Source organism: Bufo gargarizans, chromosome 1 (genome assembly GCF_014858855.1).
Source record: "Bufo gargarizans isolate SCDJY-AF-19 chromosome 1, ASM1485885v1, whole genome shotgun sequence".
Classification (NCBI taxonomy): domain Eukaryota; kingdom Metazoa; phylum Chordata; class Amphibia; order Anura; family Bufonidae; genus Bufo; species Bufo gargarizans.
Window position 1 is genome coordinate 397,949,933 of NC_058080.1, and position 288,358 is coordinate 398,238,290.

Consider the following 288,358-nt stretch of genomic DNA (forward strand, 5'->3'; position numbering starts at 1 on the left):
TGGGCGGGCTGGAGGGACGCGCTGGGGGCGGCAGTTTCTAAAGGTAGACGGAGCCTCTAGGTGCTAATGACGCCCTCATAGCACCTAGAGGCTCATTAGCATAATAATAAAAGTAGTTTTTTTAGCCAAACCACCGCCCCAAAAGCAATTATATTAGGATGGTTGGCCAGAGCAGACACTAGCGGATCGCTAGTGTCTGACAGCCAAATATGTGACGCCTAAGTGGTAGAAACCCTTTAATCTTTGGGGGGGAAATGTAATTTTTTAAAAACGTTTTTTCACTTTATTTTTTGCCCCACTTTGGTACTTTAACTTTTGGGGGTCTAATCCTTTACAATGCATTCCAATACTTCTGTATTGGAATGCATTGGCTGTATGAGTAATACAGTGTGTATTATTCATACAGCTTCCGGCTCGTCACAGGAAGGCAGCACCGATGCCTCAGGAAGGCAGCACCGATGCCTTCCATGCCATCGGGTCCCCCCTACAGCCCCATGGGGACCCAATGGCATCACCGCCCGCCACCGCACCATAAAAAGCCGCAAACCGCAGGTCTGAATTGACCTGCGGTTTGCGGTGATCGCCGACACAGGGGGGTCACGGGACCCCCCCACGCATTTAGCATGCACCATTTGAGCATGCACCTTGTTCCGATCACCGCCCGCTGCGCGGCGGTGATCGGAAATATATAGGATGTACCGGTACGTCCTGTGTCCTTAAGGATCGGGACATTATGTCCTAAACAGGTTAAAGGTCTGCGCATGCGCAGACCGGAAAACCGGATCTGTCAATTTCATGAACACTTGGTACCGGATAGGCATTAATACATTTCAATGGAAATGAATGCCGGATCCAGCAATCTGGCAAGTGTTCCGGAATTTTGGCTGGAGAAAATACCGCAGGAAAAGGGACAGAACAGAAGAACGGATGCATACCAAACGGATGGCTTTCCTTTCAGAATGCATAAGGATAAAACTGATTTATGTATTGAGCCCCTATGATGGAACTCAATACCAGAAAACGTTAACGCTACTGTGAAAGTAGCCTAATTCGACACCAAAAATTCTTGATGCAAATTTTTTGCATTGAGGATTTGTTTGTGTCATGTGACCACTGAGCGGGAGTGAAGTGCTTGCTACTTTTCACCGCTCCATGGTCACCCGCCGGGCCGCGCGCTGCACTGTCCTCCTGACACATCGTCAGGACATAGTGCACGCAAACGTGCACTATGACATGACACTGCGTTACGTCAGGACGACATTGCAGCGTGTGGAGAAGACCGAGGAGTTGTGGAGCGGCACCCCTACAGGAGAGGTAAGTATTAAAGGGCTGCTGGAGACTAGGAGCGGAGATGGTGGCACTGGGGGACCTGAGGGCACGCTGGTATCGGAGGGGATGATGGCACAGAGGACTCATGGCATTGGGGACAGATGGCACAGAGGATTAATGGCATTGGGGGACTGATGGCACAGAGGATTAATGGCACTGGGGGACTGATGGCATAGGGGGAGCTGATGGCACAGAGGATTGATGGCACTGAGGGGGGCTGATGGCACAGAAGATTGATGGCATGGGGAGTAATGGCACTGGGGGGAGCTGATGGCACAGAGGAGTGATGGTATGGGGGAAGCTGATGGCACAGAGGATTAATGGCACTGGGGGAGCTGATGGCACAGAGGACTGATGGCAGAGAGGGGGGGCTGATGGCACTGGGGGATTGATGACCCGAGGACTGATGGCAAGAGGGGAGCTGATGGCACAGAGGATTTATAGCACTGGGGGGAGCTGATGGCACTGAGCGGGGAAGCTGATGGCATGGGGGGGGGGTGATGGCACATAGGACTGATGGCACTGGGGGGGAGCTGATGGCACAGAGGACTGATGACATTTTACGTTCTTTTTTATTCGTTTTTTTCTTATTAGAGTACTCGATTAATCCCTCAAACATACAGTCCTATGTAAAATACATCATTACCCCTGCTTTCAGCCCCTCCAACTAGGGCTGCAGCTATCAATTATTTTAGCAATCAAGTATTCTATTGAATAATCAAGTACTCTAATAAGAAAAAAAAACTAATTAAAAGAACGTTTTCCTTTATAAAAACTCATCAGCCCGCCCGTGCCATCATCAGACCCCTCTGCCATCAGTCCTCAGCACCATCAGGTTCCCCATGCCATCAGTCCTCTGTGCCATCACCCCCCCATGCCATCAGAACTCTGTGCCATCACCCCCCATGCCATCAGTACTCTGTGCCATTAGCCACCATGCCATCAGTACTCTGTGCCATCACCCCCCCATGTCATCAGTACTCTCTGCCACCAGCCCCCCCATGCCAGTCATATGTGCCATCACCCCCCATGCCAGTCATCTGTGCCATCACCCCCCCATGCCATCAGTTCTCTTTGCCATTACCCCCCATGCCATCAGTACTCTGTGCCATCATCCCACCATGTCATCAGTACTCTGTGCCATCAGTCCCCCCCATGCCATCAGAACTCTGTGCTATCAGCCCTCCATGCCATCAGCCCCCCCATGCCATCAGAACTCTGTGCTATCAGCCCTCCATGCCATCAGCCCCCTCATGCCATCAGCCCCCTCATGCCATCAGCCCCCCCATGCCATCAGCCCTCTGTGCAGGTCATAGTGCGCGCTTAAGTGTGCCATGTCCTGACGATGTGTCAGGATCCAGTGCAGCGTGGTGTGGGCCAGTGAGTGACCACAGAGCGTGAGTAGTAGCAAGCGCTTCACTCCATGGTCACATGACACAAACAAATCCTCGATGCAGCAAATTTGCAACAAGGATTTTTTTGTGTCGAGTTACTCGATTTACTCAAGTAATCGTTGCAGCCCTAGCTCCAACATACTGTCCCATGTTAAGATACATTACTCCCCCCTGCCTTCAGTCCCTCCAGCATACAGTCCCATGTAAGATACATCACTCCCCCCTGCGATTAGTCCCTCCAGCATACAGTCCCATGTAAAATACATCACTCCCCTACCTTCAGCCTCTCCAGCATACAGTCCCATGTAAAATACATCAATCACTCTGGCTTCAGCCCCTCCAGCATACAGTCCCATGTAAACACATAACTCCCCCACCTTCAGCCCCTCCAGCATACAGTCCCATGTAAAATACATCAATCACTCTGGCTTCAGCCCCTCCAGCATACAGTCCCATGTAAACACATAACTCCCCCACCTTCAGCCCCTCCAGCATACAGTCCCATGTAAACACATAACTCCCCCACCAGCATACAGTCCCATGAAAACACATAACTCCCCGTGCCTTCAGTCCCTCCAGCATACAGTCCCATGTAAACACATAACTCCCCCTGCCTTCAGTCCCTCCAGTAAACAGTCCCATGTAAACACATAACTCCCCGTGCCTTCAGTCCCTCCAGCATACAGTCCCATGTAAACACATAACTCCCCCACCTTAAAGGGAACCTGTCACCAGGATTTTGTGTATAGAGCTGAGGACAGGGGTTGCTAGATGGCCGCTAGCACATCCGCAATACCCAGTCCCCATAGCTCGGTGTGCTTTTATTGTGTAAAAGAAACGATTTAATACATATGCAAATTAACCTGAGATGAGTCCTGTCCCTGACTCATCTCACATACAGGACTCATCTCAGGTTAATTTGCATATGTATCAAATCGTTTTTTTTACACCATAAAAGCACACAGAGCTATGAGGACAGGGTATTGCGGATGTGCTAGCGGCCATCTAGCAACCCATGTCCTCCGCTCTATACACAAAATCCCGGTGACAGGTTCCCTTTAAGCCCCTCCAGTATACAGTCCCATGTAAACACATAACTCCCCCTGCCTTCAGTCCCTCCAGTATACAGTCCCATGTAAATAATATCACTCCCCCCCCTTCAAACATACAGTCTCCAGTACAAATATCAGTCTCTCTTCAGCCCCTACAAACAGGCCCCCAAGTAAAAGTAACATCATTGTTCTCCTCCACACAGCCACCTGCTGCTCTTCTCCCCAACAACCTGCTCTGTAAAATCTCCTACAAATCCCGAGGCCCCGCCCCATGAATGACGAGACTCCGCCTCTTTCTATGACATCATACAGCAGCATCTCCATACTAGTCACATACTAGGAACTCCTGGCTGCGGAACTAGAGGAACTGTATGTTGTTTCCAGGGGGAACGTTCTGACTGTGACATTGGTTCCCACGTGCAGCAGGATGTGTGTTTGTTTCCCCTCGGAACTTCCTGTTAATGACTTGAGCCCACATGTGCAGCCGGGAAGCGGACTGTCATCCGCCAGGTACCATTATTACAGTGTGTGTGACTGGATGGAGCGGCCGCCTGGGAAACTACAACTCCCAGAATGCCTGTGCAGCCGCATATGTTCTGCCTGTTGCTGTGACCTCGCTGTGTGTTAGGTGGTGTCAGTGTAGTTACATATATTACATTGGTCGTGAACCTGAAGAGCTCTTCATTTGGTTCGCACCCTGTTCTCTCTTATAAGTTAGGAATGCTTTATGACTGGTCACTGTGTCCATATGGCTACACATCATATGCCTGTGGTCCTGGTCTGATCGCCATCGCTGTGGCCTGGTGGTCACACCACAGCAGGGAGACCTGGCATGGACATTCCTACCAACTCTTGAAAATCACAAAGAGGGACAATAGTTGCAATTTTATTTAATATTAAGGCACAACTCTAACTCCACCTTCTGCGTATCTATACACATCCAATCCAGCTCAAACCCCTTAGTGCCCCCACACAGAGGTTATGCCCACATTGTGCTCCTTCACTGTAGTTATGCCCACATTGTGCTCCTTCACTGTAGTTATGCCCACATTGTGCTCCTTCACTGTAGTTATGCCCACATTGTGCTCCTTTACTGTAGTTATGCCCACATTGTGCTCCTTTACTGTAGTTATGCCCACACTGTGCTCCTTTACTGTAGTTATGCCCACACTGTGCTCCTTTACTGTAGTTATGCCCACACTGTGCTCCTTCACTGTAGTTATGCCCACACTGTGCTCCTTCACTGTAGTTATGCCCACACTGTGCTCCTTCACTGTAGTTATGCCCACACTGTGCTCCTTTACTGTAGTTATGCCCACACTGTGCTCCTTTACTGTAGTTATGCCCACACTGTGCTCCTTTACTGTAGTTATGCCCACATTGTGCTCCTTTACTGTAGTTATGCCCACATTGTGCTCCTTTACTGTAGTTATGCCCACATTGTGCTCCTTTACTGTAGTTATGCCCACATTGTGCTCCTTTACTGTAGTTATGCCCACATTGTGCTCCTTTACTGTAGTTATGCCCACATTGTGCTCCTTCACTGTAGTTATGCCCACATTGTGCTCCTTCACATTGTGCTCCTTCACTGTAGTTATGCCCACATTGTGCTCCTTCACTGTAGTTATGCCCACATTGTGCTCCTTCACATTGTGCTCCTTCACTGTAGTTATGCCCACATTGTGCTCCTTCACTGTAGTTATGCCCACATTGTGCTCCTTCACTGTAGTTATGCCCACACTGTGCCCACTGCACTGTAGTTATGCCCACTTCACTGTAGTTATGCCCACACTGTCTCCTTCACTATTGGTATGGCATACTGTGCCCCCTCCACTGTAGGTATGCCCTCACTGTGCCCCTTCACTGAAGATATGCCCTCACTGTTCCCCTTTCATTGAAGATATACCCACACTGTGCCCCTTCACTATAGATATACCCACACTGTGCCCCTTTCACTGTAGGTGTGCCCACGCTGTGCCCCTTTCACTGTAGGTGTGCCCACGCTGTGCCCCCTTCACTGTAGGTGTGCCCACGCTGTGCCCCCTTCACTGTAGGTGTGCCCACGCTGTGCCCCCTTCACTGTAGGTGTGCCCACGCTGTGCCCCCTTCACTGTAGGTGTGCCCACGCTGTGCCCCCTTCACTGTAGGTGTGCCCACGCTGTGCCCCTTTCACTGTAGGTGTGCCCACGCTGTGCCCCTTTCACTGTAGGTGTGCCCACGCTGTGCCCCTTTCACTGTAGGTGTGCCCCCTTCACAGTAGGGATGGACACACTGTGCCCCCTTCACTTCACTGTAGTTAGGCCCCCTTTTCTGTACTGCCACCTTTTATTAGTAAAATAAAAACCCATTGAATTCTCACCTAGGCCTTTTCCCAATGGTCGGAGCACATACTGCGCTCCCCAGCAGCACGAAGGGGTGCACGTTGCTCCGCTGGGCTAAGTAGGATGAACGTGCTCCTCCTGCACAGACCAGCCACATGATGTGTGACCGCATGGTGCCTGCTGGGGAGCGCTGGCAGTTGGGTTGAATGGTGACGCAAAGAGCAGACGGCTCCCTGCTTCTCCATTACAATCAACTGTCTCTGTGTCCTCAGGTCGCAGTACAGCGCTTGGCTATATCTGGTGCTCCCATAGACATGCATGAAGTGGTAACATGCATTCCCAAACAGCCACTCTGTCCATTTCACTCCACAGACTACGGGGCCCCACTAATCTGTAGCAGTAGGACCCCCACCAATCTAACTTATTATAACTGGAATACCCCTTTAATGAATATATCAAAGGGAACCTGTCACATTGAACATGGTGTCTGAGCTGCAGGCTGCAGGTTATAGAGCAGGAGGAGCTGTGCAGACTGATCTATAGTTTTATGGGAAAAGATTCAGTAAAACTTGTATTTTATTCATTTATATTCCTGCTCATTCTGGGCTTTGAAGTCAAGGAGTTGCTGACAGCCTTCCCTCTATGACTGTATGACTTCCCTCTATGACTGTTTATACAGATATAGCTGTCAATCACTGATAGGACCGCCTCCTTGACTTCAAAGCCCAGAATGAGAAGGAGATTAAATGAATAAAATACAAGTTTTACTGAATCTTTTCCCATAAAACTATAGATCAGTCTGCTCAGCTCCTTCTGCTCTTTAACATTCAGCCCACAGCTCAGACACCATGTTCAATGTGACAGGTTCCCTTAAAAGAGAATGGAGGCAATCTGCAGCATGCCAGATATGTCAGGAGGAGGGTCAAGTGCAGCACAAAATACTGCCCCAGCAGAACCAAACACCACAGTGCAGCACAATCTACTGCCCCAACAGAACCAAATACCACAGTGCAGCACAATCTACTGCCCCAACAGAACCAAATACCACAGTGCAGCACAATATACCGCCACAGCAGAACCAAATACCACAGGGCAGCACAAAATACTGCCCCAACAGAACCAAATACCACAGTGCAGCACAATATACCGCCACAGCAGAACCAAATACCAGAGTGCAGCACAAAATACTGCCCCAACAGAACCAAATACCACAGTGCAGCACAAAATACTGCCCCAACAGAACCAAATACCACAGTGCAGCACAAAATACTGCCCCAGCAGAACCAAATACCACAGTGCAGCACAAAATACTGCCCCAGCAGAACCAAGTACCACAGTGTTGTACAATATACTGCCCCAACAGAACCAAATACCACAGTGCAGCACAATATACTGCCCCAGCAGAACCAAGTACCACAGTGCAGCACAATATACTGCCCCAGCAGAACCAAGTACCACAGTGTTGTACAATATACTGCCCCAGCAGAGCCAAATACCACAGTGCAGCACAAAATACTGCCCCAACAGAACCAAATACCACAGTGTAGCACAATATACCGCCACAGCAGAACCAAATAACACAGTGTAGCACAAAATACTGCCCCAGCAGAACCAAATAACACAGTGTAGCACAAAATACTGCCCCAGCAGAACCAAATAACACAGTGTAGCACAATATACCGCCACAGCAGAACCAAATAACACAGTGTAGCACAATATACCGCCACAGCAGAACCAAATACCACAGTGCAGCACAATATACTGCCCCAGCAGAACCAAATACCACAGTGTAGCACAATATACCGCCACAGCAGAACCAAATAACACAGTGTAGCACAAAATACTGCCCCAACAGAACCAAATACCACAGTGTAGCACAATATACCGCCACAGCAGAACCAAATAACACAGTGTAGCACAAAATACTGCCCCAGCAGAACCAAATAACACAGTGTAGCACAAAATACTGCCCCAGCAGAACCAAATAACACAGTGTAGCACAATATACCGCCACAGCAGAACCAAATAACACAGTGTAGCACAATATACCGCCACAGCAGAACCAAATACCACAGTGCAGCACAATATACTGCCCCAGCAGAACCAAATACCACAGTGTAGCACAGTATACTGCCCCAGCAGAACCAAATACCACAGTGCAGCACAAAATACTCCCCCAGCAGAACCAAATACCACAGTGCAGCACAGTATACTGCCCCAGCAGAACCAAATACCACAGTGCAGCACAGTATACTGCCACAGCAGAACCAAATACCACAGTGCAGCACAAAATACTGCCCCTGCAGAACCAAATACCACAGTGCAGCACAGTATACTGCCACAGCAGAACCAAATACCACATTGCAGCACAAAATACTGCCCCAGCAGAACCAAATACCACATTGCAGCACAATATACTGCCCCAGCAGAACCAAATACCACAGTGCAGCAGAAAATACTGCCCCTGCAGAACCAAATACCACAGTGCAGCACAAAATACTGCCCCTGCAGAAACAAATACCACAGTGCAGCACAAAATACTACCCCAGCAGAACCAAATACCACAGTGCAGCACAAAATACTGCCCCTGCAGAAACAAATACCACAGTGCAGCACAAAATACTGCCCCAGCAGAACCAAATACCACAGTGCAGCACAAAATACTGCCCCTGCAGAACCAAATACCACAGTGCAGCACAAAATACTGCCCCTGCAGAAACAAATACCACAGTGCAGCACAAAATACTACCCCAGCAGAACCAAATACCACAGTGCAGCACAATATACTTCCCCAGCAGAACCAAATACCCCAGTGCAGCACAAAATACTGCTTCCCCCGCTGCAGTATACAACTGTTTCACAGTCCTGAAGACGGCGGTACAGTTGAACTCAGGAGGGTACCTGCAGCCGCCAGCCAGGTGCCTAAGTTTTTGATGCTCCTGAGAGCCTTGGCTGTGAGGAGGGCTCGGGCAGCCCCCTGGGATATTTCCATCTAGGGTCTTTGATCTATCCACCTCTGAATACTTTATATTAGAGAAAGCACATTTAGTATATATTTGAGGCCATTAAGCTCAGTGTGTGATCCCGGCCTGCACTGCTCAAGAAGTGGCCCTTGTATTGATGGTATGCAGTCTCTCCCCCTCCTGCTGCTAGTTGACAGCTTTCTTTGGGATTTTGTACATCTGTCAATCAGCAGCCTTCATGAATACATCAGACTCTTCATACAAAGCTTTGGCTGCATGCTTCAAGAATGAAACTGAGCGTGACCAAATGACGTCATGAACAAATAACACATACGGCACATTTATTAATAGGTGACAGATTGGATGTGGAATCCGGTGCACCTTTAGGCCCCTTTCACACGGGCGAGTTTTCCGTGCGGGTGCAATCCGTGCGGCGAACGTATAGCACCCGCACTAAATCCTGACCCATTCATTTCTATGGGGCTGTGCACATGAGCGTTGTTTTTCACGCATCACTTGTGCGTTCAGTGGAAATCGCAGCATGCTCTATATTGTCCGATTTTTGACGTGATGCAGGCCCCATAGAAGTGAATGGGGTGTGTGAAAATCGCATAGCATCCGCAAGCAAGTACGGATGCGGTGCGATTTTCACGCACGGTTGCTAGGAGACGATCGGGATGGAGACCCGATCATTATTATTTTCCCTTATAACATGGTTATAAGGGAAAATAATAGCATTCTGAATACAGAATGCATAGTAAAACAGCGCTAGAGGGGTTAAAAAAAAATAAAAAATGATTTAACTCACCTTAGTCCACTTGATCACGAAGCCCGGCATCTCCTTGTGTCTCCTCTGCGCTGAACAGGACCTGGGGTGAGCTGCTCCATTAAATACCGGTTAAGGACCTTCGATGACGTCACTCCGGTCATCACATGGTCTTTTACCATGGTGAATTACCATGGTAAAAGATCATGTGACGACCGGAGTGACGTCATCGAAGGTCCTTAACCTGTATTTAATGGAGCAGCTCACCCCAGGTCCTGTTCAGCGCAGAGGAGACACAAGGAGATGCCGGGCTTCGTGATCAAGTGGACTAAGGTGAGTTAAATCATTTATTTATTTTTTTTAACCCCTCTAGCGCTGTTTTACTATGCATTCTGTATTCAGAATGTATTATTTTCCCTTATAACATGGTTATAAGGGAAAATAATAGCAATCTTCAGAACATCAATCCCAAGCCCGAACTTCTGTGAAGAAGTTCGGGTTTGGGTACCAAACATGCGCGATTTTTCTCATGCGAGTGCAACGCATGACAATGTTTTGCACTCGCGCGGGAAAATCGCGCATTTTCCCGCAACGCACCCGGCTCTTATCCGGGCAAAAAAACTGACGCCCGTGTGAAAGAGGCCTTAGACTGTCTAGTCTAATTTTATGCCACCTAGTTGGGTTAGTTTTACTGCAAAAAATTAGCTAAAATGTTGTTTTGTTTTTTTGCATGTTTAAACCATATCCCCTTCCCGCTAAGTAATGCCCCTTACAGGGCAAAGTGTAAAAAGGTTAGAAAAGTGTCTAAAAAACACTTTGTAAAGGCAGTACCAGTTTGTTGGCACAGACTAGCGCATTTTGAATAGTAAATCTATCCAGCTGACAGGTTTCATGGCTATTTGTATTGTTAAATTTACTACAGAACCTCCTTCGCTATGTTTAATGATGAGGATGACCTGGCTGCTTATGAAGATGAACTGTATCGTGAAGAGTCTTCGAGTGAGGAGAGCATTGACAGCGAGGTGGAAACCTACCTTTATAGCCAGGTGCACTATTCCCAGGATCTCAGCAAGGGCGACATACTAGATGATCAGGAGAAAGAGGATGATGTGGAGAAAGTGGGCAACCTAAAGACCAGCTCCCATGAAAAAAAATCTGTGATTGTGATTTCTGACAGTGATGATATAAGGGCTACAGACTCTTCTGCGGTGGTCATCCTTTCTGACAGTTTGGAAGAAGACATTGTGTACCGTTCCAAGACTAAGTATAACGTAACATCAGCAATAAGACAGCCAGAGAACCGATCAACTCCTAAAGCCTCACCTAAGAAGAAGAAGAAGTTGTCTAAACTTAAAGGAGCAAAGTCTCCAGACACTGGCAAAAGTTACAAAGGTGGGATTGTCCAGGAAGTTCTTGTGATCAGAGGAAGTTCAGAAGAGGAAGATGCGGCGGTCAGTGAAGTGTGTCTAACATCCGATAGTGATGTGGAAAATTGGATGTTGCTGGGACGAGCAAGAGAGGAAGGAGATACTAGCATTCAGCTGAATCTTAGGGGCTACAGATCTGCACCATGGGAAGGTTTGTAAACTTTTCAAAATCTAGTTAATGTCTAGTATTCTTATGGGGATATCCTCGTATTTTCAAGTTACCTCCTGTCCACAGAATAGGAGATATTATTAGATTGGTGGGGAGTCTACTGCTGGGACCTCCCTGTCCAACCACAGGGCCTCTCATAAATAAACTGAGGTACTCGACTATCATGCTTGTTTTGTTTTATATGTGTTTGCCCCATTTTAGATGTGGCAGCATGGAATGCGTAATGGCGTTTTAAAATAAATAATAGATGTCTGCTCGTTGTGGCCCTTATGAGCACCAAAATGGAGGTCTCCAGCCCCCCCCACTGCAGATAGGGGGTATCTCCTCGCTGAACATCTGCAGTGGGGAGCAGTGTGACTGGAGTGGTGAGCCAGCAGCGTGCTACTCCATTCAGAGCTGTACCCTACTGTGTTAGTTCCATTAACTTTGACCATGCATGGTGTTGCTATATTCAATGTCAATTTGGCATTTGTAACCTATCCTCCTGAAAGGTGATAAATATCCTTTCGGAATCCCCTTTAATACACCATTTTATTTTTTCTTTTGCTTCCACTTCTATTATTACAGTCAGTAATAACGTTTCCATCTTTACTTTTATTATTAAGTCTAAGAACTTATATGATATTTCTGCTATAGCTGTGTTTTTTTTGTTTTGTTTTTTAAACATACAGGTAGTTGTTCTTGTACATGTTCCTTGATGTAGGTGCAACAACCAGAATGAAACCCTCCATGGTTTACATTACTGGCTGTATTCAGTGATCTGGAAAATGCTGAAAAATAGACATAATGGGGGAGATTTATAAAACTGTTGTAAAGTAGAACTGGCTTAGTTGCCCAATCAGATTCCACCTTTCATTTTTGGCAGCTTTACATCAGTTTGATAACTCTTCCCCCAATGTTTGTAAGGCTTTTTCACATCTGCGTTAAAAGGGTTTTCCGAGATTTAAATACTGATGACCTGTCCTCCTCTGGATAAGTAATCAGTATCGGATCTGTGGGCGTCCGACACCGGGACCCCCGCTGATCAGCTTTTTGAGAAGGCACTGGTGCTCCTGTGAGTGCCTTCTCAGTGCTCACCAAGTGCAGTACATTGTATAGCGGCTGTGCTTGGTACTGCGCTCAGCCTCATTCACTTCTATGGGGCTGAGCCGCGCCTAGGCCACGTGACAGATGAACGTGTCGGAACTGGCCTAGGGAAAGCTGTGAGAAGGCTACTTCTCTACTACGAGCACTGCTGCCTTCTCAAACAGCTGATCAGTGGGGGTCCCTGGTGTCAGCCCCCCCACTGATCAGATAGTGTTGACCTATCCTGAGGAGAAGTCATCCATATTTAACCCTGGGTTCACACCTGAGCGTTTCCCAAACGCGCGTCAAACGCGTGTTTTTGACGCGCGTTTCTGACGCGCGTTTTTGTAATAGTGAACGCGCGTTTGACGCGCGTTTGTGTCATTGACTGCAGTGTCCTATGGCCACAAACGCGCGTCAAAACGCCCCAAAGAAGCTCAAGTACTTGTTTGAGCGTCGGGCGTTTTACAGCGCGTTCGTACGCGCTGTAAAACGCCCAGGTGAGAACCATTCCCATAGGGAAGCATTGGATTTCATGTCTTGAGCGTTTTACAGCGCGTTTGAACGCGCTGTAAAACGCTCAGGTGTGAACCCAGGGTTAGTCTCGGGGAAACCCTTTTAAGTTTTCCATTCTGGTGATCCAACAGGAGAACAGAAAAAAAACTTGAACCTTTTCATTTTGAGCCTCAGTGCTCAGTTTGTGTTGGATCAGAAGAACAGAGAGGTCAAAGCAGATGTTACTTCTTGGTTCATCTTATGTTTGAGTACATTTATTTGTGTTTTTTTGTGTAGTGTCTAGAAACTTTTTAACTATTAGTCAGCGCTTGGATAGGGCACTGGGGGGGGGGGGGGTTTGACAGGTGTTGAGGGACATCTCTATGTTCTATGAAATTGTCATAAAATGTTATCATGCTCTTACGATATAATGCCTTGTGTCCTTCCCCTACTTTTGAGACAGGTTTATGTCTTGAAGTTGGTTACACCAGGAAGTGATTTGGAAGTGGATTAGGAAGTGATTGATGAGTAAAAGGTCTGCTTTCAGGTCATTCATTTATATCAAATTAGGTAGTCAATGGAGCATAGGCGTAAACAGTCCTATGTGTAGAGTGCTTTTTATTCCTTCTGTCCTGCAGTTTTCAAAATCCTTCCATTATGGCACTGTCGGTGATCACCAGGGTCATGGAGGCATCCAGTATGACATCCTATGAACCCTCGACTCACTCTGAAATGCAGGTGGACGCACCACTATTCAAGGCTAAAAAGAGCATAGGCTGATGCGGTGGGTTCCTTCTTGACCTTGCTCAGTGTCCACCATGAGAACATTTTGAAAACGACATGAGCGGTTCTGGAGAAATGCGTAATGATATACACTGGGCTATCCTACTGCCCATTGGAGTGGTGTAACTATGTTTTCATTCTCCTTGAACACTATAAGATTCCATGCACATGACCGTATTTTGTGTCCACATCCAATCTCCATTTTTAGCAGATCAGATGCAGGCTCATTTATTTCTATGGGGGCAAAAGAATCGGACAGCACACTGAGTGTTGTCCACATCTGTAGGTCCGTTCTGTAGCTCCACAAAAAAAGATTGAACATGTCCTGTTCTCGGCCAGATTGTGGACAAGAGGAGGCAGTACTACAGTAGTGCAGGATGTGCGAAATGGAAAAGTGCCGGGTGCATCCACGGTTTGCATAAGGCCAAAACTGGAGTTTTTCAACATTACGTTTGGCTGAACCATTGAGTGTCCCATAAATGTATGCCCCAGACGTATGCAACTGGATATGTGTCAAGCGCCTTCTGTATAGAGAGCGCACTTCTCTATTTGCGTAGCATTGCGCTGTGATATAAGTGCATTAGAACAACATGTTACGGTTAGCTCTTGCTACGCCTGTATATGCCAAGCACATCAAGAATTGTGCTATGGGATGTCTGACCTGTGGCGGCTACTAGAACTTGAGTAGAGATTTTCTATCCTGTGGACATGTTAGATATTCAGGCTCTCCCTGCACATTGGTGCGGCTTTCCAAACACATTTCCGTGCTGGTTTCATGTGGATTTCTCTGCTTTTCCATAACAAAATCCACTTGTGTTACTTGTGGATTTTTTGGGGGAAATTTTAGTGCGACATTGCCCCAATATCCTCTTTTGCACTGCACAAAAAATCTGCTGAAAAATTGACGGGTCAATCTCTGCATGAATAAAATACACAATCTGTACATGAGATTTGTCAGACCTCATTCACTTTGCTGGTACTGTATTACACTGTAGTTTTTTTTGTGCATAAAAAAAGCAATACTGAGTTATTCCTGCTGCATATTCTTCACTGTGATGAGAAGAGTGGGGTTGTTGTAACCAGCCAATATTTGTGGCATGTCTGCTGTGTATTGCACTAGCACTTTGTCTTAGGCCTCTTTCACACTTGCGGCAGAGTGATCCGGCAAGCAGTTCCGTCGCTGGAACTGCCTGCCGCATCCGGCAATCTGCATGCAAACGGAAAGCATTTGTAGACTGATCCGGATGCGGATCTGTCCTACAAATGCATTGCAAGAACGGATCCGTCTCTCCATTTGTCATCCGGAGAAACAGATTAGTTATATATTTTTTACACATTTTTACCAGTCTGCGCATATTGCAAACCGGAAGGACGCATCCGGCATTCAGGCAAGTGTTTGGCCGGAGATAAAACCGCAGCATGCTACGATATTATCTCTGTCCTGAACAGTCAAAAAGACTGAACTGAAGACATCCTGAACGGATTACTCTCCATTCAGAATGCATGGGGATATGCCTGATCAGTTCTTTTCAGGTATTGAGCCCCTAGGACGGAACTCAATGCCGGAAAAGAAAAACGCTAGTGTGACAGTACCCTTATGTGGGCATTTGATATATATATATATATATATATATATATATATATATATATATATATATATATAATAAAAAAAGACTTTATTTTTCCCACTACCCTCATCATGTAAAGACTATCCCTGTACATGTAGAAGCAGTATCTACTGACCAGAATGGATATTTCTACGGGGACACATTTTTCTCGCCATCACTGACATTGCCCGTGTAATACATTCAGGCTTTCAGACTATGTAAGGTCATTTTTAGCCCCCCTCCATGCATGTAAAGCAAACGCTGTGATTACCAGATGTCTGTTTTGTTCTTTTCTTTCAGTCTTTAGTTAAAATCCTGGTTACGTCTGGGAGCACTAATTCCAATCCACCCCCCGAGACTGCCAGACAGGCACTTGGCTTGAGTGCAATGGCCAAGAACTACTGTCAGTTAGTTTTAGCCTGCCCCAATAGTCCTCATTCTAGACATCTCTCGTGTGAAGGTAAGGTGACGCTCATATATCACGGGCACCCCTTAACTTTAACTTGCGTCAGTACTTAGGGACGCTACCTGGACTTTCTGCTATTAATGAGAGATACACACCCTTTCCCATTCCCCCAGTGCAGCCCTGTATTCTAAGTCCTGTAGAAGTTCTGATCTCTGGTTTCTTAGGTCTGCAGAGTTTGTGAGCACACAATTTGTGTAGCGGTTTCTATATCCGGATATACGTTTGCCCCACCACCCGTGCCTCCTGGAATACTTGGGTGCGTTGGTAACACTTGTGATGCATTATTCAGCTTGCTGCATCTGATGATTGATGTGCGAGGTAATGCTTTGATTTGCATTAAAGGTGATGGAGATATAGACATGGTGTCTAACCCATTTCAGAGTTTGAGGGTTAAAAGCAATTCTAGGTTAATAGAAACTCCCCGCCAAGCAGTGCTATTTGGAGAGCTTCCATTGGTATCCTTAAAATCCACTGCTGGTTCAATTTCTATTAGACTAGGTATGGCAATGAATAATGAATGTCTAGCCGTATTAATCATCTAAAAGTAGCCTTTGAACTGCTGGAAATCATGCTTTAATAAATCTGGTAGAAGAGGGTTAAACTGTACGAAACCTAGATTTGTTTGTACCTTTAGGCTACATGCACACAACAGTGAAAAACGGACATGTGATGGTCGTTTAACCGCTAACACCTATGTTTTAAGACCAATGGTAGTCTATGGGGTTATTCACACGACAGTTTTTTTTTTATGGTCAGTGAAAAACTGACGTAAAAAAAAAAATGGAACATGTTCTATCTTGTCCATTTTTCACTGACCGATAGCCCCCATACAATTGAATGGGTCAGTTTTTAATGTCCGTTTCTCAGAAAGGCATCGGTGAAGAAAACGTCCATTAAAAATGGACAGTTCACGGTATCTGTTTTTAACGGCCGTGTGCGCTGTCATCCAGCTGTAATAAACTGGTTGATGGGCCCCTAATATGTGCCTGATGCGCGTAATGTATGATCATCTCTAAAATGGCCATTTCCTGGGAATTCTCTCCTCTTCAGATACCTCCTCAATACTGTTCAGCATTACCTAACACCAGCACCGTCCTTCATATCAAATCGCCATTAGCGTCTGCATTGTTCCTGCGCTCTGTTGTTCCTGCACTCTCGCTGAATGTCATTTGAGCACATGCTGATGGCTGACTTCTCTAACCTTTCCTGATAAATCATTGACACATTACTGGTGTCCAAATAGTATTGCCACTGATTCTCCTTATGGAGACCTTGCCGGTGTTCCTTTGTGTCTTTTACGGGCTAATATATCTCATTTCTGTTCATGGTATTTTTTGGGGGACGTGATATTGAAAGGGAATCTGTCAGCACAGTTCTGGACTATTATCTTCAGCACTTGATGAGTCCTACTACACATAAGAAGTCCGGATCACAATGTTTTATGTTCCTCCTTCTCCCGATGTCAATGCTCAAAGCTGCACTGAAATACGTTGTCAGGACTGCTGTGATGTGCTAGTATAATGCAGAGGACTCATGCATGCACACCAGTCCTGACAAGTGCCGACAGATGGGTAATGGGGATCTGGACTCCGTATCCGTAGTACTACTTGTGCATTAGTCCAAGATCGTGGTGACAGATTCCCTTTAACCACCATTCTAGTTGTCCTTCATACTGGCATCTTGGTACAACGCCATATGGTTTAATACCGTCTCTTCTGTTGACTACTTGTCATGTATACCTAAAGTTGCTCTGTACCATTCCTGGCAGCTGCACAGTACCCCATTACAATTGGAGAGCATTACCCCTTGTTAAAAGGAGAGGGGCTGTCACAAAATGCTGACTGCCACAGCAGTCAGTGTCCCATTTACATAGTACAGATGCTATAGCGGGTATGTGTAATTTGATTGTATCCTCGAGGGCAGCCATGAGGGATATAAATTCCCTGAAGCTGCTTTTCTCTATCTCTGAGGGCCAGTTCTCACGACTGATTTCGAAAAACACACTTAAAAAATCAGCTTGGAATCCATTTTTGATGTCACTTTTTTTGAGGAATGGGTGTTCGCTTCAATACAAAGCTGCATTTTCAGATTGAGTTTTTTTACACGGTTCTGCACCATAAAACGTGCAGAAAATGCATGAACTGACGTGGAGCTGTTCTTTTCTGCTTCCCTTTGATTTTATGCCTCTTTTACACTACAGTTTTTTTGTTTTGTTTTTTCAGTTTTGCGGGCTGCTTTTTTTGCGTTCCGTATACAGAACCATTCATTTCAACGGTTCCGGAAAAAAAATCGATTGTACTCCGTATGAATTCCGTATTTCCGTTCCGTTGAAAGATAGAACATGTCCTATTATTGCCCGCAAATCACGTTCCGTGGCTCCATTCAAGTCAATGGGTCCGCAAAAAAAAAAAAACAGAACACATACAAGAAGTGCATCCGTATGTCTTCCGTATCCGTTCCGTTTTTGCGGAACCATCTATTGAAAATGTTATGCCCAACCCAATTTTTTCTATGTAATTGCTGTATATGCCATATGGAAAAATAGAACGGAAAAACGGTAAGGAAACTGAAACACAACAGAAACAAAAAAACGGAACAGATTTGTGAAAAACACTGAAATAGCCATACGGTAGTGTGAAAGAGGCCTTAATGGGAGATTCAGCGCTGATTCTGCCCCATGATAGGGTACACTGCTTTGTGTTAAAAAAAAGTTCTACATGACTGTTTTGAGGCATTTTTTTGGAGCTAATTTTGAGGCAGAAACGCTCTCAAATCTGCTCCTAAAAACGGTCTTAAAATTGTGGAGTTGTGGAGGGTAATCATTCAGGTCATAGAAGAATATTAGGAACTGCTGATATTGCAATATTAATGTATGTGTTTAATAAAAGTAATCCAGATGTGAGGAAAATGAAAAAGAAAAGAAATCCTACAAAAGGAAATCGTTTAACCAATAGCCTTCCATGTCAGACCCACCTTACTGACTGTTTCCACTTTCCATGTTTTGCTGCCGTCCTAACGCCCGGAGTATGCAGGTTGCAGCCGGCAGTGATGGGCTTTTGCCATGCTGGGTCCATGAATCTTTTAATCTTCAGACTATTCTCTGTAGGCCTCACATGTTGCCCAGAGCACTAGGAATTTAATTGCCGTGGTCTTAATAGAGAATCCAGTAGTACTTTAGTATGTCCCAGCAGCAAATGGGACATGGTGTAAATAAACCAGTCCAGCAAAATCTGCCTTCCAAAAACCATACGGCGCACCTTTCACTCTACGCCCCGCTGTGTGGCCGTACAGTAGTTTACGGCCACATATGGGGTGTTTCTGTAAACGGCAGAGTCAGGGCAATAAAGATACTGTCTTGTTTGGCTGTTAACCCTTGCTTTGTTAGTGGGAAAAAATGGGTTAAAATTGAAAATTAGGCAAAAAAATTAAATTCTCAAATTTCATCCCCATTTGCCAATAACTCTTGTGCAACACCTAAGGGGTTAACAAAGTTTGTAAAATCAGTTTTAAATACCTTGCGGGGTGTAGTTTATAGAATAGGGGTCATTTTTGGGTGGTTTCTATTATGTAAGCCTTCCAAAGTGACTTCAGACCTGTAGTGGTCCCTAAAAATTGGGTTTTTGTAAATTTCAGAAAAATTTCAAGATTTGCTTCTAAATTTCTAAGCCTTGTAACATCCCCAAAAAATAAAATATCATTCCCAAAATAATTCAAACATGAAGTAGACATATGGGGAATGTAAAGTCATCACAATTTATGGGGGTATTACTATGTATTACAGAAGTAGAGAAACTGAAACTTTAAAATTTGCAAATTTTTCAAATTTTTGGGTAAATTAGGTATTTTTTATGCAAAAAAAAAATATATTTTTTTTACTTCATTTTACCAGTGTCATGAAGTGCAATATGTGACGAAAAAAACAATCTCAGAATAGCCTGGATAAGTCAAAGCGTTTTAAAGTTATCAGCACTTAAAGTGACACTGGTCAGATTTGCAAAAGATGGCCTGTTCCTTAAAGGGGTTATCCCATCTTAGACAATGGGGGCATATCGCTAGGATATGCCCCCATTGTCTGATAGGTGTGGGTCCCACCTCTGGGACCCGCACCTACAACGAGAATGGAGCCGGGGAGAGTTGTGGCTGGAGGACCCCGGGTTTCCCAGGGTCCGTCCACCACCAGGCACAGCTCCCCGCCTCTCCAATTGAAGTGAATGGGAGCGCACCGCGCATGCCCGGCCACCGCTCCCATTCCTTTCTATGGGGCCGACGGAAATAGCCGAGCCAGTGCTCGGCTATTTTCGGCGGCTCCATAGAAATGAGTTGGGGTCCTCCAGCCACAACTCTCCCCGGCTCCATTCTCCTTGTAGGTGCGGGTCCCAGCGGTGGAACCCGCACCTATCAGACAATGGGGGCATATCCTAGCGATATGCCCCCATTGTCTAAGATGGGATAACCCCTTTAAGGTGAAATAAAGCTGTGTCCCTAAGGGGTTAAAGCTGTAGGCAGTCTGGGCATGCTGGGAGTTGTAGTTTTGCAACAGCCGGAGAGCCCCAGGTTGGCCATCCCTGCCCTAAGAGAAGCCTTTGCAGAATTCAGTGGGCAGATACCATATACCACCATGCATAAATATGGCAGTATATTTAATCATTAAAAAAAGTTAGAACTCCACGGTAGGGTTAAAAAAAGGATTGTTAATAAAATATGAAAAAATAAATAAATAAATTTCAAGATTAGTAAAAATTAAACACTAAGGCTACTTTCACATCTGGGGTAGCGACTCCGGCAGCCTGCCAGAGTTCTCCGTATCCGGCACTGCCAGATGCAACCGCAATGCCTGCCAGCCCTATTAAAGGGAACCTGTCACCGGGATTTTGGGTATAGAGCTGAGGACATGGGTTGCTAGATGGCCGCTAGCACATCTGCAATACCCAGTCCCCATAGCTCTGTGTGCTTTTATTGTGTAAAAAAAACAATTTGATACATATGCAAATTAACCTGAGATGAGTCAGAGCTTGAAAATATGACTCTTCTCTGGTCACACAAGTAAGATATGACTTTTATGTTAATTTGCATATGTATCAAATCGTTTTTTTACACAATACAAGCACACAGAGCTATGGGGACTGGGTATTGCGGATGTGCTAGCAGCCATCTAGCAACCCATGTCCTCAGCTCTATACACAAAATCCCGGTGACAGGTTCCCTTTAAGTATAATGGGGTCCAGACGGAGATCTGGCCACATTCCGGCAAAAATGATGCAAATAGTGTGGACACAAACTGCTGCATGCTGGAAGTAGCCTAATAAATAAATATATATAATTACACCCCAAAATGGTATGTGAGATGTCTAGAGATATTTGTAGGAACCACACCTAGCAATATGCCACCAATGTGCGAGATGGGCCAACCCCTTTAAGTTTATTTTTTTTTCCCCCTGGAAGGTTTGGGGTCCATTCACACGTCCGTAAGTAAATTGCGGATCCGCAAAACACGGACACCGGCAATGTGCATTCCGCATTTTGCGGGCTGCACATCGCTGGCACTCTCATAGAAAATGCCTTTTCTTGTGCGCAATTATTTTTTTGCGGAACGGAAGTGCGGAACCGCAAATGCGGATGCGGACAGCACATTCCGACCCCATTGAAAATGAATCGGAAAAATTGCGGAACGGATGCGGACCCATTTTGCGGACATGTGAATGGACCCTTCTCATCGGGAATCGCTGAGCACATTGTTTCACATTCACTCAAGCTAGAATCCATTAGAGAAATTGGCATTGGGAGGGTGTTCGAGGAGAGGCGTGGATTAATAATTATACGTTTTACTAAATGCTGCTGTTTTGTATTATTTATTTATTTTCTCCCCAGTTTTGCGTTTAACCCTTTGGATGATCACATAAACTGTCTGTGTAGCAATAAATTAGAAATTTCATTTAAATTGTAATTCCACTTTTGCACCAGGGATAACGTTGTAAAACCTGTTCTTTCCCTTGATAACACAGACTATCAAGCTTGATGTATTCAGTATGTCAATCAGCTTTTGATACAAAGGAGGTTCTTAAAATGGCTTATGCCTGAAAAAAGGAGTTTTTTTTTTCTGAGCACTGAATTAAATAGCTTAGAGGAACATTTCCATCAGTGCAAAGAAATAAAATTCATCCTTAAGGCTTATTTAAGCAAATAGGGACATTTATTTGGACTGGCGTCATGTATAACTCCATGATTGGTTATCTCAAGTACCCTGAACTAAAAATAAGAACATCAGTACTGCCATATTATTCATACAGGCTATTTAGATATAGTCACCAGGACGGGTTTTCCGAGACTGTAATATCGATGACCTATTCTTAAGGTAGGTCATCGGTATCAATTACTGGAGGTCAGACCTTAGGCACATCCTCCTATTAGTTCTTTGAAGGTGCTGCTGCACTCCAGCACCCCACAGCTCCCTACACTGGGTAGTGGCTATAAATGGTATTACAGTGCTACTCCCGAGAGTTTGATATTGATGGCCTATCCTCAGAATAGGTCATTATCATCTGATCGGTGGGGGTCTGACTCCCGACAATGAGTGCTGCAGCTTCCTCACAGCTCACAAAGCACAGTGCTGTACATTGTATAGTGGCTGTGCTTGGTATTGCAGCTGAGGCCCATTCACTTGAATGGGGCTGAGCTGTGCTTAGGCCATGTGACCTGTGTACATGACATCCATGGCCCCTAGAGCACCGTGGCCTCTTCCAACAGCTGACTGGCGGGTGTCCTGGGAGTCGCACCCCTATTGATTCCTGAGGATAGGCCATCAATATCAAAATGTCAGACAACAGCTGTGCTTTTCCAGACCACTATAGGTCATGTAGGATAGTCCTTGAAAACTCTTAATATTGGATGTATACTAAGGAAGCAGAGGTCATTTCATGATATAATGAATATGCCTTATTTTTATAAATCTAGAATAACCTTTTGAACTTACTGTAGGAGAATCTACACTTAAATTAACCCCCTTTTTTTTTTCTTTTTTTTTAACTCTTCCTAGAGAAATTGGCGCCTGAAGTTCAGGTGACTATTGTGCTTTACAATCCATACTGCCATACACTGCTGTGCATGGCAGTACAGATTCCTCTCTGGTGGCACTGAGCGCTGTAGAGGCCTAAGCATTGCTGCCCCTGCCTGTACCAGTGCTGCTCTTCCAAAGCCTGGCTGGCGTACATGGGTCTGGAAGTGTTTTTAGACCAAATTGTAGTCTGTGACCGAAACATCTGGAGGTGTTTGACCCATCACCTCCGCCAGCTCCCTGGTAAAATCCATAGCATTTGAGACTTTAGCAGATCAGGTGCAGGCAGCGCAGTGTTGTCATATGGGAGCTCCTGCTCTGCGCGCACTTTGCTCTGCTTATCCCTTTTAGCAACGTAATCTGTAGGCTATTAGCACAGTGGACTGATGCTCAGGCCTGTATAGTGCTCAGTGTCACCAGAGGCGAATCCATACACCAGTGAACAGCAGTTTACCACATTACGGACTGATGCTCAGGCCTGTATAGTGCTCAGTGTCACCAGAGGCGAATCCATACACCAGTGAACAGCAGTTTACCACATTACGGACTGATGCTCAGGCCTGTATAGTGCTCAGTGTCACCAGAGGCGAATCCATACACCAGTGAACAGCAGTTTACCACATTACGGACTGATGCTCAGGCCTGTATAGTGCTCAGTGTCACCAGAGGCGAATCCATACACCAGTGAACAGCAGTTTACGAGATTACGGACTGATGCTCAGGCCTGTATAGTGCTCAGTGTCACCAGAGGCGAATCCATACACCAGTGAACAGCAGTTTATGAGATTACGGACTGATGCTCAGGCCTGTATAGTGCTCAGTGTCACCAGAGGCGAATCCATACACCAGTGAACAGCAGTTTACGAGATTACGGACTGATGCTCAGGCCTGTATAGTGCTCAGTGTCACCAGAGGCGAATCCATACACCAGTGAACAGCAGTTTACCACATTACGGACTGATGCTCAGGCCTGTATAGTGCTCAGTGTCACCAGAGGCGAATCCATACTCCCATCAACAGCAGTTTACGAGATTACGGACTGATGCTCAGGCCTGTATAGTGCTCAGTGTCACCAGAGGCGAATCCATACACCAGTGAACAGCAGTTTACGAGATTACGGACTGATGCTCAGGCCTGTATAGTGCTCAGTGTCACCAGAGGCGAATCCATACACCAGTGAACAGCAGTTTACGAGATTACGGACTGATGCTCAGGCCTGTATAGTGCTCAGTGTCACCAGAGGCGAATCCATACTCTAGTGAACAGTAGTTTACGAGATTACGGATTCTAGAGCACAATAGGCATCTGAACTTCAGGCACCTATTTTGCTAGGAAAGGTAAAAAAAAAAATATGTATATTACAAAAATCCTTTCCATCACATATTAAAACAGGTTTTAGATACAGGATAGTCATTAATGACTGATCTCCTGGGACACAGATGGAAGATTTCTTATTATACATAACAGGTTTAAATTTAACATTAGACAAAATAGGAACCAATGGAAGCGGGGGCTGAAATATGAGAAGAGAAGCATTTTAGGGGTTTTGATTTCTGACACATTCAAAATGAATCAACAAAGTGACCAAGCAGCAGGGCGATGCCTAAGGATAGGGCTACACAGCGACATTTATTGTAATGATGGTTTATGGTCTTGCACTGCAAGATGACAGTTGCTAAAAATCCATCCACGTTTGATTTTTGTAAGACTGTTGTGTCGCAGTTGCAGCAAATCAAGCGACATTGGTGCGACATGAATGTCTCATGACACGTCGAAATGTAGTTGTACCCTTTTTGATGTGGGCAAAGGGATACAACCTGAAATTAGTCGGTGGGAAGATCAGAAGTGATCTCGGAAAGTATTTTATTAAGTAAATGATTGGAATGGATGATTAGATGGTTGGAAAATCTACTGTAAATGAATGTAAACCTGCCTAGGATGTGTCTATCCTAAAGAATTGAATTTATTTAGTCTTGAGAAGAGACGTCTAAGGGGGGGGGGGACATGATTAACCTGTACAAATATATAAATGGGCCATACAAAAATACGGTGAAAAGCTGTTCCATGTAAAATGCCCTGAAAAGACAAGGGGGCACTGCCTCTGACTGGAGAAGAAAAAGTTCAGTCTCCAGAAGCGTCAAAGCTTCTTTACTGTAAGAACTATGAATCTGTGGAATAGACTTCCTCAGGACGTGGCCACAGCAGGAACAGTGGACAGTTTTAAAAAGGGTTTAGATGATTTCTTAAAAGTAAATGTCATTAATGCTTATGAAAACGTGTAGAAATCTGAGTCTCACTTCCTTCTGGGATTCGCGTCCCCAGAACTTGATGGACTTATGTCGTTTTTCAACCGTATTAACTATGTAACTACCCTAAGGCCTCTTTCACACGAGTTCAGTGAAACTCGCACTATTTTGCAACCAAGTTCAGTCAGTTTTGTCTGCGATTGCGTTCAGTTGTTTTAGTTTTTTCCGCGCGGGTGCAATGCGTTTTGATGCGTTTTTCACGCGCGTGATAAAAACTGAAGGTTTACAAACAACATCTCTTAGCAACCATCAGTGAAAAACGCATCGCACCCGCACTTGCTTGCGGATGCAATGCGTTTTTCACGCAGCCCCATTCACTTCTATGGGGCCAGGGCTGCGTGAAAAACTAAGAATATAGAACATGCTGCGATTTTCACACAACGCAGAACTGATGCGTGAAAAACAACGCTCATGTACACAGACCCATTGAAATGAATGGGTCAGGAGTCAGTGCGGGTGCTATGCGTTCACGTCAGGCATTGCACCCGCACGGAAATCTCGCTCGTGTGAAAGGGGCCTAAGAGAAAAATAAAAAGGAAATAATCAAAGGGTAGATTAGATGGACCACGTGGTCTTTTTCTGCCGTCATTCTTCTATGTTTTACCAGTTAGTGCTGGTATTTTTTGTGCATTTTCTGTGTTTAGTGTTCTTGAAGGATAATTTATATTGCTTCGCAGCACAATTTATAAACTGTATACGAGGCCATTTGTATTCCTTTTGATCAAAATGCATAAACCCACTCACTACAAAACGTATACAAATGGCCTTGTATATAGTTTATAAATTGTGCTGAGAAGTAGGGATCGACCGATTATCGGATTTACCGATATTATCAGCCGATATTCAGGATTTTGAACGCTATCGGTATCCGCATTTATTTTGCCGATATTCCGATATCGTATTGGGAACACAGATCGCGCTGCTGACAGCGCTCTCCGTGTTCCCTCAGCAGCAGCACAGGGGAGAAGGAAGCAGTGTCTCCTCCCCCAGTGCTGCTGCTGCCGCCAATGAGAGGGCAGGGGACAAGAGGAGGGGAGGAGCTATGGCCACTGCGCCACCAATGAAGCTTAAGCTCTCATTTATTCATATACAGGAGGCGGGAGCTTCAGGATCACATAGCCGGCTCCCGACCTCTATGAGCTGTAGCTGTGATCCGCGGTAGTTAACTCCTCAGGTGCCTCGGATCGCAGCTACTGCTCATAGAGGTCGGGAGCCGGCTATGTGATACTGCAGCTCCCGCCTCCTGTATATGAATAAATTAGAGATTAAGCTTCATTGGTGGCGCAGTGCGCCCCCCTAAGCCCCCCAGTATTAGACATTGGTGGCGCAGTGCGCCGCCCCCCCAGTATTAAGCATTGGTGGCGCAGTGCGCCCCCCCTCCCCCCCAGTATTAAGCAGTGGTGGCGCAAAGGGCCCCCCCACCCCAGTCACGGTGCGCCCCCCCCCCCAGGATCCCCTCTTCCCTGCTCCTCCGATCGGAGCCCCAGCAGTGTAATGCTGGGGCTCCGATCGGTTACCATGGCAGCCAGGACGCTATTGAAGCCCTGGCTGCCATGATAAGCTCCATGCTGCTGTGTGCACAGAGCAGCAGGGAGAGTGTGAGCTCCTATTCACCCTGATAGATCTCTATCAGGGTGAATAGGACAAGGGTTCTAGTCCCTAAGGGGGCTAAAAGTTAGTAAAAATAAAAATAAAAACACCAAAATATTAAATATAAATGAAAAAGAAAGATTAAAAAAAAAAAAAATACACATTAACAATAAACATTAATTTTCAGCAGATTTGTGGGAATTTTTATTTTTTTTTCAAAAATGGTTATTAGGATTACTTTACTCTTACACTGTGTACGTCATATGCAGAAGCGTCTCCTCTTTTTTAGTGAACAAGGAAAGATGTTTTTTCCTCCAGATTTATGTATGTACAGATGCAAAATTAAATGAGGACAGTGGCAGTCTGCTTCTATCTCTTGTTATCTACACCTTAGGACAATGCCATATCCACAAAATTCAGGAAGTAATAAAATAAGAAATTCCTGGGTTTACAATGAAGACTTGGATTTAATAAAGCAAAGCGCACCAGAAACTATATTCTTGTGTTTGAAATTGAAATGAGGCAAATTGAACTGGCCCACGAGTTATAGATGAATAATACATTGTATGTGTTGGCCTGATGACAGCTGACTGACAGCTGAGTGGGGTGACGGCTACAGCCTGTCCTGGAAACCTGTCTTCTGCTAAAGGCCACTCCTGACCTAAGGCACCAGGTATGGTAATACTGAAACAAGATGGTTCCAAGGAGAGCAGACATATTGGCCAAAACACTGGTCTGGTCTGGTCTGGTTTCCTGGACAGTAAAAGACACCATTTTACTTACTGTAGTTGAAATACTTACCTCCTGTTTGGACTTGCCTGCAGGAAGAATGAAGTAGTGACTGACACCTTCATTGTGGCAATGTGTCACTAACTTGTTTTTTTCCAAAGTTTCCAGTATATATCACACACTGTTAGGCTACATTCACACGTCAGTATTTTTCTATATCCCGAATTTCGGTCAGTTTTTTGCGGATCCGTTGTTCCTGAAAATGTTTCCATATGTCATCCGTTTTTTGCGGATCCGCAAAAAACGGAAACATGTATAAATTTCACAAAGCAAATAAAGTTGTTTGGATTACTTTGAAAAAAAATTGAAAAAAAAAAAGTGAATAAGTGATTTCTGTGGGCAGGATTTAATTTCCAGGAACGGATTCCGCGTAAAACGGATGACATACGTAATGACATACGAATGTCTTCCGTTTTTTGCGGAACCATTGATTTTGTATTGTACCAGGATCCGATTTTTGCGGAAAAGAATAGGACAAGTTTTATATTTAATCGGACATGCGGAACGGAACAACGGAAACGGACAGCACACATTGTGTTGTCCGATTTTTTTCCAGGACCCATTGAAAATGAATGTGTCCAGAACTGGTCCTGATCTGTTCCGCAAAAAACGGAACAGATCAGGAAAGAAAAAAACGACGTGTGAATGGACTCTTAGGTGTAGCGCGAGCTGAGCTTAGAGTCCTCACATTCATAGGCGGAGAGCTGCTTCCAACTTCCCACGGCTGATTGACAGCCTTGTTATTGTGCACAGGTAGAAAGTGGTCAATCAGCAGTAGGTACGAGGATCAGTGGAAACCCATTCTGGACTTGCACAGTCCTGCAGGGGATGAGGTCAATCAGCAGAAGGTAGGCTGATTAGTGGAACCCCATTCTGGACTTGCACAGTCCTGCAGGTGATGAGGTCAATCAGCAGCAGGTAGGCTGATCAGTGGAACCCTATTCTGGACTTTCACAGTGCCACAGGGGATGAGGTCAATCAGCAGCAGGTAGGCTGATCAGTGGAACCCTATTCTGGACTTGCACAGTCCTGCAGGTGATGAGGTCAATCAGCAGCAGGTAGGCTGATCAGTGGAACCCCATTCTGGACTTGCACAGTCCTGCAGGTGATGAGGTCAATCAGCAGCAGGTAGGCTGATCAGTGGAACCCTATTCTGGACTTGCACAGTCCTGCAGGTGATGAGGTCAATCAGCAGCAGGTAGGCTGATCAGTGGAACCCCATTCTGGACTTGCACAGTCCTGCAGGTGATGAGGTCAATCAGCAGCAGGTAGGCTGATCAGTGGAACCCCATTCTGGACCTACACAGTCCAGCAGGTGATGGAATACTGCCTTAAAGTGTGTGTTTTTTTTATTTTTTATTTTTTTTAATATATATATCAATACATTAATCTTTGTTGGTTTCAGACCCAAAAACACATGAGGAAAGTAAAGTATAGAGAGACAACACTTTAAGGGTCAGATTTCAACTGAGCCATCATAGTAGCATTGCTGCTAAAGCAAGTTAAAGAGCTGTTCCAGAACTTTAAGGCTACTTTCACACTTGCGGCAGTGTGATCCGGCGGGCAGTTCCGTCGTCGGAACTGGCCGCCGGATCCGCCGATCTGCTGCTGACTGAAAGCATTTGTGAGACGGATCCGGATGCGGATCCGTCTCACAAATGCATTGCAAGGACGGATCCGTCTCTCCGCTTGTCATGCGGACCGACGGATCCGTCTTGTACAGTTTTCTCATTTTTACCGATCTGCGCATGCGCATGCCGGAACGACGGATCCGGCATTCCGGTATTCTGAATGCCGGATCCGGCGCTAATACATTCCTATGGGAAAAAATGCCGGATCCGGCGTTCAGGCATGTCTTCAGTTTTTTACGCCGGAGAGAAAACCGTAGCATGCTACGGTTTTCTCTTTTGCCTGATCAGTCAAAACAACCGAACTGAAGACATCCTGATGCTCTCAATTCAGAATGCATGGGGATAAAACTGATCAGTTCTTTTCCGGTATAGAGCCCCTGTGACTGAACTCTATGCCGGAAAAGAAAAACGCTAGTGTGAAAGTACCCTAATATGGACGACCTATCCGCAGTGTAATTGTTCTGCAGATCGGCTGACAAACGAGCAGATACATTCTTGTTTTTCAGCTTATTGGATCTTACATTAGCAGCACACATCGCCCTGTGTAGTCAGGCATGTGCTGCCGATAAGCAGTAGAACAGAACAATCAGGAATGATTGCGGTAGGAATTGTTCCTCCACCGTATACTTTGCATCGGCCAGCACAATAGTCCGACGCACATGAGCGACATTTCGCTCATTCTGCTTAAAGATTGGAGAGTGTCATAGGAACCAAAGTGCCTAGCACGTTGAAGAATGCATGATTAATTTCTTGAAGACACGGGACACTACGAATAGCTGCTGGTACAGTCACATAATTGCCTACACGGAAAAGATGATATTTTTACCTCCTAATGAATGTCCTACTATGCAAAACTTTTCACAACATTTAGTCAAAGCATCAGTGGAGCGTTTGAAAGACACATGTGGGAGATATGATTGTACTATCTCAAGAACAGCACTGGTGGAATAGGCTAACTGCATCACCGGGTGGACAAATTACAGGACATGCACATGACCATATCTGTTTTGCAATCCGCAAATTGCGGATGCGGTCTGCATTTTATTTGCGGATCCGTTCTTTTCAATGGTTCCGTAGTTCACCTTCTGCAGACGTAGTCTGTCTTTTTGCGGAATAGACATATGGATGATGACATCCTAATGTCTGTTCCGCAAAAAGATAGAACAGGTCCTATACTTGTCTACAAAATGCTGAGCGGGACCCTTGAAATCATTGGGTCCTCAAAAAATGCGAATGCAATACGAACTGCATCTGTATTTTGCGTATCCACGATTTGCAGACCGCTCATGCACATTTTTTTTATCCACGTCCGTTCCGGTTTTTCGGTGGCCATTCACTTCAATGGGTCTGCAAAAAAATAAAAAATGGCAATGACTTTGTGTGCTTTTCGTTTCTATATGTCCACATTTCCGTTCTGCAAAAAAGATAGAACATGTCCTATTATTGTCTGTTTTGCGGACAAGGATGGGCATTTTTACAATGGATCCATAAAGAAGACTGATGCAATATGGATGTCACATGGACTTCCTCCGTATTTTTTGTGGATCAGTGTTTTGCGGAGTCGGACCACATAATACATACTGTCATTCTGATGTACTTTTCACTCCAGTTCTAAAAGTGTTGAGATTCACCAAATGTCACACATGGGCCTCACTTGAGACTTTTTTTATGCCATAAAACTGGCATTGCAGATTTGATTAAATGACCTCCCTAATTCTTAGTCAGATTGGCAGCCGGACCCCTGTAAGTCTACACTGTCTACACCCTCTTCACCTGCACTAGGCATAAGTCATCATCAGGCTTCCTTTAAAGATATGGTGCTTGTTCTAGAAGTAATGGAAATAAAATCTGATAGGTCAATACTCCTCCCACCCTGTCCGCGGAGTTGTCGATTGAGAGAACAGCCAAGATAGAACATTTGCTAAAATTTCATGTGACTGGCTAAAAAGCTGCACGTGGCGCTAAGGATCCTGCAAGAATAATTTGAACTGTGATTGGCTTCAGGACAGACTTCAGTGGTCTATATAACATGAAAAACCTGTGACCCCAAATATTACTTGGAGGAGCTGTGATGGGTCCTTGTCACCATCCTTAGATGCTATATTACATGTGACTGGTCAGATTGGGGCCAATTGCTTTATCTGTATTCCAGACAGATAGCGGCCACACTACTTGTATTGCTGTATGTGTCCTTTATAGCTTACTAGCAGAATGACCTGGCTTTGCACAGGTATATTTTCATTTATATTTAATTTAATGTTTGTGTGTGTGGTTTAAAATATATCCACAGCGGCCCGCCCCTTTCACAGTGACACAGTTTCCCCCCCCCCCATCTTACACAATAGGAGCATATCGCTAGGATATGCCCTCATTGTCTGATAGGCGCAGGTCCCACCTCTGAATGTGGGCATATCCTAGCGATATACCCCCATTGTCTGAGATGGGAATACCCCTTTAACAGTGACCTCTACAGTGCCCCTCCTTCTTAACAGTGACCTCCACAACACTCCACCCCCTTAAATGACCTTAAATGAGCATCCCGGCTACTTAATTGTAACCTCTACAATGCCCCACCCCATCACAGTGACATCTACAGCACTCATCCCCCTTAACAGTGACATCCACAGCACACCGCCCCCTTAACAGTGACCTATAACCTGTGAGCTTCTATTGGCTGATAAGGGTCATGTGACCGTATGTATGGCAGTTAGGATATGAGTGAAGCTACAAGCTCCTATTGGCTGATACATTTTTGGGGAATATCTGAAGAATCATAAGTCCTAGAAAGCTGTGACCCAGTCTAAAACCTTCCCGGACACCTGATGTTCCTGTGTGCCAAATTTGGTGCAGTTCGGTCCAGTCATTTGGCTGTGCATAAAGAACAGACAGAAATTCATTAATATATATATTTAAGAGATTATCCGGAAATTTATCATCAGCCTCACAGGTCAAGTATAATTAAAGCCTTATAGCTAGTATTTCTGTTCTGTCCAAATATGAAAAAATAAAAATAATAGGATTTTTTTATTTTATCATAAGGCAGTGAGCTGAATTTTATGTTTAATTTTTCCTTAATCACCTTAAAAGAGAAAAAGAAATCCCAATCTTGGCCGCCGGTGTAGCTTTTGTGATTTTCTTCTGCTTTTCTGACTTAAGGGCATGTAAGCTTTTTAAATCGTAAGACCGTTTTAAAGAAAATCACTGCACATAGCTAAATGCGTCAGGCGGGATAAATGGCCGGGCAGCGGTATCACTGTGGGTACTGAGATATCATGTGCGGAACAATTGCTCTTGTGACGGTTTTTTCCTTTCACTGCAGAGGAGATTACTAATGACAAATGTGCATTAGGCAGCCTTTGGAGTAGAATTAAGCTAGCTTCTCATTTTGTTACTAGTGGAGGATCCATTTGAATACAATTTCTTAATTCCTGGAGCAGCCGGCCAACTTAACGCATTAGTCTGCTTTGCCGTCTGATATAATAACCACCTAGGGTATTAAAATTGGGTGGCTACAGCTGTGTCTGTTATAGGGAAACATCGGCTGGAAATAGAACTGATTTGCATGCCAGAGAAATTTTCTTTGTCACTTGCTGTTCTTCATTGTGTCGTACATGTAAAAGACCTTTGTGCACAATGACTGTTTTCAACAAGCCATCACCGTGCTCTCAAAGTTTAACGTAGCATGTGGTCTGTGAGAGCTGTGCGTCGTAGCTTCCCGGCTTCGAGAACGTTATAATGTAGAAAGCACATTGAGCCTATTTATAACTGTAGGTGACGACCTGCCATAGGTAACAATGCCAGGACATTAATTTTTTTATTTTTTTTTTTTTTTTTTTTTCTTCTTTTGTTCCCTATAGATAAATGTTGAAAAGCCATACCCAGAGCATGCTTCGATTTAAAATAAAAATACACCATTGATCCATGAAACACACCTTAAAAAGGTGGGCCCATCTCAGACTCACTAGGATATGCCATCAGTGTCAGGTGCGGGACCCACTCCTTTCCCTGCAGCAGGGCCTCCAAGTGAAGGGAGAGCGGCTGCGTGTGCCCAGCCACCGTCTCTATGGTAGAGGCTCGGCTATATTTGGCAGTCCCATAGTAGTGAACGGAGCGGTGGCTAGGCCTGCACGGCGCTCTCTCCATTTAAACGCTATAGAACTTCTACCTTCTCGCTCAGCTGTTTTCGGAACCCCCATAGCGATGAATGGAGAGCACTATGCACATGGCTTGTGTGCTCTCCCTCACTTTGGGAGCACCATTCTGCAGCAAGGCTGAAAAATGCTTTGGTTTGTTTGTCCAGCCTTTAATATTTCCCATAAACTTTCATGCAACATCTGGAGCTGCCTAAAAAAAACGCCAACAAAGCCACTAAAAAAAAAGCCAGAAAAAGATCTGTGTGTCACACCAGGTTTAAAGGAAACCTGTTAACAGACTTATGCAGCATGAAATCATGAAAGGCTCCCTCATTATCAAGATCTAAGTTTCGCTCAGGAAGGCTAAAACATTTCCCAGGAAAACAAGCTGAGAACAGGGAGAAGAGTTATCTGGGCAGCTCGGCTCCATCCTTTCCCTGCCCGTTTTGGTTGGATTAGCAGATCTCCGAGATCTGTCAGTCAGGCCAAGATAGGCAGAGAGGAGCAGACGTGAAGATGACTCTTCTCACCCCCAATCCATTTCTGCCTTCAACGGTAACTACACGGGGAGTACCGTAGTATTCATGGAGTTATGGACATTTGGATTTATTTACTTCACGGCAAGGTTATTGAACATTGGCTTAAGATGTATGCGTTTCACAGTAATGGTCTATACAACACCCCCATTGCTCCTATAGGCTGATTTGCATAAATGGAGGCACATAAAAAGTAAGGACAGACTGGTAGCTGACATTAGCACATGTCTAAAGTCATCCAGTTTAATAATGATGTTTCTCATGACAGAAGCACTTTAAATTCCTGCTCATTCCGGGCTTTGAAGTCAAGGAGGCGGTTCTATCAGTGATTGACAGCTATATGTGTATGCGCAGTCATAGAGTCATAGAGGGAAGTCATACAGTCATAGAGGGAAGGCTGTCAGTCACCGATAGGACCGCCTCCTTGACTTCAAAGCCCAGAATGAGCAGGAATATAAATGAATAAAATACAAGTTTTACTGAATCTTTTCCCATAAAACTATAGATCAGTCTGCTCAGCTCCTTCTGCTCTTTAACATTCAGCCCACAGCTCAGACACCATGTTCAATGTGACAGGTTCTCTTTAATACTGTCTAATATTTGGACAGTATAAACTTAAGGTGGCAATACACATAAGTCTAAAGCTGACCAAAGCATTTGTCCATCGGGTGAAATTTAACAAGGAACAATCTTTTTAGCCAACAGCTGACAGACCGCCATTGTCTAAAAAAAAAATTTGCTCTAAGTTGTCATCCAATAGTTGGACAAATAGTCTTTCATTCATAGAAGGATTTGTGTACGAAAGGTGAAGCAACCAAAAAATGGCAGATTGGTCATTAAAATTTTTTTTTCGTTATGCAGTTCACCATATGGAATAAATACTTTATATTTTAATAGTCTGTGCATTTTTGGACATGGAAATACCAATGTTCTTTGTTTATTATTTTTTTGTCTTATTTGTTATTTTTTTTTTTTTTTAAGTTTAGAACTCTCTCTTCCCTTCCCACCCCAGGGGTTTTGAACATATGATCATTGGAGCACTTACACCAGGGATGCTCAACCTGTGGCCCTCCAGCTGTTGTAAAACTACAACTGCCACTATGCCCTGCTGCAGGCTGATAGCTGTAGACTGTCTGAGAATGTTGGGAATTGTAGTTTTGCAACAGCCGGAGGGCCGCAGGTTGAGCATGCCTGGCTTACACGATAGCCTATATTAGGATTTAACCCCTTAAAGACTTTGCCATTTTTCACCTTCCTGCCCAGGCCATTTTTTGCAAATCTGACGTGTAACTTTGTGGTGATGATAACTTTAAAACGCTTTTACTTATCCATGCCATTCTGAGCTTGGTTTATTGTCACGTATTGTACTTCATGACAGTGGTAAATTTGAGTCAAAATATTTCATTTTAATTTATAGAAAAATACCAAATTTTGCAAAAATTTTGAAAAATTAGCAATTTTCTAAATTTCTATTTCTCTGCTTTTAAAACAGATAGTGATACCTCCTAAAATAGTTATTACTTTACATTTCCCATATGTCTACTTCATGTTTGGATCATTTTGTAAATTACGACATTTTCTTTTTTTTTTTTTACATTAGAAGGCTTTTTTAAGTTTAGAAGCAAATCTTGAATTTTTTCAGAAAACCCACTTTTTAAGGACCAGTTCAGGTCTGAAGTCACTTTGTGAGGCTTACATAATAGAAACCACCCATAAATGGCCCCATTTTAGAAACTACACCCCTCAAGGTATTCAAAACGGATTTTACAAACTTTGTTAACCCTTTAGGTGTTCCACAAAAATTTAAGGAAAATTTGATTTTAATCAATTTTTTCCAGTAACCAAGCAACTGTTAACAGCCAAACAAAACTCAATATTTATTACCCTGATTCTGTAGTTTACAGAAACAACCCATATGTGGTCGTAAACTGCTGTACGGGCACACGGCAGGGCCCAGAAGGAAAGAAATGCCATATGGTTTTTGGAAGACAGATTTCACTGGGGTAATTTTTAAGTTGCCATGCCACATTTGAAGACCCCTTGATGCACCCCTAGAGTAGAAACTCCGGGAGAAGGTGGCAGTTTTGGGGTACATATCATTTTTGGGTGCTCTATATTACACTTTTTTTGTGAGGCAAGGTAACAAAAAAATAGCTGTTTTGTCACAGTTTTTTTTTTTTTTTTTTTTTTTTTTTTTTTTACAATGTTCATCTGACATGTTAGATCATGTGGTATTTTTATAGAGCTGGTTGTTACGGACCCAACAATACCAAATATGACTTTTGGTGGTTTGTTTTAGTTTTACATAATAAAGCATTTTTTAAAATTATTTTTTAGTGTCTCCATATTCTGAAAGCCATATTTATATTAAATTTTTTGGGCGTCTGTCTTGCGTAGGGGCTCTTTTTTTTCTGTATGAAGCGGCGATTTGATTGGTATTATTTTAGAGTGCATATGACTTTTTGATCGCTTGGTATACACTTTTCTGTCATGTAAGGTGACAAAATATGGCTTTTTTGACACACTTTGTGTTTCCATATTCTGAGAGCCATAGTTTTTATTTTTTTGGGGCGATTGTCTTAGGTAGCGTCTAATTTTTTGCGGAATGAGATGACAGTTTGGTACGATTTTGGGGTGTGTATGACTTTTTGATTGCTTGGTATTACACTGCTTGGTATTACACTTTTTGTGATGTAAGGTGACAAAAAAGGCTTTTTTGACACTGTTTTTAATTTTTTATTTTTTTACCTAAGGGCTTAGGTCATGTGGTATTTTTTATAGAGCAGGTTGTTACGGACGCTGCAATACCTAATATGTCAACTTTTTTTTTTTTACATTTAACACAATAGAAGCATTTTTGAAACAAAAAAAAATACTACTATATACTACTTTTTGATCACTTGGAATTACACTTTTTGTGATGAAAGGTGGCTTTTTTTTTTTTTTTAAGCAGTTTTTATTAATTTTATTTTTTTACGGTGTTGACCAGACGGGGTAGATCATGTTATATTTTTATAGAGCAGGTTGTTGTATAGATCCCTAATATGTCAGTTTTTTATATTTTATTTTTTTCTATTTTTTTACAATTTTATGTCTTTTTTTTATATGTTTTTGAAAGGGGCTTTTTATTATTTTATTGTTAAAAACACTTATTTCACTTTTAATATTATTTTTTTTGTCCTACTATGGAACTTCAACATTACAGGGTCTGATCCCTGTTTCAGTGCAGAACAATACATCTGTATTGTACTGCATTGCATATCAGTGTATAACACAGTGTAAGGCTCCATTCACACATCCACAATTCCATTCTGCATTTTGCGGAACGGAATTGCGGACCCATACATTTCTATGGGGCCGCACGACGTGCGGCCCCGATCCGGAACTGCGGACCCGCACTTCCGGGTCCGCAATTCTGATCCTGAAAATAATAGAACATGTTCTATTCTCTTAGTGCCGGCAATGTGCGGTCCGCAAAACCTAGAACCAACCGTGGACCTCACATGAATACAGAGATCTCTCCATTTAGTGCTCCAATTGTTCTGCTAGATTCTCTTCATGCTGGCAGCTTAGGGAGCGTGTCCTTTCTGCTATATGTCTTTCCCTGTAACTGCCACAGCTTCTAACAATTGCAACCATGGCATCAGAAAGGTTAAAAGTCTGTGAACGAAATTGTCTATTGTTGACTCAACATGTAGGGCAGATGTCGGAAAGGAGTTAATTCAGATCTTTTAGTCGTTTACTAATCTATTATTTTATTTTTTTCAGTTGAGACCCAAAAAGTTCTACATTGTTGCATGTGTAAAACATATGTAAAAGTATACATGAGGTTAATCACAGAGGGAATGAATGGAATCGGATTAATGAGTACAAGACTGGACCATTCACCTCTTTCCATGACCAAACACATTTTCAGTTTTTTCATGCAGTTATGTAAGGCTACTTTCACACTAGCGTTCGGCTGTCTGCTCGTGAGCTCCGTTTGAAGGGGCTCACGAGCGGACCCGAACGCAGCCGTGCCGTGCGGATCCGTCCAGACTTACAATGTAAGTCAATGGGAACGGATCCGCTTGAAGATGTCACCATATGGCTCAATCTTCAAGCGGATCCGTCCCCCATTGACTTTACATTGAAAGTCTGAACGGATCCGCGCAGGCTACTTGCGCACTTGCAAATTTTTTTAAAGTTATTAACGGAGCCTCCGTCTGCATTAATATGATCGGATCCGTTCAGAACGGATCCGATCAAGCGCAAGTGTGAAAGTAGCCTAACTCATTTTTATGGGTTTTTTTCAGTGACACATTTATGTAATTTTAGTATTTTTTGTTTTTAATTTTTATACCTGGGAAGATGTAAAAAAAAAAACTAAACAACAAAGGCTACTTTCACACTAGCGTTCGGGTTTCCGTTCGTGAGCTCCGTTTGAAGGGGCTCACGAGCGGACCCGAACGCAGCCGTCCAGCCCTGATGCAGTCTGAATGGAGCGGATCCGCTCAGACTGCATCAGTCTGGCGGCGTTCAGCCTCCGCTCCGCTCGCCTCCGCACGGACAGGCGGACAGCTGAACGCTGCTTGCAGCGTTCGGGTGTCCGCCTGGCCGTTCGGAGGCGTGCGGATCCGTGCGGATCCGTCCAGACTTTCAATGTAAGTCAATGGGGACGGATCCGTTTGAAGATGCCACAATGTGGCTCAATCTTCAAGCGGATCCGTCCCCCATTGACTTTACATTGAAAGTCTGAACGCATCCGCGCAGGCTACTTTCGCACTTGCGCACTTGCGAATTTTTTTAAAGTTATTAATGCAGACGGATCCGTACTGAACGGGGCCTCCGTCTGCATTAATATGAGCGGATCCGTTCAGAACGGATCCGCCCGAACGCTAGTGTGAAAGTAGCCTAAGGCTACTTTCACACTAGCGTTAATATTTTCCGGTATTGAGATCCGTCATAGGGTCTCAATACCGGAAAAAAAAACCACTTCTGTTTTGTCCCCATTCATTGTCAATGGGGACAAAACGTTACTGAACAGTACGGAATGCTCCAAAATGCATTCTGTTCTCATACCGGAGAGCAAACCACAGCATGCTGGGATGCGGAGCAAGACGATGCAAATCAATGGGGACGGATCCGTTTTCTCTGGCACAATAGAAAACTGATCCGTCCTCTGTTGAATTTCAATGGTGTTCATGACGGATCAGTCTTGGGTATGTTAAAAATAATACAACCGTATCCGTTCTGAACGGATGCAGACGGTTGTATGATCAGTAACGGAAGAGTTTTTGCTGAACCCTGTCTTAAATGCTTTTTAAAAATTGTGTCCACTTGCAGTTACAATTGTTTCTATTGGGAGAAGGATCAAGCTTCCCGAATGAAGCCCTTATCCTTGACTCTCAGCATCAGTATCTGCATGTTCGCATGGATTTCTTCCGGGTACTCTGGTATCCTTCCACACTCCAAAATCATACTAAGAGGTTAATTCCTGTGAAATTGTCTGTAGTGTGCATGTGTCTGTGATGAGGAATTCAGCGGGGATTTGTTTCTTTACTCCGTTATTCCACACTCCTGAAGGAGCATAGCTATAGCATGCATTTTGCACAATGTTTAGATCAGGGTTGGGCAGCCTGTGGCCCACTATCCCATTTTGAGTGGCCCAGTCCACTAGTAACAGACACGCTAGTCTGTGTCTGCTGGCTGCTAATTTGTATGTTCAGAGAGGAGTGGTGTGTAGTTCAGGAGCAAGGATGGGTATGTGTGACCTCTGTATATATAATGGTGGTCTTCTGAGCCATGTGTGACACTCCAGAAAGGAATAGATGAGGTGGAGAGGTGGCCATATATGCCTCTGCCTAGCTTCATTGTAATTTTAAGGGAGGAGTGAAACATTCAGCTGCTTCAGCAGCTCACATAGACTGCAATGGAGATTGTGGACCTTTCCATTCTGGAGTGTGAACGAGATAGGTGTCCACCAGTCTCCCAGTAGGTTGGAGTCCTGAAAATGGAGCATAATTCTATCAGACATTTACCCATGCTATAAATGTTTCCAGGGGTGGATTGGCCATAGCCTACAGGGAAATTTCCTGGTGAGCCAATGTCTACGGGGCTGCCTGAGCCCTTCTCACTGTCACCGGACAGGTACATAACCATCTGATGGTCTCAGCATTAATTAATGCTAGGAACATCAGATACTTCCTCCAGAACTTGGTTGTATCAACGTCCTCAGGACAGTGATACACTTGAATGCTGTGGTCAGGGCGGCAGTATTTTGTGCTGCACAACAGTATTGTCGTTCCTGCCTACTTGTTTTAGCCCTGCCTACTTGCGTTGCTCCTTATTCTTTCTATTTGGATCTGCCCCTGGATGTTCAAATGGTAATACTTATTTTGTTTTTAGTGCGGCCTTGGGATTGGTTCAGTATGACCTTGAGACCCTCAGACCAGAAAAGATTGTGCATCCCTAGTTTAGATTGTTCAATATGCAAATGCATATTTATTGTTAACCTCCTAGCTTCTTATACAATTTTCACATTTTAGGTTTTTTTCTTCCATGTCTTCCAAGAAACACTTTTTTGTTCACATAGATATATTAGAGCTTGTTTTTTAGGGAACAGTTGTACTTTTTAAATTGCATATCGTGTTTTGGAAAATGAGGAAAAATTATTTGTGGGGTGAAATGAATTTCTTTTTAAAACAATTCAGCTTTGTTTTTGAGTTTTGCTTTTTACAGCATTCACTTTGAGTTAAAATTGACATACTACATTTATGGTGCTGATTACCGTGGTAGCAAATTTATATGGTTTTCTTATGCTTCGATTTTTTATTTTTTTTTATATTTTGCAAAAAATTGCTTTGTGTTGCCATATTCTGGCACCCAGAACTTTTTTATATTTCCTTCTACAGAGCTTGTTTTTGCTTGACATGCTTCAGCTTTTATTGGTACCGTTGTAGGATACATATGACCTTTTTTTATTATTTTTCAATTGGCTTTTCTTGGTGTGAGGGGGGCTGGTAAACCAACATGGTGATTCTGGCATTTTGATTTTTCTATTCCACCTACAATAATTATGGTTTTTATTTTTATATGTAATATAGCAAAAGAGAGAATTTAAATTTTGAATACTTGTTTTATTTTTTCATGTTAACTTTTTTCTACTTTTTTAAATGTATTTTTTAGTCCCCCTAGGGGACTTGAACATGCAACTGTTCGATTATTTATATCATAGACTGCAGTAGTATACTTTTGCAGTCTATTCTCCTGGATTCCGATTGAGACCTGCTGCAGGCAGGGCTTAATAGGCATATTACAATGACAGGCCTGGAAACCTTCACAGCCCCCAGGCTGCCATAGCAACTGATCGCTACTTCGAAATTGGGGTACTCATTGGAGGTCTGAGGGAACCCCTGCCCTATCTATAACCTCTCAGATGTCGCAGTGGCCCATAAAAATAGTATGTAGTGTCTAGTTGTAACGTTACCGGTATCAAGGTTAAGTTTTGTATATTTCAGATAAAGGTCTTCATACACCAAGCAGTCTAGTTTTGATTGGCTTACTAGTTGAATATTTAGCAATTTAAATTATAGTTATTGCAACAAAATTCCCTGTGGCACTGCTATGAGTCCAAAAGGATTACCACCAAGAAATTGGCTTTCATAAACTTTTTAAGTGAAGAAACTACAGTTTTTAGATTTGATGTGCCGAGTATTATGAAAATGTTAAGTTCATTACCCTGATGTTTTTCTTATCCATGTGAATATAATTTGAAGATTACATGTATTAGGGTTTAGAGAATAATTCTGGTTAATCTCTAGGATCGTAACTTATCCCGAGCAGCTGGCAGAGAGTGCCGTTTGCTTTGGCTTTGAGTATTTAATAGAATTACAAAGGAGGAAAGAAGTAGCAACAAAGATGCAAAGGTGTTACAGTATCTCATCTACATTGCCAGATCAGCATATGGATCTATGCCATGTTTTAGGGCATGTGTACTTGAGAAAAATCCAAACTAAATAGGTAAATAGACATTTTTCCTTGTACTACTGTTTATATTTAAAGAGTAACTACACTTTGCAAAAATCTTTTTCGTAAATCATAGTGTGGAGCCTGAGCACTGACACCCCTACCGATTGCTAAAACGAGGTGGGGGCACCCATCTGAACACTATTTCTCCTAGCTATTGGAAATGGCCTCAGTGGAAAGTCTAAGAGTCCGTCTTCAGCAGCGAAGATAGACGGCAACCCCCCACATAATTAATTCCTCGTTTTAGCAATTGGCAGGGTTCTCCGTGTTCAGACCGCAAACCATAAAACCCTTGATCCGTCACAAAGAAATATCAAAACTTTTTGTAAAGTATAGTTGGGCTACTTTCACACTAGCGTTAATATTTTCCGGTATTGAGATCCGTCATAGGGTCAAAAAACACTTCTGTTTTGTCCTTATTCATTGTCAATAGGGAAAAATGTAACTGAACACAACGGAATGCTCCAAAATGTATTCTGTTCTCATAGCGGAGAGCAAACCATAGCATGCCACGGTTTGCTTTCCGTCTTGGGATGCAGAGCAAGCAAGTCAATGGGGACTGATCAGTTTTCTCTGACACAATAGAAAACGAATCCGTCCTCCATTGACTTTCAATGGAGTTTGACTGATCCATCATGGCTATAGAAGACATAATACAAACGGATCCATTGATAACGGATGCAGATATTTGTATTATCAGTAACTGATTCGTTTTCTCTCACACAATAGAAAACAGAGCTGTCCCTCATTGACTTTCAATGGAGGTTATGACGGATCCGTCTTGGGTATGTTAAAGATAATACAAACGGATCTGTTCATAACGGATGCAGACGGTTGTATTATCAGTAACGGAAGCGTTTTTGCTGAACCCTGCCGGATCCAGTAAAACCGCTAGTGTGAAAATGGCCTTAGTCTATGATCACGTGTAACTGTGTCCTTGAGTTATACCTTCGTGACAAATGAAGAAAAGCTCCATAGCTGTGTATCTTTCTGAGAGTGACCATAAATATGGCTGGCATTACCACCTCACCTCAAGAGTCCAGAGAGACAGATCTGCTTACTTATGGAGTGATGCAAAGCAGAAACTGGAACAGAACAGTATATATACACAGTACAGATCAAAAGTTTGGACACACCTTCTCATTGAAAGAGTTTTCTTTATTTTCATGACTATGAAAATTGTAGATTCACACTGAAGGCATCAAAACTATGAATTAACACATGTGGAATTATATACATAACAAAAAAGTGTGAAACAACTGAAAATATGTCATATTCTAGGTTCTTCAAAGTAGCCACCTTTTGCTTTGATTACTGCTTTGCACACTATTGGCATTCTCTTGATTAACTTCAAGAGGTAGTCACCTGAAATGGTCTTCCAACAGTCTTGAAGGAGTTCCCAGAGATGCTTAGCACTTGTTGGCCCTTTTGCCTTCACTCTGCGGTCCAGCTCACCCCAAACCATCTCGATTGGGTTCAGGCCTGGTGACTGTGGAGGCCAGGTCATCTGGCGCAGCACCCCATCACTCTCCTTCATGGTCAAATAGCCCTTACACAGCCTGGAGGTGTGTTTGGGGTCATTGTCCTGTTGAAAAATAAATGATGGTCCAACTAAATGCAAACCGGATGGAATAACATGCCGCTGCAAGATGCTGTGGTAGCCATGCTGGTTCAGTATGCCTTCAATTTTGAATAAATCCCCAACAGTGTCACCAGCAAAGCACCCCCACACCATCACACCTCCTCCTCCATGCTTCACGGTGGGAACCAGGCATGTAGAGTCCATCCATTTACCTTTTCTGCGTCGCACAAAGACACGGTGGTTGGAACGAAAGATCTCAAATTTGGACTCATCAGACCAAAGCACAGATTTCCACTGGTCTAATGTCCATTCCTTGTGTTCTTTAGCCCAAACAAGTCTCTTCTGCTTGTTGCCTGTCCTTAGTAGTGGTTTCCTAGCAGATATTCTACCATGAAGGCCTGATACACACAGTCTCCTCTTAACAGTTGTTCTAGAGATGTGTCTGCTGCTAGAACTCTGTGTGGCATTGACCTGGTCTCTAATCTGAGCTGCTGTTAACCTGCGATTTCTGAGGCTGGTGACTCGAATGAATTTATCCTCCGCAGCAGAGGTGACTCTTGGTCTTCCTTTCCTGGGGCGGTCCGCATGTGAGCCAGTTTCTTTGTAGCGCTTGATGGTTTTTGTGACTGCACTTGGGGACGCTTTCAAAGTTTTCCCAATTTTTCGGATTGACTGACCTTCATTTCTTAAAGTAATGATGGCCACTCGTTTTTCTTTACTTAGCTGCTTTTTTCTTGCCATAATACAAATTCTAACAGTCTATTCAGTAGGACTATCAGCTGTGTATCCACCTGACTTCTCCACAAGGCAACTGATGGTCCCAACCCCATTTATAAGGCAAGAAATCCCACTTATTAAACCTGACAGGGCACATCTGTGAAGTGAAAACCATTTCAGGTGACTACCTCTTGAAGCTCAACAAAAGAATGCCAAGAGTGTGCAAAGCAGTAATCAAAGCAAAAGGTGGCTACTTTGAAGAACCTAGAATATGACATATTTTCAGTTGTTTCACACTTTTTTGTTATGTATATAATTCCACATGTGTTAATTCATAGTTTTGATGCCTTCAGTGTGAATCTACAATTTTCATAGTCATGAAAATAAAGAAAACTCTTTGAATGAGAAGGTGTGTCCAAACTTTTGGTCTGTACTGTATATATATTTTTTCAAGGAAAAATCAACGCAGCACTCTTCTTGTAAAAAAAAAAAAAACGCAGTGTCTTTATTCACACATGTGACCCAAAAATAGGCACCGTTTCAATCCCCTTCCGGGATCCTTCTCAAGCCAAGGCACTTTATTTTTTTTTTAATACAAGAAGAGTGCTGCGTTGATTTTTCCTTGAATATACAAGCCTATGGTCAAAGGCGATTATGAACAAATATATAGTCTTTAATATACAGCCTGTTTGGAATAAAAATATTGTAGGCTGAACTGGAACAAAAAATGTACACGTTTTCTTGTAAACTATGATAATTCTGTACGGTTTCTTGGCTAATAGTAAATAGGCCTTGTTCACATATAGTATGGACTTTATCGTAGAGATTTATCAAGACTGGCACTTTCTGCGCTTGTCTTGATAGCCCCTGTGCTGCCAAAGGATGCGTCCAATTTATGACGAGGCAAAGGCCGTCCGTGCACCCAAACAGATCTACAGTCGTTTGCCAATATATGGGAAAGCTCTTCCTGGTAGAGGCCTAAGGATGCCTTCCTGGTAGAGGCCTAAGGATGCCTTCCTGGTAGAGGCCTAAGGATGCCTTCCTGGGAGATGCCTAAGGATGCCTCCCTGGGAGATGCCTAAGGATGCCTCCCTGGGAGATGTCTAAGGATGCCTCCCTGGGAGATGTCTAAGGATGCCTCCCTGGGAGATGCCTAAGGATGCCTCCCTGGGAGATGCCTAAGGATGCCTCCCTGGGAGATGCCTAAGGATGCCTCCCTGGGAGATGCCTAAGGATGCCTCCCTGGGAGATGCCTAAGGATGCCTCCCTGGGAGTTTGCATAAAAGTGAGGCCTCTTGCAAACAATTTTTTTTGCCGTTTACATACTGTTTTTTGCGTTCTGTTACGGAACCATTCATTTCAATGGGTCCACACAAAAAAAAAACAACGGAATGTACTCCATATGCATTTCGTTTCCGTATTTCAAATTTTCCGTTCCGTTCAAAGATAGAACATGTCCTATTATTGTCCACATAACGGACAAGTATAGTACTGTTCTATCGGGGGCCAACTGAATGCACACGGACGTCATCTGTATTTTTTGCGGAACCGTTTTTTGCAGACCGCAAAATACTGAAATAGCCATACGGTTGTGTGCAAGAGGCCTGAGTGTTTTATTCTGAACATATCTGCCTAACATAAGTAAGTAATATAAAAGGTTTTGCTGTGTGTAGATAAAAGGGGTCACTAATAATAGTAAGGGGTGAAAATGAAAACAAATAATTTTCTGCTCAGCATATATTTATTCATTCAGTAAGTAAAATGCTAAAATTTACATTTGGGAAAAAGATTGCTGACTGCCTAAGAATTGTGTAACTAGAAATTTGCCACCAAAAAACTTATGGTAACTTTATTTTAGATTTTCACAAATTGGTTAAAGTTGTATCCTCTGCCACTTCCTATAAAGTGTGCTCTGACCTACAGGATAAACAGCACGTGTATTTTGTAACCTTCTTCCTTTCCCCCTCAGTTCTGGAGAAGACTAGGCTAGTGAGAAAGACATCTACTTATAAAACTGGCAACTTGAGCTGCCCCAGCGCAACAATACATGTCACCATGAAAACCGTTTTTAAAACATAATTTTCCTGTTTCTTGCCTCGCATTATATCTTAAATTGAAGATTATGCAAGAAAGTAAACTTCTGTGCTAAGGATTATACCTCGATTAAGAGTGTGTTTGCCCAAAATGAGATTTGGATGCTTATTTAACCTTTCAAAAGAGGCAAAGGGATGGATGTAATTGAGTCCGGCTGAAAGCTAAATCCATTTAGTCATGGGGAGCCCTATTTAACTTTCCCATTTGCAGCTGAGCTGCTGTGTAACTTGTAGCTCCTGCATTCAGTGTGGCAGTGGCCTTCAAACACTTTAAATATACAAGCACACATTTGGGTCTTCATCCAGGCACGTATCGGCAGCCCCGCTAGGTTAGTGTCGCTCATCTAGACCAGGTTCACACCGGGAGCATTGAGAGAGGTTTCCTATTCTGAAACTCAGTAGAGATGCATGAAAAATTGCATTTGTGATTTTTATTTAAATTTTTTTATTTTATCCCCTTAAATTTGTGTGGAAAATCACCCTTAAAATGCTGGCAATACTGCATATTGTGGTACAAGAGGAAAGGAGGGGATTCTCCATTGTTGTCCTTGTAGCCTCACTTGTGTGGTATTTTATTTGACTTTAGTTTCCACTTACAAGGCTTTGTTTTTTTGCTATTTTTAATGCTTTTTTTTTCTCCATATAATTTGTATAAAATGTAAACTTTGCCATATGTGTGTCTTTAAATTCTATGAGCCTGTACGAGGCTTTAAGATCTGGCTATTTGGTTGTCTATGAACACCACGGCTGGCCTGTGGTATTTTATTAGCACAACTCTAATGAGATAAAACCTAAAATAATGATGTAGTGTATTTTTGTAAAGGGAATGTGCCACCGCAATATTTATCTGCCAGTTAAAACCAAAAAGCAAAACCTTTTTTTTTTTCTAATCTGTTTTTATTTTCTGATTGTATATATTTTTTCTGTTTCCGGAACATGATTACAGGGGCTGCCATCTTGCCTGAGCTGTTATTAATATTTAGAGAGGTGCTTAACAGCCGGCCACCATGGATCATATAGACACAATAGACAGGAGATGACTCATTGACTTCTATGGGAGAAGTTTCTAAGCATGCTCTGTGACCTGTGTAGAGGTCAGGAGGGAGTAGATAAGCTGTGATATTGCCTATTGTGAATAGTGGATCCTCTATATCTGTATCATCTATATGTAATGGATTGTAATCCTGCCTAATGATGAGCAGATAACTGCAGTCAAGCACAAGAAGTGGTGCTTATTATTCAGCTTGGAAGCCACTGTAAAAGCTGCCGGATGTAGGATTTTTTTAAATATAGATAGTGACAAAGAAAATCAAAAATAAACACCTACATTCTTTAAAAATATGTTTACTATAGAAACATTATTTTTTTTTCTAATAAAAACTCTCTTACTTTCTCTTACTTTTTTTAAAAAATCTCGGAAGCAAAGCATAAAAAATATTTTTGCTGTTGGTAATTGTCTGGCAGTTATGTAATAACTTATTACGTAAGATGTGATCAAGCACTTAAAATATCATAGGACGCAATATGTTGAAATACCGTACATTGTAATAGTTGTAATTGTTATTATTTTATTCACAAAGATATATCACTAGCAAACAATTTTTAATGAAACCTCTTGGGAAGGCCATCCCTTTACCTAGACTAGATGTCAGCTCTCCTCTTAGGCTGTACACACTGGTCACTTTCATTGTGGACCATCCCTCCAGGAGACCCATTTTTAGTGCAAGTTTGGTCGGTTGTTGCAAAGTGGTTTCACTATATATGATCATCCATATGTACTTCTTTTTTTTCCTTTTTACAATTAACCAGTAACTACGTGAACTGTTGATTCATACCTGAATCCAGGAATTGTAACTGTAATCATTCCTGCATGACATTGTTATTCTGAGCCCTTGGATATATGTAATTTTGATGGGCTTTCCTAAATTTTTTACGTTCTATTGAAGGGTTATTAGATGTTGAGCTATGGTTCAGGTTAATTTGATGAAAAAGATAAAATGAAAAATAAGCCCTACAAGGAATCAAAATTTAATATATTAAGACTGTGACTTTCATCATCCGTAAATTTAAGCTAGCAGAATACGTCCAAAGTAATTTAGTAATATAGCAGAAGTAAGTAAGTAGGCGCGCAGATAATATACCTGCACATTTTCAAAATCTCTTGCTCACTTGTGCGTTAAAGGTGTAGAATATTAAAAGTCTGGGGATGAGGAGAAGTGAGTATGTCAGGCCTCTGAACTTGTTTTTCATTTAAGGCAACTGCCAAAAATTTTTAGCAAGATCCATAGACTTAGTGCAGACAGGTCAAACTCGATTTTCCCCTGTATGTTCGCTTTGGGAGCTGATCCATCAATAGATCCCACTGAGTTCACGACGACTTGACCGCTACATTTTGGGATCAACTTCAATTCAGTCCATTAAATTTTATTTAATCTATATTCATCTAATCTCATGCAATTTGTGAGCTACTTTATTAAGACAAGATGCAAAAAAGGTTTGTAACAATAAAATGAAAATGATGCCATCCTATAATAATGAAACCATACACCTAATGGGTAATGGATTACTGCAAGGGATCTTATATATTGATTGCATGTCTTTTTCAATCCTTGAAGCTTGTTTCACACAAACCTATAGAAAGTTTTTATGTAGATGTGAGTTTTTGATGTTTTTCCACTATATTTGCTTTTGATGTTTGGCTTGCCTATTATATGACACTTCTGATATCCGCGGTTAAATGACATAAGCGCTGCTTGGATGTATGAAGAGTGCTTCAGACTGCGATCTAGTTAGCTACAACTTGTTCACTTGCAGCTCTTTGTTTTAGCCTTCTCACCTAAATCCCTGCCTTTCCTCCCCCTTGCCTCGGTGTCTCAGCTGAGACCCAATTAGAAGGTTATGGTTCACCCAATTAACAGAGTATTGAACTCATGATTGCGAACCACCAAAATGGGATTTGAGTCCTCGGTCCATGTTCCTCGTGCTCAGCCACTCTTAAATTCTGTTGTGCTTGCCAGTGATGTACAATACTCTGCTAATTAGATGCAGAATGCCCTTTTAATTGGGTATCAGCTGAGAATGGATTAAGTAAGGGAAGAATGTGTTGGAGCACAAATAAATGCGTCCGAGTTTTCCAAGCATTTGCATCTCATAAATCTACTCACCTGTGTTTACCGCACCTGTTGTGAGCGTTTATTAGCATAATCCTTCATTTTTTTTCCTTCTAATTATAATCATGATATTAAAAGGGTTGTCTGAGACTGGCAAAAAAAAATGCCAGACATGCTGTAAAATAAATAAAATATATATATACAGTACAGACCAAAAGTTTGGACACACCTTCTCATTCAAAGAGTTTTCTTTATTTTCATGACTATGAAAATTGTAGATTCACACTGAAGGCATCAAAACTATGAATTAACACATGTGGAATTATATACATAACAAAAAAGTGTGAAACAACTGAAAATATGTCATATTCTAGGTTCTTCAAAGCACCTTTTGCTTTGATTACTGCTTTGCACACTCTTGGCATTCTCTTGATGAGCTTCAAGAGGTAGTCACCTGAAATGGTCTTCCAACAGTCTTGAAGGAGTTCCCAGAGATGCTTAGCACTTGTTGGCCCTTTTGCCTTCACTCTGCGGTCCAGCTCACCCCAAACCATCTCGATTGGGTTCAGGTCCGGTGACTGTGGAGGCCAGGTCATCTGGCGCAGCACCCCATCACTCTCCTTCATGGTCAAATAGCACTTTTACACAGCCTGGAGGTGTGTTTGGGGTCATTGTCCTGTTGAAAAATAAATGAATGAGAAGGTGTGTCCAAACTTTTGGTCTGTACTGTATGTGTGCCATTTTTGCCAGGCTCAGAAACACCATTTAATAATTAAGCTATATTACTTCAAACGCAGATTAATAAAAGGAATTTGTGCAGTTAAGTACATATAATTTATGTTATCAATGATCCTGGCAATGACAGCTGGGTTCCTACTATATTATACATCTAATATTGAGGGTAGGCCTAGCTCCTCTTTACAATACCTAGTGGGATCAACCCTGCTGCCGAGACATCAGAGAGGGGGATGAGTTAAAAGGAACATATCAGTTACATTATACTGTCGTCTGTGAGAGGGCAACACAAAGTAGTGATGGACATGCTCTCTGCCAGAAGATTCAAAGTACATGCTATTTTTGCAATGCATTGCAACAGATGGGGAGAAATCTGTCAATCAACACACTGTTGTTTATTGTGGTCATTTTGGTACTAGTATTTATGAGGAAATCTTTGCTGGTGAAGGTTGGTAATGAAATCCACTACAAATTCACTGTCATTGCTTCTAACCGTAGATATGGTTGGTGGTAGTTGAAGGATGGAACATAGCATGTGATGTTAAGCTTTACAAGTCTATAGATTGCTCTTTGGATTTTTGGGGATTGGTACTGCTGTCTTCCACGCACTATGGAGACAAAAGTATTGGGACATCTAAACATTACCCTTACAGGAGCTTTGATGACATCACATTCTAAATCCATACGTTAATCCCCTCCTTTGCAGATAAAACGGCTTCTGTTCTTCTGTGAATGAATTCTCCAAGAACTTTTTACTGTGTCCGTGGGATTTTGCCCATTCATCCAGAAGAATAATTGTAAGGTCAGACACTGATGTTGGGCAAGAGGGCCTGACTTGCAATCTTCATTCTAGTTTATCCCAAAGGTGTTGAGGTCAGGTCTCTGTGTGGGCCAGTCAAGTTCTTCCACACCAAACTCGTTCAACCATGCCTTACGTTAGTGACTGAAAGTTACTTTGTGCGCTGGGTCATAGTCGTGCTGGAACAAAGAAGGGCCTTCCCCAAACTGTTTCCACAACGTTGGAAGCATACAGCTGTACAAAATGTCTTGGTATGCTGAAGCATTACCTTTACCGGAACCAAGGGGCAGGCCAACCTCTGAAAAACAACCCCATAGCATTATCTCTCCTCCAAACTTTACATTTGGCACAGTGCAGTTAGACAGGTAATGCTCTCCTGGCATTTGCCAAATCCAAACTCTCATCAGAAGAGTAATTACTCTATAGCCAGTGGCGGCTTCCTTTAGAACCATCTAATGCTTGGCATTGTGCTTGGTAATGTAAGGCTTGCATGCAGCTGCTCAGCCATGGAAACCCATGCCATGTAGCTAGAAGTCCACCATTTGTGTGCAGATGGTATTGTCAGAGGGGATTAGGAACTTGAGTCAACAAAGGGTGGACGGCTTTTATGCACTGTGCACCCCAACACTCGGCTAAACGGCACTGTAACTTTACACAGTCTGCTACTTTATGGCTGAGTTGCTGTGGTTCCTAAATGCGTCCACTTTACAATGATATAACTCACAGTTGGGGAATATCTAGGAGGAAAGATATTTCATGAATTAACTAGTTACAGTGGTGGCATCTTATTACAGTACCATGCTGAAATTCTGTGCGCTCTTTAGAACAAGCCATTCTTTCACAATTGTGTGTAAAGGCAGACTGCATGGCCTGGTGCTGGATTTTATACACCTGTGGCAATGGGACTGAATGAATCACCCAGATTCAATGATCAAGAGATGTGTCCTATTACTTTTGTCTCTAAAGTGTATTACATCTATTAATAACAGTTGGATTCTCTCCCTGGTTTTTGAATATATTAACAAATTCTCTCTTTTCTGTGATGCAGTCCATCATAGTCAATTAGCTAAGATATTTGTCATTTATCCACACTATAGGTAATAAATGTGTGATTGTTGAGGGTCTGACTGCTGGGACTCCCACTGACCATGAGAACATAGGTCACTTTGGTGGTGAGCAAGTGTGAACAATGCTCCATTTACTTCTTTGGGACTGCTGAGTACAGTTAGTCCTGTAAAAGTGAAAGGAGCAGTGGTCATGCATACTTACCATCGCTTGTGATTGGTAGAGGTCCCAGCAGTTGCATCCTAGAGATTATACATTCTGTGGATAGATGTTAAAGGGGTTGTCTTATCTTGCCGTTACTAAGGCGAGATTAGACTAATGTCCAAAATGTTACATCTCCAGCTCACCTTGTCTAGAAACTCTGTTACAGGTTATCCAGGTAATATGAAGAAAGGAATAATATCCGGCACTGGAATGATATTCAGTAAAAATTAGACTAACAGTGGAGCAGCCCGATGCTCGCTGTTTCAGTAGCTCACGCTGCAGAGCATGAGAGCTACGGAAAAAGCGTAGCACGGCAAGCTATGATGTTTCTGAGTTATGGAAACAGCACAGCTTACTGTGCTACACTGGTTCCATAGCTCTCATGCTCTGCAGCGTGAGCTACTGAAACAGCGAGCATCGGGCTGCTCCACTGTGGACTTAGTTTTATCTCGCCTTAGTAACAGTGAGATGAGACAACTCCTTTTAAATGTTTATGGGCCAAATTTTTTAAGAAACCTCCACTTTCCAAACCATGCTCTTGGTCGCTTTGTTCTATCAGTTTTCCTGATTGACTAATTTCAATTGCTACCACCAATACAGGCCTGCCTGCATCCCTTTATAGCAGTGGTCCTCAACTCCAGTCCTCAGGGCCCAACTAATGGTCAGGTTTTCAGGATTTCCTTAGTATTGAGCAGGTGATATAATTACTTTCAATTAGGGTTGTTGCGATATCAAAATTTTGATTCGGTTTCGATACCATAAAAAAAGTATTGTGATACTCTATACCAGGGATGTCAAACTCGTGGCCCTCCAGCTGTTGCAAAACTACAACTCCCATCATGCCTGGGCATACTACAGCTATCAGGGAATGATGGGAGTTGTAGTTTTGCAACATCTGGAGGGCCATGAGTTTGACATCCATGCTCTATACCATTCAATACCACCAAAAAAAAGTTGTGTGCATCCTGCATTTTATGAAACGTCCAGCCCATAATAGAGCAGTTCTATCCTATTTATTGGGGGGACAAGGTAACTGAAAAAAATTACGAATCGCACGGTTTTTATTTATTTATTTTTCTGTTTCGGCGTTAACCACATAGAAGGTTTTTTCTAAATATTTTAATAGTTTGGACTTTTCAGTCATGACGATATGTAATAGGTTTATTTATTGTTTATATATGATATACATTATGTAAAATTGGGAAAGGGCGTGATTTATACTTAATTTTTAATTTTTTTTGACTTTTTATTTAATAACACTTCCCCCCCTTAGGGGCTAGAACCTGGGATCTTTTCATCCCTTGTCCTATTCACCCTGATAGAGATCTATTAGGTCTTCACACTGTGCATAGTACACACAGCAGCAGGGAGATTACCATGGCAGCCAGGGCTTCAGTAGCGTCCTGGCTGCCATGATAACCGATTTGAGCCCCACTGCAGCACCAATGAACAATGAAGAGGGGACCCTGTGGCCACTGCCACCAATGATTTTAATACTGAGGGGAGGGGGGGGGGGGGGGCGCACTGTGCCACCAATGATTTTAATACTGGGAGGGGGGGGGGGGCGCCACCAATAATAAACCTTTAATACAGATACAGGAGGCGGGTGCTGGCCTCTATGACAGGGTGCTGCGATCAGCGGCAGTTAACCCCTTAGGTGCCGGCTATGTGATTCTGCCGCCGGCACCCGCCTCCTGTATCTGTATTAAAGGTAATTATCATTGGTGGCACAGTGGCCAGGCTGGGTACCTGCTTGGCTGGCTGCTTGACTCTGGGGCTCGGGCTGATGCTGGGGAGGACACAAAACACTCAGGAGGAGGCTCACGCTGCCGTTCGCTGAGCTCACTAGCTTAGACAGCGCAGCAGTTTATTACCTCCCCTGTCCCGCCTCCTGCTTTACTTAGCCACACATTTATTGATGACAGTGGTGCGGGCAGCTTCAGAGCCCGCTCACTTCATTGGGCCCAGCCGGGGCCGCATCATAGGAAGGAGTGATTCCCTCCCTCCTTCTCCACTGCCTGGACTGAGAGAACATAGTGCGCGTTGAGCGCCATGTTCTCTCATAAGGGTATTTTCACACTAGCGTTTTTCTTTTCCGGTGTTGAGTTCCGTCACAGGAGCTCAATACCGGCAAAAAAATGATTTTTATCCTAATGTATTCTGAATGGAGAGTATTCCGTTCAGGATGCATCATTTCAGTCCCTCTTACTTTTTTTGGCCGGAGAAAATACCGCAGCATGCTGCAGTTTTCTCTCCGGCCAAGAATCCTGAACACTTGACGGAATGCCGGATCCGGCATTAATTTCCATTGAAATGTATTAGTGCCAGTTCCGGCATTAAGTGTTCCGGCAAAACAGATCCGGTTTTCCGGTCTGCTTATGCGCAGACCTTTTAAAAATGCAAAAAAATAAATAAATACCGGATCCGTTTTTCCAGATGACACCGGAGAGACGAATCCGGTATTTTAATGCATTTGTCAGACGGATCCGCGTCCGGATCCGTCTGACAAATGCCATCCGTCTGCGTCTGGACTGCCGGAATCCTCTGCCGCAACTGTGAAAGTACCCTAAGAGGAGATACTAGACTGCGCAGTAGCGCAGCCTTGTATGGAAAAAATGAACATCCCGGTACCAAATCGATACCGGCATAAAAGTATCGATTGGGTATCGAAATTTCAATACCCGAAGCAACCCTACTTTCAATGCATCAGGCCTTACCACAGGTATTCATTTTCTGGGATATTCTCAAATCATGACCGGCAGGTGGGCCCTGAGACTGGAGTTGGGGGAACACAGTTTTTTTTTTTAGAAAGGCAGGCCAGGAGAGTGGCTCACCTATTTCCTCCCAGCACACCGGTTATATTTAGGCCAACTGACAACTTTTCTTTTCTATCTGGCAGGTTGAAGTGTAACTATGCGCCTCTGTTCCCTTAAGTCACAGTACAGCAGCTTGGTACGTTTTACACCTGGTTTGCAATGTAGATCCTGAGCCTACAGATGGCAGCTGCTTAGAATCCTCCTGAGAGTTCATATATTGGAAGAGGCCCTTTTTCTATACAACCTGACGGAGCTTGTGGGTCCCAGTGGTTGAGGGGCAATAATAACAGCACGCCATACACCAGTTTCACTTCCTTGAATTCTATAAAGATACAGAAGGTTGTAGTGAAATGTCACGCAAACTAGTTTAGAAAAGACCAGACTTTTTCTTCGTTACCAATGTTTTTTTTTTTTTATAACCCTGTCCCATCATACTCGCACGTAACAAAACGTAGTTTTACCTTGCACCTTGACAAATGATTCAATTCTTTTATTTTTTTATTTTTTTTCATATTGTAAATTTGTACTCTGTTTATATTGTGCCTAGTACAGTAGTTTACACCATGACTTCTCGGTGATGAGTAATATAATCAATGATCAGTCCTTGGGGACAATGATCTTTTTTTATTTTTATTTTGTATTTGTGCGTAGTACTATAATCAGGAGAGTTTTTTTAAATTGACTAGTACAACGTGCATCGGTGATAGTGCAGCGCGCATGCTAGTCATTGAACCAGCACTGAGGGTTATACCACTTGGTAACCAGTAACTTGTTAAAGAGGTTGTCTCACCATAAAAACTTGTCACCTATTCACAGGATAGATGATAAACTTCTGGGAGTCAGAACCCTGGATTCTTACCACTCACCAGGATGTAATGGTGGGCCAATCTGTTTTAAGTTCCATACAAACCTCTGACATGTCGGTGACAGTTTAGAAACTTGGAGTAGTGTAGGTTGGGATGGTGAGACCCCATGAATGGCTAAAAGAAATGGGCAGAAGGGCACAGCTGGGCTTTGTGTGTATATGTCTCGTTGCGGTGTACGGAGTCATATGAATCTGTATTCTGCAGTCTAAGGAGAGCCAAACGGAGATGACACACAAAGCTCGGCTGTTCTGCCCATTTGTTTTAGTGATTGGTGGGGCTCTCACCACCCAGACCCTCACCGAACAAAACGGCTGACATGCCACAAGTTTGCAAAAATAATAGGCGCCCTTTAATTAGCCCCCACTGGTAACGTTTAGAAAATAATGATGGCATTGTTCACCGGAGTGCGTAATGCCACCTAAGATAAAAAGTGATTAGCAGGCTACATTAGCCTGTTATTTTAGGTTGGGGTAGGTGAGGAGGGGTTAGACACTTTGGGGGTCATCTACTATTCTGAAATATGCCTAAATTAGGCACATTTCTTACGCAGAGGGCGGCGCAACAGTTAGTTGTGCTGCAGTCTTCGACTTCGCCCCACTCACGACAGGTCTAAAATTGTGGACGGGGAAGGGTACGGGCCAGAAGTCCTGTCTCATTCATCATTTTCTACGCCTTAGGCCTTTTAGGGTCCATTCACACATCCGTAGTGTATTGTGGATCCGCAATACGTTTGGCCGACACCCCCATAGAACTGCCTATTCTTGTCCGTAATGGCGGACAAGAATAGGACATGTTCTATTTTTTTTTCCAGAGCTGCGGACTGGAAGATTGGGGGTGCGCTCCGGAAATGCGGATGCGGACAGCACACTGTGTGCTGTACGCCTCCATACCTGCCCCATAGAGAATAATTGGGTCTGCAAATTGCGGAACGGATGTGGACCCATTCTACAGACGTGTGAATGAACCCTTAGGCATAGAAAATGATCTAAATGTAAGACCGCTCGGAAGCTGTCTTACATTTAGAACTGGCGCAGAATGCAGCGGATCCACCGCCAAAGCAGGGACTTTATCAAGACCTGCGTCTAAAACGCTGGTCTTAATAAGTGTCCCTTTACTTATGAAGGGGTTGTCCGGCATTATTAAAAAGTCAATGGCAAGCAGTAAGGTTAGCCCTGCCGGATTGGAAGGGCTAGCAGTAACCTGTCATTCTTTAACATGTAACCACTGAGGCCATTAATTGACTGCAGCTGTCTCGGTACCATGAATGGATCCCTGGTGGGACCTGACCTGTATGGGAGACTTTTCTAGGCATGTTCTGCGACCTATGCAGAGGTCAGGAGGGAGTAGATAAGCTGTAAAATCTCTTGATGTGAATGGTGAAATATATGTGATATATAAATCTCTATCATTATCTTGCCTGTGATGATAAGCAGATAGCTGCATTAAAGTCATCTGTACAGACCAAGACGTGGCACCCATTATTAGGCTTAGGCTACGCTCACATCTCTGTCACAGAATTCGTCAAAAATGGCGCACGCCGGACTTTTTTCTTTGCTAAAAATGCTTTTTTACCGAAAAGAAACCTAGGGAATCCCTATATGGTCAATGCACTGTTAGGCTCTGTTCCTCTCAGTTATGTGTCAAGTCCGGCACTTTGTTATTTTCTTTTTTATCCTGTAATAGAGAATTAATAATAACCACCAGAATTTAAAAAAATATATGTAAAAAAATTAAAATTCTGATGGCACATTCCCTTTAATATTGTAATGGCAATACTGGGTATTGGGAGTTATTGTCTTATGTGGCTGTAAAATTTATTATATTTACATTTGGTGAAAGCATAAATTGTATGGAAAATATTGCTTATATTTATCTATTTTCTTGGAAAAATATAAAATGTGGTAATATTAATTGAATTGTGTTTGCAATTCTTGTAGAAATGAATTTCGGAAATCATCTATGTGCACACATAGGCAAATTGGAATACTACTAGGCAACTCATTTTCTACACATAATTAATCTACGTTTTGTATGAAACCTCTTTCCATAAACATTTCTGAATATGAGCACCTCATATGAGCACCTCATTTGCCTGCTGATGAACTGAGGGGAAATCTAAATTAAAACTTTAAATACCACTATTTAATTACCCAAATGGCCAGTCCTGTGTTGAAGTAGGTCTGGGATTATTCTGTTTTTCAATTTTGTTTTAATGCTTCCTTTGCAAAAGCTGATGCATCCCCAGGCCCTTTGCAGTCACTGATGAACTATATGAAGATAAATGACATTATGGTAAATTCCACTTAATGACACATATTTAATTTTTAGAACATAGAAATTTTCTGCTTGGCAAACGGAGGCTAATTACCTGAAGATCGCAATAAAATAACTCCTCATTTTCGTAGATAATAGAAAAGAAGTGTTGCAGATTAATGATGTTATTTATCTCTTTAAAGTCTAAAAAAAATAATGTATCTTTACCTTGATAGAATAGTCCCCAAAGGAACGCAGTTCTTAAATGAATCAGAAGTTGCAATTTAATAGGTTATTAAAATTGTTGCTGTGGTTCCATAACAGCCAAACTTTCAATCCAATGGCATAAACTCAGACTGCCGAAAATACTATTTGGAAATATATGTTAATATTTGAATCAGAATATCTTTTTTTTTTTTTTTCTAATTTAAAAAAGTTTTAAATAATACACAAGTAAAATAGAAAAGTCGAAAGAAAAAATTACATTTTGTGGACATGCTAGCTATGTATGCAAAGTAAAAGTAGGTAAGAACACTGTGGTTGAAGAAGCTTACATTGAGGGTTGATAAAAGGAGCCGGAAATGAAAGCAAATATTTATGAGCATGTTTTTTGCAGATTTCATGAAAGTTGGTAGTACGAGTCAGTTTGTACAAGCAGCCACACAGCAGCACGTGACCCATAGTTGTCACAAGTAGAATAGCGGCCAAGTCAAGCAACACCTTGGAACCGCTTTCCTGCTCGTTGCTCCTTACTATTTTTCTACACACTGAGGCAGTAAATTAAAGCAGCGCACACCACTTTTTCCACATTTCAATTTACATTTTAAAGTATTTACTCTATTATCTTTTATTTTCAGAATAAGATTAGAATATCAAGCTGCAAAAACAATTCACCAGCCATTTTCTGTGCTTGTATTCTTGTTGGCTGTATTTTTCGATGTAATGTTTTGTTGAAGATGCTCCTTTGATCTGGTCCAGTTGTTACATGCAGGTTTCCCTAGCCTATCACTTGTAGTACATTTTAGTTATTTTTTTTATATGAAAGATTTGCAATTTTTTTTTTCTTCTAATATTCTAGTACTTTCCCCCCCAAAAAAATGTTGTGGACAATGTCATTAAAACGGTAACCACTTGTTTCAAGCATGGTAGGCAGTGTTTGTGCTTTTATTAAAGCCAGACTCCCCTTGTGTCTTGTCTTCCGCAGCCTTCAATGTTTCTGCTGGTTTGTTCATATACCTTGTCGACCTTCATGACCTTTGTTCTTCCTTCACCAGAAGGAACAAATTGAAGGCTGTTTTGGCAAGGAGAGAGAGTACCAAGCTAAAATAAGGGAGGGAGTTCGGCTAGAAAATTAATTAGTATTCTGAGAAAATCAGACGCCTTCAAAGAAACAAATAAGCATGCCATGTTTCAAGCGGACTTGTAAAACAGAAGGCATTCAATTAGAACGAAACAATACAAATGGGTCTGTATTATATAGGTTTGTTTTCTGTTGACCTGATTAAAATGGACATTCTCTCCAACCTCTTCAGAAATGGCCCTTCAGTCTATGGAAAACTGCCTTCTCCTAATTATATTTACTGCTATGGCTGTCCAACTGTTCATAGTGAATGGTATGGTTCTGGTAGAATATTATTTCACAGAATTACTGTACTTATCTTTAAAGTGGTTTGTGTCATGGAGACAACTCTTTTCCATATGGCCTGCTGGGGCTTATGGACCTCATGAAGGGATGAAGGTCCAGCTGCTTGGGACCCCTCTATAGGAGACATAAAAGAGAGCTGCTCTGGCAGACTCCTGCTGCCCTTAGATGACTGTTCTTCTGGATGGCCACCATGTAATACTACATTTCCCCTGCAGTGTCCACAATCCCATCCTCCCCCAAAATCAACAGGTTTCCAGGGGCTTTGGGAACCGGGACTGAGGCGAACAACTGAATTCAAGAAGTTTGAAAAGGGTTATGTGGGTTGAGACCTCCTCTTTAATTTTTGGCCAAAATTTTATTAATAGTTTAACTAATATCCCGATACAAAATATTGCTGTGCTGTTTAATTCAGTGTGAAATGACCATACATTCTCTCTCAAATCTTGGTTTGCTTTTCCTACAGTTCCCTGCGTGAAGTAAGCCTAGACGCGCAGTTGCTCCAGTCGGTGGGCATATAGAAGAGTGTATACCTACTGTATTTCTCCTCTTAAATCCTCATGATTTACTGTTAAAGCTACATTCACACGACCGTATGTGTTTTGCGGTCCGCAAATTGCAGATCTGCAAAAAAAGAATAACATCCGTATAGCTTCATTTATTAAATTTTTTTGGCGGATGCTTTGTAACAGTGCCTATCCTTGTCCGCAAGATGCACAAGAATAGGACATGTTTTATTTTTTTGGCAGGGCTACGGAACTGACATACGAATGCGGATAGCACACAGTGTGCTGTCCGCATTTTTCGCAGACTCATTAAAATAAATGGATCTGCATCCTATCTGGAAAAAAAAAAAAAAAAAAGGAACGTAAACAAAGTACGTTCGTGTGAATGTAGCCTAAAGAGGTTTTCTTGGAGTTCAGTATTGATGGCCTGTTATCAGATCGTTGGCACCCTTCCCACATCCCCAAATATCTGGTGTTCAAAGAGGCACCGACACCTTGGTTAGTGCTGTTCCCCCCTCACAGCATACCATGCACAGCATCGTATATTGTGTAGGGTCTGTGCTTGGTATTTAGCCCAGGCCCATTCTGTGCAAATAGACCATGTGACCAACAAATGTGATATAACTGGCCTAGGTAGAGGCCGCGACACTCACCGGAGTTGGACCTGGTATAGGCAATCTATATTGAACTACTGTTAGCTTTTCCTGTAGAAGGCCAACAAAATAGATACTACAATGTTGATACTATCATATGGACATCCTATAATATTAACAAATGAATCCATGCCAAAATCTGCAACGTGCTAAGATTTCCAAGTACTTAGATTAGAGGTTACTTAAAATGTGCAATAAATGCCTGCTTAGCACCTTTGCTATTGAATGGGAAATATATGTAATTAATACGTGTGTGTCAATGCAGAGGAGATCAGTCATGTGTTCCTTTCACTCTGGCTCCCAATAAAAATAAAATGAATAAATAAATAAATGGAATAAAAAAATTGTAAAAAAGTCCCCAATTTTTTTCTGTCCAAAACATACTCTATTCATCTGAAGACTGACTTTTAAATATGAAAATACAGCATACTGATGAATTTGACTGTCAGCCAAAGTCATAATTAGAGTCGAACAGAAGGAGAACTAAAGCTTTCATGAATCCTTCTACTGCCTATGTGATCCTTTCTTGATTTTGGTGAAAAAAAATGCATTAAAAAAACTGCGTTTAAAGGGTTTGTCCAGAATTTCATAAACGCACAGCTGCAATCTTGACACAATAAAAAAATAACTGAAACTCGCCTTTTAAATCCCTGCACCGCCACTCCAGTGGCCTTCACTGTTTTGTGCCGCAGCAGTAAAAAAGCCACATGATGTCATCACTGCAGGACAAGTAAACAAAGACCACTGGGTCGGGGGCATATTTAAAAAGTTGTTCTATAGAAGAAGTGGTACATGTACTCAAATGGTTTAACAAATGTAACATATTAATTTAATTTTTTTTTTAATAAGTATCTGATAGGTGGAAGCTGGGCAGCTGGCACACACATCAGATCTGAGAACAATGGCAGCACATGGTCTCCTCTCAGATACATCCTGCACAGCTACATCCATACCTGCACGGAGTATTAAAGGAGTATAAAAATTTACAGTGATGTAGAAAATATCCAGATCAGATAAGAGTCTTATGTGCTAGTTACTTTCCCTCACTCTACACCTTGTTAGCCACTGAAGTTTAAAGGGGTTGTCCACTATTTTAAAAATGTAATAAAAAAAACATAACCCAAATTTTTAACACTTCTGTTATTTGGCATGGTTTTGTTTGGTCGCTAGCTTGTGGTATTACTGTGCAATCACAGTATTTTCCATATAAATACTGAAAGCATTAATGAGATGGCATATTGCCAGGATTTGCTATTGTATTATGACTGGTAGGGGTACACCCTCTGGTCCTGAAAATGAATTGGTCAAAGTACTGTACTTAGCACTGCTTCTTCTTCTAAGGTTCCCTGGTGTCTTGGGTACCACTCTGCAGGAAAACTAAACTGGGGCCTTCACTCTCTGGATTGTGAGAGGTCACAGGTTGAACCCTCACCAGTCATAAAGGGATTTCATATCCCACCAATATACTATTTTACAAGATGGTAATACCACTTTAAGCAGATTTGGATATTACTGGAACAGAAAACAATGTGGGCAGTAAATAGCTGTTAGTTTACTTTCTACTATAGCAAGTTTGCACAGAATAAATTGGTATCTATACATTTTTATTATACATACCAGTTGTTCATTTGGCCAGATGCTATCTCTCTTGACCGCCCCATAAACATGAGAATCAGAGGGTTGAGCATATTTGAAATCCAACATGCCCGACCTTTCCTCCCTTGGCAGCAGACCTCAACAAACAGTAAGGCTTCAACAGTACGGTATGCGGTAGAAAAAGTGGAGCAGTACTTTGGTGTATACAGAACACAATTTGAAGGATATATTTTCCTAGATATTGTAGATTAACACACGAGTCAAGCTGGTTTCACTTTACAGATGTCACATGTTTTGAAGGTCTATATTTTTATGATTTCAGATTTTCAAAAGGCTACCTGAATGTTCAGGTTCATGACTACAGTGTATAGGACAAACTAATAATGGCTTGAAAACATGTTTCAGGAGTGAAAGGGTGTTCTTTTTCTTGAGCTTCAAGTAAGGGATGCTGCCCTTCAAATGTTCTACCTTCCAAAAAAATTCCAAAACACAATTTTCCAAAGCTCTGCAGATACTGCTTACAAAGCAGTTATTGTCCTCGAAAGAACTGAGTGATGTCTACTCTGATATTAAAACATTTTAACACTCAGTATGCGTTATGTAAATTAAACTTTTGCTATTCTGAGCAAAGCATCATCTTCTGCTGAGTCAGGCATGAAAACTGACATTGGCGTTTTTTTCTTTTATTACAACTTTCTTGACTATTTTTAACTTCCGCATATCATAAACCTGTGAAAATACCAATATATGCTGTATTTAATGGCATTTTTGCTGCATTCTGGGCTTGTAATGTGCATTAATGATTTAGCAGGGAACAATTTAAAGGGGTTCTCCTGTCTTTAAAAAAAAAAAAAGTCCATTCTATCTTCAGCCCTGTGGAAGGAAGATTGTTTAATAAGTCCTTGTGCTTCACTCTGCAGAGGCCGCCATTTCTGCTGCACTCACACAGGCTGCGGGTTCTTCCCTCTAAATCCCAACCGGATGTGTGCCCTTCTTTATATATTCAGCTGCCTTTACGGTTAGGCAGCTGAACAGGAAAAGCAGTGCCTACATCCAGTTGGAACCCAGAAGAGCCTGCAGCCTCTGAGTACAGCATTGAGAGCGAGGGGCAGGTAAGTACTTATTAATTACGGTAATCTTCCTTCCACAGGGCTGATGGAATGTATTTTTTTTAAAAGCCAGGAGAATCCCTTTAAATAATAGAGGAATTAGTTGACCCAAAAGTGGCATATTTTTTTCTTTCCTGAAGCAACCTGAATCAGTTCAAATAAATGTATTTTTTTAAATAAAAATAATTTCTATAATTCATTTTTTAGTATCACAAACTATACTTACTTAAATTCGTCCTCTTCTCCGGGTTTCTCTTATGCTATTTTTCTGTAAGGGCTCATGTACACAAACGTGCATTTTTTCTGGCTCGGACCCATTCACTTCAATGGGGCCCCAAAAAATGTCCGCTTCCGTATGTCCGTTCTGTGGCATCCTCAGAAATATCGAACATGTCCTATTCTTAGATCAATAGTCCAGCTCACCTGTAATTCCGTCGTGCACGGCAAAAGTTGAAGTCAAACTTGTATAGTCACGTAAAAACAAAGGTGATCCGGCACTGAAGGGTCCTATTTTCAACATTTCCTTATTGCCAAAACTTAAACATATATGGAACAGGACAGGACATAGAGCAGCCTTCTCCCTCTTACTCCCATTTAGCAAACAGGAGTAAAAGGGAGGAGGCTGCTCTATGTCCTGTCCTGTTCCATATATGTTCAAGTTTTGGCAATAAGGAAATGTTGAAAATAGGACCCTTGAGTGCCGGATCACCTTTGTTTTTACATGTCCTATTCTTGTCCACATTACGTACAAGGATAGGATTGTTTTATTATGGGCCGGATGTTCTGTTCTTCAAAATGTGGAACTCACACAGCCAGTATCTGTGTTTTGCGGATCGCAAAAAAGGCAACGGTCATGTGCCTGAGCCCTAAGAAAAAAAAAGTTCAGTCTTAAAGGGGTTGTCCGGGTTCAGAGCTGAACCCGGACATTCCCTTATTTTCACCCCGGCAGCCCTCCTGAGCCTGGCATCGGAGCATCTCATGCTCCGATGCGCTCACGTGCCCTGCGCTAGATCGCGCAGGGCACAGGCTCTTGTGTTTTCAATAACACACTGCCGGGCGGTAACTTCCGCCCAGCAGTGTGTTCGGTGACGTCACCGGCTCTGAGGGGCGGGCTTTAGCTCTGCCCTAGCCGTTTTACTGGCTAGGGCAGAGCCAAATCCCGCCCATCAGTGCCGGTGACGTCACCGGGCTGCCTGTCAGCCCCATAGAGAGCCCGGTATGTCACCGGAACTCAGAAAAATGCCTTTGCCCTGCGCGATTTAGCGCAGGGCAAAGGAGAGCATCGGAGCATGAACTGCTCCGATGCTCATGTCAGGGGGGCTGCCGGGGTGAAAATGGAGGGATGTCCAGGTTCAGCTCTGAACCTGGACAACCCCTTTAAGTGTTCTATGACAATAAAAAAAAAAAAAAAAGTCCTGCTTTTTTTGGTACCCACACCTCATGTCTGATGTTCCAGTAAATGGTCGAGTGGTGTAATGTCTGGGAAAAAATTGTCGATTATTTAAAACCTTTCAGAAACTCTTTAAGAGTTTCTAATAATGTCATTAACCCCTTAGTGACCAAGCACATTTTTTTAAAATTGCATTCCAAGAGCTAGAACTTTTTAGTTTTTTCATAAATGTACTTGTATGAGGTCTTATTTTTTGCAGGACAAGTTATAGTTTTTAATGCACCATTTTAAGTACATGTAATGATTGATTAAAGCCAGCCATTTAGCAAAAACCCCATTTGTTTACGTCAGTAAAAACACGTATGGGTGGTCACTAAGGGGTTAATGTAACCCTGTCTCATTAAACCTTCGATATCAAATTGTTAGAGGTCTGAATCCTGTCCCCCTCCGATCAGCTGTTTAAAAAGAACATGGCACACTGTGGAAATTTATGTAACTGAAGTAGAAAGAAGGGTGTAAATCTTCCCATCAGTTAGACTTTCCTAGAGGTTCTATATAGAGTTCACAATCTCGGAAGACATTGCTTGGTTATTGGAACTTAATAGAATTTGTTGGAAGCATGAAGATGCAGAAGTGTGGCTTAGAGTGTTGTCTCACTCAACACATCCTAGTGATATGCCAGATCTGGGTCCCAGAAATTGGTATCTCCAGAACAGAGCTCCCAAAGCTATTTCCTGCAGTTCCATAGAAGTGAATGGAGCGGAAACTGCGGTTGCGTGGTGCGTTCTCCATTCATTTGTATGTCGCTTCCGTAAATAGCTGAGCACAATTGCTCGGCTATTTTCTGCACTCCCATAGAAAGGTGGGACCTGCACCTATTTAACATTGATGTCATATACTAGCGATGTGTCACATTTTGGAGGGGAGTTAACCTCATTATATTCACATTATGGCACGTTAATCCAGTAGGATGTTCCTGCAGAGAAACGGACATCCTGGAGTAACCATATCTGACGTAGCCAGACACCGCCGCACTCTGCAAAATCCCAGTTGACTATATTATGCCAGGTTTCAGGCATAAATGTTGGTTTATGCTGGGCAAATGCCACTGTAGTTGGAAAGCCATAGGATCCCTTTATAGTCAGTGGTGATCTGTAGGAGTGCAGTGTTGTCTGGCTGTGCTGGTGGATATTGTAACTTTGGTAGTCCGTTCCTCTGTGTGATCATCTGTTCAGGATCCCCTTTTTTTTGGAGTGCCTACACATTGTATCGCTAAGGCCTTTTTGCAATGCGTTTTGCACGCGCGTGAGAAAAATCGGCATGTTTGGGTTAGGTCTTGTGTAGATTTTATTATTTTCCCTTTATAACATGGTTATAAGGGAAAATAATAGCATTCTTCATACAGAATGCTTGGTACAATAGGGCTGGAGGGGTTAAAAAATAAAATAAATACATTTTACTCACCTTAATCCACTTGTTCGCGCAGCCCGGCTTCTCTTTTGTCTTCATCTTTGCTGTGCAGGAGGAAAAGGACCTTTGATGACATCACTGCGCTCATACATGGTCCATCACATGATCCATCACCATGGTGATGGATCATGTGATGGACCATGTGATGAGCGCAGTGACGTCACCACAGGTCCTTTTCCTCACAGATGAAGGCAGAAGAGAAGCCGGGCTGCTGGAACAAGTGGATTAAGGCGAGTTAAATATTTTTTTTTTAACCCCTCCAGCCCTATTTTACTAAGCATTCTATAAGAAGAATGCTATTATTTTCCCTTATAACTATGTTATAAGGGAAAATAATAAAGATCGGATCCCCATCCCGATCGTCTCCTAGCAACCGTGCGTGAAAATCGCACCGCATCTGCACTTGCTTGCGAATGCTTGCGATTTTCACGCAGCCCCATTCACTTCTATAGAGCCTGCGTTGCGTGAAAAACGCATAAAGTAGAGCATGCTGCGATTTTCACGCAACGCACAAGTGATGCGTGAAAATCACCACTCATGTGCACAGCCCCATAGAAGTAAATGGATCCAGATTCAGTGCGGGTGCAATGCGTTCACCTCACGCATTGCACTCGCCCATGTGAAAGAGGCCTAACTCTGGAGGACATGTCCTTTCCAGCGTTACAGAGAAAACACATTGATTTGAATGGACACTCTCTAATTGGTTTTCTTGTGGTGGAGAAGCCAGACTGAATCCTGACCCATTCATTTCAATGGGTCTATGTACTATGGTTGTTACGGGTATCGAAATTTCGATACCCAAGCGATACTTTTTTCCCGGTATCGATACGATACCGAGATTTCAATTTTTTCCAATACTGGGCTGCGCAGTCTAGTATCACAGAACATGAGCGCACTGCTGTCAGCACGCTGATGTTCCCTCAGCAGCACAGGGGAGAAGGAAGCAGTGTCTCCCTCCCCCCTATGCCGCGAGAGAGGGGCGGAGGAGGGGCGGGCACACTGCGCCACCAATGATGGGAGGATCTTTCATAGGTCCGGTGTAAGTTAGCAGGCTGCATAGAGCGGTGCACAGGGATCTCCCTGCACTTATTATTATTCCTGGGCACCGCTCCGTTCGCCCGCTGTGCCCCTGTTGCCGTCTCATTCTACGTATGCTAATTACTACTATTGGAACAATGGGGAGGAAACATCAGCTTCTCTCCTGGGCGTTCCTTCTCCCTGGCTGTAGTGCTGTCTAATCACAGCACAGAACGTCACAGCCAGGGAGAAGGAACGCCCAGGAAGAAGCTGATGTCTCAGCAGGCGAACTGAGCTGTGCCCAGGGATAATAGTAAGTTCAGGGAGATCCCTGGGCGCCTGTCCAGACCCATGAAAGGTTGTCTTTAACTTTTAATACAGGAGGCAGGTGTCGGCGGCAGAATCACATAGTCGGCACCCTGCCTCTGGCACGGAGCTCCGATAGGCGGCAGTTAGCCCCTCAGGTGCAGCACCTGAGGGGTTAACTGCCGCTGATCTGCTGCCGGCACCCGCCTCCTGTATTAAAGGTTAATTATCATTGGTGGCGCAGCCCCCCCCCCCCAACCCCACCAGTAACAAAATCATTGGTGGCCACAGCGTCCCCTCCCCCTCATTGGTGGCAGTGGCAGCTTCTGATCGGAGCCCCAGCAGTGTAATCCTGGAGCTCCGATTGGTTACCATGGCAGCCAGGATGCTACTGGAGCCCTGGCTGCCATAGTGAGCTCCTATAGGCAGCAGGGACAGTGTGAGATCTATTCGGGTGAATAGGACAAGGGATCAAAAGATCCCAAAAGTCCCACAAGGGATTAAAAGATCCCAAAAGTCCAAACTATTAAAATATGAAGAAAAAAAATATATATGCCGTGAACGCTGGAACAGAAAAAATAAAATAAAAACTGCGCGATTCGACAATTTTTAAAAAATGCGGAATGCATGTGGCTTTTTTGGTATTTTATTTTTTTCACGTGGTATCGAATGGTATCGAGTATCGCAATACTTTTTTATGGTATCGAAATCGAATAAAAAATTTGGAATTACAACAACTCTACTATGTACACGAGTATTGTTTTCGCAGCATGTTCTATATCGTGCATTTTTTACATAGCCCTGGCCCCATAGAAGTGAGTGGGACTTGTGTGAAAAATGGAAGACATCCGGATACAGTGCGTTTTTTACTGATGGTTGCTAGGTGATGTAGATTGTTCTTCTGTCGTTTTACTTCACATGCATGAAAACCGCATGTAATCCAGATACAATGTGGATGGAAAAAACACGCACACTGAATGTAATCACAGAAAAAAACTCTGTTTTTCCCTGAGCAGATCCTGACCCAATCCGTATTGCTCCCGTAAAAGAGGCCTTACTGCTAAGTTTCCTAGCAGATTCCAGCAGGGGTACACTTTGTGATTGGCATCACTATATTTAGGCCTGCTGCACATGTTTTGTGTGTATGATTAGCACTTTCCATATCTGTCACTGTATTATGCTAATTTCACACTCTCGTTTTGTGCGGAACCGTTCAGATAATACAACCGTCTGCATCCGTTCAGAACGGATCTGTTTGTATTATCTGTAACATAGCCAAGAAGGATCCGTCATGAACACCATTGAAAGTCAATAGAGGACGGATCAGTTTTCTATTGTCAGGGAGAACTGATCCGTCCCCATTGACTTACATTGTGTGTCAGGACGGATCCGTTTGGCTCAGTTTCATCAAACGGACACCAAAACGCTGCAAGCAGTGTTTTGGTGTCCGTCTCCAAAGCGGAATGGAGACGGAACGGAGGCAAACTGATGCATTCTGAGCGGAACCATTTCCATTCAGAATACATTAGAATGCAAACTGATCCGTTTTGGACCGCTTGTGAAAGCCCTGAACGGATCTCGCAAACGGAAAGCCAAAAAGCTAGTGTGAAAGTAGACTAAGTTAAAGGGGTTGTCCAAGTAATTTTTTTGTTCTGTGTATGTTTCTAACTAAGCAAATGTAAAGGATTTTCAGCTCTACAGTGGCCCTGTTCTCCTAGTTAGCTGAGCGTCACATGACCTGTGATGTCCACTTCTTTTCCTGCTCTGATGACTGAAGGAGCAGTACTGCCTCTGTGCACCGATTGTCACTGTGAAGACTGTGCTGGTTAAAGCAACAGGCCATGCCCCCTGCACTGCCCGATCTGCTCTGTGTCTCCCCTCCCACTGGATTCTTCAGCAAAGTTTAACCCCCTCTTCCATCAGCAGCACATACTCAGGGTTGGAGGCTGTGCCTCAGGTACTGAGCAGCTGCAGGTTTCCTCTTCTTCAGGCACTGAAGAGACAAATGCTGTGCACAGGATCTTCCCTCCCTCCTCACCCTGGAAGCACAGAGCTGACATAGACTGGAGGAGTTCTCTCCTCTGTACTCGTCTGCTGGCTGCGAGGAATTGTCTGCGGAGCATTATACAAGAATAGGTAGGGGGAAGATACTGTGTCTGTCAGCAATGACATTGTGCTGTACAGTATCCCAGCAGTCAGACTGCAGACAGGGCAGCAATTTTATCCACTCCCTTTGCAGAGCAGGGGGAGGGAAAAGGTAGTCTTTACTGACACCCTCAGAGATTGTTGTTACATGCCCCCACAGCTCTGCAACTGCATGTCAACAAAGGTGGCAGAACAGAACTAGCTAAAGTAGTATATATACATTATTTGTTGTCTACAATTTGCTTAGTGTATGTATATATTGCTGACCATTATTTATATATATATATATACCGGTATATCTCGGACACAACCTCTTTAAAGATTCCATTGATTTCTGTGTTGCTTAAATTAGAGTATTTATTTATTTTACGCACTTATATAGTGCTGGTAAATTCTTCTCATTCAGTAATTCAGCTAAAAAAGGGAAACTCACATGTTATATAGATTCATTGCACACCAAGTGATCAATTTCAAGGGTTTATTTCTTTTAATATTGATGATGATGGCTTACAGCTGATGAAAACCCAAGAGGCAATTTCTTAGAATATTAGTGAAAATTATTGTGAAAAAGTTCAATATTGTAGACTCATGGTGTCATTTTATTGAGCTAATCAGCACAAAACAGCTGCAAAGGTTTCCTAAGCCTTTAACCACTTCCTGACGCAGTGATTTTCCATTTCTGTGTTATATTTTTTTTCACTCCATGCTTTCCCAGAGCCATAACTTTTTTATTTTACTGTTCACAGGGCCGTATGATGGCTTTTTGTTTTCGGGACAAATTGTACTGTATAACGCTACCATTTTATATTGTATAGGATGTAGTGTATATTATTGGGTTGGATTAAAAAAAAAAAAAATTAGCATTTTTTTTGCGGGTTTTGTTTTTACGGCGTCCAGTATTTGGTAAAACTGACTCGTGCTCTTCATTCTCCAAGTGAGTATAATTACGGCAATACCATATCCCATATGTAGTTTTTCTTATATTTTAACACTGAAAAAAATATAAAAACGTTTGAATTTTTTTTTTTTTTCATCGCTATATTCTGACCCCCATAACTTTTTTATATTTATCTAGTGAGCTGTGTGAGGGCTTATTTTTTGCTGGACAATATGTAGTTTTGATTATACCCTTTTGGGGTGTATATGATTTTTGACCACTTTTTTTATTCCATTGTTTGGTAAGTTAAAGTGATGAAACTGTGAATATGCCATTTTTTTATTGTTACGAAAATCATATACACCCCAAAAGGGTATAATCAAAACTACATATTGTCCAGCAAAAAAAACTGTATGGGTTAAATATTTTTATGTTTTAATAGTACTGGCGTTTTCGCTTTGAATAATGCCCATGATGTTGATATATTTTTTTTTTTTTTATTGTTTATTTTGATTTTAGGGAAAGGGGGTGATTTAAATGTTTTATATAATTAAAAAAAGTGTTTTTTTTTTTTTATATATAATTAGGTCCCTAAGTTGACCTCAACATGCAATCATCCATTATCCTATACAGAAAGATATATTACCGTTCATTACTGCCACCTGCTGGCCTCAACTGTAATATACAAGTAATGAGCCTGGAAGCCTAATACGGCTTAGGCTCATTACTGAATGAACACCGTCCCCAATTTCCACCAGAGTTGTTCCAGCCTGTAAAGAGCATGCTTCTGGTTTTCCTGGCTTCTCAGATGCCATGGTCACATTTGACCCACGGCATCGGAGAGGTTAAATGTTGGCAATCGGCATTATTGCTGGTTGTGGACATTAGCAATGAGGTCACTGCTAAAGAAGCTGGCTGTTCACAGAGTGCTGTATCCAAGTGTCACATTTCTTGTGTCAAGCCACTCATGATAGAGAGACAACATCAGAAGTGTCTTACCTGGGCTAAGGAGAAAAAGGACTGGACTGTTGCTAAGTGGTCCATAGGCCTGTTTTCAGATAAAAGTCAATTTTGCATTTGGAAATTAAGGTCCCAGAGTCTGGAGGAAGGGTGGAGAGACACACAAACAAGTTTCTTGAGGTCCAGTATGAAGTTTACACAGTCAGTGACTGTTTGGGGTGCCATGTCATCTGCTGGTGTTGGTCCACTGTGTTATATCAAGTCCAAAGTCAGTGCAGCCATCTACCTGGAAATTTTAGAGCACTTCATTCTTCCCTCTGCTGACAAGCTTTATGGAGATGCTGATTTCATTTTCCAGCAGAACTTGGCACCTGTTCACACTGCCAATATGCTAATACCTGGTTTAATAACCACAGTATAACTGTGCTTGCTTGGCCAGCAAACCCGTCGGACCTAAACACTATAGAGAATCTATGGGGTGTTGTCAAGAGGAAGATGAGATACACCCGACCCGACAATGCAGATGAGGTGAAGGCCGATATCAAAGCAACCTGAGCTTCCATAACACCTCAGCAGTGCCATAGGCTGATCGCCTCCATGCCACTCCACTTTTATGTTATTAGTATTGAGTGCATCTACTGTACATACTTTTCAGTAGGTCAACATTTCTGTATTGAAAATCATTTTTTAATTGGTCTCATTGAACTTTTCAATTATATTCTAATTCGAGTTGAACCTCTATGTCCCATTATAGACCGTGCAAGGGTTGTGTTCTGTATGTCCCATATGTTGATTTAGTGGGAATACAGCAATAATGTACCATTTCCTAAGTAAAAATACTATTGAGTGCAATCTTTGTTAAGGGGGGTATCTTGGATTAGAAAAACATGGCTGCTTTCTTCCAAAAACAGCACCATCCGTGCCAATGGGTTGTGTCTGGTATTGCAGCTTGGCTTCATTGGAGGCAATAGGACAGAACCTGTGGACAGAGGAGGTGCTCATTTTTGGAGGAAGGCAGCCATGTTTTTCTAATCCTGGACAACCCCTTAAACATTAGAGGAATATTAACAATCTTCAAGTGTTGTAAATAATGCCTACTGTATCGGCAGTTATTCGACGTTAGATTTTCTATTATATCTGTGTATTTTCTTTTTCTGTTACTATTACAGTTTTTTCTCTGTGAACTTTAGAACTGTAAGACGACAGCTGAAATTTTGTACGGTGGCGATTGTGGTTATGGGAAGCTAGACCAGACATTATATATAAAAATCCAACCCTGTAGTGCACAGAACTGAAGGATAGCTGTATTGTAATGCTTTTTATTTTTTGAGTAAACTTTACCCCGCAGCATTTTTGCATGGGATAAGTGATATGACCCTTAACTACAATAAAGTTCTAGATATACGGTACTTTTCTAAATCTGAAGAATTACTTTCTATTTGTTTCTCGGATATTTTAACATTATGGTTTATATACCTTTGAATGCTAGGTGTCTGTTGAAATACATGACTCCGTTGTATTATTTTACTATTATTTCACTTTGTTTATCCCAGAGCTTTGTCAATGTTGTAGACTGTGTGGCTTTGTCAGTGCCAAAGCCCTGTGTCAGGATGCGATGAAGTGTCCTTTCCGCAAATCATTTATTTATGCCTGTTGTTTCTTTTAAGTCTTGTCTATTGTATGGCTATTTAATGAGTTGTGTATCCACCATGTTAGTCAAAGATCTGCCTGAAACATTTTTTTTTTCCCCTCTCGCTTTCCCACCTCCCCCCTCCCAAATTCACTTTTGTTATGTATTGCCTTGCTAATCCTTGTGTTGAGCGGTATCAGACATCACCTTTCTTGGGGGCAGATAGTCCACTCTTCCGCTTTCTTTGTTCCTGCTCTGCTTAATAGGAGAAGTCAACGGGGAGGACAAAAAGAGACTGAGAGTTGTATTTAATCAGAGTCAGAAGGGTGGTGTTCAGACTGACGGGCCCACAGGCAGACTGGCCTTTTATGCTTGCCGACACAGATGGCCCAGTAGCATTCATGGAAAGGCAGAGAATGCTTCCCAGTCGAGGCCATTGTAGGCCGGCATCGTTACACTTGATGAGGGTTACCAGGGGTAACAGACAAGTATCGCCAGAACCGTGTGATCACTAGCCTGCGCCATTGAAGGCTTTGACTTAAGGCATGGCTTTCCTTTGGCTTCTCTAGAAAGTAAATGGTCATGTGCTGCATGAAATGTCTTTTATTAGATGTAGTTGGTTTCCGGACCGTTTTGCAATCTGCTCCACAGGTTGTTTTTTCTTCTCATGCCCATGACTAAATTTAAGTGTGAAAAGAGCCATTTTTTAGACTCCAGATAATCTAAAAGAACAGTTAACGACTGATAATTATCCGCACCTTTATCTCAAAGGATTACATTAGTTACTAGTAATCGATCACTAGTGTTCTAAGTGAGTTTATTTTTCTGCATGCGTATCTATGCATTAAACCCTAGTTCTTTTATTCCCACCTCTCTTAGCGCTGACCTTTAAATTGTGGATGGTGGATAAAATAAATGCATCTAAATGCATAAATAATTCTCTAAATTATTTTATTTTTATTTTTTCTTTGCACACTTAGTATTTTTCGAGCTGCCTTTGTCAGTGGATTTAGTTGCGCATCCATTCTACAATCTAACCTTTTCCGACTTTTTGCCAGTCATGCTATACATTTTCTCTAGACAGGGGTCACCCCCCCCCCCCCTTTCTCTCGGGTGAAACAAAGGTTAACTGAAATTTCCTCTCTTCTGTACCTGAACAAATCAGCAGTTTGTGGAGGAAATCCCATTGATGGCTTGTAAGGGTGACAGACTCTATTTAAAGAACTCCCCCAACTGTGCAGCAGTCCAAGCATGCCATGAGTTTAACTCTTCCTGCCGTCGCTGTCATTGTAACCGAAGACCAAAGAAAAATGTACCCTTTGCTCAGTGATTATTTTGCATAGTCCTTAAAAACTCCTTGAACTTGTCTATAGCAAACCTCAGTCCTGGTATGGATAGCACGGTGGAGATGGTGTACAAATATATAACATTTGTCATAGTCCATACTAGAGGAATGCTGTGCACATTTATCAAGTGTGTCATGTTTCATACTCAAGGAATGGTATACACAGTCATAAAATGCCATATTCCATACATTAGGAACGGTATACACAGTCATAAAATGCCATATTCCATACATTAGGAACGGTATACACAGTCATAAAATGTGTCATATTCCATACTTTAGGAATGGTATACACAGTCATAAAATGTCATATTCCATACTTTAGGAATGGTATACACAGTCATAAAATGCCATATTCCATACATTAGGAACGGTATACACAGTCATAAAATGCCATATTCCATACATTAGGAACGGTATACACAGTCATAAAATGCCATATTCCATACATTAGGAACGGTATACACAGTCATAAAATGTGTCATATTCCATACTTTAGGAATGGTATACACAGTCATAAAATGTCATATTCCATACTTTAGGAATGGTATACACAGTCATAAAATGTGTCATATTCCATACTTTAGGAATGGTATACACAGTCATAAAATGCCATATTCCATACTTTAGGAATGGTATACACAGTCATAAAATGTCATATTCCATACTTTAGGAATGGTATACACAGTCATAAAATGTGTCATATTCCATACTTTAGGAATGGTATACACAGTCATAAAATGCCATATTCCATACTTTAGGAATGGTGTACACAGTCATAAAATGCCATATTCCATACTTTAGGAATGGTGTACACAGTCATAAAATGTCATATTCCATACTTTAGGAATGGTATACACAGTCATAAAATGTCATATTCCATACTTTAGGAATGGTATACACAGTCATAAAATGTCATATTCCATACTTTAGGAATGGTATACACAGTCATAAAATGCCATATTCCATACTTTAGGAATGGTATACACAGTCATAAAATGCCATATTCCATACTTTAGGAATGGTGTACACAGTCATAAAATGCCATATTCCATACTTTAGGAATGGTATACACAGTCATAAAATGCCATATTCCATACTTTAGGAATGGTGTACACAGTCATAAAATGCCATATTCCATACTTTAGGAATGGTATACACAGTCATAAAATGCCATATTCCATACTTTAGGAATGGTATACACAGTCATAAAATGTCATATTCCATACTTTAGGAATGGTATACACAGTCATAAAATGTGTCATATTCCATACTTTAGGAATGGTATACACAGTCATAAAATGCCATATTCCATACTTTAGGAATGGTGTACACAGTCATAAAATGCCATATTCCATACTTTAGGAATGGTGTACACAGTCATAAAATGTGTAATATTCCATACTTTAGGAATGGTATACACAGTCATAAAATGCCATATTCCATACTTTAGGAATGGTGTACACAGTCATAAAATGCCATATTCCATACTTTAGGAATGGTATACACAGTCATAAAATGCCATATTCCATACTTTAGGAATGGTATACACAGTCATAAAATGCCATATTCCATACTTTAGGAATGGTATACACAGTCATAAAATGCCATATTCCATACTTTAGGAATGGTGTACACAGTCATAAAATGCCATATTCCATACTTTAGGAATGGTATACACAGTCATAAAATGCCATATTCCATACTTTAGGAACGGTATACACAGTCATAAAATGCCATATTCCATACTTTAGGAATGGTATACACAGTCATAAAATGTCATATTCCATACATTAGGAATGGTATACACAGTCATAAAATATGTAATATTCCATACTTTAGGAATGGTATACACAGTCATAAAATGTCATATTCCATTCTTTAGGAATGGTGTACACAGTCATAAAATGCCATATTCCATACTTTAGGAATGGTGTACACAGTCATAAAATGCCATATTCCATACTTTAGGAACGGTATACACAGTCATAAAATGCCATATTCCATACTTTAGGAATGGTATACACAGTCATAAAATGTCATATTCCATACATTAGGAATGGTATACACAGTCATAAAATATGTAATATTCCATACTTTAGGAATGGTATACACAGTCATAAAATGTCATATTCCATGCTTTAGGAATGGTGTACACAGTCATAAAATGCCATATTCCATACTTTAGGAATGGTGTACACAGTCATAAAATGCCATATTCCATACTTTAGGAATGGTGTACACAGTCATAAAATGCCATATTCCATACTTTAGGAATGGTGTACACAGTCATAAAATATGTAATATTCCATACTTTAGGAATGGTATACACAGTCATAAAATGTCATATTCCATACTTTAGGAATGGTATACACAGTCATAAAATGTCATATTCCATACTTTAGGAATGGTATACACAGTCATAAAATGTGTCATATTCCATACTTTAGGAATGGTATACACAGTCATAAAATTAGTCATATTTCATACTTTAGGAATGGTATACACAGTACTAAAATGAGTCATATTTCATACTTGAGAAATGGTATACACAGAAATAAAATGTGTTCTATTTCATACTTTAGGAATGGTATACACTTATAAATTGAGTAATAGTTTGTACTTTAGGAATAGCGTACAAATTCATAAATTGTCTTATTTTGTACTTTACGAATGATCTACACAGTCATAAAATGTCATATTCCATACTTCAGGAATGGTATACACTTAAATTATGTAACATTTTCTACTTTTGGAGTAGCATACACATCCATAATATGTTATATTTAGTACTTTATGAATGTTATACACATTGAAAATATGTCATATTTAATATTTTAACAAAGGCATACAGTGTCATAAAATGTGTTCTATCTCATACTTTGGGAATGGTATACACGTTCATAAATTGCCATGTTTCATACTTTGCGAATGGTATATACATTCCAAAAAATGTGTTGCATTTCATACTTCAGTATTGGTATACAAATCCATAAAATGCATCATATTTTATATTTTAGAAATGGTATACACATTCAAAAATTATGTTCCATATTCTAGGAATGCTATGCACACATAAAATAAGTCATATTTAGTACTTTCGGAATGGTATACACTTTCATAAATTGTCATATTTCATTCTTGAGGAATGGTATTTACTTTAATAAAATGTAATATTTCATACTTTAGGAATTGTATAAAGTGAGTGTAGCACACGGATTATATCTCTACAGTTTCTGTTGTATTGGTCCTGTCTTAAAAGTTCCATAATCATAGAGGGATTCATAGGGGTCTTTATTTTTGGTGTTTAATATTTTAGTATGGATTACAAATTTTTGGTTCAGGGGCATGTTTACTGAGTTAAGGGGATCAGTGTAAGGGTCCATTCACACGTTCATATGTGTTTTGCGGATCTGCAAAACACGGACACCTGCCATGTGCGTTCCGCATTTTGCGGACCTCACATCTCCAGCACTCTCATAGAAAATGCCTTTTCTTGTCCACAATTGCGGACAAGAATAGGACATGTTCTATTTTTTTGCAGAACAAAAGTGCGGATCCGGAAATGCGGATGCAGACAGCACATTCCAGCCCCATTGACAATGAACGGGTCCGCACCTGTTCTGCAAAATTGCGGAACGGATGCGGGCCCATTTTGCGGATGTGTGAATGGATCCTAATGCTTAGGTATAGACCACACGGAGACCGTCCATTTTAATTTACCCAAACTAAAAGCATGATATAATATGGTTAGGATCTTTTTTTGCCAGCAGGGATCTTTGATCCTTCCAAGTCAGAAATGAGCTGATTAGTATGATGGCACACTTAATGCGGTGATATTTTATCAAGGAGTTTTTTTGCCTTTTATATACACACTTCTTCTGAGTGTTTCCTAAGGTACATTGTCCATGTGTCTTATTATTCTAGTCCTTTTTAGTACCTTCCTTACGTTTTTACCTCTGCATTTTAGTCCGTTGGTACCCATTGCAGCCTGCCAAGGTTTTGTCAGCCACGGACATGAACTACAGGTTCCAGGATCAGCGTCTGGTCCTAGCTGGGGGTGGAATCCTTTCTTGTTACCCTTCTTCCTTCCCTTATAGCACATGCCTTATCTCCCACATACACATTATATGGGACTGGCGTAGTCCTGTGCACGTACACGTTCATTTTAGCCCTCGGTAGATGTGCATGGCATAAAACCTCACCGATTAGCAGAAGGTACCAACCAAGATAATAGCAGACTCATTATCAATGGCTTCACATTTGTATGCATTTTTTGAAAGAGCATTACTGAAAGGCTCAAAATTAGATACGCCCGTGCTCCTCACGCATCTAACAGGCAAAACAGTTCAGAAGCAGATTTCTGGATTTAAAGAAGGTGCCGAAGCATGAGAGTTGTCCGCCTGACCCTCGTTCAGACATGTAGGGCTGTAAATATACTCAGCAGATGATGAGTAAAAGTCCTGGTGTTGCACATATACAGCTCATAGCTTTGGAGGGCCCGATCTATAGAATGGCCCAGTGTGCGGGGGATCTTATTACAGACAGGGGCATCAGGTTTTTTATTCCAGCAGCCGCTCGTTCCCAGTAGTAGTCTTGTATGGAAACCTTCCAGCCCAGTTTAGAAACAAAGGTGTTTTAATTGAGTTGAGCTGTGTAACTTTGTAGTCCCCCATTGTTTTACCATGTACTTTTCAGCAGTGATTACAAGAGGTCACTGCCCCCAATTTACACAGGGTTGTGAACGTCTCTCTGGTGCATAATAATGCAGGCATGAAAAACAGATTTTTGGCAAGCGAAGGGCATTTAGCCGGGCATAACTGTCATAGCGTTCCTTGAATTTCCGTAAGCTGAAAAGCGGCTCTTCTTTTCAGCCTTGGAATCTATATTGCTGTATTTTATAGACTGATATTTAATGTTTTTTTTTATATTTAATTTAGTTGTTTTTTTTTCACAAGAGTTGGTCATTACAGCTTTTATTGCTGCTTCATTGAAATCACAAGAAAGAATATTTGCCGTACAGAGTTTCTTAAAGGGGAAGTTCACATTTACACTTTAAGAGGACCTGTCATCACTAAATGCAGTGTAATCTGCAGGCAGCAGGTTATAGAGCAGGAGGAGCTGAGCAGATGGAGATATAGTTTTATGGGAAAAGATTCAGGATAATTTACACATGTATGTATATCCCTGCTTTTTCTGACTTCAGATGTATAAAGGAGGCTGTCCTGTGTAAGGGCTCATTCACACGACCAAATGGTTGCCGTTCCCTGTGCCTTGGACCGCAAATAGCTGTAAACACCGGCCGTGTGAACTCTGTGCTGCGGTGAGGACCCATTGACTTGAATAGGTCCACGATCCACAAAATACGGCAAAAGATAGGACATGTCCTATCTTTTGCAGTGTGGAGGAACGCTTCCGAAGGTCTCCGTGTGCTACCGATCTGTTCCTCTGCTCCGCAAAAGAATAGGACATGTTCTGTCTTTTGCCGTATCTTGCAGATCGCGGACCCATTCAAGTCCATGGTTCTGCAGCGCAGAGTTCACGCGGCTGGTGCCCGTGTATTACGGACTCGCTGTTTGCGGTCTGTAGTATGGGCACCACAGCCACATGGTCGTCTGAATGGGCCCTAACTGTGTATACAGAGATAGCTGTCAGTCACTGCTAACTGTTCAGGGGGTGTTCTGAAGTATAGAAAAAGCAGTAGTATAAAATGGAATATATAATTACAAGTGTTACTGAATCTTTTCCCATAAAACTATACACCGATCTGCTCAGCTCCTGCGGACAAGAATAGGACAGGTTATATTTTTGTTGTGGACCACGGAACGGAGCAACGGATGCAGGAAAGCACACGGAGTGCTGTCCACATCTTTTGCGGCTCCATTGAAGTGAATGGGTTCCCACCCGAGCCGCCAAAACTGCGGCTCGGATGCGGACCAAAACAACGGCCGTGTGCATGAGGCCTAAGTACCACTACCCATCACACAGTAGTGCAGACTTAGGCCTCATGCACACGACCGTTGTGTGCATCCGTGGCCGTTGTGCCGTTTTCCGTTTTTTTTCGCGGACCCATTGACTTTCAATGGGTCCGTGGAAAAATCGGAAAATGCACCGTTTTGCAGCCGAGGCCGTGATCCGTGTATCCTGTCCGTCAAAAAAATATGACCTGTCCTATTTTTTTGACGGACAACGGTTCACGGACCCATTCAAGTCAATGGGTCCGTGAAAGAACACGGATGCACACAAGATTGGCATCCGTGTCCGTGATCCGTGGCCGTAGGTTGCTTTCATACAGACGGATCCGAAGATCCGTCTGCATAAAAGCTTTTTCTGATCTAAGTTTTCACTTCGTGAAAACTCATTTCCGACAGTATATTCTAACACAGAAGCGTTCCCATGGTGATGAGGACGCTTCTAGTTAGAATACACTGCAAACTTGGTACAAGACTGCCCCCTGCTGCCTGGCACCACCCGATCTCTTACAGGGGGATATGATAGCACAATTAACCTCTTCAGGTGCGGCACCTAAAGGGGTTAATTGTACTATCATATTCTCCTGTAAGAGATCAGGGCTGCCAGGCAGCAGGGGGCAGACCCCCCCCTCCCCAGTTTGAATATCGTTGGTGGCACAGTGTGTGCCCATCGCCCCCCCTTCCTCCCTCTATAGTTAAAAATCGTTGGTGGCACAGTGTGTGCCCATCGCCCCCCCCTTCCTCCCTCTATAGTTAAAAATCGTTGGTGGCACAGTGTGCGCCCACCATCGCCCCCCTCCATCTCCCCCCCCCCATCATTGGTGGCAGCGGAGTTCCGATCGGAGTCCCAGTTTAATCGCTGGGGCTCCGATCGGTAACCATGGCAACCAGGAAGCTACTGCAGCCCTGGTTGCCATGGTTACTTAGCAATAGTACAATAGTAGAAGATTCATACTTACCTGCTTGCTGCTGCGATGTCTGTGACCGGCCGGGAGCTCCTCCTACTGGTAAGTGACAGTTCTTTAGCAATGCACCGCACAGACCTTTCACTTACCAGTAGGTGGAGCTCCCGGCCGGTCACAGACATCGCAGCAGCAGGCAGGTAAGTATGAATCTTCTACAATTGTACTATTGCTAAGTAACCATGGCAACCAGGGATGCAGTAGCTTCCTGGTTGCCATGGTTACCGATCGGAGCCCCAGCGATTAAACTGGGACTCCGATCCGAACTCCGCTGCCACCAATGATGGGGGGGGGGGGGGGGAAGATGGAGGGGGGCGATGGTGGGCGCACACTGTGCCACCAACGATTTTTAACTATAGAGGGAGGAAGGGGGGGGCGATGGGCACACACTGTGCCACCAACGATATTCAAACTGGGGAGGGGGGGGGTCTGCCCCCTGCTGCCTGGCAGCCCTGATCTCTTACAGGAGAATATGATAGTACAATTAACCCCTTTAGGTGCCGCACCTGAAGAGGTTAATTGTGCTATCATATCCCCCTGTAAGAGATCGGGTGGTGCCAGGCAGCAGGGGGCAGTCTTGTACCAAGTTTGCAGTGTATTCTAACCTGAAGCGTCCCCATCACCATGGGAACGCCTCTGTGTTAGAATATACTGTCGGAAATGAGTTTCACGAAGTAGCTCATATCCGACAGTATATTCTAACGTAGAGGCGTTCCCATGGTGATGGGGACGCTTCAAGTTATGTTCGGGTGTCCGCCTGGCCGTGCGGAGGCAAGCGGATCCGTCCAGACTTATAATGTAAGTCAAAGGGAACGGATCCGTTTGAAGATGACACACTGTGGCTCAATTTTCAAACGGATCCGTCCCCATTGACTTCATTGTAATTCAGGACGGATCCGTTTGGCTCCGCACGGCCAGGCGGACGCCAAAACGACTTTTTTTTCATGTCCGTGGATCCTCCAAAAATCAAGGAAGACCCACGGACGAAAAAACGGTCACGGACCCACGGACCCCGTTTTTTCGGACCGTGAAAAAAAACTGTCGTGTGCATGAGGCCTTAAAAGGGTTTTCTTAGATTTCCTCCTAGACCACGTGAGAGATGAACATCACTTCACTGGCCTAGGAAAAGCTGGAGAAACTAACAGGGGCGCCGGTGCCTTCTTGAACAGCTGATCGGTGGGCGTCAGGGTGTCTGACCTCCACAGATCAGCTACTGATGACCTATCCTGAGAAAAGGTCATCAGTTATAAAGTCTCGGAAAAACCCTTTAAGCCCCACCTCTCCTAACGTGTATTTTAGTAACTACTTGCATAACATTTCTCGAGCATTTAAGCTCATGCCTCTGTATTATGCCATACCTCTGTTAATCCTCATAGAAGTTTATGAATGAATTGCCGGCAGTTTGCAAAGTTGGTCCAGCTGGGTGTTACCATTTACACTGGCAGCACTGATTGGAAGGTGCTAGACTATGCAGGAACACCCAACATGCACACTGGTAACACCCAATTGGAGGTGTATTGCAGACTACTGGCAGTTCATTCATAAAATTCTAGCAGAAATAATAGAAGAATAAATTAAAAGACTAGGTGCTCCACAATTGCTATTACATGGGGAATGTAAGTAGTTGCTAAAAAAGACATGTCAGGAGAGGTGACAGGTCCACTTTAACAGAAATACACATAAAGCTAAGGACCGGAGAACTTGTCTTGGGCACAAACATATGGACAACTTGTTTCTTTTAATGAGCTCTTTATCTGGGTGACGTTACCTTTTATGTGCAAGTATGTGGTTTACTGAAAGGGGTTTTCCTGGGGTACAGCATTGGTAACCTATCCTCAGGATAGGTCGTCAGTATTTGATCAGTGGGAGTCCATCTCCCAGCACCCTTGCTAAACAGTGCTTTCACAGCTTACCAAGCACCGCCACGTACATAGTAAAACCTTGCAGCCCAGGCCCATTCACTTGAGTGGGACTGAGCTGTAAATGGGTCATGTGACCGATGACTGTGACATCAGTGGCCTCGGAAGAAGCGGTGACGCTCATGCCTTTCGACATCCTCTCCTACAACCAATATAGTGTTGTATGATTTACATCAAATTTTCCTTATTTTATATAGAACACAACATAAAATAACAGAGTTATCTAACTGAAAATGATGTTGAGAAATATAGAATGATTTCTAAACATTTCAGAAGAGTCCTGTGAAATGTATTTAGTTCCATAAAGAATAGAAATGTCACGCTCTGTCCAGTTCAGTGATTGCATTTTGTGTGCAGATATAGTATTGTGACATGATTTTGGTGTTTGAGGAAAGTATCCAGTGGTAGTTTTTGTCTCTAACCATCTATTAGGTATAACTAGTATATCTATTAGGTATAATATTAGGTATAACTAGTATATCTATTAGGTATAACTAGTATATCTATTAGGTATAACTAGTATATCTATTAGGTATAATATTAGGTATAACTAGTATATCTATTAGGTATAACTAGTATATCTATTAGGTATAACTAGTGGTCTTTTACTCTAGTATCAAATGAAATAGAATGAGTAGCATGGATGGTGTACCGTCATTCATCCCTTTCACAAGCCTAAGCCGTCTGAAGAAATTCATACTCTTAGGTTACCTGCACACGGTGTGGATTTGTATGCTGACAATCTGCATAAAAACAACATAAAAAAATAACGATAACAACCAGACATAAACCCACACTTTTTATTGTAGTTTTTGGTGGAGATTTTCTATTTATTTTAACAACTCATTTGACGTCTATGGCGAAACCAAGTTACATCAACCGCTCATCTGCACAAACAAGTGGCTGAATTTGAACGCCGCATCACAGTTCCATTTTGGCACATACAAAATGCACTCTGGGGCACTAAAGTTTGTGCTGGTTTTTAGTCTAAAATGCTGTGTTAGGCAGTCTTATTTTGTAGTCGCATTTACACCTGAAATTGCGCCTACTTTGAAGGCTTTTGTGACTATTTAGATTTTTTTTTATAAGTTTTGTAATTTTTGCAACTTTTTTCCGGCCTATTTATTTAGGCACACCTTTTTTTGAATTAAATACGCCTGTCTAATTTTATGTACAAAAACAGGCCAGCATGATAAATGTGCTTCATGTGTACATGAGATTCACTTTGCTCGTTCTGTATTATGCTGCGGGTTTTCTGCACGAAAATTAAGCATAATCCTGACTGTGTGCACGTACCCATGTACATTTCATCAATGTCTCCCTGGTGTTTTATACATATTAACAAATTAGAAATCATATCTGATTTATCATAAAAAGCGTCCTGCGTTGTGGTGTTTGTTGGGTATGAGACTAGGGCTGCAACGAGTACTCGACACAAAAAAATCCTGGATGCAAATATTTTGCATTGAGGATTCATTTGTGTCACATGAACACGGAGCGGGAGTGAAGCGTTTGCTATTACTCCCGCTCCGTGGTCTCCTGCTGCGCTTGGAATACTCCCCTTTCCAGCATGTCCATGAGTCCCACACTGCACTGACCTCCTGACGTACACACGCCGTGACCTGGCGCGCTGTGTGACGTCAGGCGCAGAGCAGCGCGGAACGATGGAGTGTTGACGGCGCCTCTGCTGGAAAGGTAAGTTGGTGCGACTAAGGCTGGGTGCCCGAAGTGCACAGCATCATAGCAACCGATGATGCTGTGCACTCCAGGTGTCAGGAGGAGCAAGAGGGGAGAGCTGCTGGCACAAGGGGGGAGCGGCTGGCACTGGGGGAGTGAAGCTGATGGCACTGGGGGAACGGAGCTAATGGCACAAGAAGGGGCTGATAACACTGGGGGAGCTGATGGCACTGGGGGGATAGTGGAGCTGATGGCACTAGGGGAACTGATGCACTTGGGATGATCGCACAGGGGGGAATGAAGTCTGTTGGGGACTGATGGTAGGGGTTCTGATAAGTTTTTATAAAGGAAAACTGTCTAGTAATAAAAATTTTTTTTATTTGATTACTCGATTAATCGTAAAAAATAATCAATAGAATACTCGATTTCTAAAATAATCGTTTACTGCAGCCCTACATGATACTTAACTGAGATTCCTTGTTTCCTGCAGGTGACGATGGAGTGGACTGGTCGGTTATTGAGAGGGATTCATCGGTATGGTCACTTATAACTCTATATTACAAAATGTAAACATTGTCAAAAGATCTGCATTTCTTTCACAATGTAAGGCCTCATGCACGTAATCTTATTTTTCATCTGTGTGCTATCGCTCACTGACCCTTTTATGTCTATGGGGCCATGCACACATCCATATTTTTTGTGTATTTGTGTGTCCATTCGGCAAATTACGGAAGACGTCCTATTCTGGTCCATATTGCGGATGAGAATAGTCGTTTCCAGTGGAGTGCACACGGAAGGTATCCATATATTTTCAGATCTATTGTTTGTCGACCAAAATACGAACATGGCTGTGTGCATGAAGCCTTATACAGAGCTCAATGGGGATTGGAAAATAAAAAAAAAGTGTGATATCATAAATTTCTGCCACAAGAAGGCTGCTTTCTAATTAGTCATCTTTACTACGCTACCATGCTGTTTGTGTCTGTGCACAGCAGCACTTTCCCAGCTGGATCGCATTCACTGAAATAGTGCTGCATCCCCTTTGTTCTCAGGTATGGTCCCAAAGGTTGGACCCCCCACAGTTTTGAAAGTTATGGTATATTCTAGCGATCACTAGCCATCACTTTAGAAGATGGAAATACCCTTTTAAAGCCTGTTTCACACTTGCCTTGTGGCTTTCCGGTTTTGAGATTCGGCAGAGGATCTCATAACCGGAATTAAACGGATCCGTGCCATTTAATATATCTGGATACATCCGTTTCAGTTGTATTAAATCTAAACTATAAAAATCATAGTAAGTCAATGGGTGCCGGGTCCGTTTTTTTCACTAACAAAATAACCAATCCGGCACCATTGACTTACATTGATTTTCATGCTGGGTCTGGTTTGTTCCGTTTTGCAGACTGGACACAAAACCACAGCTTGCAGCTGTTTTGTGTCTGGTCAAAAAACGCAACAAAATGGAATGGAATTCTTCCTGATCAATTTTGACAATGAATGGGGACAAAACTCATCAGTTTTGGCCTGGTTTTGAGATCCTCTGACAGCGCAAGTGTGAAACGGCCCTAAAGAAGACCTGTACCCTCTCTTGACATGTCTGTTTTAGTTTACATTCCATCTGAATGAATCCCCAGTTGGGGTCTTTTCCTGCACAGTCTGGCACTATCCAATCAGTCTGCCAGTGTCAGACTATGCAGGGACATACCCCCAGTTGGTAACTCCTGGCTGGGAATGCATTCATAAACTTAGAGGAGGAATAATAAAAGATTGGCACAACATAGAGCTGTGTGTGAAAATGCTCCATAATTATTACCTGGAGAATGCAATTTTTTTTTACTAAAACAGACATTTCAGGAGAGGTGACAGGTCTTCTTTAAAGGGGTTTGCCATCACATACAATCGGGGGCATATTGCTAGGATATGCCCCCATTGTCTGATAGGTGCGGGTCCCACCTACAATGAGAATGGAGCTGTGAAATTAACGGGAGTCGCACTGCGCATGCGCAGCTGCCCTCTATCCATTTCAATGGGGCCAACGAAAATAGCTGAGCGCTGGCTCGGCTATTTCCGTCTGCCCCATAGAAATTAATGGAAGCAGGGGCCGCGCGTGACAGTGCGCTCCTGTTCACTTGTATGGAAGCAGCGCTTGGTGGTGGACAGAACCCCGGCAAACCAGCCACAGCTCTCCCCACTCCGTTCTCCTTGTAGGTGGGTCTCTGAGACCCGCACCTATCAGACAATGGGGGCATATCTTATTGACCCTTTACGTAAAAAGGATGTTTTTTTGATCACAGATATATTAGCTATATACCACACCACAGGCTTAGGCCCCAAATGAATTTCCAACATCATAAGTTCCTTTTGTTCTTGCATGGAATGTTAAAGCTTTCTGCACTTGTAGCAAATGTTTCACACCCAGAAAAAAAGATAAAAAATTAAGGGGGATATTTACATATGGAAATCCTATCTGGTAGGGCAGAAAGAAATTAGCAATTTAGGGGGACATTTATTAAGACGGGCATTTGCCAGGCTGGTCTCAAGTCCCTCTGAGCTGCCTGGGGAAACACCAAAGTTATATAGAGGCGCAGACCTATATATAAGTTTGGTGCTTCGTCAGGCAGGCCATTCAATAGGCTTAACTCTATGCCTGCCCTCTTGCTGGTGTAGATTTAAGCCATTTTCCACTTTTAAAATCGCAGTGGAAAATGATAAATGAGCTGGGCCTTTGGGGCCACCCGCTTCCCTTGGCGCATCACGCCCCCTATTCTCACCACTTTGTAAAAATGCTGACGGTAGGGAAAAGTCACATTTCACTGCACAAATGGCATGCGGCAAAATTAGTAAATTGCTACTTTCTTTCTGCCATATGTATAGGGGGGCAATATGCATAAACAAAATTCAATGTACCAAAGAAAGAAAGCCATGCAGGACAAAAATGCAGTTGGAAATTCATAAATTTAGTTAAATCTCATATCATAAGAATAAAAAATGAGAGTGCCATCACCCCGTGGCACACACCACTTGAAAAATACATGCACAACACAGGCGGATAAGCCTGGCATACTCAAGAAGCATCTTTTCAGATCTAAATTAAGGAGGCGAAACGACCCATAGATTGTTTATATGTTCTCCTCTAGAGAAAAGAACCTTCTGACCATCTCAGGAAATGTTGGATGAAATGTACCCGATAAGGCCGGGTTCACATCACCCTTTCGCTTTCCGTTCTTCTGATCCATCAGAAGAACAGAAAACAACAAAAAAAAACGGATTCTGTATTTGAAGCATCCGCTATGCTCAGTTATGCACATTTTGCACCTGTTTTAGCCATTTCCGTCAGATCTGTTATGGAAAAAAGTCCTACACAAAGTATTTTTTTCAGTCTAAAATAACGAAGCATAGCAGATGCTTAAAATACAGGATCAGTTTATTTTTTTCCTTACTGATCAGAGGAAACGGAAAATGAAACAGTAAAGTGAACCCAGCCTTACCTGTAGATGTCAGTTGGTTGGCATGTATTATTTGCTAGCTCTTTTAGTTGAAAATAGTGGATGTATCCCTTGATTAAGTCTCTTCTTCCCCACATTAGGCTCAGGTCTCCAACTTTACTCCACAACGGCGTTTCAGCAACCGGTACTATACAGGGGATAAAAATGTCATATGCAGGAATTGTAATTATCGTGGACATCTGTCGAAAAATTGTCCTCAGCCTAAGGTAAATATTAAGTTACCTGGATGTGATCTGCAAGATGATTGTGTTTTTATGTGATCATCCAATGGGATTAGGAGGTCCTATCTCTGGACATATTTCCTTAGATATCTGCTGCTTCTAGGGAATAAAAGGATTGGTAACATTAACTATATTTCATATGAGGTGCATTGAGCCTCAGTGTCCTGCATATTGATACAACTGGGGGTATTCACCTATGCTATTTTGTGTACCCCTTCCAATTTAGCAAAAACCATTGTGGTTTTGGAGACGGTTATGTTCACATAGGCAAAATCTACCATTGTTACGCAATGGAAAATTGACTTTTTCTATGGTTTAATTCACTTTCAGAATGCCACCAGCAGCTCCCCATTTATTTCAGTGAGAAAACAAACGCAAACAGGTCACGTTTTTTATATGCTGCTGTTTCCAGAAACACTTACAGGCTATGTACACCTTTTGGAGGCCATTTTATTTGCTTGTTTTTGTACTCATTTTGAGCAAAAAATAATCTTTTCGATTGCTTTTATTAAAAATATGGAATCTTTTTTTCTGTACATAGCTACAAGTGGTACCTTGGAACCAAACCCAAGTTTGGACAATGGTTTTTTACAGTCTGAATCAATTTCTGAAGTTGTTATGCGAAGTCTCGCGAGACTTCGCATAGTAATAACTTCAGCTCATCGGAGCCAATACATTCTAATGCTGTACGGCGAGCTCGCTCCATACAGTATTGAAACTAAGTTTTATGCGAATCGACTTCGACTTCCATGTAGATCTTTGCCAAAAACCAGCTTTGTGTTTAAGTAAACACCCATTGGTTAAAAAAGACGCAAAAAACATCCCCAAAAAAAACTTATTTTCAAGATCCGTCATGTAAAGATCCCTGTTTCCACGTGCAGGTTATTGATGCTGTCTTTATTGATGCTGCTGTCTAAACCGAGGAACAGACACTCAATGAAGGACACATTTAAAGGAAATGAAGCTGCCATAGATTTCACTCCGGCACATAGATTTCTCTGCCGGTGGAGGCAGGTCATTTATAATGAGGCCTGCGGCTCCTAATAAATGACTTAGCTTCTCCGGCAGGCCCCATGAAGACTGACGTAGCAGGTATCGGTCTTGATGAATTGTTGGCTTTGGCTTCAAAAATGGCAAACAACCTGGAAACCCATCCTAAGAGTTGTGGACAATGGAACAGATTATTTTTTCTTCTTTTGGAACCTGTAAGAGCGTTGGTTCTCAAGTCTTTTCCTAGTTTGTGCTGAATATTCGTTTACTACCCGGCAAACTACCTGTGAGTTGGGAATGTGCGGTAAAATCAATGAATTAGTCCTTTTTTTATTATCTGGATACTACCACTAAAATAGTCTGCGCATTTCTTAGCATAAGTTGTAATATCCGTCATTATAACTCTACTGTTTTTTTTTATTTTTATGAAAAGGTTTTGCAGTTAGTACGGTAATTGCATATTAATTTTAGTCCTGGATAATGATAATCATGCATATTATTTCTATTTATTACCAGAAATTGCCAGCTTGTTGCCTTTGTGGTAGAAGAGGACATCTGCAATACCATTGTCCATTGCCGTATTGTTCAAACTGTTTTATGCCTGGCCACTTACACCAAGAATGTACTGAGCGCCCTAACTGGCAGAAAAAATGCCATCGCTGTGCCATGGTCGGCCATTATGCAGATGTAAGTATGCACCATATAATTGTAGGGAGATTAAGGGTATATGCATATGGCAGTGTAGTTTATGGGGATCATCCTCGTTCTTTTCATGCTGTTTTCACTGTGTTACTGCATGTGTTCCCTTTTTTTTTTTCTTAGTGGATTTTGACGCAGATTTGCCCCTGATCTCACCATTTGCATTGCAAAGGTTGAAATCTGCACCGAAAATCTACACATACAATTGACATGCTGCGGATTTCAAAATCTGCACTACAGGTCAATTTCCGCACCATGTACATGACATAGTGAAAATCTCATCTACTTTCACTGTTACAGTGTTAGGCCTCATTCACACGACGTTGTTTGGGTCCACATCCGAGCCGCATTTTTTGTGCCTCAGATACGGACCCATTCACTTCCGCATCTGCTGTCCACATCTGTTGCTCCATTCCGTAACCCTGCAAAAAAAATAGAACATGCCCTATTCTTGTCCGTTTTGCGGACCAGAAAAGGGGTTTCTATAATGGGAGGCCTGTTCCGTTCTGCAAATTGCGGAACGTACACAGGCGGCATTCGTGTTTTGCAGATATGCAATTTGCAGACTGCAAAACACGGCACAGTTGTGTGCATGTAGCCTTATGGTGCGGGTTTTTCCGTACTAAAATCCGCATGTAATACACATCACGTGAATATACCGTTATTACTACCATCTTAAATTTTAGTTGGTTAAAGTCATTGTCTATTCTAGCAGGAGGCTTAAAAGGGTTTTCTGCGTTTTTTTTTTTTTTTTTTTTTTTATTATTATTTTTTTAACTGGTGAGCTCAGGATAGGTCTTCAGTATCTGAATGGTGGGGGTCTGACACCTGGGACCCTTGCTGATCAGCTGTTTGAGATGGCATTGGCGCTCCTGTGAGTGCTGCTGCCTTCTCACAGCTTAACAAGCACCGCGCTGTACATTGTACAGCGGATGTGCTTGGTATCGCGCTCCACCCCATTCACTTGAATGGGGCTGAGCTGCTCCTAGGCCACGTGACAATTGAAGTGTTTTGTGTAGGGCTGCAACGATTAATCGATTTAATCGATTATATTCGATAACTGGATTCGTTGTCGACGAATCCAGTTATCGAATAATCGCCGATTCGTTGCTATTCGGGCGGGCGGGCGGTCGCTGCATCTTTATTTTACCTTTTTACAATGACGCTCCCGCTCCTGTAACAGCCAGGCAGAGCGGACGGCGGCGTAACGTCACTCACTCACGTGACACGCCTGCTCCGCCTCCTTCATTCATGAAGTGGGCGGAGCAGGCGCGTCACGTGATTGAGTGACGTTACGCCGCCGTCCGCTCTGCCTGGCTGTTACAGGAGCGGGAGCGTCATTGTAAAAAGGTAAAATAAAGATGCAAGCATCGGGGCCACTTCATGAATGAAGGAGGCGGAGCAGGCGTGTCACGTGAGTGAGTGACGTTACGCCGCCGTCCGCTCTGCCTGGCTGTTACAGGAGCGGGAGCGTCATTGTAAAAAGGTAAAATAAAGATGCAAGCATCGGGGCCGGGGCCGGGGCTGTTAGGGGGGAGGGGGGGGGGGGATCTGTCTATGGCACTGCTATGGGAAGGGGGGTCTGTGTATAGCACTGGTATGGGGAGGGGGGAGGATCTGTCTATGGCACTGCTATGGGGAGGAGGGGGGTCTGTGTATGGCACTGCTATGGGAAGGGGGATCTGTGCACTGTTATGAGGAAAGGGATCTGTGCACTGTTATGCCCATAACAGTGCACAGATCCCCCTCTCCATAACAGCGCCGCCCACAGATCCCCCTCTCCATAACAGCGCCGCCCACAGATCCCCCTCTCCATAACTGCGCCGTCCACAGATCCCCCTCTCCATAACTGCGCCGTCCACAGATCCCCCTCTCCATAACTGCGCCGTCCACAGATCCCCCTCTCCATAACTGCGCCGTCCACAGATCCCCCTCTCCATAACTACGCCGTCCACATATCCCCCTCTCCATAACTGCGCCGTCCACAGATCCCCCTCTCCATAACTGCGCCGTCCACAGATCCCCCTCTCCATAACTGCGCCGTCCACAGATCCCCCTCTCCATAACTGCGCCGTCCACAGATCCCCCTCTCCATAACTGCGCCGTCCACAGATCCCCCATAATAGTGTCGTCCACAGATCCCCCATAATAGTGTCGTCCACAGATCCCCCATAATAGTGTCGTCCACAGATCCCCCATAATAGTGTCGTCCACAGATCCCCCATAATAGTGTCGTCCACAGATCCCCCATAATAGTGTCGTCCACAGATCCCCCATAATAGTGTCGTCCACAGATCCCCCATAATAGTGTCGTCCACAGATCCCCCATAATAGTGTCGTCCACAATTTGTTTTAATATGGCCTTTGAACATAATTTTTCAAGTAAGATCATATAAACCTCACTGTTTTGTAATTTTGTCGTTTTTCCCGATTAATCGATTAATCGTAGAAATTAATCGGCAACTAATCGATTATTCAAATAATCGTTAGCTGCAGCCCTAGTTTTGTGACTGGCCTAGGAAAAGCAGAGAAAAGGCGGCGGCTGCTGCCTTCTTAAACAGCTGATTGGTGGGGGTCTTGGGTGTCGGATCCTCACCGATCAGATACCAATGAACTATCCTTAGGATAGGTGATCAGTTATAAAATCTCAGAAAACCCCTTTAAACACTGTCTGGAGTGTGCACCCAGAGCAAACAAAATCCTCTGTTCACTCTCCCACCATTCCAGCACTGCAGCTCCTGGCCGGTTTAGGTCTCTGCAGAACTAGAAGTGACCAGGTCCTGTGTCTGCTACTGGGAATCACTGGCTTCAGCAGTTCAGTTTTTTTTTACTATGTATAGCTAACCTATGACCTATTTCAGATGGGCATTCAAGAAAACCATCCAGACATTTTACATTTATGACCATATAGCTGCTCTTATAAATCGCACAGAAGAAATATAATAATATCATCATGGAGTATCATTTATAATTGCATTTTTGAAAATTATCTTAACCTCTTCATGACCCCTGACATTGTATTACGTGTGCAAATACAGCCGGGACCCGGCCACAATGAGTAGGATTGGAGATCAGGCTGATCCTGGTCATTTAGCCCCTCAGTAGCGACTGTGGTTAGACAGAGGAAGGCGGCTTCCTTTGCCCTCTGATCTGAGCCCCGTGGTGAAGTTGTGTTTTTTTTTACAGTTGCTATCACAGGCTGGGGCCTTGTGAAGGCTCCCAGGCCTGTCATAGTGAGCTGCCTGCAAAGTTGTTCCCAAAGGATGGCCTGACAGGCAACCTGTAAAAATCCCATAGACTGCCATAGTATTCTGTTGTAGTTCATGGTACAAGGCTAGTCCCTAAGGGGACTAAAAATTGCAGTGAACATTTTTCACCTTTCACAATTTTACATTTAAAAATAAATAAGCAAAAAACATAATGGGCATCGCTGTGTCTGAAAATGTCCAAACTATTAAAATATAAAAATGGTTTTCCTTCACAATGAATCCTGTAACGAAAAAAGAAGTAAAATGCAGGATTCCACAGTTTTAGTTGCCTTGTCCCTCCCCAAAACATTGAAAAAGTTGTATGTACCCCAAAAATGTACCAATAAAAACTTGAGCTGGCCCTGCAAAAAAGTCCTAGATTCAAAAGATTAAATCGTTAAAAAGTTATGGGGTGTTAGAATATAGTGATGGAAAGCAAATGTTTATTAGGTTTTTATTTTTTTTGTTTTTTAATAGTGCAACAAAATAAAAACGACTTTATTTGGTATCGCCGTAATCGCGCAGACCCACAGAATAAGAACGTCTTGTCATTTATTTCTTAACACATAGTGAACGCCATAGAAACAAAACCCAAGATACCATGGCTGAAATGCTGCTCCCTGCCAAATATGTGGAGGCAAGCATATTTACCTGCTCCTCATCGCTTGGCCCCAGCTTATTCGGTCCCCACTTGTCATCTTAACGGAGAAGGGTCCTGTGTGCCTCTGCAGCCAATAACTGGACGCAGTGGTGACGTATGTCCCAAGTGGCACGTCACTGGGTCACATATCGTTTAGGGGGATACATGACCACTGTGGGCAGTCATTGGCTGCAGAAGCATACGTGACCCCTGTCCATTCCGGCATTTTAACAAACTAGAAATGGACCAAAAGAGCTGGAACCAAGCAGCGGGGAGCAGGTGTTTCCCTCCACAGGACTGGTGGAGGAGGGGCTGCCCAAAAGTATTTCAGAGCTGGACAACCCCTTCAGACTTATATTCTAACTGCCGTAACAGTGACCTGTTGATGGATGTCATGATAGTGATCTTTTAAGTTGGAATTTTTTTGGGCCAGTTGTTGACTAAAACTTCACGTGTATTGCTTTACGCAAGCGCATTGTACTTTTGTTTTTAATTCTCTTTTCGCCTGTTTAGTCAGGTATGTTGACAGCCAGATCATTTATATGAAAGATTCGGCATGAGACTGTCCGCATTCTAGCTGATCCTATTCTTATGCGTATAGCTAGCTTTAAAGGGGTTGTCTCACTTCAGCACATGGCATTTATTATGCAGAGAAAGTTGTTCTGCTAAGCAGTGAGCCCGGTGACATCATCAGCACTAATAGGCAGGCTAAAGCCCACCCATTAGTGCCGGGGAAGTCATTGGAACACCGGAAGCCTCCGCCTAGCAGTGTAAAAATATAAACAAAACAGCCCTTGCCCTGCGCGATGCTTAACTCAGAGGGGCTGACTAGGTGAAGAAGGGGATATGTCCAGGTTCAGTTCTGAACCCGGACAACTTCTTTAATACAAGGCACTTACTAATGTATTGTGATTGTCCACATTGCCTCCTTTGCTGGCACACAGGCCCAGCGCTATAATAAGGCAGGCCAAGCGGGTGCCTTAGGGGGCAGAGCCAAGGGGGTTGGGGGGGGGGGGAAAGGACATTTTTTATTTTAAATAAATCACTTGCGCCGCTGTCCGCTCTGACAGCTGTGTTGTGTGCTGCATATGCTGTGTGGCCCCTCACTCACAGAGTGATCAGCGAGCGGCACACAGCAACACAGGGTCAGGGGGGATGTGACTGGCGCCGCAGTGGGTGACTCACACAGCCAAACGGACTTCCGTAGGTCAGCGTCAGACACCGCTCCTGTTCTCCTCTGTGTGGTCCTAGTATCTTCTCTTTGGGCTCCCGACAAGTTTAAGGACCTCAGTCAATCAGTGGCCGCAGCTGTGTCACGTGTCAGGCCAGTGATTGGCTCTGCGGGAAAGGTCCTCAAACCAGCGATTGTCTGAAGCAGAGAGAAGATACCAGGACCACACAGAGGAGAAGCTCTGACAGATGCCTTTCAGAACCTCCTCCTTGAGTTTTCTTTGTTGTGGTTCCTCATCTCGTTAGCCTCTCTCAGCTGTCTTGTAGTTGGACTGATTGCATCCCTTTAAATTCCTCCCCATAATGCATTAGTGTGCGGCTTATACAACTTCCTGGAGTGTGTGCGCATGCTGATCCTATTTTCCAGTCTTCTACAAGATAAGTGTTGTACATTCATTTGTGATTTTCTGTTTGCTGGATCTCAGGTGACCCTGACTTCCTCCGTGTCTAGTGTAGGGAGCCGGTGGTCGTGTCCCCTCACTATTGTAGGGTGTTCAGGTGTTATACAGTCGAGGTACGAGGATATGTGATCATCCACCATTGGGGTGTTCGCATAGGCTGAGCAGTCAGGGAGAGTGCCAGGTCTTATGTAGGGGTCTCCCTTTATGTTCCTTAGTTTTGGATCCAGTGAGTCTCATATTCATTTTGTATTGTCTTGTTTCCCGTACACCTTCCGTGACATTATAAGCCGCCAAAACCGTCTCTAGCATGGATCCGGTTTCACTGAACGTTTCCAGGGTCTTTCATTGAAGGTAGCTGATCGCCGTAAGACTCTTTCTCAGTTTCTAGTGACCGGTTCAGCTTGCGTTCATGGAGTTTGTTCTGAGCCTAAGATCTCGCTCCCGGATACGTTCTCCGGGGGTAGTGAGAATTTTGTGCGTTTCAGAGAGGCTTGCAAACTCCATTTTCGCCTTCTTCCCCATTCCTCTGGTGATGAGGAACGGAGGGTGGGGATCATTATATCGCTGCTCAGGGGTTACGCTCAGTCGTGGGCCTTTTCGCTGCCGGTGGGGGCACGGCCCCTCCGTTCAGTGGATGAATTCTTTTTAGCCCTGGGTCAGATATATGATGATCCGGATCGTGTTGCTTTGGCTGAGTCTAGACTACGTCTGTTATGCCAGGGTAAACAATCCGCAGAGATATACTGCTCAGAATTTCGGAGATGGGCAGCTGATACTGGTTGGAATGATGCTGCACTTCGAAGTCAATTTTGCCATGGTCTTTCAGAGGGATTGAAAGATGCATTTGCCTTTCATGAGAGGCCTATCTCCTTGGACTCTGCTATGTCTCAGGCCGTTCCTATTGACAGGCGTCTTAGAGAGAGAGGAGAGATCTCTCCTTCCTGTCATACTCAGTCCCAGGACAGTGCAGCGGTCTCATTCTGTGCGCAGGGGTCTCAGTCGCTGTCAGCCCCTTCTGAGCAGGAGCCCATGCAGCTGGGGTTGATTGCCTCTGACAATAGAAGATTCAGCCCGCATGGGAAGGTTTGTTTTTGTTGTGGAGGTATAAATCATTTGGCAAATGTTTGTCCCTCTAGGAGATTCAGGCAGTTTTCTGGGAGTAATAAAGAAACAAAAAGGAAAAAATCTTTTAAAAATGTTCCATCTGTTACTATTGGCAGGGTTGAGGCGGAAATTGAAGGTTTTCCGTTTGCTTGTAGTTCCCGTTTTGTCCTGCCTGCCAGGGTGGCGCTAGAGAGCAAGAACATTTTTTGTGAGATTTTTGTGGATAGTGGAGCAGCTGTCAATCTCATTGATAATCATTTTGCGATAACTCATGGTTTCCAGGTATGCACTTTGGGAAAGGATATTCCTGTTTTTGCTATTGATTCCGCTCCACTTTCTCAGAAATCATTAAAGGGCATAGTTCACAATATTCGTTTAATTGTGAGTGATGCTCATGTTGAGGATGTGTCATGTTTCGTTCTTAGCGGATTACCTACTCCTCTTGTGTTGGGACTACCCTGGCTCACTAAACATAACCCCACCATTGATTGGCAAGCGAGGCAAATAAATGGTTGGAGTGACTTTTGCAGAGAGAATTGCCTCACGACATCTGTTTCTGAGGTTTCTACTAAGACTGTACCACCTTTTTTCTCTGAATTTTCGGATGTCTTCTCTGAGAGTGGAGTTCAGGATTTGCCCTCGCACAGGGAGTACGATTGCCCTATTAATCTCATCCCAGGCGCCAAGCTGCCTAAATCTCGTTTATACAATCTTTCCCAACCTGAGAGGATCGCTATGCGTGCTTATATCTCTGAGAGTCTGAGAAAAGGACACATACGACCCTCGAAGTCACCTGTTGCCGCTGGTTTTTTCTTTGTTAAGAAAAAAGATGGTTCTTTAAGACCTTGTCTGGATTTCAGGAAGCTGAACAGTATCACTATTCGTGACCCTTATCCGCTTCCTCTGATCCCGGACCTGTTTAACCAGATTGTTGGGGCTAAAATCTTTTCCAAATTAGATCTAAGAGGGGGCATACAACTTGGTCAGGGTCAGAGAAGGAGACGAATGAAAGACGGCCTTCAATACCCCTGAGGGCCATTTTGAGAATTTGGTTATGCCTTTTGGTTTGATGAATGCCCCAGCTGTTTTTCAGCATTTCGTGAACAGCATTTTTTATCATTTAATGGGAAAATTTGTATTAGTGTATTTGGATGACATTTTGATTTTTTCTCCTGATTTCAAAACTCATAAGGAACACTTACGTCAGGTCTTGCTCATCCTTTTCTCCGCTTCCGGTTTTCGCATGGACCCCGAGAAGGTCCGTGCTGTGCTTGAGTGGGAGCTTCCTGAGAATCAGAAGGCGCTGATGCGTTTTTTGGGCTTTGCCAATTATTACAGGAAGTTTATTTTGAATTATTCCTCTATTGTTAAACCACTCACTGATATGACTAGAAAGGGGGTAGATTTTTCTTCCTGGTCGGTAGAAGCGCGTAAGGCCTTTTCTAATATCAAGGAGAGTTTTGCTTCCGCTCCCATCTTGGTACAACCTGATATTTCTCTACCCTTCATAGTTGAGGTTGATGCTTCTGAGGTGGGTGTGGGTGCGGTCTTGTCTCAGGGTTCCTCTCCTGCCAAATGGCGACCGTGTGCCTTTTTCTCGAAGAAACTCTCCTCCGCAGAGAGAAATTACGATGTGGGAGATAGGGAGTTGTTGGCCATCAAGTTGGCTTTTGAGGAATGGCGCCATTGGCTAGAGGGAGCCAGACACCCTATTACCGTGTTTACTGACCATAAAAATCTGGCCTACTTGGAGTCAGCCAAGCGTGTGAACCCGACACAGGCCAGATGGTCTTTGTTCTTTTCAAGGTTTAATTTTGTTGTCACGTTCCGCCCTGGGGTTAAGAATGTGAAGGCAGATGCCCTGTCACGTTGTTTTCCTGGAGGTGGGAATTTTGAAGACCCGGGTCCCATTTTGGCCGAAGGTGTGGTGGTCTCTGCTCTTTTTCCTGAATTGGAGGCAGAGGTGCAGGCAGCCCAGTCAGAGGCTCCTGATCTTTGTCCTCCTGGGAGGTTGTTTGTGCCTCTCTCTTTAAGACACAAGATTTTTAAGGAACACCACGATACGGTCCTTGCTGGGCACACGGGGGCAAGAGCCACAGTGGATCTCATCGCTCGGAGATTCTGGTGGCCTGCGCTTCGTAAGCCGGTTGAGGGTTTTGTGGCAGCCTGCGAGACTTGCGCTCGTGCCAAAGTCCCTCATTCACGGCCATCAGGTCCTCTCCTTTCCTTACCCATTCCTTCCTGTCCTTGGACACATCTGTCCATGGACTTCATAACGGACCTGCCTCGTTCCTCGGGGAAGACTGTGATTCTGGTGGTGGTAGACCGTTTTAGCAAAATGGTGCATTTCATCCCTTTTCCTGGTTTGCCCAATGCTAAGACGTTGGCGCAGGCATTTATTGATCACATTGTCAAATTGCATGGTATTCCTTCAGACATAGTCTCTGATAGGGGCACGCAGTTTGTTTCCAGATTCTGGAAGGCTTTCTGTTCTCGCTTGGGGGTTCGGTTGTCATTCTCTTCTGCTTTCCACCCGCAGTCGAATGGCCAGACAGAGCGCGTCAATCAGAATCTGGAGACATATCTGCGCTGTTTTGTGGCGGAGAATCAGGAGGATTGGTGTTCTTTTTTGTCCCTTGCTGGTGTCCATTTTTTGGTGCATATGGGTTTCATCCGCAGTTTGGGACTTTCTCGGGAGAGGGGTCTTCTGGTTTACCTGATGAGGACAGATTCTCCTCGTCTTTGTCATCTATTTGGCAAAAGATTCAGGATAATCTAAATAGCATGAGTGAGAGATATAAGCGTGTGGCAGATAAGAGACGTGTGCCTGGTCCGGACCTGAATGTTGGTGATCTGGTGTGGTTGTCTACCAAGAATATCAAATTGAAGGTTCCCTCCTGGAAGTTGGGTCCTAAGTTTATTGGGCCTTACAAAATCCTGTCTGTCGTCAATCCTGTTGCCTACCGTCTTGATCTTCCTCAGACTTGGAAGATCCATAATGTTTTTCATAAGTCCTTATTAAAACCTTATGTTCAACCCATTGTACCCTCGCCTTTGCCTCCTCCTCCGATTATGGTTGATGGGAATCTTGAATTTCAGGTCTCTAGGATTGTGGATTCTCGTGTTGTCAGCGGTTCTCTCTAGTACCTCGTTCATTGGGAGGGTTATGGTCCTGAGGAGAGGATGTGGGTCCCAGTGACTGACATTAAGGCCACTCGTCTCATCAGGGCTTTCCATAGGTCCCATCCTGAGAGGGTGGGCTCTGAGTGTCCGGAGTCCACTCGTAGAGGGAGGGGTACTGTCACAACCAGACATCTGAGAAGCTCTGACAGATGCCTTTCAGAACCTCCTCCTTGAGTTTTCTTTGTTGTGGTTTCTCATCTCGTTAGCCTCTCTCAGCTGTCTTGTAGTTGGACTGATTGCATCCCTTTAAATTCCTCCCCATAATGCATTAGTGTGCGGCTTATACAACTTCCTGGAGTGTGTGCGCATGCTGATCCTATTTTCCAGTCTTCTACAAGATAAGTGTTGTACATTCATTTGTGATTTTCTGTTTGCTGGATCCCAGGTGACCCTGACTTCCTCCGTGTCTAGTGTAGGGAGCCGGTGGTCGTGTCCCCTCCCTATTGTAGGGTGTTCAGGTGTTATATAGTCGAGGTACGAGGATATGTGATCATCCACCATTGGGGTGTTCGCATAGACTGAGCAGTCAGGGAGAGTGCCAGGTCTTATGCAGGGGTCTCCCTTTATGTTCCTTAGTTTTGGATCCAGTGAGTCTCATATTCATTTTGTATTGTCTTGTTTCCCGTACACCTTCCGTGACAGGCACATACTGTAGGCATGCTCTCGTCCCAGCCACCTTGTATCTGCACTACATTGGTGGTCGTAAAACATGGAAACAAGTAGCATATAATGGGGCACATTTACTAAGCTCGCCTTTTCTATGGAGTAAGAAAAATAGGCGTATTTGCAATGTTTGTCTTTAAAGGGGTTAGCCAAGACTATAAAATGCTTCCCCATATGCAGGACCCCTCACACTGAATATACTTACCTGGCTCCCCGCACCGCCGCTGCAGTCTCCAGGTGACAGTAGGGAGGCTCGTCACCGACTACCATTGACTATCCAACCGGCCACCCCCTCCCACCCGACACCTGATGTTTTTATCCACGCATGGGGAAAAGCAGCAGCGGTAGTGCGGGGACTAGAAGTGGCACAGGGAGCCAGATAAGTATATTTTTATAGTCTTGGATAACCCCTTTAATTTGCTCCTCATTTATTTTCCTTTCTTCCTTTCATAAATCAGGTTTTTCTTATTTGGTTTAAATCTGACATCTAGTGGTTGTTTTCTTGTAAGACAGATTCATAATCGCAAAGACTGGTCTAATAAGTATGTACCGTAAGTATGACCATGAAATTGTGGCACAAGTGAGCTGAAATTAGGCGCACGTCTCCATGAGAGTAGGCAAAATGTGGAGCAACTTGCCACTCAAATCAGAGAGAGAAACGTACTGCCCTGGAATTGAGTAAAAATTAGATAAGATTTTTATGACCAAAATAGGTGTAAAAAAGGTGCATCTACATTAGGCCTCATGCACACAACCGTTGTTCGGGTCCGCATCCGAACCGCAGTTTTTGCGGCTCGGGTGCAGACCCATTCACTTCAACGGGGCCGCAAAAGATGTGGACAGCACTCCGTGTGCTGTCTGCATCGTTCCTCCGTTCGGAGGTCCCGCCAAAAAAATATAGCATGTCCTATTCTTGTCCCTTTTGCGCAAATTGCGGAAGGCACACTGGCGGCTTCCGTTTTTTTGCGGATCCGCGGTTTGCATGAGGCCTAAATAGGTCAAAAAAATAGGTGCACTAGACTTCAGAATTAGTCTTAAAACTCAAAATAGGCGCAAAATAAGTTGGTAAATAAGACAACAGGCGTTTTACTCATGAAAACAGGCACAGAAGCTATAGGAAATGTGCCCCAATGTGATGGAAAAATGAATCTAGCCAGCAAAGGAAGCAATATGGACAATCACAATACCTTAGTAAGTGCCTTGTATTAACTTTCTCTACATGATAAATGCCACTTGCTGAGGTGAGACAGCCCCTTTAAGAGCATAACGGCTGTATTGGTTCAAGTTGTTTTTACACAAAAATATAAATTAGGTAAAGTAAGAAAATGGCTATTAATTTGACGTAACATTCTGGGCCTCCAGGAATAATAAAGACAGCCAAACTTGAATTGATCTCAGACGAGGAAGCACCAGTGTAAGAGTTCAGAAATAAAATCAATAGCAATATAATTAGTCCTGACACTTTTGCCAATTATGAATGTACCTGCCAGGCCTAATGCTAAGTGAGTTATATCTTATGAATGTCGGATGAACACAGTTTAAAGAGGAGCTGTCACCGCTCTTGACATGTTTTAATAACGAATTGTACTTCCCAAGAAATAACTGTTCTGGAGCATCTTTTTTCATAATGCTCTGTTATTCCTCCTGGAAATCTAGGAATATATTGAGAAATGGGTGTTAAAGTGTTGGGTCTCATATTTCAGCACTGATTGGAATGTGACAGTGCATTTAGGATCATTAATCCAGGGAGTTATTCTGATTGCCTGATTGGAGTCGGGAAATAATTTTTTTCCCCTAAAGTGAGGAAAATTTGCTTCTACCTCGCAAGGTTTTATTTGCCTTCCTCTGGATCAACTTGCAGGATAACAGGCCGAACTGGATGGACAGCCTTACAAACTATGTTACACATGTATATGTAACACGCCCCCAAGATGGTAACACCCAGTTAATTTATTCATACATTTCCTAGAAGAGTAACTGAGGAACGGTACAATACAGAGTTATAAGAAAAGGTGCTCCAGAAATGTTATAATGTGGAACTTGGTTACAAAAACAAGCATGCCACCAGAGTTCCTCTTTGAAGGCTCATACACACAGATGGTGCGCTCTGTCCCCATGCAGCGGACCGCATTGCACAGGCATCGGCCGTGTGCCCACCGTTTGCGGATGCAGACCCATTCACTTGAATGGGTCCGCCATCCACAAGATTCAGCCCTCACCGAAATAGAATAGAATATGTCCGTGCAGAGGCACGGACCAAAATCCGCAGTTCTTCCGCTATGTCCTATGCGGACCCATTCAAGTGCGGGCTGCAATATAGGCACAGGGGTCACACATTCATGTGCATGAGCCATAAGACGTTTTCTGATTCCCTTGAAGGCACTTGCCTAATCTGTCAGATTTGCCACTAAACATTTTCTTTCACTCAAACGATACGGATTGTGTTCAGGATCTGTTCAGGAAAAAACTCGTGGTTTTGCACGCAAGTTCAGTCAGTTTTGCCTGCGATTGCGTTCAATATTTCAGTTTTTATGCATGGATGCAATCAGTTTGGATAAGTTTTTAACGCTTGTGAAAACAACTGAAGAATAATCTACATCTCCCACAAACCATCAGTGAAAAACGCACTGCATCCAGATGCCTTCCGTTCTGTGCGCAAACCTCATTCCCTTCTATGGAACCAGGGCTGTGTTAAAAACACACAATACAGAACATGCTGCGATTTTTTTTTTTTTTATGTTATTATTATTATTTTTCATTATTTTTTTTTTCCTGTACGCAGAAATGGTGCGTAAAAAACTGATGCTCATGTACACGGACCCATTGAAAAGAATGGGTCAGGATTCAGTCCGGATGCTGTGCGCCTCCAGATGGAAAACTCGCTTGTGTGAAAGAGGCCTTATGCATTTTTTTCTTTTTTTACTGTGTAAAGCACTCCTTCCATCCCTCGCCTAAATTTGATTTGGCTGTAAATGGGTCAGTGACTTTTTGCAATTTAGATATATAGTACATTAATTGATTATGTGGATGACCAAATGTAATTATGTGCCTAGCTGTAAATACAACTGTTTTATTAAACTTCTATTAGGTACATAGTATTAAAATGTCTAGCATATCCTAACAAGCAGGCACGATAAATGATGGCCTTCAGCTGGTGTAAACATCTCACATTTTAAGAAAAAAAATTTTTTTTTCAGCATCATCTCATTCATGGAGGGCGTGTTCTCCGAGAAAATTCCTCCGTATTGAGACCTCCAGACAGTCTGATCTTTCAGGCAATATTCCCCCTTAACCTACGACCTCCTCCTTGAATGCTGACTGTGCGCGCCCCGAAGGCTAATTTCTTTGCCGCATCTTCCCCCCCCTCCCTGCTGAAGCGCCTTGACTCTTGCAAATATTAATCAAGTCTTTGTTTTATGGCCGGCTCGTGTAATGGGAAAGGCTGTAACAGCAAGCAGCTTTGACAAAGCACCAGAGGATTGTGTTAAAAAGTTGTGTTTGGTAATTGTAGGCGTCGTGTCAGAGCCCGGCTGACTGGGAGCTGAAGGATTTTCTCTGCGAGATGAGTTGCCGTGCCAGCGGGGACTCGAGTCTCCTGGGCCAGCCGCGCTCTCATTAAGATTTGCCGCCAGCAGTGGCGGTGTTTTGCCAAGTATGTGACGTCCTGTTATTGTATGCTTGGCTTGTCAGCCCACAGCTTCCTGACACTCACTTATGTCACCCTTTTTATTCAGAAAAGGAAGGAGCTTTTGATAATTTGACAAGACAAGCTCTTAAACGATCTAGGTCATGGCCTTCCCTGTCTGTGATTGTGAACATATTTCCTGAAAGCCCTGTCACTCATCACAGCAACATTTTCTCCCAGGGAGCACACAGGCTTGTTGCAAGTCTCTTGTCAGCTCATGCATTTTGGTTATTCATATATCGGATACTGTAGTAGATTTTTTTTCTTTTTTTCTTCTTCCCCCTTCCCTCCCTTTTACTTTTTGCTGATACTAGTATGTTAGTGCGGCTAATCCTTTCTCCAGCGCCGTTTTCCCAGAAGGTTTGTGTACAAGAGTTCTCTTTGGTACAAGGCAGACAACTGGCCAAGAGGAGCTGAAAAGGAGGCAAGGCCACTTAGTGGTGTTTTTGTGTTTGCTCACTGTTCTGGAAACCCAAGAACTGGTGGCAAGGGCCTTGCCTATTGAGCCCTCGAGTCTCGGTCTGCTGTCAGGGGCCGCTTAAGATTGAGTGTTTTATTTTCTTTGATGTTCCCATTTTGAGAATGGGGAAGTGGGAATTAAACAACAGATGCGCTAAGCTGTTTTAACTTGTAAAATAATCATTAGGGCCTGATAAAATTCAATATGGGCGCACAGAACGCATCTCCAAAAACCCTCATTTCTTCCGAGATGGCAGTTTCCTTTCTGAGATTATTTTATGAATGCCAAAGCACCTTATCTGGCGTCTTATGAGGGCGATTTGATAGTAAAACATTTTAGTGGGTGGTGAGGTAAAAGAAAAAAAAAAAATTACATTTCAGCACTTTAAGTAATTCCACCCCTCTTCCAGAGGTTCAGCTTCGCTTCTTGTATAAAATGTGCGTAATATATGCAAACGTAACCCAGGCCAGAGAATAAAAGACAATCTCTGGAGATCTCTCACTGCACAAGGGGAATGTTTCCTCCGCCATCAAGTGGTATACCTTTATTAAAAACCGTAGGCACACATGTATAGCCTCAAAATGCATGCACACATACAGTGAGATCTGTCAGAGACATTTTACTAAATGTGCATTGGAAAGTGGTCTTCTAAAGGGGGTGTTATCTTCACAAACAATATAGTATACAAAATAAATGCGGGGACTGAAAATCTCGCAGGGAATCTGATAAGCCAGTAGTCTTCTCAACCAGATTGGCTTCGGGGTTTTAATGTATATACAGTATATATAAATTATATGTGTGTGTGTGTATATATATATATATATATATATATATGTGTGTGTGTGTGTATATATGTGTATATATATATGTATATTTTATACTATTTTTACTATTCACCTAAATATATTGTATAGCATACTGGTGCCACTTAAATATGTGCTCTCAGTGTATTGCCTGGAAAGTCTACACAAGTATGCCATTTTGCATGGTAATGAATCCATTAGGATCCCTAGGACGTATGGGTGACCTTTTTGTGGCAGTTCCCAGACATAGTAATAATAAATGCGCATGTACAGGAAGCTAGACTTTTCTATACAGAATAGCATGTGTCCATATGGTTGATACAAATTAAGGAGGACATGCTGCTTCCTTGTGTCGTGTAAATTAAATGCATGATTGAATGTGGACCGTTCTTAAAAATGCCATAGAGTAGTTTTGATTTATACCTTAAAATGAGTGGCAGACCATATGAATGAAAAATACATTTGAGACAATGCAAATGTATGATGATTGCCCCAATCCAACTAGTATTCTATGGGAAAAATATATTTTCACTTTGTGAGAATTATCTTTTTGTGTTTTTATAGCTTATTTTCCAGATGAGCATTCAGTTTGAAAAAAATAAAAAATAGTTTCAGGGGAAAATGTGGGGACATGAGATGTTTTGTCAAGCCTCTGTCCATCACTTGGTCTACCATATTATTTAAAATGATTGATTTAGAAAACCAAATTCATAGGCAGGCCCCCCCTTGTTTAGAACCCCTTACTTTGGCTACAGAGTGTCTTAGTTAGACTCATCATGATTTTAATGTAAACTGTGTAATACTTTATTTTTCCTGTGGGGGTGCTGTAGGTAAATTATGCAGCTAATGCCAGATTCTCCCCACAGATTACAGCTGATTCTTATTTGTCTAGTGATCATCTTATTGACTGGATATTCTTCTACTGAAAGCAGTTGTCTGAAACTGAAAACATGTTTAAACACTTAACGCATTAACTTTTGCGTTAAAGGGATGTATAGAGTGTACTCGCCAGCTTATCCCGCCTCATACATGGCAGGTCTCGACTGTAACATGACGGTGACCATATTACGGTCTGCAAGCCATGAATCCGCAAAACACAGAAACCTTCCCTGTGTAATCCGCATTTTTCTCACTATCATTACTATTCTTCTCCGCAATACAGACAGAATAGGACTGTAATTTGTGTAACTGGCACACTGATGTGGATAGCACTTGGATGACATCTGTGTGTTGTAGGTTTTTTTTGTGGACCCATAGAAATGAATGAGTCTGTGTGCAGTCTGCAGATAATGCAGATTGGGCACGGATACAAAATACTGTCGTGTTGATGAGGCCTAATACAGCAGACACCTGCTGGCAGTGACTGGGATTTGTTTCTGGTGCCATTCATTTTAACCCCTCAGATGCCGCGGTCAATAGCAACTGTGGTATTTGGGGGGATAGACTGAGGAAGGTTGCTCTCTCTGTCCTCCAATTGAAGCCCTGCGGTGAAATCGAGTGGCTTTGATTGGTTGCTGTGGTAGCTTGGAACTTTGCAAAGGCTCCCAGGCCTGTCATAGCAGACTGCCCATTAAGCGGTGCCTGCAGCACATCTCAACAGGAAGCCAGTCAATATCCCATTGACTCCATTAGTATTCTGTTGCAGTCTATGGTACAACCAATGAGAATACTGTGCATTCAGGTCAAAAATGCAGTTCATTCCCTTTCCTAATTTTGCATACAGCTTTTAAAAATGTCCAAAATAAAATATAAAAATAAGTCCCATGTTTTTCAAAATGATAGTTTTCCCTGCAAAATATAAGCCCTCACACAGCTCTGTGAAAAAGTTCTGGGTGTCAATATGCATAGAAACAAAAATATTTAAGTAGTCGTTTTCCATTTTCCAATGCAGAATATGGTAAATTAAATTATACCATTAAAAAATACAACTCGCAAAAAATAATTCCTCTTATGGCCATGTGAACGAAAATTTTAAAAGTAGCAGTATCTGAAAAAAAGAAAATTTCCCTGGTACCTATGGGTCAATGCTTATTTTCCTTAGAGGACCTGTCACAATTCCTGATATATCTGTTTTAGCAACTACTTGCATTAACCATTTAGTAATGATTTTGAAGCACCTTTTCTTGTAATTATGTTGTTCAATTCCTCAGTTATTGCTACTAGAATTCTTTTAAAGAATCTGTAACTAGGTGTTACTATTTTGGGCGACAGTCTAAACCTGTCTAATCAATGCTGTCCGTGTGAGATTGAGGAAGAATACACCCTCAAATGATAACACCCAGTTGCAGATTCATTAATAAACTTCTAATAGCAATAATTGGGGAACAAAACAACATAGATTTATATAAAAAGATGCTCTAGAATCTATTACATGGGGAATAAAACTATTTAGTAAGATGTCCATAGTGGTGACAGTCCTCTTTAACACTTGCTTGTAATTATTGTTTCTACTCTGGTATTAGAGTCACTGTACTATGACACAATTTCATTAGAGAATAGTGTAACTAGCAAATTTCTAAATCGCCTCAATTTTAAAAAATTGTGCATCCACTTGAAAAAAAAAAAAAAAAGTCATGGCCACTAGGGGTCTCACCTCCACCTAAGTTGCAGTTCACAGTCTGTTGTCAGGCAAGATCCGTTCCTGATAAGAGACTCCGAAGACGGCTCACAAGAAATGGGGGGAGGGGTAGGCAGAGTTGGCCAAGACCACGAACCTGATGAAACAACTGCTTCTAAACAGCACAGGAGCCTCCTGCTTTTCTGAAAGTATGATTTATCCCTCCTTATCAGCTTTCTGAGCTCCCTAGAAGAAAACAAAGTAGAAACTAAAGGAAGTGAGGTCACTGCATACAGTACTGGCAGAACAGAGACACTCCCTGCTTCTGTGAGAAATACATCTAGCTGTGCAGCTGAAACAAGGAATAATATGAAAGAGACTTTAGGGAAGCCCAAACATAACTGTTCCTTCACAGTTATAATTGTAAAAAGAAGCACAATCATTATGCACACATTTTTTGAAAACTCAGGTACGCTTTTGAAATGTAATGTTTTTTTGTTTTGGTTTTTTTACAGCTTTTTTTTTTTCTACCTTCCATTAACTGCAATAGGAACCTCTGGATACATTTACATCTGACAGACAGATTTATTTTTCCTAAGAGCATTAGAGTTGCCTCATCAGAGTCAACCCTCCTCAAAATGCTGTCAATTATCTGATCGCCCCGGGTCCCACATTCCTGGCAAACATCTTATTTTGCAGGGAGAATGGCTATCTATGTTATTATAAGGATGACTCAAATCCACCGGCATAGAAGCATCTCATATACACCCCCCTCCCCACAATGTCTATATGCAGACCCCGTTTTAAAGGAGCTGTCCTGGACTTTACTAATGATGGTCTATCCATAGGATAGGCCATCAATATGTGACCGGCAGGGGTCCAACACCCACTTCTATTCTGCAGTAGCGCTGACAGTTGGCACCGGAACTGCACTGCTCCATCCGATGTGTAGTGGATGGAGCTTACCACTGCAGCGCTGCCCTCATTAATGTGAATGTGACAGAGCTAATCCGAAACTGAAAATTGTACCGATGAGATATAGATAGCCTATCCTGAGGCCAGGACATCAAAGGTAAAGTCCTGGAGCACCCTCTGGAGCATGTCGTCCTGTAGTAGTAGTGGTAGTAGTAGTAGTGTAGTAGTGGTTTTCCATAGCCATACTAGTGTGGTGGTGTGCTTGCCTAATGTTGGTGATGATCTACCAGTTTACTGATTGTATCTGCAGCATATGGCTATATTAGGTAACCATATTATTGGCTACCCATACCAAGGAATGCCCTGTTCTTCTCCAAACACACTCAAAGCTCAGACCTACCCTTTCCTGCATTTGGCTCCTGGGCTTGTAATGTCGAAGACAAGCTGCTTCCCTGTCATTCTCTATCTGCTCCTTGTGCTGGAGCACACACTAGATACTTACCGATCAGTGCTCTACACTCCATGGTGAAGGATCTGCTTGGTTAAGACGGATGATGGGTATAGCAGTAAAAATGGTCGAAAAGGGCTGGATTTAAATGGGAAAAACTGCCAGGGCAGAAAGTTTGGGTTCATAGGGCGACTTGCACTGACATTGTGCCCTTTGCCCTTCCAGTGATGATTTAGAGTGGTATGTAAATGGTATAGCCATCCTTACAACACAATAGGGGTCATTTATCAAAGATCAGGGTTTTTCACCAGTATTTGATATCTCCTGCATTGCTGGAGGAAGCACTTAATTTATGTTGAGGCGCAGGCCTCGTCATAAATTAGGCGTGACCTCTGCCATTCCATTTGCCTAGAATGAAATCTACTCCAGCCCCTGACTAGAGTAGATGTCAGTCATAATTTATGCCAGGAAACTGTCTGAAATGTTATTGAATTTACCAGGGCTGATGGCCCTACCTCTTCCACTCTCTAATGTCAAAGGCAGTGTAAAAACACCTCAGGCGCCTGAATTTCCACACTTGGGCATTTAAAAAGTCACAAAACGAAGCAGTGCAACTTTTTACGCCAAAAAATGCCTTAGGGAGTCATCATAAATGACTCCCAATGGTTTGAGAAGCTGGACCAATAAACATTGGCTTCTGAATCCTTTGCTTTCTTGCCTCCATGGTTTTTACATATACAGAGGTCCTCAAAGAACATGGCATCTTGCCAGGATACCTCATGTCCGTAATTGTTATTTTTTCAACCATGTTACTCTGAAACACTGTGAGTAATCGAGAACGAGCCATAGCTAAAGTGGAAATGACACAATTCCTTTCAGTCTAACCTGTGAAAATGGTAAATGAGGGCAGTTTGTTCAGGGTCTACATACAGGCTTGGCAGCACTTTTTAGATGCTCCTATTGGCTTCTGTACAAAATATGGCCTTGGATAAGAGGCAGTTCTTTTTGTTAAGATACAGTTTTGCCCTGTATCAGAGCACTGATAGACCTAAGAGCTATAAACCTGGAAGATCTGCACCCTACCAGGACACGTCTTCAGCCTCTGGACAACAATCCGAGGTCCTGAAAGGGAAATTATCCAACCGCATTGCAGCCTAACTAGCACGTTTTGTAATATTTGGTACCATAGGCCGAGTTGCTGTGTGTCCTAAATGAAAAATGTTACTTCTCAGCCCGTTTACGTCCTTCTCAAGTCTTCCAAAGCTAACATTGCCGCTATATTGGTTAAAATCCTGCTTCTCTTATATAGCACAAATGGCTGAAATATAATTTTTCCGTTTTATGGATGCGGGTTATTCAATGAAGCAGAGCTCGTACGGTATATATTGTGGGGAAAATCCCAAATCTATTTGGTCATTTATTTCACTTAGGCAGAGTAAATATGGAGACTTACTGGAAGCACTCCAGGCTGTGGAGCCTTATTGGCAATGCTCCATGGCAAACGAATATGCAGAGAACCATTTCGCCAGTGCCATCTATTGGAAGTGGCTCCGTATGAGTCAAGATTTGACTTTTCATCAAACCTTGGGAACTAGGAGTAGGATTCTGGCTGGTCCAGTGCGATGCCTTGAAAGTGGCTTAGGCAGGGTGCTGAATCTCCTTAATGAGACCAGTCCTGTATGTACATGTCAGTTATGTCAGATATTCTTATGTTTGCAGGGCCTGAATAGGTGGAGGCCAATTGGGCAACTGTCTAGGGCCCCTGTATCCTAGGCGCCCCAAGGATTAGACCCCTAGGAACTACCTTAGAGTTCAGCATGTATAGCTGGCCATACACATTAGTCTTTTGTTGTCCGAACCCGCAGAGAAAGGTGGTTTCGGACGACACTGTAATGTTTGCTGATTGGGCGAAATTAGTATTTTCACCCAATCCTTTAGTTTTCTCGGGAGATAAGCCGCTTGGTAGCGGTGTTCTCCACTCTCCTCATAGATTACACATACATGTTCAGCTGAGCCGAATGTGTATCTGTATGGGGAAGCCGGGAGGGAGCCAGGAGAGATGGCTGTCGGCCGAATGATTGTTCGTCGGACAGCTATTGAATGTGTATCGGTGCCTTAAATCTATAACGCCCTAGACTTTTATTGACCTAGACCAGGAATGCTCAACCTGTGGCCCTCCAGCTATGGCAAAACTACAACTCCCAGCATGCCCGAACAGCCTACAGAAGGGCATTGTGGGAGTTGTAGTTTTACAACAGCTGGAGGGCCATAGGTTGAGCATGCCTAACCTATACCATCCGGGATAATAGCATTTTAACTCCTTTACTACTTACACATTATAATGTTATTCAGACATTGAATGGCAGTATTATGTCAGCATTGTATAGCACTTTTATTTTGGAAATATATGGCATTGTTATGTGAGCACTATATATTATTATATTAGTATTGTCTGAGCATTGTATGAAAACTATTTAAAAATGGCAAGCAGCAAGGCCATACTTTTGTTCCCATCAAACTGGCCTTTTAGCACACAACAGTTGTTTTTTGCGTTCGCAAATTGTGCGTCCGTCAAAAAAAAATAAACGGATGCGGCATCTGTTTTTTCTGGAGGATCCGTTTTTTTCCACAGATCCCTTATAATAAATGCCTATCCTTGTCCGCAAATGTGAAAAAAGTAGGACATGCACTATTTTTTTTTGCTGGAGGGAAACACGGACAACGGACGCGGAACACAACAAACTGATGAACTATCAGCATTTTTTTGCTGACCCATTGAAATGAATGGGTCCCCATCCTATCCGCTAAAAAAACGGAGGACGAGAAAAACAACTGTTGTGTGCATGAGGCCTTAGGGTGTACTATAATAGTGGATTCAGTTTCTTCATCTAAAGGGGAAATAAATAAAAAAATATTAAATGTCGTCATTTCCGTTTATTTTTTATATTGGGTAGGGACAGGGATGTTACACTTTTTTATTAGAAAATATATTTCTTTGTACTAGAAGACGGAGTGTATAGAGTCATCTTAGCAAAGCTAACGAGAGTCTGTCTTCAGTTCTACTGAGCTCGGAAGACACCTGTGTGTAACATATAGAGCAGGCATCCTCAAACTGCGGCCCTCCAGCTGTTGTAAAACTGAAACTCCCACTATGCCCTGCTGTAGGCTGATAGCTGTAGGCAGTCATGCTGGGAGTTGTAGTTTTGCAACAGCTGGAGGGCTGCAGTTTGAGGATGCCTGACGGCCCTCCAGCTGTTTTAAAACTACAACTCCCACAATGCCCTACTGTAGGCTGATACCTGTTGCCTGTTTGGGCATGCTGGGAGTTGTAGTTTTGCCACAGCTGGAGGGCCGCAGTTTGAGGATGCCTGATATAGAGGATTCCAGCCTGCCTCTCGTCACTGCCCCAGTCCCTGACTATGTCCTGTACCCCTGCCTATCTGACTTGTTACACACAGGCGTCTTCAGTGATGAGTAGAATGCTGAAGACTGAAGAAAGACTCTCTTTATCAATGCTCAGAGCTTTGCTAAGAATCTTTACACTCAGTTTTTTAGTGCAAAGAAAAAGTATATTACTAAAATGTTTACCATCTCTGTCCCTACACCTTATTAAAAATAAACTGAACTTACACTTTAAGAACCTATTAGTGTGGGTATCTAAACTGTTGTTTCCCATAATAAAACATAAATTTCATCCCTGAGGACTGATCTCAGGAACTGCAGCCAAAGTGCTATAAGGACTTGCTACATGCAGATAGGCTCTGTGCATGCCATCAATGGCACATAAATGTATGGGTAATTACAGCCCTGAACAAGTGCCAGTTGGCGCTTGTTTAAAGGACGTTTTACATTGCCCGATGAAAAAGTGAATCCGGGTTGAACAATTGTTATTACGTTTGTTTGTCCCCCATTTAATTTGCATATTGTTGACAGTAAATGCGTATTTACACAGGACGATGTACTGCCAAGAAATGGCAATTTTTGGTGCATATAAAATCTGACAAACGAGCACATTTACTGAAGCCAGTTATTGAGAATGAGCACTTGTACAAATGTTCATTTCTGATAATTGGCCCGATCATCTTCATGGGGCTTTTCACAAATTTGAAGGTAATACCTCTATATCTGTGAGTTTCATTATTACCTGTAAATGCAGATGGGCTGAAGTCAGAACGGAAATAATGTCTTTTCCCTCTTCCTATGTAACTGCTGTATATTTATTATCGTTCATTAAAAGTAATACATTTTTGGAAACAATTTTTTTATATTATGTTGTAAAATATATATTTAATTACAATTATATTTTCACATCATTTCACTGTTGTTTAGAGATAATCAGACTTAGGGCTCATGCACACGACAGTATTTTGCGTTCAGTATACTGGACGTTTTTTGAGCTCAGTATACGGAACATATACTGAACCATTCATTTCAATGGTTCAGCAAAAAATACTGAAGTGTCTCAGTGTGCATTCCGTTTCAGTATTTCAGTATTTCCGTGCCGTGAAAAGATAGAACATGTCCTATTCTTGTCCGCAAATCACGGTGCTTGGCTCCATTCAAGTCAATGGGTCCGCAAAAAAAACGGAACACATAAGGAAATGCATCCGTATGTCCTCCGTATCTGTTCCGTTTTTGCTGAACCATCTATTGAAAATGTTATGCCCAGCCCAATTTTTTCTATGTAATTACTGTATACTGTATATGGCATACGGAAAAACGTAACGGAAAAACGGAAAGGAAACGGAAACACAACGGAAACAAAAAACGGAACAACGGATCCGTAAAAAACGGACCGCAAAACACTGAAAAAGCAATACTGTCGTGTGCATGAGGCCTTAAACGGATATTCTGGTTTCATTCAATTGATTACCTATATTCAGGATAGGCCATCGATATCAAAACTGTGGGGGTCTGACTCTCGGAGTCGGACCCCCACCAAACTGATATTGATGTCCTTTTCTGAGGATAGGTCATCGATTTCATGAAACCCGGAATACCCCTTTAAAGCAGATGAAATTAATAAATATAAAAATGTTGTCTTCCTATTTAGGAAATGTTCACACGTAGCAGATATGCTGCAGATTTTCTGTCTGGATTTTTGGTTGGCAAATCCACAGCATGTTACAGTAGTAATCCAATGCAGTGGGTATATAATAAACTTAAAGGCGAATAGCATGTGTGCCTAATCACTACAATAAACACCTATAAAAGGTCATTAAAACAAGTTAAACTAAATAAATCCTAACTTTGATTCACATCTGCATTTAATTGATCCGGCATGATGTCCTCTCCCGGAGTTCACCGGATCTGGCATAGCTGGGCAAAGGCGGACCTCATTGACTATAATGGGATCCGGCCACTTTGCCCCATAAGTGTCGGCTTTGCAGCGTATAAACATAAATTAAAGCATAGTGATTGAAAAACCACAGGGGCGAATGTGGGCCGAACACATTTCAACGTTGGCTTCTTCAAGAGTTAATTTTTTTTAATCCACAGCTTTTCAATTCTTCAGATTTTTATTGTGTATTTCACCCTTTGCAATGCATGGGGTGAAATCCGTTGCAGAGCCACAACAAATGTCACGTGTAAAACAAGTAGATTTTGCAGCAGATTTCGAAACAAGTCGTCGGTTAAAGCCTTTGGTTTATCTGTTATCATTACACAGTTTGTGTATATGTGTGTGTGTGTATGTGTATATATATATATATATATATATATATATATATATATATATTATGGAAAAGCAGACGGCACTCTCCAAGGTACCAAATGAAGCTAGGTGCCAGCGTTTTTGATCCCGATTAGGTATCCAAATAATATCCAAGGAAACCGCAGCACTCCAATGACTAGAATTAAAGTGCAAAAGTTTATTCACCCATGTCTCGGCAACGTTTCAGTCCTATCTTCAGGCACTATACTATGCCTGATGAAGAGACCTAAGTTGTCCACAAAGCTTGCTATCTAACATCATTGCTTCTATTGCTATATAACATGCATACTGGTCTGGTACTATATATGAAGATATAGCCATGGTTAATGTTGGTGTAGATTTAATTAATTAGACTTTTATTTATTTTTTTTGCTAATTTTATTTATTTATTTATTTTTATGTACTGTTATAAAGTGATATCATTGTTTTGGTTGGGGCAAGCTCCCGGCACACTAGGTGAAGGCATGCTCATTAATAGAGGGTCTGTGCAGTGTAACTACTAGTCTCGGGCATTATACTGACTATCATCCTTTGGTGCCGTTTCTGCAGCTCACAGACTCGTTTTAGACGAGGTTACTAGTTGATTACCTAGAAAACTAAAGTAACTTGTATATGTTCTTAATTGTGCAGTTTGTAAATGTGCTGACTACTCCCTTACCCCCACCTCCACATACAGTATGCACTCCGTATAGTAACAGTAGATACTTTTATTCCGCGCCAGAGATACACATGGCTCAAGTATTAAGTCAAAGATTCCCCCAAAAAACTTTTCAGGAGGTGGAGGCTTTTCTGGCTTACTCGCAGTAACAGGGTGTGTTAAAGCAGTGTAAAATTCAATTAAACTGTGCAGCCAGGTTTTTTGAAGCTGAAATCCAGGCCCTTTCAGCTAAGCTTCTTCTTTGCCTGTGACCGGCACCAGCAGATGCTTTATTATGCCAAAACCAACAGGCTGTAAAGCACCTTGTTTCATGCTGCTAACTGATCAATATTTTTTATGTTCCAGGCTTGCCCAGAAATATGGAGGCAGTACCACCTAACTGTAAGTAGATCCAGCTTGATTATTTGCTCCTACGACTAAACTATTTACTCTTCCATGAAGTTTCCAGCCCTAGAAGGTAGTCATGTGCCCCCAGCTGAAAGCTACTCGGAGACCTTTCTGGACTGGCTCATGCTGTATGTGCGCTCATATACTGTAGGGTGGCAGAGATTTGTCAACTCATCTAGCAGCCCAACATCAAGTCACAACTATGCAATGATGGATCTTGTTAACGGCCATTGCCTTTGTGCATAGAGCTCAAATTTACACGTCTGTGCTGATGAAGTACGGCGGAATTAGTCATTTAACCGTTTCAGTCAGGATCTAGGAAAATGTAAATCCAGATTATTTGCAGATTTAATTAATATTTTCAACTGGAGGGAAAAAAAAAAAAAAAAGTGTACCTGTGTGTGTGTGTGTGTGTGTGTGTATGTATGTATATATATATATCTATACATACACAGTGCTGCCCATAATTATTCATACCCCTGGCAAATGTTGACTTAAAGTTACTTTTATTCAAGAGGCAAGTAATTTTTTGACGGGAAATGACATAGGTGTCTCCCCAAAGATAATAAGACGATGTACGAGAGGCATTATTGTGGAAAAAAAACATTCTCATCTCTTATTTTCATTTGAGCATACTTGCTGGTTGTATAAAAGTAACTTTAAGTAAAAATTTGCCAGGAGTATGAATAATTATGGTCAGCACTATATCTATCGTGTGTGTGTGTGTGTATATATATATATATATATATATATATATATAATATATAATAATTTTTTATTTTTTTTGCAATCCATTCTAATGAATACACTGCTGTTTCTTCACATTCTACTTATGAGTTCACTATGAAAACATGCGAACTGAGAATTAGTTAAAGCAGTTTTAGATTTGGACCAGACGCCGTTTTTTTTTTTTTTTTGTTTTTTTTCTCTTTATTTATTAAATGGTTAAATACGGTTTCGGCTCTTTTTGCCATTATTATACCTTGCTGTGAGATAATCTCAGTTGACAATTCCCATTTTGTTAATGAGATTGGGTACATTTACTCACTGCTAAGCTGTAAATAGGTTAATGCCGCACGTACCAATCACATTTAATGGGATAAAGACTGTTCTGTAACATAGTAAAACTTTGTCCTCGGCACTCTGCCACAGCAATTCATTGTGATTTGCCAAGGGAAATGGCGCCATCTGCTGCCCTGTGGAGGTATCACTACATTTTACAGTTTAGTAAACCTGTCTCATACCTACTGATAATTATGGCAAAGTAGCGGTCATCTGCGTATGAGATCCCTGCGATGAAGACACCCGCCTGACACGTATTGATTCAGCATGCTTTTGAACTAGATGAAGTGTTCTTAATGTGACGATGATCAATGAAATATGATACAGTTCATTTGTTTGCTGAGTGGCCATTTTATGCTGAATAATAAACCATCCTAAAATGAAGCAGTAAGACACCATACAAAGGAAGGACTTATGGTAAAAAATTAACTTCCTGTAGTATTAAAAGGAAACTGTCAAATATTGTGGTGTGAGATACTATGTGTGTGGTGGCTTGTGGTTCTGTAACATGCTTTTATACACATTCTATCTGTAGTGATTTTTATAACTTTCGGCGGTTCTACCATTTATCGGTTCCTGCTCGCAGTGTCCCTGTCTCGGACTCACGCACACTAGGCCCAATTTAATAGGAAGCCTATTAACTCATCAGTGTGTTTTTAATGAGGTGTATTCTATGGTAATTTGGTCCTTGTCCTCTATTTCTTGGGGAGAATGGTTAGTGAAGAGTGACTGGCTTTTAGTTCTTTCTGTACATAGCGCTGTATATGGATATAGCGGATACAAGATGTATTTTGCTATTCGCTGCTCAATTGAAACTTTGCTGGTAAAAATATTGAAATGATATAAAATGTATCAGGCTGCTCATACATGTCCAGGTCTTCAGATGCAAAACTGGATGTGGATTCAAAAAAGGGGGGAAAGAGAATCTTCCCTTTATGATCCTTACCTGGTTTTAGCCTCAGAACTGCATCTGAAAACCCGAATGTCTACAACAGCAGTGTCGTTCCTTTCCTACGGCTTTCGCCCCAATCCGCAGCAGAATTTTCATGTCTTTTTTTAAAGATTTTGACATGGATTTGCCCCTAGATTTCACCCTTTGGATTGCAAAGAGTGAAATCTGTACAGAAAATCCATCCGAACAAAAGAATCTGCACCGCAGGTCAAATTTCTGCACTGTGTACATGAGATATTGAAAATCTCATCTATCTAGCTGGTATTATATTACATGTGAATTTTCCGCACATAATGCGCACTGTATGCGATTACCCTTTAGGTTTACATTAAGCAAGTAGTGATGATTGGAATAAACTTGTTAGAAATAATTAAAAATTAAATAAGATAATAAAAAATAACTAGGAATCGTAATGTTTTAATGAATAGTACTGTTTTCTTGACACAATATTAAGATACCTTGTCGTGCAAGGTTTTCCCATCTCTAACCCAGAAGACGGTGTAACACGGAACAAGACCTTGGCGGTTGGCAGTGATGAACACGCATAGCGTTTGACTTAAATTATCGTCCAGGTTCAGGAACTCCCTCTGGTCAGACTAGAAGGGGGGCTTTATTTACTGTGTAATCTGTTAATATTTATTGAGACATTGTCTCTGGAAAAGTCAACAGGAGTTGTAGAAAGAATCCCCATCATCCTTTCTCAGCCCATGTTGACATTGGGACCACTTCCCTCCCCTTTACATTTGCTGCGTATATGTAGTGATCTCTTATTCCATACACTTACATATTACTCAATCGAATGTGACAGGTGTAGCAGCATTTGTCACTTTTTACATTTCTGATGGACAGTCCACGAAAAGGCAGCAATTCAGAATGGTTCCTGGTAGCCATTGTTTTCGATGTAAGGTTGCCCTGGCCCTGATTCACCAGCAGAGAGCACACTGCTGCCGGCCGGGGGAGGGGGTTCATGAACAATAGGTGGATTAGGCCTGGATAACTCTCGTACTTGGCTAATAAGTCATTAGTTTTGTTTCATCCCTCCAAGTAATGGTTAAATAGGCACCGAATAGCATTCTCCTCGGGTTATGATCTGTTACTTTTAGCTGTAAACAGTCCTGAAACATAAAATTCCAAGAAGGTGCTTTATTCATCTGTCGATTAAGCATTTTCAGGGGATCATCATGTCACAAACCTTCCTTTAGAAAGTTCTACCAGACTGCAGTATCATGTTGCGGAATAATGACCACTGAACATGTACGGTCCAGCAAACATGCGGGATCCTTAGGTTTAAGGTCCCTTTTTGGAGGACATTAATTGTAAAGTCGTTGCCGTTTGTAGTTGTCTATAATTTATAAAATGATATCATGTCTCTATTATATCGTGTGAATAAGGTTTATGTTGTTAGTTATATCATAAAAACAATAGTGTGAGGCGGATATATCACAGCAGTCTTAAAGAAGATTAGTGAAACACAATTACCCGTCGTCCGGCTGCAGATCATTGGTTTGTAGTGTCGTGAAGAAACTGTATTACTACATGATGTCTACTTTATCATCTTTTCGTTTTCATTTATGGATTCTTTATTTCTTACAGTAGATGATAGTAGTAGCTTGTTTAGCATGGTATCCTGCTTTATCTGGTTATTGTACACTGTGTGCCAGTTACGTATAGTCCAGTTTGTTCCCAATAGTTGGGTGGGATGTGCGACCATCCCTTTAAAGATGCCTTTCATGTATCTACAGTTGCAGAGGGTGCATTATATTTAGAATTCTTTTGAACTTTTTTTATCGTGTTGATTATATATTTTTTTTTCATTGTATTGGTTTTATAGTGCATTCACATTTCTTGTTGTTTTTTGGATGTACTATCAGGAAGATGATGAAAGCTGGACAGGATATGATTTTAGTTTTTTATGGTTGAAATATAAAATCTCTTTACGACTTTACACTGTTCTTGTAAGACATATATGGCTATACTTTGGAGTATTAGTTTACTTGTTCTTAAATAAACCTTGCTGTTAAATTCAGGAATATTTGTTACTTTTTCCTCCGATTCTTTTTGTTAGATTCAATCTGCAATTATAAGAATTTATCAGACTGCTTTTGGGTACAGTATTTCATTATGTTTTAGGAGGAAAAAAATGTTTCAATTGGCTTAAATTACCCTTCCAAGCAATGTGCCATTAGACCATGAAAATACATGAATAGTAGGTCTTTAAGGGGTTGTTTTTTTTTGCTATATTTTTATTTTATTCCCTATTCTTCTTCTTTCTTTTTTTTTTTTTTTTTTTTTTTTTTTTTTTTTTTTTTTTTTGCAAGTTCGCTTTCTTATAGAAAGAACATCGAACCATAAAGTATATATCATACACAATGCTCGGAGAGCGCCTCAATTTATTTTCTTTTATTTTTTAATCTCTGAACTGATTTATTAGTATTTTTTTTTATTTCACCCTTCAGCATATGATATTGTATATCACTAAGTCTCTTACTTGATAAGATAAATTAATAGTTTGCATGCTCTTCAGCAGAGCACACACTTCCATAGCTCTTCTCCCATTGTGAAAGTAAACAGAAAAGTGAATCTAGTGGCTGTAATTGACAGTGACATACTTGGTTACCAACCACTTATTCCAGAGGTGTCTTAGATTTCTACTAAAGATGGGAGTTCACAGGGTGAAGTAGTGCAGGTACATTATGTTATTTGGAGATAGTTGGCTGACAGGTAGTTTTCGCTTAATAATATATCCAAGACAAGGAATAATTAAAATACAATATATATATTTTTTTTTCCTATTAGCAGCATGTTTTAATGAGGTCCTACCTGCTTGTTCAGTCTTTGGGTATGTTGAGGACAAGCATATTACGGTATATTGTGTAGATTGTCTAGTAGCCCCTGATTAAAATGGATCTGGATGGAATAAAATGTAAAATAAAATCCAAATGTTATGTGGGTAATCACATCTTACAAACCTCAAAGTTACACTCAATGAAAGCAATTATTGAAAGTATTTTCTTCCAATATCATGGTCATGTTTATACCCCAAGACCTTGCTCTTTTAACATCTTAAGGAGCCAGACAATTTTCATGTTTTTATTTTAGTTTTTTCTTCCCCACCTTCCAAGAGTCATAGCTTTTTTACTTTTCTGTTCAAATAGCTAGACAAGGGCTTGTTTTTTTTATAGGGCAAGTTGTATTTTGTAATGTCTTGGAAAAAGGGAAAAATTACCTTACTCTGGGGGTCATATATTTGTATATATGTGCGTATACTTATTTTTATTCTCTTTGAAAAAAAATATAATTCTTTGCATTATGGTAACTTTCCTTGTATTTCCATCGAAAGAGCTTTGTGAGGGCTTGTTTTTTTTGCAGGGCGAGCTGTAGGTTATCTATTTCTTTTTGAGGTATATATGACTTTTTTTTAAATCACTTTTAATAAAGAAAATTTAAGGAGGTGATTTGAAAACAGTATAACAGTAAATGAGCCATTTTTATTCTTTGTCTCATTATGATGTTCCACAATGATTATTTTAATATTTTTATGCTTTTGACGTTTTTGGATGCAGCAATACAAATTATGTTTTATTTTTTTATTGTTTATTTTTATATAAAAAAAATGGGAAAGGGTGATTTGAATTTTTTATATATTTAAAATAATTTTTTATGTATGTTTATACTACTGGAATTTGACAGGCATCCTATTAAGCCATTCCGCAGGCAGGGCTTAAAGGGGTTGTCTCACTTCAGCAAGTGGCATTTATCATGTAGAGAAAGTTTAGTACAAGGCAATTACTAATGTATTGTTATTACCCATATTGCCTCTTTTGCTGACTGGATTCATTTTCCCATCATATTATATACTGCTTGTCTCTATGGTTATAACCACACTGCAATCCCTCAGTGGTGGTCGTGCTTGCACACTATAGGAAAAATCGCCGGACTCTCTGGTAGCTGGGACTGTGGTAGCACTCATAGGCTGGTGCTTTTTCCTAAAGTCTGCAAGCACGAACACCACTGATGGATTGCAGGGTGGTCATAACCGTGGAAACAATCAGTGTATAAAGTGATAGAAAAACGAATCCTGCCAACAAGGGAAGCAATATGGATAGTTAAAATACATTAGTAAGTTCCTTGTATTAACTTCCTCTACCCAATAAATGTAATTTGCTGAAGTGAGACAACAGGCAGGTAGTTAGCTATGGCATGCCTGGGAGCCTTCACAAGGTCCTAGTCTGCCATAGTAACTGATCAGAACCCCCTCCCTCTGCCTAACCCCTCAGATGCTCAGGTCCAAGGGGTTAAATCCTGGTCATTGCAGACAGGTGTCAGCTATATCACACAGCTGATGCCCTGTATGATGTTGTGATGGGGTTAATAATTAAAATTTTGATCTAGTATCTAACACTTTTGGTTGTCCTTAAAGTAGTTGGCCTGTACGTGATATTAAACAATAGTGCTGGACCACAGTTTTGAGGTTAGCTTTGTCAGTATATAAAAATAAAGAAAATGAGTTCAGCAGCTACAAACCCTGCCTATTAAACAGGGTAAGGTTGCTGGGAAATCCAGTATGAAATAGTTCAGCTCCACAAAGTTATACACAGAAAGTCTCTAGGTTTATACAGTATATTCAGTGCGTTAAAGAAAATTGGACCCATTTTGAACAACTTGAAACATAAAAAAGAAGGCTAATATGTGTAAGACATGGGGGAATTGAAAATCAGGTCTTGATAAGGGGGCAGTCTTCTGAAAGTGCGAGCCTGATGAGAGGTTTCACTGCATAATCTGCCACTCTGATAGTTAGGGAAACAAGCTGCAAGAAAAAGGGAATTTCAAAGCACAATATGGCTATTGCTTATAGCACGAGATGTGATATGTCCACTCGGGACTCTTACAGGTGCTGGATTCTGTGGACACTGATAAACATAAATGGGCTAGGCTGCATTACAAACATTTCCCTTCTTTCTTTCATTTTTTTTTAATGACCTTATAGCTAGAAAATAAAATGTCAATAGAGCCTGTTCTACAAAAAAAAATAAGTTTACACTTAAAAGAAAAAAGAAACCTACCCCCCCCCCTTTCTTTTCTCGCATCTGCTCCATCCTCCATTTCTGCTCTTCTCGTCTTTTCTTCCTCACCATTTTATTTCTCTCTCTTCTTGCCTTCCTTCCCTTCTAGCTTCCCTCCATTTTCTCCCCCACCTCTAACTCCATCACTTTCCTCTTGATTTTTTTTCCCATTCATTCCTTTCTTCCTGCTTCCTTCATTTTCATTGTTCCCCTCCTAGCTTTTTTTATTTCCTCCATCCTATAAGTCTCCCTTTCACCCTTTCTACTTCTCTATTCAACTCCCAATTGGTCTCTCTCCCAAAGTCTTTCTTATTTAGCTGCTTTTCTTTTTGTTCTTCCTGAAAATTCTGATATAACTCGTTCCCAAAAACTGGAGTTACATGCTTTGCATTACATTTATCAAGTGCTTTTTACACAACCATCTAGAGATGTGGTTTAAGTCAATGGGTGTGACTTAGAAGGAAAGGGATGGGCGCCAAAAGTTCTGTTGCAAAATAAGCTAGCTTTATAGGTGATTTCAACTTAAGCTAGACCGTTTAAAGATGCACCAAATTTATTATCCAGCATCAGCCACTGTAATAAATCAGACACATCTTTAGACTGCCTAATATCTGGTCCTCGCCTCGGTCTCTGCAGAGAACACCGTGCGGCGATGTCCTCCCTGGCATGGGGAGGAGCGATTGCTATGCCATCGCTCGTCCCCATGCAGGGCAGCGGTGTGCCTGTGGCAGATTTACCGGCACCATTTTGATTCTTTAAGCATGCTTAAAAATTACCATTACCCGATGAATGAGCAGGCATTTGCAGGCAGTATTAGACTGCCAGATGATTGTTAATGAGCGTTCATAGGAACGCTCGTTAGCGGTCATCTGCCTGAAAATCTGCAGTCTAATACACTCTATAGGATATACAGCTACAGCCAAGTAAACACAGGCCACCAGGGGGGACTGGAGCGGAAGCACTGTCACAGGATTTAACTGGTGTAAATACATTATTTTATTGTTTTATAACATTTACCTTCTTTGGCCAAATTTTCCAACAGCTCGAAAATACCATTCAAGCCCTTGCCGCACCACAACATAACTGTGCATTGCCCACAGCTCCATTGGTTGAAAAATAAACGTTATGGCTTTTAGAATATGGGCACCCAAAAAAAGTTATAAAATCATTTTTTATTTAAAACATAAAAACTACAGTAGAAATTTAGTATCCTCATAATCATATTAACCCACAAAATAAAGTTAACATGTCAATTGTACAATGCGGTGAATTCTGTGGGGCAAAAAATTTCCATAATTGCTGCTTTTTTGTTTATTCTGCCTGTGGAATAAAAAGTGGTACCAATGAAAACTGCAGCAAAAAAAAAAGAGCAAATTATTGTCAAATGAAAAGTAAAATTTTATAGCTCTCAGGATTATTAGTAAGACCTAAGAAAAAGCTATAAAAATTTGGTATCACCACAATTGTACTGACCTACAGAATAAGGCCAGGTCTACGCAATGACATTTGTCGCGTGACTTACTGCGAGGTGACAATCGCAGAAAAATCCATCTCGAATGGATTTTCTGCGACTGTCGCACTCGCAGCATGTTGCAGTGCGACACCATAGACTGCCATTATAAAAAGTTTTGCGCGACACTGGTGCAACAAAATGTCGCGCAACAAATGTTGTTGTGTAGACCTAGCCTAAAGGTAACGTGCCATGAGCATCGCAAATTTTTTTATGTCCCCCAAAAAAAGTTTATAAAAGTTAACTAATAAGTTATATGTACCCCACTATAGTGCCATTGAAGAATGCAACTCATCCCACAAAAAACTAGTTCTTAGAAGGCTACATTGATAAAAAAATAAATAAGTGTTAGGGCTCTTATCATGGGAAAAAAAAAAGAAAAATGTTGTTTCGTTTAACTATGAGATACATTATAAAGTGCAAGTGCTATATCATTGCAGGGAATTGCGTACCTACTGTATGTATGTAAGTAACAGGTCCCTAACACACGTTTCTCATTAAAGGGATTATGCTGTGACTGGTGTAAAAATGAAAATCGGACATCATATAGTACATGCTAATCAATTTCTAACATAGAAAGAACTAGCCCTGTTCCTCACATGGGTCCAGAGATCTCCACATTAGTTGCACCAATTGCTCTTTTAGATTATCTTTAGAGGATGTGTCTTTTCTCAGGGGTGTGTCCTTTTTGCTGTAGCTATCTCTCTGTAACCTGCCACAGCTTCTAAATATTTTTAACCAAAAGGGGTGCTTTTGGTGGGTTTTGAACTAATGGTGGTCTGTGCATGACACTACTATGGGGGATCTGTGAATAGCACTGTTGTGGGGGCGATCTGTGGATGGCACTGTTATGGAGGGGGATCTGTGGATGGCACTGTTATGGAGGGGGATCTGTGGATGGCACTGTTATGGAGGGGGATCTGTGGATGGCACTGTTATGGAGGGGGATCTGTGGATGGCACTGTTATGGAGGGGGATCTGTGGATGGCACTGTTATGGAGGGGGATCTGTGGATGGCACTGTTATGGAGGGGGATCTGTGGATGGCACTGTTATGGAGGGGGATCTGTGGATGGCACTGTTATGAGGGGGTGATCTGTGGATGGCACTGTTATGGAGGGGGATCTGTGGATGGCACTGTTATGGAGGGTGATCTGTGGATGACACTGTTATGGAGGGGGATCTGTGGATTGCACTGCTATATGTGTCACCCACAGATCCCCCACCCCATAATAGTGGCATCCACAGATACCCTAATATACCGGAGCTAAACCTGTGGGAGGGAGGAGGGGTCGGTGGCATGCAAATGCGGGGGGGGCTGGTGCGGTCACTGTACTCCGGCCCCGCCGCTCACTCACTGCTTTATTGCCTAAACCTTTTATAATAACTTTAATTGAAGTTCCGATCCCCAGCCCCATCTGTACTACTTACTAAATGTCCTGTAGCAGGCAGAGCAGGGCGGCCGGTCGTAACTCACTGATGTCAGGCTGGGGATCGGAACCTCAATTAAAGTTATTGTTATAAAAGGTTTAGGCATTAAGAAAGAGTGAGTGAGCGGTGGGGCTGGAGTACAGTGAGCGCACCGCCCCGCCGCATTTGCATGACACCGGTTCCTCCTCCCTCCCCCCTCCAGCTGATACATCGCAGTCTGCGATGTAAAATGGCAGCATTCGCCCCATAAGATGCAGGGGCATTTTGGCATTTTTCCCCCACTTTTGGGGGGGGGGGGGGGGGGGGGGGGGGGGGGAGAGTGCGTCTTATGGGGCGAAAAATACGGTAGTTATGAGAGCTTGTTTTTTGCTAAATGAATTGTAATGTTTAGAATTTTTAGTAACATTATTTTTGGCTGGGTGGTAATGGGGGAAAAAAAAGCAATTCCACCATTGTCCTGTGCACTTTACAGTTACTACATTCACCATGTTGCATAACTAGCATGTTACTTTTATTCTGTGGGTCAATACGATTGCATCTATACCAAATATGTGTAGTTTTATCTGTAATTTACTACTTTTGAGTAATAATGGCACGTTTCATGGGAAAACAATAGTTTTTTATGTAGCCACAAGAGCTATAACTTATTCATTTTTCTAATGATATAGCAGTTTGGGGCTCGTTTTTTGTGGGCGAGATTTAGTTTTCATTGGTACCATTGTACATTGAACTTATTGATTAAGATTTTTTTTTGTTTGGGGTCGGGGGGGGAGGGTATTTGAGCGCAAATAGAAAAAGTCAATTTAAAAAAAAAATCTATTGCATGAGTTATAGTGAACACTGCAATACCGTATGCATGTGCGTGTTTCTTTTGCTACTTCTACAAAATTAAGGCTACATGCACACCCAAAAAAGTCTGTTAAAAACTGATAAACTGTTCATTTTTAAGTCTTTTTTTTTTATTTATTTTTTTCTGATGCCATTCTGACCCAGACGTTAAAAAACTGACCCATTCAACTGTATGGGGGCAGTCTGTCAGTGAAAAGCAAACAAGATAGAACATGTTCCTTTTTTTGTAGGTCCGTTTTTTCCCTGACCATACAAAAAAACTGCCGTGTGAATAACCCCATAGACTACAATTGGTCTTAAAACAGACATGTAATGGTCGTGTGCATGTAGCCTAAACCATTTTTATTTTATTTATTTTTTTATGGATTTTTTTTTAATTAAACTGTATTAATCTTTAATCATTCATTCACCTGGGGACATCGCTTTTATAGTGCACTGGGGCCGATACCGACATGGAGCCCCCTCCCTCAGTGTAGCTGCCTAGATGCCACCATTGCTATCGACCACAGCTTTTAGGGAGTTAAACAGCCAAGATCGGAGTGATCTACGATCCAGGCAATTACAGCAGAAGCCTGACTACAGTTGTTGCAAGGCTCCTGCAGTAATCTTGGGCACTGTATCAACACAGCCTGTATGGGGTCTCTATAGTACATGCTGCCAGCTTCATGATTAATTATGTGTGCAGCTGGGAATTAACAGACTACACAGTCTGCGCTGATACATCCAGACCAAATAAACTTGATTATTTTATATATTTTTTAAAGGCTCTGGGTTGGGCACTAAAAGGGCAAAATAATCAAATTGATTTGGTTAATTGCCCAGTCCTACTATACCGTTTAAGCACCAGGTGGCACCATTTATAATGAAGTAAAAAGATCTTACAACTGGAGCATTTTTGTAACAAAAAGTAAATTATTACAACTTCCATTCTTTTTGTAGACCTACTTTCAAGGGTCTGAAATTGGAGTCAGTCTTCAGGGAATATGTTGGTAGAACAAGCAGCGCAAGTGTGGCCACCTCTCCATTCACTGCTCTAGGACTGCTGGAAATAACCCAGGTGGGACATTCAGCTATTTTTGGAAGTCCCATGGCAATAAATGGAGAGAAACCACGCATGAATGTTGTGCTCTCTTTCACTTCAGGGGCCCCATTCTGTAGATAGCATCGGGTGGACCCGCAGCTATAACAATAGTTTGCTAGCAGCACAGGGATTGTGCTGCCGACAATATCTAAAGTGAATGGGAGATGAACTACTGTAATAAGGATTGTTCGTCCCAACGTTCATTTTGAATTGGGCCTGTGAAAGGCCCTTTTTCAATGAGGACTTGTTATTGACCTGTCATCAGGCCGTGTAAGAGGACCCTAAGTATCTTCATGCTGCTGCTCCCTTAATTAAAATAAATACTATAGGTGAAGGGGCATTACTGGGTATGCTACGGAGAACAGGAAGCACATTTTGACATTTTATCAAAACTAACAGTGCAAGAATTAATTTCTAGCCTGAAATTGGCAGAGGTGTTGTCCTGGTGGTTGTTGCTTTGCCACTAACCCATGTTAGTGTATAGAGGTTGTTCTGGGCTCTTAAAGGGATATTCTGATTATGTAATGTTATCCCCTATCCACGGCGTATGGGGGCTCCCGTTCTCATGATCAATATGGGGCCCGGTGGTAGAACCCCCTCTGATCTAATAGTTATTCCCGATCTTGTGAGTAAGGGATAATGTTGGATAACCGGGATACCCCTTTAACCACTTCTTGACTTTCGCTGAACATGTATGTTGGATGTCAGGTTTTTAACCCTTTGATCTAAATGGATGTAGCTGTATGTCCAGATTGCATGTAAGTTTCTGTAATCAGACATATAGCTACGTCCGAACATTTACCGGATGTTGGGACAAGTGTCACAGCCTCAGAGAAGCCGGCAAGGGACTAATCAGAGTGGTCCCTTGCGAGCGATTGCTCTGATTGGTTAGTCTGTACAGACTAACCATTCAGAGCCTAGAACATTTAAAACGGCTATTTTCAGGCTCTGACCTCCACCATTTGTGACGGTGGAAATCCGAGCCTGAATAACAGTAATGGCTGGCCCCTCGGTGCCCATGCCACCCCAATGCTTGAGATGGCAACGACTCAGTGACTGAGCCGCCGCCATCAGCAGCAGGTGTCAGCTGTAATATACAGCTGACACTGCTGCAACAGCCGAAATCAGTGCTGGCACTACTTCACGCTGTTTAACCCCTTAGATGTCACGAGTAGCCACAGCGGCATCCGTGGGGTTAACAGCACCCTCTCTTCCTCCTTCAGGCCGTTGTGCTGCAATGTCAGCGTCCCTATGGTTGCCATGCAGCCAGAGCCCTTACAAAAGCCTCCAGGCTTGCCATGTATCTAAGCCTGCCAGAGGCAGGGTCTGATCAGGCTTAGGGCTCATACACACGAATGTTGCAGAGGGCAAATTGCGGGCCGCCGTATGCGGATGCAGGCGATCCGCATCTGACGGTCCACACCGCAAAAAGTTCATGCACAGAAAACAGTGTTTCCGTACCTCCGTTCCGCTTCACACCTTCGCATTTAGGACCCATTCAAAAAAAGCGGTGTACAATTTGCCGGTGCCCACATATTGGGGACCCACTGTTGGCAGGCTGCAATAAGGGCACCAGCCGACAACTGTTGTGTGCATGAGCCCTTAGAGTCAGTGTAAAACTAACATTACGTTGCACTGCAATTGAAGGCTATTGCAGTGCATTGTACAGCCACCAGAGCCACTGGATTTTCAAGAACCAAGTGGGACTGGGTAAAAAAAAAAAAAAAAAAAGTATAATAAAATGTAAAATAGAATTTTCTATTGAAATAGGAGTTAGCTTTTTCCTATATATGCTCATTTATAATTGGTGAAATTTTTTTTTTTAAAACTACACATAATTGGTATTGCTACGTCCGTAATGACCTGATCTATAAAATGATCATTACTTATCCGACCGTGATAAAAACTGTGAAATAAAATTAAACAATGTTAACGAAATTGCTGTTTTTGTCACCTCCCCTTTCAAAAAAATGGTATAAAAGCAATCAAAAAGTCATATATACTCCAAAATCGTACCAATAAAAAATACAGTCAATACAGCAAAAAATAAGTCTTCAGACAGCTATATTGGAGAAAAATAAAAAAGTTATGGATGTTAGTCTATGTCAATAAAAAATACAATGTATTTTTTATTTAATTTTTTTTTATGATGTATTAGTAGTAAAACATTAAAAAACTATATAAATTTGGTATGGTTTAGTTATCATATCGTATATACTACATGGAGAACCCCATAAAAAATAAAACCAAGCACTGACAGAGTGGCAATTTTTGCAAATCTCACCTCCCAAAAAAATGAAATAAAAATGTTCAAAAAGTCATAGGTACCTCAAAATGGTATCAATAAAACTACAGCCCTCAGACAGCTGCCTTGATACAAAAATAAAATATGGGTCTTAAAATATGGTGATTTTTATGATAAAAAATAGTATAGAATATACTAGTATATGGCAACACACAATAAACAACATGGACAGAATTGTTATTGCAGAATTATTTGACCATCTTGCCTCCCAAAATATGGAACAGAAAACATATGTACCCCAAAAGGGTGCCACTGAAAACTACAGCCCATCCCACAAAAAACAAGTCCTCATACAGCTCCTGTAAAAAATAAAAATGTAATGGTTTTAGAATATGACGATACAAAATCATATTACAAGTAATTTTACAAGTCAAAAATAGTAAAATTTAAATATAAATTTGGTGTTGCCATCAGGGGTGGATTGGCTATAGTCCTTACAGGGAAATTAGCCGGTGGGCTGATGCCCAGGGGGCCACCTGGGCCCTACTCATGGCCGGCCAGTGGGGTTTTTTGGTGACTTATTTTATGCTGCTGGCAGTATTTTGTGATGGACTGTGGTGTTTGGCTCTGTTGGGGTGGTATATTGTGCTGTCCCTGCCTTCCATCAATTTGGATCCAACTACAAAATACTTTTAGTATTTTTTTCCAGGGCCACTTTAAGTTCCCAGTCCGCCCCTGGTCGCCATAATTGTATCAACCACAGAATAAAGTTATCATGTTATTTATAGAGTTTGGTAAGGCCTCATTCAGACGGCCGTAGTGTTTTGCGGATCCGCAGAACACAGATACCGGCCGTGTGCATTCTGCAATTGAGGAACGGGTGCGGGCCCGATCATACGGCCATCTGTATAGGCCCTAATCCACTTAAAAAATAACAATAAAAAACATTGACAGAAGTGCAATTTTTGCCCACCTCATTTCTCATAAAATGAAACAAAAAGAGATTAAACAGTCATATATACCAAAAAACAAGCACACAGCTGCCGTCACTTAAAATGTTATGGATGTTAGAATATGGAAATGCAAAATACAAATAATTTTTAATTTAAAAAGTGATTTCTAGCCTTTCTGCTGCCTGAGGCAAAAAAAAATTCCACCCCCGTGCCAAATTCTAAATCCAACCTCTTCCCCCAGCCTTACTGTTCAAGACACAAGTCGATGGACAATACTAGAGATGAGCGAATTTCATATTTTGAAATTTGTTCACGCTTGTTCACTGGTAAAAGGTGAATTGCGTTATGGATTCCGTTACCACGGACCATAATGCAATTCTATGATGGAATCCATAACTGAATGCCTTTAGAGGCATTCCGTTATTGATTCCGTCATAATAGAAGTCTATGGGCTGCAAAACGGATCCGTCCTGTTTTCGTTATGCAGGGGAGTAAATCCAGTGATGTCTCCTCTGATGTAGTTCTATTTCTTCATCTTCTCCATTCAGATATGAGACCATCTTGGTGATTTCTTTCAGCCATGTCTTGTATCTGCAGAGTGTGACACACAGACATCTTTTATACCTCACTTTTCCATCATCCCCTGCTCCTGGTTCCCCAACATTGTGATCCTGCTTTTGTAATGCTAGCATGTATAGTGCACCCACCCCCCTTCCAGTTATATAATGCCCTCCTGTACTGGTAGTACATATAATGCTTCCCTTGTGGTAGTATATACACTACTCACAAAATGTTAAGGATATTTGGCTTTCGAAAAACTCAAGAAAGGCCAAGTTTAACGACCAGACCTATTTACTCCCAAAATAATATTTGGCTTTTGGGTGAAATTTATGGAAAAAGTTCATGCTACAGTTATATTATATCATGATAGTAGGGCATTTAAGTAGAAGCATGCAATAGTGATTTCCTCATCTCAAACAATTTATTGAAATAAAAGTAAACAACAGTGGTGGGTATACCCCCACAAAAAATGGCATTGTCTCAATAACTTGTCATGTAGCCTTGAGCATCAATTACAGCTTGATAAGACGTCTCCTGGTGTTCACAAGTCGACTGTGGTGCAGACTTACGCGCCTCTACACAGCGACTCAGCTGATCCCTTAGGTTTTCGATGGAATTCAGATCTGGAAAAAGTGCAGGTCACTCCATTTGAGGTACCCCAGTCTCCAGCATCATCCCTAATGATGCGACATCAATGAGCTGGCACATTGTCGTCCATGAAGATGAAATTAGGCCTGTGTTCAGAGGCATAATGACTGGATTAATGATGTTATTCAAGTAGTATGGGCTTGTCACTGTACCATTCACAAAGTGTAGGGCAGTCCTGTATTGACTAAACACACCTGCCCACACTGTAAGATACCACCACCACCAAAGGCTCATCTGTTGACAACAGTGGCTGATGCATAGTGCTCTCCGTTGGCGGAGTATCATGATGTCAACATAATCCGACGTGCCCAAAGATGCATAGACGTGAACGGGGACAACTTTTAGCATCTTTTGTGACTTGTGGGTAATTTTAAAATAAAAATCCACTTGCTCGTTCATCTTATCATACGGTCTCTAGAAGCGGGCTACATTTTCGTGGGCCACCCTGTACAGGTCCTTCTAAAAAAAATTTGCATATTGTGATAAAGTTCATTATTTTCTGTAATGTACTGATAAACATTAGACTTTCATATATTTTAGATTCATTACACACAACTGAAGTAGTTCAAGCCTTTTATTGTTTTAATATTGATGATTTTGGCATACAGCTCATGAAAACCCCAAATTCCTATCTAAAAAAATTAGCAGATCATGAAAAGGTTCTCTAAACAAGCTATTAACCTAATCATCTGAATTAACTCTAAACACCTGCAAAAGATTCCTGAGGCTTTTAAAAACTCCCAGCCTGGTTCATTACTCAAAACCGCAATCATGGGTAAGACTGCCGACCGGACTGCTGTCCAGAAGGCCATCATTGACACCCTCAAGCAAGAGGGTAAGACACAGAAAGAAATTTCTGAACGAATAGGCTGTTCCCAGAGTGCTGTATCAAGGCACCTCAGTGGGAAGTCTGTGGGAAGGAAAAAGTGTGGCAGAAAACGCTGCACAACGAGAAGAGGTGACCGGACCCTGAGGAAGATTGTGGAGAAGGACCGATTCCAGACCTTGGGGGAGCTGCGGAAGCAGTGGACTGAGTCTGGAGTAGAAACATCCAGAGCCACCGTGTACAGGAAATGGGCTACAGGTGCCGCATTCCCCAGGTCAAGCCACTTTTGAACCAGAAACAGCGGCAGAAGCGCCTGACCTGGGCTACAGAGAAGCAGCACTGGACTGTTGCTCAGTGGTCCAAAGTACTTTTTTCGGGTGAAAGCAAATTTTGCATGTCATTCGGAAATCAAGGTGCCAGAGTCTGGAGGAAGACTGGGGAGAGGGAAATGCCAAAATGCCTGAAGTCCAGTGTCAAGTACCCACAGTCAGTGATGGTCTGGGGTGCCATGTCAGCTGCTGGTGTTGGTCCACTGTGTTTTATCAAGGGCAGGGTCAATGCAGCTATCAGGAGATTTTGGAGCACTTCATGCTTCCATCTGCTGAAAAGCTTTATGGAGATGAAGATTTCATTTTTCAGCACGACCTGGCACCTGCTCACAGTGCCAAAACCACTGGTAAATGGTTTACTGACCATGGTATTACTGTGCTCAATTGTCCTGCCAACTCTCCTGACCTGAACCCCATAGAGAATCTGTGGAATATTGGGAAGAGAAAGTTGAGAGACGCGAGACCCAACACTCTGGATGAGCTTAAGGCCGCTATCGAAGCATCCTGGGCCTCCATAACACCTCAGCAGTGCCACAGGCTGATTGCCTCCATGCCACGCCGCATTGAAGCAGTCATGTCTGCAAAAGGATTCCCGACCAAGTATTGAGTTCATAACTGAACATAATTATTTGAAGGTTGACTTTTTTTGTATTAAAAACACTTTTCTTTTATTGGTCGGATGAAATATGCTAATTTTTTTAGATAGGAATTTTGGGTTTTCATGAGCTGTATGCCAAAATCATCAATATTAAAACAATAAAAGGCTTGAACTACTTCAGTTGTGTGTAATGAATCTAAAATATATGAAAGTCTAATGTTTATCAGTACATTACAGAAAATAATGAACTTTATCACAATATGCTAATTTTTTTTAGAAGGACCTGTATAATGCCCCCTCTGTAGTGGTAGTATATAAATCCCCTCTGTAGTAGAAGTTTATATAATGGCCCCTCTGTAGTGGAAGTTTTTATAATGGCCCCTCTGTAGTGGTAGTATATATAATGGCCCCTCTGTAGTGGTAGTTTTTATAATGGCCCCTCTGTAGTGGTAGTTTATATAATGGCCCCTCTGTAGTGGTAGTTTTTATAATGCCCCCTCTGTAGTGGTAGTATATATAATGGCCCCTCTGTAGTGGTAGTTTTTATAATGCCCCCTATGTAGTGGTAGTTTTTATAATGGCCCCTCTGTAGTGGTAGTTTTTATAATGCCCCCTCTGTAGTGGTAGTATATATAATGGCCCCTCTGTAGTGGTAGTTTTTATAATGCCCCCTCTGTAGTGGTAGTTTTTATAATGGCCCCTCTGTAGTGGTAGTTTATATAATGCCCCCTCTGTAGTGGTAGTTTTTATAATGCCCCCTCTGTAGTGGTAGTATATATATAATGGCCCCTCTGTAGTGGTAGTATATATAATGGCCCCTCTGTAGTGGTAGTATATATAATGGCCCCTCTGTAGTGGAAGTTTTTATAATGGCCCCTCTGTAGTGGTAGTATATATAATGGCCCCTCTGTAGTAGTAGTAGTATATATAATGGCCCCTCTGTAGTGGTAGTTTATATAATGGCCCCTCTGTAGTGGTAGTATATATAATGTTCTCCCCCGCCCCCTATTGTGGCCCCGGTAGTGGCAGAATATACACAGTAAAAAATAAAAATAAAAAAATTCACCTGTGTTCCATTTTCTGCCACCGGGTACTGTGCCCTGCCTTAAACAGATGCCCCTCAGAGGCAGGTCAGCCACCACCTGAGGCAAGATATTCATCTTGTCTCATGGCAGAAGTGGGCCTGCTGGAGCAAATCTGTTTCTGGCAAATTTTTATGGGCCCTGCTCTCTTCCTAGCTCATTTGTAAGAAAAGGGTTATTAGATAATCTGGGTATATCTATTGAATAGACCACTTTCACACATGTACTCTTGGTTTCAACAAAATTAGTGCTTACTTAACTAAAGGGAATCTGTCACCCAGATAGGAATAAGTATCTGTCAGATGCTCTATAGAGAATACTTAACACCCACTGAACTCCCAAATCCTCAATTGGTTGAGGGATATTAACATACGGTGAGGAACAGAAGTATTTGAACACCCGGTGATTTTGCAAGTTCTCCCACTTAGAAATCATGGAGGGGTCTGAAATTCACATTGTAGGTGCATTCCCACTCTGAGAGACAGAATAAAAAATAAAATCCAGGAAATCACATTGTATGATTTTTAAAGAATGTGTTTGTCTTGCATTGCTGAAAATCAGTGTTAATATTTGGTACAGAAGACTTTGTTTGCAATTACAGAGGTCAAACGTTTCCTGTAGTTCTTGACCAGGTATGCACACACTGCAACAGGGATTTTAGCCCACTCCTCCTCACAGATCTCCTATAGAGGATTTTAGCCCACTCCTCCACACAGATCTCCTATAGATCTGTCAGGTTTCGGGGCTGTCGCTGAGTGACACGGAGTTTCAGCTCCCTCCAAAGATGTTCTATTGGATTTAGGTCTGGAGACTGGCTAGGCCACTCCAGAACCTTGATATACTTCTTACAGAGCCACTCCTTGGTTATCCTGGTTGTGGGCTTCGGGTCGTTGTCATGTTGGAAGACCCAGCTACAACCCATCTTCAATGCTCTGACCGAGAGAAGGAGGTTGTTACTCAAAATCTCACAATAAATGGCCCTATTCATCCTTTCTTTAATGCAGTGCAGTCATCCTGTCTCCTTCGCATAAAAGCACCCCCAAAGCATGATGTTACCACCCCCATGCTTCACAGTAGGGATTGTGTTCTTGGGATGCAACTCATCCTTCTTTTTCCTCCAAACACGACGAGTGAAGTTTAGACCAAAAAGTTCTACTTTGGTCTCATCTGACCACATGACTTTCTCCCATGCCTCCTCTGGGTCATCCAGATGGGCATTGGCAAACTTCAGACGGGCCTGGACATGTGATGACTTGAGCGGGGGAACCTTCCTTGCAATGCATGATTTGAAACCATGACGGCGTAGTGTTCCACCGACAGTGACCTTTGAAACTGTGGTCACAGCTCTCTTCACGTCATTGACCAGCTCCTCCCTTGTAGTTCTGGGCTGATTCCTCACCTTTCTTATCATCAGTGATACACCACGAGGTGAGATCTTGCATGGGCTCCAGTCCGAGGGAGACTGACAGTCGTCTTTAGCCTCTTCCATTTTCTAAAAATTGCTACAACAGTTGATCTATTTTCACCAAGCTGCTTGGCAATTGCCCCGTAGCCCTTTCCAGCCTTGTGGAGGTCCACAATTTTGTCTCTGGTGTCTTTTGACAGCTCTTTGGTCTTACCCATGGTAGTAGTTGGCGTCTGACTGACTGTGGGGTGGACAGGGGTCTTTAAAGAGCTCAGACAGGTGCTACTAAGTTAGATTAATGAGTGGAGTAGAGGTGGACTTTTTAAAGGCACAGTAACAGGTCTTTGAGAGCCAGAATTCTTGCTGTTTCTCAGGTGTTCAAATACTTATGTTCAGCAGTGCAAGACAAATAAATTCTTTAAAAATCATACAATGTGATTTCCTGATTTTTTTATTTTATTTTATTCTGTCTCTGAGTGAGAATGCACCTACAATGGGAATTTCAGACCCCTCCATGATTTCTAAGTGGGAGAACTTGCATAAAACGCAGGGTGTTCAAATACTTCTGTTCCTCACTGTATGTGCCTAAGCTACATGCTTATTTATCCTTCAACAATTGTTTGGGGTCAAAACAGTGTTAAACTACAGGTTAGTGATCCTGTGGGAAGTGAATGTCAGGTTCTCTCTGGACAATTGGCAGTGCTTCCCAGAAATATTTCTCTGAGGATTACTTAACCTTTCAATTTGGAGGGCACAAAGCCAAGCTGATTAATGAACTTTCTGATGGCTGCTGATAAGCGGATCCGTCCTTTTATTCTCTCCGAAAAGTGATTCCATCCTTCCATTCCACGCTTTAGCTATAATCTGGATCATAAATGTGGCAAATAGATTAAATACACATTTATCAGGATTGCAGCTAGAGGAGATAAATTAAAAGCCAATAAGAAATGCACTGTGTTGTATGGTTGCCATCTAAGTGTGTGTGTGTGTGTGTGTGTGTGTGTGTGTGTGTGTGTGTGTGTGTGTGTATGTATGTAAAATAGATATATATAATTCAGCATTAAATAAGTTCATACATTACAGATATGACACATTTGACAGAAAAATAGCAGTTGGCCTCATTTTTTTCTGGTAACCTGACTAGATTTGATGGACTCCGGTATATGACCATGACAGAACTTGACTGAGCCCGTTATAAGTTAAAGGGGTCCTTCGGGTGCTGTCACTGTTGTGGCTTCTTTCCAATTTCCTTTTCTATATATCCCTGCAGTTTTCACACTGGACACTAGACCTAAAATATGTTAAGACTTCCTGCCTTTTGAGAGCAGCTACCGTACATGGGCCATAGACACAACGGACAGAAGAGGACCTAACTGACTTTTCTAGGCATGCTGTGCAGAGGTCATGAAGAAGCAGATAAGGCTACTTTCACACTCACGTTTGGTGCGGATCCGTCATGGATCTGCACAGACGGATCCGTTCAGATAATACAACCGTCTGCATCCGTTCAGAACGGATCCGTTTGTATTATCTGTAACATAGCCAACACCTTTGAAAGTCAATGGGGGACGGATCCGTTTTCTATTTTGCCATATTGTGTCAGTGAAAACAGATCCGTCCCCATTTACTTACATTGTGTGTCAGAACGGATCAGTTTGGCTCAGTTTCGTCAGATGGATACTAAAACTCTGCAAGCAGCATTCTAGTGTCCGCCTCCAGAGCGGAATGGAGACAAAACGGAGCCAAACTGATGCATTCTGAGCGGATCCTTATCCACCTACTGTGAATGGTGGATCCTGTGTTACTGGTCAGTGTAATTCTGCCTGTGGTGATAATGAGAACAGCTACTGAAAAGTTAGGCAAAGTTCACATCTCTGGCACTTATTGCAGGTTGTTAGTCTGAGAGTTACTGTATCTGGCATAGATGGGTGCCCAGTGACTAGCACTGATGACTGTCTTCACTGAGTTACATGGTATATCTAATGCCTTGGAAATTCTTATGTTCCCTTCTCCTGACTGATACCTTTTAACAGTGAGATCCCTCTGATGCTTTGGAAGCTCTCTGTGGACCATGGCATTTTGCTGTGGGATACAACTAAGAAAATTTCAGGAAAGACCAACTAGAGCAGCTGAACTTTATTTGGGGTTAATCAGAGGCACTTTAAATGATGGCAGGTGTATGCTGACTTCTATTTAACATGATTTTGAATGTGATTGCTTAAGGCCTCATGCACACGACCGTTGTGTGCATCCGTGTCCGTTGTTCCGTTTTCCGTGATTTCCTGCGACCCATTGACTTTCAATGGGTCAGTTGAAAACTCGGAAAATGCACCGTTGTTCATCCACGTCCGTGATCTGTGTTTCCTGTCCGTCAAAAAAATAAGACCTGTCCTATTTTTTGTACGGACAACGGTTCGCGGACCCATTCAAGTCATCCGCGTCCGTGATCCGTGTCCGTTTTTTCCTATCATTTTCAAGGCTAACTTGACTTAGATTTTTTTTTCACTTTTCTGGTCTGGGGGATCTTCCAAAAACCAAGGAAGACACATGGAAGAAAAAACGGACACGGATCACGGAACCCCGTTTTGTGGACCGTGAAAAAATACTGTCGTGTGCATGAGGCCTAATTCTGAACACAGCTACATCCCCAGTTATAAGAGGGTGTGCACACTTATGCAACCACATTATTATTTTTTTTGTTTTTTTTTTCTTCCCTCCACCTAAAAGATTTCAGTTTGTTTTTCAATTGAGTGGTACAGTTTATAGGTCACATTAAAGGTGGAAAAAGTTCTGAAATTTTTTTACAGCACAGAAACCTGTGTAGACTTTTTATAGCCACTGTAGATTGTGAGCCCTATTGGGGACAGCTTGCTAATATCTGTAAAGCAATGCGGAATATTGCAGTGCTATACAAATGCATAAAATAAATAAATCTAGTTAATAGGGATCTGGCAGTGTGTGGCAGTATCTGGCTATGTTGGATACGGTATCTCCATTAAAGGGGTTCTGCAGTTTGTTTAAACTGATGATCGGCGGGGGTCCGACACCCGGGACCCCCGCCGATCAGCTGTTGGAGAAGGCAGGGGCACTCCAGCAGCGCCGCGGCCTTCTCACTGTTTACCGCTGGCCCAGTGACGTCACGCCTAGGCGTGGCTAAGCTCCGTTCACAGAGGATAATCAGTTTAAACAAACTGCAGAACCCCTTTAAGTGACAGAAATATGAACCTACCCTAATCTGTACAGAACAGGAAATCACAACCTATTATTAGGTGTAGTGTCCAGAGCGAAAATAATGTACATTTTTATTATAGATGGTAATATGGAAAGTTTTAAAAAAATATGTTTAACATAATAAAACGCATGCATACGCTGATGACCGAATGGCGAAATAATTAGAATTTGATCGTAGGACAGGTCACTTAATCCGGTGTCTGAAATGCCACTGCCTCCTTTTAGCTAAAGATATATCATCAGTTTCATAAGGGTGATCTATGCTACGTGTAGCTATTGAATGGCGTATGCGGCCCACACGCGTGTTTTCTATATGTACATGTAAGACATGCAGTACGTATTCTGAAGAGCCGCGGCCCCCTGTTTGCTTAGTGATGACTGCTTCTGGTCCGGAGGCCTGCGTTGGCTCCTGTTATCCAAAGGGAAGAAATGAGCTATGTTATCTGGATGACTGCAGACACATATGCATCCCCCTTTCTCACTGCATGGGCAGACAAGGTCGATAGCATTACAAGGTATTTGTGGCAGTGCTTGTTTCAGTTTTCAGAGCTGCCAGTTTTCAGGCGGATTTGAATTACAAAAGAAGAAGCTGGCATGAAAATTGAAAGGGGTTTATCGGCTAGTCTGAAGCCTCATAGCACATTGCTTATTTATGCAGTCCATCTGCAGCGAGGACTGTAGAGAAGCAATACATTTAAGAGGGGGGAAATAAGACTATATAAAGATCCCGATATGTTTAAGATGGCAAATAAAATATAGATAGCGGCAGTATATCTTCTTAGAAAGTGATTTCACTTAAAGTTGCGCATTACGGCAAAGAAGCGTTTGTATCGGTGTCATAAATTGTAACCGCTTGTGATCCTCCGTACTGTAGGTAGCCTCCAGGGATTTCCAGGGAAGCTGTTGCTAAGTCACTTTAAAATTAAAATGGAGGAAAGATAACTGCGCTGAGAGCGATGCAGGGAAAGTGCTGAAGTTTAATGCTCTCTGCTATTTGAATAACGGTTTTGCATTGCACGTAAAATTAGCCATGGACCAGTGGATAAAAGTCACCTCCTTTCGGAGAAAATTGGGATGCGTTTAAAGCCAGCAAGATTTTGGAGCCACTGATTTACATTTATTCATGGAGTGAATTGCTGCTATCAGGCGATCTCTCATATATTAGGCATTGTTCCACACATGCTGTAGGCTTTTTCTCCTTTTTAGAGAAATTCCTGGTTAACATTTCAGTCTTTTTTTTTTTTTATCCATAGGAACAGGCAGTTAGATTTCAGTTTGCCAAAGACCAGGTTATCTTCTTCCCTTGACATGTGGATTAGCCCTAAAGACACAAAAGGAACAATAAAGCCTAAAGGCCCCTTGTTGCATTTGCATCTGTGAGATTTCATTATTTGGACCGGTTAGTGAGACCCACGGTTGCGGCTTATTTATCATAAAGTGGCAATCCATGGAAATGAGGAGTGTAATTCCCCGTGCTTCAGCTGACGGGATGCTGCCTTATAGGATGGGATACAATATATGAACAAAAGAGAGCTGCTTCTGAAATCTTAGCTCATCATCAAGCTATGTAACTTCCCCTTAAAGGGGTTGTCTCGTGATTCATTCAGAGATCATATGGTACATGGCAATCTCTTTGTAATAAAGCTAGAACCAGCCCTGTACCTCACATGGATCCAGAGATCTCCCCATTTATTGCTCTGCTAGATTAATATCAAGCTGGCAGCTCAGGGGACTGTGTCCTTTTACAGGGGGCAGGTCCTTTCTACTGCAGTTGAAGGATGTAACTGAGCACGTGCTTCCATCTCACAGCGCAGGACAGAGAAATTAGAAAAAGAGCAAACAGCAGGTGGCGCTATACAGGTAGATTTCAGTCAATAACTCATTGGCTATAATAGATTTTAATTACATGTCATTACAAAAGTATTCAGATCCAGGTGCTGGTTTGAAAATTGTTGAATATTTTTCCTGGGACAACCCCTTTAATATACAGTTTATTTTGCGGGGGGAATAGGATTTCTTCGTGTTTTCACATCATATAGCATTACTATCAATAACCTTTATTGAACTATTCATTAGTCGTTAGTCATCGTTCATCGTTACAGTTATTCAGCTGAACTGATTGATGAAGGGTAAGGCTACCTGCACTCTGGTGCTGGCTGTCTTGCAGAAATTCTGCACACATTTTCTTTCTAATTACTGTGCATTTCCGCACCAAAAATCTCATTGGTTACTTGTGGTTATTGGTTCCGATTTGTTGCGGCTGTTTGCATTGGTGTGAATTTCAGAATCGTCAGGTCAGTTTTGGCAGGGAACGAAAAAGCAAAGTATACTTATAGAAGTCTATGAGCCCTCCGCCAGCCGCTGAGGATACCTGAAGCTGTCACAATCAGTAAGTCCCTCCTTAATGCTAATAATTTAAATAGCGCAAACCACCTATGGCTGGGGTCACATCACTGCTTTGGTTTCTAATTTTCTTTGTTAAAGGAGCAGAACAGTAAAAATAATAGAAGCTGCATTTCTGTTATGTGACTTAAACTGCGCCCGCTGGACCCCATTCACTATAATAGGATCAGTCAGGTCTCTCTTATAAAACCTTTCATTTTACTGAGCAAAACAGCATAGTTTGCTGCCATATTGTTCATGGGAAAAAAAACTTTCAGACTAGCGTTATTCTTTTCCGGCATAGAGTTCTGTCCTAGGGGCTCAATACCGGAAAAGAACTGATCAGTTGTATCCTAATGCATTCTGAATGGAGAGCAATCCCTTCAGGATGCATCAGGATGTCTTCAGTTCAGTCTTTTTGCCTTTTCAGGACAGAGATAATACCGCAGCATGCTACGCTTTTATCTCCATCCAAAATTCCGGAACACTTGCACACTTTTTTCCATTGAAATGCATTAATGCTGGATCCAGGCCGAGTGTTCCGGCAAAACTGATCCGGCATTGCCATACGTTTTTCCGGATGACACCGGAGAGACTGATCCGGCATTTCAATGCATTTGTCATACGGATCAGGATCTTGATCCGTCTGACAAATGCCATCAGTTTGCATGCGTTTTGACTGATCCGGCAGGCAGTTTCGGCGACGTAACTGCCTGCCGGAATCCTCTGCCGCAAGTGTGAAAGTACCCTTAGGGCTCATGCACGCAAACTTATTTTTTTCCACATTCTGTGTGGATCGGATGCAGACCCATTCACTTCAGTAGGGCCGCAAAAGATGCGGACAGCCCACAGTGTGCTCTCCCCATCCATATGTCCATTACATTGCACCCGCACGTAAATAGAACATGTCCTATTCTTGTCCATTTTATGGACAAGGATAGGACTGTGCTGTAGAGGGCAGGATGTTCCATTCTGCAAAATGCGGAACACAATTGGCTGGTATCCGTGTTTTGCGGAACGCAAAACAGGCTACAGTCATGTGCATGAGCACTTATAGAGATCTTCTAATTTCCTTTAGATTCAAATTTGTATGCAAAGCTAGGTGGTCCTTTTAAATTAAACTTTAAAATAAAAAAGTCCCCTGGGAATTCAACTTTGCTATACTGTCCTAAAGGTGGCCTTAAGATGGATATGATGAATGTTGTTCGGAGAAAGTAAGTATAGTCATGTTGGATTTGAACATGCCCAATCCTTTTGTTTTCAAGCAAGACTTGTCCGACAATGCCTTATCCCCCTCTCCCTAATAAATAAATTGGCAACTTGCCAACCATACATGTGTATGGGGAATCTGTAGATGTTGGCCAACATCTATTAAAGGTGCATGGCTTCCTTAAGAATAGGCCATCGGTGTTTGTTTGGTGGGTTCGACCTCAGGGTGTATCTTCTGTGAATTCCACATCACCTTCACTTGAAGAAGTGCTGTAGTGCCGGCGTATAAGACAACTTTCTAACACTAGAAATTATTTTCAATAGTCGGGGGTAAACTAATATGCCGGATATAAGGCAGCACAGGGGAGAAGGAAGCAGTTCCCCCCTCCCAACTGTGCTGCCCACCCGAATCCTGGATCCCAGCGCCCGCCCCTCTCTTAATTTATTCACTGTAGGGCTGCAACGACTAATCAACGTTATCGATAATATTCGATAACAGGATTCGTTGTCGACAAATCCCATTATCGAATAATCGCACGATTCGTTGCTATGCGGGCGGTCAGGCGCTATGCCTGCGTGTCCCATAAATCCCGCACACCACCGCAGTTAAGTCCCTGATACATCGCTGGCTGCGATGCTTCACAGTGCAGCGATGTATCAGCCGGGAGGGGGGAGGGGCTGGAGGCTGCAACTCGCGGCGGGGCCGGTGCAGTCACTGTACTCTTACACCGGCCCCGCCGCTCACAGCAGCATAATATCTAAAGACTATTCCTTAACCGGCAGTAACTTGAACTTTAAATCAGCTCTATGACCTTTATTACCGTACAATGAAGCTCCGTTAACAGGCAGAGCGGGCGGTGGCGTAACGTCACTCACTCATGTGACGCGCCTGCTCCGCCCACTTTATGAATGAAGCAGGCAGAGCAGGCGCGTCACGTGAGTGAGTGACGTTATGCCGCCGCCCGCTCTGCCTGTTACCGTAGCTTTTTTTATCATGTTTTTATTTTTAACATATTTTTTAAGAATTTTTGATTATATTTAGTTTTACAGATCACTATATTTAAGCAAAAAACATAAAATCCTGCAGTTTTCGCACTGGACACTAAGCCAAATAGGCGCGACTTCTTGGTGTGTACAAATCACTTTACTGCAGTTACCTACTTATCTGTCATTCTAATCCTGCCTATAATGAGATCTCCTCTGTGTAATAACCCCCCATTCACAATATGTGATTGTCAGAGCTTATCTGTTCTTTCCTTGTACACTGACCTCTGCACAGGTCACAGAGCACGCCTAGAAAACTCTCCCCATAGAAGTCAGTGAGGTCCCCTCCTGACCATTGTGTCTATGCCGTAAAGCAATTTTCTTAATGCGTTCTAAATGCTTAAGAACAGCTCAGGCAAGGTGGCCGCCCCCATAATCATGTTCAGGAAATAGAATAAAAAAATCTGTATAAAAACAAAGTAGAAATAAGGATATGTGTTGCTATGTGGTTTCAACTGGCATGTAAAATTTTTGTTGACACATTTCCTTTAAGAGACAATTGAGTGAAGAACAGACGAGGGGTGCAGAGAATGGGGTCTTGGAGAGTACATTTGGGAATAAAGATGATGTCAGAGATGTATGGAAGGGACAGGTTGTAGACGGCCTTGTACTGTATATCATTGTTAATGTGAACTGAATTTGCAAGACATTGGGTAGCCAATTAAAGGATTGGCAGCGGATTACTTTTCTCATTTTCATTACTAATTATATTCCATAATGCCATAAATGTACAGGAATGTCATTCTAGTGTATAGGACCATTTGCTACTATATAGTTTACAAGTTCGATATTACTTGTTATAAACACACATCCATTTACTGTTTCTGAATATAGTGGCCATTAGTGTTGATCAAGCACCAAAGTGCTCGGGTGCTCGAGTAGAACCCTCGGGATGCTCGGGTGCTGTACAGAGCACCCGAGCACAATGGAAGTCAATGGGAGAACCAGAGCATTAAACCAGGGGGAGGGTGTCTGGTTCATAGGAAAAGGTCAGAAATTGATGAAAACACCACTGAAATGGTTCAGGAACAGCATGGGGAAGATATCTTTATGCATCTTGGACTCCCAGGTCGCTGCTGGGAACAGTGTTGTCCGAGTAGTACGCCAATTTTACAGACTGACAATAATACGCACAAAACCAAAGCTAAAATCTATTTTAGAGGAAAAATTGTTAGGAAACATTCTTTCCTGTATATTTACTTGTATATAAAGTGCAAGTGCTGCCAAAAATTTCAAGGAAGAGGCACTCCGATACAACCTGTATATCACATAAAGGAGGGCCTCATTCACATTGTGGTACAATTGTTCAGGTAGTGGGACTCCTACACTCATAAAGTCTATACACTAAGTGAAAGGGCTGCCAAAAATTACAAGGAACCGGCACTCCAATACACCCTTTATTACACATAAAGAAGGGCATCATACACACCCTTGAAAAAATATGATTGATGGCCTGCTGGTTACCCTCAAAAACATTAGGAGTAAGGGCCTGCTGCTGACCCTCTAAAACATTAGGGGTGAGGGCCTGCTGCTGATCTGACCATCTAAAAAATTATGGACGAGGGCCTGCTGCTGAGATGAACATCTAAAACATAAGGGGCGAGGGCCTGCTGCCAAGCTGACTAACTAAAACATTATGGTTGAGGGCCTGCTGCTGAGCTGACTATCGAAAAAATTGTTTGAGGGCCTGCTGCTGAGCTGACTCTCTAAAACATTAGGAGCAAAGGCAGCCTAATAAGCATGTTGATATGATGGAGGAGGAGGAGGACGACGAGAAAAGGAAGATTGAACCATATACCCTTTTTTGGGGTGCATGGGAATACAGTGTATTCAATGTACCATAAAAGCCACATTTAAAGTGCCTTTATGTTCAGCCACTTTTCTCTGGTGGAGTAGAGAAGTCAGGGGCAATCCAGGCCTTGTTCATTTTGATAAGAGTCAACCTGCCAGCATTTTAAGTTGACAGGCGGATGCGCTTATCAGTTATGCCCCCAGCAACACTAAATACCCGCTCTGACAAAACGCTGACGGCAGGGCAAGCCAGCACCTCCAAGGCATAGAGCACCAGTTCGTGCCACATGTCCAGCTTGGACACCCAATAGTTGTAAGGCACAGAGGGATCATTGAGGACGCTGACACGGTCTGCTACGTACTCCTTCACCATCTTCCAAAACTTTTCTCTCCTTGTGACACTAGGCCGCGCATCAGGGTGAGGTTGCTGGCGGGGTGTCTTGAAACTGTCCCAGGCCTTGAAGAGTGTTGCCTTGCCTCAGTTGGAACTGCTGTGTGCTCCCCTACTTGGTTGTCCAAGGAACTACGTACTCTGCTGCCAGCGTTGTCAGATGGAAATTTTCGGAGCAAATTTTCCACAAGGACCTTCTGGTATTGCACGATTTTGCTAGTCCTCTCCACCACAGGAATGAGAGATGAGAAGTTCTCTTTGTAGCGGGGGTCGAGAAGGGTGAACAACCAGTAATCAGTGTTGGCCAAAATGCGTATAACCTTGCGTTCACTGGAAAGGCAGCATAACATAAAGTCAACTATGTGTGCCTCCCAACAGTCAAGACTTCGCTGTCCTCATCAGGAGGATGGTTCTCAATCTCCTCATCCTCTTCCTCCTCTTCGGCCCATCCACACTGAACAGATGTAATAAACTTGCTGTGGGTACTACCCTCTGTAGCGGAGGCAACAGTCTCCTGCTCCTCCTCCTCATCATCATCCAATTCACACTGAGAAGACGAACGGAGGGTGGTCTGGCTATCACCCTGTGTACTGTCTTCCCCCATTTCCACCTCTTCAACATGCAAAGCGTCTTCCTTTATTGTGAGCAGAGAGCGTTTGAGTAGACACAGAAGTGGGATAGTTATGCTTAAAATAGTGGCATTGCCGCTCACCATCTGTGTTGATTCCTCAAAGTTGCATAAAACCTCACAGAGGTCAGACATCCATGCCCACTTGTCGCTTGTGAAGAGTGGAAGCTGACTAGAAAGGCGACAACCATGTTGCAGCTGGTATTCCACTACTGCCCTCTGCTGCTCACAAAGCCTGGCCAACATGTGTAACAGTCGGTGAGCTGGCAATTGCAAGCGCTGCTGCAGCGTTGCCGGGCCAGCGGCAGCTATAGATGACTTGCGGAAATAGGCACATGCGTGGCACACCTTCACCAGTAGCTCAGGCAAATTGGGGTAGGTTTTGAGAAACCGCTGAACCACTAAGTTGAACACGTGGGCTAGGCATGGTATGTGTGTGAGCTTGCAGAGCTCCAAAGTCGCCACCAAGTTACGGCCATTATCAGACACAACCATGCCTGGTTGTAGGTTGAGTGGCGAGAGCCACAGCTTAGTCTGTTCCCTTATACCCTGCCAAAGCTCTGCGGCGGTGTGCTGTTTGTCACCTAAACATATTCGTTTCCCCACTGCAGTGCTACACTGCTTCCAGCTGCTGACTGGTGCTGTAAGATGATAATTCAGAGGTGGAATTGGAGGAGGAGAAGGAGAAGGGGGGTTGCCACCACTAATGTAGGTGGTGGGGGAAATCCTGATGGAAGTAGGGCCCGCAATCCTTGTCATCGGTAGCACCTGTGCCATCCCACGGTACGACTCGCTTCCGGCCTCCACAACGTTCACCCAGTGTGCTGTCAGGGAAATGTAACATCCCTGGCTACAAGCACTTGTCCATGTGTCAGTTGTTAAGTTCCGACCCACAGGTATGACGTTTTCCGCTGGGTCAAGGATCTCCACCTGTTTGCCCGGAAGCTCAAATGGCATAAGCACTTTAGACTCAAAGACCACAAGGAGAGTCGAGATCTGGGCATTCCAGTGGAGATCCTTGACGATGTCCATTTGTTATACAATTTGGACACAGTACCCGCCAATTTGGAGGGGAGAGGTCCCTTCACAAACCTTAAGAAGAAGAGCACAAAGATGCCCCCAGCAGGTGAAGTTTCATGTATAGACGTCTTTATTAAGCAAACCGTAGCCGAACTCTGCTCTCTTGAATCCACTGCCACTCGGTTTAACTGTAGCAGAGAAGAAAGGGACATCATTAAATCACTTGAGGGTGATAAAAATATAGTCATAAAGCCATCAGACAAGGGAGGTATCGTCCTCATGGACACTCCAGTATGCAAATCAATGTGCTTGGCCATTCTGAATGATAAAGAGGGTTATGAAACTCTGCAGAACAACCCCACGCTGAGATTCCAGGGTGAATTATGTGCGATACTCGCTAGTTCCAAAACTGCCCAACTCCTCAATGGAGAGGAGTTTGAATTCTTATATCCCCCTCATCCGGTGACAGCAACGTTTTACTGTCTTCCCAAAGTCCATAAGGACACGACACCTATGAGGGGACGCCCCATTGTGTCAGGGGTGGGTAGTCTTTCACAAAATGTGGGCATCTATGTCGACCGTCTTCTTAGCCCATTTGTGCAAGCATTGCCCTCTTATATAAGAGACACTGGGGACCTTCTAACCAAACTCGAGCACATCTGCATTGAACCCGATTGGCTCTTGGCGTCAATTGACGTCGAGGCATTATATTCCTCCATCCCCCATGACAAGGGCTTGGGGGCAGCCGCACACTTTTTAAGAGCAAGGGGGTGCCAGCATGCGGCACATAGCGACTTTGTCCTGGAGCTCCTGCAATTTATCCTCACCAGGAACTTCTTTCTATTCGATGGCCGTACGTACCACCAGCTCAGGGGCACGGCGATGGGCAGTTCCTGTGCGCCCTCGTATGCCAACCTGCTCCTGGGCTGGTGGGAGGAGAGAGGAGACATTGGTGTTTGGGGACACACCCAGCGAGTCCACGGGACACGTTGCCCTTTGGTCTCGCTACATAGATGACATATTCATCCTGTGGAGCGGGACCGAAGGGCAGTTTGACGGCTTCGTCCAAGAGATAGAATATTGAGACAAGCGTATCAAAAGGCCCTGGGACGCAGTAGGACCGCCCTCCTATATCCCACCACACAGTCTAACACAGACTCAAGAAAAACAAAAAGGATAATTGGCACCTTTGATTCGGCCGCAACCCAAGTAAAAGGAATCCTGGGCCGCAACTGGGAGACCCTTTTGATGGACCCCGACCTAGCCGAAGTTCTGAGCCCGCACCCCTCGGTCACATTCAGAAGGGGCACCAATCTTAGGGACAAATTAGTACACAGCCATTTCAGCCCCACTGTCAACCAAAGGACGTGGCTGGACAAGGATACCGTAGGTTGTTATAAATGCGGCCACTGTAGCTTCTGTGATTGGCTGGTAAAGGGCAAATCCTTTGCGGCGAACCCCCTGGACAAAGCCCACACGATCAAGCAGTTTATCAACTGCCACAGCGTAGGGGTGATATAGCTACTTAGCTGCGAATGCGGCTTACGCTATGTGGGCAAAACCCGGAGGGAACTCCGCAAAAGGATGAGCGAACACTTGGGAGATATCCGCAATGGAAGGGACACACCGGTAGCCAGGCATGTTCTTTCGCTGCACGGAGGCCGCACATCAGCCATTAAATTTATGGGAATCGAACGAGTGAACAAACCATTTCGAGGGGGCGACTGGGACAGACGGATCCTCCAGCGTGAATGCTGGTGGATCTTCAAACTCAATACGTCCCACCCTCACGGCCTGAACGAGCAATTGCACTTCGGTTGCTATATCTGAACTCCTCCTTCCTATATATCACTGCACTGGTCACCTGTAGTGTTATCCATAATGTTTTTCTATATGCATTATTTAGCTGGAGTATACTATACAATGCCCTCTCTGTTAACTGCCTGCTCTCTCTTTCTGTTTGTAAGGGGTCTTTTACTCCCTACTTTGGGAGAATAGACATAGTAAAAGCTAAGTTTTAAATTGTCACTGCTCCCCTTCTTTTCATATATCTTAAGTGGACCTTCCCAATAACTGCATTGGTCAGGGCACGGATGATGTTACTGGACACATGCTGGTGTAAGGCGGGGATGGCACACTGGGAAAAATAGTGGCGGCTGGGGACTGAATATGGATGGACCGCCGACGCCATCAGGCTGCGGAAAGCCTCAGTGTCCACAAGCCTAAATGGCAAAATTTCTAGGGCCAGCAATTTGGAAAGGTGCGCATTTTGTGCTATGGCCTGTAGGTGGGTGGCTGGCAGGGTATTGGCGCTTTCGTTCAAAGGCCTGGACCTGGGGGTATGGACATCTGTACGCTGCGTTGGGACACAGAACTGGATGTGCTAGCTGAAGGTGCTTGTGGATGTCCAGGTGCAGGGCGGGAGGCATCTGGGCCTGCGTCTTGGACAGGGGATTGGCCAGCACGTAACACAGGGGAAGAGGAGGCAGTGGTGTGACCCACAGAAACTGATTGTGGACCCAGGCGTTCGGCCCACCTATTAGGGTGCTTTGATGCCATTTGGTGGATCATGCCGGTGGTGGTAGTGTTCCCGCCTCTGCTCATTTTGGTACAGCACAGGTTGCAAATGACAATTCTTTTTTCGTTCACACTTTCCTCAAAAAAGCGCCAGACTGCGGAACACCGGCCCTTGGCAAGGGAGATTTCCGCAAGGGGGTGCTCCGGGGAACAGTTGCGGGCTTGTTTGATGTGGCCCGCCTTTTGCCACCCCACTGCCTCTTCCAGCCTGTTGCGATGATGTCGATCCCTCCCCCTCTGTACTGCTGTCCTCGCTCGGCTTGCCACCTTCCCAGGTTGGGTCAGTGATTTCATCGTCCACCACTTCCTCACTCTGGTCATCCTCCTGACTTGTTGACCTAACAACAACCTCACCTATTGACAACTGTGTCTCATCCTCATCATCAACCTCTTGAGATACTAATTGCCGTTGACTTATTGGCAACTGTGTCTCATCATCATCATCCACCTCGTGAAACACTAAGTGCCATTCCCCACAGTCATCTTCTTGTGACTGTGATTGCTCAAGAGTTTGGGCATCAGTGCACACAATCTCCTCATGTCCCTCTTCAAGCGGGTTTGAAATAACCGATTTTGGGATCACTTGTTTGCCAAGACTCTCCATGGTGGGAGGAAGGAGGATCAGGGTGAGGATTCTGTTGACCAGACTCTTGGCTACTGAGACTGGACTTTGTGGAAGACAGGGTGGTGCTTAACCGACCGGAAGCATTATCTGCTGCAATCCAGTCACCGGTGTGACTTCGAGAGTGGTGTCCTGCGCCGCCCTGCAAACTGGGACATAAAGCTAACTATCGTGGATGAGTGTGTTTCTTGTGCTCTGGCAGCAGGCCCAGTTTCACCGTGCCCAAGGCCACGGCCTCTGCGTGCACCATCAGCATTACTGCCACTTCCCCGTCCCTTACTGCTCACCTTCTGGATATTAAATGGTATATATGCTTGCAAGTATGTCATACGTACAGTAGCGCAGGTTTTGTAAGTGTATGCGCAAATGAATTAAACTGAATGTCACTGATATTTAGGATGTGCAAATGTTATACAGGAGATGTAGCGCAGGTAATGTCGCAGTCACCAACGGCTAATAAAAAATTACAGGGAATATCACTGATATTTCTAATGTACAAATGTTATATAGGAAATGTAGCGCAGGTAATGTCGCTGTCACCAGCAGCGAAAAAAATTAGACTGAAGGTCACTGATATTTAGGATGCGCAAACGTTATACAGGAGATGTAGCGCAGGTAATGTTGCTGCTGTCACCAGCGGCTAATAAAAAATTACAGGGAATGTCACAGCTACAGTATTTGGGATGAGCAAACGTTATAATAATAGATCCGCAAACGTTATAATAGATAATTTCGCTGTCTGCAGCGGCCAAACAATTGCAAGCTATTTAGCGCAGGTTGCGCTAAAAATATATATTGCTGCCAGACACAACAATAGTCCTTAAAATGACTTTTGGGTCTCTATCACCAACCCTGCCTAACCAAAAAATTAAATTCAATTCCCTACACTGTCCCTTCTACAGCACAGCTTTCCCTGACTAAGACTGTCCGAACCATGTGTCATCGGGTGCTTTATGTCATATTCATTAATAATGCAATTTTAGGTATATTAGAATTACTGTATTTTTCAGACTATAAGGCTACTTTCACACTACCGGCATGGACCTCCAGCAGGCTGTTCTGTCGGGTAAACAGCCTGTCAGATCTGTCCTGCCGCAAGTGACCATGTGCCCCTGGACTGCCTCTCCGTCCCCATTGACTATAATGGGGGTGGAGGCACGGCGAGAGGCTGCCTGAATAAAACTATGACGTGTCCGACATTTATTCCGGCAACCTCTCGCTGTATGCTGCCGTGCCTCCGCCGGAACGCTACACCGCCCCCATTATAGTCAATTGGGACGGAGCGGCAGTCCAGGGGACACGATCACTAGCGGCAGGATGAATCCGACAGGCTGTTCACCCGACGGAACAGCCTGCTGGAGGTCCGTGCCGCTAGTGTGAAAGTAGCCTAAGACGCACCTAGGGTTTGGAGGAGGAAAAAAATATATAAAATGTTTTTTAATAGACCTCCATTCTTCATCAGACCTCAGATCAGATCCCCAAATCAGACCCCAGACTCCATCAAGCTTCATCAGCCTCAGTCAGACCCCTCAACTTCCATCAGCCTCAGATAAGACCCCCCCTGCCCCATCAGACTCAAATCAGACCCCCAATTAGCCTCATATGGGACCCCAAAGCACCCTTCAGCCTCAGATCAGACCCCATGAGAGCCCCAGCCATCAGACGCAGATCGGACCCCAATCAGCCTCAGATCAGACCCCCCTCCATCCCCACTCCAGACGTTTATGCAAGACTCGCCGCTCCATCGCTTTTTCAGGATCCCACCATGTACTGTGACCTGATGGCACACAGTGTCAGGTCATAGTGCGCACCTACGTGCACTACGCTATGCCGCTGTGTGTAGTTAGGACACCACAGCAGGACCAGGAAGAAAATGTGTGTCTTCTAGTCCAAAAAATATGGTATATGAAATTATATTGCATTCATATATCTTACTCTAATTTTTGTTTGTTTCTTTCTTCTTCTGTAGTTTCTTCCATTTTAAAGATGCAAATGTGTCCCAGAGCCAAATCTATGTATAATCATTAATTTGCATAGATGGTGTACTAAACTAAATTATGTGACCATCAGCATACATAAAAGTACATTCTTGTAAGGAAACATGCTAATATGCAAATTTCATTACGTGACACCTTTAAAACATCTAGGTATTAGTGTTTATTCATGTTGAGAGTAGGGGTGGGCGATATAAACTATATAAATTCGGGCAACGATATAGATTTCTGTCTATATCGCGATAGATGACCACGGAGCGGTAGTGAATTGAAGAAGCTTCTCACTCACCGCTCAGTGGCCTCCCGACTCTGCACCGTGCTGCACTGGCCAGGGCCTTGCGTGCACACGTCGTCTGCGCAATGGCTGATGCTGTGTGTGACGTTAGGACCCTCCCAGTGCATGCATGGAAGAAGACGTGGTCCGTCTCCTGCGGACTCCATCAGCCAGCCGCGCACCCTGCAGGAAAGGTAAGTATATTAGCAGGTGCCTGAATCTACCGGGGGGGTGGGGGGGCGGTGGATGGCTTTGGCATGGGGCTGATGGCGCTGGCTGGGAGACATGGATGATTGCAAATAGCAATGGAAGCATGGGGCTGATGGCACTGGCTGGGGGACATGATGATGGTGGCAATGACATGGGGCTGATGGCGCTGGGAGGGGTAGATAGATAATGGCGCTGGATGGGGACATGGATGATAGCAAATGGCAATGGCATGGGGCTGATGGCGCTGGCTGGGGGACATGGATTATTGCAAATAGCAATGGCAGCATGGGGCTGATGGCACTGGCTGGGGGACATGATGATGGTGGCAATGGCATGGGGCTGATGGCGCTGGCAGGGGTAGATTGATAATGGCATGGGGCTGATGGCGCTGGATGGGGGACATGGATGATAGCAAATGACAATGACATGGGGCTGATGGTGCTGGCTGGGGGACATGGATGATGTAAAATGGCAATGGCATGGGGCTGATGGCGCTGGCTGGGGGAAATGGATGATGGCAATGGCATGGGGCTGATGGCGCTGGCTGGGGGAAATGGATGATAGCAATGGCATGGGGCTGATGGCGCTGTCTGGGGGACATGGATGATGTTGGCCATGTAATTTGTATGCATACAGAAGAAAATAATATATTGCGATATATAGCTATATCGCACATGCTTCAAATTTTATTGCGATATAGATTTTAGGCCATATCGCCCAGCCCTAGTCGAGAGTATCTGTATTTAATTAATACTCTTGATCATACATAGTAACCGGGTTTGGCTTGCAAACAAGAATTGCATATTCAAGTCCGTTACAATAAGTGCTGGTTCAAGGTCACTGAGGGAGCTGTCCAGAGCCTTGATTTGCATATAATATTGCCAGCAGACACACTGTGCTGAGGCAGGTTTCCTGTCTGATCTTCTGGTCTTTGTCATGGAGATTCCTAGTAGTGGAGGCCAGTTCCCAGATAATGATTAAGTGTTTTAATGGCATTCATTCATTCTGGACGAACTACTCAAGCAGAAAAAAGGGTTATGTAAAAATCACATTTAAGAAAAAATGATTTGTAATCTTTGCATCACCAGCACTTTGAGGAGACATTAGGACTTAAATCCTTGGCGTGGTAGACTCATCCTTTATCTTCTGATATTTACTGAGTTTACTGGTGCATGAAAGGTTTTCAACAAGAAAAGCAGCTGGGATTGGCTCCTTATAGGTAATGCTATCTACCAGGCTATTACTTTCTATATATTGATAGTGAAGTAATCTTCAAGATATCACCCAATAAATAGACATTATTTAAATGTTAGGAACAAAAGAAAGGACCAGAACTATATTTATGATCCTCCTGATCCCCAATCTTCAGCGTGTTGATCAACTTTTTTTTAAATTCATCTTAACATCCCTTTGAAGAAACCTATTATTGTCCCAGACTGAAGATACAGACTTTTAAGTTTTTTTTAAATAGATTTTCCTTCTTCTTTTTCCCTTAGTCAATATCTAGAAGTTCTATTACTGTGCAGAACTGAGCTGTTCAGTTGACACATTTTCAGTCTATTAGTTTCTGCTAATGGTCCTCCTTCTACTTCTGACTATATTCAGAAGTAAAAATTGATTCAATCGTGATTGTTTTGAACTATTGCAAGATAAGACTTACCTGTGTTCTTGGGGCAACTCACACTTTCATATAAATAGGCCTTTCAAATGTCAATTTAATCCATTAAGCAAAAGCATGTTATGAAATGTAATCTAAGTCAAAAACTGCATCACGTGCCACTTAGAGGACAAGGCACTTCTGCAGCCAGTCATTGGCTTCAGCGGTATACATAACCCCTGTCCAAAGTTGACAAGCGGGTACCTGAACACAGCAGTGGACAGAAGGAGCCAGAACAAAATGTTAAAGTCCCCTATAATGACAAAAATTTTAACAATACTAATTACATTTAAATTGAAAGTTCAAAATACTATTAAACATTCAAATTAAATACGTTTAACCCCTTAAACAACTGTGACATACCTGTACATCATAGCGGTTAAGGGAATGTATGTTAATATCCCAGGTTCTAGCCCCCTAAGGGGCTCAAAGTTATGTAAAAAAAAAAAGAAAGTTCAAATCACCCCCATTTTACAATATAAAATTTCCCTATTTTACATATAAAAATAAATAAATAAAAACATAACAGACATCACATCTAAAAATGTCTGGGCTATTAAAATATATTTCCTGCACAGTGTACGCCGTAACAGCCATCACCGTGCCCCCCTCCCAAAAAAGAATAACTTATAAAAAAAGTTGTTTGTACCCCAAAAATGGTACCTATAAAAACTACAGTTTTCCCCACAAAAGAACAAGCCCTCATACATCTCTGTAGATGGAAATATAATTTTTTTTATGGCTTTCAGGAAATGTCGATGAGAAAAACTGTACAAATTTGGTATCGCCGTAATCATATTGAGCTGCAAAATAAGGATGGCATGTTATTTTTAGAGCCAGTTAATATCAAAACTAGGGATGAGTGAATCGACTTCTGATGAAACATACAAAGTCGATTTGCATAAAACTTTGTTTCATCCCTAATCAAAACCCCCAAATCCTTGTAGGAATTATGTTTTGTTTTTTGTTTTTTCAGTTTTACCCCACAAAGAATTGTTTCCATTTTCCAATACAATGCATAATAAATAAAATGGTGTCATTACAAAACTTAACTTATCCAGCAAAAATAAACCCACTTATGGCTATATGAACCGAAAATTAAAAGGTTATGGCTACTGGAATGTGGGGAGGAAAAAACTAAAATGCAAAAAACAAAAATGGACCCTGTTTAATAGGTATCAAGATCAGCATGTGCTACGCCAATCATATCCCTGCGCTACGGGAGGATACACCTAATTTATGGCACCTAAACTGGAATCTTTAACAGTGCGACACTGATGTGGCTTTCTGTCTTCATTTACGCGAGAAAATGGGCTAAATAAAGGTAAATGTGCTGGGCCTGCCCCCTCTCCACCCTCAGTACCATCCTTTTATGTAAAGTCACAAGGGCAGCGTATACAGGTCCTTCTAAAAATTAGCATATTGTGATAAAGTTCATTATTATCTGTAATGTACTGATAAACATTAGACTATCATATATTTTAGATTCATTGCACACAACTGAAGTAGTTCAAGCCTTTTATTGTTTTAATATTGATGATTTTGGCATACAGCTCATGAAAACCCAAATTTCCTATCTCAAAAAATTAGCATATTTCATCCGACCAATAAAAGAAAAGTGTTTTTAATACAAAAAAAAGTCAACCTTCAAATAATTATGTTCAGTTCTGCACTCAATACTTGGTCGGGAATCCTTTTGCAGAAATCACTGCTTCAATGCGGCGTGGCATGGAGGCAATCAGCCTGTGGCACTGCTGAGGTGTTATGGAGGCCCAGGATGCTTCGATAGCGGCCTTAAGCTCATCCAGAGTGTTGGGTCTTGCATCTCTCAACTTTCTCTTCCCAATATCCCACAGATTCTCTATGGGGTTCAGGTCAGGAGAGTTGGCAAGCCAATTGAGCACAGTAATACCATGGTCAGTAAACCATTTACCAGTGGTTTTGGCACTGTGAGCAGGTGCCAGGTCGTGCTGAAAAATGACATCTTCATCTCCATAAAGATTTTCAGCAGATGGAAGCATGAAGTGCTCCAAAATCGCCTGATAGCTAGCTGCATTGACCCCGCCCTTGATAAAACACAGTGGACCAGCAGCTGACATGGCACCCCAGACCATCACTGACTGTGGGTACTTGACACTGGACTTCAGGCATTTTGGCATTTCCCTCTCCCCAGTCTTCCTCCAGACTCTGGCACCTTGATTTCCGAATGACATGCAAAATTTGCTTTCATCCGAAAAAAGTACTTTGGACCACTGAGCAACAGTCCAGTGCTGCTTCTCTGTAGCCCAGGTCAGGCGCTTCTGCCGCTGTTTCTGGGGAATGCGGCACCTGTAGCCCATTTCCTGCACACGCCTGTACACGGTGGCTCTGGATGTTTCTACTCCAGACTCAGTCCACTGCTTCCGCAGGTCCCCCAAGGTCTGGAATCGGTCCTTCTCCACAATCTTCCTCAGGGTCCTAATTTTTTTAGATAGGAATTTTGGGTTTTCATGAGCTGTATGCCAAAATCATCAATATTAAAACAATAAAAGGCTTGAACTACTTCAGTTGGTGTGTAATGAATCTAAAATATATGAAAGTCTAATGTTTATCAGTACATTACAGAAAATAATGAACTTTATCACAATATGCTATTTTTTTTTTAGAAGGACCTGTATTATGATGTATTCTTTTAAAGGGGTTGTCTGGGATCAAGATTTTTTTTTTAAAACCAGTTAAATCACTATTAATAGCGGTTTGAAGGTCCCCCCAGATGTTTTTAGGTATTTTTACACTTCAGCAGGGCTCCTACAGTCCCCCACTGATTGTTTACCTTTCTGTTTATGTGTGCGGTAACTTCCTGCCTCAATGCTTTCTGGGTCCCAGCGCAGCTAAACGCCTCCTTCCTTACTAAGAATGCGCCCTGCTCGACGAGGGGCATGGCTTAGCGCTGCGATGGGCGTGGTTTCGCGCTTCTGTTGCCGCATAGTTACTGCCCCTCCATGTGCTTGGAATAATTAGAGGCTGACGGTGACGTCACCGGGCTCCTTGTGAAGCGGAAGGAGAGGCTTCGCTATGCAGAAAGGGACCCGGTACGTCACTGACTGTGATAGAAACTGCACTTCCGGCTGAAAATTTGTGAAGTGAAAAAGGGCCATCAGAAATGTCTGGTAAGGAAAGGACAGGCATGAATGTAATATTTAGGGGACCATTGTACATGTAGACCCATGTCCCCAATCCCGGACAACCCCTTTAAAGGTGTTATCCAAGTTATTTTTTAGTTATTTTTTTTTATGTTTCTAATTAAGCAAATGTAAGGGGTTTTCAATTCACTTACTTCATCTACAGTGGCCTCTCTCATATTTCACTGAGCATCACATGACCTGTAATGTCAGCTTCTTTCCCTGCTCTGATGACGTTCTGTGCACAAGCCTGAGGATTCAGGTCTGCTTCTGTGCACAGATCATCACTGTGAAGATGGTTGGAGCAATAAGCATCCTCCCTGCACTGCCGGATCTGCTGGATTAGATGTCTGCCCTGTGTCTCCCCTTCCCACTGGATTCTTCAGCAAAGTTTAACGCCTTCTACCATCAGCAGCACAGACTCGGGGTTGGAGGCTTTGCATCAGGTACTGAGCAGCTGCAGGGTTTCTTCTTAAGGCACTGAGGAGATAAATACTGTGCACAGGATCTTCTCTCCCTCCTTACCCTGCAGACACAGAGCTGACATAGACTGGAGGAGTTCTCTCTTCTGCTGGCTGTGAGGATGTGTCTGCAGAGCATTGCAGAAGAACAGGTAGGGGGAAGATCCTGTGTGTATCAGCAGTGTTATTGTACTTTACAGCTGGGACTTGCCTAAAACTGCTTTATTTTTTTTATATAACTCATACAACCCATTTAAATTCTATTTACAAAATGCTTAAAAAAAAAATCTAAAAATCATGCCAACTGAGGCATCAAACAGCTACTTTTATTATAGCTGACAGAATGTGGGGAGGCAAAAATGAAAACTTCCCTAAAATGAGTATTGGTTTGTCACATCCCTACCATATCTATTTGACAGTCATAGTACGTGAATATCCAAAAATTCAGCTCACTATACCAGCCCTGTAGTGTGAAACATCAGGCTGGTACCAGGTATGTAACATAGGGTAGTAGATGCAATATTTCTCCAGCACTCCCCAATAAGATTAAAAACAAATGGGCAGATTTACTAATATTGTCTAAAACTAAGACAGTAAATTTAAAGTCTTAAACTGCGCCATAGTTATCATAGTAACTGATGTTGAATGATAATTCTGTCGCCTCTTTAGAATGTCTAGTCTGAGTTTACGCCAGTTGGCATAATTTTACTCAACATTTGCCCAAATTTGGGCACTTTTTTTTACTTTTGCACATAGGGGGTCATTTTAGCTGTGCCCCCTTCCCATTTAGCTGCACCCCTTTCCACTACGCCACACCCTATTGCTGGGCACAGCATGAAAAGGTTAGGAAAATGTCCATAACACTTGATAAATGCAGTGCAAAGCATGTATGCCAGTTTTGTGGCACATATTGCAAATTTTCTATAGTAAATATGCCTTACTATTATTATTTAAAATCCATTAAAAGCGTTGTGCACAACTCCTAGATCAACTGGGAATAGATCTGGAAGCTGTGCACATTATTTTAATAATGGATGTTGAATAAAGACTATGTGGAAGACTTAGGCCCCTTTCACATGAGCGAGTTCAACGTATTGGACTTGCAGTGTTTGTCAGCAAGAGCACCCGTCCTGACCTCCCAGCATTGACTGGGTTGCATAGTATTATATTGATTTATGATTTTATGTAACCCTTAGAGGTCTGGAATGTATTATAGTGTTATTTAATACATAATGCTGTCACTGTTATCCAATACATTCCAGACCTCTAAGGTTTACATAGCATCATAAATCAATATATTGCTATGCGGTCAGCGCTGGAGGTCAGGACCGGTTCTCTCGCTGACACTTGCTGCAAGTCCAATACTTTTTAAATGTCATTGCTAGTAAATTGAGTCGCACTTGTCACTTTCTGAAAAGAGCAGTGGCAAAGGCTGGACATGTGCAGAACCATCAACCCCAGTACATTTATCATAATTTTCACATATCTTTCTATCTAGACCAGGCATCCTCAAACTGCGTCCCTCCAGCTGTTGTAAAACTACAACTCCCACAATGCCCTACTGTAGGCTGATACCTGTAGGCTGTTCAGGCATGCTGGGAGTTGTAGTTTTGCAACAGCTGGAAGGCTGCAGTTCGAGGATGCCTGATCTAGACGCATGGACTGCCAGGGGATGCACTTGATTTATGAAAAGGCATTTACCTAGTTATAAATTAGATGCCCCTTCTGGCGGCTCTGGGGATATCAAGACTGGAATAGCAAATGGCAGTTTTTATAAATCTCCCTTCTTATTTTTTATTTTAATTGGGAGTGCTGTCTACTACCCTGCATCCCATTGACCTTATGTATTGAAAATTGGTAAATAAAGGTTCGGAATACTGTAAAAACTCACCAATCCCCCACCACTTCCGTTCCAACGCTTCCTAGTTTCCCCGCTGCTCTGTACACTGGTCCCTCTCGACACAGAATAGCTTTTGCTCAGCCAGTCACTGCAGAGTGTTGGAACGAGTGGTGATCGATAGGTTTACTGACCAAACAACACCAATAACAACCCCATTAGATACAGTTGCACAAATAAGTTTGAATAAGGTCCATTATGTCTAGTGTAAAGAATGGTAAGAATGTAATAGCAGATACATAATGTAATACAAGCCATACAGGGTGATAGTTGTAATAGTGTGATTCCAGGAGCCAAGCAGCTTGGTAGTGTTATGTTATATGGATTCTTTGATGGTTCAAGACAACTAGCCATTCTTTGAAGAAAGCATGCATTTTGCCTTATACCAGGGAATTAGTATGTAAGCTCACTGTCAGTTTTTTTTTTTAGCATAATTAGGCCAAAACGCAAGACAATAATCCATAATACAAAAGCAAATCTACATCCAAAAGGTTGACAAAAGTTTTGAGTTCACTTCATGCCATTTTACACAGGCAGATTATTGGGCCTGTGTAAGCTTGTTCCTGATAATTGCCTTATGAGGGTGCCACCGATGTGCCTACCTAATGAATGAGCAAGCGTTCGTTCATTGGGTGAAAACATCTTGGATGTAGCACCCAATATCATTGTTTCTGGACAGCAGATGATCCTGTGTAAATGGTGAATCTGTCCTAAAACCAGCTATTGCAGTAGCGATACAGATCAAGCAGTTATTGGCAATGTTTTCCTCATTCCCGATAATTGCCTGTACGTTGGCCCATGTAAAGTGGTCTTAAGGCCCCTTTCACACAAGCGAGTTTTCCACGCGGGTGCAATGCGTGACGTGAACACAGCTCTGCCCCCATAGAAGTGAATGGGGCTTCAGTGAAAAACGCATTGCACCCGCGCGGAAAAAACTGAATGCAATCGCAGACAAAACTGACGGAACTTGCTTGCAAAATTGTGCGAGTTTCCCTAAACGCATCCTGAGCCAATCCATATCGTTCGTGTGAAAGAGGCCTAAGGGCATGTTCACATGGGACAGATTTCCCATACGCAAATCTGAACTGAAACTGATTTCTACAATCTATTGGCCAGCATAGTTTAGGCATATGTTAATTTACTGGAGCCATGTCAATAATGAGTATGCTGTGGATTCTGAAATGTAAAGTCTGTTCATTATTCCCCAAAGATTTTTTATGAGCGTATTAACTTGGTATAAAATACTCTGTTCACTTGCATTACCAGCAGAATAGCAGCAGGGTCTGTCAGAGTTTGGGCACTCTGGAAACAGAATCCTGAACATGTGAACATGGCCTTGAATAGAACAGAGGTGCTGTGATGGGACCTGAAATGAGCACATCATCCACGTAACATATCAAAGAATCAGAATTAAAGGGAACCTGTCACCGGGATTTTGTATATAGAGCTGAGGACGTGGGTTGCTAGATGGCCGCTAGCACATCCGCAATACCCAGTCCCCATAGCTCTGTGTGCTTTTATTGTGTAAAAAAACCCGATTTGATACATATGCAAATTAACCTGAGATGAGTCCTGTCCGTGACTCATCTCAGGGACAGGACTCATCTCAGGGACAGGACTCATCTCAGGGACAGGACTCAATCCCAGGGACAGGACTCAATCCCAGGGACAGGACTCAATCCCAGGGACAGGACTCAATCCCAGGGACAGGACTCAATCCCAGGGACAGGACTCAATCCCAGGGACAGGACTCAATCCCAGGGACAGGACTCAATCCCAGGGACAGGACTCATCTCAGGTTAATTTGCATATGTATTAAATCAGGGTTTTTTTTACACAATAAAAGCACACAGAGCTATGGGGACTGGGTATTGCGGATGTGCTAGCGGCCATCTAGCAACCCAAGTCCTCAGCTCTATGCACAAAATCCTGGTGACAGGTTCCCTTTAAGAAATTTTTCGAGTGGGCTAATATTCCTCACAACTATAATAGATAGTCCAATAACAGAAATTCAGTCTAAGCAGGTAGAAAGTCAGATTGCGCTTCCTCACTGTGACATCCACTTCAGGGGGCACCTTACTAATCGCAATTCTAACCTTTTTCTATGCAGTCCTTAGTGAGCGACCAAGGCTTGTCAGTTTTACAATAAGTGACAACTGGTCAGAGGAAACGGGAGCATGTATTAAGAGAAGACAAAAATACAGTAGGTCAGGGTTCAGCAACCTTCAGCACTCCAGCTGTTGGTAAACTACAAATCCCAGCACGCTCTATTCATTTCTATGGGGGTTTCAAGTACAGCCGAGCAAGGAGACATGCTGGGAGTTATAGTTTCATCACAGCTGGAGTGCCAGAGGTTGCTGATCTCTGCAGTGCCAGTTTGCTGAGGGAATAGCTGTAAACAATGTGTAAACTGGTAACATGATTGGAAAAGGAGTGTGTTTGTATGTTATAGTAGCGGCTCTTTCTATGGGCTTCAGCTGTTTTAGTGACAGAGGGGTATGAGCTTAGCTGCTATATGAAGTACAGTGGAGCAGATTTGTCTAGACCATTTTTTGGGTGCGATTTGTCCCAAAACACTGGTGTTTATGCTTTGTATATCAGCCAGCATTAGCCACTATGATAAATCTTGCCCAGTTTAAGGGCTCATGCACACGACTGTGTGGAACGCACATTGCTGGTGTCCGTGTCTATAAAAAAAAATAGAACATGTCCTATTCTTGTCCGACAAGAATAGGACATGTTCTATTAAGTGCCGGTGATGTGCAGTCCGCAAAATGCGGAACGCACATTGCCGGTGTCCGTGTTTTGCGGATCCGTGGATCTGCAAAACACACACGGATGTGTGAATGAACCCTTACTGTTAGACAGTATTAGCAGTCTATTTTCCCACTTTCTCCTCAGTTAGCGGCAAAAATGCCACATTTCTGTAACTTTTTGGTGCATTGACAAATTTCTGGCGCTCAACCAGAATTCTGGTGTAAATCTGGTGCAGGATTTAGGATTTGGTGCACATTTCCACACTAATAATAAATCTGCCCAGTCTATGGACAGGAGCGCTCATGTTTACTCTTATAATAGTTCCGATAAAATTGAGTTTAGACATTAAAATCATGCCCAGCAAATTTTGGAATAGTTTCTGTTTGGTCTTCATAACTTATAACTGTGTAGCAATTTACAGTTTTCTTTATGTTGCTTTGCTGCTCAGTGTTAGAGAAGTGCTTGAGCTTCATATGTATTATTATTATTTATAATATATATTTTAGGTGGTACGGGGACCAGTGAAGAAATCCAACTCTGCTTCTACCCCAAAAGAGATTATCTACTGTTGTAATTGTGGCAGGAAAGGACATTGCGGTTATGTGAGTATCTTTTTTGTATGTTCATGCAAGAAACTGCCACAATTTAGTAAATAAAATCAATGCTAAATGCAAGGTTACAGTACAGTACAGTATTCTCTAAATAGTTATCTTTAGCACCACAATACCAAAAATACTATGATGTGATATAGTTATCTGGACTATAGTAGTGACATACACAAGTTTGGTAGGTGGAGGAGAAGGTGTAGACTTTCAGCATATACAGATCGATGACCACAAAATTCCTGAAAGGGGCTGTCTCACTTCAGCAAATTCCATTTATTATGTAGAGAAAGTTAATACAAGGCACTTACTAATGTATTGTGATTGTCCATATTGTCTCCTTTGCTGGCTTAATTTATTTTTCCATTACATTATACACTGCTCATTTCCATGGTTACGACCACCCTGCAATTCATCAGTGGTGGTCGTGCTTGCATAATTATAGGAAAAAGCACTAGTCTATGTGCGTTCCTACGGTCCCAGCCACCAAAGAGGCCAGTGCCTTTTCCTATAGTGTGCAAGCACGACCGCTGCTGCTGGATTGCAGGGTGGTCGTAACTATGGAAACGAGCAGTGTCTAATGTGATGGAAAAATGAATCCAGCCAGCAAAGGAGGCAATATAGACAATCACAGTACATTAGTAAGTGCTTTATATTAACTTTCTCTACATGATAAATGCCATTTGCTGAAGTGACACAACCCCTTCAATAAATCTACAATCGGAAAATAAAAACGGATTATCTGGTTTTAACTAGCAGATAAAACCTTTGGTGACACATTTCCTTTAAAGAGACCTTGACGTATTTGCTGAATTGAGACAACCCTTTTAACTCCACAATGGCAGAATATTTCTCTCCCTAGGAATACAACAGGACGAGCCAGAACAGCACCGAAAAATATCCAGTGCAAAAATCTTCAAAAACATACTTAAGGCATTATTGATTTTAATTCAGTCTGCTGGAAAATATTGAATCGTCACAGTTGATGTTTGTGTTTCCACTTTACTTACAGCATTATAGTACCATTCTGAAGAAGATGAGGATTTAATAATCCTGTTTATTCACCCTCATAATGATTAAAATAATGACTTATGTTTTTTCCAGGAGTGCAACCAAAGGAGAATGTATAGCACAGTGTACCCCAACTGTGAGCTTGTGTTCACCTATGATCAGAAACACGACATCTGGAAAAGGGATCAGAGGGCAAAACGGAGGTTGAAAGGTACATTTATCATGGTAACAAAATACATGTAAACTGTGACGGTTATATACTGTTTTTTACAGAATTTATATAAGTATATTAACCAATCGCCTATTATAGGATAAGGGTTTTAAGGGGATCTCTGGGGTTCGCTTTAATGGAGTATTGATTTGAGAAACCAAATGTAATTTAAAAATATATATATAAAATAGAATGCAGCAGAATGCTTATGTAGCCACTTAAAATCATTTTTTCTCATTTGGTCCCTCAACAGAGCTTCAAGAAGCTGGACTGGTATTAGAGGCTGGAGAACCATGCATAGAAGATACTGTACATAATACACAACCTCCAAATAAAATGAGCAAAAAGAGTAAGAGAAAGAACAAAAGGCAAAAGAAAGCGGACAATCGTCTTGGTATGCAGTTCAAAAAGAAAAAAAGGAAAAGTTTTCTGCAACATCTAGACGCTGAAGAATATTTTATCAGGGGAGATTCAGAAAAGCCCAAAAAAGTTAGAATAGCCCATGAAAGAAAAAAGCCTACACATTTATTGTTTAAAGACTTCAGCAACAATGAGGGAGTAGATGTTGAGCTCAAAAAAGGCAAAAAGAAATGCAAGAAACGAAAAAATTGTGCTGTAGATGAGAGCTTACTTATAATTAAGCAAAGGAAAAAGAAATCCAAACCTGTTAAATAGCTGCTGAACAGGATGAGAAGACTTTACATAGCAAAATTACTGATCTAAAATTCTGATATATGTATTTAACATGTGCCATAAAAGTTTCCCTTCGTTCCGTACCTCTGTTTTGGAGAAGTAATATTTTTCACTCTCAGGGAAAATCAGCTATGTTGTAGAATGACAGTTACCTATTAAAATAACATTTTATAAAATTTATAAAATCTAAAAATAAAGCATTGCTCTGTTGTCTTTATTTTTATTTTTGCTTCCAGTGCATCTTATGATTGCAAAACACACAAAAAATGTTTAAGTAACACTTATAGAATGCAAATCATTGTAGAAGTAACTGCAAAAGTATCTAACATTTACATGTATATCAGCATGTCTTTAGGGTCAGGATCTCAAGAACTGATGTTTACTGAATCTTTAAAGGGAGTCTGTCACCACATTTCAGCATATTAGACCGATCAAATAGGGTTATATGATCCATCCGTGCGCCTCTGCCCGCCCGTTTACTTCCCTCCCCTGTCCTTTTCCACTGCGGCTGTGCGGTCCAAATCGTAGCGGGCGCATGCGCAGTAGGTATTGCGATGCCCTGCCAGGAGCGGGCATCGCATTGCGCATGCGCCCGCTACGATTTGGACCGCACAGCCGCAGTGGAAAAGGACAGGGGAGGGGAGTAAACGGGCGGGCAGAGGCGCACGGAGGGCGGGGTTATGAGCCGTTTAGGAGGTGCTGCCTGGGGCTCCGAGGATTGAGACACCGCCCTGGGCACTTGAGAGGGCTCATTAACATAATCTTATAAGTTCATTTTCGGCTAAAAGAAAAGTCAGTTTTCTACAACAAAGGTACCGTTTTTAAGTTCTGGATCATATAACCCTATTTGATCGGTCTAATATGCTGAAATGTGGTGACAGACTCCCTTTAAGCAGAAATGACATTTGTATAATATGGACATTTAGTTATACTGTCACAATTTAGTTCCCAAGGTGATGAGAAGTTATTTGCATACCATACCTTTTCACAAAGGCATATAAACAAATTACATGCCCTATAAATCTAGAATAGACAAAAAAATATCAGGCTAAACCAAGACTTGCTGTACGTGATGGAGATAGTTAGCAGGAGTCATACTTTGTAAGTGATGAAAAGATGCTTGGGCCTCCAAAAATATGGTGTTCAACTTGAATAGGCCATCTTTGAATGTCTGGCATAAATACATTGGTAGATTTATTTCCTCTTGCTTATAGAGAACCATCAGGTTCTACAACACTATGCAGTGATTATCTTATGCTGTCTCTAGTGGAACACACATACACCTGGGGTAATTTCATAGGAAGCTGATTAACCTTCCAGTATATCTTTGTAGAGTTGAAGGAAACCTTAGGAGAAAATCCACATTGACACTGAGAGAGCATACAAAACTCAAGACTACAGACAATAATAGACAACTCTAAAAGGTGAAACTTTGGAAATTACGGGGCACATTTATTACGATATTTTAGACGCCAGTCTTAATAAAGCCCTGCACTGGCTGTGTATCTGCCACAGTTATGTAGAGGCACTGGCTTCCTAGCTGTCTTACATTTAGACAATTTTCTACGCCTAAAACAGACGTACAAAATGGTAAATGAGACTGGCCACCCCCACCCACGCCACACCCACTTTTTAAGATGTGGCATGAGCTGGAGATGAATATGAAGTATTATAGTTAGAGATGGATTTTTCAAAAATTCGATTTGCCAGTTCGCCGAATTTTGGGGGAAAAATTTGATTTGATTCGAATTTATTCGCTGCGAATTACGTTAGTCTATTTCCTGGCTGCACAGAGCCTTTATAGTGGTGTAGAAAACTGTGCCTTGCAGTAACACGCATAGGGAGTCTGCTTTGGTAGTGAAATAATACTGCGAGTCCGTATGACATGCAGATGACAGGCGTCGTTCTTAGAATCACTGCACACTTCACTTATTTGGGCAGTCACGGGGCCAAAACTGACCAAATAACTCAAGTGTGAACTCAGCCTTACAGGTCGATGTTAGCGCCAAGAAGAAGCGCACTCCTTTTACACGTCGCCAGCTGATTCCACATAGATGTCTACAGAACCTGTTCTATTAAACGCTTATACAAGTAGAGCCCCCCCCCCCAGACAGAGTGGAGAGGATGTCAGCAGTAAGTTTGTGTTGACGTCACTGATTATTTTGCCCTTACTCTGCTCCGTCAGAACAATAACCCACAAAAAACTGATCTTGTCTGTGGAGCATCCGCCTTCACTCGGTCAGCATTTTGTCAGTAATACTTCAGTATTGCTAATGCCCAAAAAAACAGGAGTGGATCTAAAACAGAGATGACACGTGAAGGAATATTTGCATGTCTTCTGTGTTTTGTACCCACTACTGCTTTTGGCTACCAAATCATAGTCCAAGTCTGATGGGACCATACAAGCCTTACAGCTGCTACACAGAGAGGATCCGTTGTGCGTCTCATTTTCCTTCTGACAGATCAGAAGAAGGGTCAAATAAATTATGTCAGCCAGGCCGAAAGGCAAAATAGTGGCCCAGTCATGAAGTGGGGAGGGTGGGAACAGCATGAGAAGTCCAAAGAGTGGCCCTATGACACAGTGGTGAGGTGGAAGCAGCATGAGGAGACCACAGAGTGGCCCAATGACATAGTGGTGAGGTGGAAGCAGCATGAAGAGACCACAAAGTGGCCCAATGACAGAGTCTGGAGGTGGCGGCAGCATCAGCAGACCACAGAGTGGCAAGGTGACATAGTGTTTAGGTGGCAGCAGCATCGGGAGACCACAGAGTGGCCGAATGACAGAGTCTGGAGATAGAGGCAGCGTCAGGAGGAGGCCACAGAGTTTCACAATGACAATGTGGAGGTGGTAGCAGCATCAGGAGGCCACAGAGCGGCAAGGTGACATAGTGTGGAGGTAGCGGCAGCATCAGGAGGCCACAGAGTGGCAAGGTGACATAGTGTGGAGGTGGGTGGCAATACCAGTAGCAGCTGAAGATTGTGGGTGAAAGAAGGAGCACTTGGCATCAGGCGGGTGGCAGCATCAGAATAGTAGCAGGAAGCCAGAAGAAACCGGTCTCTTTTGTCAAAGTGTTGGTGCGGCACCATGGATTATCTAGTCTGATGCATCAGGAATTGGTGGGTGGAAATCCTGGCTGATCCACGTATGATTCATCTTGACAAAGGTCAGTCTCTCCAGATCTTGGGTGGACAGGCGAGTTCTTCGTGGGGTAACCATGGCCTTCGCAGCACTAAACACCCACTCTGATGCCACAGTACTGGCTGGGCAGGACGGCTTTTCCAGGGCAAACCCGGCCAGTTGTGGCCACAAATCCAGTTTGGCTGCCCCGTAGTCCAGCGGATCTTCAATGACTGTTGGCAGGGTGCACTCCAAGTATGCCACCACCTGCTGATTCAGGTTCTGCTACAGGTCTAGCTGCTGCTGGTGAGTACTTTCTTCACTATACAGGTGAAGAAAGCTGCTCATCAGCGACTCTAGACTCAGGCTGCTGCTGATGGAGCTGGCACTGCTCCTCCCAGCAGCCATGCCAGTGGAACGTGAGTGCAGAACAGTGTGACACCGCCATGCCCTGCACATGTGCTATGCTGGAGGGGCACTGTGAATTGTCCCTGCAGTGGAGGCTGAGGACACGGTGGAGGATGAGGAGCCAGAGGCGGACATTGCTGCAGGACCAATGGTGTGAGAACGTGGAGGTGGAAGCGGCGTCACCTGGCCAAGTTGCTGGCGTGGCTTTGCAGGAACCACATTCACCCAGTGGGCCGCAAAGGACATGTATTGTCCCTGACCATAGTTACAGCTCCACACGTCAGCGTTGCCGTCCACTTTGGCAGACACCGACAGGCTTAAGGACTGGCCCATCTTCTGTTCTACATGTGTGTGCAGGGCTGGTACTGCCTTTTTGGCAAAGAAATGAAGACTTGAGACTCTCCACCTCGGCACAAGCCATCAGTTCTCTGAAAGATGCAGAGTCCACCACTTGGAAAGTCAGGGACTGCAGCACCAGCAACTTGGACAGTAACACATTCAGCTTCTGCACCGTTGGATTAGTGCACGCAGAATGAGTGAAGAGGAGATAAAGCAGGAGCATCAGGTCCAACAGATGATGGAAAGGACAGACAGCTCCCTTTGGCTGAGGTGGTGGAGCCTTGACTGCCTGACCACCACATCGCTACTTTTCGGGCGGGTAGGTTCCCGTGACGCAGGTGATCTACTCCGGGCACGTTTGGCTCCCGACCTCTCACTGCTGCCACCCTGCTGACTCCTGCCCATGCTAGCGACTTGCTGGCTCCTCCGCTGGCTTACGGGCAAGCTGCCTTCTTCTCCCGATGACGATGAAGCCCAGACGTAACCCAGCTCCCAAGTGCGATCAGCTACATCATCATCAACGAGTATTATCTGCATGTCACTGATGTCCTCCTCAACCGTCTCTGGGGCAGGAGCCTGACCGTTCGCAACACCAGCTCCCACACCACTCTCATCACTACTTGCCCGCCTAGCGGAGGAAGCGGCGGATGTCTCCTCCAGATCTTGGCTGGGCAGTAGCTGCTGACTCTCCTCTGGAAGCTCTTCCTCGCTGAAAAGGTGAGCCGACCCTATGGCATATAATTCTTCTCGCGGTGAGGAAACAGAAAATCACAGAGGAAGGTTCAGGACAGGTGGGGGCACAGGACCTGCTCCCGGTCCATGCCAACTAAGCGTCATGTCAGAGGAACCCACTGACTATTGGCTGGGGGTGTCTGATGTCACTTGGGACGAAGTGGATGACCGAGTCAACCATTCAAGAACCGCCGGGTTGCTGGTCAAGACACGACCGCTAGATGACGTCTGTAATGGATCACCTGGCACCCCGACTGAGTACCTCCGTTGCTGGATGCTCCTACCGTTTCCTGAGGTCTCCAAGCACTCTGGCAGACACCACCATCACCGAACCGAAGAAGCATATAAATCCTCTCAAGCATATGAATGCTGTAGACAGTGGAATAGGAAACCATACGAATAAGTTTACGCTCCTAGCAGTCAAACTGGAACAGCATACCATAAATCCTCCCCCAAGAATGAGACGACACTTCACTTTGAGGGTTAAAACAGGAACTCCCTGTCCTGGGGCATACAGCCTCTTTTATTCACAACCCACCAACATAGTACTGCCCACAGGGTTTTGAAATACAACCAATCAATATTTTACAACACATACAATGTAAGTACAGCAACCAATCGTTCATGCCCCTAGGGGACCAGAAGGGAGACTGCGACACAGGACAGATACAACACATCCCCACAATGCATCATGGTTTCCTCCTCTCTGTCCTGGAGACAACCGAGGAGCAATCCAATTATCTCTCAGGACAAAGGGAAATCGCCAATACACATGTGGAGACAACAGGACAGACATCACCATTTAAACACACAATGGGACAATAGAAACACACCCACACAAAATCCTCCCCTCTGCCGGTGATGATTACTGAACACAATGGCGAATATAATTGTCAAAGGCAGAGAAATACAGTTTTATAAACCATATCACAGGAACCCCAAAACATGCAATAACCCCATAACCAGTATATCCTTGGAACCGAGGGATCTGGGTGAACCACATATCCAAAATTCACCCACATCCGTTCAGTAGTTTGGAAGATACAGTTTTATGCCAGTTACACCGAAAATATACAAGTTATACAGAAAATAGTCACTAATAAATGTGTCCCCTGTTTGGTAGTTTCAAACTACTGAATGATGTCTCTGTGCACCAAATACAGGCAAGATAGCACCGTGTTGAAAAGTGAGAACAGTGTCTGTGAGTTAAAATGGCCGCTATCTATTGTTCTCACCATGTGCTTCATCCATTGTTCTCCCCATGGGAATAGTAAAATCCAAGCAAGTAAGGCAAATGATGCAATCCAGGGACAGAGGGCTCAGTCCCAAGTGCCTTAAGACCCAATAACTTAAGGGACCATAATCCCAGGGCAAGAGGCGGGCACGCAGCCCCCTCCAAAAGCTCATGGCAAACTCTGGCAAAAAGGTGAGTTTACTACAACGTCCTCTCGCTGCGACCCCTGCTGCTACTACCCGTTACTCTGCTGCGACCTCTGCCTGCACCAGAAACATTTAGGCCTCTTCCACTCCTTTGTGCAGGGCCTGGCACTTCTCTGTCTGACATACTGTTAGATCAAATAATCTAATGTTAGATCAAATATTTTGTATTTTGCCACTAATACACGGAAAACAGGGCTTTAGAGTATATCACTGCACCGCTGAACGGCAATTAGGCCCTAATTATTTTCAGCTTTTACACAACACATATAAGTGCAATGATGATACAGCCATTAACAGGGTTTATTACAAGGAAATATTTCTACAGTACGTCTTATTTGTTCTTGTGCAGTGCACTTGCACCCCAATAACAAGAACGGTTTGCTGGAATGACAGAGCTGTATAATGGTAATTTGTATCCCCAGTCAGTGCACCAAGGTGTAATAGGATTGTTCCTATTACCCAGTCAACCTCCCTTACTGAACCCTGTTATACACAAATGCTGTGGAACAATTCCTCCCTATCCTATCCTCTCCCTGCACTTATAAATCGTTTTTTCACCACAATCAAGTCTTTCCTATCACTGGCTATCTGTGCCACCCAGAGACACCCTAGCTCCTTCAGATGTCTCTCCCTGCACTAAGTACACTGGTAAATGGCAGAATCTAAGATGGCCCGCGCTATTTACAGGGCTGGCGGGCTTGCTGCTGTTTGGCTGCATGGATGGCATTATGGGTTTTCCCGCCGTCCCAGAGTTCCTTTCTCCATGTCCTCACACGTGCAACAGCCCAAAATGCGATTAGTTACCACTAAGCACAAGGAAATTCGCCTTCGGTGCGAATCAAATGATTCCTAAAATTCGGAACGAATTCCACGTTGTCAGCTTTGATTTGCTCATTTCTAATTATAGTGGCTCACCCATCTCAATTTCTGGACTTAGGTGCGCTGTTCTCGGCTTGGCCTCTGCCACTCAATTATTCAAAATGGATAGTAATAATATAATATCTGAAATTGTATCTGGAATTGTATAAAAATCTTACCAATCTGATATATCAATGCTTTAATAGCACAAATGCCCCCACCATTAGGATTACACTTTTAAAAGAATATACATACGAATATAAAAATGAAAAAAAAAAATTCCCAATAATTGATAAAAGATAAGCTGATAGTCTCTTGGAAGAATATAAAGGTATGAAAAAAGATGGATGATCAATAATTCATAATGTGTTATGTATACATCCTCCTTATTAATAGTCTCAGTTCATATATGGTTAAAAATCAGTTAAAGGTTAGTTGCTCCAAATTTTAATATGTGTCTATCCAAATTCATATAGATAATTACATGGTCCAAGTTAATCTGGCAATTGGTGTTTGTTGCTCAATGATTAATAAAAATCTTCTTGTTAAACATATATAGACTAGTGATAAGCGAGCACCAAAGTATTCGGGTGTTCGGACCGAACACATTGTGATATTCGTGTGCTCGGCCGAGCACCCGAGTATAATGGAAGTCAATGGGAGACAACCAGGCACCCCCAAAAAAAAAAATATTTTACAGTAAAAATTGTTAGGAAATATTCTTTCCTGTATATTAAATTGTATATAAAGTGCAAGTGCTGCAAAAAATTACAAGCAGGAGGCACTCCGAAACAGCCTGTATATCACATAAAGGAGGGCCTCATTCACATTGTGGTACAATTGTTCAGGTAGTGGGACTTCTACACTCATAAAGCCTATACACTAAGTGAAAGGAGTGCCAAAAATTGCAAGGAACCGGCGCTCCAATACACCCTTTGTTACACATAAACGAGGGCATCATACACACCCTTGAAAAATTATCATTAATGGCCTGCTGGTGACCCTCAAAAACATTAGGCGCAAGGGCCTGCTGATCTGGCCATCTAAAATATCAGGGGTAAGGGGCCTGCTGCTGAGCTGACCCTCTAATACATTAGGAGCGAGGGCCTGCTGGTGAGCTGATGCTCTAAAACATTATATGCGAGGGCCCACAGATGAGCAGACGCTCTCAAACATTATATGCGAGTGCCTTCAGATGAGCAGACGCTCTCAAACATTATATGGGAGTTCCTGAAGATGAGCAGACGCTCTCAAACATTATATGCGAGTGCCTGCAGATGAGCAGACGCTCTCAAACATTATATGCGAGTGCCTGCAGATGAGCAGACGCTCTCAAACATTATATGCAAGTGCCTGCAGATGAGCAGACGCTTTAAAAAATGTTTGAGTTGACCTGCAGTTGAGAAGACCTATTTAAAAAATTACAGTTGAGGGCCTGCTGTTGAGCAGACCCTATAAAAAAATTTGAGTGGAGGGAATATATACAATCTGGATGAGGAGGAGCAGAAAACAAGATTCAACCATACACTCTTTTTGTGGTGGAAAAGGTGCATGGGAATACATTACAGTAGATTGAGTACATTATAAATAATAGATTGAAATTGCCTTTATGTTCATTAGTGATGAGCGGCAGGGGCAATATTCGAATTCGCGAATATTTGGGCGAATATTCGCCATATATTTGAGAATTAGCGAATTCATGATATCCAGGCATTATTTTCTTGATTGCGAAAATTCGCATAAAATTCGCATTTTAATTTTCGCATAAAAATTCGCATGAACTGGTATTTTCCCAAAAATCGAATATTCGCAATTACGAATATATTTTGCGATATTCAAAATATTTGCGAATTCTCGAAGTGCCGATATTCGCGATTAAAATTCGAATATTCGTGATCAACACTAATGTTCATCCTCAGCTCAGCTCTCCGCAGGTGGAGTTGAGAAATCTGGGGCAATCCATTTTTATCTGAGTCAACCTGTCAGCATTGCCAGTGGACAAGCGGATACGCTTATCTGTTATGATGCCACCAGCAGCACTAAATACACTCTCAGACAAAACGCTGGCGGCAGGGCAGGCCAGCACCTCCAAGGTGTAGAGCGCAAGTTCGTACCACGTGTCCAGCTTGGACACCCAGTAGTTGTAAGGCACTGAGAGATCATTTAGGATGCTGACACGGTCTGCTATATATTCCTTTACCATCTTCCAAAACGTTTCCGTCCTTGTACCACTAGGCCGCGCTTCAGGGTGAGGTTGCTGGCGGGGTGTCATGAAAGTGTCCCATGCCTTGGAGAGTGTTGCCCTGCCTTTGTTGGAACTGCAGTGTGTTCCCATTGTCTCCCTTCCCCGTTTGCCTAAGGAAATACGGATTCTGCCTCCAGCATTGTCAGATGGAAAATTCCAGAGCAATCTCTCAACAAGTTCCTTCTGGCATTGCACTATTTTACTCGTCCTCTCCACCACAGGAATGAGAGATGAGAAGTTCTCTTTGTACCGGGGGTTGAGAAGGGTGAACACCCAGTAATCCGTGTTATCTAAAATGCATATAATGCGAGGGTTGCGGGAAAGGCAGCCTAATATGAATTCAGCCATGTGTGCCAAAGTACCAACAGGCAAGACATCGATGTCGACATCAGGATGACTCCATCTCCTCTTCCTCCTGCTCCTCTTCTGCTCATCCACGCTGAACAGATGAAATCAAAGTTCCATGGGTACTACCCTCTGTAGCAGAGGCAACTGTCTCCAGCTCCTCCTCTTAATGGTACAATTTGTGCTGAGAAGACAAACTGTGGGTGGTCTGGGTATCACCCTGTGTGATGTCGTCCCCCATTTCCTCGTCTGCCACATTCAGAGCCTCATCCTTAATTGTGAGCAGCGATCGTTTTAGTAGACACAGCAGTGCGATGGTTACGCTGATAATAGCGTTATCGCCACTAACCATCTGTGTGGATTCATCAAAGTTTTTTAAAACCTCACACAGGTCTGACATTAATGCCCACTCCTCGCTTGTGAATAGTTGCAGTTGACTCGAAAGGCGACGACTATGTTGCAGCTGGTATTCCACAACTGCCCTCTGCTGCTCACAAAGCCTGGCCAACATGTAGAACATAGAGTTCCAGCGTGTGCTCACGTCGCACAACAGTGGGTGAGCTGGAAGCCGCAAGCCCTGCTGCAGCATTGACAGACCGGCTGAAGTTGTGGACGACTTGCAGAAATGGGCACACACGCGGTGTGCCTTCACTAGTAGCTCTGGCAAATTGTGGTATGTTTTAATAAACCGCTGAACCACTAAGTTTAAGACGTGGGCTAGGCATGGGATGTGTGTCAGGTTGCCGAGCTCCAAAGCCGCCACCAAGTTATGTCCATTGTCAGACACAATCATGCCTGGTTGTAGGTTGAGTGGCAAGAGCCACAGCTCGGTCTGGTCCCTTATACCCTGCCAAAACTCTGCGGCGGTGTGCTTTTTGTCTCCTAAGCAGATCAGCTTCAGCACGGCCTGTTGAAGCTTACCCACAGCAGTGCTACGGTGCTTCCAGCTAGCGACTGATGGCTGACTGGTGCTGGAGGTGGAAGTGGAGGAGGATGAGGTGGTGGAGGAGAAGTGGGGGTTGGAGCCAGTAACATAGCTGCTGGCGGAGACCCTGATGGACGTAGGGCCCCCAAATCCTGGGCGTGGGTAGCACCTGTGCCATCCCAGGGTACGACTCGCTTCGGCCTCCACCACATTCACCCAGTGTGTGGTCAGGGAAATGTAGCGTCCCTGGCCACCAGCACTTGTCCATGTGTTGTGGTTAAGTGGACCTTTCCAGTAACTGCGTTGGTCAGGGCACGGGTGATGTTCTGGGACACATGCTGGTGTAAGGCGGGCAGGGCACACCGTGAAAAATCGTGGCGGCTGGGGACTGCGTACCGAGGGACTGCCGCCGACATTAGGCTGTGGAAGGCTTTAGTGTCCACAAGCCTAAATGGCAAAATTTCAAGGGCCAGTAATTTTGAAAGTTGGCAGTTTAGTGCTATGGCCGGTGGGTGGGTGGGTATTTGCACTTGCGTTCAAATGACTGTGTTATGGACATTTGGACACTGCGCTGGGACATGGAAGTGGATGTTGTTGCTAATGGTTCATGTGAAGGTCCAGGTGCACGGCGAGAGGCATCCGGGCCTGCGTCTTGGACAGAGGGTTGGACAGCACGTAACATAGGGGAAGAGGAGGCAGTGGTGTGACCTGTAGACCCAGGCGTTCGACCCACTTATTAGGGTGCTTGGATGCCATGTGGTGGATCATACTGGTGGTGGTGAGGTTGCTAGTGTTCACGCCCCGGCTCATTTTGGTACGGCACAGGTTGCAAACTACCATTCTTTTATCCTTTGCACTTTCATCAAAAAAGCGCCATACTGTGGAACACCTACCCCTTGGCAAGGCTGATTTACGCATGGGGGTGCTCGGTGTAACGGTTGTGGGCCTGTTTTGTGTGGGCCGACTTCTCCCTTTTGCAACCCCACTGCCTCTTCTAGCCTGTTGCGGTGCTGCAGATCCCTCCCCCTCTATACTGCTGTCCTCGCTCGGCTTTTCACCTTTCCATGTTGGGTCAGTGACCTCATCGTCCACCACCTCCTCTTCCACTTCCTCACTCTGCTCATCCTCCTGTCTTGACCTAACCACAACCTCAGTGATTGACAACTGTGTCTGATCATCATCCACCTCGTGAACAAATGATTGCTGTTCACCACCGTCATCTTCTTGAGACTGTGAAGGCTCAAGAGGTTGGGAATCAGGGCACAATATCTCAGGTCCCTCTTCAAGTGTGCTGGGCGCGAGGGCTAAATGTAATAGTGGCACTGGAAAGCGCTCCTCGGAATATCCTAGTGTGGGATCACTCGTTTGGCAAGCCTCTCTATGGTGGGAGGAAGGATGATCTGAGTAAAGATTCGGTTGACCAGACTCTTAGCTACAGAGACTGGACTTGGTGGAAGAGAGGGTGCTGCTTAACCGACTGGAAGCATTATCTTCAGCAATCCAACCGACCAACTGTTTGCACTGGTCCGACTTGGACAGTGTTGTCGTTCGCCGCCCAGCTAAGTTGGACATGAAGCTGGGTACAGTTTTCTTAATTTTTTTTTGTGGTGCATTAGCAGCAGGAACAGTTTCATTGCACCCAGTGCCACGGTCTCTGCGTGAACCATCAGCATTACGCCCATTTCCCCGTCCTCTAGTGCTCGTCTTCATATTTATGGATTTGTTACTTGTTGTGACGCAGTTTTTTTTACTGTCCACAAAAGACAGTTTTCAGATGCAGTACAGTATATGACGCAGAACAGCACAGATTGTGGACACTATTTTAGCCACAGATTATTGGAATCTGCAGTACAGACACTGTTTTATGATGTTGTTTATATTTATAAGAAAATAGAGAGTTGACGTGCTTAATTAACGAAACTTGATACCTTTATTGATGAATGGGTATGAGCAAGAGTGATCAATATACTCGGATGCTCTTGATATAAAAAATTGCAAACAGCGAACCTCCTATTAGAGATAGGTGGTACAAGTAAATCACTATAATGACGGGGATAATAATGGGTAGGTCTGTGGGAAAGTTTCTCTCCCTAGACAACCCTGCGGAACTATATCCTGAAGCACAGGGATGTCCCCTAATGGTGGAGACACCCTGCCCCCGTACCTAAGCCTAGATATGGCCCTAGTGATGCCCTACTTAGCAAAGCTGGATCGAGAAATATTAATCCAGAGAAGCAAAACGAAAAAATAATAAGTCAAATATAAATGATCATTTATATTTGACTTATTATTTTTTCGTTTTGCTTCTCTGGATTAATATTTCTCGATCCAGCTTTGCTAAGTAGGGCATCACTAGGGCCATATCTAGGCTTAGGTACGGGGGCAGGGTGTCTCCACCATTAGGGGACATCCCTGTGCTTCAGGATATAGTTCCGCAGGGTTGTCTAGGGAGAGAAACTTTCCCACAGACCTACCCATTATTATCCCCGTCATTATAGTGATTTACTTGTACCACAGACGGTGTTCAAATGCAGAGCACTGTGATTAATGGATTAAACCGCAGACAGCAAAAATGTGTTCAGATTCTGGGAAATATGTATATATTTTTTTCACTTTTTCCCAATATATGGCCCTAACAACCACTGACGGTGTTCAAATGCAGAGCACTGAGATTAACGGATTAAACCGCAGACAGCAAAAATGTGTTTAGATTCTGTGAAATATGTATTTTTTTCTTCACTTTTTCCCAATATATGGCCCTGAAAATCACAGACGGTTTTCAAATGCAGAGCACTGAGATTAACGGATTAAACCGCAGACAGCAAAAATGTGGTCAGATTCTGGGAAATATATGTAAATTTAAAAAAGTAAAAATAAATTGCAACTTTGAACTTTCAAATTGCTGCCAACACACACAATAGTCCTTAAAAGGACTTATGGGTCTTTGAAACATCTTTGTCACGGGTAGAGTCATGGGAATCAAGATAGAGCTGAGGTGCACCCTTGCGCTGCCACCCTGTCCCTGCCTACTTGCACCACCCGCCCTAGGTGACGGAGCGCAATTGGGCGACAGACCCTAACCTACTAAGTGCAAGCAGAGATAAAGAGACAGCAGGGAAGAGGACAGCCACTGAGAAGTTACAATAAGCGGACAAGAGGTAGAACAAAAACGGAAGGCGAGGCGGGTCAACTAGCCGAGGTCAGTCCAGGAGGTCGCGTCAGAACAAGGGAAGAGGCAAAGACAAATCCGTAAACAAGCCGAGGTCAAAATCCGAGAGGTAGCGTCAAGGTACAGGGAGCAGGCAGAAGAGGTGTCAAGAGGCGGATCGAGGTTCAATTCCAGAGTTAGCTTAATAACAATAAAGTACACAGCCTATAGGATGAAAATCACAGGCAACCTGTAGCCAGCAGGCCACCTGTATTTATAGTGTGGAGTGAGGGTCATGTGACGTGGTCAGCGTCACATGACCGACAGACGAACAAGTCGAGCACCAAGTGATCCGCTCGGCGCTCAAGGCAGACCTAGGAGCAGGGAGCCTCCCAGCTAACAAGGCCGTCCTGGGAACGAAGCCAAACACAGATCCTCGGTCCCGAAGCTAAGCAGCAGGTCTGCGGCTGATGGGAGACCGAGTGCGTCTTCGGCACCACGTTACAGTACCCTCCCTTTTATGAGGGGCCACCGGACCCAAGCATTGTGGGCGAGGTTTCTCAGGGTGTTCCCGGTGAAATGTAGTAATTAACCTGGAAGCATGCATCCTAGACATAGGTATCCAGGACCTCTCCTCAGGTCCAAAACCTTTCCAGTGGACCAGATATTGAAAGGAATTTCTAATCTTTCTGACCTCTATTATTTTAAAAATAATGAATTCCTCCTGACCCTCAACCTCCACAGGTGACACATATTTCTTGAGTAACGACTTATGGAACACATCATGAATACGAAGGGAGTCGGGTAGCTTAAGTCTAAAAGATACTGGGTTAATAAGCTCAATAATATTGTATGGTCCAATGAAAAGCGGCGAGAATTTCTTAGAACATTGCTTCAATGCAAGATTTTTAGTCGACAACCACACCTTATAAACAAAATTTACCCCCTTGGAACGTTTCTTATTGGCTTGTTTACACTGGGTTTCCTGGGCCTTTTCCAGGTTTGATTGAACCTGTGCCCACAGTCTAGAGGTAAAAGAATCTGCCTGCGGGTTGATTGAGGATACAGAGGGATTAGAACTAAAGCGAGGATGTAAAACACTGTTACAAAAAAAAGGAGACACCCCCGTGGAAGAATTAACCCGATTGTTGATGGTGAATTCTGCCAAAGGAAGGTATCTCACCCATAGTAGTTGATTATGCGATACATAGCACCTTAGAAAAAGCTCCACTGCCTGATTTAACAGTTCCGTCTTTCCATTGGTCTGTGGATGGAAAGCAGACGAAAAGGACAAAGAGATGTCGCATCTTCTACAAAAAGCCCTCCAAAAGCTAGAAACAAACTGAACGCCTCTATCAGAGACGATATTCTCAGGGACACCATGCAGACGTACCACATGTTCAATGAACAAGGATGCTAAGGTCTTTTCATCAGGGAGCTTACTTAAAGGAACAAAGTGCACCATCTTGCTAAAACTGTCAACCACTACCCACACCACTGACTTCCCCTCAGACACCCTGCCCCCGTACCTAAGCCTAGATATGGCCCTAGTGATGCCCTACTTAGCAAAGCTGGATCGAGAAATATTAATCCAGAGAAGCAAAACGAAAAAATAATAAGTCAAATATAAATGATCATTTATATTTGACTTATTATTTTTTCGTTTTGCTTCTCTGGATTAATATTTCTCGATCCAGCTTTGCTAAGTAGGGCATCACTAGGGCCATATCTAGGCTTAGGTACGGGGGCAGGGTGTCTCCACCATTAGGGGACATCCCTGTGCTTCAGGATATAGTTCCGCAGGGTTGTCTAGGGAGAGAAACTTTCCCACAGACCTACCCATTATTATCCCCGTCATTATAGTGATTTACTTGTACCACCTATCTCTAATAGGAGGTTCGCTGTTTGCAATTTTTTATATCAAGAGCATCCGAGTATATTGATCACTCTTGCTCATACCCATTCATCAATAAAGGTATCAAGTTTCGTTAATTAAGCACGTCAACTCTCTATTTTCTTTTGACCTATTTCCTACGTGTAACCTATCAATAGATATCTTGTTAAGTGTCTTTAAATAACTGTTTATATTTATAACTATATTATTCCCAATATATGGCTCAACAACCACTGACGGTGTTCAAATGCAGAGCCCTGAGATTAACGGATTAAACCGCAGACAGCAAAAATATGTTCAGATTCTGTGAAATATGTATATATTTTTTTTCACTTTTTCCCAAGATAAGGCCCTGAAAACCACAGACGGTGTTCAAATGCAGAGCACTGTGATTAATGGATTAAACCGCAGACAGCAAAAATGTGTTCAGATTCTGGGAAATATGTATATATTTTTTTCACTTTTTCCCAATATATGGCCCTAACAACCACTGACGGTGTTCAAATGCAGAGCACTGAGATTAACGGATTAAACCGCAGACAGCAAAAATGTGTTTAGATTCTGTGAAATATGTATTTTTTTCTTCACTTTTTCCCAATATATGGCCCTGAAAATCACAGACGGTTTTCAAATGCAGAGCACTGAGATTAACGGATTAAACCGCAGACAGCAAAAATGTGGTCAGATTCTGGGAAATATATGTAAATTTAAAAAAGTAAAAATAAATTGCAACTTTGAACTTTCAAATTGCTGCCAACACACACAATAGTCCTTAAAAGGACTTATGGGTCTTTGAAACATCTTTGTCACGGGTAGAGTCATGGGAATCAAGATAGAGCTGAGGTGCACCCTTGCGCTGCCACCCTGTCCCTGCCTACTTGCACCACCCGCCCTAGGTGACGGAGCGCAATTGGGCGACAGACCCTAACCTACTAAGTGCAAGCAGAGATAAAGAGACAGCAGGGAAGAGGACAGCCACTGAGAAGTTACAATAAGCGGACAAGAGGTAGAACAAAAACGGAAGGCGAGGCGGGTCAACTAGCCGAGGTCAGTCCAGGAGGTCGCGTCAGAACAAGGGAAGAGGCAAAGACAAATCCGTAAACAAGCCGAGGTCAAAATCCGAGAGGTAGCGTCAAGGTACAGGGAGCAGGCAGAAGAGGTGTCAAGAGGCGGATCGAGGTTCAATTCCAGAGTTAGCTTAATAACAATAAAGTACACAGCCTATAGGATGAAAATCACAGGCAACCTGTAGCCAGCAGGCCACCTGTATTTATAGTGTGGAGTGAGGGTCATGTGACGTGGTCAGCGTCACATGACCGACAGACGAACAAGTCGAGCACCAAGTGATCCGCTCGGCGCTCAAGGCAGACCTAGGAGCAGGGAGCCTCCCAGCTAACAAGGCCGTCCTGGGAACGAAGCCAAACACAGATCCTCGGTCCCGAAGCTAAGCAGCAGGTCTGCGGCTGATGGGAGACCGAGTGCGTCTTCGGCACCACGTTACAGTACCCTCCCTTTTATGAGGGGCCACCGGACCCAAGCATTGTGGGCGAGGTTTCTCAGGGTGTTCCCGGTGAAATGTAGTAATTAACCTGGAAGCATGCATCCTAGACATAGGTATCCAGGACCTCTCCTCAGGTCCAAAACCTTTCCAGTGGACCAGATATTGAAAGGAATTTCTAATCTTTCTGACCTCTATTATTTTAAAAATAATGAATTCCTCCTGACCCTCAACCTCCACAGGTGACACATATTTCTTGAGTAACGACTTATGGAACACATCATGAATACGAAGGGAGTCGGGTAGCTTAAGTCTAAAAGATACTGGGTTAATAAGCTCAATAATATTGTATGGTCCAATGAAAAGCGGCGAGAATTTCTTAGAACATTGCTTCAATGCAAGATTTTTAGTCGACAACCACACCTTATAAACAAAATTTACCCCCTTGGAACGTTTCTTATTGGCTTGTTTACACTGGGTTTCCTGGGCCTTTTCCAGGTTTGATTGAACCTGTGCCCACAGTCTAGAGGTAAAAGAATCTGCCTGCGGGTTGATTGAGGATACAGAGGGATTAGAACTAAAGCGAGGATGTAAAACACTGTTACAAAAAAAAGGAGACACCCCCGTGGAAGAATTAACCCGATTGTTGATGGTGAATTCTGCCAAAGGAAGGTATCTCACCCATAGTAGTTGATTATGCGATACATAGCACCTTAGAAAAAGCTCCACTGCCTGATTTAACAGTTCCGTCTTTCCATTGGTCTGTGGATGGAAAGCAGACGAAAAGGACAAAGAGATGTCGCATCTTCTACAAAAAGCCCTCCAAAAGCTAGAAACAAACTGAACGCCTCTATCAGAGACGATATTCTCAGGGACACCATGCAGACGTACCACATGTTCAATGAACAAGGATGCTAAGGTCTTTTCATCAGGGAGCTTACTTAAAGGAACAAAGTGCACCATCTTGCTAAAACTGTCAACCACTACCCACACCACTGACTTCCCCTCAGACACCCTGCCCCCGTACCTAAGCCTAGATATGGCCCTAGTGATGCCCTACTTAGCAAAGCTGGATCGAGAAATATTAATCCAGAGAAGCAAAACGAAAAAATAATAAGTCAAATATAAATGATCATTTATATTTGACTTATTATTTTTTCGTTTTGCTTCTCTGGATTAATATTTCTCGATCCAGCTTTGCTAAGTAGGGCATCACTAGGGCCATATCTAGGCTTAGGTACGGGGGCAGGGTGTCTCCACCATTAGGGGACATCCCTGTGCTTCAGGATATAGTTCCGCAGGGTTGTCTAGGGAGAGAAACTTTCCCACAGACCTACCCATTATTATCCCCGTCATTATAGTGATTTACTTGTACCACCTATCTCTAATAGGAGGTTCGCTGTTTGCAATTTTTTATATCAAGAGCATCCGAGTATATTGATCACTCTTGCTCATACCCATTCATCAATAAAGGTATCAAGTTTCGTTAATTAAGCACGTCAACTCTCTATTTTCTTTTGACCTATTTCCTACGTGTAACCTATCAATAGATATCTTGTTAAGTGTCTTTAAATAACTGTTTATATTTATAACTATATTATTCCCAATATATGGCTCAACAACCACTGACGGTGTTCAAATGCAGAGCCCTGAGATTAACGGATTAAACCGCAGACAGCAAAAATATGTTCAGATTCTGTGAAATATGTATATATTTTTTTTCACTTTTTCCCAAGATAAGGCCCTGAAAACCACAGACGGTGTTCAAATGCAGAGCACTGTGATTAATGGATTAAACCGCAGACAGCAAAAATGTGTTCAGATTCTGGGAAATATGTATATATTTTTTTCACTTTTTCCCAATATATGGCCCTAACAACCACTGACGGTGTTCAAATGCAGAGCACTGAGATTAACGGATTAAACCGCAGACAGCAAAAATGTGTTTAGATTCTGTGAAATATGTATTTTTTTCTTCACTTTTTCCCAATATATGGCCCTGAAAATCACAGACGGTTTTCAAATGCAGAGCACTGAGATTAACGGATTAAACCGCAGACAGCAAAAATGTGGTCAGATTCTGGGAAATATATGTAAATTTAAAAAAGTAAAAATAAATTGCAACTTTGAACTTTCAAATTGCTGCCAACACACACAATAGTCCTTAAAAGGACTTATGGGTCTTTGAAACATCTTTGTCACGGGTAGAGTCATGGGAATCAAGATAGAGCTGAGGTGCACCCTTGCGCTGCCACCCTGTCCCTGCCTACTTGCACCACCCGCCCTAGGTGACGGAGCGCAATTGGGCGACAGACCCTAACCTACTAAGTGCAAGCAGAGATAAAGAGACAGCAGGGAAGAGGACAGCCACTGAGAAGTTACAATAAGCGGACAAGAGGTAGAACAAAAACGGAAGGCGAGGCGGGTCAACTAGCCGAGGTCAGTCCAGGAGGTCGCGTCAGAACAAGGGAAGAGGCAAAGACAAATCCGTAAACAAGCCGAGGTCAAAATCCGAGAGGTAGCGTCAAGGTACAGGGAGCAGGCAGAAGAGGTGTCAAGAGGCGGATCGAGGTTCAATTCCAGAGTTAGCTTAATAACAATAAAGTACACAGCCTATAGGATGAAAATCACAGGCAACCTGTAGCCAGCAGGCCACCTGTATTTATAGTGTGGAGTGAGGGTCATGTGACGTGGTCAGCGTCACATGACCGACAGACGAACAAGTCGAGCACCAAGTGATCCGCTCGGCGCTCAAGGCAGACCTAGGAGCAGGGAGCCTCCCAGCTAACAAGGCCGTCCTGGGAACGAAGCCAAACACAGATCCTCGGTCCCGAAGCTAAGCAGCAGGTCTGCGGCTGATGGGAGACCGAGTGCGTCTTCGGCACCACGTTACAGTACCCTCCCTTTTATGAGGGGCCACCGGACCCAAGCATTGTGGGCGAGGTTTCTCAGGGTGTTCCCGGTGAAATGTAGTAATTAACCTGGAAGCATGCATCCTAGACATAGGTATCCAGGACCTCTCCTCAGGTCCAAAACCTTTCCAGTGGACCAGATATTGAAAGGAATTTCTAATCTTTCTGACCTCTATTATTTTAAAAATAATGAATTCCTCCTGACCCTCAACCTCCACAGGTGACACATATTTCTTGAGTAACGACTTATGGAACACATCATGAATACGAAGGGAGTCGGGTAGCTTAAGTCTAAAAGATACTGGGTTAATAAGCTCAATAATATTGTATGGTCCAATGAAAAGCGGCGAGAATTTCTTAGAACATTGCTTCAATGCAAGATTTTTAGTCGACAACCACACCTTATAAACAAAATTTACCCCCTTGGAACGTTTCTTATTGGCTTGTTTACACTGGGTTTCCTGGGCCTTTTCCAGGTTTGATTGAACCTGTGCCCACAGTCTAGAGGTAAAAGAATCTGCCTGCGGGTTGATTGAGGATACAGAGGGATTAGAACTAAAGCGAGGATGTAAAACACTGTTACAAAAAAAAGGAGACACCCCCGTGGAAGAATTAACCCGATTGTTGATGGTGAATTCTGCCAAAGGAAGGTATCTCACCCATAGTAGTTGATTATGCGATACATAGCACCTTAGAAAAAGCTCCACTGCCTGATTTAACAGTTCCGTCTTTCCATTGGTCTGTGGATGGAAAGCAGACGAAAAGGACAAAGAGATGTCGCATCTTCTACAAAAAGCCCTCCAAAAGCTAGAAACAAACTGAACGCCTCTATCAGAGACGATATTCTCAGGGACACCATGCAGACGTACCACATGTTCAATGAACAAGGATGCTAAGGTCTTTTCATCAGGGAGCTTACTTAAAGGAACAAAGTGCACCATCTTGCTAAAACTGTCAACCACTACCCACACCACTGACTTCCCCTCAGAGAGGGGCAGATCAGAAATAAAATCCATGGAGATATTAGACCATGGCTTACAGGGAATGGGTAGTGGTTGTAGTTCACCAGCGGGATGTGTTTTTGGGGTCTTAGACCGGGCACAACATTGCAAGCTAAAGCATAAGACCGTACATCTTTAGACAAAGTGGGCCACCAGAAAGGGGGGTAGCAGGAGGTTGGACGGGGGGGCGGGGGGTAGCAGGAGGTTGGACGGCATTAAAATTCCGGGACAAGGCATCTGCCTTAACATTTTTACTTCCTGGTCTGAAAGTAACAGAAAAGTTAAAACGAGTAAAAAATAGGGCCCATTTGGCTTGTCTAGGATTAAGGCACTTGGCCGCCTCAAGAAACACTAAGTTCTTATGATCAGTGAGAACAGTAATACGGTGTCTAGCCCCTTCTAAAAAATGCCTCCACTCTTCAAATGCCCATTTAATGGCCAGTAACTCGCGTTTTTCAATATCGTAATTTCTGTCCGAAGGAGAGAACTTGCGAGAGAAGAAGGCACATGGCCTTAAATAAGTGAGGTTAGAGGACCCCTGTTAAAGGACGGCCCCCACACCATCCTCTGAGGCATCCACCTCCACCACAAAAGGTTCCTCGGTATCTGGCTGAACCAAGACTGAAGCCATTTGGAAACAATTTTTTAGGGTATCAAAGGATCGACAGGCCTCCAACGACCGGTTAACCAGATCCGAACCTTTTTTAGTTAGATCCGTGAGGGGTTTGGCAATAACAGAAAAATTCTTTATGAATTTACGGTAAAAATTGGCGAATCCTAAAAAACGTTGGAGTGCCTTTAAGGAGGATGGTCTTACCCAGTCTTGGATAGCCTGAACCTTACTGGGATCCATTTTAAATGAATGAGGAGTAAGAATATAGCCAAGATAGGGGATCTCTTGAACTCCAAATGCACATTTCTCTAATTTAACAGACAAATGGTTCTCCCTGAGGATTTTAAGAACCAGTCTGATGTGAGACACATGAGAATCCCAGTCAGGTGAAAAGAAAAGAATATCATCGAGATAAACAATCATAACTTTGCCAATAAATTCTCTAAAAATATCATTCATGAAATTCTGAAACACAGCTGGGGCATTGCAAAGGCCGAATGGCATAACCAGATACTCAAAGTTCCCCTCTAGAGTATTAGAAACAGTTTTCCACTCATCTCCCTCCTTAATATGAACTAAGTTATAAGCTCCTCTCAAATCAAATTTAGAAAACCAAGAAGCACCCAAAATCTGGTTAAACAAATCAGGAATCAACGGGATAGAATACTGATTCCTAATAGTAATTTTATACAAATTTCTGTAGTCAATGCAGGGCCTGAGACCACCATCTTTCTTTTTAACGAAAAAGAATCCTGTTCCCAGGGGAGAGGTTGAGGGCCTAATATGTCCTTTTTTGTGACTCTCCTGAATGTAGTCTTTCATGGACTTACGCTCAGGACTGGACAGATTATAAATCCGTCCTTTAGGAAATTTAGACTCAGGTATCAAGTCAATAACACAGTCATAGGACCTATGGGGAGGGAGAGTATCTGTCTCAGAGGCAGAAAAAACATCTGAATAATCAGCAATAAAATAAGGAATATCTGATGAGACCCCAGCTTGAACTACGGTTAAGCAAGAATTACAGTTAGGCCCCCATCTTTCTAACTCGCCCGAACTCCAGTTAATGACCGGATTGTGTTGCTGAAGCCAGGGCATACCAAGGACTACCTGAACTGGAAGATTCTCTAAAACAAAGAAGGAACATTTCTCAGAGTGGCAGATCCCTACAGATAGGGTAACCTCCGGAGTACGGAGTTTTACTGTGCCCCCTAGCAGAGGGGTAGAATCGATGGCGACAACCTGGATCAGGGTGGGTAATTCTAGTATAGGAATTCCCATCTGATCAACGAATTTGTAAACAATAAAATTAAAAGCTGACCCTGAATCCACAAAGGCATTTCCTGACCCCTTTAAGACCCCAAAGGCAATAGAAACCGGCAGCAATAGTTTACTTCTTACCACCTCCGGGAGTACCTTGTCCTTGAATCCCTCAGACTTGGATGATTTTCCAGAAGGTGGAGCTTTAGGACACTGACGGATCCAGTGTTCAGGATCCCCACAATAAAAACAAGAACTGCGACGACGACGTAGTTCTCTTTGCGTCATCCTGAGTTGCATGGGCTCGTCCGAGTGGGCTCAAGGGGGGGAGTCTCAGGTTGAAGAAGGGTATGAGGAGAAAACAAATGCTCCCACTGTCTCTCTCTGATCCGTCTATCTAGTCTGATGGCTAGCGTCATGGTCTCCTCTAAAGAGTGAGGACAGGGATAACAAACCAACATATCCTTTAACTTTTCAGTCGAGCCTGCCCTAAATTGAGCGCTGGTTCGTTCCAGCCCGAAGGAACGCACCACTTGCGAAACTGCGTGCAATAATCCTCCACGGGACGATTTCCTTGAGTGAGGGCCTTAAGATTGGATTCTGCCACAGAGGCTCGGTCAGGTTCATCATAAAGAACCCCTAACGCCTGGAAAAAGAGGTCCACAGAGCTAAGACAAGGGGAATCTGGTGGTAAAGAAAAGGCCAATTCCTGGGGGTCCCCTTGAAGCAAGGAAATGATAATACCAACCCTCTGTGGGTCAGGGCCGGAGGAGTGGGGTCGTAGTCGAAAATAAAGTTTACAGCTTTCCTTGAAAGCTATAAAACTTCGGTGGTCACCCGAAAACCGATCGGGCAATTTAATGTGAGGTTCCACCTGAACGGTGGTGGGAGCAAGAATAGGGGGAGTTTGGACTGTCTCTTGAACTTGTAGTCTCTCCCCAAGTTCCTGTACTATTTCAGCAAGACCCTGCACATGTTCGGTGAGGCTCTGTATAGGGTCCATGCTGAATTTGGGCCTGTGATTCTGTCACGGGAATCAAGATAGAGCGGCGGTGCACCCCCTGAGCTGCCAACCGGTCCCCTGTCCCTGCCTATTTTCACCACCCGTCCTAGGTGACGGCGCGCAACTGGGCGACAGTCCCTAACCTACTAAGTGCAAGCATAGAGAAAGAGACAGCAGGGAAGAGGACAGCCACTGAGAAGTTACAATAAGCAGACAAGAGGTAGAACAAAAATGGAAGGCAAGGCGGGTCAACTAGCCGAGGTCAGTCCAGGAGGTCACGTCAGAACAAGGGAAGAGAGCAAAGACAAATCCGTAAACAAGCCGAGGTCAAAATCTGAGAGGTAGCGTCAAGGTACAGGGAGCAGGCAGAAGAGGCAGATTGAGGTTAAATTGTTTTGGAGAAATTCAGGCTCACCTTGTGTATTTGTGCTATCGTAGGCACAACACTAGTGTACGTCGGTGATAGTGGGAGGTCGGTGCTGCCAATGTCGTCTGGTCCTCACTTGGATGGGTTGCCAGCCCTTGTGAGGTGAACAATAAAATGGGAGGGGATGGCACCCATGAGAGGGTCCACACCCTTGGTAGAGACACAGTCGGCGCAACTGAGCGACCAGGTCAGTATTTGATACACTTTTCTTTATTTCAAGGTAGACAACGCATTTCTAAAAGGACACATATGTGCGTAAACAAACATTTGGAAAAAATGTAGATACAGAGCATTAAGAGTAACTGACAAGGTTAATATAAAAAAAATAATAAACAAATGAAAGCAGTTAACACGATAAATGATCGTAACATAATGCTTGTTCATAGTTACAGTAAAACAATTCATAATAATTGATCATGGCTTGTAGCTAATAATGGAAGGAAGGACTGAGGGTATACGGATATTAATATGAATTAAATTGTAAAGATGCGTGATAGGAGAGATGAATAAATAAATATACATATACCTATCAATCAATGGCTAAACGTAAATTAAAATCAATTGGATAAAAAAAATCTGCTATTGAACAAATATACGTCTAAACGCACACACATATATAACCATGCTCTAGCATTAAGTGCATTTGTGTCGGTGTGAGGGCTACCCATGGGAAACAGTGGCTGGCTGTTAAAACCACAAATAAGTGAACGAATTAAATAGAATAGAAAATAAATAAATACATTTTTAAAACGGTCGTACTTTTATTATTTAATGTTTTGGTTCCAAAAAGAAATTATTTAATGTCTGATAAATCAGCTGGATGGGATTTGAGAGTGAAAAATGTATATTGGAATAATGATTGAATTTGCACAACACCATGCATACTGGGGAAAGGGTGGGAGGGGGAGAGGTACGGGGAGAAGGAAAATGGTGCGGAGGGCCAGTTATGATCGGCAGGGAATGAGCGCAGAAGGAGAGACTGCAGGGTCTCTCAATTGGTGGCAATGCTGACACAGGTAGCTGATTCTAAACTGCATGGGGAGGGGAGTGGACATGGGAGGATTGAAGTGGTGATGGCCGTTCCGCCGTAGAAGGGGGTGACAATGTGGGTGTGGAGGGGGAAATATGAGAACATGGACACTAGGAACTGGGCTAGTGTGGGAAGATAAATGGTGACTAAAACGGTTTGCTTAAGCTGCCCAAGGCACACAGTGTCGGCCATGCCGCCATGGGAGATCGTTGCACTGCGGGTGTAAACGGAAAGAATGGGAGCACAGGCTCTAGGATCAGCGCCTGTGTGGTTTAGCTGGTGTGCCGGCGACTGATGATGGCTGGTGCATCCTGCTTGGTGCGGTGTCGGACATGATAACCGGCAGGGTAATGTGCGCTGATTTTTAAAATGGAAGGGGGGGGGGGACTTGGGAGGAGTGAAGGTGGAAGGGGATGGGACAGATGCCATGATTGGTGGATACAGGACAGGGGGAGTGCTAAGTGGTGGGGGGAGGGGGATGGTGAGTTAGAGGTGTTTGAATGATCAATTTATGAATGAGATAACTAAGCTGAGGGATGATGTTAGAAGCGTTTGGCATAGCGAATGTGAAACAGCTGTGGTTGTAGGCTGGAGGGAGGGGAGGAAAATGGAGGAGGAAAAGGGGCGGAAATGGAATGAGTGATGGGTGAAAATATTCAAATGGACAAACAGTAAGCAAGATGATTAAGCTGAGGGAGCAATATGGCAAAGATAAAAAAAAAAAAAAGAATATTATATTAATTGACAGCACGTTGAAATGGGGGTGGAGAACGGGTGGGTGGATGGGAGACTCAAAAGCAGTTGCTTTCTAGGGACTCGTTTAGACCCAGTGGTTCCAGGGTCTGCATTTTGTAAATCCAAGTATGATGCAAAGACAAATAGACTCAATGAAGAGCCAAAAGAACCACCCTATAAAATGCACATCCAACAATGACCATAGGTAATAAAAATTGATATAAAGTTTATTAGACAACTAATATCAGCATGTAAACTAGTGAGTATGTCATATATATGCAAAAGTAAATCCCATAAATTAAACATAATGTAATTCACCTGTGGGAGGAAAAAAGCGTTCGGTAACGTTACTAATGAAGGTGGACCTCCGTGATGATATATTCAGGCAGCATTTGCACAAACGGTGGCCACACTTATAGCTGCCACAGAGTTTCAGGAAGAGAGACATAGATGGAATTGGTTTCTTCTTTCTGCGCAGTTTGCTAGGCGCTAAAATATTATTAAAGGGGTTATCCAAGTTATTTTTTTGTTCTTTCTATGTTCCTAACTAAGCAAATGTAACCGCTTTCCAATTCACTCACTTTATCTCCGGTGCCTGGTTTCTCAGAGTTCACTGAGGGTCACATGACCTGTGATGTCAGCTTCTATCCCTGCTGTGATAAAGGTAGTTTACAAGCCTGTAAACCAGACGTCACTGTGCTGGCCATGCCTACTCTTTGCTAGGATTCTTAACCCCTTCAGCTGCACAGCTCTGCAAGCAGGGACAATTCTGGGCACTGGAGCTGATATACTAGAGAGAGCATTACACAAGAAGGTAGGGGGAAGATCCTGTGTGTATTAGCAGTGTCATTATACAGGTGGGACATGTAGTTCTACACATGCAACATGCTGCAGAGTCTCCCAGCAGGCAGACATGTCACTCAGGGCAGCACTTGTATCCACTCCCTTAGCAGTGTCATTATACAGGTGGGACTTGTAGTCCTACACATACAACATGCTGCAGAGTCTCCCAGCAGGTAGACATGTCACTCAGGGCAGCACTTGTATCCACTCCCTTAGCAGTGTCATTATACAGCTGGGACTTGTAGTCCTACACCTACAACATGCTGCAGAGTCTCCCAGCAGGCAGACATGTCACTCAGGGCAGCTCTTGTATCCACTCCCTTACCAGTGTCATTATACAGCTGGGATTTGTAGTCCTACACATACAACATCCTGCAGAGTCTCCCAGCAGGCAGACATGTCACTCAGGGCAGCTCTTGTATCCACTCCCTTAGCAGTGTCATTATACAGCTGGGATTTGTAGTCTTACACATACAACATGCTGCAGAGTCTCCCAGCAGGCAGACATGTTACTCAGGGCAGCACTTGTATCCACTCCCTTAGCAGTGTCATTATACAGCTGGGACTTGTAGTCCTACACATACAACATACTGCAGAGTCTCCCAGCAGGCAGACATGTCACTCAGGGCAGCTCTTGTATTCACTCCCTTAGCAGTGTCATTATACAGGTGGGACTTGTAGTCCTACACATACAACATACTGCAGAGTCTTACAGCAGGCAGACATGTCACTCAGGGCAGCACTTGTATCCACTCCCTTAGCAGTGTCATTATACAGCTGGGACTTGTAGTCCTACACATACAACATGCTGCAGAGTCTCCCAGCAGGCAGACATGTCACTCAGGGCAGCTCTTGTATCCACTCCCTTAGCAGTGTCATTATACAGCTGGGACTTGTAGTCCTACACATACAACATGCTGCAGAGTCTCCCAGCAGGCAGACATGTCACTCAGGGCAGCTCTTGTATCCACTCCCTTAGCAGTGTCATTATACAGGTGGGACTTATAGTCCTACACATACAACATGCTGCAGAGTCTCCCAGCAGGCAGACATGTCACTCAGGGCAGCACTTGTATTCACTCCCTTAGCAGTGTCATTATACAGCTGGGACTTGTAGTCCTACACATACAACATGCTTCTGAGTCTCCCAGCAGGCAGACATGTCACTCAGGGCAGCTCTTGTATCCACTCCCTTAGCAGTGTCATTATACAGCTGGGACTTGTAGTCCTACACATACATGCTGCAGAGTCTCCCAGCAGGCAGACATGTCACTCAGGGCAGCTCTTGTATCCACTCCCTTAGCAGTGTCATTATACAGCTGGGACTTGTAGTCCTACACATACATGCTGCAGAGTCTCCCAGCAGGCAGACATGTCACTCAGGGAAGCTCTTGTATCCACTCCCTTAGCAGTGTCATTATACAGCTGGGACTTGTAGTCCTACACATACATGCTGCAGAGTCTCCCAGCAGGCAGACATGTCACTCAGGGCAGCTCTTGTATTCACTCCCTTAGCAGTGTCATTATACAGCTGGGACTTGTAGTCCTACACATACAACATGCTTCTGAGTCTCCCAGCAGGCAGACATGTTACTCAGGGCAGTACTTGTATCCACTCCCTTAGCAGTGTCATTATACAGCTGGGACTTGTAGTCCTACACACACAACATGCTGCAGAGTCTCCCAGCAGGCAGACATGTCACTCAGGGCAGCTCTTGTATCCACTCCCTTAGCAGTGTCATTATACAGGTGGAACTTATAGTCCTACACATACAACATGCTGCAGAGTCTCCCAGCAGGCAGACGTGTCACTCAGGGCAGCACTTGTATCCACTCCCTTAGCAGTGTCATTATACAGGTGGGACTTGTAGTCCTACACATACATGCTGCAGAGTCTCCCAGCAGGCAGACATGTCACTCAGGGCAGCTCTTGTATTCACTCCCTTAGCAGTGTCATTATACAGCTGGGACTTGTAGTCCTACACATACAACATGCTTCTGAGTCTCCCAGCAGGCAGACATGTTACTCAGGGCAGTACTTGTATCCACTCCCTTAGCAGTGTCATTATACAGCTGGGACTTGTAGTCCTACACACACAACATGCTGCAGAGTCTCCCAGCAGGCAGACATGTCACTCAGGGCAGCTCTTGTATCCACTCCCTTAGCAGTGTCATTATACAGCTGGGACTTGTAGTCCTACACATACAACATACTGCAGAGTCTCCCAGCAGGCAGACATGTCACTCAGGGCAGCACTTGTATCCACTCCCTTAGCAGTGTCATTATACAGCTGGGACTTGTAGTCCTACACCTACAACATGCTGCAGAGTCTCCCAGCAGGCAGACATGTCACTCAGGGCAGCTCTTGTATCCACTCCCTTACCAGTGTCATTATACAGCTGGGATTTGTAGTCCTACACATACAACATCCTGCAGAGTCTCCCAGCAGGCAGACATGTCACTCAGGGCAGCTCTTGTATCCACTCCCTTAGCAGTGTCATTATACAGCTGGGATTTGTAGTCTTACACATACAACATGCTGCAGAGTCTCCCAGCAGGCAGACATGTCACTCAGGGCAGCTCTTGTATTCACTCCCTTAGCAGTGTCATTATACAGCTGGGACTTGTAGTCCTACACATACAACATGCTGCAGAGTCTCCCAGCAGGCAGACATGTTACTCAGGGCAGCACTTGTATCCACTCCCTTAGCAGTGTCATTATACAGCTGGGACTTGTAGTCCTACACATACAACATGCTGCTGAGTCTTCCAGCAGGCAGACATGTCACTCAGGGCAGCTCCTGTATCCACTCCCTTAGCAGTGTCATTATACAGCTGGGACTTGTAGTCCTACACATACAACATGCTGCAGAGTCTCCCAGCAGGCAGACATGTCACTCAGGGCAGCTCTTGTATCCACTCCCTTAGCAGAGCAGGGGGAGGGGCAGAGATTGTGTTTATTGCATGTAAACAAATGCCCAGAAAAGAACCAGGCAAATGAGGAAAAATATATATATTTTTTGCATAAAACTTGCTTAGCTCAGTTATACATCAGATTTTCAGTGCTATATTATTTTTTTTCATAACTCGGACAACCCCTTTAAGTGTTCGGGGCCTTCTGAATGTCAATTGGGGCCTAAACTTTATGTGGTCCTTCAGAAAAGGATCTGCCAGCAAGATCGGCCAATGTTTGGTCAGAATGTCACGTAAAGCTTTTTGATTTGTGTTATAAGTTCTGAAGCCCTCAATTTTTTGTGGGGCCTCTCGTTTTTTTCCTTTTGGTATTAGGCATTCTTGTTGGGTGAGTTTGTTCTCCCTTTCGAATGCTGCATTGACGATGTTGACAGGATAACCCTTGTTCTTGAACCGGCGAGTTAGGATTTGGCTTATGAAGTCTTCATGGTTAGTGCAGTTCCTTCGGATACGTTTGAATTGGCTGAAGGGAATGTTGTTTCGCCACTTTTTGTGGTGTGAGCTCTTATAGTCAAGATAACTATTCCCATCGACTGTCTTAAACGTTTTAGTTCCTATTGAACCATTTCTGGAGGACAGCTTAAGGTCTAGATATTTGATGCTCGTGTTAGAGTGGTTTGCTGTAAAAGAAAAGACCGAAGGAATTGTTATTAAGATGTCCAGTGAATTCAGTTGCTTCTTTGGTGCTTCCGTTCCATATGATTAGAAGGTCGTCTAGATACCTCCCTCCAGCCTACGACCACAGCTGTTTTACATTTGCTATGCCAAACGCTTCTAACATGATCCCTCAGCTTATTTATCTCGTTTATAACTTATTCATTCAAACACCTGTAACTCACCATCCCCCCCTGTCCTGTATCCACCCATCATGGTATCTGTCCCCTCCCCTTCCACCTTCACTCCTCCCAAGTCCCCTCCCCCTTCCATTTTAAAAATCAGCGCACATTACCCTGCCGGTTATCATGCCTGGCACCACGCCAAGCAGAACGCACCAGCCATCATCAGCCGCCGGCACACCGGGTAAACCACACAGGCACCGATCCTACAGCCTGTGGTCGCATTCTTTCCGTTTACACCCGCAGTGCAACGATCTCCCATGGCGGCATGGCCGCCACTGCGTGCCTTGGGCAGCTTAATCAAACAGTTTTAATCACCATTTTTCTTTTCACACTAGCCCCGTTCCTAGTGTCCATGTTCTTATATTTCCCCCTCCACACCCACATTGTCACCCTCTCCTACGGCGGCACAGCCGTCACCACTTCAATCCTCCCATGTCCACTCCCCTCCCCATGCAGTTTAGAATCAGCTACCTGTGGCAGCATTGCCAACAGTTGAGAGACCCTGCAGTCTCTCCTTCTGCGCTCATTCGCTGCCGATCACAACTGGCCCTCCGCACAACTTTCCTTCTCCCCTTACCTCTTCCCCCCCCCCCCCCTTTCCCCAGTATGCATGGTGTTGTGAAATTTCAATCATTATTCCAATATAAATTTTTCACTCTCAAATCCCATCCAGCTGATTTATCAGACATTAAATCATTTCTTTTTGGAGCCAAAACATTAAATAATAAATGTACGACCTTTTTAAAAATGTATTTATTTATTTTCTATTCTATTTCCTTCGTTCACTTATTCGTGGTTTTAACACCCAGCCACTGTTTTCCATGTATATCCCTCACACAGACACAAATGCACTTAATGCTAGAGCATGGTTATATATGTGTGTGCGTTTATACGTATATTTGTTCAATAGCAGATTTTATATCCAATTGATTTTATTTAATTTACGTTTAGCCATAGATAGATAGGTATATGTATATTTATTTATTTATTTATTCATCTCTCCTCTCACGCATCTATACAATTTAAGTCATATTAATATCCGTATACCCTCAGTCCTTCCTTCCATTATTAGCTACAAGCAATAATAAACTATTATGAATTGTTTTACTGTAACTATGACCAAGCATCATGCCACGATCATTTTGTTTATTTATTTATTTTTTTTTATATTAACCTTGTCAGTTACTTTTAATGCTCTGTATCTACATTTTTTCCAAATGTTTGTTTACGCACATATGTGTCCTTTTAGACTTGAAAAAGGAGCACTGTCTGCTCCGAAACGCGTTGTCTACCTTGTGTATCAAATACTGACCAGGTCGTTCAGTTGCGCCGATAGTGTCTCTACCAAGGGTGTGGACCCTCTCATGGGTCCCATTTTATAGTTAAAGGAGCGGTCACTGTGAAAGTCACTGTTAAAGGGGCGGTCACTGTGAAAGTCATTGTTAAAGGGGCAGTCACTGTGAAAGTCACTGTTAAAGGAGGCGGTCACTGTGAAAGTCACTTTTAAAGAGGCGGGCACTGTGAAGGTCTCTGTTAAAGGCACGTGCACTGTGAAAATCAATGTTAAAGGGGCGGCCACTATGAAGGTCACTGTTAAAGGGGTGGTCAATGCTAAAGGGGTGGGCACTGTGGAGGTCACTGTTAAAGGGGCAGGCACTGTTAAAGGGGCGGGCACTGTGAAGGTCATTGTTAAAGGGGCGGGCACTGTGGAGGTCAATGTTAAAGGGGCGGCCACTGTGGAGGTCAATGTTAAAGGGGCGGGCCCTGGGGAGGTCACTGTTATGGGGGAAACTGTCGATATCTTTTTACGACACACAGAAATATAAAATGAAATAGATGAAATATACCTGTGCGAAGCCAGGTCCTTATTCTAGTCTCTTATATATATAAAAATCTGTGTCTGTCTGTCTGTCTAGACGTCTGTCTGTTTTGACGTTCTTTATGCGCGACAAAACGACTTGACCGATCTTCACCAAATTTGGCACACAGGTACATCGGGTGTCCAGGAAGGTTTTAGACCAGGTTCAGCTTTCTAGGACTTACCGTTCCTGAGATATAAAAAAAAATTACCTGCATTAGCCAATGGAAGCCAGCAAGCCTTTCACATTTACACGGTCACATGTCTCTTATTAGCCAATAGAAGCTCGCAGGTCCTACTTCAGGTTGCCATAACAACTGATCACAGGTTTTAGCAGTTCGTAGGTCCTTAAATATTCAGTCATATGACGTATGACGGCACAACTACACTGCTACATGCATGGGGGGAAGGGGCCACTATTAAACGGACGGCCGCTGTGGAGTTCACTGTTAAAGGGGTGGGCTATGTGGAGGTCACTGTTAAAGGGGTGGTCAATGTTAAAAGGGCGGGCACTGTGGAGGTCACTGTTAAAGGGGCAGGTACTGTGGAGGTCACTGTTAAAGGGGCAGTCACTATTAAAGGGACGGGCAATGTTGAGTTCACTGTAAAGGGGTGGGCACTGTGGAGATCTTTGTTAAAGGGGTGGTCACTGTTAAAGGGGCGGGCATTGTGGAGGTCACTGTTAAAGGGGTGGTCACTGTTAAAGGGGAGGGCATTGTGGAGGTCACTGTTAAAGGGGCGGGCATTGTGAAGGTCACTGTTAAAGGGGCGGACACTGTGGAGGTCACTATTAAAGGGGCGGGCACTGTGGAGATGACTGTTAAAGGGGCAGTCACTGTTAAAGGGGCAGACACTGTGGAGGTCACTGTTAAAAGGGCGGGCACTGTGAAGGTCATTGTTAAAGGGGCAGGCACTGTGAAGGTCACTGTTAAAGGTGCAGGCACTGCGGAGGTCACTGTTAAAGGGGAAGACACTGTGGAGGTCACTGTTAAAGTGGCAGGCACTGTGCAGGTCACTGTTAAAGATGCGGTCACTATTAAAGGGGTGGGCACTGTAGAGATCACTGTTAAAGGGGCGGCCACTATGAAGGTCACTGTTAAAAGTTTGGTCAGTGTTAAAGAGGCGGGCACTGTGGGGGTCACTGTTAAAGGGGTGGGCACTGTGGAGGTCACTGTTAAAGGGGCGGGCACTGTGGAGGTCACTGTTAAAGGGGCGGACACTGTGGAGGTCACTGCTAAAGGGGCGGGCACTGTGGAGGTCAATGTTAAAGGGGCGAGCACTGTAGAAGTCCCTGTTATAGGGGATACTGTTGATATCTTTTTACGACACATGGAAACATGAAATAAAATAGATAAAATACACCCGGGCAAAGCCGGGTCCTTCTGCTAGTATTTTATATATACCATATATCAAAACATAAAAAAAATACTATAAATAAAACATGAAAAAAAAGATTCCTCATCTGAATATACTCTCAATGTGTCCATCTATTGTCCGTATGTAATCCAGTATCATAATATATATATATAGATATATCCATTTTTGTTTTTATTTTTAGCTTCTTGTTTTTACATTTTTTCACTATTCACTTCCCACACTATTTTTAACCATTTTTAACCATTTATCTTCCATGTCTACTGATAGTATCTACACACAGACAATACTGACTTATAAAGCATAAAACCCCCCAAAAATGCACTTTGCATTTTCTCAGCGTTTTTCTTATAAAGACATCTCTTGTTTCTCTTTATATTATACAGTGGGATGCGAAAGTTTGGGCAACCTTGTTAATCGTCATGATTTTCCTGTATAAATCGTTGTTACGATAAAAAATGTCAGTTAAATATATCATATAGGAAGCACACACAGTGATATTTGAGAAGTGAAATGAAGTTTATTGGATTTACAGAAAGTGTGCTATAATTCTTTAAACAAAATTAGGCAGGTGCATAAATTTGGGCACTGTTGTCATTTTATTGATTCCAAAACCTTTAGAACTAATTTTTGGAACTCAAATTGACCCCTGACCTACATACACAGGTGAATCCAATTATGAGAAAGAGTATTTAACCTCCTCAGGACCACCGTACGCAGGATTGCGTCCTGCCGGCGGCCCTGCTCTTCTGGGTGGACGCATATACGCGTCCTCCCGCGAGAGCCGAGATTTCCTGTGAACGCGCGCACACAGGCGCGCGCGCTCACAGGAACGGAAGGTAAGCGAGTGGATCTCCAGCCTGCCAGCGGCGATCGCTCGCTGGCAGGCTGGAGATCTGATTTTTTTAACCCCTAACAGGTATATTAGACGCTGTTTTGATAACAGCATCTAATATACCTGCTACCTGGTCCTCTGGTGGTCCCTTTTGTTAGGATCGACCACCAGAGGACACAGGTAGGTCAGTAAAGTCGCACCAAACACTACACTACACTACACCCCCCCCCCCCCCCCCCCCGTCACTTATTAACCCTTTATGAACCCCTGATCACCCATGATCACCCCATATAAACTCCCTGATCACCCCCCTGTCATTGATCACCCCCCCTGTCATTGATCACCCCGCTGTCAGGCTCCGTTCAGACGTCCGTATGATTTTTACGGATCCACGGATACATGGATCGGATCCGCAAAACACATGCGGACGTCTGAATGGAGCCTTACAGGGGGGTGATCAATGACAGGCAGGTGATCACGCATATACACTCCCTGATCACCCCCCTGTAAGGCTCCATTCAGACGTCCGCATGTGTTTTGCGGATCCGATCCATGGATCCGTAAAAATCATACGGACGTCTGAATGGAGCCTTACAGGGGGGTGATCAATGACAGGGGGTGATCACCCATATACACTCCCTGATCACCCCCTGTCATTGATCACCCCCCTGTAAGGCTCCATTCAGACGTCCGCATGATTTTTACGGATCCATGGATACATGGATCGGATCCGCAAAACACATGCGGACATCTGAATGGAGCCTTACAGGGGGGTGATCAATGACAGGCGGGTGATCACCCATATACACTCCCTGATCACCCCCCTGTCATTGATCACCCCCCTGTCATTGATCACCCCCCTGTAAGGCTCCATTCAGACGTCCGCATGTGTTTTGCGGATCCGATCCATGGATCCGTAAAAATCATACGGACGTCTGAATGGAGCCTTACAGGGGGGGTGATCAGTGACAGGGGGGTGATCACCCTGATCACCCCCTGTCATTGATAACCCCCCTGTAAGGCTCCATTCAGACGTCCGCATGTGTTTTGCGGATCCGATCCATGTATCCATGTATCCGTAAAAATCATACGGACGTCTGAATGGAGCCTTACAGGGGGGGTGATCAGTGACAGGGGGGTGATCACCCGGATCACCCCCTGTCATTGATCACCCCCCTGTAAGGCTCCATTCAGACGTCCGCATGTGTTTTGCGGATCCGATCCATGTATCCATGGATCCGTAAAAATCATACGGACGTCTGAATGGAGCCTTACAGGGGGGTGATCAGTGACAGGGGGGTGATCACCCTGATCACCCCCTGTCATTGATCACCCCCCTGTAAGGCTTCATTCAGACGTCCGCATGTGTTTTGCGGATCCGATCCATGTATCCATGGATCCGTAAAAATCATACGGACGTCTGAATGGAGCCTTACAGGGGGGGTTATCAGTGACAGGGGGGTGATCACCCTGATCACCCCCTGTCATTGATCACTCCCCTGTAAGGCTCCATTCAGACGTCCGCATGTGTTTTGCGGATCCGATCCATCGATCCGTAAAAATCATACGGACGTCTGAATGGAGCCTTACCAGGGGGGTGATCAATGACAGGGGGGTGATCAGGGAGTCTATATGGGTGATCACCCCCCTGTCATTGATCACCCCCCTGTCATTGATCACCCCCCCCCTGTAAGGCTCCATTCAGACATTTTTTTGGCCCAAGTTAGCGGAAATTTTTTGTTTGTTTTTGTTTTTGTTTTTTCTTACTAAGTCTCATATTCCACTAACTTGTGTCAAAAAATAAAATCTCACATGAATTCACCATACCCCTCACGGAATCCAAATGCGTAAACATTTTTAGACATTTATATTCCAGACTTCTTCTCACGCTTTAGGGCCCCTAAAAAGCCAGGGCAGTATAAATACCCCACATGTGACCCCATTTCGGAAAGAAGACACCCCAAGGTATTCCGTGAGGGGCATATTGAGTCCATGAAAGATAGAAATTTTTGTCCTAAGTTAGCGGAAAGTGAGACTTTGTGAGAAAAAAACAAAAAAAATCCATTTCCGCTAACTTATGCAAAAAAAATAAAATTTCTATGAACTCGCTAGGCCCCTCATTGAATACCTTGGGGTGTCTTCTTTCCAAAGTGGGGTCACATGTGGGGTATTTATACTGCCCTGGCTTTTTAGGGGCCCGAAAGTGTGAGAAGAAGTCTGGTATCCAAATGTCTAAAAATGCCCTCCTAAAAGGAATTTGGGCCGCTTTGCGCATCTAGGCTGCAAAAAAGTGTCACACATCTGGTATCGCCGTACTCAGGAGAAGTTGGGCAATGTGTTTTGGGGTGTCATTTTACATATACCCATGCTGGGTGAGAAAAATATCTTGGTCAAATGCCAACTTTGTATAAAAAAATGGGAAAGGTTATCTTTTGCCAAGATATTTCTCTCACCCAGCATGGTTATATGTAAAATGACACCCCAAAACACATTCCCCAACTTCTCCCGAGTACGGCGATACCAGATGTGTGACACTTTTTTGCAGCCTAGGTGGGCAAAGGGGCACACATTCCAAAGTGCACCTTTCGGATTTCACAGGCCATTTTTTACACATTTTGATTGCAAAGTTCTTCTTACACATTTGGGCCCCTAAATTGCCAGGGCAGTATAACTACGCCACAAGTGACCCCATTTTGGAAAGAAGACACCCCAAGGTATTCCGTGAGGGGCACGGCGAGTTCCTAGAATTTTTTATTTTTTGTCACAAGTTAGCGGAAAATGATGATTTTTCTTTTTTTTTCTTTTTTCCTTACAAAGTCTCATATTCCACTAACTTGCGACAAAAAATAAAAAATTCTAGGAACTCGCCATGCCCCTCACGGAATACCTTGGGGTGTCTTCTTTCCAAAATGGGGTCACTTGTGGCGTAGTTATACTGCCCTGGCAATTTAGGGGCCCAAATGTGTGAGAAGAACTTTGCAATCAAAATGTGTAAAAAATGGCCTGCGAAATCCGAAAGGTGCACTTTGGAATATGTGCCCCTTTGCCCACCTTGGCTGCAAAAAAGTGTCACACATCTGGTATCGCCGTACTCAGGAGAAGTTGGGGAATGTGTTTTGGGGTGTCATTTTACATATGCCCATGCTGGGTGAGAAAAATATCTTGGTCAAATGCCAACTTTGTATAAAAAAATTTGAAAAGTTGTCTTTTGCCAAGATATTTCTCTCACCCAGCATGGGTATATGTAAAATGACACCCCAAAACACATTCCCCAACTTCTCCTGAGTACGGCGATACCAGATGTGTCACACTTTTTTGCAGCCTAGGTGGGCAAAGGGGCACATATTCCAAAGTGCACCTTTCGGATTTCACCGGTCATTTTTTACACATTTTGATTGCAAAGTTCTTCTCACACATTTGGGCCCCTAAATTGCCAGGGCAGTATAACTACCCCACAAGTGACCCCATTTTGGAAAGAAGACACCCCAAGGTATTCCGTGAGGGGCATGGCGAGTTCCTAGAATTTTTTATTTTTTGTCGCAAGTTAGTGGAATATGAGACTTTGTAAGAAAAAAAGAAAAAGAAAAAATCATCATCATTTTCCGCTAACTTGTGACAAAAAATAAAAAGTTCTATGAACTCACTATGCCCATCAGCGAATACCTTAGGGTGTCTACTTTCCGAAATGGGGTCATTTGTGGGGTTTTTCTACTGTTTGGGCATTGTAGAACCTCAGGAATCATGACAGGTGCTCAGAAAGTCAGAGCTGCTTCAAAAAGCGGAAATTCACATTTTTGTACCATAGTTTGTAAACGCTATAACTTTTACCCAAACCATTTTTTTTTTGCCCAAACATTTTTTTTTTATCAAAGACATGTAGAACTATAAATTTAGCGAAAAATTTATATATGGATGTCGTTTTTTTTGCAAAATTTTACAGCTGAAAGTGAAAAATGTCATTTTTTTGCAAAAAAATCGTTACATTTCGATTAATAACAAAAAAAGTAAAAATGTCAGCAGCAATAAAATACCACCCAATGAAAGCTCTATTAGTGAGAAGAAAAGGAGGTAAAATTCATTTGGGTGGTAAGTTGCATGACCGAGCGATAAACGGTGAAAGTAGTGTAGTGCCGAAGTGTAAAAAGTGCTCTGGTCATGAAGGGGGTTTCAGCTAGCGGGGCTGAAGTGGTTAAGGGGGTCAATTGTAAGTTTCCCTCCTCTTTTAATTTTCTCTAAAGAGTAGCAACATTGGGGTCTCAAAACAACTCTCAAATGACCTGAAGACAAAGATTGTTCATCATCATGGTTTAGGGGAAGGATACAGAAAGCTGTCTCAGAGATTTCAGCTGTCTGTTTCCACAGTTAGGAACATATTGAGGAAATGGAAGACCACAGGCTTAGTTCAAGTTAAGGCTCGAAGTGGCAAACAAAGAAAAATCTCGGATAGACAGAAGCGACGAATGGTGAGAACAGTCAGAGTTAACCCACAGACCAGCACCAAAGACCTACAACATCATCTTGCTGCAGATGGAGTCACTGTGCATCGTTTACACAAGGAGATGCTGTATGTGAGAGTGATGCAGAGGAAGCCTTTTCTCCGCCCACAGCACAAAAAGTGCTGCTTGAGGTGGGCTAAAGCACATTTGGACAAGCCAGCTTCATTTTGGAATAAGGTGCTGTGGACTGATGAAACTAAAATTGAGTTATTTGGCCATAACAAGGGGTGTTATGCATGGAGGAAAAAGAACACAGCATTCCAAGAAAAACACTTGCTACCTACAGTAAAATATGGTGGTGGTTCCATCATGCTGTGGGGCTGTGTGGCCAGTGCAGGGACTGGGAATCTTCTCAAAGTTGAGGGACGCATGGATTCCACTCAGTATCAGCAGATTCTGGAGACCAATGTCCAGGAATCAGTGACAAAGCTGAAGCTGCGTTGGGGCTGGATCTTTCAACAAGACAACGACCCTAAACACTGCTCAAAATCCACTAAGGCATTTATGCAGAGGAACAAGTACAACGTTCTGGAATGGCCATCTCAGTCCCCAGACCTGAATATAATTGAAAATCTGTGGTGTGACTTAAAGAGAGCTGTCCATGCTCGGAAGCCATCAAACCTGAATGAACTTAAGATGTTTTGTAAAGAGTAATGGTCCAAAATACCTTCAACCAGAATCCAGACTCTCATTGGAACCTACAGGAAGCGTTTAGAGGCTGTAATTTCTGCAAAAGGAGGATCTACTAAAAATTGATTTCATTTCTTTTTTGTGGTGCCCAAATTTATGCACCTGCCTAATTTTGTTTAAACAATTATAGCACACTTTCTGTAAATCCAATAAACTTCATTTCCCTTCTCAAATATCACTGTGTGTGTCTCCTATATGATATATTTAACTGACATTTTTTATCGTAACAACCAACGATTTATACAGGAAAATCATGACGATTAACAAGGTTGCCCAAACTTTCGCATCCCACTGTATTTGATATAATCATACTCAACCATTGATATCATCAGAAACACTAATCATTTCCCCTTAAAAATAAAAATATTAGTAATTTTTCCCAATGAAAACTCTCAATAAACAGTGTGCTATATAGTGGACCTATTATATTTCTAATTATGTTTTTTTCTGTTTTACTTTGTGTTTTACTTTTCGTTTTTTCTTTTCTATTTTTATTTTTACAGTTCGCTAATTTCAAGAAGGTGAGTAGCGCTAATCCAGCAGCGCATCAGGCCGGTGTGTGAAGGAGCAGATGCCACGTGGGACGCCGAGCTGTGAGAGACAAACACACACCGTGCGGTGCAAGGGCAACCTGGGCTACATCAGGAGATACTATATATAGTGAACGAAGTACAGCCCAATGTTTCCTGCTTGACAAGTGAAAGACGGCTGAGTGGTGATGTAAAGTTGGCGGCATTAGACATGTCTATATATGTTTATGTTTAACAAGAAGATTTTTATTAATCATTGAGCAACAAACACCAATTGCCAGATTAACTCGGACCATTTAATGATCTATATGAATTTGGATGGACACAGAAATGAATTCTACTGTGAATAACAATTGCAGTGACCGGGCTGCAGGGGCAATATGTGAGTTATGGTGGGCCAATGGGGGTAGTAGTAGTTTACTGACAGTTCTGTAGCGCTCCCTGGGCTGGCATGCAGTGAATGGAAGGACAGCACCAGTTCGTTCGGGGCACACTCTGTTATCCAGGGACTCCCGCCAGACAGTGGTTGAGGTGCCCTTGGTGGTGTGGTTTTTAAGGTGCATGGAGGCATGGTCACTGTTGTTAGTGACTCCAGCACCGTAAGGTGCAATTGAAGATTATGATAAATAAGGAGACTCAAATGCTGATGACCAAAACTGATATTTTACTTCCAATTGCCTTGAGGTAGTTGTAATTAGAGGGGAAGTGCTTTGGTTCACAGTGATAAGGTAAGAGCTGCAATTCCTCACAACAGGCTTGGTTTAGCTGGTGTGGAAGTGATGTCTTTCTTAGCTGTGGTTCCTCTCCACTAAACTAGACTTCAAGTACCTGGATCTTTATCAGAATTCTGCAACCTACAGGGCGGTCTTCCTAGCGGCAGGCATCAATCTTCTGCTCCATTCTTTGGGAAGGTTACCTTTACACACAAAAGTCCACTATGTCCCTTTCTGGACTGTGGTACGGCAATATGATCCTTGATTCTGAGAACTGGTTTCCTTCTTTGATTCCCCTGGCTGGCAAGCGCCAAAGGGACACACATCAGCTATATCATGGTGTTCCTTTCACTCCACTCCTCAACAACTAACCTCAACCCGACTTCCTGTGAAAGGCCTGTTACTTATATATGATGTTATGGCACCATCTAGTGGTGACAAAAATGTAGTGCAATGACCAGCCCGTTGTTAGGGATGTGCAGCTTAATAGAGACAAAATAGTCATTAGCATGAAATGACATTATTAAAGATTTAGGGACCCACTACTAGCACGGAGTGGAACACTGCACATTCATTTGAAAAAATTTGGAGCAACTACCCTTTAACTATTTTTTAACTATATATGAACTGAGACTATTAATAAGGAGGATGTATACTTAACCCCTTATGAATTATTGATCATCCATCTATTTTCATACCTTTATATTCTTCGAAGAGACTATAAGCTTATCTTTTATCAATTATTGGGTATTTTTTATTTTATGTATATTCTTTTAAAAGTGTAATCCTAATATTTGGGGCATTTGTGTTATTAAAGCATTGATATATCAGATTGGTAAGATTATTATTTTTTTTTTTATACAATTCCAGAGTGCCTGTTATATTATTACTAACCATGAGCGGGGAGATGTCACAGATTGTGCCGCAAATGACCTTTGCGCCACAATCTGCATCAGAAATATGCATCATGTAGTCTTTTTTATGTTTAATAAATGACCCCCTATGTATAAAAGGGCAGTAATTGCTCCTAACCAATGCCATAGGTTGGTAATTTGCCTATTAATGGGGGAGGGGGGAATTCATTCTTAGTCATTTCAATTACTTTAGATATTGCACATTTAAAAAAAAAAGAAAATACCCAGATTACTTGTTTTCTACTGCTCCCGGTATCTCTACTCCGTGAGTGAATGGGGATGTATTAGGTGTGCTACCCAGTTTAAAAAAAAACGGTAGAAGTTAATTAGTAGCCATATACTCTATAGTCTGGCATTCTATAGTCACCTTTAAATAAGCCCAAAATCTGTGCTTCTGCCCCAGTATTGAACAACTTCTCATTGTAACATTCATTTTTCATAGATAAAAAAGTTTTGAGACATTGTTCAATTGTGACAAGTCTTCTTTCTGCAACAAATGTATACCATTACTACTGACAACAAGTGTCACCGCCAGCTCTGTGAGAAGGTCTGTTAGACGTTCTTCGCTACCTCTTGCATGACGTTCTTTGTTTTGGTTTCACTTTGTCTTCTCCTTTCCTTCTCCCAGCTGTCACCTATTTGCACTGATTGTCTCCCTTTATATTCCCTCCCATACTGCCTCACTTTGCGGTTTATACTTCTTCTTGGATGAGTTGTTCATTGCTAGATACTGCTTCTCCTGATTCCTCAGATAAGTCTGTTTCCTTTATTTGTGTTTCCTTGCTGGCTTGATTGTAGGTGACCCTGACTCAGTCCGTATTAAGTGCAGGGAGCCGGTGGTCGTGTCCCCTCACTATTATAGGGTTTTCAGGTGTCACATAGTATAAGGTACGTGGGCATGCAATTGTCTACCATAAAGACCTTTGCATGGGCATAGAAGTCAGGGAGAGCTCTAGGGGTTTTATAGGGCTCACCCATGGTCAGCTGATACTGGTTGGAATGATGCTGCACTCCGAAGTCAATTTTGCCATGGTCTTTCGGAAAGATTGAAAGATGCATTTGCTTTTCATGAGAGACCAGCCTCGTTAGAATCTGCCATGTCTCTGTTCGTATTGACAGGCGTCTTAGAGAGAGAGGAGACTACTCCTTTCTGTCATATTCAGTCCAAGGACAGTGGGGCTGTCTCATTCAGTGCGCAGGGGTCTCAGCCTCTGTCAATCCCCTCTGAGGAGGAGGCCATGCAGCTGGGTTTGCTTGCCTCTGATAGTAGAGGATTCAGCTCTCAGAGGAGGGGTTGTTTCTGTTGTGGGGGTATAAATCATTTGGCTAATGTTTGCCCCTCTAGGAGATTCATGGAGTTTTCTGAGGGTAATAAAAAAAAGAAAAAGAAAAAAAACTCTAAAAACTTTCCATTTGCTACTATTGGCAAGGTTGATGCGGAAATTGCCATTTACTTGTAGTTCACGTTTTCTCCTACCTGCCAGCGTGGCGCTAGACAGCAAGAACATTGTTTGTGAGATTTTTGTAGATAGTGGAGCAGCTGTCAATCTCATTGATAATCAATTTACAATAACGCATGGTTTCCAGGTATGCACTTTGGGAAAGGATATACCTGTTTTTGCTATCGATTCCGCTCCACTTTCTTAAAGATCGTTAAAGGGCATAGTTCACAATATCCGTTTGACTGTGGGTGACGCTCATGTTGAGGATATGTCATGTTTCGTCTTAAGCGGATTACCTACTCCTCTAGTGTTGGGGCTACCCTGGCTCACTAAACATAACCCCATTATTGATTGGCAAGCAAGGCAAATAAATGGTTGGAGTGAGTTTTGCAGAGAGAATTGCCTCACGGCATCTCTTTCAGAGGTTTCTACCAAGACTTGGAAAACAACACTGGAAAATGTCACGCTCATCCACAGGGAACCAGGAGCCCGGACCTCGCCCTGAACCTTGGCGCACAGTAAGTTCCAAAATAACAAGAAAAACGGTCGAGCTTCACTGAAGATACTTGAGGCTTTATTTAAATCCCGTGCAGATAAAAACCAACATACAGCAATGCAGAAAATCGACCGGTTTCGGATCACTACAAGTACGGATCCTTACTTGTAGTGATCCGAAACCGGTCGATTTTCTGCATTGCTGTATGTTGGTTTTTATCTGCACGGGATTTAAATAAAGCCTCAAGTATCTTCAGTGAAGCTGGACCGTTTTTCTTGTTATTTTGGAACTTTCTACCAAGACTGTGCCACCTTTTCTCTCTGAATTTTCGGATGTGTTTTCCGAGAGTGGTGTCCAGGAGTTGCCCCCGCACCGGGAGTACGACTGCCCTATTAATCTCATCCCAGGCGCCAAACTGCCAAAATCACATTTATACAATCTCTCCCAACCTGAAAGAGTCGCTATGCGTACTTATTACTCTAAGAGCATGAGAAAGGGACACATCCGACCCTTGAAGTCACCTGTTGCCGCTGTTTTTGTTAAGAAAAAAGATGGTTCTTTAAGACCTTGTCTGGATTTCAGGGAGCTGAACGTATCACGATTCGTGACCCATATCCGCTTCCTCTGATCCCTGACCTGTTTAACCAGATTGTTGGGGCTAAGGTTTTTTCTGAGTTGGATTTAAGAGGGGCATACAACCTAGTCAGGGTCAGGGAAGGGGACGAATGGAAGACGGCCTTCAATACTCCTGAGGGTCATTTCGAGAATTTGGTTATGCCCTTTGGTTTGATGAATGCTCCGGCCGTCTTCCAACATTTTGTGAACAGCATTTTTCATCATTTAATGGGGAAATTTGTACTGGTGTATCTGGATGACATTTTGATTTTTTTCTCCTGATTTCAAGACTCATCGAGACCACCTACGTCAGGTCTTGCTGATTCTGCGGGATAATAAATTGTACTTTAAACTGGAAAAATGTGTGTTTGCGGCTCCGGGGATTCAATTTCTTGGTTTTCTTCTCTCCGCTTCTGGTTTTCGCATGGACCATGAGAAGGTCAGCGCTGTGCTTGATTGGGAGCTTCCTGAGAATCAGAAGGCGCTGATGCGGTTTTTGGGTTTTGCCAATCTTTACAGAAAGTTCATTTTGAATTATTTTTCTCTTGTTAAGCCACTCACTGATATGACTAAAAAGGGGTTAGATTTTTCTTCGTGGTCGGTAGATGCGCTTAAAGCCTTTTCTAGTATCATAGAGAGTTTTGCTTCCGCTCCCACTTTAGTACAACCTGATGTCTCTCTACCTTTTGTTGTTGAGGTGGACGCTTCTGAGGTGGGTGTGGGTGCAGTCTTATCTCAGGGTCCCTCTCCTGCCAAATGGCGACCGTGTGCCTTTTTCTCAAGAAAACTCTCCTCTGCAGAGAGAAATTACGATGTGGGAGATAGGGAGTTGTTGGCCATCAAATTAGCTTTTGAGGAATGGCGCCATTGGTTAGAGGGAGCCAGACATCCTATTACCGTGTTTACAGACCATAAGAATCTGGCCTACTTGGAATCGGCCAAGCGTCTGAACCCGAGACAGGCCAGATGGTCTTTGTTCTTTTCTAGGTTTAATTTTGTTGTTACGTTCCACCCTGGGGTTAAAAATGTGAAGGCGGATGCCCTGTCACGTTGTTTTCCGGGAGGGGGGAACTTTGAAGACCCGGGTCCCATTTTGGCTGAAGGGGTGGTCGTCTCTGCTCTTTATCCTGATTTGGAGGCAGAGGTTCAGGCAGCCCAGGCAGAGGCTCCTGATCTTTGTGTCCCCCTGGGAGGTTGTTTGTGCCTCTCGCTTTACGACACAAGGTTTTTAAGGAGCACCACAATACTGTCCTTGCTGGGCACCCGGGGAGCAGAGCCACAGTGGATCTCATTGCTCAGAGATTCTGGTGGCCGGCTCTTCGTAAGACGGTTGAGGGTTTTGTGGCAGCCTGCGAGACTTGCGCTCGTGCCAAGGTCCCTCATTCACGGCCATCGGGTTCTCTCCTCCCGTTACCCATTCCTTCCCGTCCTTGGACGCATCTGTCCATGGACTTCATTACGGACCTGCCTCGTTCCTCAGGGAAGACTGTGATTCTGGTAGTAGTGGACCATTTTAGCAAAATGGCGCATTTCATTCCCTTTCCTGGGTTACCCAATGGTAAGACGCTGGCGCAAGCGTTTGTTGATCACATTGTTAAATTGCATGGCATTCCTTCAGACATCATTTCTGATAGGGGCACGCAATTTGTTTCCAGATTCTGAAAGGCCTTCTGTTCTCGCTTGGGGGTTCGGTTGTCGTTCTCTTCTGCTTTTCACCTGCAGTCGAATGGTCAGACCGAACGCGTCAATCAGAATCTGGAGACATATCTGCTCTGTTTTGTGGCGGAGAATCAGGAGGATTGGTGTTCTTTTTTGTCCCTTGCTGAGTTTGTTTTAAATAACCGTCACCAGGAGTCCTCTGATAAGTTACAATTTTTTGGTGCATATGGGTTTCATCCGCAGTTTGGAACATTCTCTGGAGAGGGGTCTTCTAATTTACCTGATGAGATGAGATTTTCCTCGTCTTTGTCATTTATTTGGCAAAAGATTCAGGGTAATCTGAAGAGGATGAGTGAGAGATATAAGCATGTGGCGGATAAGAGTGCCTGGTCCGGACCTGAATGTGGGGGATCTGGTGTGGTTGTCTACAAAGAATATCAAACTGAAGGTTCCCTCCTGGAAGTTGGGTCCTAGGTTTATTGGGCCTTACAAGATCTTGTCCGTCATCAATCCAGTTGCCTTCCGTCTTGATCTTCCTCAGACTTAGAAGATCCATAATCAGGGGTCAAGTCCTGGGAAAAAAAGTGTGGGAACTCACCCAAGATCCACTACTGCACAGAAAATCTAGCATGCTGTAATTTGTGTCGCTGCGGACTGAGCCAAATGTACACATTGTGATCAAAACAAAAACTCCCCTTATATATAATTTACTTACAGTTCTGAAGACTGACAGGCTTGGCCTCAGGGGTGCTGGCTGGCTTGGCCTCAGGGCTGCTGGCTGGCTTGGCCTCAGGGCTGCTGGCTGGCTTGGCCTCAGGGCTGCTGGCTGGCTTGGCCGAGCAGAAGGAGTGTGGGACTGTGAGGCCTTTTTTCTCCAAGCTGCTCCGGATCAGTGCTCTAGGCAGCTGGGCTCCGGGCTGGAAGTGGGCACTGCACAATAAGAAAAAAATATTTTTCATTACACCTCAGGTCAGACCACCAATCAGACCCCCAATGTTAATAAGACCCCAATAAGACCCCAATAAGACCTCAGATCAGAACCCAATATGAATGACCCCCAATCAGACCTCAGATAAGAGCCCCATGCCTCATAGCAGCTCCCAGTGCCTCTCCATCAGCCCCCCAGTGCCTCTCCATCAGCCCCCCAGTGCCTCTACATTAGCCCCCCAGTGCCTCTACATTAGCCCCCCAGTGCCTCTCATCAGCCTCCCAGTGCCTCTCATCAGCCCCCCAGTGCCTCTCATCAGCCCCCCAGTGCCTCTCATCAGCCCCCCAGTGCCTCTCATCAGCCCCCCAGTACCTCTCATCAGCCCCCCAGTACCTCTCATCAGCCCCCCAGTACCTCTCATCAGCCCCCAGTCCTCTATATCAGCCCCCAGTCCTCTATATCAGCCCCCAGAGCCTCTCCATTAGCCGCCCAGTGCCTCTTACCAGCCCCCAGGGCCCCATTCACTAGCACCCAGTGCTGCCCCATCCACCAGCCCCGAGTGCCCCCTCCACCAGCCTCCAGTCAGTGCCTCTCCATTCAGCCTATACGCCTTTAGTATAAAATAAAATAAATAAACTTACACTTACCTCTCCTGCTCCTGGACGCAGACGCTCCTCTTCTACTGCTGTAGGCTGCGCACGGAGTGACGTCACAGAGCGACTCACAGCCGACAGCCGAGGACCAGGAAGGTGGCGGTGAGCAGGGGCGTAGCTATTGCCTCCCTTAGGCAAGTGACAAACTGCCCCCCTCATTCTTAGGCAAGTGACAAACTCAGCTCTGCTACATCTACAATGAGCAACTACAACAAATGTAATGCCAAACTGCAGTTCCTCTATGTGATGCCTTGGATAGCTTCCACTGGACCCTGGCTGTGGGTCCAAGGGAAGCTATCCAAGGCATCACAATCACATAGAGGAACTGCAGTTTGGCATTACATTTGTTGTAGATGCTCATTGTAGATGTAGCAGAGCTGGGTTTGTCACTTGCCTAAGATTGAGGAGGGGTAGCAGTTTGTCACTTGCCTAAGGCCAGGGTAAGGGGGGCCTCCCAACCAGGCTGTGCACATTAATCCTGCCCTGGCTGATCGATCGCTTGGTTGACACTCACTCAGGGAGTCACAGTCCACAGACACTTAGTCTAGACTGGTCTGGACCGGACCACCAGGACCCCGGTCCGGTCGGATGGTCCAGCCACGGACGCTCACCTCAGCAGACAGTCGCACTCGTCGCAGGCTGGCTCAGGATAGGAGGAGGGGAGCTCTCAGGCAGGGCTGGTGCAAGGATTTTTGCCACCCTAGGCAAAAGCTAATTTTGCCGCCCCCTTGACTCCACCCATTGACCACACCCCTTTACTCGCCCCTTTTTCAGCCACCTATTGCATGTAATATTTAACTATGGTCGTGTACCCTGTGCCAGTCTGACTATGGTCATGTATATATAATATCCAGCCATTGTCTGCCACCTAGTACCATCGCAGTGATGCCAATCACTCTGCGCTGTTCAGCAGGTTGGCACACCAAACACGAGCAGTGCCACCTATTCACTGCCAGGTGCCATTCAGCCACTGTCTGAAAACCTGTGCCACCAGGGCAACATAAAACAGTATGCTGCCTTGTGCCCTCTGCCAGTCTGGCACTGTCCTGCACCCTGTACCATTCATAGCCCTTTAGACAGTCTGTGCCACCTATTATTCTCCATGTGCCACTGCTGGGCACCCTGTGCCAGTCAGAATCTATGGCCCCTAGTCAAGCAGCAGGTGTGCCCTGACCCCTGTACACAAGTGTGTGCCACCCTGCTGCCAGTCACTGTCCTGCAGCCTCTGACACCTCATGATTTATGTCCATTTTCTGCCCCTCATGATTCATGTCCATTTCTTGCCCCCCCCCCCATCATTTCACATTTCTGCCCCTCATGATTCATGTCCATTTCTTGCCCCCCCATGTGCTAATATCATAGTGCCATCCTCTCCCCCTGTCCCCTAATGTGCCAGTATCAAGTGCCTCTCTCCTACCCCCTTCATGTGCCAGTATCATGGCGCCAATAGCCCCCCTCCCCCGTGGCAGTAAAGTAACAGTCCGGTATTTAAAAAAATAAATAAAATAAAAAACACTTTTAGAAAAGTTTGTCCTGGGATTCGATCTCATGACCTCTACACATCAGAGGCAAGGCATATGCCCTCACAGATATGAAAGCTGTCTAGCTAGTTACTTAAAAAAAAAATATATATAAGACTTCTACTGTAGGTAACTTTGCCCACTGTGTATGGATGTAGCAGAGCTGGGTGTGTTGGGGCAGCTGTCATGTGTATGGTTGTACACTAGGTATCAGTACACTAGGTATCAGTAGAAGTCTTATAAAAAAAAAAAAAACACTTTTAGAAAAGTTTGTCCTGGGATTCGAACTCATGACCTCTACACATCAGAGGAAAGGCATTTACCCTCACAGCCATGAAAGCTGTCTAGATAGTTGCTTAAAAAAAAATAATATAAGACTTCTACTTATACCTAGTGTACTGATACCTAGTGTACAACCATACACATGACAGCTGCCCCAACACACCCAGCTCTGCTACATCCATACACAGTGGGCAGCTGTCATGTGTATGGTTGTACACTAGGTATCAGTACACTAGGTATAAGTAGAAGTCTTATATTTTTTTTTTATTTTTTTTTTTTTTATTTTTTTTTAAAGCAACTACCTAGACAGCTTTCATGGCTGTGAGGGTAAATGCCTTCCTCTGATGTGTAGAGGTCGTGAGTTCGAATCCCAGGACAAACTTTTCTGAAAGACATTCTAAATGATCTCGTAGCTATGTGTCAGCTGCGAACGCTCTGCCCGAAGTGACTGAACATACTCGCAGCTGTATCTGGCCGACAGAAGAAGTGAAGGAGATGATGTCAGTAGGGGGCGGGGCGCCATGAGAGGAGTCACATGAGGCAGTCAGCAGCAGCACCACACAGACAGCTTCCTCTACTTCTGTCTTCTCAACTGAAGCCGCTCCTCCTCCCTTAGCCTGCCCTGCACAGTGCGCTTCACGCAGGGCCTCGCCTCCGCTCCGTCTCTGCCCCCTGTGAATCTGATTTCAGCCGTGTTCTCCTGGCTTGAGGCTGAAAGGGAACGGCGTTCCTGCCATGAAAAAAGTGCAGGAACGCCGTTCCCCCTCCACTCGACCCCTGTCCATAATGTTTTTCACAGGTCCCTATTAAAACCTTCTGTCCAACCCACTGTACCCTCCTCTTTGCCCCCTCCTCAGATTGTTGTTGATGGTAATCTTGAATTTTTAGGTCTCTAGGATTGTGGATTCACGCATTATCCGCGGTTCTCTCCAGTACCTCGTTCATTGGGAGGGTTATGGTCCTGAGGAGAGGATGTGGGTCCCAGTGGCGGACATTAAGGCCACTCGTCTCATCAGGACTTTCCATAGGTCTCATCCTGAGAAGGTGGGCTCTGAGTGTCCGGAGTCATACTGCCTCACTTTGCGGTTTATACTTCTTCCTGGATGAGTTGTTCACTGCTGGATACTGCTTCTCCTGATTCCTCGGATAAGTCTGTTTCCTTTATTTGTGTTTCATTGCTGGCTTGATTGTAGGTGACCCTGACTCTGTCCGTATAAAGTGCAGGGAACCGGTGGTCGTGTCCCCTCACTATTATAGGGTTTTCAGGTGTCACATAGTATAAGGTACGTGGGCATGCAATTGTCTACCATAAAGACCTTTGCATGGGCATAGCAGTCAGGGAGAGCTCTAGGGGTTTTATAGGGCTCACCCATATTCTCCTTAGTTTGGGATCAAGCCAGTCGGATTTGTAAGTTCCAGCTTTCTGCAACACTATCCGTGACAACAAGTATGAGAAGGAATCTACATAATTAGAGATAAGTGAATTCATCAGTCTAATTGACCAGCCCATAGCATGCAGTATAAGAATACATTTCACTGTATACTCTTTATTTTTCCAAAAGTGAACCAAATGCCGATCAATTACTATTGTCATACTACATTATAGGTAAAATTGTAAACATCTGTAATTGGTTTGGGATCCATGACGTGACAGAATACTGCAGTGATTCTCTAAGAAGCCATGTGAACGATCTCAAGGTGGTCAGTGATACCGCAGAAAGAGGAATTGCTCTGATAAAAAAGTTTAACGAATCGGTCAGGGACGAACAACAAAAACTATTCTTGTTGAGGGTAGTCGAGCATCATAGAAAAGTCGTCACCAAGCTAACAAAAGAAGGGATTGCTTTGTTCAAAGTTGATTAATATAACACATTTTGCCTATCATACTACCTATTAATTATAGTGTCTAGTTTTAATATTATTTTAAGTTTGTGATTTCTAGTTTTCCCAATAAAAGTAATTAACATTGGAAAATCGTTTTTTGCCTACTTTTACAAAACCGCATCGCTTCTTTTCCGGGTGTAGGCTGACATCATCGGCGCAGGCACACTGAGGAAGGAGCGGGCAAGCGAGCGTCCTTCTTTCAGAGCGCCTGCGCCCAATGAGGATCGGTATGGCGCAGGCGTGAGATTTTATGGGCAGAGAGGGCCAGCGAGAGGAGGAGAGCGCTCGCTGGCCCTGTCGATCAAGTGGAGGAGGGGGTGTGTTTATAGTCCTAGGATGCGGCGGCTACCAGCAAGCAGTGATGGCCAATTCTCGGAACTGCCTGCTCCCGGTGACCGCATGTGTTTCAGAGCGGCTCGCGGCGCAGGCACAGGTAACGACTTACCTCTGCATCGCCGGACGTGGGACATGGCAGATCGCATGTGTTCGTCGGCAAACACTGCGGCCATGCAAGAACTGGGATGTTTTCAGCTTCCAGGAATTGTGTACAGATCCTTGCAATATGGGGTCGTGTATTATCATGCTGCAACATGAGGGGATGGTCGTGGCTGAATGGCACAACAATGGGCCTCAGGATCTCATCACGATATCTAAATGCACCTGTGTTTGTTGTCCATAACATACGCCTGCCCATACCATAACTCCACCACCACCATGGACCACTCAATCCACAACGTTGATATCAGCAAACTGCTCAGCCACACACGTTGGCTGCCATCTGCCCTGAACAGTGAAAACCGGGACTCATCCGTGAACAGAGTGCCTCTCCAACGTGCCAGACACCATCGAATGTGAGCATTTGCCCACTCAAGTCGGTTAGGACGACAAACTGCAGTCAGGTCCAGACCCCGATGAGGACGACGAGCATGCAGGTGAGGTTCCCTGAGATGGTTTCTGACAGTTTGTGCAGAAATTCTTTGGTTATGCAAACCGATTGTTGCTGCAGCTGTCCAGGTGACTGGTCTCAGACAATCATGGAGGTGAACATGCTGGATGTGGAGGTCCTGGGCTGGTGTGGTTACACGTGGTCTGCGGTTGTGAGGCCGGTTGGATGTACTGCCAAATTCTCTGAAACACCTTTGGAGATGGCTTATGGTAGAGAAATGAACATTCATTACATGGGAAACAGCTCTGGTAGACATTCCTGCAGTCAGCATGCCAATTGCATGCTCCCTCTCTCGTTGCGACATCTGTGGCATTGTGCTGTGTGATCAAACAGCACATTTCAGAGTGGTCTTTTATTGTGGGCAGTCTAAGGCACACCTGTGCAATATTCATGCTGTCTAATCAGCACCTTGATATGCCACACCTGTGAGGTGGGATGGATTATCTCGGCAAAGGAGAAGTGCTCACCAACACAGATTTAGACAGATTTGTGAACAATATTTGAGAGTAATGGGTCTTTTGTGTATGTAGAAAATGTTTCAGTTCAGCTTATGCAAAATGGGAGCAAAACCAAAAGTGTTGCGTTTATATTTTTGCTCAGTGTAAGTGAAAATAAACAAAATGGAAATGAACTATATCAAAACGAAAACAAAGGCATCCAAACTTGGACAAAAAATCAAATGGAGTATACAATAATAATGGCGGACAAAATGACATCTTAAACATACAGTATGTCGTTTTTGTCGATCTAGTGCAAGGATATTCCTCCAAGGATTGATCCCTGATATCTGTATTACTAGGTTAAAGATCTAAGTATAAATGCTGACTTAAAAAGAAAAGTGGTGTCTGCCCCAGTCGATAAAAGATAATTGTAACCCCAGATCTAATTCTATTAGATACAGAAAACATCGTAGTGGATTGTATATAGTATATAGGTGTGGACAACATCAGGGAAATCTGGACTGGAGCAGACACCACTTTTCTTTTTAAGTCAGCATGTATACTTAGATTTTAAACCTAGTAATACAGATATTAGGGATCGATCCTTGGAGGAATATACTTGCACTAGATCGACAAAAACTACATACACTGTATGTTTAAGGTGTCATTTTGTCCGCCATTATTATTGTATACTCCATTTGATTTCTTGTCCAAGTTGGGATGCCTTTGTTTTCGTTTTGAAATAGTTTATTTCCATTTTGTTTATTTTCACTTATATATGGATTGTCTTATGCTCTAAGTCACACAATGTCATTGTAAAATTGTAAATCTGACACTTCCTTTGTTCTAATTTCTTCACGGCTAGCGTCTGATGAAGGCCTGTGCGCCGAAACGTTACACGATTGAATGCTGCATATTGAATAAAATCCTACTATCTATGAGCAAGATCACGTTCTGTGGTTTCTATCATTCATTATAAAACGAGAGCTCCCACGTCATCAACAAGCGCGGCACCGAGTGATGATCCGCACCAATAGACATGAGAGAAATGGTAAACAACTGACGTCAAGGAGCGAGGTCAACTCGTCATAGAAGCGAGCCCCACTAGTCATCCAATCAGTAGCCCAGCAGAGACGTCCGTCACGCCCCCAAGAAAACGTACAATCAATACGTCATCAGCAAAGGTCTTATAAGCCAGAAGTGAGGCAGAACACGCTTAGACACTGCCCTTACCCCTGAGGACGCCGTGATACGGCGAAACATGTCGGGGGGCAGCGTGAGGCTTGAATTTTAAAACAGCTATCACTGTGACCTATGAATAGAGAAAAACAGTAGATACAGTGCCATTAACAATACGGGCAAGCGCGCAGCCCAGTATGGCAATAGTGTGTCTATAAGTAGTAGGCTTAACAAGTCAGCAAAGATCACTGACAATAAGCCTTAAGAGACAAATAAAGGCCAGTGAAACTGGACATTTTAAATCACTAATATGTATCGGTGCACAATTAAAAAGTTTTAGTTAAGATTATTAAAAGTTAAGTCTTAGGAAATCGGTAGGTGCAGGATTAAAAGGTGATAAAAAGTCCCAAAGGACATTAGTAGTAGGTAGATGTTGTTTAACACACCTTATTCCTGCACTTAAAGGGAAAGCGAAGTAGTTGAGGATCCCTACACACAGCACCATTAAGGCTACTTTCACACTAGCGTTCGGGTTTCCGTTCGTGAGCTCCGTTTGAAGGAGCTCACGAGCGGACCCGAACGCAGCCGTCCAGCCCTGATGCAGTCTGAATGGAGGCGGATCCGCTCAGACTGCATCAGTCTGGCGGCGTTCAGCCTCCGCTCCGCTCGCCTCCGCACGGACAGGCGGACAGCTGAACGCTGCTTGCAGCGTTCGGGTGTCCGCCTGGCCGTTCGGAGGCGTGCGGATCCGTGCGGATCCGTCCAGACTTTCAATGTAAGTCAATGGGGACGGATCCGTTTGAAGATGCCACAATGTGGCTCAATCTTCAAGCGGATCCGTCCCCCATTGACTTTACATTGAAAGTCTGGACGGATCCGTCCCAGGCTATTTTCACACTTAGCTGTTCTATGCTAAAAATAATGCAGACGGATCCGTACTGAACGGAGCCTCCGTCTGCATTATTATGGGCGGATCCGTTCAGAACGGATCCGCCCGAACGCTAGTGTGAAAGTAGCCTAAGCAGTATGAGAAAAAGAGTATATCTTTTGATTTACAAAAGTGGAATTAACAATAATAGCAAACACTCTTGTTGTCAAATACAGTGTAAACTTGCATGCCATTTCCATATTCTCATTTTTTTTCTTTTGTTCCTTAGTACATAATAAATTTAATACAGAAACAATTTTGCCATTATTTCTAATCAGCTAATCCATTTTTCCAAACCCCTAAGCTCTCTGTCTAGCATAGCATCAAATAGTATAATCAGACAGCCGCTCTAAACCATCTGACCCATGTTACCCCGAGCCGACAACAGGGCTTGTCGCATTCTCAAGGTTGTATACATAGTTTGTGTTGACTCGCACCATAGGCCCCAGACTCTATCGAATTTTTGTGGTGTTTAAACACCAGTACTAAATATGGTAAGATCTGGTTAATTTGTGATTTCCACATGGTCAGAATTGGTGTATTGGGACTAAACCATCTCAGAGCAATACATTTCCTTGCCATAAACAGTGACTCCCTCAAAAATATTGTCTTGTAGTGATCCCAATTTTCTATATTCAATATCCATCAAGGAGATCTCAGGGGTGCAATCCAACCGCATCGGCAACAAAGAAGAAAGAAAATCAGTAACTTCCTTCCAAAACTTAGCTATTGGATTGCAGTTCCACATCATATGCCAAAAATCCGCTTCCAGTTTTCCACATCGCGGGCATGCCGTGGATATATCTCTGCCCATTCTAAACATCCTAGTTGGTGTTAAATATGTCTGATGCATAATATAAAGTTGGGTTATTTTGTTGTTAACAGCTGGTGACACATGTAGGTGTGATTGTAATAAAGTCGTTATGGACTCTTCTGTGAGTGTGGGTATTAATCTTTTCCATTTATCTATGACTGGAAGGGGATTTGTACTGATCTTTGCGCATACTAGATGTGAGTAGATTGCTGATACTAGTCCTCTGGGACCCTGGGTTTTGACAACTCCTATAAGTGGATATTTGAAGATTCTAGTGCTGTTGGTTGGGTACTTACTCTGTAAGGCTGCCCTAAGTTGTAAATATGAAAAGAAGTGAGTACGAGGGATGTTGTACTTTTGTGACAAAGTCTCAAACATCATTATTACTCCTTGATTATATACATCGCCAAGGGTTTTTACCCCTGCCGTTTTCCATCTGTCTGCTCCCATTGCTATCTGCATCTGCGGCAGAGATGGATTATCCCATAAAGGTATGTCAGAAACTACCCCAGTAAATTTAGCGAATGTTTTAGCCTCCTTCCACACCATCTGGCCCAGTTTGTGTATAGGCAACAGTGGTCTCTGGAATTTTGGGGATCCCTCCAAAACCGACCACAAGGTGCTACAATTTAGGTATAGTGTTAAAAGTACTCTGAGGTAGGCAGGTTTTCTGTTGTATACCATGTATTAATAAGCCTTTTAGTTGACTGGCTAAATAATATATAAAAAAAATCTGGTAAAGCCAAATTCCCTCTGTTTTGGGACGTTTCAGTATATCCAAACTGAGTTTAGCCCGTGAACTGCCCCAGATGAAGGTTCTAGTCATTGAATCTAATTCTTTAAATATCGATTTGGGTATGTGTGTTTCTGAGTGCTGAACTGCATACAGAACTTTAGGGAGTATTATCATTTCGATTATATTAATGTGCCCTGCCACTGATATGGGCAGCGGTTTCCAACTTTTAAATTTGTGCTGTATGTGGTCAATTAAGGGGCAAATATTGAGTGATATAGCCCGGAAGTATCATTTAGTGATCTTAACTCCTAAATATTTAAATGTGTCCACTACCTTTAACTGAGCTACATGCGACATACCTTTCCAGTCTGACTTACCCACAGATTTTTCCCAGTTAATTCTCAAAGAGTATATCTTTTGAAACTGGGTTAGGCAACAGGATGATGCATGCAATGATCCAAAGCACACTAGCAAATCTACAACAGAATGGCTGAAAATAAAGAATCAAGGTGTTGCAATGGCCAAGTCAAAGTTCAGACCACAACCCAATTAAAATGCTAAAGTAGGAACTTAAAGGGGTTTTCCAAGAATATTATTTTAAAGACTTATCCTCAGTTTAGGTCATCAATATCAGATCTAACGGGGGCCAACTCCCGGCTCCCCCACAATCAGCCATTTAAAAGGGCCTCGGCGATCACCGAAGCTCCGTTCCTTTCATAGCAGCTGTGTTTGGTATTGTTACTCAAGCCCATTCCCTTGAATGGGACTGAGCTGCGCCTAGACCATGTGACCTATGTACTGGGATATCACTGACTTAGGAAGAGGCCTAAGCACTCATGGAGCTCCATGGCCTCTTCAAACAGCTGATCGTCGGGAGTCGGACCCCGCCACTTTGATATTGATGACCTATCCTTTAACTAATTTATCTAATTTTAAGAGTTTCCAAGGACCAAATGTTCATTGTCCTGCTGCTGAATAAATTTGGAGCCAATCAGATTCCTCTATGATGATTAAGCATGATGGCTACGTATGTGCTTGTATTTCTCAGCATTGAGGACACCATTAATCCTGACCAAATACCAAAATCCATTGGCTGAAATGCAGTTCCAAACTTGCAAGGAAGCTTCATCGTTACAGATGCCTGAAGAACAAACTGCCTTCTGTTACAGCCAGATATTTCAAATTTTGACTTATCACCCCATACCCTATGTTTTTGTGCATAGTTGAGTCTTTTGGCCTTCTTTCCATGTCAAAGTTATCGATTTTTAGACTCAATTCATCTATGAAGACTACTTCTGGCCAGACTTCTCTGAACCAGGTGTACCAGGGTCCCACTGGTTTCTGCCAGTTCTGAGCTGATGTCACTGCTGGATATTTTAAATTTTTGAAGGGAAATATAAATATAATCTCTCTTTTATCTTCTGCACTGTTTTCTTGGTGAACCACAACATCTACAGTCCTCAACGTTGCCTGTTTCTTTGCACTTCTTCAAAAGAGTTTGAGCACCACATCTTGAGACCCCAGTCTGCTTTAAAATCTTTGCCTGGGAGACACCTTGTTTATGCAGTATAGTTACATTTTGTCTTGTTGTTCTGTTTTGCCATGGTGTATGACCTGTGACATGAAACTTTCACAAACTCAATATTCTAGCAGTTTGGCTGTTTCTCACCCAGTTTTAAGCCTCTTACACAGACGTTTCATTTTCAGTTAATGACTACATATGAAAATGAAATTATAAACTGTTTGGTATAATTGGTTAATCATACACCTGACTATAATCCTACAAAATCCCTGAGTGTACCTAGAAAAATTGATGCTGTTTTTACAGTAAAGGGTGAGGCACACCAAATATTGATTAGATTTAGATTTCTGTTTTGTTAATTCACTTTACATTTTGTTAATTGATAAAAGCAAAACTATTAACACTTTTAATTTTGAAAGCATTTTTACTTCATAAGATTTCTTTCCACATCTGCCTACAACTTTTGGTCTCACAGCATCCACAATGGTTCAAGTCTTTTAAATTATCATATATTATTAAATTATTTAACCCAGAAGATGAAAGCTATTAAACAAAAATTCCCAATGGCAGAATTGTTTTTACTCACCTTGTCCCCCCTCCCCCCCAAGAAATGAATAAAAATTATCAAAAGGTCCTATCCAAAATTGTATCAATAAAAAACTATAACGCCGCAGAAAATGAGCCCTCTCACAGCTCTGTTGGCATAAAAATGTAGGTTACTTGTGTCAGAATATAGCAACACAAAGCACTTTTTTTTAAAGTAGTAAGACATAAGCAAGCCATATACACTCATTGTCAAAAATAAATAAATAACGCACCAGATAGAAATGTGCATGTCATGGCAGGGCTTTCAAGTGGCATTTTTCAGCAGGATAAGGCTACTTTCACACTAGCGTTCGGGGGTCCGCTTGTGAGTTCCGTTTGAAGACTCTCACAAGTGGCCCCGAACGGATCCGTCCAGCCCTAATGCATTCTGAGTGGATGCGGATCCGCTCAGAATGCATCAGTCTGGCAGCGTTTGTCCTCCGCTCCGCTCAGCAGGCGGACACCCGAACGCTGCTTGCAGCGTTCGGATATCCGCCTGGCCGTGCGGAGGCAAACAAATCCGTCCAGACTTACAATGTAAGTCAATGGGGACGGATCCGTTTGAAGTTGACACTATATGGCTCAATTTTCAAACTGATCCGTCCCCCATTGACTTTCAATGTAAAGTCTGGACGGATCCGTCTGAGCAACTTTTCACACTTAGATTTTTTTCTAAACTATAATGCAGACGGATCCGTTCTGAACGGATCCCATCGTCTGCATTATAGGAGCGGATCCGTCTGTGCAGACACCAGACAGATCCGCTCTGTACGCAAGTGTGAAAGTAGCCTAATGCCTGCCCACATACACATCAAGGGTTGCACACTTCTGTAGCCTGCCTGTTTGCCAGTTTTATTGCCAATCAAGCATTTATGGAACTAGCAGGGACACTAGCTTTGGCAACCTACAGGTGTGCAGGATCTCTAGGCCCAGCTGCAATATCTGTGGGGAAAAAGGGCTGCAGGATACCATACAGAACCTGTATGGCTCCATGTCCAACTGTATCTCTTCTTGTGTCCAGGCTAGAGGTGGCCAAACAGGGTACTAGAGCCTCTTTTCAATTGTTAAAACAAAACACTATCACCCCCAAAATGTTTTATATAATTTTGTACACCTGATGTACCCTAAAATGGAGCTGGCAGGCTACAGTCTGGATTCCGACCCCACCACTCGACTGAAACTGCCCTTACTAAAGTCACCAACAACCTGCTAACGGCCGAAATAAAAAAAACATTGCTCTTTCTTCCTCCTGCTAGACCCGTCCTCTGCCTTTGACACTGTCAACCACTCCCTTCTGTTACAAACTCTCTCATCCCTTTGCATTACGGACCTGGCCCTCTCCTGGATCACATCATACCTCACAGACCGGACATTTAGTGTCTCCCACTCTCACACCACCTCCTTGTCTCATTCCCTCTCTGTTTCTTGTCCCGCAAGGCTCTGTCCTAGGGCTTCTGCTCTTCTCAAGCTACACCTTCGGCCTGGGACAGCTCATAGAAAATCGCTTTTATTAATATGGTAATTACCTGAGTAAGGTTCCCAAGGGGCTGTCACTCCAGCTGTTGGTGCCCAGCCACGCCCCTTCTCCTGGAGCCCAGCACCGCCCCACTGCTAATTTATTCACTCCTCATTGCCGGCTGGCGCATGTGCAGTGCATCCTGTGAAGCTGATTCCAGGCGCTGAAATGTGTATCCACGGAATGCGTTCACTGAGCCATAAGCTCAGGTAATTAGCATATTAATAAAAGCGATTTTCTAGACAAGGGACAACACTTAGGGTAGTAATACTAGTATATTTTAATACAAAACGAGCAGACTGATGTGATGATGTTGAAAGCACTGTCACAAAAATCCAGGGGACAGAATCCCTTTAAGGCTGCCCACAACCTGTCCCCTCCATACATCTCTGAGCTACTTTCCCGATAGATCCCCACACGTAATCTTCCATCCTCACAAGACCACTTCCTCTCCTGTCCTCTTATCACCTCTTTCCACAATTGCCTCCAAGATTTCTCCCGTGCATCCCCCATAGTTTGGAATTCTCTATCCTAATATGTCAGATTCTCACCTACAGTGACATCCTTCAAAAGAAACCTGAAAACCCACCTTTTCAGGCACACCTGCAACCAGTGACCCTGCTTCTGCTATACCTCCATGACTATCTTTACCCTCACCTACTGTGCTCTTTCCTCCATACCTTGTAGATTGTAAGCCCTCGCTAGCAGGGCCCTCTCTCCTTTTGTACCAGTTTGTAACTCGTCTTGTTCATGCTTATTGCACTTGTCCGTATTATATATGTATACCCCATGTACAGTGCCATGGAATGAATGGCACTTTAATAATAAAAAAGAACTGACCACACAATGTTTTCATTTTTTCACTGTCACATTCCAAGAGCTATAACCTTTTTATTTTCTGTTAGTGTAGCCATAGCTGTTGTTTTTTGCAGAACAAGTTGTAGTTTTAATGGCTCAATTTTCGGATAACTTACTGGTTAACTATTATTAAAGGGAATTTGTCACCAGTGACCTCCCTATACAGCTGTTTGCATACACACATAGCTATGGTTCACTTTGGTAAAATGCATTATTTTTTTTTTGTTGATCCAAGGCTCCATTCCTGAGTTATATTTATTCTTAATATGCAAATTATGCCTATGGTGCAATGAGGGCATCACCTTTGCTCTTGTTGCACCCAAGCTCCACTTCTTTCTGTTGTCAGCCCCTGCCTGAACCTGTCAAGCAAGGCAGCTAGGGAGGGGCTGGCCACAAAAATGAGGGGAGCTTGGGTGCCAGAAGAGCAATGGTGATGCCCTCATTGCACCAACGGCCTAATTTGCGAATTAAGAAAAGGTATCATACGGTAACTCATGAATGAAAGCTCAGAAAAACTAAAGAATAACAGCATTTTAATCAGGTGAACTACAGCTATGTATCTATACAAACAGTTTGATAGGGAGGTCGCTGCTGACAGATTCCCTTTATGGTTTAATCTCTTTTTATTAAACAGGTTTCAATATACATTTGACAGAGTAATATTAGCATGAAAACATTGTGTCTCAATCAGTAAAGCTTGGCAAAATGCATTATCATAGGCATATGTAGCTGCTTAATACGATGGAATACCAAGAGTATCATGTTACACATGCATGGTTTGCCTTTTCATTATGTGTGTCCCTTCTCTCTTTCACTAGCTTCTGCTCTCTCTCGTCTCCTCCCCTCTTCTTCATTCTGGCTTCACCCCTCATCTCAGCTACTTGCTCTGTTAGCTGCTCACACCATGATTTCTTGACCTATCCATTTGGTCATCGGTGTATGATCTGCACAGTTTGGAATAAACTTCTTCACGATCTACAAGGTGTCGTTTGGATCGAGTCACTGTCAGCCGATTCACCTAAGATTATGGTTACCGCTATCTCAGCACAACTGTAAGTTACAGAGATCACACTTTCAATGCTTAGATTGGAGAGGCAGAACAGTCAAAAGATCAGTGAAGGGATCTTATAAGATCTGCAAAATATCTTTCAAGGGATCCTTGCTAGCTATGCATGTATAGTGAGATGTATATGGACACTGGAATATAGCAGAATATATGTACAAGCCTGTATACTCCATACAGCAAGTACATCTCAGCATAAGACTCATCAGTTTTCTGCACAGATTATTGAAGAAACTGTTCATGCAACTGTTATATAATCAGCTCCTAGACTGTCTGTATTGTCAAATGCATTCTGCCTGCAAGTCAATCTAAGCTCGATATGCAATCAGAACTAACTTTGCAGCAGCCATTGCTAAACTTCTCTCTGACTCCCCCTCCCACCGGTTGCCTAGGAAACCCTTTCCCAGAGCCAGAATATTGATACATTTCTATGCAAACACATACCTTGTGATTTAACCCTCTGCTTGCCATCACAATGCACCAGCAAGGCAATGTACAATCTGAGGAACCTAATACACAGAAAGAACCTGAACTTCCAACAGATCAGGAGTCAGATCCTCAAGGCCACATAAAACAAAAACCAACCTGGAAAGTCCAAGAGAACTATGAGGCTGACAAAGAAGAACTGCTGCAGAACATCAGCCACTCATGGTCTAAAACTATTGAATGCATGTCAGCTCTGTCTCAACCAACTCATAAGGTATTGCACCTAGAGGGCGCTGTTAAGCAGTTGAATGCTGCCTATGAGAACTACCAAAGACTGTCTGCTAAATATGCTGATCTCTTAAAGCGGTACAACACAGAAAATTCCTTAAAAGAATTACAGGAATTAAATGAGCTCAATCCCAAAAGAAACGATCTAGTAATACAAACAAGGACAAAAACAGATGTAAAAATCGCACATCTCTATGAATCTAGATCCCATCTCTCCACAACTTCTAAGCGCTCCACACGATCTTCCAAATCCTTAAGATCAACATCTTCTACTGTCAGCCAATGACTCATCAAAGCCCGCGCTGATGCAGAAGCTTCTAAAATCCAGGCAGTTTTCGCCCAGAAGAAAGCGGAAATGGAAGCTGAAGCTGCACAGAAGAAAGCGGAAATGGAAGCTGAGGCTGCACAGAAGAAAGCGGAAATGGAAGCTGAGGCTGCACAGAAGAAAGCGGAAATGGAAGCTGAGGTTGCACAGAAGAAAGCGGAGAGGGAAGCCGAGGCTGCACAGAAGAAAGCGGAGAGGGAAGCCGAGGCTGCACAGAAGAAAGCGGAAATGGAAGCTGAGGCTGCACAGAGGGAAGCTGAGGCTGCACAGAAGAGAGCAGAAATAGAAGTCTTAGAAAAGCAATGTGAGCACGCCAAAGACATGGCAAGACTAAGAGTCTTAGAGCAGGCTGTAAGTGACAATGAAAGAAGTGTCAGTAGCCATCACTCTGTTATATCTTATGCATCAGTGTCATCACAGACCTCATCAAAACTCCATCACTTTGTCATAGCAGCCAAAGAACTCAACCAAGGTGTTGTCTCTACATCTATTACACCTTCTCAAGTGGCAGAAACGGGTATGAATAGAAATGACCTGCCACCCTCTAACCAATCCACTATTATGCGGCTACAAACCAAAACACCTTTGGACCGTACACCAGCTCCAGTGTTAAACGCCTCAGCACCATCTTATGTTCCCAAGTCACTCAACGTCAATGTACCAGCTACTGGAACTAACTTTGTTCCGCCTGCAATTGTATACCCAAAGTCTGAAAACACAGACATGTCGCAGTTTGCCAAGTACATCCTTCGCAGAGAACTCACTAGGACGGGTCTCACCATGTTTAAGGACAAACCTGAAATTACCGAGGCTGGAAATTCACCTTTAAAGCAACAATCAGCAAGACTTAAAACCGTTTACATTTCCAATCCTGCTGCAGGTCTCGACGCTGCTTGGGACAGACTTGAGCATAGCTTTGGCAGCTCTGAGGCCATCGAAGATGCCTTACTCAAAAGGTTGCAAGGCTTCCCAAGGATGACAGCTAAAGACAATCTAAAGTTTCAAGAACTTAGTGATCTTCTGCTAGAGCTTCAACTAGCTAAGGCTGACACCCACCTACCCGGTCTTAGTTACCTTGACACCCCTCGTGGCATCAACCCTATTGTCCTTAAGCTACCATATGGCATCCAAGAAAAATGGGTTAGTCAAGGATCTACTTACAAGAAAAGGTATAGAGTAGCCTTTCCTCCCTTTTCCTACTTCTGTACCTTCATAAAGGAAATTGCGGACTCTAAGAATGACCCAAGTTTCTTCTACGGTGACTGTAACCCTCTTAGTCCACCTTCTCCAGGACTTGCAAACACACGCATAACGCACAGAGACCGCAGGGGTCCAGTGTCAGTGAAAAGGACTGATGTTCAACCTGCACCTGCTACGGTTCTTCCGAAGACTGGACAAAACAAGAAACTTGAGGATCCGAATCGCCAATGTCCCATACATAACAAGCCACACCCACTTAAGAAGTGCATCGGCTTCAGAAAGAAACCTCTACAGGAACGCAAGGAACTTTTAAAGGAATTTGGAGTTTGTTTCAGATGCTGTGCTTCCACAGAACACCTGGCAAAAGACTGTAAGGCCATCATTAAGTGCATAGAATGCGGTAGTGACAACCACGTTCAAGCCCTTCATCTGTACCAACACAGCACTACTCCATCCACTGACATTCCCCCCAGGGCAAAGCTTGGCGGGGAGCACGCTGAACAAACAGCAACCTCCACCCCAGTGTTCTCAACATGCACTGAAGTCTGTGGGGAAGGACTTTGTGGGAAATCCTGCGCTAAGATATGCTTGGTTCGCGTATACGCAAAGGGCAAACCTGAAAGGGCCGTAAGACTGTATACCATTCTCGATGACCAGAGTAACCGATCTCTCGCAAGTACAAGGTTCTTTGATCTCTTAGGCATAACAGGAGTGCTCTACCTTATACCCTAGGTACTTGTGCAGGGATTACAGAAGTCTGGGGTAGAAGAGCCAGTGACCTTGTAGTTACTCCTCTCAACGGCAACTTGGAAATACCCTTGCCTACTATCATTGAGTGCAATCAGATCCCAACTAACAAGGATGAGATTCCCACTCCTGAAGCTGCCTTGCACCATACTCACTTGAAAGACATAGCTGATCAAATACCAGCCTTTGATGAGAATGCTGATATCCTGTTGCTACTCGGGAGAGACATCCTAAGGGTGCACAAGGTGCGCCATCAAATCAACGGCCCACATGATGCACCTTACGCCCAGCATCTGGATCTAGGCTGGGTCATTATTGGCAACGTCTGTCGTAGCAACGCCAGGAAACCTCTCTCGGTTTCTTCCTTTAAAACTCATGTCCTGCCCAATGGACGCACTACTTGCTTTCCAAGACAACAACATCACTATAGTGTGAAAGAAAGACTGTGTGTCAAAGGTACGCCAGAGCGCATCATACTCGATGATAGGAAAGCATTTATCTTTCGGGATGACAACATTGGTAACACAGTGTTTAAAGTAACCACAAAAGACAATGAGTTAGCAGCCACAATGGAAGACAAGGAATTCTTGAGAACCATGAGTAAAGAGTTCTATCAAGATGATTCTAACAGCTGGGTGCACCACTACCATTCTGCACTCCAAGGAAGAGAATTCCAAATAATAGACAACACGCAGATTCACAGTTCATCTCTTTAGAGCGCAACCTGAACTGGAAACCGGAGATGAAGAAAAATTTTGTCGACTTTATGCAGAAGGTGTTTGAGAGAGATCATGCTGAACCTGCACCCCTTCTTATACAAGGAGAAGAATGCTGGTACCTACCGTGTTTTGGTGTCTATCATCCTCGTAAGCCTGACCAGATTAGAGTGGTCTTTGACTCAAGCGCTCGCTATGAAGGCGTTTCTCTCAATGACAATCTTCTCTCTGGACCCAATCTGAACAACAACCTCTTGGGAGTCCTACTCCGCTTTAGACAAGAGCCAATTGCCATTATGGCCGACATTCAACAAATGTTTCATTGTTTCATCGTCCGTGAAGATAACAGAAACTTCCTCAGGTTCCGATGGTATCGCAATAATGATGTCAACAACGAGGTCATAGACTATCGGATGAAAGTTCACGTGTTCGGCAATAGCCCTTCCCCCGCAGTTGCCATTTATGGACTGAGAAAAATTGCCCAAGAAGGCAAACAGGAGTATGGGACGGATGCACGTCAGTTTGTGGAAAGGAACTTCTACGTGGATGACGGTCTTAAGTCCCTACCTACGGAAGAAGAGGCCATTGACCTTCTCACCAGAACCCAGAACATGCTCGCCACTGCCAACCTCAGACTACACAAAATCATCTCCAACAGCAATAAGGTAATGGGAGCATTTCCTTCCGATGATCATGCAGTCAGTGCCAAGGAATTCCAACCAGAGTCTGACCTTTCCCTCACACAACGCAGCCTTGGATTGCTGTGGGATGTTAAGCAAGATACGTTCACATTTCAAACATCAGCTTGCGACAAGCCTTTCACAAAAAGAGGAGTGCTGTCTGCAGTGAACAGTATCTACGACCCTTTGGGATTCATAGCACCCTTTACTATTCAGGGTAAGATATTACTCAGACAACTCACTATAGAGAACACTGACTGGGATACCCCTTTACCCAAGGAGAAACAACAACGGCGGGAATCCTGGAAGCAGTCCCTCCAGGCATTGGAACAGTTCAAGATACCACGCTCCTACACTCCTACGTCCTTGAAGTATGCCACCAGACTAGAGATCCATGTATTTTCGGATGCATCCATGGAAGCCATAGCTGCTGTAGCTTATCTCCGAGTTGTACACTCTAACGGTGGAATAGGAGTAGGATTCGTCATGGGCAAAACCAAGCTAACTCCAAAGCCTGCACATACCATCCCAAGGCTTGAACTCTGTGCAGCCATGTTAGCTGTTGAAATTGCTGTGCTTATAGAGCACAAAACAGACCTTGACATTGATTCCTTTGACTTTTACACAGATAGCAAAATCGTGCTAGGATACATACATAATCAAACAAGACAATTCCTTGTGTATGTCGGCAATCGAGTGGAACGCATCAGGAAATTCTCCACGCCAGAGCAATGGCACTATGTACCCACCGACCTTAACCCTGCCGACTTAGGCAGTCGTGCAGTGCCTGCTGCTACATTTCTGGATATATCATGGATATCCCCACCAGTACTCTTGAATGAAGAATTCTTCTCAAGGCCTGTAGAGTCTATCTTTGAACTTGTCCAGCCGGACTCTGATAAGGAAATCAAGACCATTGCAGTTACACTTAACACCTCTGTGGAAGCAAAGGTAAAACTGAAATCTCGTCGATTTGAGCGGTTTTCTAAGTGGTCTTCGGCTGTACGAGGGACTGTACGTCTTATTCACATTGCTCATCACTTCGCAAGCAAGGATAGCACAAATCAGGAGTGTCGTAAGTGGCACATTTGTAAAGGACTCCCCACTATTGCAGAAGTTGCTCAAGCGGAAAGAGTCATCATCCAATGTGTCCAACGTGAAGTATATTCGCAAGAGATCCACAACTTGTCAAAAGGACTCAACCTATCCAAGGATAGCCCTCTATACCAGTTGAATCCTATAATTGATCAGAATAAACTACTTTGCGTTGGCGGTCGGATTGCAAGGTCTACTGCGATTAGCGAGGAGCGGAATCCTCTCATCGTTCCAGGCCGTCACCACGTTACTGCTCTTATAGTCAGACATTACCATGAGCAAGTTCAACACCAAGGCCGGCACTTCACCGAAGGCGCAATCAGGTCTGCTGGTTTCTGGATAATCGGGATGAAAAGATGTATATCCTCCATACTCCATAAATGTGTCAAGTGCCAAAGACTAAGAGGAAAGCATCTAAATCAACAAATGGCAGAGCTACCAACAGACAGATTGAGTACCGAACCACCCTTTACCAATGTCGGTATTGACGTTTTCGGCCCCTGGACCATAGTTACACGTAAGACCCGTGGCGGAGTCGTTAATAATAAACATTGGGCCGTGCTGTTCACTTGTTTGAGCATTCGTGCTGTGCACATTGAAGTTATAGAAACTATGGACTCTTCTTGCTTCATTAATGCCTTCAGAAGATTTGTTTCCATACGTGGACCTGTTAAGTTAATTAGATCCAACTGCGGAACAAACTTTACAGGAGCAGAGAAAATGGAGAACTTCCTAAATTCCAACAAGTGTAAGTGGGAATTCAACCGGCCTCACTCTTCTCACATGGGAGTTTCTTGGGTACGCATGATCGGAGTTTCGAGAAAAATCCTGGACTCTATGATGACTCTATGACTCCATGAAGTCTTAGGTCACCTTCCTTGCCGAGGTGTCAGCTATAATCAATGCTAGACCTTTGGTTCCTGTTTCCACGGACTCAGAGTCTCCAGTATTGCTAACTCCATCTACCCTTCTAACTCAAAAGATAGGAATAGCTAGTATTCCTCCTCAGGACTTTGATTTTACCAATGTTTACAAACATCAATGGAAACGTGTTCAACATCTTGCTAATGCATTTTGGAGCCGTTGGAAGATGGAGTACCTTTGCAACCTTCAAAGTCGCAGAAAATGGCAAGTAGACAAACCCAACCTGCAAGTTGGAGACATTGTTCTCCTCAAGGATAAGGACGTTCATCGTAATAATTGGCCTATGGGTCTTATCACAAAGACTATTCCAAGTAACGATGGCAAGGTACGGAAAGCAGAAGTCAAGGTAATGAAAGAAGGTTCTGCTAGACACTACTTCAGACCCATAAACGAGCTAGTACTGCTTCTGCCTAAACAGGAAGATGAACTCCTCACACCAGGTTGATACAAAGGGAGGTAAGAAGGACTGGTGCTGTTGCTGCCTTCCCCTCTGAAGACAGACCTTCAAGGCAACCTGTTAAAGGGAGGTAAGAAGGACTGGTGCTGTTGCTGCCTTCCCCACTGAAGATGGACTCAAGGAACTATCTACTTCCTACCGTTCCACACTTCAAGAGCTTTTCCACAAGTATTGAAGTAATGTTTCTTGTTTATGTTCCTTTGTTCTCTTTGTTGCAGGTGTTCCAGTAGAAAAACATCTATATTTAATTAACTTGAACAAGGTTATTATTGTTTTAAATGTTATTAGAAATCATAGATTTCGACGGGGAGTATCATGTTACACATGCATGGTTTGCCTTTTCATTATGTGTGTCCCTTCTCTCTTCTCCTAGCTTCTGCTCTCTCTCTTGTCTCCTCCCCTCTTCTTCATTCTGGCTTCACCCCTCATCTCAGCTACTTGCTCTGTTAGCTGCTCACAGCATGATTTTTTGACCTATCCATTTGTTCATCGGTGTATGATCTGCACAGTTTGGAATAAACTTATTCACGATCTACAAGGTGTCGTTTGGATCGAGTCACTGTCAGCCGATTCATCTAAGATTGATGGTTACCGCTATCTCAGCACAACTGTAAGTTACAGAGATCACACTTTCAATGCTTAGATTGGAGAGGCAGAACAAAGAGCATGTATAGTAGAGACAGTAATGTAACCTGAGTAGATACATAAAAGTAAGGCACTATTATTTGTTGTAAAGTGCAAAAGGTAAATAATGTAGAACCCATTATGCAAGTTATGTGAAAACAGGGGGGTATAGACATATAGACAGACTTACAAGGGAGACCGAACAGATACACAAGGTTAGGATGGGTAAGGCCCCTTTCACACGGGGGGGAACGCATTGCACACGCACTGAATCCAGATCCATTCATTTTTTTGGGGGCTGTGCACATGAGCAGTGATTTTTCACGCATTGCATGCTCTATTTTGTGCGTTTTTCAAGCAACGCAGGCCCCATAGAAGTGAATGGGGCTGTGTAAAAATTGCAAGCATCCGCAAGCAAGTGCGGATGCGGTGCCATTTTCACGCACGGCTGCTAGGAGACGATCGGGATGGGGACCCGATCATTATTATTTTCCCTTATAACATGGTTATAAGGGAAAATAATAGCATTCTTAATACAGAATGCATAGTACAATAGGGCTGGAGGGGTTAAAAAAATAATCATAATAATTTAACTCACCTTAATCCACTTGTTCGCGCAGCCCAGCTTCTCTTGTGTCTTCTTCTTTGAGGAATAGGACCTTTGATGACGTCACTGCGCTCATCACATGGTCCATCACATGATCTTTTTTACCATGGTGATGGATCATGTGGCGGACCATGTGATGAGCGCAGTGACGTCACCACAGGTCCTTTTCCTCAAAGAAGAAGACAGAATAGAAGCCGGGCTGCGCGAGCAAGTGGATTAAGGTGAGTTAAATTATTTATTTATTTATTTTAACCCCTCCAGCCCTATTGTACTATGCATTCTGTATTAAGAATGCTATTATTTTCCCTTATAACCATGTTATAAGGGAAAATAATAAAATCTACACAACACCTAACCCAAACCCGAACTTCTGTGAAGAAGTCCGGGTTCGGGTTTGGGTACCAAACATGCCATATCGATTTTTCTCACGCGCATGCAAAACGCATTACAATGTTTTGCACTCGCGCAGAAAAATCGTGCATTTTCCAGCAACGCATCCGCATCTTATCCGGGCCAAAAACATGACGCCCATGTGAAAGAGGCCTAAGAGTGTATACCTTACTGACCATCTAGATGACCTGTGAAGGAACAACGCAATTGATCAACCAAAATGAGAAAAGCAAAGACTTGCGGGACTGAAACCAAGGAGCCCAAGCCTGTGTAAAGGCAGATACTAGGTCATGATCTTCTGCTCTGAGTTCCTCCATGCGAACAAGGATATCGAGTGCAGATACCCAAGTTAGTCTCTGAAAACTCAGTTGATCTCCATCTATGAGATATTATTTGTTTCATGGCCAAAACAAAGAGTCTAAGTGCTCTTCTCGGTCTGTTGTATCCGGCCCTGAAAAACAGATAACAAGGCTACTGTAGATGAGGGAGTTATAGAAGACTGGTAAAGAGAGTTATATAGGGTGAATACATCTTGCCACAGAGGAGCCACCCTGGGCAATCCCACTAGACATGTAGCATTGTACCTACCACCGCCGAACAATGCCAACAGGTGTCAGACACAGAGGGATAAAACTGGTGGAGCTTTACCGGTGTCCTATACCACCGGGCAGGGGTGTTGCTAGAGTCTCAAAAGATCCGGGGCCCAAGCCCCAATGAATATGGCCCAGTTCTCTAAGTCGACCCTCCCACACACCGCAGTTTGCTGTGCTTGCTATACAGCAGCACACACCTGTCACATCCAGTACCTCTCAGATGACATCTCCTTCGATGTAGATATTCTCTGTCATCATCTCCATTTGGTCTGTATAACTTCTCTCAGCCGCCTCGTCTCTGCAGAGTGTGACACACAGACATCTTAGCTCCCTCACATTTCTATCATCATCTTCCAACCTGGAGTCCCCACAGTGTTATCCTGCTGCTCGCTGTGCTCCCCTATACTCTTGAAGAAAAATGAGAGCCCCCATAGTAAAAGTGCTCTTCATAGTCCCACCAATAGCAATTCCCTTCTAGAATGCCCTCATTAGTAATACTGCCCCCCTACTAGACCCAACAGTGATAATGCGCCCCAAGAATGCCCCCATTAGTAATACTGATCCCTACAGTGCCCCAACCATGATAACGCTCCCCAAGAGTGCCCCCATTAGTAGAAGAGCCTTCCAGTATTAATAATACCCTCACAGAGCCCCCAGTAGAAATAAGGCCCCCTATTGTTCCCCCAGTGGTAAGAAAGCTCTCTGCAGTCCCTTTAGTAGTAATAAGCCCCCCCCCCTATAGTGTTCTTAGTAGAAATAAATTCCTATAATGTCCCCTGGATTTGCAGTGCCCCCTATAGTTATATTCCTCCCTCCACCATACAGTCCCATGTAAATAACATCACACCATCTCTCCTGCCCCCTCCAAAATACAGTCCTATGTAAATAACATCACTCCCCACCCTTCAGCCCCTCCAACATACAGTCCCATGTAAATAATGTATAATGTATTGTAATTTCCCTCCCTCCGCCATAGTCCCATGTAAATAACATTACACCATCTCTCCAGCCCCCTACAATATACAGTCCCATATAAATAACATCCCTCTCTAGATACAGCCTCCTCCAAAATAAAGTCCCATGTAAATAACATCACCTCCTCCCCAGCCGCCTCCAACACACAGTTCCATGTAAATAACATCCCTCCCTTCCGCCCGAACATACAGTCCCAGTTAAATAACCACAACTCCCAGCATTTCTCTGCCTCCCCCTTCACTTACCTCTCCTCATGTAGCAAACATCACCACAGCTACTTCCCCCAGGACTTCTCCTCTTCACTGCCGTCCTCTCCTGCACTGGTCACATGATGGTGACATCATCGCAGGTCCTTCTCAACCACTGCCTGTTTTACTGGTCACATGACCTGTGATGTTACCACGGGTCCTTCAGTTCTTCCAGTGCATTAGATTCTATTCCTGAGGACGGCTATATTTATTTGGCAGGCAGGACATTCGGGGCCTGGGACAAAACATCAGGGGCCCAGGCCCTGAATATTTTAACCTAGCAATGCCCCTGCCACGGGTCAATATCTTGTAGTTAAGTTCCTGGAGTCTATATGACACTGAAATTATGAGTAAATAATAAAGATCTACTCCATTGCTTCACTGTAAGAAAGATGCCCATTTCTTCCTCCCAAGCGGCAATGAACCTAGGGGCTGTCGGCGAGGCATTAATTTCCCTATCCCCAATCTCCCCAATGTTTAGTAGATTATAAATAAGTGAGATCGCATGTCCAGGCGCCAAATCCGCAACACACAGTTTTTCGAGGCTTGACAGGGGGGGCATGAAGTTGGTAATATACAAATCAACGCCTAGGGGAATGAGGTAGAAGATGCGAAAAGCCATTGATGGGGCATAGGCCATTACTGTTGTGTAGGTCTATAACCATGGTTAAAATCCAGGTCAGGCGTCGGAAGGTCAGGAGAGATTTGAGGAGTGAGTGGTCTGTCAGGACTGTGAGAGGACCTGGTGTTGTGACCATTTTAAGTTTAGAAAAATAGAATGAGAACCATTTGGCCCATCTAGTCTGCCCAATATACTGAATACTATGAATAGTCCCTGGCCCTATCTTATATAAAGAATGGCCTTATGTCTATCCCATGCTTAAACTCCTTCACTGTATTTGCAGCTACCACTTCTGCAGGAAGGCTATTCCATGCATCCACTACTCTCTCAGTAAAGTAATACTTCCTGATATTACTTTTAAACCTTTGTCCCTCTAATTTAAAACTATGTCCTTTTGTAGTACTTTTTCTTCGTTAAAATATTCTCTCCTCTTTTACCGTGTTGATTCCCTTTATGTATTTAAAAGTTTCTATCATATCCCCTCTGTCTCGTCTTTCTTCCAAGCTTTACATGTTAAGGTCCTTTAACTTTTCCTGGTAAGTTTTATCCTGCAATCCATGTACTAGTTTAGATAGGAACTTGCACCAAGACTTTGCCAGAGAAAGTATGAGTGGAGAAGGTTGAGGCTGGAGCATTTGGGTCTGTGGGGAGGATGATAGCCCAAAAATACCCGATGCTAAGTGCGTTGCTGTTTCATGTTCTATCTCCACTCATAGTTTTGTAGAGCGATTGTAAAGAAGGTCAAGAACACAGTTCGCAATCGCTGCCCTGTAAGAAAGTTGGGAAGGCCCGCTCTGCCAGAGGTCTTCGGACGTTTCAGCAGACTGTAACTCAACCTCACCCGAGAAACCTATATAAATTGAGATGTCAGTCTCCTGAGGCGGGCAAAAAATGCTTGAAGGATCCCACATGGGATCATCTGAAATAGATACAGTAGCCTGGGTAATCTAGCCATCTTGAGGGCATTGATTTTACCAAACCAGGAGATCTGGAGAGAGGACCACTTCTGGAGACTCAGCTCAATTGATCTCAGTATGGGTTTATAATTAAGATTACAGAGGTGGGAAGGATTTGTGGGTAAGTGGACACCTAGGTACTTAATGGATGTGTAGCCCATTGGAAGGAAAACGCTTCCCTAAGTTGGGTGACTTCTCGGTGGGGGAGGGTGATGTTTAATAAATCAGACTTTTGGATATTCACCTTGAAGTTGCTGAGATGTCCAAAGAGCTCGAATTCCCGGAGGACCGAGGGCAGACCCAGCCTAGGTGTTAATAAATATAAGAGGAGGTCATCTGCAAACAATGACAGTTTGTGTTCAGTTTTACCTATTTGTATTCCCTTAGGCCTCATGCACACGACCGTATGTATTTTGCGGTCCGCAAAAAATGTAAAAAAATACGGATGACGGATGGACCTGGGCTTTTCCCAGTTTTAAGATCCCTGATGGCATATACTGTATGAACTCAGAGGAAGAACAATCCTCCTCCAAACAAGCGGATAAGGCGTCTGGGATATGTGTAGGTACAAACTGGTTTAAATAGTGCCGTAAGTCCTCAGCCAGTAGTAGGCCTGATACTCAGATGTTATCTCAGAGGGGGAATGAACAGGACCTCTTGAAGCCGTGTTAAGGGTCGACACAATGATAGAGGTACCCGGGGGTGGAGTGCCAACCATCTACCACTTTTATGTCCGTATTTATAGAAACACTGTTTGATTTTATCCCGGATACACAGGGAATTTTGATCTAGTATATGCTGGCGTAGTGAGGAAATATCTGCTTTAAGTTGGTCAGTAGAAGAGGTCTTATTCAGGGTCTCCTTGTGGTCAAGTTCCGCAAGAAGGGTAGCAAGCTTGTGAGAACGCTCTTTTTTATGTCTGGCACCGTGGGATATGAATAAACCCATGAGCACACATTTGAGGGCTTCCCATTTCACAGGTGCTGCGGTTGTGTCAGGCTGGTGGTTCCTGGTGAAGTCCAGGATAGCAGCACGTACTGTATGTCTGTCATACAGACCAAGTCATTTAACAGGTTATCATTTACTCTCCAAGTAAATGGGCGTGAGGGTGTGGAATGGGGGCATAATAAGACGTATACAGGCGAATTGGTCTGACCATAAAAGAACGTCCATTGAGCAGTGGAGATCAAAATTCAAGAGTTTGTGAGAAATAAAAAGATGATCAAGTCTACCATAGCTATTGTGCGCTTTCAAGTGGAAGCTATAGTCCCTGACACCTGGATGCAGGACACGGCACAAATCAACCAACCGAAGTGCCGCGAGGTCAGCCCTGAACACGCGTATGGACACTGGGGAGATTGAGGACTTACCAGTTGAGGAATCAATAGTTGGTTCCATCACCATATTAAAGTCGCCTCTTAGGATGATAGAAGAGCCATCTGCAAATCCGTCTGAGGACTTTGGATCCAAATGTCATCTGTCCCAGGTTAGGAAAATAAACATTAGCAACTGTAAGAATGGAATTATCAACTGAGAGTTTAAGAAAGATAAACCGACCCCTAAGGTCAGTGTCTGAGGACAAGACCGTAGGGTGGAAGTTTTATAAAAAGCCATAATGACTCTGTCTGCCTTCTTAGTAGGATTGGGGCCATAGAACCATTCAGGATAGTATCTGCTATTACACCTGGGTGTGGATGCAACCTTAAAATGAGTTTCTTGGAACATGACTAGCATAACCCTTTTCTTATGGAAATGGTATAAGATCTGGCTACGTTTCTCAGGTTTGTTGAGACCTCTGGCATTGTAGGTGCAGAATGAGGTGTCATGGTGGATAATCAGATAGGAGGATTCTCCAAATAGTCAGGTCCCTTACACAGGGTGAGGACACAGAAGGGGGTAGGACATGAGGTAGGGTGACATGTAAAAGATTGAAGACATAAAAACAGGACACTCAGGGGAGAAGACACGAACAGAAAGGAGAAGAGCCAACTAAATCTGCTTGGTGAAGTATTAAACATTGACCTCAGTCACAGACAGCACCAAGTCCTGTGGTTCCTAAGTGGGGAAAGGAGAAGTCAAGGGCTAAACGGCAGCCATACTAATCTCCGGCAGCAATAATACGGTTATGTAACAAGAAACAGGGCATGAGAATCACATATTAACATCCTAGATGACAACCACTAAGATATATAAAGGTGTTAGTCTAGGCCAGTGGTGGGCAAACTTTTTTGTCAACTGAGCCAAATATCGCCAAAACCACGATTGAAATTTCTTTCGAGAGCCACATTTTTAAAACCTAAAATATTGCGTCAGCAGTACCAGCGAAGACTATTAGGGCTAATGCACACGACTGTGTGCCCGCCGTTGCCATATTGCAGGCCGCATACGGCGGGTCCACAATACATGGGCACTGGCCGTGTGCAGCCCGCATCAAGGACCCATTCACTTCAATGGGTCCAGGATCCGGGATATGAGTGCTACAGAGTGCTTCCGTGGTGCTTCTGGCTGTGCCTCCACACCGCAAAAAAGTAGCGCATGCACTACTTTTTTGTTTGCAGCCCACATCATGGACCCATTCACTTCAGCATGCGCTACTTTTTTGCGGTGCGGGCAGTCGGATGCGGATCGCGAACCCCATTCAAGTGAGTGGGTCCGCGATTCTCACGCAGCTGCCCCATGGTCTGTGTCCGTGCATTGCGGACCGCTATTTGGGGTCCGCAGCACAGGCACGGCGCCCTTACATTCGTGGGCATGAGCCCAGAGTGTGTTTTTACATACTTTTATATGTACTTTCTTTTATTTGGATTTTGATTATTATTTCATTTTATCTTTATCATTTTTTACTTTTATTAAACTTGTCTGCAGATGTGGATGTAATGTGGATGACGCACTTATGGGGGATATCTGTGGATGACGCACTTATGGGGGATATCTGTGGATGACGCACTTATGGGGGATATCTGTGGATGACGCACTTATAGGGGATATCTGTGGATGACTCACTTATGGGGGATATCTGTGGATGACGCACTTATGGGGGATATCTGTGGATGACTCACTTATGGGGGATATCTGTGGATGACTCACTTATGGGGGATATCTGTGGATGACTCACTTATGGGGGATATCTGTGGATGACGCACTTATGGGGGATATCTGTGGATGACGCACTTATGGGGGATATCTGTGGATGACGCACTTATGGGGGATATCTGTGGATGACGCACTTATGGGGGATATCTGTGGATGACGCACTTATGGGGGATATCTGTGGATGACGCACTTATGGGGGATATCTGTGGATGACGCACTTATGGGGGATATCTGTGGATGACACATATATAGCATAAGATGCTATATATGTGTCATCCACAGATATCCCCCATAAGTGCCCTCCACAGATATCCCCCATAAGTGCCTTCTAGTAAGTAAAGTAATGTATTAGTGGGGGGAAGGGAGGAGGCAGGGACACTTGCGGCGGGGCCGGTGCAGTGCCCGGCGCTGTGCACACACCGGGGTCAGCTCCTACCTTTCTGCTGCAGGACATTTTGCTCCTCCTGAGCGGCGGCCTCTTCACCACTCCTCACATGGCCGGCAGTGGGCAGCCGAACTAGAGCACCGCTGCCGTTCTTCTGCTGCTGTGCGCAGCGTGACATCTCTCCCTCCATCATGCGCCTCCTGCCCCGCCTGCCTGATTCATTCATAAAGTGGAATGGGGCAGACAGACGGGGCAGGAGGCACATGACGGACATTTTGCAAGCAGCTTGAGCAGCGCGATATGGCTGCGCGACCGCCCACCCGCCAGCCCGCACCAAAGAGCCGCATTGAAGGTTCGAAAGAGCCGCACTTTGCCGACCACTGGTCTAGGCTATGTTGTTATAAGATATATTCACCACTAACAACTAGAAGTGGACCTAATCAAAGGAAAACGAAGAAACATAGAAACATAGAATAGAAAGAAAACAAGAGAAAATAACATTAGCTTCTAGCAGAGATATTCAGTCCACTGGTGCTTGAGGTCTCCTTGAGAATCTCTGAAGCTTAGGCGCCGATGTCTGCCAGCTATCATGGTGTGGAATGGAGAGGACCGAGTGTGGCCTTGGCCAATAAGGGAGATCCAATAGAGGTAGATCTAAAGTTTCCAGCAGTTTTGGCAGGTCATCTAGAGACTTGAAAATTGCTGTTTTCCCTTCTTTCTTGGCAATTAGATGAAAGGGGTATCCCCATCTGTAGATAATGGTGTTGTCCCTGAGAGTTGTCAGAAGGGGTTTTAGGTCCTTGCGGGTCAGTAAGGAGCACCTGGCAAGGTCCGGTAAGATGAGGAGTTCTTTGTTTTCAAAGAGGGTTGCCTCTGGATCTTTAGCAGCTCTGAGGATGGCTTCCTTGTCTTTATAGAAATAAATTCTGCATATAATGTCGCGAGGACGGGAGAGGTCCCTTGATTTTGGCCCCATGGCTCTGTGAATTCGGTCAATCACTATGGGCTGACCAGGGTCTCTTTTCAGCAGTTTGCCAAAGTATTAATGTGCCCAGGATTCTAGGTCTGGTGGAGATACTGATTCAGGGAGCCCCCAGATGCGGAGATCGTTTCTCCTGTTCTTATTTTCAATATCGTTCAGGTGAGTCAGTATGTCCTGGATCTGTGCATTATAATCATTTATGGCCTTATGATGTGAATACAGTACTGTGAGCACTTGGTCTTGCAACTCCTCCATCTCCTTTACCCTCTGGCCGACACGTTTAATGTCCTGATGTACGGCTGCCATTTCTTATGGGAGGTCTCCAATCTTCTAAATAGAGCATCTAGCTCAGATTTTGTGGGGAGAGCCTTAAGGTGTGTTTTCCAGTCCCAGTCGCCATATTGATCTTCTGTGCCTGGCGGCCTCACTGACCTGGGTGTCATGGTGAGGGAGCCTCCTTGCTGGGGTGAGGAACCAGAGGACGGGAGAGCAGGGGGCCGCTGCAGCTACGTAGGAGCCCAGAGACCCGGTGATCTTAGCGTATCGGTGTGTAGAGAGACCACATGTTGGAGTACTCCGGCTCTGTGGGTGCTCAGGCAAGGCAGTTCCACACGCTGCCATATTGGACGCACGGCCCTCGGCGGGCCCAGCAGGCTGGCTGGATGAGCCAAAAAAGGGAGAAATACCTCCCGAATCCCGATCAGTGGGCGCAGGTGTTGGAGGGGGACCCCTCCTGCGAACCATCGCTGATAGATAGCAGCGGAAGATTCCCTGTAGGAAGTAAGTATGCTGGAGATGTTCAGGAGCCAAAGACTCGTGCTGCTGACTCCGCCATTGGCAAGCTCCGCCCAAAAGATTCCCTTCAACTGTTTGTGGGGTGTCACCCACCGGACCCAAGTTCCCAACACCACTAGCACCCGCCTCTTGTACTTGTGTCGCTGATCTGATCCGGTAATTGCCATCTGTGCAGGCATGAGTTTAGTCACTCCCGAGGTGGGTCTTGCGGGATCACGCACCGCAGGACGGAATTGCACGCTGAAGACACTGAACTTAACTGAACTCATGCTCGCGCAGCCGGCAAGTACAGACTGTACAGGATCAGCGACACAAGTACGGGAGGGGGGGACTACATAATGGAGGGCAGTCTAGGGTTAAAATTACTTAGTGGGGGGCAAATTACATAATGGAGGGCAGTGTGGGGGAAAAATTACTTAGTGTGGGGGAAAAATTACTTAGTGTGGGGGAAAAATTACATAATGGAGGGCAGTGTGGGGGGCAAACAACATAATGTGGGCAGTGTGGGGGGCAAAATACATAATGTGGGGCAGTGTGGGGGCAAATTACTTAATATGAGGCAGTGTGGGGGGCAAAATACAAACTACAAATTGGCGTGGTATTAAAAAGCAGGAAGTGCTCAACCCCATATGCAGTGGTGCATCTATACCGGGGGGGGGGGGGGGGGGAGCAGATCCTGCACTTGTGGTCCGCTGCTAATGGCAATCCCCAGCAAAAATGCAATCAATAGAGGATGCCTGCAGCGGACCACAAGTACCACAATGGACATCCTACACAGGATAGCAAATGTGTGGATGTGATAAACAGTATATATAATATAACAAAAACAAAGACAGGTGCACTCTGCGGTCTTACTAAGCCCTCAAACTGGTGTTAAAATTGAGAGATTAGCCAACATGTCCTACGTGAGGGCATGTTTGAGCCCGAGCACCGCGCCAAGGTTTCTCAAGTAGCTCGGGACCTAACGCTAAACCTACCTGGGCCATGTGGGCAATACCAGGTGCGATCAAAGCAATCTCCCAGTAACCTCCAGCATGTGACCATGCATACAATGGGAGGAGGCAGAGAGCTCTGAGCCCCACCCAAGACTGGCTGATATAGCCCGGGCCTCACATGTGCACCAGAATGCTGCCTGTAGATGGAAATAAAGGCACATTCAGACTAGGAGTTTCTACACCTCCAAAAAATTCAAAATACAAACTACAAATTGACGTGGTATTAAGGTATTAAAAAGCAGGAAGTGCTCAACCCCATATGCAGTGGTGTATCTATACCGGGGTGGCAGATCCTGCACTTGTGGTCCGCTGCTAATGGCAATCCCCAGCAAAAATGCATACAATGGAGGATGCCTGCAGTGGACCACAAGTACCACAATGGACATCCTACACAGGATAGAAAATGTGTGGATGTGATAAACAGTATATATAATATAACAAAAACAAAGACAGGTGCACTCTGTGGTCTTACTAAGCCCTCAAACTGGTGTTAAAATTGAGAGATTAGCCAACATGTCCTACGTGAGGACATGTCTGAGCCCGAGCACCGCACCAAGGTTTCTTAGTGTGGGGGGAAAATTACTTAATGTGGGGCAGTGTGGGGGCAAATTACATAATGTGAGGACGTGTGGGGGGCAAATTACTTAATGTGGGGCAGTGTGGGGGCATATTACATAATGTGGGGCAGTGTAGGGGGCAGTATTACTAATGAGGGCATTCTAGAAGGGAATTACTATTGGTGGGACTATGAGGAGCACTATTACTATGGGGGCACTATTATTTCTTCAGGATAGTATTTGTGGTATTTGGGCCAGGGCACAGCGAGCAGCAGGATAACACTGTGGGGACTCCAGGTTGGGGGATGATGATGTGAGGACACTAAGATGTCTGTGTGTCACACTCTGCAGAGACGAGGCGGCTGAGAGAAGTGTTCGGACCGAATGGAGTAGATGATGACAGAGAAGATCTACAGTCGTGGCCAAAAGTTTTGAGAATGACACAAATATTAGTTTTCACAAAGTTTGCTGCTAAACTGCTTTTAGATCTTTGTATTAGATGTTTCTGTGATGTAGTGAAATATAATTACACGCACTTCATACGTTTCAAAGGCTTTTATCGACAATTACATAAAATTTATGCAAAGAGTCAGTATTTGCAGTGTTGGCCCTTCTTTTTCAGGACCTCTGCAATTCGACTGGGCATGCTCTCAATCAACTTCTGGGCCAATTCCTGACTGATAGCAACCCATTCTTTCATAATCACTTCTTGGAGTTTGTCAGAATTAGTGGGTTTTTGTTTGTCCACCCGCCTCTTGAGGATTGACCACAAGTTCTCAATGGGATTAAGATCTGGGGAGTTTCCAGGCCATGGACCCAAAATGTCAATGTTTTGGTCCCCGAGCCACTTAGTCATCACTTTTGCCTTATGGCACGGTGCTCCATCGTGCTGGAAAATGCATTGTTCTTCACCAAACTGTTGTTGGATTGTTGGAAGAAGTTGCTGTTGGAGGGTGTTTTGGTACTATTCTTTATTCATGGCTGTGTTTTGGGGCAAAATTGTGAGTGAGCCCACTCCCTTGGATGAGAAGCAACCCCACACATGAATGGTCTCAGGATGCTTTACTGTTGGCATGACACAGGACTGATGGTAGCGCTCACCTTTTCTTCTCCGGACAAGCCTTTTTCCAGATGCCCTAAACAATCGGAAAGAGGCTTCATCGGAGAATATGACTTTGTCCCAGTCCTCAGCAGTCCATTCGCCAGATGAATCTGTCCCTGATGTTTTTTTGGGCTTCTTTGCTGCCCTTCTTGACACCAGGCCATCTTCCAAAAGTCTTCGCCTCACTGTGCGTGCAGATGCGTTCACACATGCCTGCTGCCATTCCTGAGCAAGCTCTGCACTGGTGGCACTCCGATCCCGCAGCTGAATCCTCTTTAGGAGACGATCCTGGCGCTTGCTGGACTTTCTTGGACGCCCTGAAGCCTTCTTAACAAGAATTGAACCTCTTTCCTTGAAGTTCTTGATGATCCTATAAATTGTTGATTGAGGTGCAATCGTAGTAGCCACAATATCCTTGCCTGTGAAGCCATTTTTATGCAACGCAATGATGGCTGCACGCGTTTCTTTGCAGGTCACCATGGTTAACAATGGAGGAACAATGATTTCAAGCATCACCCTCATTTTAACAGGTCAAGTCTGCCATTTTAACTCAATCAGCCTGACATAATGATCTCCAGCCTTGTGCTTGTCAACATTCTCACCTGAGTTAACAAGACGATTACTGAAATAATCTCAGCAGGTCCTTTAATGACAGCAATGAAATGCAGTGGAAAGGTTTTTTGGGGATTAAGTTAATTTTCATTGCAAAGAAGGACTATGCAATTCATCTGATCACTCTTCATAACATTCTGGAGTATATGCAAATTGCTGTTATAAAAACTTAAGCAGCAACTTTTCCAATTTCCAATATTTATGTAATTCTCAAAACTTTTGGCCACAACTGTACATTGGAGGAGACGTCACCTGGAGGCCCTGGATGTGAGAGGCACGTGCTGCTGTATATGTGGAATGCTGCTATTATATGCTTTGCATATGAGAAATTGTTTACAATTAAAATGTTTTAATTAAATGTTCTATTTTACTATTTTTATTTGGTCGCAAGGCTGATTGGGGAAGGGGGGGATTGTAACGGGACTGCTGTAGAATATCTAAAATTAACAATCATTAAATAGGTGGCCAACAAAAAAGGGGCGGGTCAAAGAGCGTGGTCAATGGGCAGAGTCAAGGGTGGAGGCAAAATTAGCTTTTGCCTAGGGTGGCAAAAATCCTTGCACCAGCCCTGCTTATAAAGCGAGTACTAGTGAGCGTTGTGCACAGCATTAGGACATAGTGCACGCATAATGCAGTGTGGGCCCCGAGAAGACCAGTGAGCTGTGAGTGCAGGAAGAGCAGTTGGATATACAGAGTGAGGGCGCCATCCGGAAAATTACAGGTAAATTAATTTAGTTACTTTAGGTATGATTTGGGGGTCTGATCTGAGGTCTGATTTTGGGGTCTGATGAAGATTAGGAGTCTGATTTAAAAAAAAATATATATACAGTACAGACCAAAAGTTTGGACACACCTTCTCATTCAAAGAGTTTTCTTTATTTTCATGACTATGAAAATTATAGATTCACACTGAAGGCATCAAAACTATGAATTAACACATGTGGAATTATATACATAACAAAAAAGTGTGAAACAACTGAAAATATGTCATATTCTAGGTTCTTCAAAGTAGCCACCTTTTGCTTTGATTACTGCTTTGCACACTCTTGGCATTCTCTTGATGAGCGTCAAGAGTTAGTCACCTGAAATGGTCTTCCAACAGTCTTGAAGGAGTTCCCAGAGATGCTTAGCACTTGTTGGCCCTTTTGCCTTCACTCTGCGGTCCAGCTCACCCCAAACCATCTCGATTGGGTTCAGCTCCGGTGACTGTGGAGGCCAGGTCATCTGGCGCAGCACCCCATCACTCTCCTTCATGGTCAAATAGCCCTTACACAGCCTGGAGGTGTGTTTGGGGTCATTGTCCTGTTGAAAAATAAATGATGGTGCAACTAAACTCAAACCGGATGGAATAGCATGCCGCTGCAAAGATACTGTGGTAGCCATGCTGGTTCATTATGCCTTCAATTTTGAATAAATCCCCAACAGTGTCACCAGCAAAGCACCCCCACACCTTCACACCTCCTCCTCCATGCTTCACGGTGGGAACCAGGCATGTAGAGTCCATCCGTTCACCTTTTCTGCGTCGCACAAAGACAGAGTGGTTGGAACCAAAGATCTCAAATTTGGACTCATCAGACCAAAGCACAGATTTCCACTGGTCTAATGTCCATTCCTTGTGTTCTTTAGCCCAAACAAGTCTCTTCTGCTTGTTGCCTGTCCTTAGCAGTGGTTTCCTAGCAGATATTCTACCATGAAGACCTGATTCACAGGTCTCCTCTTAACAGTTCTTCTAGAGATGTGTCTGCTGTTAGAACTCTGTGTGGCATTGACCTGGTCTCTAATCTGAGCTGCTGTTAACCTGCGATTTCTGAGGCTGGTGACTCAGATGAACTTATCCTCCGCAGCAGAGGTGACTCTTGGTCTTCCTTTCCTGGGGCGGTCTGCATGTGAGCCAGTTTCTTTGTAGTGCTTGATGGTTTTTGTGACTGCACTTGGGGACACTTTTAAAGTTTTCCCAATTTTTCAGACTGACTGACCTCATTTCTTAAAGTCATGATGGCCACTCGTTTTTCTTTACTTAGCTGCTTTTTTCTTGCCATAATACAAATTCTAACAGTCTATTCAGTAGGACTATCAGCTGTGTATCCACCTGACTTCTCCACAATGCAACTAATGGTCCCAACCCCATTTATAAGGCAAGAAATCCCACTTATTAAACCTGACAGGGCACACCTGTGAAGTGAAAACCATTTCAGGTGATCCAGGATGGCTCTTACTGGGAGTAGTCAAAGTGATGGGTGAGTGACTACTCCCCATGTTCCAGGCCGGTTTAGCCAGGCCTAAAAACCAGCCAGCACTGCCAGGTGAGGAGGATTACCTCAGTCTGACAGTGGAGCTCAGGAGGTGTGTGTGCTGGGATCTGAGGCTTATGCCATGCTGGAGGGCTGAGACCCGTCTGCCAACAAAGTGATTTTTGCTATGTGGATTTCCATTGTGTGTGAACTAACACCAAGACTGCAAAGTGACGTTTTTGTTTTTTGCTTTATGTGTGGATAAACACGGAAGTTTGATTTAAGAACTGGTAATTTGCCTCTGTACTGCGTCTGCACACCCTGTCTACCAGATGGAATACCCACAACTACAATACCACATAAACTAGCAATTGATGCTTTAAAATGGTTTTTTAACATTTTACAGCGACTACACACTAGGTCTACAGGATTACATCTGTCAGGTTGTCTGGTTTCTTTTGAAGCACAATTTTTTCAGCTTTAGTGACCGTGACGAATACCATGCATCGTGCCCGCTTGACGTCACCTACGTCGAGCTCATGAGATGCGGTATGGTCACGGGTTACCAAAGCATGACATTACGCGCTCCAGAGGAGCAGGTAAGATCGCTTGGTACAGGTTACACAGACACCTCTTGTCCACGCGGGTACAGAGAGGCAACAAGCTGAGAGAGCCTTTTCACTGCCGCAGTGAAAACAACGCTCTCTCAGCCCCTGTATCTGCCACCAACTTCTCGTTTGATATAAGCCCGGTCTTATATAGGGTGAGAAACCAACCCGGGGTAGCTTATAACTAGGCCGAAACACGGAGGTGGGGATTCGTGATCAAGATACAAGATAGCACACGATTAAATTATATATTTAATCGCCTTAAGAACACACTATATATAACACTATACACACAGAGAATATATACAGTGGTCTGAGGTTACAGATACAGGTGATATAGGTACAACAGGATTAAGCAGAACAATAAGCCAGTTTACCAGATATATGAGTCCTTTAGGTAGTGATGACTTCTTAGCTGTATTCATATCAGAGGCTGTGATGTCAGCTGGTTGCAGGTCCCTCCAAACACATTGCACGATATGACCCCCTTTCAGAGAAAGACCCCACCCGCTGGCTTGCATGGGCTTTTAACCTGTAGCCGGACCATCCCCTCCTGGCCTTTGGGAGGGGTCCACCCCCCCCCCCTCTGCTGGACTGGCTGCAAATGACCCACAAAACCCTTTAGGGTTTATAGCTCCAGTCCAGAAGGTCACAGGGAGATGGTTCTGGGACCAACGGATCCGCCTGGGTTCCAGCTACAACTAGAGTCCAAACATGGTGCTGCTATTGGGTTTCTGTGGGGAGATATGGATATCTCCCTTCCCTGGCATCCCACCCTCAAACAAAGACCATGGGCATGTTCATCGTGGGCACCGGGACACAAATATGTATCCGGTTTGCGCCTGCGATGGCCGGGCGATTCATAATTCCTTATGAAATGTAGGTGCCAACATGTCTGGGAGGTATTATTGATCCTGGCAAGGGCTGATACATCCTGCTGGGGGTTTTCCTGCAGGATCCATACTGTCTGACTGGAGGTGTGAAATGTAACCAAATGTGGCCTGCTAGGAGTTTTCTGCTATCTGGCTGCGTCTTTGAAGCAGGGCCCTCCTGTGGAGCTTGATTTCCTCGGCCATCTTTCAGCAAATGGTGGGTGTGAGGACATGGCTGACAGTAAATATTAATCCATATTCCTCACAGTGACCATTAATATCTACAATTATCAGGAGTTTCTATGGGAGCTAAATTCTCCTCTTCTATTGCAAACATCTATATGGCATGATGGAAAAGCCAGTGGGCCAGATTTATCATTACTCTGACAGCTCACTCCACTTTCACATATGGCTAAAGTCAGTTTTAGCCAAGTCAGATTTATGATCGGCCCTTTAAGACTGTAATAAATGTGGTTTGACGGTAGCAGTTTATCCGTCAGTAAGCATCTTTATGAAAAAGTCGCACGTTTTTATGAAAAAGTCGCATGTTCTATTAAAAAGTCTCATAAGATAAGCATGGTCCTCACTGGAGTGAAATTGTGACTTTTTTGCTAGAGATTCATTTTGCTAGAGATTCATTTACATAAGAAAACACGCCCACTTTCAGAAAACTGGCAAGCATAGTGCAGAGCAGAAAAAAGTCGCAATTTTTTGCGCAGTTTAAGCGATTGCGCAAAAATTAGCAACTTTTTCACTCCATTATTCTGACTTGAGCTAATGATAAATCTGGCCCAGTGTCTTATTACAATGGAAAACCCATTTTTGGATAATCTAAGGTGGTATGGTCGCTACATCGGCAATTTGCTATTTATTTGGCACGGAGATATGGTGACCATGCCCCTTTTTGGAGATTATCTCAATAATAATGCATGCAATTTAAGGTTCACTGTCCACTATGAACCACACAAAATTGCATTCCTAGATTTGTCACTGTTTGGGGATTCAAGTCTGGCCTCTGTTAGCAACTCTTTTAGCAACCTCATGCCATTCATCACGTCATACATAACATTCCTTTAGGTGAGATGGTCAGAGCACGAAAAAATTTTAAAAAATCCAGACAAGACCTGTTGTTTCCCTCTAAGGGGAATCTCAATAATTGCACAAAAGATGGCATTTTGTTTACTACACAATATAGTATGGAATATAGAAAAAATTTCTAAAAATATGATGATTGGAGTAATGTGGCAGATAATATGTGTAGCAAAAAGAGCACCCACCATGTTACCAAGTATCAGTCCCAGTTTATTTAGAGATACTGCATCTTCCCAACCCATATGGTTGCGCCACATAGGAAGTTACAAATGTGGTCATAAAATCTGCATCTGTTGTAAATACATGAAACATACCAAATCTGTAACTTCCACTGTCATTTGTAACTCATTTTTTATTAGACAATATATAAAATGCAATACTAGCTATGCAATTTATGTGATTACTTGCAAGAGCTGCAGTGTGCAATATGTCAGCTGCACCATGGTGGATATTAAATTGAGGATCCGGAAAGACACATCCGATATTCATTATAGCCAAATTCAAAATATCTTGTTTGGTTTCTCCTTGGTAGTTCAGGTAGTCGAGCAAGTCATGGCCCCGATCAGAGGAGGGGACCGTAGGAAGAAACTGCTCAGCCGGGAGTCTTTTTGGATGTTTTTGGCTGGGCAGCTGTACTCCTACTGGCCTAAAAAAATAAAAAAAACACAATCTTATTGTGCAATACAACTAATGTCATGTTATTTGTTTTTCTTTTCTCTTCTTGCTTTTTTCTAGATTTTTTTTGCCTTGTTTTTTACATATCTGAGAGAGCCATTTGATGGAGGGGAGTTAGCTATATAAGACTTTTAGTATTACATAGCTTATGTCATGAGTAAGGATCGTATTTTGGTATTTGAAACGCGCAGACTACAACGCTATCCTGTGTGTTTGATATCACTCTTGGATTTTATTATTCATGATTTTTGAAGAATAAAGATGCAACGCTTTTTATTGGAAGCTGGACTTTTTTCACTTTTTTTGGATTATAATAAAGCGCTTATGCACCCTATATAATGAAGACGTGACCCGTGCAGCACTTATTCTAGTCTGCCGTAAAAAGGTGGTGGCCTAGAATAAGGCCCGTTAATGACCTCAGTAAAAAGGCGTATCTATGGTCATTAAGGAGTTAAATGCCCAACTAGTCTACATTGTTAAGGGGTTAGATATGTTTGTTTGCTTTTGCATTGCAGTCACACAGATGTGCATCTGCCCAGTTATTTGACTGGTTAGGAGGTGCTGAGGAGCTTATGGGTACATTTATCAAGACTGACATTCCATCTTGATCTTATGTGCTCCTAGAAATTGCGCTAGAAATTCAGATCTGCGGCAGCTAGGGGATGGCATAGACTCAAGCTATAATTCATGCCAGTTGCCGGTGTAAATTATGGTAAATCCGGCGGGCTGCAGAGGCGCTGTCTGCCCTTTCTAAAGTGGCAAGAAGCTTGAGGAGTCACAAGTTATGATTCGACCTTTTGATGCTACTTTTGTAGCAATGTCTTTCATATATTTTTCACACTACTAGAATATTCATGTTAATAAACCTGAGGTAATCAAGCTGTCCTGGGTATTCACCCAAGTTAACATACCTGTACTCTGTATTGTTTCCATGATTAAAAACCCTTTAATATGAGCTTATTTTGCTGGAGGAAGTTGCCATTGGCTGTCACTCTTCTTCCAGTGACCTGTACAGATAACGTAGTGATTTGAATGATAATGGTCTATTTAGTACTGCTTTCTGACTCATATGTCTAATAGGGTTTACTTTGAGTTTGTCTATTGGTAGGCATATGGTCATATAAAGAGGCAACCAGCAAGGAACCATATAAGTTCCATTATACTTATCGCCTCTTTTAAAAAGTATCTGTCAAATGAGCAACTCTGTTAAGCCTTTACATGTACGGCAGAGGTATGGTCTTAAATAGTGAGCGCAGCTGCCAGGTTTCTGACGTTTTAAAAAGCAGACACCTGGGACTAAAGTCTGCGATCGGCGATAATGGCATATGCATAAATTTAATCCCTCAAAACTGTGGTTGAACAGGACCATGACATATGAGAACCAAAAACCCAGATGCGCATCCAGGCCTAGAATGGTGAACCGGAAAGCCTGTTGGAGGCTCCGATGCCTTTCAAATCTATATTCCAATGTAGGCCTGCAGGTGGCAGCACTACTTTGTAATATACTGAATTTTCTATTTAGCAGTGTATTTAAATCCATTACTAAATAGAAATGGCAATCCGATGACTGTTTGTTTGAATGTTTTCAGGCCCTTGGTGGTCAAAAATATTAAAAAAATATTAAAAAATTCTAATCACCCCACTTTCCCCAGAATAAAAAAATTAAACATCATAGTCCTCACTGCATCCCAAAATGCCCATACAATTAAAATATCAAAATATTTATCCCATACGGCGAACAGTGTAACAGGAAATAAATTAAAATAAAACGTTGTAAAAACATCATAGATATTCCAAAATAGTATCAATAAAAACTACAGATCATCTCGCAAACAATAAGCCCCCACACAGCTCTATAGGCTTAACTATAAAAAGTTATGGGGGTTTGAATATGGCGATGAAAAGAAGACATCCCCAAGGTTTTGTTTTCATTATTTAAACACAAGAAAAACTATAAATGTGGTATAGTTGTATTTGCATTAACCCAGTGAATAAAGGTCAGTTTTACCACATAGGGAATGCTGTTAAACAAAACCCATAAAACTGTGGCAGAATTACCAGTTTTGTAGTTTCCCACTATGTTGTATGCCATATTAATTGGAGCCATTATAAAGTACAACTTGTTCTGCAAAAAACAAACCCTCATACAGCTATGTGAACGAAAACAAAAAAAAAAAGTTATGGCTTCGGGAAGGCAGGGAGTAAAAGGGGTTAAACCAAGCATATAGCATAGGTAGGGTAGATCATAGTGACTAAAATGAGCCGTTTCTCTCTGCAATCTGTATTACTGATGTAGAAAAATTATTTTTAGTTTTATGCGAATTAGGTGTTCAGAGAATGAGGAGCTAGCCTAGCCGATTGGAGCACCACTTCAACTCTGTCTCTTCCCATTGTCACGACCCCTCCAAGTGAGATTGAAAGGGCCAGGCATCCTCCCTGCTCCGAAGCCTGGCCCTGAATGCTGTTGGAGCATGCATGAGGTTTAAGGGCCAGGTATTGGAGCAGTGAGGATGCCTGGCCATGTCAATCTTACTGGAAGGGGGATAGGCGGAGGTGAAACAGTGTCACACAGAAGCCAAAACAAAATGACAGTTCGCAGTCTTGGTGTTCGTTCACACCATGGAAAGTCCACAGAACAAAACATTCACCTTGTCAGCGGTCCCCAGCAGGCTTTAGGGGCCTGTTTTCCAGCATGCAGTTCTCAGCCCTTTAGCACGGCACACAGCTTCAGATCCCAAAACACAGAGACTCCACGGCTTCACTGTGAGATGGAGGATAATCCACCCCACCTGACAGTGCTGACTGTTTTTAAAAGCCTTTCAAGACCTGGCCTAGAACGTGGGGAGTAGCCACCCACCCAGCACTTTGGCTACTCCCAGAAAGAGCCGTCCCGGATCAGCTTTACATCCATTCTAACCAGCTGAAGTGTCAGACTGCAATAATGACATTTCAGGAAAAAAAAGGTCTCTTACTTCACCGAGGCCAGGAACCTCGGTCACATATACCGCCCATCAATGACGACCCCTTGTTCCTTCTCTGCATAATAACGAATACAGAGAAAAAAGGGTAATTTTTGTCACCATGATTAATCCTACAAGTATGTCTGGTTTAATAGGGTCAATCATGAGGACAGATGCTCTTTAAAGGGGTTGTTTTGACAACATCCCTTCCCCTCCCTCTTGGGCCAACCTGTGAAGGGAAGCATTTACTGCTTCCTGGAGCTGGCTCCCCTGTCCTTCTCTCCCCAGCATGTAAACTTCCATTTTGACGCCACTGCGGCCAATCACGGGTGACCTGCTCCCCTTGCATCATGTCAAATGGTCAAGTGACGTAAGGGGAACAGTTCACAAATACGGCCAGCACTCGGCTGCAGCAGAGTGAGAACAGAAGTTTACATCCTGGGAGCAAGGAGGACCAGCCAAGGCCAGAAAGAGAAGGAGCGAGGAGCCGGCGCCAGGAAGATGGTAAGTATGCTTCCCATCACGGGTCTGCCCAAGAGGGGGCAAAACCCCCACAAAGGTGCACAACCCCAAGGTGAAATTAAAAATGAATTATCCCATATGCTTATCTTGTTCTTTAGGGTCCATTCAGACGTCTGTAGTGTTTTGCGGACCGCAAAACACTGACGCCGCACATCGCCGGCACTTGATAGATGATTCCTATTCTTGTTCCCAGCTGCGGACGAGAATAGGACATGCTTTATTTTTTTCCGGAGCCACGGACCGGAAATGCAGATGCGGACAGCACACTGTGTGCTGTCCGCATCTTTTCCAGCCCCATTGAAAATGAATGGGTCCACACCCGTTCCACATAATTGCGGAACGGATCCGGATCCATTCTACGGACGTCTGAATGGACCCTTAGGTGACTAGACTTTAGCATTGGAATGTATCCTATTAAATACAATCTGTAACAATCCCACTAAGAAAACAAAATGATCACAAAGCCAAAAAACTACAGTATATTAAGAAAACTGTAAGTGGTGTTAATTCAGTGTTCAGCGTGTGCTCTTTTTACTTTTGTTAAATAACACCTTCTTAATTTTATGCTTTTCAGAAGGTTCTGAGATGAATAAAAAAAAATCAACTTGCATTTTAATTCCATTAATTATTTTCAATGGTTTTGGATTTTCCTGTTTGTCGCAAATTAAATATCACGAGTGTACCTCTGATTTTAATACAATATATGATTGACAAAGCAACCAGTAATTTTCTGATAATGAACTGTTAAGTTTCCTGTTAGCTTGGGTAAATTGCAAACATTTCATGAGATAAAACAAAGCATATTGGGGTGTGAAGAGAATTAATTTACATACATTTGGAGCCTCTCTGAATTAACCCTCAGAGAGAATAAAGGTCTGAGTTACATTGTTACATTCCTCCTGAATTGTATTTGTGCGGTCAGAGCCATGTTTAAACTACTCTACAAGCTCCACTCCATAGATATTTTACACTTAATTCATATTTTCTAAACCAGAAAAGCATCATCTACAAAGTCTACACAGCCCACATCTACAAAATACAAAGTATTCTTCCTGTTGAACTTTGTGTTTTTTATTATATTTTGTCAAGGGCAGCAACTATGTACTAACAACTTGTGGCCAATAGAAATTCCCCACCCTATACAGCTATGTGAGAAAGGTAAGTGTGACGAATACCGTACCTCGCAGCCCCGCCTGACGTCAACTACGTCGAGCTCACGTGGTACGGTTTCGTCACTGGTTACCAAGACGTGACGTTGCGCTCTCCCTGGGAGTACGTAAGGTCAGCTTGCAGCTTGGCACAGTTTAGGCTACTTTCACACTAGCGTTCGCCGGTCCGCTCGTGAGCTCCGTTTGAAGGAGCTCACGAGCGGACCCGAACGCCTCCGTCCAGCCCTGATGCAGTCTGAATGGATGCGGATCCGCTCAGACTGCATCAGTCTGGCGGCGTTCAGCCTCCGCTCCGCTCGCCTCCGCACGGACAGGCGGACAGCTGAACGCTGCTTGCAGCGTTCGGGTGTCCGCCTGGCCGTGCCGAGGCGAGCGGATCCGTTCAGACTTACAATGTAAGTCAATGGGAACGGATCCGCTTGAAGATGTCACCATATGGCTCAATCTTCAGGCGGATCCGTCCCCCATTGACTTTACATTGAAAGTCTGAACGGATCCGCTCAGGCTGCTTTCACACTTAGAATTTTTTCTAAGTTATTAATGCAGACGGATCCGTACTGAACGGAGCCTCCGTCTGCATTAATATGATCGGATCCGTTCATATTATGCCTTACACAGACACCTCCTATTCACGCAGGCACAGGGAGGCACGGGGGGGGAGGGGTGAGAGATGGTGGTCCACGCTACCTCTGACGTGACTCCACACTTGCTCACAACCCTGACAAGCTGAAAGGGCCTTTTCACTACCCCATTAAAAGATCGCTCTGTCAGCCCGGTAGACTGCCATCAGTTCCTCATTAGATATAAGCCCGGTCCACTATCGGGATTATATCGGGTCAGAAACCAACCTCAAAAAGCTTATAACTAGGCCAAAACACGGACGTGGGGATTCGTGATCGAGATACAAGAACAAAATCACAAAAGGACCTTGTCCGGGAAGGGTTTTTTATTATTTGCAAAACACTACTGCCTAACTGGATACTAACCACTCTTGTCCCAGGCAATAAAACTTGACTTTTAGTAAACTTATGTGAGCTAACTAAAGAGTTAAAACTAGCTATACCTCACTGGATGCTATTCCAGAGTGATAAACAGCATAGGATTGCAGGCGGGGGTGCACTAACCCGCACTGCTTTCCTTAGCTTCCTGCCATAATGGCTAAAGTATTACTCTGTGCCTAGTTATTCCTAACCCCCACGATTTGAGGCATATGTTAACAGGCAAGGGCCTGTTCACATTGACAGTTTGCACTAAGCACATAGAATTGGTCTGGCACCGGTGAGGTACAACAACGTAAAACCTAATTCCTGCCCTCCAACATGTTTTGCCAGCTCATCAGGGGTATTGGGCAGACTTGAATAGTAAACACTGGTATGGGACCTTTATAGGCCACCTCCTCACAGTTATGAAGAAATTAACTAATCCCACCCAGGTTTACAGGGTGCATGCCAGGACTGCCCTATAAGTGTAAAAATTATACTTGTGACAAACTCCCTCGTCACCTACTGATGGGAGTTACCTTGTGACCCGCTTTCGTGAATAGTCAATAATGATAAATGATATTGTGGGACCTGAACCCTATATTACTACCTAATACATACTATTCAATACTTAATATCAGCAGTATAATTATTAAACCAGATTAGTAACTACCCAGGTTGCAATGGTGCAATACATTAGGCAATAGGTGACAAGTGTAACATATAAAATAGGTGACAATTGAGACCCACACATTGCCATACATGGGTATAATGCATTGTTTCTAAGTGCAGGCGCAGTAACAAGAACACTCGGATGTAGAGAGGGAGAGAAGAAGACCGAGCGCATGTGCATCTCGTTGCAGCGGCGGGGAGACGGACGGCTAAGTGTGGGCGCAGCCTCGGTATCATCAGATGCCAGCTTGCGAATGCTAAGTTCCGGCGCATGCGCAGTGAATGCCGTCGGGCGTTTACAGATACTAAGTCCAGGAGCTGCAACCCACTGCGCAGCGGGTCACAAGGTAACTCCCATCGGCAGTCCTATGGTGTTTATCACTCTGGAATAGCATCCAGTGAGGTATAGCTAGTTTTGCCTGGGACAAGAGTGGTTAGTAGCCAGTTAGGCAGTATTGTTTTGCAAAAAAGAGATACAAGAACAGCGCAAGATTGAATTATATATTTAATTGCCTTAAGGGTGCACTAGACATAACACTATATACACACAGAATATATACAATGGTTGGGCGTGCAAATTCAAATGATGTGGTACAAACAGGGTTAAACAGAGAAAAAGTCTGTTACCAGGTGGATGAGTGGTCCTTTGTGTTATGAGGATGAATTCTTGGTTGCTATAATCCTTAGCTGTAGTCACATGGGTACAGTGATGTCAGCAGTTCCAGCTCTACCCAAACACATAGCACGAGCTGGCCCCCTTCAGAGAAAGACGCTGGCCTCTGGCCCTTTTCACCTGTAGTCAGCCACTCCCCTTCCTTCCCCTGTATGGCAACTCAGAATCCAAAAACCGATTATGGATCATAGCTCCTCACCAGAAAAAAACAGGGAGATGGTTCTAGTAGCACTGTATCCATTTTATTCCTGTGATAAATGGGCAATTTGTAATCCCTTATGAACTCCCAGTTCATGATGTCTGATGGATTATTTTGTTCTGTTGACCAACTCAACCCCCCACCTGCATTCATCCTGCCAGAGCAGTTGAGTTGCCAGTGTTGTTGAGTGGGGTATGAAAGATAAACACGTGGCCGCCCTTTGAAGCAGATTCCCCCTGTGGAGTTTTATTTCCTCTGTCCACTCCTGGAAAAAATGGCAGGAATTATATCAGAACTCCACATTCCTCACACCTCCCCCCTTTCCCTGTGCACCCGTCCGCACCCTCTCTTTGCCTGCAACCCCGCGGTCACAGCTCTTCTTGTAGAGAATGGCAAAGTGGTACTGCTGGAGCTCAAGGCTCCTGTGTAGCCACCTCATATTCGTTCGACATAACTGAGCTTGGCACTGAGGCAGAAATCACTGACGTCGGTCGGTACTATAAATGGGCGAGTGAAGTCAGCTGTCTGTAGTACAGGGCAGCTGGAAAGGGCGGCCTTCAGCGCCTGGAAAGTCATCTCGCAGTTGTTTGTCAAATCGACTGTGAAGGGCAGCTTCTTTTTGGTGCGGTCCGTCAGGGCCTCGTCAGGCTACTATAGTGGGGCGCGAACCTCCTATAGTACTCAACGGTGCCAAGGGAGGACATCACCTGGTCTTTGGCCCTGAGGGTGAGCCAGGATGTGATGGCCTCCACTTTCCCCTGCTCCGGTTCCAAGGCTTCCCCACCTACCCTGTGCCCCTCGCTTATGCCCAGCTGGCACTTTCCTGGCATAATGGTAAAGCCTGCCTGACGGGTCTGCCCGAGCACCTGCTCCAGATACTCCCGGGGATCCTCCCATGTGGAGCCAAAGACAGCAATGACATCCAGGCACGAGGCCGTGTACCCGCCAGGGAGGAATATAACTACAGGGGGCACTGCAGTGGGCATTTTAAATACTGGGGGCACTTCAGGGTGAGCATTATAACAGTAGGGGGCAGTATAAATACTGGGGACACTGTAGAGGTATTATAAATCCAGGGGACATAATAGGCATTCTTATTACTACTGGGGCTCTATAGGATGGACTTATAGATCCGTCTTATTTCTTCTAAGAGCACTATGGGGGGCCTTATTACTACTGAGAGGTCTATAGAGAGCTTTATTACTACTGGGGGGAACAATAGGGGGCCTTATTTCTACTGGGGGCTCTGTGAGGGTATTATTAATACTGGAGGGCTCTTTTACCAATTGGGGGCACTCTTGGGGAGCATTATCACTGTAGGGGTCAGTATTACTAATGAGGGCATTCTAGAAGGGAATTACTATTGGTGGGACTACGAGGAGCACTATTACTATGGGGGCACTCATATTTCTTCAGGATAGTATTTGGGAGTATTGGGGAGCACAGCAAGCAGCAGAATAACACTGTGGGGACTCCAGGTTGGGGGATGATGATAGAAATGTGAGGAAGCTAAGATGTCGGTGTAACACTCTGCAGAGACGAGGCGGCTGAAAAGTTGTACGGACCAAATGGAGAAGACTATGACAGAGAAGATCTGCATCAGAGGAGACGACACCTGAAGGCCCTGGATGTGACAGGTATGTGCCGCTGTATAGCAAGTACAGCAAAATGTGTGGGGGAAGGGGTGTGACAGATAACTGGGCAATATTCATTGGGGCTTAGGCCCCGCATCTTTTGAGACCCTAGCAACGCCCCTGGTGGAAAGGGAGAGCCTGCACCCCAGAAAAATATTAGTTTTAGTTCTTTGATGGGGCTTGTGTTCAAACGGGGGAAAGGGGAGGGGTCACTTTGATTAGGGTCTTCAGGGTACTGCAGCCTCTCCGGGATACAGGCGCTAGTTTAGAGCCGACTGTCATGGATAAGCCACTATTCTTACTAATATATGAAGTTAATCTCATGGAATGTTAAGGGACTACGATTCCCACATAAAAGGTGGCTGGTGCTCTGGCACCTCAAGAAATATAAACCTGATACAAGCTCTACTACAAGAGACCCACTTAGAGTCTAGTGATTGTGAACTCATGAAGAGATAATGGGTAGGCCAGGTGATTGGTTCCACATCTGAAAAATGCAAGTCAGGAGTCCTGATCCTAATTAGTAAACAATAGGGATGTCAGAACCTTGGTTCTTCCGCTGTTAGCCAGGGAAGATGGGTACAAATATCCCTACAGGTACAGGGAACTCACTACAGCAATTACAATGTTTATGGTCCCAATTCGAACAATACTCCTTTTTTTTCAAGACCCAGAAAATATCTTGCTAGCAGACCCATGTGCTCATAAAATAGTGAGGGGAGATTTCAAATTGGTAGTCCAAGTAGGTGACTCCAAAGTACACTGTCGCTTGAAAGCGGGGGAGCCCAGGATAATGTTCTTGGCCCGCTTATGTCTCGTGTGGGATTATTCGATCTGTTGCGTTTATTAAACCCAGATGATAGAAATTATACCTTTTATTCCCACTCTCAGGGCTCGTGGTTTTGGATTCACTATATTTTTGTACATCATTCCCTACAGGGCAAAGTAGACAAGACTGAGATTAGGGATATTGTTGTTTATGACCATGCCCCAGTTGTACTACAATTGAAGGATACCTACCTCAGAGGATTTTGTCAGTAAACTAAGGGGATGGTGGGAGGAATACAGTGGTGATAATGCTGCCCATGTAGACTCTCACGTCTATACGGCGGTCATGAGAGGTCGACCTGTGTTTTTGGCATGACAAAAAGACCCTATATCAGCTAGATCAGGTGAGTCTAAAAGTCAAGCAAGCTTATAAAGCATTTACCATTTCCCCCCACAAAGGAGAATAAAGAGAAATGGGTAAAAACCTGCTGGGTTTTTCACCAATGTGAGAGGGAGAGGGAGCCATTAAGACAAATGTTTTTTGAGGCGGGATTACACAAGTTTGGGAACAAGTTGGGACGCTAACTGGCAACCTGGCAAAGGGACAAAGATCGCCACAGTGTATATAAAGCCTGAGGGACACCGAGGGCAAGGTAGTCTCTGATCCAGCTATCACTAACTCAATTCTGGGATCATTCTATGAGTCCCTATATAGAGATGATGTCCATATCAACTAAGCTGACAGGTTACTAGACAAAATTTCACTTGCAAAGGTTAGCCCTCAACAGCTTCAGTCCCTGAACGCAGATATTATGGCAGAGGAATAGTGATGGCCTTGCATTTTGCCCGGCGGTCATTTCGCAGCGAACTTTACACGTTCAGGACAAGATGCAAGATAAATAGACAAGCCGCACTCACCATCCGTGTTCACATTTTTATTGCAGGGTACATCCCGGGGGTAAACTCACATGGAGGCATCAATATACAGCGACGGTCGTTTCGCGGTGTGACCGCTTCTTCCGGCTGTTTGATACACTTTAGGAATCGTGCGTGCGCTGGCTTATAGCGTCATTTGGGGGAGGGTTCAACCGACCCATCACTTAGCAACCCTTGACGCTGCAACAGCGGCGCACGCACGAGACTCAGGTACATGGATACATATATATACAAATTAAAAACATTAATACCAAAGATACAAAAAAGTGACACAAGGCTGGCATATATAGAAGGAATTCAGGGTTTGCCGAACATGCAAGCATATTGCGATGTCCGCCGGCGCCATATTCTTTTGTATTTTGCCGAACTTTGACCCAGGACACAACCATCAGGTGGGACAGGACAGCCAATTGAGACGTTTTAAGCACATGGACACACCACCACCCTATCAAAGAACCCGATCTGGCAGCCATTTTACATTCCGTGTTTTGCTAGTGTAGGGAAAGGTTGCTTTGTGGAGCAGGGACAGGCGGTTAGGGACACCAAACGCTAGCTAATAGGGCCACAAAAGTCCTTTTAAGGACAGGTATTGGTGTGCTATTGATAGGTGTGATATACTTATCATATACAAACCGGATTCCCAAAAAGTTGGGACACTATACAAATCGTGAATAAAAACTGAATGCAATGATGTGGAGGTGCCAACTTCTAATATTTTATTCAGAATAGAATATAAATCACGGAACAAAAGTTTAAACTGAGAAAATGTACCATTTTAGGGGAAAAATATGTTGAATCAGAATTTCATGGTGTCAACAAATCCCCCAAAAGTTGGGACAAGGCCATTTTCACCACTGTGTGGCATCTCCCCTACTTCTTATAACACTCAACAGACGTCTGGGGACCGAGGAGACCAGTTTCTCAAGTTTAGAAATAGGAATGCTCTCCTATTCTTGTCTAATACAGGCCTCTAACTGTTCAATCATCTTGGGCCTTCTTTGTTGTACCTTCCTCTTTATGATGCGCCAAATGTTCTCTATAGGTGAAAGATCTGGACTGCAGACTGGCCATTTCAGTACCCGGATCCTTCTCCTACGCAGCCATGATGTTGTGATTGATGCAGAATGTGGTCTAGCATTATCTTGTTGAAAAATGCAGGGTCTTCCCTGAAAGAGATGACGTCTGGATGGGAGCATATGTTGCTAGAACCTGAATATTTTTTTCTGCATTGATGGTGCCTTTCCAGACATGCAAGCTGCCCATGCAACACGCACTCATGCAACCCCATACCATCAGAGATGCAGGCTTCTGAACTGAGCGTTGATAACAACTTGGGTTGTCCTTGTCCTCTTTGGTCCGGATGACATGGCGTCCCAGATTTCCAAAAAGAACTTTGAATCGTGACTCGTCTGACCACAGAACAGTCTTCCATTTTGCCACACTCCATGTTTCAGAGCGTCAGCTCAACTGCAGGCCCTCGCATATAATGTTTTAGAGGGCCAGCTCCTCCTCCTCTTCATGGTCCAATTCACGCTGAGAGGACGAACTGAGGGTGGGCTGGCGACCACCCTGTGTAATGTCCTCCCCCATTTCCTCGTCTGCCACATTCAGAGCGTCGTCCTTAATTGTGAGCAGCAATCTTTTGAGTAGACACAGCAGTGGGATGGTTACGCTGATAATAGCGTTATCGCCACTAACCATCTGTGTGGATTCATCAAAGTTTTTTAAAACCTCACTGAGGTCTGACATCAATGCCCACTCCTTGCTTGTGAATAGTGGCAGTTGACTCAAAAGGCGATGACCATGTTGCAGCTGGTATTCCACGACTGCCCTCTGCTGCTCACGTGCTCACGTCGCACAACAGTCGTGAGCTGGAAGCCGCAAGTGCTGCTGCAGCATTGACAGACCGACTGAAGCTGTGGACGACTTGCGGAAATTGGCACACATGTGGTGCACCTTCACTAGTAGCTCTGGCAAATTGGGGTAGGTTTTAATAAACCGCTGAACCACTAAGTTTAAGACGTGGGCTAGGCATGGGATGTGTGCCAGGTTGCTGAGCTCCAAAGCCGCCACCAATTTACGGCCATTGTCAGACAGAACCATGTCTGGTTGTAGGTTGAGTGGCGAGAGTCACAGCTCGGTCTGGTCCCTTATACCCTGCCACAGCTCTGTGGCAGTGTGCTGTTTGACCCCTAAACAGATCAACTTCAGCACGGCCTGTTGACGCTTACCCCAGTGGACATTTGGACACTGCACTGGGACAGGGAAGTGGATGTTGTTGCTGATGGTTCATGCGAAGGTCCAGGTGCAGGGCGAGGGGCATCCGGGCCTGCGCCTTTGACAGGGGATTGGCCAGCAGTGCGTATCACAGGGGAAGAGGAGGCAGTAGTGTGACCCACAGACCCAGATTGTGGACCCAGGCATTCGGCCCATTTATTAGGGTGCTTTAATGCCATGTAGTGGATCATGCTGGTGGTAGTGAGGTTCCTAGTGTTAACGCCACGGCTCATTTTGGTACAGCACAGGTTGCAAACTACCACTCTTTTGTCGTCTGCACTTTCCTCAAAAAGCGGAACACCTACCCCTTGGCAATGTAGATTTACGCATAGGGGTGCTCGGTGTAACGGTTGCAGGCCTGTTTGGTGTGGGCCGGCTTCTCCTTTTTGCAACCCCACTGCCTCTTTCAGCCTGTTGTGGTGCTACGGATCCCTCCCCCTCTGTACTGCTGTCCTTGCTCGGCTTTCCACCTTCCCTTGTTGGGTCAGTGACCTCATCGTCAACCACCTGCTCTTCCACTTCCTTATTCTGCTCATCCTCCTGACTTGACCTAACCACAAGCTCAGTGATTGGTAACTGTGTCTCATCATCATCCACCTTGTGAACGAATTATTGCCGTTCACCACAGTCATCTTCTTGAGACTGTTAAGGCTCAAGAGGTTGGGAATCAGGCCACAATATCTCAGGTCCCTCTTCAAGCATGCTAGGTGCGAGGGCCTAATGTAATAGTGGCGCTGGAAAGAGCTCCTCGGAATATCCGAGTGTGGGATCACTTGTTTGGCAAGCCTCTCCATGGTGGGAGGAAGAATTATCAGAGAGAGGATTTGGTTAACCAGACTCTTGGCTACAGAGACTGGACTTGGTGGAAGAGAGGATGGTGCTTAACCGACTGGAAGCATTATCTTCAGCAATCCAACCGACCAACTGTTCGCACTGGTCCGACTTGGACAGTCTTGCCCTGTGCCGCCCAGCTAAGTTGGACATGAAGCTGGGTACGGTTACATTGCGCCCAGGGCCACAGCCTTTGCATGCACCATCAGCATCACGCCCACTTCCCCGTCCCTTAGTGCTCGCCTTCTACATATTAATGGTTTTGTCACTAGATGTGGCGCAGATTGTTTTACAGTCTGCTAAAGACACCGTTTTCGGATGCAGGACAGTATATGTCACAGAAACACACAGAATATGGACACTATATTAGGCCCAGATTATAGGAATTTGCCCTAAAGAAAGAGTTTTCAGATGCAGGACAGTACATGTCACAGAAACACAGAGCATATGGACACTATATTAGGCCCAGATTATTGGAATTTGCCCTAAAGAAAGAGTTTTCAGATGCAGGACAGTACATGTCACAGAAACACACAGAATATGGACACTATATTAGGCCCTGATTATTGGAATTTGCCCTAAAGAAACAGTTTTCGGATGGCGTACTGTATATGTCACAGAACACCACAGAATATGGACTATTTTAGGCTCAGATTATTGGAATCTGCGGTACAGACACTGATGTAGTTTATATTTAAATGTTTTACTATATCTGGGCCTGACACCACACAAGGTGTTGAAGCGCAGATCACACAATTCACGGATTACACCGTTGACAGCAAAAATGTGGACAGATTATGGGAGAATTTTGTTTCCCCTATATCTAGGCCTGACAACCATACAAGGTATTGAAGCGCAGATCACACAATTCACGGATTACACCGTTGACAGCAAAAATGTGGATTATGGGGAAAAAATTATTGTTTTCACTAATATTCTTTCTATCTCTGCCCCTGACACATAGAAGGTATTGCTGCACAGATGTCACAAGTCACTGCAGACACCTTCTATATAGCAAAAGAATCGCTATTTTGGAAAGTATAAAAAAAAAATTGGAGCACAACTTTGCACAATTAAATTGCTGCCGCCATACACAATAGTCCTTAAAAGGACTTTTGGGTCTTTGAAACGTTATTCACTTGAATATATTGCGATAACAATCTCCCTATACTATCTGTCCCTTCCTAAGCGCAGCTCTCCCTGACTCGCAATGAGCTGAACCTGCGTCATAGGGTGCTATATAGCACCTGATGACGCGTTCCGGCCAGCCAATCACTGTAATGCCAGCAGCCAGCATGGCTACTGGCATTACAGTGATGGCACTACTTACCTGCACGTTTATTGGCTGCTTAGAAACCGCGAAACGTGCGGGTAAGAGACTCGAGCATGCTGGACTTGGACAGGTGGCATGGATTGACACTTTCCTTGGTGGGGAGATGTCACCTGCTCAGAATGATATATATATCCAAGCTATGGTATCCCCTTCAGACTATCCCACTACTAAGACATGCGGACATTTAACTGTTAGAACGAGGATTTATCAGGTTTATATGGAAGGGAAACAGACCAAGAATTTCTTTGGGTAGGTTGAAGCTGAGAAGGGAATGTGGAGGACTCAATTTCCCTGATATAAGAGGATATAATCTGAACTGTAATAGTCGCCATATCCTTGATTGGATAAATGGTACATCATACTTCTTCAAACTTACAGCTGGAAAAACAGCTTGCCAAAACTTGGAATCTGGTGGCATTGTTGCACAGTAAGCTCCCCGGGCTGCCGATTCCAATAAAGAGTTTCCTGGTCTTCCGGGACACCATAATCACATGGAAAGTGCTGAGAAAACATTATCATTTGTCTCATCAATTCTCCAAATACCTTCTCCACAATCCAACATTTAAGCCCAGATTGGATAGTGCAATATTCCAACAGTGGAAGGATAAAGGAGTAATGCGAGTGGAAGACTTGTTTCACAGACAGGAACCCTGCTGGGCTCTTTGCCCGAATTGATGAAGAGGTGGGGGCTAAAGGGTCCTAGTTTCTTCCCCTACTTACACGTTAGAAACTATAGTAGAGGACTAGCCGGGGACATGTTCCAAGAGTGGACATTGAATGACTTTGACACCTTTCTTAAGTATTCATGTAAGCCATCAATAGCCTCCCTGTATCAGGCACTTAGAAACATAGAAACATAGAATGTGTCGGCAGATAAGAACCATTTGGCCCATCTAGTCTGCCCAATATACTTAATACTATGGATAGCCCCTGGCCCTATCTTATATGAAGGATGGCCTTATGCCTATCCCATGCATGCTTAAACTCCTTCACTGTATTTGCAGCTACCACTTCTGCAGGAAGGATATTCCATGCATCCACTACTCTCTCAGTAAAGTAATACTTCCTGATATTACTTTTAAACCTCTGCCCCTCTAATTTAAAACTATGTCCTCTTGTAGCAGTTTTTCTTCTTTTAAATATTCTTTCCTCTTTTACCTTGTTGATTCCCTTTATGTATTTAAAAGTTTCTATCATATCCCCTCTGTCTCGTCTTTCTTCCAAGCTATACATGTTAAGTTCCTTTAATCTTTCCTGGTAAGTTTTATCCTGCAATCCATGTACCAGTTTAGTAGCTCTTCTCTGAACTCTCTCCAAAGTATTAATATCCTTCTGGAGATATGGTCTCCAGTACTGAGCACAATACTCCAAATGAGGTCTCACTAGTGCTCTGTAGAGCGGCATGAGCACCTCCCTCTTTCTACTGGTAATTCCTCTTGCTATACACCCAAGCATTCTGCTGGCATTTCCTGCTGCTCTATGACATTGTCTGCCTACCTTTAAGTCTTCTGAAATAATGATCCCTAAATCCCTTTCCTCAGATACTGAGGTTAGGACTGTATCACTGATTTTATATTCTGCTCTTGGGTTTTTACGTCCCAGGTGCATTATCTTGCACTTATCAACATTAAATTTTAGTTGCCAGATTTTTGACCATTCCTCTAGTTTTCCTAAGTCATTTTCCATTTGGTGTATTCCTCCAGGAACATCAACCCTGTTACAAATCTTTGTATCATCAGCAAAAAGACACACCTTACCATTGAGGCCTTCTGCAATTTCGCTGATAAAGATATTAAACAATATGGGTCCCAGAACAGATCCCTGAGGTACCCCACTGGTAACAAGACCTTGGTCTGAATATACTCCATTGACTACAACCCTCTGTTGTCTGTCCCTCAGCCACTGCCTAATCCATTCAACAATATGGGAGTCCAAGCCCAATGACTGCACTTTATTGATAAGCCTTCTATGTGGGACAGTATCAAAAGCCTTACTAAAGTCTAGATAAGCGATGTCTACTGCACCTCCTCCATCTATTATTTTAGTCACCCAATCAAAAAAATCAATAAGATTAGTTTGACATGATCTCCCTGAAGTAAACCCATGCTGTTTTTCATCTTTCAATCCATGGGATTTTAGATGGTCCACAATCCTCTCCTTAAGTATGGTTTCCATTAATTTCCCCACTATTGATGTCAGGCTTACTGGCCTATAGTTGCCCGATTCCTCCTTACTACCTTTCTTGTGAATGGGCACAACATTTGCTAATTTCCAATCTTCTGGGACGACTCCTGTTGCCAGTGATTGGTTAAATAAATCTGTTAATGGTTTTGCTAGTTCACCGCTGAGTTCTTTTAATAGCTTTGGGTGTATCCCATCAGGCCCCTGTGACTTATTTGTATTAATTTTAGACAGTTGACTTAGAACCTCTTCCTCTGTAAAGACACATGCGTCAAAAGATTCATTAGTCTTCTTTCCTAACTGAGGTCCTTCTCCTTCATTTTCCTTTGTAAAAACTGAACAGAAGTATTTATTGAGGCAGTCAGCTAGTTCTTTATCTTCTTCCATATACCTTCCTTCTTTAGTTTTTAATTTGGTAATTCCTTGTTTTAGTTTCCTTTTTTCATTTATGTATCTGAAGAATGCCTTATCGCCTTTTTTCCCTGACTGAGCTAATTTCTCTTCTGCCTGTGCTTTAGAAGCTCTTATAACTTGTTTGGCCTCTCTCTGCCTAATCTTATAAATTTGTCTGTCATCCTCATTTAGTTTTTTTTTATAATTCCTAAATGCTATCTTTTTGTTTTTAATGATTTTGGCAACTTCTGCTGAGTACGTTTTTTAGAGATCGTTTTTTTACCAAAGACCCTAAAGGGTTATTTAAAAAACGGAGACAGATTTTGGGGGTCGAGAAAGTCATACCTATGGCTCGGAGAGGTCTAGCGGCATTGGATAGAACGGTGATAAATGAGACTTGGAGGGAAACTAATATAAAATAATACATCATGCGCCTATTGCCTTTGGGTTATATGATTTTGATTGTTGCTAAAAGATGTCTACTAGCACATATCTGTGAGTTGCAAAAGTATGTGAACTGTTAGGATCAGCAGATAATTTGAAGGTGAAATTAGAGTCAGGTGTTTTCAGTCAATGGGATGACAATCAGTAGTGAGCGGTGACCTGTTTAATTTAAAGAACAGGGATCTATCAAAGCCTAATCTTTACCAGACATGTTTATGGAAATGTATCATGGCATGAATAAAGGAGATTTCTGATGACCTGAGAAGAAGAGTTCTTGATGCTTATCAGGCTGGGAAAGATTACAAAACAATCTCTAAAGAGTTTGGACTCCACCAATCCACAGACAGATTGTGTAAATTTGGAGGAATTTCAAGACCATTACCCTCCCAAGGCGTGTAATAATCGCAAGATCACAAAGGAACCCAAGGTAACTTCTAAGCAGCTAAAGGCCTTTCTCACATTAGCTAGTGTTAATTTTCATGAGCCCACCATCAAGAGCACATTTAACAACAATGGTGTGCATGGCAGGATTGCAAGGAGAACGATGCTGCTCTCCAAAAAGAAAATTGCTGCCTGTCTGCAGGTTGCTAAAGTTCCCCTGGACAAGCCAGGAGTCTATTGGAATAATGTTTTTTTGACAAATTAAACCAAAATAGAACTTTTTTGTTTATTTTGTAGAAAGGAAAACATGGCATTCCAGCAAAACATCGTCATCCCATCTATGAAACAGGGTGGTAAGTAGTATCATAGTTTAAAGGGAACCTGTCACCGGGATTTTGTGTATAGAGCTGAGGACAGGGGTTGCTAGATGGCCGCTAGCACATCCGCAATACCCAGTGCCCATAGCTCTGTGTGCTTTTATTGTGTAAACAAAAACGATTTGATACATATGCAAATGAACCTGAGATGAGTCCTGTCCCTGACTCATCTCACCTACAGGACTCATCTCAGGTTAATTTGCATATGTATCAAATCGTTTTTTTAAAATAATACAATAAAAGCACACAGAGCTATGTTGACTGTGTATTGCGGATGTGCTAGCGGCCATCTAGCAACCCATGTCCTCAGCTCTATACCCAAATTCCCAGGTGACAAGTTCCCTTTAAGCCTGTTTTGCTGCATCTGAGACAGGATGGCTTACCATCATTTATGGAACATTAACCATATCCATATATGCTGAAAAAAACAGTGTATACTGTCACCTGAATAAGAATCTGCAGATTGATGAATGTTTCATCATGCACTTACTTAATCTCGTAATCTGTAAAGACCCTTTTTTCCACTGTATATTTAGGTGGGGGGAAAGCGTGTGTGAGAAACTGTTGAGGAAGGGTTGAGACACATGCATATATATATATATACATACATGCATGCAAACACGTGCATGCATGTATGATATATATGCATGCATTAATCACTATGGGAGGATGTGCGCAGATGTTCCCAGCATCTGCGCACGTCTGCCCATGGTGATCCCCAGGGGCTCATGGTGGCCCCTGTGGGATACAAGTGGCCCCTGTGGGATATATGTAGGGGCTTGTGCCCCATTATAATATGTAGGGGCTTGTGCCCCTTATGATATGAAGGGGCTTGTGCCCCCTTATATAAGCTGTGCCCCCTTCATAACCTATGTGCCCCCTGATGTATGATTAATGTATACATGTGTATGGATGTGCCCCAAGCATCCATACACATGTATAATATATATATATATATATATATATATATATAAACCCCCCCCCCCCCTACATGGACCTAGATGCTTCAATGTGAATGTGGCCCAAGCATTCAAATTGATGTATTCTGAGTAAAGGCGCCAGGATGACCGGATAAGGTCCGGTCATTCTGGTGACCTCAAAAGGATTCAGATTCTAATGAATTTTAATCCTTTTGTTCTAATTATCTGCAGCCCTGCTGGACATAATTAAACATAATAAAGAGAGAGAGGAGACACCTCCGCTCCCTCTATTATGTGCATTCCGGCATCGCAATTACCATTGCGATGTCCGGAATGCCGAGAGCTACAGGCGGGAGATCAAAGGATCTCCCGCCTGTCTGCAGCGCGTCCCCGATGTGCGGGCCGGCGCAGTGACGTCATATCACTGCGCCGGCCCACGTGGATGATGGGGGCGCGCGCGCGCTCCCCCTGGTGGGTGGCGCGGGAGTGCGGGCCGCCGGGGTTAAATGCCGGCGGCCCCGGCACTCCAGCAGTGAGGATCTTGGCCCCCCCACGTGGAGGAGAGCGCAGGCAGCCACCCGGGCTGCGCTGCGCTGATAGAGAATCGGGACCCACCTTGAGCAGAGCGCCTCCTGCGCTCTGCAGAAGAGAGCCAGCCGCCCACCCTCCCTGAAGGATCATCCCCTGGACTGACGAGCCCCCCTGGACAACGAGCAGGATATTAAGTATCATGAACCCCATTCCATTAACCCCCCCCACTATCCCACCAACGCAACCCCATTCTATTAACCACCCACTATCTGGTTCCCCTGATCCTGTGCCCCTGATTAACCCCTGCCATACCCCCATTCCCCTGGTTCTGTTACCCTGTTATTAACCCCCCACTATCTGGTTCCCCTGATTCTGTGCCCCTGATTAACCCCTGCCATACCCCCATTCCCCTGGTTAACCCTGTGCATTCGGTTACCCTGTTATTAACCCCTGCACACCCCCCCTCACTGTACACTTGCAGGATACTTCACCCCTGCATTGCTGTACAGCTCCCCGTTGTTAACCCTTTGTGTTTGTGGTCTGCTTAACCCCAGCACGACCACCGTAGATCCTCGTCGTATACCTTAGGGATAGAAGTAGTCAGGTGGGGTGGGTTGTTATACTTGTATGTGTGTATTGTATAGTTAGTTTGTGGGTGGAATTTGGGAACGTGTAGTGTAGTTGAGTACTGTATATTTAGTGTTGTGTGTTCAGTATTGCGTGCGTAGTGTATTGTAATAAATATCGTAATATTTGTACCCTTTGTGTAGTGTGTACTTGTTAGCGGTAGTAAGTAAGGCGCGTGCAGCTAGTGTAGCGATCAGTGTAAGCATAGCGAAAGTATTGTGTTATTATTATATAAAGGTATAAATAGGCGGAGTCATCACTAGACGGCTCCTCCTATTTATGAATATTAATTATCAATATTCGCATAATATTGGTGATTAATATTCTCCCTTTACATTGGCGAGCCAGGCCCACTGCTTGGATTTAGAAATCTGTGTTTGGTTTTGAGGTTAGAGGTCGGTTATCCTGTGAATTGTCAGGCAAGAGAGACGTGGTCAGCGGTCTGAGCGTCTAGTAGAGACGTGGTCAGCGGTCTGAGCGTCTAGGACCTGATAATTCGGACAGGTAACGCGACTCTTCCTCACAGGACCAAACGCAGATCAAAATCTTTAGCAGAGAATCTATGTTCTATCTGTGAATTAATATTTTGCTATTTGCTTTGCACGGTCACTACATCGCTCGAGTGATTGCGAGGGAGAAGAGGATACGTCACTGGAGGAGATCCATCTTCGTGGGAGCAGCGTACAAAGTCAGGCTGGTCGGGAAGAAGTGATCCGGGAAAATGGACTTCTTCCAAGCAGCTGCTAGGACGAAGAGGTACGGCACCAATGAGAAGATGGATGCTCATCAAACAGTGAGTATGGACTTCCCCACACTGCAACACTTGAGCAGACACAGCACATTTAACCCCATCCTCCCCACCACATACAAGTCAGCAGAAATGCTGTGGTCCGATTTGTTGGCACAGGCTTGTAGTTATGACAAGCTTTGTGTGAACAAACGGATGGTGCTAAACAAGGCCACCAAACGGCTTCAGATGCTGGCCAAACTCGTTCATACGTTTGAGGCTAGCATCTGTAAGCCAAAGGAAGTGGCGCTGGTATCTCAGTCAACGGAGACAATTCCTCCGGCCGTTCACTGCCAGTGCTGTGCCAGTAATTCGGACCAGGTTTTGGCATTACGGGCACAGCTGGCGGAGAATGTGCAGTCTACTGTTGACCGAGATGCGCAGGTGGCTAGGATACAGTCACAGTTAGTAGAGCTGCAGAAGCAGAAGGAGGAAATTGAGGCTAAGTTGACCCAGTCTTATACTGAGGTCAAGGTCTTCAAGGAGCGGACTGCCTCTACTAATGTGACGGTAGCCAAATTGAAGGCTCAGGTTGCTGTAAGCTCCCAGATAATGACTGGCATGCAACAGGTCATCACCAAGTTGGTGCCGGCCCTTTCTTTTCCCATAAAGTCAGGGTCGGAATATCCCAAAACTTTGCCCTATGCAGGGCAAATAGGGGGGAGAGTAGTCAGTGACAGGCCAAATCACCAGACCAAGCCTGTCCAGACTAACAGAGATTTTTCCCTGACTTTGGGGAAAAGAAACATCATGAAAAGTGCCTCCCTGAGGATGGAACTATTCAGGGAGCGCGGTTGCAGTGTGGACGGACCTAAGCCACACCGGGCAAACATCAAATGCTTTGCGTGTGGTGGCTTGGGTCATATAGCGAAGCACTGCAAAACACACAAGACAGAAAGCCCAATCAGGTGCTTCAGGTGTGGGAACAAAGGACACATTGCAAGGAATTGCCCTTGTGCAAGTAATTGCAATGTGTCCAGTGATGGGATGCAGGTAACAAATGGTGCAGCGGGGTCTAGTCAGCTTGGCCATAAAGGGGTAACCTCTCGGCAGCATCATCAGCTGCTGAGGGGCCAGAGTGGCCAAGCTAGGCTAGGCAACATTTGACACCCCTGTACTATTTGTTACACCGTTTGTTCCCTGTACATGTCCATGTTGTGTGTTTTTGTTGTCCATTGTAACGTTCTTCTTGATGTTGATGGTGGTCCTTGTCTATGAGTGTGTTCCACCAGGCTGATTTATGTAGTGTTGTAATGTCCCGTCTGCTGTCTTGTTTCATTCTGTGTCCCCTTGGAGTGGAGCAGTGTTATACTGTGGATCGAGAACGTATAGGGTTGCGAGCAGATAATATCACACGGGAAATCCTGCTGGTCGGGAGAAGGCATAAGGACCTTCTCCATGCAGCACACATAGGATGATGTGATATTATTCTGGGCAACCAGGGTCTCGGATCGATACAGATAACACTGTTGTGCTCAAGGTTTTCGGTAGGGCTGTGTTGCGTTGGGGACTGGGGCGGACAGACAACATTGGTGTAATGTTGTGCTGCGCACTTCTAGTCCGAGCAGGTAGCACAGCTCTGATGGGGATTGGATGCAGAGTGTTTGGCAGCAGAGTGTGGACTGTGTTCTTGTGTTGTGGGGTCCTGGAGAACCGGGGCATGCCTATGCCATTGGTTCTGCGGGCCTCCACAAGATGGGATCACAGGGGGAAATCAGCCTGGGTGCACATGAGTGGACAGGGATGCGGTGCCATCAATAACAAGATGGGGCTTTGTCCACAGAACTCCAGTTATCCTAACCTAGTAGGGTGGCCATCCTTATCTGTTGATGCAGACGGATGTGTCAGAGGACACGCTCCTCTGAAGGTAGGGTGTTCAGACACCAGTGTTGGGTAAATGAGGAGTCCTGTGAGATAAAGGGCAGCCCAATACCTTTCTCTACCCATGGGTCAAAGGTATTGGTGCTGGGAATGTTGTACATTTAATCGCACTGTTAGGGGAGAAATTCCCCCAGGAGCGCCTGGTATTTTCTTCTGCCATAGGATATGGAGCGGAAGAAAAACCCAGGAGATGCCACAGAAGAGGCCAGCTATTCCCCCTGACACTCTTGTGAAGCTCCAGAGGATCCCACTGGATTTTGGCAACCAAGCGACCTCTGTCTAGAGGTGTTCTAGAGATGGAGGACTGTGCCACAATCCAGCGGGAGCGTTATCTCAGACTCTGGAGGAAGATTTGGAGACATTCGGGTGGAAGAGCTTATCACTTGTTTCACCAAGTGAAACTTCTTCTGGTTCTGGTGATCATCATCTACATTCGGAGGGTCAAGGGACTTACTGACCAAATATACCAGAACCAGACAGAACTTTACAGAACTATCCGGAGGAGGAGGCTCAGGACATCACCACAAACATTGTTCCTGTAGCCAAATATTGTATGGACACACTTTGTTTTCTATGGGGGTTCGGGACGTATAACATGTACTACCCTGAAACCCCATAGCACATTGTATTGGATTTTGTTTGTCGGTCGATGGTGTACCCATAGACACTCTAGGTACAAATGTGTGACAGCCCAAAACTCGCCCAACACACTGCGGTGAGCTATCATTTGACTGTACACATTTGTATCCTATAGTCATTTCCCATTGACACAGGGGTCTACGACCTACCTGTGTCTTTGGAGGTAGAGAGGAATGCCAGGTTGCATGAGTCTCTATAGGTACACACATGTAATGGAATTTGGTGGTGTTGGGAGGGATGTAACATGTATTTTGTGTGAATGGGGATAAGGTTAGGTCACGATAGGGACAGGCATCATTCATTTGCCACCTTGAACCCTGGAACGGTGAGGTTCTCAAGGGAAGGGCTGGATGTGTAGTGTGGCGGAGGTGTTCTCCGCAGTAGAATTTAGGTACTATGACATCACCGCTTAAGAGTCTGACCTGCCTTGTAAAGACCTATTAATCTGTCCACGGGAGAACCGCACCCGTCAAGATGGAAACAGACGTTGGAAAGTTGTGATAGAAGAAAGTTGGGACTGAGACTGTGAGGGTGAACCCGCTCCAGATGCCTTGGAGGCGGGCCATACCGGAAGATCGGCAGAACTACCGAGAGACTGTGGGGGTGTGGTCACTCCAAAGTGGGGGTGGCCGACACCAAGAGACGGATAAAAGAAAGGCCAGTTAAAGACTGCAAGGGTGAACCCGCTCCAGATTCCTTGGAGGCGGGCCGTATCTGAAGATCGGATTGCCGAGAGACTGTGGGGGTGGGGTCACTCCAAAGTGGGGGTGGCCGACACTAAAAGATTGATAAAGAGAGGCCAGGTGACTGAGAGACTGTGGGTAAAGAGGTCAAGAAGAAGACGACGGTGTATCCTGTGGACGGAGGAATAGGTTACGGTGAAGGGCAGGTCGGAGGAAAATGGATTAGGGATGTCTAAGTACCTAAAGATCAGTGTACACTACAGTTCTTCCTGAACTTCCACCAAGGATGGGGTTGAGGGGGGGGGCAAATATATCTCAACCCGTTCCCCCAATTATATTGTCGTATTATTTAGTCCGACAACAGGGGGATTGTTGAGGAAGGGTTGAGACACATGCATATATATACATACATGCATGCAAACACGTGCATGCATGTATGATATATATGCATGCATTAATCACTATGGGAGGATGTGCGCAGATGTTCCCAGCATCTGCGCACGTCTGCCCATGGTGATCCCCAGGGGCTCATGGTGGCCCCTGTGGGATACAAGTGGCCCCTGTGGGATATATGTAGGGGCTTGTGCCCCCTTATAATATGTAGGGGCTTGTGCCCCCTTATATAAGCTGTGCCCCCTTCATAACCTATGTGCCCCCTGATGTATGATTAATGTATACATGTGTATGGATGTGCCCCAAGCATCCATACACATGTATAATATATATATATATATATATATATATAAACCCCCCCCCTACATGGACCCAGATGCATCAATGTGAATGTGGCCCAAGCATTCACATTGATGTATTCTGAGTAAAGGCGCCAGGATGACCGGATAAGGTCCGGTCATTCTGGTGACCTCAAAAGGATTCAGATTCTAATGAATTTTAATCCTTTTGTTCTAATTATCTGCAGCCCTGCTGGAGATAATTAAACATAATAGAGAGAGAGGAGACACCTCCGCTCACTCTATTATGTGCAAACCGGCATCGCAATTACCATTGCGATGTCCGGAATGCCGAGAGCTACAGGCGGGAGATCAAAGGATCTCCCGCCTGTCTGCAGCGCGTCCCCGATGTGCGGGCCGGCGCAGTGACGTCATATCACTGCGCCGGCCCACGTGGATGATGGGGGCGCGCGCCCCCTGGTGGGCGGCGCGGGAGTGCGGGCCGCCGGGGTTAAATGCCGGCGGCCCCGGCACTCCAGCAGTGAGGAACTTGGCCCCCCCCACGTGGAGGAGAGCGCAGGCAGCCACCCGGGCTGCGCTGCGCTGATAGAGAATCGGGACCCACCTTGAGCAGAGCGCCTCCTGCGCTCTGCAGAAGAGAGCCAGCCGCCCACCCTCCCTGAAGGATCATCCCCTGGACTGACGAGCCCCCCTGGACAACGAGCAGGATATTAAGTATCATGAACCCCATTCCATTAACCCCCCCCCTCTATCCCACCAACGAAACCCCATTCCATTAACCCCCCACTATCCCACCAACGCAACCCCATTCTATTAACCACCCACTATCTGGTTCCCCTGATCCTGTGCCCCTGATTAACCCCTGCCATACCCCCATTCCCCTGGTTCTGTTACCCTGTTATTAACCCCCCACTATCTGGTTCCCCTGATTCTGTGCCCCTGATTAACCCCTGCCATACCCCCATTCCCCTGGTTAACCCTGTGCATTCGGTTACCCTGTTATTAACCCCTGCACACACCCCCTCACTGTACACTTGCAGGATACTTCACCCCTGCATTGCTGTACAGCTCCCCATTGTTAACCCTTTGTGTTTGTGGTCTGCTTAACCCCAGCACGACCACCGTAGATCCTCGTCGTATACCTTAGGGATAGAAGTAGTCAGGTGGGGTGGGTTGTTATACTTGTATGTGTGTATTGTATAGTTAGTTTGTGGGTGGAATTTGGGAACGTGTAGTGTAGTTGAGTACTGTATATTTAGTGTTGTGTGGTCAGTATTGCGTGCGTAGTGTATTGTAATAAATATCGTAATATTTGTACCCTTTGTGTAGTGTGTACTTGTTAGCGGTAGTAAGTAAGGCGCATGCAGCTAGTGTAGCGATCAGTGTAAGCATAGCGAAAGTATTGTGTTTTTATTATATAAAGGTATAAATAGGCGGAGTCATCACTAGACGGCTCCTCCTATTTATGAATATTAATTATCAATATTCGCATAATATTGGTGATTAATATTCTCCCTTTACAGAAACAAAAAGAAGCATTTAATTGATAAGTGTAACATGAGTAGCCTTGGCCAGTCACACTTCTGTGATAGAATTGGGAGCTGTAGAAATAACTACAGTAAGGCCTGAGAAAGACTCCTATGTGGGTTGGAACGTTGCATTGTATGTTAGAAGAATAAAAACAAATCTTTTAATGAAAGAATGGAGGGCACTCAAATGTCTAGATACACATAGATTATTTATTTAGAATAAAATCTATAATTATAAAATTATACACCACAGCGGTGTGGAAGTGTAGTTCCAATTGAGTGGCGTAAGTGGTCTCAAATGGGTGGAGTCAAAGTTATTTGAACCACAGTTGATTGAACCACAATTGTCCGATGTAAATCACACGTTTTTATATGTTAAAAGTTAATACTAGTACAGGTGATCAGTCTGTCTAGTATAATAAAATAATATAGTGTGTGATATCCACCTTAGAGTGGGCCTGTGTACGCCCCGCTAAATATGGCCTAGGTATCCAGGTATCAAAGATAGATTGTACTGTAACCGCAACCTGAAACAGATATATCAGGTGATGTTACAGTTCTTTGTTGTGTCGGGGTATCAAGGGTAAAATGTACTGTAACCGCAACCTGAAGCAATAATATCAGGTGATGTTCCAGTTCCTTTTTGTGTTCGGGTAAGTGGAGGCAGTCTAATGTATGTTGAAGCTGGAACAGTCTTACCCCATCGGAGATATATCCCGGTGTCACGACCATGTTATGGCCGTGACTCCTTGGGAGCCGCATTCAGTTGCCCGCGGTTTGGGTTGTAGTGTCAACCGCAGCTGGAGGCATAATGTAGTTGGTCTCAAGTGCGGTTGCCGCGGACAACAGCTATGTGTGCGGTTCCCTTGGAGTTGTGTGCGCGTTTGTATGCACGTTTGTATGTCTGTGTGCACTCTGTTTATGTTTGGTGTGCACTGACATCTTTCCTGCACTGTGGTTGCCCGTGGCAACGTTTGGTTGTATAGTGTACATGTGGTGGCAGTGTCCCGGCCTTCGGGCTGACTCCCAGGACATGTGTGCCACCCATGTCGTTGCCTGCGGCAACAGCCACAATGTTTTCGTTGTTTGGACACTTCCCCTTTAAGTTGTCTTTTTCCCTTCTGTGGTTTTGGAAGGGTTAACTCCCTTTCTGTGTGTGTGAGTCACGGGGTGTGTCTGATTGTTGGGTGTGGCCTCTTGGCCCTATAAAGCCTCAGTTGTAGGCAGTAGCCAGAGAGGGTGCTTCAGCCATGCTGGCTGGAGACATCCTCCTGGGTACTTACCAACTGCCAGTGGGTGCCATCCTTCTGGTCATAGCAAAATAATAATGTCGTTTGGTGTCTAGAAGATGTGTTTGGTTTTATGTTTTTCATTGCACCTATGGTCCTGGGTTCCTGTGTGTTGTGTGTTGTGTGCTGAGTCCTGTTGTCTGTGGGCTGTACTTCCACATGGGTTCCAGGCTTTGTGTCTGTGGCAGGTGAGAGTTATGTTTGTGGCAAGTACCTGCCATTGCCATAGGTTGTATTTGTTCTCCCTTCCTCGCAGCTTGGCCAGTGAGACTCCTGTTCCTCCGTATCCAGAAGGAACAGGTTGTCTTACCCTGACTCCTAGTCCAGGGACCGGTCGGAGGGTGAGTTAGGGCTCCGAGGTTCCTGAGCATGGGTCCTCCTACCTTAAAGGTCAGCCCATGCAGCTAGGAGTTAGGGTCAGGTTAGGGACGCGATAGGAGGTGACCTATCGCGTCCCTATAAAAGCTTCCAGGCACACTTGCACAGTTTTTGAAGGAACTTTTCAGGAAAGGTGTGCCAAACATTATTTTTTTTAAATAACCACAGATTCTCTGTGGATGTAGGCTTCCTCAGAAAGCCTTCTGTTTCCATGCAGTCCGAAACAGACTTGATGATGTTGAGATCAGGGCTTTGTAAGGGCTGTATCATTACTTCCAGGACTCCTTGCTCTTCGTTATGCTGAAGATAGATATTAATTAGAGATGAGCAAATTTCTTAAAATTGTTTTTGAGTCCGATTCTAATGAATCTGTCATAAATTATATTTGGTTCTGAATCGATTCTATCTGAATCAAAAGTGCTCCAATTGGCTTGAAAATTGGTGTATGACACTCTGAGGATTCATATTTTTTCTAAATAAAAAAATGTTTTAAACATTGTCTCTATTGGGGGCAAATGCCTGTTGGTTTTCAAACCTACACGGTAGTATCTGAAAAGACAGTGGCTAGTTCTGAACGACCGGTCCAAATATTACGCCTTAGAGGGGGCAGAGGGCTGAATGTGTTTATAAGCACACACGCCAGTAAAGAAATAAGCAGTACCTTCTTCTGAACAAACATTGAAAAATTATGACTTAATGGGGACAAATACCTGCATTTGTATATACATACACACGCTAGTATTGAATGAAGCAGTAGCTTGTTCTGAATCAGCATCTAAAAATGATGCCTTTTTTGGGAGCAGCAGCAGTACAATGTGGATGTGGAACAAAATGGAAAAGGCATGGGATGTGTGACTGCGTAAAAGGTAATAATAGCAGCAATAGTAGCGGTAGCAGCACAGTGTGGAGGCTAACAGACAAGACAATAGATGTGTGTCTGTATAGGGGTTGTCGTAATAGTGCAATGTTTTGTAAAATTGCACTGGACAATTTTGTCTATTTTGGTGTGACAACTGAATACCCTCTCTGAGATGACACTGGAGGCTGAACAGGAAAGTACAGCTATATCATACTGGGCCAATTTCGGACACTGTTCCAATCTAGCAAAAAACAAACAATGCAACAGCACTCTCCAAACACAAATAATAAAGTAAATACAATAGTGCCATACTCACTGTAGGAAATATAAAATGCTGTGTTACAAATGTGAGATTATTTGTGCCTGTCCGCCGGTGTCAAGGCAATCTCTTCAAGGACAGGAACCTAACACTAAATACTCCAATAAATTCAGGGAATGCAGGTTTCACATGCATGCTGACTGGCCATTTCAGTACCCGGATCCTTCTCCTACGCAGCCATGATGTTGTGATTGATGCAGAATGTAGTCTGGCATTATCTTGTTGAAAAATGCAGGGTCTTCCCTGAAAGAGATTACGTCTGGATAGGAGCAAATGTTGTTCTAGAACCTGAATATATTTTTCTGCATTGATTGTGCCTTTCCAGACATGCAAGCTGCCCATGCCACACGCACTCAGGCAACCCCATACCATCAGAGATGCAGGCTTCTGAACTGAGCATTGATAACAACCTGGGTTGTCCTTGTCCTCTTTGGTCCGGATGACATGGCGTCCCAGATTTCCAAAAAGAACTTTGAATCAGGACTCGTCTGACCACAGAACAGTCTTCCATTTTGCCACACTCCATTTTAAATGATCCCTGGCCCAGTGGAAACGCCTGAGCTTGTGGATATTGCTTAGAAATGGCTTCTTCTTTGCACTGTAGAGTTTCAGCTGGCAACGGCGGATGGCACGGTGGATTGTGTTCACTGACAATGGTTTCTGGAAGTATTCCTGAGCCCATTCTGTGATTTCCTTTACAGTAGCATTCCTGTTTGTGGTGCAGTGTCGTTTAAGGGCCCGGAGATCACGGGCATCCAGTATGGTTTTACGGCATTGACCCTTACGCACAGAGATTGTTCCAGATTCTCTGAATCTTCGGATGATGTTATGCACAGTTGATGATGATAGATGCAAAGTCTTTGCAATTTTTCGCTGGGTAACATCTTTCTGATATTGCTCCACTATCTTTCTGCGCAACATTGTGGGAATTGGTGATCCTCTACCCATCTTGGCTTCTGAGAGACACTGCCACTCTGAGAAGCTCTTTTTATACCCAATCATGTTGCCAATTGACCTAATTAGTGTTAATTGGTCTTCCAGCTCTTCGTTATGCTCAAATTTACTTTTTCCAGACTCTTATTGCTACTTGTCCCAACTTTTTGGGGATTTGTTGACACCGTGAAAATTTGAATCAACGTATTTTTCCTTTAAAATGATACATTTACTCGGATTAAACGTTTGATCTGTCATCTACGTTCTATTACAAATAAAATATTGACATTTGCCATCTCCACATCATTGCATTCAGTTTTTATTCACAATTTGTTTAGTGTCCCAACTTTTTTGGAATCCGGTTTGTATATACACAGACATATAGATATATATATTCAAATATCACCCTTTCCTCTACAGCCTCCAATGGCGTCAGCAGTATAATCACCACTTCCCAAGCTGACCACAATAAAAGCAGATCTGGCCCTGGCAGTTTTTTGGATATTTTGGCCATACATTGCCTCTGCTCTTTATTGTTGCCACAGCCACCATCCTCCTCTTCTAATGTCGCCTCCTCCTCAGCAACCTGATTCGGTTCCCAGGTCCTGTCAAATACACAATCATCATCATCATAGTCCTTACCCTCTCTGCCACATTTCTCACGCTGTTATATGTCATCATGGGCTACTTGGCTCCCCTCATGATTCCCTACTCTGTATTTTCCTCAAGTGTCCCTATTGCCACGGCTACCAATGCCCCTATCATCATCACCATGGCTATACGTGCCACTACTACTACCACCACAACCAGTGCAGCTATGCATTTGAGTCATCGGGTCCCCTACCTCCAAGGGAACCTCTTCCTCATGGCAGTCCAATTGCTGTTCTCACAGTATCTTCCATAGCGCATGGAGTGTTGTCTTTTCTAAGGAAACACAAATGGTGCCCACCAGTAGAGGGCAGCGAAGAGATAGATGATGCAAATTAAAGGCTTTTCTGGGGCCTCAAGGAGGAGGAGCAGGATAAATGCAGTGAACCCTGGCTGAAAGGCACAGTGTAAGACTCAGAGTTGACATCAACATCATCCCGCTGTTACTGAAAGGATGAGTGAGCCATCCAATCCACAATGGTCATCCTCTTTGTCCTTAGTAATAACCTGTTGCCTACTAGAAGCAAAAGAGGACTGTGGTCTGTTGGTACTACTACTGGCCGGGCGGATGATGCCAACTGTGCTGCTACTGTTGCTTGCTCTAATTTAGCCACCCACATTCTCATTCATGGATGACAAGGCACGGGCCTTTCGTTTTCCATTCTGTCATTTAACAGACATATTTTTTTTATGAAGTCTATTTAAACTATGACATGTCACAGGTTTGGTACACAGTTTGGTCACAGCCAGAGGATCTCAACTGGCCTATATTTTTTCCCAAAAAAACTGTTACAATTTTTCCACCATGTGGCTTTTTCCATGAAGACTACTTCTGACCAGACTTCTCCGAACAGTGGATTAGTATAAGAGGGTCCCACAAGGTTCTGCAAGTTCTGAGCTGATGGCACTGCTGGACATCTTCCAAGGGAAGTAAGCATGATGTGTCTTTCATCTACTTCACTAGGTTTCAATGGTTGACCATTGCTTATACAGACCCCAATGTTGCCTTTGTTCTGTATCTGCTTAGGCATATTGTTATCCATATTGCAATACAATCAGTGGGTCATCTGATTGGGTCAAAATGTATTCTGTAGCAGGACAATGACCCTAAACACACACCCATTATCATTAAGAACTATCTTCAGTGTAAAGAAGAACAAGGATTACTGGAAGTGATGATATGGCCCTCCACAGAGCACTGATCTCAACAACAAGTCTGACTGGAATTACATGAAGAGACAGAAGAATTTGAGCAGGCCTACATCCACAGATCTGTAGCTAGTTCTATAAGATATTTGTTACAACCTCCTTACAGAGTTCCTTCAAGAATTGTGTGCAAGCATACCTAGAAGAATTGATGCTGTTTTGAAGGCAAAGGGTGGTCACACCAAATATTGATCTGATTTAGATTTCTCTTTTGCTAATTCACTTTGCATTTTGTTATTTTATAAAATAAAACTATTAATACTTCTATTATTAAAAGCATTCTTATGCAGGATCCTAAACCACCCTTTGCCTTCAAAACATCATCAATTCTTCTAGGTATGCTTGCACACAATTCTTGATGCAGGATCCTCCACAGACTTGCAGTTGTGCATAGACCTGTAGTTCGACCACCCCAATCCAAAGCACACAAAGAGAAGCATTTGCAGTGGGCTCAGAAATACATGAACACTAATTTTCAAGCAGTTTTATTCACTGATGAATGCTACACTGGATGGTCCTGATGGATGTTGTTCTGAATGGCTGGTGAG

At 43.6% G+C, this 288,358-nt stretch overlaps 1 protein-coding gene across 1 annotated transcript; it reads left to right on the plus strand.

Moving 5' to 3' along the window:
- The first annotated feature begins 4,161 nt into the window (after positions 1-4,161).
- ZCCHC7 (zinc finger CCHC-type containing 7) lies at positions 4,162-167,397 on the plus strand. The gene is made up of 9 exons (XM_044285801.1): positions 4,162-4,285; positions 10,748-11,403; positions 85,787-85,830; positions 88,883-89,008; positions 90,530-90,700; positions 116,766-116,801; positions 165,214-165,309; positions 166,414-166,531; positions 166,785-167,397. Exons 1-9 carry the CDS (start codon positions 4,203-4,205, stop codon positions 167,204-167,206), a joined length of 1,752 nt encoding a protein of 583 aa, XP_044141736.1. The 5' UTR covers positions 4,162-4,202; the 3' UTR covers positions 167,207-167,397.
- Positions 167,398-288,358: the final 120,961 nt, after the last annotated feature.

Bases quoted from the DNA above. Each gene is read 5' to 3' on its own strand.
- ZCCHC7 (XM_044285801.1), top strand. From the start codon at position 4,203: ATGTGTGTTTGTTTCCCCTCGGAACTTCCTGTTAATGACTTGAGCCCA. The intron at 11,404-85,786 runs GTTTGTAAACTT...TGTTTCCTGCAG, and splicing joins CAGATCTGCACCATGGGAAG to GTGACGATGGAGTGGACTGG. The intron at 85,831-88,882 runs GTATGGTCACTT...TCCCCACATTAG, and splicing joins TTATTGAGAGGGATTCATCG to GCTCAGGTCTCCAACTTTAC.